This window comes from Asterias amurensis, chromosome 12 (genome assembly GCF_032118995.1).
Source record: "Asterias amurensis chromosome 12, ASM3211899v1".
Lineage (NCBI taxonomy): Eukaryota > Metazoa > Echinodermata > Asteroidea > Forcipulatida > Asteriidae > Asterias > Asterias amurensis.
Window position 1 is genome coordinate 8,464,482 of NC_092659.1, and position 288,358 is coordinate 8,752,839.

At 38.4% G+C, this 288,358-nt stretch overlaps 8 protein-coding genes, 2 long non-coding RNA genes and 3 other non-coding genes across 20 annotated transcripts in view; 4 read left to right on the forward strand and 9 right to left on the reverse strand.

The window, feature by feature from the left end:
- Positions 1 to 1,285: 1,285 nt before the first annotated feature.
- LOC139945526 (putative ATP-dependent RNA helicase Pl10) lies at positions 1,286 to 36,182 on the reverse strand. Of its 3 annotated transcripts, none has more exons than XM_071942904.1 (16): positions 36,044 to 36,182; positions 32,713 to 32,752; positions 32,468 to 32,518; positions 29,268 to 29,321; positions 28,490 to 29,021; positions 27,892 to 27,991; positions 27,190 to 27,325; positions 26,209 to 26,294; positions 25,098 to 25,184; positions 24,286 to 24,446; positions 23,735 to 23,879; positions 22,419 to 22,563; positions 17,936 to 18,117; positions 16,604 to 16,721; positions 15,605 to 15,755; positions 1,286 to 12,247 (listed from the first exon to the last, which is right to left on the reverse strand). In XM_071942904.1, exons 1-16 carry the CDS (start codon positions 36,083 to 36,085, stop codon positions 12,037 to 12,039), a joined length of 2,241 nt encoding a protein of 746 aa, XP_071799005.1. In that variant the 5' UTR covers positions 36,086 to 36,182; the 3' UTR covers positions 1,286 to 12,036. The 3 variants fall into 3 exon arrangements, with proteins under 3 accessions (XP_071799005.1, XP_071799004.1, XP_071799006.1); XM_071942903.1 differs by having other exon boundaries at positions 22,401 to 22,563; XM_071942905.1 differs by lacking the exon at positions 29,268 to 29,321 and having other exon boundaries at positions 22,401 to 22,563.
- Positions 36,183 to 41,545: 5,363 nt separating this feature from the next.
- LOC139944946 (carbohydrate sulfotransferase 1-like) lies at positions 41,546 to 60,644 on the reverse strand. The gene is made up of 3 exons (XM_071942141.1): positions 60,505 to 60,644; positions 55,125 to 55,291; positions 41,546 to 48,092 (listed from the first exon to the last, which is right to left on the reverse strand). Exon 3 carries the CDS (start codon positions 46,149 to 46,151, stop codon positions 44,823 to 44,825), a length of 1,329 nt encoding a protein of 442 aa, XP_071798242.1. The 5' UTR covers positions 46,152 to 48,092; positions 55,125 to 55,291; positions 60,505 to 60,644; the 3' UTR covers positions 41,546 to 44,822.
- A 192-nt stretch (positions 60,645 to 60,836) lies between these two features.
- On the forward strand, positions 60,837 to 71,943 carry LOC139944948 (replication factor C subunit 4-like). Its single transcript, XM_071942142.1, has 11 exons — positions 60,837 to 60,990; positions 61,825 to 62,039; positions 62,697 to 62,775; positions 64,204 to 64,283; positions 65,083 to 65,199; positions 65,782 to 65,851; positions 66,993 to 67,066; positions 67,196 to 67,316; positions 68,334 to 68,459; positions 68,942 to 69,067; positions 70,429 to 71,943. The coding sequence occupies exons 2-11, from the start codon at positions 61,924 to 61,926 to the stop codon at positions 70,591 to 70,593; spliced, it is 1,074 nt and encodes a 357-aa protein (XP_071798243.1). The 5' UTR covers positions 60,837 to 60,990; positions 61,825 to 61,923; the 3' UTR covers positions 70,594 to 71,943.
- An 872-nt stretch (positions 71,944 to 72,815) lies between these two features.
- Positions 72,816 to 81,625, reverse strand: LOC139945188 (uncharacterized). Its single transcript, XM_071942481.1, has 10 exons — positions 81,519 to 81,625; positions 80,177 to 80,273; positions 79,485 to 79,620; positions 78,780 to 78,919; positions 77,900 to 78,065; positions 77,304 to 77,416; positions 76,855 to 76,998; positions 76,310 to 76,447; positions 75,194 to 75,363; positions 72,816 to 74,125 (listed from the first exon to the last, which is right to left on the reverse strand). Exons 1-10 carry the CDS (start codon positions 81,557 to 81,559, stop codon positions 73,981 to 73,983), a joined length of 1,290 nt encoding a protein of 429 aa, XP_071798582.1. The 5' UTR covers positions 81,560 to 81,625; the 3' UTR covers positions 72,816 to 73,980.
- On the reverse strand, positions 75,790 to 76,021 carry LOC139945680 (small nucleolar RNA SNORA73 family). The gene has a single exon (XR_011787153.1). It is a non-coding gene; the product is annotated as a small nucleolar RNA SNORA73 family (small nucleolar RNA).
- LOC139945681 (small nucleolar RNA SNORA73 family) lies at positions 77,568 to 77,798 on the reverse strand. Its single transcript, XR_011787154.1, has one exon. It is a non-coding gene; the product is annotated as a small nucleolar RNA SNORA73 family (small nucleolar RNA).
- LOC139945679 (small nucleolar RNA SNORA73 family) lies at positions 78,169 to 78,399 on the reverse strand. The gene has a single exon (XR_011787152.1). It is a non-coding gene; the product is annotated as a small nucleolar RNA SNORA73 family (small nucleolar RNA).
- A 4,757-nt stretch (positions 81,626 to 86,382) lies between the features above and the next one.
- LOC139944741 (unconventional myosin-XVI-like) lies at positions 86,383 to 149,062 on the forward strand. 3 transcript variants are annotated; one of them, XM_071941802.1, is made up of 30 exons: positions 86,383 to 86,516; positions 92,006 to 92,075; positions 100,863 to 101,117; positions 105,194 to 105,264; positions 105,879 to 106,022; positions 108,418 to 108,526; positions 109,129 to 109,253; positions 110,011 to 110,212; positions 110,707 to 110,860; positions 111,837 to 111,981; positions 112,381 to 112,491; positions 113,263 to 113,556; positions 115,259 to 115,521; positions 117,371 to 117,476; positions 118,656 to 118,842; positions 120,205 to 120,413; positions 121,079 to 121,228; positions 121,718 to 121,888; positions 122,750 to 122,825; positions 123,636 to 123,811; positions 124,581 to 124,655; positions 125,445 to 125,650; positions 126,149 to 126,251; positions 126,678 to 126,777; positions 129,397 to 129,518; positions 137,048 to 137,154; positions 140,086 to 141,923; positions 142,320 to 142,445; positions 142,818 to 143,242; positions 144,879 to 149,062. In XM_071941802.1, the coding sequence occupies exons 3-30, from the start codon at positions 100,889 to 100,891 to the stop codon at positions 145,116 to 145,118; spliced, it is 6,264 nt and encodes a 2,087-aa protein (XP_071797903.1). In that variant the 5' UTR covers positions 86,383 to 86,516; positions 92,006 to 92,075; positions 100,863 to 100,888; the 3' UTR covers positions 145,119 to 149,062. The 3 variants fall into 3 exon arrangements, with proteins under 3 accessions (XP_071797903.1, XP_071797900.1, XP_071797901.1); XM_071941799.1 differs by lacking the exons at positions 86,383 to 86,516; positions 92,006 to 92,075 and adding an exon at positions 93,359 to 93,747; XM_071941800.1 differs by lacking the exons at positions 86,383 to 86,516; positions 92,006 to 92,075 and adding an exon at positions 97,882 to 98,005.
- A 139-nt stretch (positions 149,063 to 149,201) lies between these two features.
- Positions 149,202 to 189,127, reverse strand: LOC139944742 (telomerase reverse transcriptase-like). The gene is made up of 26 exons (XM_071941803.1): positions 189,004 to 189,127; positions 188,333 to 188,456; positions 187,589 to 187,648; positions 186,654 to 186,810; positions 185,186 to 185,341; positions 184,518 to 184,627; positions 183,033 to 183,100; positions 180,795 to 181,074; positions 180,085 to 180,222; positions 179,355 to 179,451; positions 167,820 to 167,857; positions 166,915 to 167,040; positions 165,942 to 166,099; positions 165,079 to 165,175; positions 164,080 to 164,259; positions 163,380 to 163,454; positions 157,243 to 157,368; positions 156,492 to 156,576; positions 155,834 to 155,932; positions 155,204 to 155,284; positions 154,829 to 154,901; positions 154,396 to 154,438; positions 153,842 to 153,968; positions 152,968 to 153,037; positions 152,453 to 152,558; positions 149,202 to 151,132 (listed from the first exon to the last, which is right to left on the reverse strand). The coding sequence occupies exons 1-26, from the start codon at positions 189,102 to 189,104 to the stop codon at positions 151,055 to 151,057; spliced, it is 2,853 nt and encodes a 950-aa protein (XP_071797904.1). The 5' UTR covers positions 189,105 to 189,127; the 3' UTR covers positions 149,202 to 151,054.
- LOC139944743 (E3 ubiquitin-protein ligase TRIM32-like) lies at positions 160,918 to 163,607 on the forward strand. Its single transcript, XM_071941804.1, has 2 exons — positions 160,918 to 161,264; positions 161,699 to 163,607. The coding sequence occupies exon 2, from the start codon at positions 161,726 to 161,728 to the stop codon at positions 162,611 to 162,613; it is 888 nt and encodes a 295-aa protein (XP_071797905.1). The 5' UTR covers positions 160,918 to 161,264; positions 161,699 to 161,725; the 3' UTR covers positions 162,614 to 163,607.
- Positions 189,128 to 190,594: 1,467 nt separating the features above from the next.
- LOC139945311 (uncharacterized) lies at positions 190,595 to 204,020 on the forward strand. Its single transcript, XR_011787071.1, has 8 exons — positions 190,595 to 190,723; positions 192,048 to 192,196; positions 193,234 to 193,342; positions 194,422 to 194,587; positions 195,310 to 195,475; positions 195,998 to 196,147; positions 198,662 to 198,741; positions 203,297 to 204,020. It is a non-coding gene; the product is annotated as an uncharacterized lncRNA (long non-coding RNA).
- Positions 204,021 to 212,330: 8,310 nt separating this feature from the next.
- On the reverse strand, positions 212,331 to 215,626 carry LOC139945054 (uncharacterized). Its single transcript, XR_011787047.1, has 5 exons — positions 215,499 to 215,626; positions 214,643 to 214,721; positions 213,910 to 214,001; positions 213,677 to 213,763; positions 212,331 to 212,964 (listed from the first exon to the last, which is right to left on the reverse strand). It is a non-coding gene; the product is annotated as an uncharacterized lncRNA (long non-coding RNA).
- Positions 215,627 to 216,001: 375 nt separating this feature from the next.
- Positions 216,002 to 288,358, reverse strand: part of LOC139944895 (diacylglycerol kinase delta-like) — a 160,897-nt gene continuing 88,540 nt past the window's right edge. Inside the window, exons 3-28 of one of the 4 annotated variants that reach the window (XM_071942056.1) lie at positions 279,864 to 279,926; positions 277,226 to 277,306; positions 275,464 to 275,568; positions 254,396 to 254,528; positions 253,225 to 253,334; positions 238,597 to 238,722; positions 237,605 to 237,867; positions 237,321 to 237,429; positions 236,438 to 236,577; positions 235,612 to 235,815; positions 234,801 to 234,897; positions 234,006 to 234,279; positions 232,895 to 233,131; positions 231,758 to 231,877; positions 230,927 to 230,983; positions 229,844 to 229,964; positions 229,253 to 229,363; positions 228,272 to 228,473; positions 228,010 to 228,123; positions 227,291 to 227,425; positions 226,392 to 226,519; positions 225,527 to 225,638; positions 224,877 to 225,089; positions 224,089 to 224,218; positions 223,710 to 223,855; positions 216,002 to 223,090 (exon numbers count right to left, since the gene is read on the reverse strand). In XM_071942056.1, coding sequence (XP_071798157.1) covers positions 222,989 to 223,090; positions 223,710 to 223,855; positions 224,089 to 224,218; positions 224,877 to 225,089; positions 225,527 to 225,638; positions 226,392 to 226,519; positions 227,291 to 227,425; positions 228,010 to 228,123; positions 228,272 to 228,473; positions 229,253 to 229,363; positions 229,844 to 229,964; positions 230,927 to 230,983; positions 231,758 to 231,877; positions 232,895 to 233,131; positions 234,006 to 234,279; positions 234,801 to 234,897; positions 235,612 to 235,815; positions 236,438 to 236,577; positions 237,321 to 237,429; positions 237,605 to 237,867; positions 238,597 to 238,722; positions 253,225 to 253,334; positions 254,396 to 254,528; positions 275,464 to 275,568; positions 277,226 to 277,306; positions 279,864 to 279,926 — 3,633 coding nt within the window. In that variant the 3' untranslated portion in view covers positions 216,002 to 222,988. Of the gene's footprint in view, positions 223,091 to 223,709; positions 223,856 to 224,088; positions 224,219 to 224,876; positions 225,090 to 225,526; positions 225,639 to 226,391; positions 226,520 to 227,290; positions 227,426 to 228,009; positions 228,124 to 228,271; positions 228,474 to 229,252; positions 229,364 to 229,843; positions 229,965 to 230,926; positions 230,984 to 231,757; positions 231,878 to 232,810; positions 233,132 to 234,005; positions 234,280 to 234,800; positions 234,898 to 235,611; positions 235,816 to 236,437; positions 236,578 to 237,320; positions 237,430 to 237,604; positions 237,868 to 238,596; positions 238,723 to 253,224; positions 253,335 to 254,395; positions 254,529 to 267,335; positions 267,450 to 275,463; positions 275,569 to 277,225; positions 277,307 to 279,863; positions 279,927 to 288,358 lie in introns of those variants that run through there. The other 3 variants (XM_071942055.1, XM_071942057.1, XM_071942058.1) reach the window with 3 other exon arrangements.

Here is a 288,358-nt window from a genome sequence, read left to right on the forward strand (position 1 = left end):
AGTAAAATAACAAACATGTTAACATTTTTGGCTAAATTGGTCATCGAATTTGCAAGAGAATAAGAATCACCATTGTTGCACTACTTTGTGCGCTTTCAGATGCATAAAGGGAAATATTACCCATTTCTCAAAAACTACGTTACTTCACAGGGAGCCGTTTCTCACGGTGTTTTATATATCAACAGCTCTCCATTGCTCGTTTCAAAGTAAGCTTTTAATGTAATAGTTATTTGAGTAATTACCAATAGTGTCCAGTGCCTTTAAGATGCACTTCTTAACTTGTGTAAGTTGGTAGCAAGTGTGTCGTCCCGGTCCTCCCGTCCCCTGAGACAAAACAAATGATGCACAATATTCTACCCTTGTTCATTTTTAGCCAGTACTCACATGGTTCAACCTGGACCCAATTTCATAGAGCTGCTAAGCGCATAAATTTGCCTAGCATGAAATTTCTTCCTTTGATTAAAACAGGATTACCAAAAAAAATCCGTTTGTTGCATATTGCTCGTGACTGGTCTCGTAGAAATTTGGTTGGTGATCATGTTTTATCAAGTCAATTTTGTTAAATGGTGCCCTAATGTGCAACATTCTCACAACGGGTCTGGTTTATTTTAAATGTCTTATGGTAGGGCAGTGACACAAGTTTTGAAAATTAACTAATGTACATCTTGGCAACTTGTACATGATTTGCTAATGTTTTTTTTACATCTGGGCCCAATTTCAAAGAGAAGCTGTAAGTAAATTTGTCCGCTTCAAAGATACTGGACACTTGTCAAAGACCAGTGATCTCATGGTGTTTCTCAACATATGCATACAATAACAAACCTGTGAAAATTTGAACTCAATTGGTCGTCGAAATTGCGAGATAATGTTGGGGGAAACAAACACCCTTGTCACACACACGAAGTACATGTAGTGTAGTTTCAGATGCTTCATTTCGAGACTTCACGCGTGAGGTCTCGAAATCAAGTTCAAATTTTTTACTGAGAAATAACTTCTTTCTCAAAACTTCGTTACTTCAGAGGAAGCCGTTTCCCACAATGTGTTATACTATCAACAGCTCTCTATTGCTCGTTACCAAGTAAGGTTTTATGCTAACAATATTCCGAGTAATTACCAATAGTGTCCACTTCCTTTAAAGTAGCTCTATGGACTTTGGGTTCTGTTTATTACAATAGGCCCATTATAGGACTAGGCTTTATTGCACCAGGTCCGTGTTCCCAAGTTAGACAATTGGATACAAATCTACAACAAAGACACACAATAACAAAACTGAAAGTTGACATGATTTTGCTTTTGCAACTACTTCACTTTTTATTCAGTACAAATTCGGTGAAGAAACATCCTTTCTCGTCTCCATATATGAAGACACGCCCCCTTTTCATCTCCTGGTACCCACGTTTACATTCATCATAATTCAACACTTTCTTCACGGGAGGGAACCCGTTTTGTATAACTCAACAAAACCATTCTCCAAGTAAACTGCACTGTGAGCCCGACTGAGAATATATAATCCCAAGTGCGAATTGTCACACATAATGACGTCAGAGAACAGTTTCCTTGCAATAGTTTTGCTCAATTCTCAAGAGATTTGACACTGGAACTCATCGCAAAGTTACCCACATTATAAAGCTCAAAAACAACTTACAAAAAAAAAACACTGGATGGATGACGGAAAATTAAGAAAACATTATCCTTTCTTTTGTAAGAATTTTGAAGAAATATACATAAACAACACTTGTGTTATTCTGAGTTTAAAAAAAAACGAACATCGTGGAGCAAAAGTCCAACTGTTATAAAGAATGATCCAACAAAAATATTCAAGATACTTCATCTTTGGTTAGAAAATATTAATGTAATGAATGATTCATTTTTGTTATGTTTAGGTGAGTAACTTTGCTCTGTAAATACCAGATACAACTCCAAACTCATTACCACACTAAAATGACAACCAATTTGGGTATCCCAAATATTAAACAATGCAATACGAAAACAGCAAAAGCACACTAGATGAAAAATGCTTAGATTTTTTTTGTATTTTTTTCTTTCTTTTTAAAGTCTCGGTAAATAACAATAGTTAATAATAGTAATACATCTCTGTTGTCCCATTCGGTTTGAACAAAAACAAAAAATAGTCTGGTACTCTCCCTCGGGCACTTATGCTGAGTATAATCAAGACCTTTAAGATACACATACATACGTCTAGTTCCCCATCTCTCACCCCTTTCTTTGGCTACGTACAAGACATAGGAATAGTTATAATAATTTTACAATTGTAGTTTTTGTTGTCTCTCAGTGAATTATTTTTTACATTATGGTACCTCTGCATATAACTGGACGTTATGGTATAGAAACATGCTACAAATCTCTTACCACACATACTCTCCTTGATTTTAATTTGTTTTCTCACAAAATACACACTTGCCCCGCACTCTATGGACAAATTTCGTCTTTTAATACAGAGTTCGATGGACGATTCCATCGAGCTGCTAAGCGCTCAAACTTGCTTAGCACAAATCATGTATTGGAAAAAAACGGGTCACCAGTCAAATGCCATAATGAATGTATATTCTTGTGTCTGGTTTCCCCGCTGATTTGTGCTAAGCAAATAAACCTATTAAGCAAAACTTTCTGCTTAGCAGCTTGATGACCTCTGACCTCGACCTCTTTCCCCAGTACAGACCTTTGATAACATGGAAAGAATACCTCACAGCTTTATCAATAAATTATCAATATACTCCTAAACGGTTAACAGCAGTTTTGGAAAATTAAATACACGCGATGTCGTTGTATAGTAAAATCATTGCCTCAGTTACAAACACGAATAAACAAAACCATTTAAATTACACTGTTGACAAAAACTGAATGTTTTTCACTTCTTTTAAGATTTCTTTTAAACATGTAAAGCACGGTTCATCATTTTTATTGCAACTTATTTGTTAACTTTCTCACCGACTACAAATTTTGATGTTTTATAAACCTCATCATAGGTTTTCCTTTTTTCACATTTACACTGGGTTTGCTGGTTAGCTTTGCCCTTTCTCAAACTGCACACACATGACTTGAAAGAATGACTCATTAGATAATTTAGGCAAATATTAAAAGCGTATCTGATAAAAAATATTTAACTAAACTGTACTGTAACTTCATTGACTTCAGTGTCCTCATATTTTGTGCGTACTAAATTTTCAAAAACAGGCATATGGGGAAAAGATAATAAAATTAATAAATAAAACAAAGGTGGGGAATAAAAACTGCCTGTTTTAGTTAAGGAGGAAGGAAAAAAATCTGCTACTACTAAAATCAATACCAGTAGCAAAGACAGGAATTTTCAGAACTTAAATTTGGTCCATATTCCTAAATTTGTGAAAAATCTTGTAAAATGTTTTCTTTTTCCATATCTCAAATCAGATAACACTTTTAAATATAAAGAACAATCGCTAAAAAACAAGAGGTGTTTCGTACTGAAAAGAGCGCGCCTGAGGGGTGAAAAATCAGTCGATTCCTCTAAAAAAATATATAAATATTAAAAATTTACAATGTTCATTCATGTTACGTATGAAAAGTTGTAACAATGATATTGTTTTATTTTTTTCAGTCCATGGAAAATAGGCCATTTTTATTGATTGGAGAATGACTGTTCCAAAAGACCTGAGAATTTGGCAGTGGGTGAATGAAACGACAGTACATTCAAAATTATGGAGAAACAAAATGTACAGCACATTGTACGAGAATAAAGAAATGAAATGGATAAAAAAACAGAAGCCAAAAATGACCACATGGTGAGTGCTGTTGCACAGGGCAGCAAGTGGCAAGATTGAACAAAGTCACAATGAGGAAAAAAAAACATTGTGTTGATTACAAAACTTCTCCTTTTTTTTTAAAGAGTCTCTCTACATTGGACGCAATTTTATTTAATAGGCACCTATCAGAATATTACTATGATGGAAGCCAAAAGATCTAGTTCGAAAATTAAAAAAACCTTGTAATAAAAAAAAAGGTTGCATGCATCCAAGACCATACTTGATGTAAGGACACAATGCAAATGATTCGCACAAGTTGAACTGCGTCAATTTATACTAAACTGCAAGTGAAGTATGAACAATGTACAATAACCATCTAAAAAAGGTAACTGAAATTTGACTTGGTTTTTTTAGAAGGCCACTATGAAACCAAAATGGGTATCAGGCACTTTTGTACAACTCCAAAACTCATAATCAAAATTGCTATCTAAAGAGGAGTGTACAAAATACTGTTCAATGGTTTACAGAGTACTTTTCAAAGTAGTAAAAAGTTGACAAACTTCTTCTTCAGATGATACGAAAGAAGATTTCTCTTATTTGATGACAACAAAAAGACGTCAACACACCTTGGTGCAACGTCATACAACCGCTTCGGTTCACAAATCCTCTATCAGAAGAACAAAATGGCGCTTAGAGGAAGCAGGTTACCAGCCAAAAAGCTGTGTTATGTACAGTGTTTGGAACTGGTTCCCTACTTTTAGTTGCAAAGAAATATTACTGGCCCCACAGCTCAATAAAATCAAGTTCCAGAAACAAACTAAGTTTTTGCATACTATACCACATACATATCTATATTACAATATTGACAAGTGTCTTTTATGAACAAAGTCTGGTAGTTTGAACGCAAGAATTCAATATTCTAATATGTAGGTGGTATAGCCCCTAGGTGGTAAAACCTACTCTGCCAATCTCCCATTGTAGCACCTGTTCAAAATAATACTAAAAGCTTCTCCTCCAACTATGATTGTCGTTTAAATCGACACACAAAATGTTGGATCCTTCCAGGCCACTAACTAGTTACTTTTAAAATTAAGTACTTGACCTGATAACTGGTTACCTGAAAGGTGTATTTTTTTAACAGTGCATGTATTCATCAACTGGCAGGTACCAGTGAGGCAATTTTTTCTCCTATCCTAATAAGATGCTTACTCTTAGCACACACATAAAAAAAAGAACATGCATTTTTTGTATCCTCCAAACAACTATAGTTGGCAACTACCTAAACATATAGATATGTTTAGGTATTTGCCAAAATAAGCGTCTACATGTACTTAATGTTTACAAACAAACCCCTCTCTCAAATGAAAAATAAAAATGAAAAAATTAACATCCAACTTTGTTCTTTTTACTTCATTCAATGCAGTTTTGGTAACTACAAGTATAAAACAAGTTCAGTTGTCAATAATAAAAAAAGTGCTATCCCTGAAGGAATTTTGAGATAGGTTTAACTATCAGGCATTGGTCCTTGGGGTTACCCTAATTTGGTTGGATTTTAAGAGTCAATATATAATTTTAACAATTTTGTTAAAATGCTACTAGACAAAATGAACACCTAAAGTGAACACTTGAAGGAATTTACACAAATGGCAGATTCGCATTCAACAAAACAGTCTTAGCAATTGCTAAGCAGCAATCGAGAAATTGTTAAGCAGCAATTAAGAAATTGCTGAGCAGCAACTAAATTGCTAAGCAGCAATTCAGAAATTGCTGAGCAAACTTTATTGCTAAGCAGCAATTTAGAAATTGCTTGGCAGCAATTTAGAAATTGATAAGCAACAATTTAGAAATTGCTTCGCAGCAATTTAGAAATTGCAACATTTGGATTTGGGTCATCGCCACCAACATACACAACTTGTGTAGACTTTTCGGCTGGTGGACTGCATAATGTCTTAACAAAATCAGATTTTTGTTGGCAAATATAAACAGCATTTGGCTTTGGTTTCCACAATGAAAGCATGGCTACCAAAATGACATTGTTCGCCTTAATACCTAAAGACTCATCACCGAAATTACCTCATCGCGACTTTTACATTAAAATAGAACACTAACAAGTTAACTCGAAAACCTGATAATGAATTAAAGAATTTTTGGTTACTAAAGGATTACTGAATATTAAAAATTACATGAGTTGTCACACTTTCAAGTGATTTGTTTTGTGCAGCCCTTCTATTCTTTGTTTTTAAAAATAGACCTTTCCGGGTTTTGTTTGGGGTTTTTTCCTCGGGTGAGATCAAAAATGTTTTAAAATTAAATACCACAATCTAGCAAGCAGATTGTGTTAATATTATTTTCTACAATACAGTTCAAAGATACCAGCTCCCAATGGTTAACTTGTGAATAGAAAGGAATGTAAACGCAGCACGCCAATTAAACCAAAACAAAATGTTTTAAAAATGTTATTCTTTTAAAAATAACTGTAGTCTTACCACACACACCGTTTTGACTTCCATGACAACAAAACAAATATACAGGTTTTTTGTTACATTGAATATGCCTCCAAGTATAAATACATGTTTATATATATATATTTATATCGTACGTATTATAAAAAATTGGTTCGCGTACAAGTATCATATTCCAAAAAGCCTAACAAATGCTGTGAGGTATTTAACAACTTGGTACTAAGTTAACAGATACCATAATACTTATGATTTCAACAGGCTAGAAAAAAGAAAAAATGTCTCTGGCCATTTAGAGTACAAAATATCTTACAACCGCTAACAGTTATTTTTCCTGTCACAAAACGATGGGACTGCAGAATACAATTTTTTAATATTTGCTGCTCATCTCATAAAACAGACCATTTAAAAAGTTGTATTAAAAAAATAAACATATTCATTTTCAGCCCCGCTATTAGTTTTTTTTTCCCCACCGGTATTAAGACACTTTTCCGGGAAGCTGTTGGGAAGAAACGTTTACTTCCAACATTAAAAAAAAAAAAAAAAAAATTAATACTGTACAACAATCATGTCAGCTTGATCTCGTCTAAACAATCTGCCAGAGACATTTTAGATTTCTCGTACTGTTAGAATTCTGATATCACAAAAAAGGTATTTTCTTTTATGTTGCCCTCCACCCAAACCCAAATAAAAGATTAGATTGTTAAATATAAATACAGATTGCACCCAAACATGATTTTGTCACATTGTAGGGAAATACTTGCTTTTTAAAAAAAGCCTTTACAAATGAGGCAGTATCGATGCATCAGTTACTGCCCCCAGCTCCCCCCTCCCCAATGTTTGATTGCCCCAGGTCCATTTCAAGGTTTACTAGATCTTCTAAGCAAAGAAGACACACGCTAAGTAGAATCAGGTAACCAGCTAAAGTAGCATACAATGACTGGTTCCCTGTACATTTTAGCTCAGCAGATAAATGTGAAACCTTCCCTTAGAAAAATTTACCTCAAGGAATTCAAAAATTAATTTCAATCATGAAGACTCTTTAGATCTTGATGCAAAACTTCCACCTTGGGGACTGGCGTCTTGTTGGCCTTACACTCCCCAGGGTGTGTTGCATAAATTCTGGGCCAGGGCAACATCGAAGAAGTTGGAAGGGAGGGAGCTAGCGATAAAAGTCTATTTTGAATGGCTTTCCCTTTTTCTTTATAGGCATAATGGCATTTGCATAAACTCATGTTAAACTCAATGAGGTATTTATCAAGTCGGTCATGTCAGCCGTCCAGAGTGTTTGTGCGGGGCTAAGGTATTTTTTATCAACATCTTCATCATCATCTTTACATTCACGTAACAACCAGAGGGAAAAACACATAATCCTGCTGGACAGTGGTTATTGATTTGCTTGTCAACCCATCTCCCGACCTGTTATATTGCGACACCTCAAAATTCACAGGCATTTCATACAGTTTTCTAATCGAGTTTTAAAGTCCAACATGTCAAAACTTTTTCTTGTTGACAATTTTTCTACAGATTAAATCTATTAAAAAAAAGTCAGAAAACCATATTTTTGTGACTTGTAACGTGAGTAACACCATATAATTGTGACTAGTAATGCACGTAACAAAAACAATTACCAAGCAACATATTTCTGTTGGTTTATAGTCAATGAAGGAAAACTGTGACAAGCAGCGTTACTTTCTCAGCAGGAATATGTAATCTACCTCCTTCTCTCACCATCTCAGTGGTTACACAAACCAAACTTAAAAACCTAAATTAAACAATTTTTACTCAACGTCGATTAAAAAAAAACCAAACTACACGTCTCATTGTTTGTGATTGAGATGTTAAATTCAGAAAAAATATTGCAACAGGACAGTCACACGAGTCACTGATTCTTAGAAAAACCATTCAAACAGAAAAGTCTTCCTTAATTTCTTGGATTTGATTTTTTTTTTTAAATCCTTAAATGTCTACGATGCACTTCTCATCACCTACCTCTAGAAACCCAAGGCACAGGGAAATGAATCTTATAAAAATATTTCTCAGTTTTCTCAGTTTGTATCACAAAATCTTCTTTTTTTTTTAAGTTGGTAGTGAAGCCATATCGGCATCAGCAAGTAAGAAAAGTCCCCTGTCGGCACAAAACAGCCCCAAGCAAATGTGTCACATTGCCTTTTTTGATGTTTACATACGCACATCTTTGTTCGAAAGATCAACCAATTCGCAACTGCGTAGCCACCATGGTTTATAAACAAGCCACAAGGTCACATCGCTCCGCCTACAAACCTCCCATGATACTGCAATGTTCTCTCATAAATGGGTTCCGCTAGCACGAGGATCAGTCAGAACTCACTTCAAGTGGTCTGGCTGGACAAGCCAAGGGACTGGTGATATAAAAAGCTAACTGGTCCTGCTAGCCAGTTACTGAGCAGTCAATGTACTATCATGGTACAATGGGTGCGTTCGTTTAGCTCCCCTGGGTCGACCCCGGTGTGTGGCGTTATTTTTTTCCAGAGCGAACGTGTGCATATAATAACCAACGTTCGTCCTGGAAAAAAAAAACGCCACTCACCGGGGTAGACTCAGGGAAGCTAAACGAACGCACCCAATGTATCATGATTGATACCGCATCTTTTCTTATAAGATTGAGAGTTATAAAGAAGGGTATCATGGGCACTATTTTAATACTTATAAACCATGGTGGCTAGTCGAATCGGGTGAAAAGAATGTTGTGCTTGTTTTAGTTGGTTATGTGGGTAGCTTCTTCCATCCAAACGCACATAAAGCCTCAGAAATAAGGCGGAGCTCCATCCGCAACTCCACATTAATATAAATAAGATTTTATTTACCCTGTATTCTAAGTACTACACCGTCTTCATTTACTACAAAACGAGCGGACATCTTTGGAAAAAAAGGCGTTTGAGATCTCAAACTTCAATGTTTTTACAGGGCAGGTATTTTGAAGACCGGCTCTCAAAGATACAAAAGCTTCCGATTGGCCGAAGGCGACTCTGGGTTTACACCAACCAGGGTGCTGGGATTCAACCCCGTTTATATATAATCACCCTACGCGGCCAACCATTAAAACATCTGCCGAGCTCCACCATCCTAACACAGAGCCAGCAGTATTGAAGAGCTCAGCAGTATTGAAGAGCTCAACAGCAACAGTGAGATACTTCTTGGTTAGAAAAAAATACATAAACACTGAGGAAATGTCTACTTACAGTTACACTAACCCCCCAGAATTCGGCCGATACATTCCTAGAAACTAAATTACATCCCCAACTCCTTTACATTTCTTACTTAACGGTTACATGTAAGAAATGTTCTTATTAATAGCCAAGAAGATACATTCCCTTAATCTGAAAGTGACTCTTAAATACGGGAGGAATATTAGAACCTTATATATACTCAGCAAATTTTAAGCCCAATTTTTGAAGGAGAATAATTTTTCGAAAGGCCCAGACCAGTCAGCAATGGTATAGTTTGTTGTTCTTCAATGAAATAGTACAACCAGTGATGTCACGATGATGTCACACGCATAAGCGATTAGTACAAGAACTAATCTGTTTCACATGGCACTCATACTCGCACTATCGATCTTGCAGGAGACCTTATATCTGCGGAACTCCTTCTTAGGATCAAAGTGACGACCAAGGGAGACCTTAAATTGATATTCATCTCAGAAATTGAAAAAAAACAAAACTATAGCTCAAAGAAAATCATTCAACCTTTGTTTACATTGGGTTGCGCACACACACATTATGTAGATGTGTCATAAATACGAATAATCAACATTTTACTTAGAATTCATGCAAAGGTTTTCCCTGGCATCGGTTCAGTGGTTATGTACAAAAGAAAAACAGTTCAAAAAAGTGTAACTTCAAGCAAGAATTTAGCCAATCTTGCCAGTTTGTCAATAAAAAGTCTTTCTGGATCATTGCACAAAATAAGTCCAAGAGTTGGACCTGTTGAGACATACTGCAACAATTCAAGCGAAACTTTAGTCAAGTAGGACGTTAAATATCTTAATTCTCAGCTTCGTGTTGCTTTTAAATACTTGACTATGTAACGATATCAGACAATCTTGAGTTAACATATTTTGACATTTAAATTTTTTTAAGATCACTTTTCTTTCTGGTGAAAAGTTCGGCCAGACTGAATTTTAAGTCATCTTGAAGTCTCCTTTTTTTTTGTTCCTTCAAATGACGGCGCAAGATGAAATCACAAAAAAGTTTTTTTTTTTCCACCATCATTTTTGTTAAGGAGAGTCTCTCAAGGAAAAACAAACTAATGGAACAACAGAATATGCACTGATTAAAGTACGATAAACACCAAATAAAACAACTATGGCCCCTGCAAAAAACCATGCAGAAAATGAAGATCTTCAGAAGTGACAAAAAGTTGCCACTCGGACTAAACTCTACATATAAACCTCAACTGATACATGTAGCTGTTCAGCCTATACAAAGAATGCATGTGAATGCAAAAGCTTTGCACAGGCTGACTCTCCTTATCAATTAATGATCAACAAGTGCACTTCACTCACTACTATTAAGCCATTTGGCTGAAGCTATAAACGAGTGCATTAAAACATCGCACAGCTGAACCAACACTTCTGGTGTAACAAGTCACTTTTTAAAATATATATACTTAATAATTTATGCCAGTAGGGTAATATTTCACTCTGTGAGACATTGTGAGTACTTTCTCAACGAGGCAGATCCTTTACAGTGACAACAGCCTAGTTCAAGAAAATCTGCTGGTAAATAAATTCTTGTGGCTCTGTCACCGAATGAACGGCAGAGCAATTCAGTCATTTATGTCCGACTGACCGTTTACCCTATGGAACTTGTCTGATATTTGTGCGCAACACATATTGCAAATTTGTTGTTTATAGACACTATAAATCTAAGTGAACTTTCTTTCAAGGGAACTTTCGAGTGAACTTTCAAGTGAACTTTCAAGTGAACTTTCAAGTGAACTTTCAAGTGAACTTTCAAGTGAACTTTCAAGTGAACTTAGATTGTGAGTATCACACAAGATCTGTTTAATTTATAGATCAATTTTGTTGTCCTTTAACTCCGCAAATTTGTGTTAAATTTTGAAACTTTTTAATCACTGACACTACACATTTAATAACCGTTAAATACTAACAACGCAGGGGCCAGAACTAATATACCAACTCCTACAGAAAAAAATAACTACTGCCAAAAAACATCAACTATGCTTTAAGTATAACATTCAATTTACTGTAATTAATTAATCAATCAATTAGTAAAGACAAGAAAACAGGTGGTGGTACATATGTTAGCCACCTGTCCTGTCTGGTTCCTTTTTTGTTTGTTGATTACCATACTTTCAGGATGCTCGGTACCAGTCTATAAATTGTCATACATGTCACATGATGATGTCATGTTTATATATAGTTTTTAGAGTCTACACGAATCAAGACAATGTCCTCCCAATTCTTGATAATAACTTCTAACGTTTTTTCTTCATCGGTATCAAACCAAATTATTACTTTTTATAACAAATATAGAGACTCCTCAATGATTATGAATATTTCTTCTTCTTCTGATTTAGCTTATGAAGTACAGAAAAAAGATCAGTCTCTATTTACTTTATGAAGTGCTGCGATCGAAGAAAAACCACAACGAATCCTGAATAGTTTACAACTTTTTTGTTTACAGGATTTATGTGAATGTTTTCAAGACAAGAAAACAATCTCAAAACATAAAAAATACAGTCATCTTGTAAAAAGCTGACTAGGGCTTCTTCGGTGTCTGGGAATAGGTACCTCACACCCTGAATGGTCTTACCGCATCTCTAGAGGGCGTCTAGCTACCCCACCAGTCGGTTCCACTCCCACCACCAGAGTTAGCCTGAGTGTAGCTTCCTCCATACTGGGCCTGGTACTGAAAGGGGGTGAACGGCACCTGGGCATGGTGTTGATGCCCGCCACTGAACGGGATACCGGCTTGCCCGCCACCGCGGGGACGGTTGGTCTGACGGTAATCACGGGAACCAAATCCACCTGATCCATAATTCCTAGAGAAGATGAAAATTGTTAGCATAAAAAAAAGTAACTACATGTGTAAGTTGCTCCTTTCATTTACCTAGAGAGATGACAGGAAAATGAATCGTCTAAAACCATATGTGTTTTTGTAAAGCTGTTAAGCAGAACAGACGGCTTAACAAAATTCTGTGCTTTAAAACAAATTGAGTGGGGCACCAGTCACAACAATATAAACCTAATCTGATTTTGGCTGGTCAACCTTTTCTGGTAAGCAATACTTTTTTTGTGCTAAGCGGTTTTGTGTGCTTACATGCTTAATGAAATTAAGCCCTGATGTCCCACCTTAATTATTTTAAACAAAATCATATTAACCGGAGTCAATGATTACCTGCTCACACTAGACAGATGGTCAAATAAAGGGCAATCAGAGACATTTTGGATGACCTATATAAGAATTGCTGCATTTTAGAGAAGTGGTACTCTCCAACTAGAAATACATTCCAGACTTCAATGTTTCCATCAGACCTTCTAAAATATATCTCGCTGTTCAAATTAACACCTCATTGAACCAAAATACATTAACATCCTAAACCACAAAAGTATTGAAACTCCAGCATTCCACTTTATGGTTTAACGTCAATTTCAGTGGGAGAACAACAATGGAGTTGTTTATTGTGTATGAAAAAAATGGAGAGTGGTTTTCAGCACGTAGGTACTTTTTGGGGAAGCATTGCCTTAAGGAACAGGATACAAAGCAAACAACAATTCCATTGAGGTATTCCATGAGCAGAACGGAATTTGATTAAAGACATCAATTCTTCTAGATTATACTGCTGCACTTTCTTTTATTGGTAGCAGCATTTCTTAAAGCCATTATACACTTTCGGTAAACAGTATTGTCCAAAGGCCCACACTTCGTGTATCACAACTATATAAAAAATAACAAACCTGTGAAAATTTAGGCTCAATTGGTCATCGGAGTCGGGAGAAAATAACGGGGAAAACCCACCCTTGTTTCCACACGTTTCACGTGTCATGACACGTGTTTAAAATAAATCCGTATTTCTCGACAACGAGAATTGATAATTGTTTTAATGTTTTCTCGAAAAAGTAAAGCATTTCATGGAATAATATTTCAAGAGAAGTCTTTCACCATTACCTTCTGTAAACCCTATAAGTTGTTTGTAAATCTGTGAACTTTTTTCCTTTTTTCTGAGCGAAAGTGTATAATGGCTTTAAGATGGCAACAGCCATGGGATTCCTTCTATAACACATATATATATTTAATTCACCATTCATGTAATTTGAAAATTGGGATTGTCCTTTTTTATTGTGGGCCACTATGGCTGGAAATTTATAATTAAAATTTCTTAATTGTTAGTTGAAGGGAACGGAGGTCATTTCTGTTGTTGTTTTGGGTTTTGGGCCATTACTTTTTTCTTGAAAAGTAAATTCATTACAACTTGTACCATTCTGGTCATATCTGGTTTAATACACCAGTATGCAATGAAGTTTGCTAGGGACATGGGATTGCCCATTGACGTCGTGTCAATGCCAAGTGGAACCCTGGTAAATGCACCACAATAAGACATGGCATTTGAGTTGACTGCTAAATGTTACAAATACAGCAACTTTTACCACTAGGTCAGCTAGTTTGCTTTGGCAGGGATAGGCTTGTTCTACTCTTGTAAAACGCAAATGATGTAACACATATGTACAGTGTATACTTTTCCCTTAACTTATAATATACCATCCCTCTCGTGTGAATCCTATTATGCCACTTTAAGTGTAAATGTACACTGATCTACAATGCCAATATGAAAGGTCAATCATAAATTCTATAATTGAATTGAAATTCTTGACAATAGCCTCAACCCTCACACAAACCACTGGAGGGTTACAGCCGAATGGACAGTGCTTTTGATATGGTTGAGGAGGCATGGAATGCAGTGCTAAGTATACAACTTTCACTGTTAGGTCAACTTTGCATACCTACGCACTGAAGTATAGGTGATTACAAGAAACTAAACTTGATTCATAAAAAAAGTGTTCAAAACCCTTATAGATAAAACTTTGATATACAACTTTGATATAGACTGTGCATGTCTCGCCGGTATCAAAACAAGAACGAATCAAATGAAGCCTAAACCCTTTTATGAATTCAAATCTTCTTTTTATAAGACCAATACAAAAATCTTCAAAACAAAAATAATTATTTATAGACATTTGTGTATAATATAAATAGAATTTAATTTATATAAAATTAACACAAATAAAAATGAAAAGGAAATGGGAAAAAACACCAGATTCAGATGTAAAGGATTCACCTTAACAAGAAATGCTCGTGTGGGTCTTAAAAAAAAACCTAAACTTAACTTCTATGGTCAACCCATAATTATTTCAAATTTTACCCAGTCAGTTTCCCTCATGGTTTTTAACTTGATGTTCTAAATAAAACTTATTTGTAAAACTCCAAATTATTTCAAATTTACCCCAGTCAGTTTCCCTGGTGGTTTATAACTTTATATTCTAAAACTAAGCTCCTATTTTGATAATATCATTTCATCCAATACATCTTATGAGTACAAATGTGTCAAATGGGAGTTCCAACATTACTGTGTGACTCAACCTAAGAAAAACAACCCCAGAAGATCAGTTACTTGGTGTTGCCTACTAGAAGGTGAAAAGTCACGCCTACTGGAGGGTCAAAGGTCACACTGAATACTGTTTACTTCATGCCTGAGTTAATCACTGCAGCTGAAGTGAGTCACTGAACCACACTACACAATGGAATATCCGAGGGCAGAAATACCTATCGACCAACATGACTGACTCAACCAAACGAGGACATTCCAAAACAAATGCAGGGGCGAGACTCATTGCTGACTACAAAATGTAAAACTAGCGTCCGAATTTTAGGAGGCAAGTTTGAAAGGCTGGCATTTCGACCTTATGGTAACCCCTTGGGTAAGGTTTAGATTTTACAGAGGTTTCAGTAACAGTGTCCCGGGTTCCCAAAGCTTAGTGACAAAATCTGCGCAAGAAGAGTGAACTTTGCAGGGCACTGCTATCACCACCCTGAGCTTCCAGCCGGCAAGCTTGTCCTCTGGGAGCCTAAGCAAGGTCAAGCACAAAGAGGTCGAGGTCACCTGACCTATCTTGATCTGCTCAGAAGGGACACTGGATTTGTGACAGCAGGACAAAAATCCACATGCATGAGGGAGATCTAGGGACAACTCAGCCCAGCCAAAACATCATTGATCGAGGACACCACTCGAAATAGAAGAAGTCCTCCGAAGTGGATCAAGACATAATATCATTTTACAGTCTTATTTCAGAAGGGAACTGACACACAAATCACTCTAGTAACAGACTGAATGAGCACTTACTTGCGTCCACGCTTTCCATGGAAGCTCTGCTTGGTTTCAAAGGCAAGAGTCTCCAGCCAGGCTGGGGGGTCCATCTTGGTCTCCACCATCAAGGAGGCCAGGTCACGAGCCAAGTTACGATTCTTGTCATTGAAGAAAGACGTGGCAAGACCTAGAACATTGGGTAAAAGACAAGGAAGGGGCATGTCAGTATTTGAAAGGATGTCCAAGGATCTCAAACAAGAACGGAGCTTTTTATGGAAAGTTCAGAGCGAAAAAGAAATTTGAAGTTTTAATCAGAGATTTTAGGGGATGCTACCCAAAGATGGCAGAAGACTGTTGGAAGTTTGCACATGCAGGGCACTATGATAACAATAGGAATGTACTTGGTATATCTGCTACCCTTATGTGTCCCAAAGACTTCCAGTCCATATTCAAAGCTTTCCTTTTGTTAAACTTTCTATCTCTCGCTCTCAACCAAAATTTTGGGTTGCCCACAGGTTTTTCCACAAGCCCACATGTTTTACGAACATAATTTTTCAAGAGTAAAAAGAAAACCATAAAAACACAGAAGTGAAAATCACACAAAAATTGTGACTATCTTCTCCTTAAATTTCTGCCTTTAATAATTTTCAGTCCATATTCAAAGCTTTCCTTTTGTTTTCTTTCGCTTCCAACCAAAATTTTGGGTTGCCCGCAAGTTTTTTTCACAAGCCCACATGTAATCTGCATAAAATTTTTGAAGCGTAAAAAAAAAAAACACTGAAGTGAAAAATCACCAAAAAATTGTTACTATCTTCTCCTTAAATTTCAGCCTTTAATAATTTGTTTTTCAATGAACAACCGTTTTTCATGGATTTTCGTGATGAAGATCGTTTTATTCAAACTGCTTTTCCAATGAAATCTTCGCGGTACAACGATTTCAACAATCAGCAGCTAGTGTTGTCACCAACATGCAACTGCTAATTTTGAATCATACCAGTCATACAGGAGAAAAACATTGACTTAAAGAAATCTCACCGAGGTTGCCGACACGTCCAGTACGACCGATGCGGTGAACGTATTCCTCAATTTCTCCAGGCAGATCAAAGTTGATGACGTGTTTGACGTTGGGGATATCCAACCCACGAGCAGCAACCTTAAATAATGAAAACCAAAACATCTTTCTTTGACCTTACAAAAAAATGTAAGGCTTGGCACAACACATGACCTTTTTCTTACAGGCATGATGTTTGTTTCTTGAATAAAAGTAGGAACATTTTGTCAAGTACAAGGGCTGACTAACTTTCAGAGTGTAATGGCCAAGGCACTCCTTCATCATCCATTCTTGTTCTGTTTGTTGTTTACTTTCTTTAAAGTATGAGGCTTGGCCGAGTGGTTAAAGGAACACGTTGCCTTGGATCGGACGAGATGGTCTATAAAAAAGCGTTTGAAACCGTTTGTTATGAAATGTATATGGTTGAAAAGATGTTTTAAAAGTAGAATATAATGATCCACACAAGTATCACTCAAAATTGCACGGTTTTCATTTTACGTCGCAAATTAACACGGTCGGCCATTTATGGAAGTCAACTTTTTGACTCCCATAAATGGCCGACCGTGTTAGTCAACGAGGTAAAACGAAAACCACAAAATTTTGAGGCATATTTGTGTAGATCATTGTATTCCACTTTTACAACATCTTTCTACCATTATGCATTTTATAACAAATGGTTACAAACACTTTTCAAAGACCAACTCGACCGATCCAAGCTATCGTGTTCCTTTAAGAGCATCAAATTCAAGTTCTGATGCCAGGTCACCGGAGTGTGGGTTCGAACCCTGGTCGTGACCCTTGTGTCCTTGAGCAAGATACTTTACTATAATTGCTTCTCTTCACCCTGGGGTACGTAGAGGTTGTATTGTGAATGATAAAGCCTTTGGAGCGCCACGGCAGCTCGGGGCTGTATACTCCCTATTGGGAGCTGAGAAAGATTAAAGGGATGTTATTGGCCCAATGACCAAGGGACTAATCTAAAGCACATTGATACGGTTTATTGTGAAATGCGCTATACATGTATAAGATGTTATTATTAACATATCAATACGTTGTAGGCTTTAATAAAATTTTCAGACTATTTAACCACATATTTTTCTGATTTTCAAAGGGAACAAAATCAGACTTACATGGGAAAAATATCATGCCTGTTCTTGCTGCAAGTTTCATTGCCTGTGGATTTTTCTCACGAAACTCAGGAAGGTATTCGGGATAGTCTACAGTGCTTAGTAAATACACATCGGTGCAAGGGTAAGTCGTAAAAGTTTACAGCAATGCTTCGTCAAAATTTGCCAGTCAAGGACTTTGTGACTTACAGCCGTCGCTACCAAGATGGGAGTGCGTCCACATCGGAAGGACTTCAAGGCGTCTTCGCGTTCACGCTGGGAACGGTCGCCATGGATACTGGTTGCCGGGTAGTTCTGCTTGTAGAGGAAATCCTCCAGGGCGTCTGCGCCACGTTTGGTCTCAACAAAGACGAGGGTGAGGGATTCAGGACCTACAGGTGGTTGAGATAAGGGCATTAGTTTTTGGGTAGGCGAGGATCACAGGTGTCCACTTCGTCGCTGCAAATTTTTACCGATGTAGCTTCCCGCAAGACATTGTTAACTTATCGTCCCAGAAGTTACATCTGTTCACACACGAGTTAATAGCGACACGAACGCGCTAACTATTAACAACCATACGCCTCTCTTAATATTTATGCATGAGGTACGTCACAATGCTAACTCAAAACGAGGCGATGGGCGCAGCCACTGCAAGTGATGGGGAACATGCGCTCATAGCCTCATTTTGGGTAAGAATTATGACGTCGTGCATAAGTATTAAGAGAGGCGTATTGAGGAAACATGTAAAATTAACCCAATGTCACTGAAAGCTGTTACGCAGAAAATTCTGCTTCGCCAATTTCTGCGCTAAAACTAGAAATAGCCGGGTACCACTTTCACAAGTCATTTACACTGTAAGTAAAAATACCTTTCCCTCTGCTATATTGTTATTTTCATGAATTAATATATAAAAAAAGACAAGAAAAAGACCTCCTACCCCCCCCCCCCCCCCACCCCACCTGAAAATAACTTCAATGACTAAAAATCAAAAGGCAACAGTGCTGTTACATGTATGATTGTGGATTTTGTCAAAATGACCAAGTACAATTTGTGAAATGATACAATGATTAGGAACTTAAGTTGCAAGAAAGTTAACTTCAAAAGTGAAATTAAACAAAATAAACTTTCCCATAATCCAGCAACAGAAGTTTCAAAAGTGATACTTAAAAAGAACTTGGAAACTTCATGCAAGAACTGGGGATGATTTTTAAGACGCAAGTACAATTTGTGAAATGATACAATGATTAAGAACTTAAGTTGCAAGAAAGTTAACTTCAAAAGTGAAATTAAACAAAATAAATTTTCCCATAATCCAGCAACAGAAGTTTCAAAAGTGATACTTAAAAAGAACTTGGAAACTTCATGCAAGAACTGGGGATGATTTTTTAGAGTGGATTATTCACCAAAATGCAAGGCAAAGTGCAACAAATGGAATGTCAATGGTCTGTAAAATAAAGCAGCCTAACAATATGAGATTTGAACATTGCTGTAATTCGTTCAAGTTAGCAAACAGTGGTGGAAAGGTGTCTAGCAATGGTTTTCTGATTCTAAACATCAAATTGATGTAATTGTATAAAAACACAACTAGCATGCCTTCAACACACACAGCCTGGAGTATGATGCAACAAAGAGGTTGAACTGATCTAAACTGGTGCCCTTTTTTGTAGAAAAGGGACAGTTTTGTGGCTTTTAATATGAAAAGGGCCGAAGGCTCTTTAATCTAATGAGATATAGCCTTGCTCAAGGCAGTCGCATTATTCGCTCCGAAAAGACGCTGCTGTAAACCCACCCGTATACCCTGTGCATGGTGTGTGCGATCACACCGAATGACCAACCCGTATACACACTGTCACATCGTACGAATACTGTTCACACAAGTCATCGCACTCATACCACTAACCGCATGCGGAGGCCGTCAGGCCGACAGCCTTGTCGGGTCTGTATCTTCCCGTTTTAATGTGTTGTATTGAAAAAATTCCAATAGTGGACGAAATTGGGGGGGCTCTCGGATATGCTAGTATGCAGCCATGAATATGTATATCTTTCGTCAGACCTATCAGACAACACAGGATGTGAGGCAAATGAATTATTAATTTTGACGTCCAATCACGCACTTCCCTTATCACGACCTTTGGACACTATCATGCTCGTGTGTGATGTAAACATGTCTCGTCTTTCGCGGGCATTATGGTAATGAGCTGACCGTGGGAACTCTTCGCTTATTATAGTAATGAGGTCAGTGGCTTCAACACAGACCCTACAAGGCTGTCAGCCTGACGGCCTCCTTATGCGGATAGTGTACAGGGGCATCGTGTCGTGGGATGTTACGCACAGTGAATACGGGTGGGTTTTTATACAGCGGCGGTCTTTTTTCGGAGTGAATAATTCGACTGCCTTGAGCAAGGCTAAATGAGATACGACCATTCTTCAGAATATTTGAAAGGGGATTAAGATTACCATAAAAAAAAATATATAAACAATATTATAAAACAAACTGCTGAAAACAGTCTGATGGTGTAAGTGTGTGCTGAAATTCTGATGGTGCGACGGAGGGTGATGCAGCTGAAGCGTTTGAGTGTTTGAACATTCTGATTTAACTTTAGCAAGTAGCATTCTCATTGAGTTATCCAATCACTAAGTCTGCAATTGTACGGAAGTAAAGTACTTCCGTTGCCCTGTGTCTTGACCTAATGACCCATGAAATTCTCCTGATAAAATATTCTTGAAATGTGAAAACACCCTACTTCATATCAAAGTTGAAATTTGTGGCATGGATGTGCATGCAAGGCTCAAGACAGAAAAAACCCATAGTAACAAGGAATGGAGAAAAAATGTTATTTCAAATCTTTAAAAATTACTAATAATTCTCTCATTTTTCCTTGATCAAACCTAAAAGTCTGTGCCAAAATAACCATCAATCAAAGTTATGGCAATCAGATGAGCAAATAAACATGTTATCAAACATAATTGGTGTTATGCTCTTGCATGAGTGTCGTTTCCCGAGAAGCAAAGAGTGCCCTCTAGAGGTCATGCATGGTCAGACAAAACGAACCTAAATCGTGAACTGAATCCAACACAGGCAACGTTATATTCCACCACAACTGTGTACAGAACACACCCATGCTTCTCGCAAGAAACAACACGTTAAGGGCCATGTCACAACAGGGCAATTTTCACAGACAACTTAGAGGCAACCAACTGCACTGCATGCAATAGGACCTTTTTGGCAGCTCAAAAGACAATCTTCTAGGGTAACTCACTATATCCACAAGAAAATAATGACAACACTGAAATCTGAATCAATTTTCCTTATTGGAAATTGCCTAGAACTGGTTACCTGTAACTGCCTTGTGTGACATGGCCTTGTAATAATACAGACAACTCTGCTTAGCATTTTCAAACTGCCAGCCAGCTAGAACTTACAGATTAGCGTGGCGTCACAGCTTGAGCCAATGTCAACAAGCCGCTCTACTAACAACTTTTGGGCTTAGTGCACCCTCTTCAGCCGTCTAGAGAACTAGCAGCCCAGTCAAATCTCAGTCACATACATATTGTAAGGGGGTCACATTTCTACTAAGCATCATAAATCCGCTTAGCAGCTCACTGACATTGACTGATTGGTAAGCAGTGCTAATATGCTTTAGTTAACATATCTGTCCAACTTTGCAAAAGCTTTCAGCCCCTTCTAAAAAAACAGTCCATGTGATGAAGATGCCTCGTGAAGCAATGATGAAGCGAGGAAAGCAAAGGGCTTCTCAGGCGGACTTTTATACTTACCTGGTCTCCTGTTGATTGAAAGGCTGTGGGTTACTCGTGCTCCGTTGTCACTCCATTTAAACGGCCACAGTATCATATAGTGGACTTAGTACAGTCCTTTCATTCCCAGTAAGAATATTTGATGGTGCGTTTTTTTTTCCCACAACATTAACATCTTTTTGAGGGGAACTCTTTAGAAGGTATGTCAAGATATAGCATGCATTTTTAAAAATGGGTGTACAACATCAAAGCTTGTCTTTGTAACAAAAAAGTTCAACATAGTGTGAGCCAATTTTAGGACAAAAAGACTTTGGTGTACCAAACAGAGGATGTCTTACTGTACATGCATAAAGACGTGGATAAACATGCTCGGGAAAGTAACCGCGGCTTCAACTGAAACTTGACTAAATCTAGCCCCATAAATCGGTCCAATCCACTCCGTATCCTTGGCCCCAGCAGCATTTATATAAAAACCTTTCGCATTTTTTTCTCGGGTTCCCTTAAACACTTATAAATAATGGTGTGATCAATTGCTACAATTGAAGGAACCCGACTAATCATGAGATCTTGTGTGCGCGCTTCATAACAAACAAGTTGTCAAGATCGTTGAGAAAATTCATTTCAAAACTTTTGATGTGTGTTTGAACAAATCCAGGCGTAGGGCTATCTACAACTTCAGATGCATTAGATCAGTAAGTTTCATGATGCAGATCGTTGCAGATGGGGTTTTTTTACAACAAAAAAAGAAAGATTTTGATACCAGATATGCTGGGGTCAAGGATATGGAGTGGATTGGACGGATTTATGGGGCTAGACTAAACCATGCCTTGGCCTGCTTTGGCGAGGATACGGTGGCCGTTTAACTAGCGTTGCGGCAGGTGCAGATGGTGGTTTTGTAAGCAGAGAGAAAGTGCCTTACCTGTCATATCGTTTTTACCTGCTGCATTAAGCAGATCCAGGAGGAAGGAGCGTTTGTCACTCTCTTCTACCCAGACAGCTTTCTGGGTAATGTTAGCGCTGGTGCTGCCGACACGGCCAACCGCCAAGAAGATGTAGTTGTCCAAAAAGTCACGTGCCAGAATCTGAAAGAAAAGACACAAATTCATCTCGTTTGTAATCATCATCATCATGTCGCCCTTAAAGGATTTCGGTACTTTTTGTAACACAAAACACAATGTCACAGATTTACATTAAACTTACACCGTTTGAAGATAATGATAGTAGAAAGCGTATCTTAAAATGTTAGTTGCTGAGGTGCTGTACTTTTTGAGAAATGAGTAAAACAATGTCATGAAAAAAAGTTTTTACATGCTAAAATAATTTTTGTCTCATGATCACTGAGACACAAATTATTTTCATGACATTGTTTTACTAATTTCTCAAAAACTACAGCACTTCAGCAAGTAATACTTTCAAGGAAGCTTTCTACTATCATTATCTTCAAACTGTGTAAGTTTAGTGTAAATCTGTAGACACTGCATTTTTTGTCCTACAAAAAGTACATAACCCCTTTAAAGGATTTGGGTACTTTTTCAAAATGTCCATAGATTTACATTAAACTTACAGGGTTTGAAGATAATGATAGTGGAAAGCTTCCCTTCAAATATTACTTACTGAGGTGCTGTAGTTTTTGAGAAATGAGTAAAACAATGTCATGAAAATACGTTTGTAAATGCTTAAAATAATTTTCATCTCATGAGACCAAAATTATTTTCATGACATTGTTTTACTCATTTCCCAAAAACTACAGCACCTCAGCACGTAATATTTTCAGGGAAGCTTTCTGCTATCATTATCTTCAAACCCTGTAAGTTTAGTGTAAATCTGTGGACATTGTGTTTTTTGTCCTACAAAAAGTACATACACCCTTTAAAATATTAGCTGCTAAGGTGCTGTAGCTTTTGAGAGATGAGTAAAACAATGTCATGATAATAAATTTTCATATGCTAAAATAAATTCGTCTCACGATCAGCGAGACGAAAATTATTTTCACGACACTGTTTTACTCATTTCTCAAAAACCACAAACCTCAGCAAGAAATATTTTCAGGAAAGCTTTCTTCCATCATTATCTTCAAACTGTGTATGTTTAATGTAAATCTGTGGACATTGTGTTTTTTGTCCTACAAAAAGTACATAGACCCTCTAAGGCCAAGGCCAATATACAGTCTGTTCTGGGGTGGCCTGCTCTTTAGAGAAGATAATTAGAATGTTTGGACGGTTTTTCAGTGAGAACAACAAGACTAAAACGTACCTGGATTTCCTTGGGGAAGGTGGCGCTGAACATAAGTGTTTGCCGTGCACCGGTCTTGGGCATGGTGTCGTCCTCGACGATGCGACGAATCTGCGGCTCGAAACCCATGTCCAGCATACGGTCAGCCTCATCCAACACCACCCATCTGCAAAGTCAAGTAAATAATACCCTTGCATTAAAGGCACTGGACACTTTTGGCAAATACTCAAAATAATTGTTAGCATCAAAACTTACTTGGTAACGAGCAATGGAGAGCTGTTGATTGTATAAAACACTGTGAGAAACGACTCCCTCTGAAGTAACATATTTTTTGAGAAAGAAGTAAAATATTTTGCATTGATTTTGAAATCTCAGCTGAGGTTCCAACACAAGTATGAACTTTCCTCATAAAACTGCCCATTGCAGTAGGAATATTGATTTGCTCCTTCAAGAATGAAATTCAAGGCCTGCTTTCAGAAAACTCAACATTTTACAGCATTGACGGTGGCCCCACAAGAGGAAAATCAGATATATTTTTTGTTAAGCCAACTATTATTCAACTATGCCCTTACTTGATGTTCTCCATTCCAACGCGGCCGCGTTCCATCATGTCTACAAGACGTCCTGGTGTGCCGACCAGCATGTGACAGCCATTGTCCAGCTCCCTCATCTGTCCTCCGATGTCTGCCCCACCGTAGACTACGCACACATGCACACGGGAAGAGTAGGCAAACTGCAAACAATTCAAACACCATATCAAAAGATTTAAGAGCTAATCGAAACATTGTGAATAATTAAGAACTCACTCCATGGTAGTGCAGTTCTTAACGATCCTTAAGCAGTAGTAGTCCCATTCGACTTTCTACCTTCCGCCCAGGTAGTAGTTATCAAGCAGAACAGTTCTTTTTAGAACTGAGAAGTCGCCCATAAAATCCGATAAATCTACTCCGCGGTAGTAGAAAATATAGCAAGACAGTTCTCTAAAGAACAAACTCTACCTGGCAAGATACTCACATGGTGTTACCGCACACAAAATATATATTGCTATCTCACTATGCAATGCCTCAAATCCCATTAAGTGATTCCTTAATTTAAACAAATGTGCATCTGGGAAAGTAGGCAAGCTAAAAAAAGTTTTTAAAAACACAGCAAAGGTTTAAGAAGATTGATCCCTTAGTTCAAATAAACATTTACAAACCTAGACTATGTGTCCTAGAACTGTACACAAAATAACAAAACAAAAAAATTAAAATCCCAGTGAACATAATGAAAGAGTGATTTCTTCAGTTGAAACACAAATAAAAGCACCTAGAAAAAGTAGGTGAACTAACAATCAAAAACATTACAGCGAAAACTGTAAAAGAATTAATCCTTAGATGATTACCTTTCTTGCTTCGTCATAGATTTGAGAGGCCAACTCCCTGGTAGGTGCCAGAATCAGAGACAAGGGGAACTGCTTACGACGATTGGACTAAAAAGAAATATCAAAGACAAAAATTTGTACCATAAACACGTCTAAATCAGTCTGATAAAACATTTGTGTAAACTTCAACAAAGAACATAACAAGCAGAACAGGTCCTAACTTCATAAGAGCTGCTTAGCTCCTTGACAAAAACAGGATTAACAACCAAACTCTTATTTGTTGCCCAATGCTTGTTACTGGTATTCAGCTGTTGTTTGCTTATAAATCCTGAAAATCACATGGTAATTCTGTTGGTAATCCAGTCTTGTTCAGTTTTTATCGAGGCAAAAATTTCATGCTAAGCAAATTTTGTTTTGCTTAGCAACTCTATGAAATTGGGCCCAGGTACATAGTAGCAATGTAAAACCGAGATATGTTTTACGATCAACTCAAACAAAACTAATGTTATTGATCATTTCTTAGATTCAAATTACATGAGTAAAATTCAATCAAAATTGTTATTTAATGTAAAAAAGAAAATAAAAAAAAACATTTGGATGAGTGTCATGCTGGGCTGTCTTACGTATAGCCCCCAAGTGCTCAGTCGTTGATTTCACGAAACTCTTCCTGAATTAGGACCAATCCTAGGACCTTGGACGAGTTAACTTTCGTATCCAAAGACGTTAGGATGCATGATGGGTTACTCGTCCTAACTCGAGATAAAATTAATCCTAGCGTTTCATGAAATCGGTGGCAGGGGAGGATTTCGCAAGAGTTAAGACAAGTCTTATCTCGAGTTAGAACTTAGGACAAGCCTTAAGTTTTAAATATCTCCTAGGACTAGTCCTAGCTATTTGTGAAATCGAGTCCAGGAATCAAAACAGCACTGTGACATCACACTACCGACTCGATCCAAACAAGACAATGGAAAATGCACAGCGACAAAGATAAACCCACGTCACTCAGTCCGTGGTGTAACATAATGGTTTGCGTGTTTACAGTAGTATTGGTACCTCAGTGTTTATTTCACGTTGTGTTTTTACTGGTCTAAATTGTGCAGGTTTTGGAAGAAGCATAATCTTTATTACTCACCCCTGTTCCAGAAGTTGACTTGTATGGTCCGCCTTCATAAATCTGGGATAGGATTGGCACCAAGAAGGCAGCTGTCTTTCCAGAGCCTAAGGTTGGAAAGAGGGGGGTTGGAATACAAATAAATGGTCAACATTTCACATGGAGGAAAACTACTCTCTGAATGGTTTTAACTGTGAAAATAATTCCAAGTTTTTATCTCTTGTGACTTGTGTAATTAATTTTTCTCTCTCTCAAAATCCCACTTGTTATAAAGATGGTAGTATAAAGCATCCTTTGAAGTAATTTTTTGCTCAAGTGACCCTGTTGATTATATATAAACCAATGAAAGCTTGTCGAACAAATTTAAATCTCCAAAGATCGCATGAATACAACTTTTTTGAGATTCAAGTTTCCCTGGTGTCCATTTAAGAATGCTGCAACTAGAGATATGATTGGTACCCGCTGTCACCTCTCTGGGTTTCGAGCAGTTCTTTATGACAATACAGTGACAGGCTGTTTTCTCAACAAGTAGACACTGTATTCAAATGAAACTTTCACAGGTGACTTTTAATGCATCTTCATTGATGATTTAGCCTGCGGATCAGCATTATATTAACAAAAACCAAAGTAGTGGAACTTGTAGTGTTACCTAACATGTAACACTGCATATAATGTGTTTGTTAAACATAAACAATATGGAGTCCTCAGAACTGAGAATAGAGAGTGAAAAACAGGCCTGTATGCTTCGGTCTTTCAGGGCAATAGCACCAAGGCATTTTCTCCTTGGTAAAGGGCACCTTATGAGGAAATAGTAAATTTCTACTGGGGAGCTACAGCATTTCAAGGGCACGAAGGCATTGACCAGGGGGCATGGACGAAATCGCTTTCATTGCTTCCGTAAACTAACAGGCCTGGCACCCTACCTCTAAGATTCTTTTTTTCCTCACTAGATGTTGAGTAGAAAATATTCTGAAAACGGGAGAAATTACAAGCCAAGCCTACCTGTTTGGGCACATGCCATGAGATCTCGCTTCCCCTTGATGATCGGTATAGCGTATTTCTGCACTGGGGTTGGGCTAGTGTAGTTACTCAACTTGATGTTGTTACTGATGATCTCACCCAGGTTGATGTCGCCGAACTGTGTGGGTGAGGAGGAAAAAGCAAATTGGGACTTAGGGAGCATCTCGAATATCAGAACAGTAGGAACAGGGTTCAAATTAACACTAGACAAAGCTTGTAAAGATTTAACAAAATGGTCCATTCTGACAAAAGGCTGATTCCTTCAAAAAAGTAGTTCATAATATTAGTAGTGTACACTTATAGTGCGCCTTGTCTTTCATAAAAGATACCCATGGTGCTGAAATTTATAATTTGGTGGAGCTTGTCAAGAAATTCGGCACTTGCACAATAAGTGGAGAATGGTGATCGAAAGCACAGAATTTGGCAATAAGCAGTGCCCAACTTCATTTTTATGCTTACCGTAAGCAAATCATTGCACTTGCAAACAAATTAAAGGAGCTATTTCTGTGCTTAAGTCGAGCATATTTCATGTGTTTTGGCATGTGCCTGTGTGTACTCCACGTTATAAGCATTCAACGTTTACACAGCTAGCGTAAAAATATGGCGCTAGCACGCAAGTGGAGAATTGTAAGCCCAGAAAGCAGAGCCGTGAATTGGACCCCGGAGACTCCCTAGTATACTTACACTCTCAATGTGTTCTGGGCAGTCCTCTCCTGTTGCGTTCACTGGAATGTCCTCATATTTGTTGAAGTTGATGCCGGTGTTTGTACACCCAAAAAGGTCACTAAAGAGAATAAATACCCGAAAAATGTAAATGGTGATTAACCGTGACAACCAAAATTTCATCTTAACAGGGTACGTTTATTTTGCATCGGGAAAACATTATAACTTAAACTTTTTATATAAAGCGCTGTATGTTTCCCGAGTTCTGTGAATGTACTGGGTATACAGTGTTTAATACACATCGGTGTAAGGGTAACAATATCCAATTGTCGCACGCTGTGACGGGATCCATGCCGCTTTGTACACATAGGGGGGGGGGGGGGAATGGCACCCGAGGCGAAGTCGAGGGTATGGTGCCATTTGCCCTTTAAGAAGGATATACAAAAACCCACGAACCCCAAATCACAGCATGCAACAATTGTTTTGTTCTACCTTGGTAACATGATTATTCCTCTTCTCAGAGTTCTGTTGTCATCTTCAAACAATATTTACCACAAGTATGCATAGTTTAATAAGCAGACGAACAGTTGTTCAAGTAAGAAACAATTCTTGAACTCACCGTTCTAGTCGTTCATTCCTTGGCAGAGGCTTGGACCAGTCTTCTTCTGTCACTTCTTCCTGTCCTCGTCCACGGCCGTACGAATCATCGTTATTCCATCGGTTATTCTTCTGGTAGGGCTTTCCACCGCCGCTGCCTCCCCAGTTATTCTCAGAACGCCCTCCGAATCCTCCGCCCTGTTGCCCCCGGTTGAAGCTGCTGAAGTTACGGCCACCACCACCACCACCGAAGCCTCCACCTTGGTTGTTGAAAGCGGGGTTCTCCATCGCCGGGTTGTACCCCCTGTCTTGGTAGTTGCCGCCGCCACCACCACCACGGTTGCGATCGAACGCCTGGTTGTTGAAGCCGCCTCCCCGGCTGTTGAACCCGCCTCTGTCATTGAAACCTCCGCGGTCATTTCCACCTCGGTAGTTGCCCCGGCCGCCACCTCGGCTGTATCCGCCCCCTCGGCTGTATCCGCCACCAAAGTCCTGGGGTTGTTGATTTGGGAATCCACCCTGGTTTGGGAAGTTGCCAGCTGGTGGAGGAGGACCTGGTAGAACAAGTTTAAAACAACCACATTTTTGTATCATGTTTAAGAAAAACAGGATGTAAAAACGACACCAGGTAGGGAATGAAATGTAAAGGCCTGCAGTTGATGATCGGAAATATTCCAAAGCCAAAAAAACCCACTAAAATGATCCGCCTTGTGTCATTTCTGAGGATTTTTTTTTTTTTTTTGAAGGGTGCAACTATTTCACAGTACAACACTACAACAGAAGGGTTTTTCGGGACCTACCTCTGTTGAAGCTGTTGTTAAAATTCCCCCTTGTGGGGTAGTTGGGAAATCCACCTGAAAAGCAGACAATAATCGCTCTATTATTTACCTTGCTGTAAAAGAGCAAGAACAAACGGTGCCCACAAGTGTCTTCATATGATCCTGAATGCATTCAGATACAGTACAATTAGTGTCATGGTGCCTGTATATTGTCTTGTGTCTGGTGTCAACAAACTCACTGTCACGTCTCTTGGTCTGTTGTTCTTTTTGGTGGCTGCTTTTTTTTTTTCAAAACAAGCTTCTGCTGTCAACGTACCGCCTATCATGTCTTTTATCCGTTTGTTCTTTTTTTTAAACGATTTTCCGCTTAATCTGAACAACCCTATGTTCAATATGATTGTTCTTTTCTGTTACTACATGAGGCCTGGAACTACACAGAGGCTATCGACCATTGTTCCCCATAAATAGAAGCCCTTAGTAACAAAAAGGTAACATTCTGGGCCTGCACAATGTTTAGAGTTTATTCCCATCTGGTAAGGGTGCCAGTCTAGACTGCCCAATTGGTTTGTGCTGTGTACATTTAGGCTGAAAATGGCATTCACCAACCAACATCTCCATGTTGCAACTCAATACACAGCTCTGGGTTCAACTAGTGTGCTTCACAACAGTTTTCTGCTTAACTTTTATGCTAAGCAAAAAGAAGCAGGGTCCCAGTCATACATTGTACATGTGACATGGCATTTAGGTTGGTAACCTCATTCTGGTAAGCATGATTTCTTGTGCTTAGCTACTTGTTGTGCTTAAGCAGCTCTATGAAATTGGGCCTGGAAGATACGATGCAAATACATGTACTACAATAGAGAGGATGTCAAAAACTTATGAATCTACACAACGGCATGTCAAGATTTTGATTTGTGCAATGGTGTATGGTAAAGGCACGGTACTTCACAGACCCGACTCCCTTCAGTGACTTACTGCTTTTACTTCCTCACTCTAAACAAAATCCAACACATTCATAGTAATGCAACACACAAACTGCTGAACTATTGGCTGGTCCATTTTGTGGTTTATATTTTTAGAAATATTTTATGCTCGTGGGTTTTTTGCTCTTGTTTGCAACTATTTTTAATGTGTACAGCGCCTTGGGGTCCAGTCATGGATGTAAGGCGCTTTATAAGCGTTGTTTATTATTATTATTATTAACTCTTATTAGGGCAGTACATGTACGCCTTATCCCATCAGTTAGTTACAGTAATTCCCAGTCGAACATAATCAAACAAAACATGTGGTTGGATTTTTGGTCTGGTTTAGAGCAAGCCATTTTGCTCAGAACTAAGTAAATGGCAAACCAATGAGGGAATCTTGGCTATCAAAGGCAATGGCCTCAGCACAGAGGCAAAAGCATCCATTGCCTCCGCAAAGTATCGGCATGAATTTGGTTAGGTGTGGTTTGGGTTTCATGCGTAAACATACCTTGTAAAATTCTTTTGAATTTGGTCATCATTTTGTAAGTGGTAAATGAATAACGAATGATCATTGAATTTCCATATCAATAGACCATTAAACATGTGACACCACATGTTTACTTAAGAGCCACAGTACATGGACTTCCAGCAGGCACAATTTGTACACAGCCCAATGGTAGAAAATATTCAATCTTTCATTTTATGGAGATTGCACTGTAAGTTTTTAACAACTTTTGATATGAAGAAAGGGGACACATCTAAAAACTTGTCTAGAGCTGTTAATTTTAAAACTCTTGAATTGATGTGAAAATTACCGGCACGAAACGTCAAACTTCCCATATGACCGGGATAGCATCTTGCCTGCAAGGAACACCCTAGAATGTACAAGGTCCCTCTTTTTGTTAACAAAGGGTTACAAGGTCATTGGCCCCCTTTGCATGACTCAGAAAGCACCTCCTCATGTTGTGTGTACTGTTTGTTGCAATTTTGGGCGTCTCATGGCGACTCATGAAATGGGTCAATTGGTCTACATGTACATGTTTTCAGGCAATGGCCAATCACAACTGCATACCTTTTAAACCTTTAGTCATAACAATACTACTACTAAAAAAAAATTATTTTTTTCAGACCCCTCCCCTTGTATTAGCAATCGCAATATTCTTATTTACTTACCCCCTTTTTTTGTTTTCTTTAATCATGAAGATTCTGATAATATTGACAGGTATGCATTGGCAACAGTGCGAAAAATAGAAAAACAAATCCCAATACATGGTGTAATCAACCCACCACCATTTGGAGTGCCATGTTGTGTGTTTTGCGTGTTGCTTCTGAGAGCAAGATGCGAGAACATTTTAACAGTTTAAAGGCAGTTCTAGTGCGGGGATAAGTGGGGGGGGGGGGGGTGGCTTAGATACATGTTAGCTGAACAGAATCTGAAAAATGTGCTTGCATCTCTTAACAATTAAACCTGCTCACAACTTCTTCTTTTTTCTGATACTTTTGGTGAGATTATAAAAATGCCCTACTTACCCGATAAAATTCAACCCCCAAAAACAGCGAGTGACAAAAAAATGCTCCAAAATGCATCAAAGACAGCTTTAGTATATTTCAACGACTTCTGTTAAGTCCACACAACAGGGTTTGCACAACAAATTGGACAAACTCGTGCGCAATCTGCAGTTTGCGCTTTGTAGAATGTGCAGCTGAGTCTGAACAAAAGCCTGCAAAATTTGTAGATTGTGCACTGTAAGTATGGCAGCACAAGCTGATGATTCCATCAAATTCCGCGCTATCTGCAGATTGTGCAAATCTCTGGAATGCCAGCACGCACCGTCGAGAAAACATGTGCACGCAGTAAAATGAATGGTGGGTTTTTGCTAGGTGGAAGTAACTGATTACGCACGAAGACGGCCATGGATTACAAATCATTAGACTTCCATCAAGGAGATATCAGTAAACTTGTCTTCGTTTGTTGTTTTTTTATTTGAATTTTGTTTGAAACATGTAAAGTTGGTAAAAGCCTGTCCATGGTGCATTCTTTTTAAATGTTTTACATTTTTTTATATTTTGTTTTTAGCTAAAGAAAAAGTTGAGGGTCGCTGCGTAAAGTTAGGGTCAGTCATGTAACCAAAAGGAGAGCTTTTATTTTTGGGGGGGGGGTGCCTTATTCAAAATAGAAGTGTCTCCTCCCACTTCACTAAAGTAACAAAACTAAAAACCAGTAAACAGAACCAATCAAAGAATGATTAAACTTACCTCTGCTTACATCCCCACCTTGACGCATATGGGGCGGAATGTACCTCTTAGCTGAAATGAGAAAGTGAAAAAACATTGTAAATGCTCTCTTAATGTTATTATTTTAGTCTACAAGTGTTTTTCACAGATTTGTTATTTTGTGCCTATATTATGATGGGATACACTAAGTGCGAATAATACTGTTGTCTTTGGCAATTACCAAAGGTGTCCAGAGCCTTTAACAGAAAGATAATAATAATACCTACCTTCCTGTCGCCCGCCATCCTTCAACTCTAGTGCAGCGAACTGTTCAGGGATAAAGTTTTAAAAAGAGAATTTGTTTATTAAAATTCTAAGAACTAAAATTAATATTACACATGATATGGGTTCACAATTTACACAAAAAGTTTATATTTAAGACACTGTCATCCATGATCCTTGGACATGTATGCTGCAACATAGACCAGACAAATCTTGAATGTATTTTAGTGAGTTTTGGTTTCATTGAAAATGTGCATGTTCTTTCTCTCTTAAGAGCGCTGTACATGTACATGAAAACTTGTGCAACTAAAAAGTTTACGAAGACTCCAAAGACTTTCTCTGTCCATTATTGGTAAGCAACATTACTGTGGTCAAGCTTGACTGTGGTTGTACTGAGTCACGTAACTGTTGATCTTATTCTTGCATAACTTTTTAATTTTTCAACAAACATGTACTTTCCACAGGGAAAGTACCTTTCGCCCTACATGAAAAAATACATACCGTTTTTGCATGTCTTATAAAACTACTACTTCTCACTTGAAGTGAGAAATAGTAGTTTCTTGTTTTTAATCGTGTAATGTCAATAAAAAACTCGCACAAAAACATGACGACTTTAATAAAACCTTCCTTTTGGTGTAGTTTGAAGATTTGGCACAAAGACAAACAATGAACAAATTTACATGTAGTTTGACCTTCAGCCAAGACACATACACTTCACAATGAAAGCATGTACACTAGAAGGCTTTGTTGTACAAGGTCTTTTAAACAACTAAATTTCATGAATAGGTAAGGTTCAAACTGGAAGATGGACTAGTCTCAAGTTGCTTACAAGTTTTTGGAAATATTTACACATGATGATGTTTGAAATGGTCTCCTGTTAGATTGCTCCTAAATACATAATGGAGATCATTATGTCTTGCATGTGTGGTGAATTCTGGCAAAATAAATAAAAATCTTCACAAAAAGTTGACGTAAAACACTTTTGGTAGACATGTTCACAGTATCAATTCTTGCACAGTTATGCTGGGACGACCTGTAAGCCTAATGATGTTACATTTACAAAACGCGTGTATTAGTATTCTGTATTATTAATCATTGAGCTAGTCACAATGAAAACACCCGCAAACCTAAATATTGGGGAAGAAATTTGGATAATTTTAGTTGTGCTCATTGTTCTGGTCTACTGTGTTACTCAACAGATTCCACAAGTCAGGATATAATGCCAGGGAGCAATTATAAGTAGCATGTTCAAGGACACGGACCGAGCTTCAAACCCCCTTGTGATGACTCAGGCACCAGAACTTGAGTTTGGTGTGCTAGACCGATTGGCCATGACACACTGCATCAAAATCCAAGGTCTTTCGAATGCAAGACGGTGTCGAGTCTCAAAATGGTACACTCGACTACTGCAGGCCTGTATGTTTCGTATTTGAAAGGGCAAGGGCACCAAGGCATTTCCTCTTTGGCAAAGGGCACCCTATGAGGAAATTGAAAATTTCTACTAGAGCATTTCAAGGGCACCAAGGCAATGGTATCAGGCCTGCTACTGCATCTTCCGGTACAAGTTTTTACATTGCCCTCTTTGACAATAATATTGACAAACGACAAACATTATGAACATATAAATGTTAGGGACAACCGAGGCAAAAAAGATTGATAGATTGAAATCCTTCTGGCAGGATCATTGGGGGTGATTGGATTCCACACAATAATTACCGAGATAAAAATATTTGGGCCAAAATATTGACAAAAATAAATAAATATTTTCTTTAAAATCTTTCAAATGTCAAGCAGTTTCTACTTTTAACAAATTAAGTAGGATTTGAAACTTTGCATGGTGGAAATAAGATATAGAAGAGTTTTCCGGTAACACCATGTAATACCAATCTCTAAATGAGTTGGGGTGGTTCTGAAAAGAACCGTTGGATTAACTCGACGTTTCGATCAGTATACTCTGATCGTCTTCTGCAGCATTCTCCAGAAGACGATCAGGGCATACTGATCGAAACGTCGAGTTAATCCAACGGTTCTTTTCAGAACCACCCCAACTCATTTAGAGATTATTACATGGTGTTACCGGAAAACTCTTCTATATTTTAACAAATTGCTATAAAACAACCATAATTATGAGAAATCATGTTTTGTTGTCATGGCTATCCTGCTGAAGAATTTGAATTTCCTTTAAAAATATTTCAAAGTGTAGAGTTAAAAAAGTTAGAGTTGCAAAGAAAAATATCAAAACATAAACTTAAGGATAACTTTCCGTATGGCGCCACCACTTTTTCACCCTTTTTTACAAAAAGGGATATCTCATTGAGGTAAATTAGACACTATATTATTTCATATCGAATGAAAAAGTGCTGGCGAAGAAGTGAAAACCAACTGCATCAGTGCGTGTCTATATTAATCAAGGTTTCATCCTCCCATTTATTCAAATAAAGGGAAAAGTTTCCGTATGGCGCCACCACTTTTTCATTCGAAATAAAATAATATAGTATCTAATTTACCTGATTGATATATCCCTTTTTGTAAAAATGAGTGAAAAAGTGGTGGCGCCATACGGAAAGTTATCCAAATAAAGTCCAGACTGGTACAGTGGTAGAGGTCATCACATCACACACCTGCATGCAGTGTACCCAACATAACAAGCTTGTTTATTAGATTTGAAAAGGGAACATTACACATGCTGTGTCGACTCAAAATTGTGTGCATTCTTGCAAACAACAATTTTTTGTTAGTTGTTTGATGAAAAACATTTTTAATTTATGACCTCGCTACATCTATACATCCAAAAGCCAGACAGAGGAATAACTGGTCCTCAAATCAAAATAAACAAGTTGAAGGTTTAGACTTTGCTGAAATAGTGAGTTTTCCCATCTTTCTCTGCCTAACCAGTCGTTTTCACTCTGTCAGCATGCTCACAGCTCAGCATGTTTAGCAGAAAATATGCACGATTCACAAACGACTAAATAATTTAATAAATTCACCCGGACCAAAAGCCGCATGATGATATAATTATAACACACATTTTGTTACTTTTTATAATCATTTTTTTTACTACCTAACTAACTCAAGAAGCCAGGGGAAACACTTGTCTTAATAACAAACAAGTAAAATTTTGGTTTAAATAGAGACAGTTTCCCTTTTTTTTTATCTGCCACCACCAGACGTTTTCAGAAACAGCACGAGTCGTCGACAGTGTGCATTGTTCGTCGTCGTCGCTTTATTTTATGTAACCCACGTTTTTCCTTTCATTTCCAGTTCAGACATCGTAAAAATGACCGATAAAAACACTTTCTCCACTTATATTTAAATTCTAACAAACGGGTACAATACCTGGTGTTCTAGACCAGTTCCATGGCCTCCTCCATTACTCATTACTATGGAAAAATGTGAGAAATTGGCGATGAAATTTTAGAACTTTTGTGAAGTGTTGGTGAAGTTTCGACGGCAGGGCACGGAGAGAGAGAAGCCACACAGCGGCTTTTCATGCCAGCCTCGAACTGTATGAGTTATCTTCTAACTGCAATAACTAATTCATAACGCAAAATCAAAATCTATATATTAAAAATTAAAAATGTTGTTCCCTCAATATATTTTTAACATTACGTTTAAGTTCTTTTTATTTTATTTAATATAAATTAAAAAACACTTTAAAACTTAAACAAATTTCACGAACGCAAAGCCAGCAGACAGACAAACTCGACACTAATCGTACATGTACTTTGATAGTTGTGACGACGACTACGAACAAACTCGGCACCGCACTTCGCCGTGCGCTTCGGCCATGCGCCACCCCCCCCCCCCCCCCCACTTCGTACATACACGACTCGAATTTTAGGGCAACAAGATAGGTCTAGGCTAAGCCTAGGTCTAGCCTATATGGGTATGTAGCCTACCTATGTTTTCTGTGAGGCACAACTAACAGTTTTCTAATTTAAACACAAACGTAGGCCTACGTTTCGCACTCTAATAAACATTTTAACTTACGCTCCATACTTTAAAAAAAATGATAGTATTTTTTTAATCTGTGGTGGGGGGGGGGGGGGGTTAGAACCCGCCATAAACTGAGCATACAATCGAGGTTTGGTCGGACTATGGAGGAGGTAGAATCCAGATCAATGGTAGAATCGGACCGACAAGGAGGAAGGAAATCCCCGCTCTATGGTCGTACTGCAGGCGAACTCAACCATCATGGAAAGTTCAAACTTATGTTTCTGATTAGGGTCGGCCCAAAACGCACCACTGGTTGACACTGGGGCCTGAGCGGCACAGAAAAGCTCTCCCGGGCTCTATAATATGCCTAACTTACAGTGGTTTAGCTTCATCGCGAAGCTATCCCTCTATTTGCATTATTTTAAAACCAGAGGGGTATCCATGTCTACAAATTTTGATATCAGATTACAGGCATCTTTCAAAGATGTAATATATAGAAACTCAAACTAAATATACTTTGAACTTTAACTATAATATTGGGCTATAATGGGTCTGTAGATAATTTTGCCCATTTCCGATGTGGCAGGAGTTTCTTTTCCCCTCCGAAGATAACGGGTGCACCCCACCAAATAGGAGAAAACAGAGCGTCGAGCTCATTAATATTTTGTAGGCCCTGAAAATATTTTATATTAGACAGATTTGAGAGCCCCCAGAAAGTGTTTCAGTGTAAAAATGTTGCCCAATTGTGACCTGGGGTTGTTGACCTCCAGCTTGAGGTATTTTGGATGACATAGGCCCTGAAATAAATGGTCCTATTTGCTGAGAGGTGTAGGGACACTTTTCAAGATTGATACTCGGACGTTTTGAAAATTAGACCTGTGAAGGGGTGTTTTTACTTGGGGGAGAATAACTCGACGGGCCCAGGGACTCCCCATATAAAATTGAGCAGAGAATAAAAGTTGAGTCAGTCAATATTTTCCCTTTCAAGTTAAAAGCTGTGAGACTTTGTATATTATTTTCGTCTATTTTTGAACACGTAGCATTTTGCACTGTGTGCTATGGGAGATTATTTGGTGGGGTGCACCCTAACGGTCCCCATTATGGCAATGCAGACTTCTTATGATAGAGCGCCCTCTTTTGAATCATCTTCCTCCAGCCATTTCCCACAAAATGCATGGGGGACCGAATCTCCGGCGCCATCTGAGTACACATTTCATGCCATCACGGAAAACGGAAAACGGAAAACAAAATAGTTGTATAAACTTGGAATTGTAAGCTCGCCAAATCTTAACAGTAAAATTGTTAAAATGAGCTGCTATGTCCAGGGATAGGGGTAGAGACACATGCATCAATACATACAGTGACTATTGAATTACTTCGCACCACAGAGCATAGAATATTTTATTAAAAAAATCCCGGGACCCTTAAGCGGGCCCGGGACCCAATTACGTTGGGGCTGACCAATGTTGTTTAGCTTCCTTACGGGCCCGACTTACCGTAGTGGGCGCTACAGATAATATCGAAGTCTTACACAGATACAGAGAGATGGACAGGGCATTTTTTATTTTCTTCCCTCGCGTGCACATTATTATCTGAGCTCCCCTTACGCTTCGGGAACTTACTAATGAGCGCGTGACCTCTTTAAAGATGCTATGTCAGATTTTTGGCCCCAAACATTAAAAAATAGATTTTTTGGAGTGAATGGTATTTCAAAGAGTATCACCCGCTCTAACGAAAACAAGTTTAACTTTTACTTTTAATGGTCAGGAACCATCAGTGGCGTAACTAGACATTTTCATTTGGTGGGGCAAGTGGGGGCAAAGATTAAATTTGGGGGGCCAAAGAAGTGCAAGATTAGTATTAAATATGTTAACTGATATATAGTTGATACACACCAATGCAGTTCTAAAACAGTCTATAGTCAGCATGTAACAAAAGATTGCGAAAACAACAAAATCTTAGAGAACATGTCATTTTGTATAAGATAAAACTTGTTGACTGTATAAAAGGATTAAATTACCAACTGTGGTCAACAAGTACCAATTTAGAGTTGTACACGGTATTCTCAACTAGGCTTTGTGGGTGTGTAAATACCCAAAACATAATAATATTAGGCCAAGTAAAAATAGAAAAATAGAAATGTTTAGCGTCCCCGCCCGCTTCCTTTTTACAGGACACCTCTTTTTTTTCTTAAGTTTTTTTATGCTTATTTTTTTTTCTTTTTTTTTTTGAAAAAGGGTTATTTTAAATGATCTCAGCAAAAAAAAAAAAAAATCTGAATGTCTTGTCTGAATACCTTGACTAAACTGTTTCATTAATGTTTTGTGTATTTCAGCAGCAGAAAAAAACCAGTTGATATTTGACATTCATGGCGACCACCTTGAAATAAAAAATAAAAAGCCCCTCCTCCTTCCTTATTTTTGAGAAACCCAGACACTAAACATGTTTCTTTTTTTACTCGGCCTTATTGTAACAAGTGTAAGCCAAAAATACAGGATCGAAATTGTGGGTGTTCTTATCACATTTTAGTTACGAAACGGATATTTAAAAATAATAGGCCTACCTCTCAATTGCACCGCTTGCTTCAAAGGAGAAGAAATGGTCTAAGCAACCTTTTTCGCTGGCCATTTTTGTGCTGCAGTAAATTTCTCTGTAGTGCATCTGACCATGGAGGTAGAAATTTCTACCTCCATGATCTGACGGTAGAAATTTCTACCTCCATGATCTGACTTTGTGTTTACGGAGCTATTGGTCTGCGTTCAGACCACCACGTATTTAACAGAACTTTGTCACATCCTGCACTCTCTGTAACCGCAAAACCACAACAAACATTTACCGCCAATACGACCGCGCGCGCGTTTCCACGCATTTTTCATGTTATAGTCCACGTAGGGCCTACTGATAATGAATAAAAGTTTTCCGTTTTACGGCAGCATTTTATGCAGCCTTAAACGATTTATATATAAGGCCTATAAGAATATACTTATCTCTGATTTCATATGGGGGGGCAAGGGTTCCGAGCGGGGGGGCGCCGGCCCCCCCTGCCCCCCCTCTGGTTACGCCACTGGGAACCATGACAAAAATTTAAAACGTTTCTTATAAAACACATAAGAATTGGTCACGTGATTTATTGTCGGGATCCCGACAAAAACTAATTTTGAGCACTTTATTTTACTGCTACTAATAATTGACGGACTTTTTCGAGCAATGGCTCAAATCAAACTTGTAACTTTCTCGACCCCATCAAAATACCTATTGAATTTTAAATCGAATTTTTGGGGTCAAGTCGGCCAAAAATCTGATACAGCATCTTTAATATTAATTGCCAAACCCCATATAAATCTCTAAAGAATACCTCTTCAATATAATTTCAACAAAGCCCATGGTTGAAATTATGACTGTTCAAAAACAGTTAAAAGGGGCCGGGAAGTATTATCTTTGAGCAGTTTATGTTGATAAGGAAACCCCATCCAGGGCACACGGTAAACACTTTAAATCCATTCATTGCGAGCAAAAGTGATCGTGTTTCATGTTAAAGTTCCTGTGATAAAGTTTTCCCCGAAATTATTATAGGCCTAGATGGTTTCATCGCCAGCTTCTTGTTTTTGTGTCATGCGTGGTCATGTTACAACAATGTTATTGGGTCATCCTTACTCAATGGTATGGAGCATATTAATTCAAAATGTTTTCAGAAAAATTTCTGCAGCAAAGATGTGGAATGAAATGTAAGCAAATTTGATATGGACCGCTACCACTTTGAAAAAAATCATGACCAAAAAATCCTTTGAATACAAACTGGTGCTTTTAAGCATCATTCATTGACACCACAAGAACATTCTAACTACGATATAGAACGGTTTGCGGTAACACAATGACTATCTCTAATGAGTTGGGGTGGTTCTGAAAAGAACCGTTGATTTCAACTCGACGTTTCGATCAGTTTAACTGCGGTTGTAAAGGCCACAAAAGACCGGTTCAACACTTTAGTTAGGCTACAATACACCTTTGTTTTGGCCTGTGTTTTTGGCTGACTTGATGTACCCCCTCTATTGGTGGTGCCACCGGTACGTGCTAATGAGTCAAATTTGGAGTAGTTCGGCCGCACTTCCCGTAATATTGCTCCACAATATCAACATATCTGTAGTGTACATTATCAAGAAGGCCAATAACAGGTTGAAGCAAACATTTTATAACAAATCTGGTGGTCTAATTGGGACGTCGATATCACAAATAACCCATTGTTTATTTTCAAAGTATTAATTTTTTTTGAACTTCAGAAAAAGGGCGGGGATTTCTACCCATTTCAACTACGCAACTCATTATTGGCCGAGTCTACCTCCATGATAATTGACACAATCCACGAAGTGGGAGCACTTTCATATTCCACCATTTTGTGGGAGTCAAAACGAAGTGGGAGCACTTTCATATTCCACCATTTTGTGGGAGTCAAAACGTACACCAAGAAATTAACTCCCCAAATGGCGGAATACAGGCGGCAATTTGAAGACGCCATTTGGGCAGAGGATAACAAAAACATGAATACCGATAGGCCTGAACTTATATTTTGAAGAGATCTATGCGCCATGATCTGTTTCATGGCAATAAGAAACTTGTTTCTGTTCAAGGAGGCACAAAAAACACGACAATGGACTATTGGGGCGGGATTGTAAACTTTGTAAGATTCCGAATTTAAGGGGAATCAGGTTTTGCCTGTAATCCTATGAAATTCGTTCCGGTATCGTCTCCACGAACAAGGAGATGATAGCGGAACGAACTTCATAGTTCTAGGAGTAAAGGCTTTGCCCTTGGTCAAAATCTGCGCATGGAGAAACTAATTTTCACAAATCCAAACCTTACCAGATTATTAACAGCACAGACGATGGTTACTTTTTCAGGACACATTCACAATATTTATTAATCACAATGTGGATATTCCAACGCAAGATCAACACAAAGTATATTCCCGTCGAAAGGAAATTGAGTTGCACATTTGTGTGAGATATCCGTCACTCAGTGGCGTTCAATGTTCTTTAACATACAGGTTTTTTCCCTGTAATGTGGGATTACGTTTGAACTATGACAGCTACTCCTTTTACGTAGCGTTTACATGGTGCTATGGCGCAATATGCTGCCAATTAAACTATGAACACTGGGGCGAACCCCTTCTCTTTGCGATTTAGTGCACTGGGTTCTTTTACGTGCGTTACACAACACACTGAAACAACGGCCTTACGTCCCATCCGAAGGACTTAGTTTGTACAGACCGTGCAAGTCTCACGCGTAATCGAACATTAGACCCTGTGACTTTGTTTTCGTTCAGGCTAAATAAAGCAAATTACGAGAGACCATGAAAGCGGTCCTAATGTTCAAATTTGCGCGAGACTCCACCGGTCTATTGAAAACATTGAACTGATCTCTAAGTACACAGTTGACTTGACAACACATCTCAACTTAATCTCAAACTTATATAAAATAATTATATTTAAAATAAAGTAATAATTCCAATAAATTCCAAACTTGCCCAATTGACATTTTGGCAAGCAGATGTCTTATACAAGTTGACCAATGACCTAAAAGAAAAATAAACACCACAACAAACAAACAAACTGAAGAAAAAAAAAACACACAAAACAACACATTAACATGCCCAAGAAACATTATAGAATTGTATTAATTTTGGTTTTTACCCATACACCGATGTGTGTTAGCATTGTATACTCAGTACTTTCCCAAGTCATGTGAAAAAAAAAAAAAAAAAAAAAAAAAAAACAGGTAAGACTCCTGGAGGGATTCGAACCCGGGACCCTAGCCAAAATTAATATTCTTTATCCCCGATGCAAATTTAACATCTATTATAGAATTGGTCAGATAAAAAATCGTCTAAGATCACAGATTTGCATAAAACTTACACGGTCTAATGATGATGATACTTTATGTATATTATTGTGGATTACATAAAGTGCATAATTTATACACTACCAGCAACTGTTTTGTTGGCAAAAATCAATTATGTAATGTGCCTTTAAAGACAGTGGACACTATTGGTAGTTGTCAAAGACCAGTCTTCTCACTTGGTGTATCTCAACATATGCATAAAATAACAAGCCTGTGAAAATTTGAGCTCAATCGGTTGTAGAAGTTGCGAGATAATAATGAAAGAAAAAAACACACTTGTCACACGAAGTTGTGTGCTTTCTGATGCTTGATTTCGAGACCTCAAGTTCTAAACTTGAGGTCTCGAAATCAAATTCGTGGAAAATTACTTCTTTCTCGAAAACTACGCCACTTCAGAGGGAGCTGTTTCTCACAATGTTTTATACTATATAAACCTCTCCCCATTACTGGTAATAAAGAAAGGTTTTGTGATTATAATTATTTTGAGTAATTACCAATAGTGTCCACTGCCTTTAAACACATTTTTATTTATTTATGGTTACAGCAAAATAAAAATATTATATTAATATCATGGCACACTAGACCAATATATCTTGAAATGTCCACAAACATTGTGTGCAATCAGAGGATTATTCATAAAGTAAAGCACATTCAATGTGAATGGTAAATAAATTTGTACAGATGCTTCCGACACGAAAAGCAAAATAAACGTTGCAAATTGTCTCTACGAACAAAAATCTTTCTCTTTACAATATGAAGAGCTTACATTATTCACAATATAAGGTGATTTTGTATCACTTACTTAACAATTAATACATGGAAAGGTTTGCGGTTACACCATGTAATGACTATTTCTAATGAGTTGGGGAGGTTCTGAAAAGACCCGCTGGTCAGCTACAAACATTGTTTTGGTCGAGTTGTTACAATATCAATAGACTTTAAACACAAAAAAAACAATCAAACTATTGTGTTTCAATCTTTATAGTTATAATAATGTTATAATTCATTTTATACTATTTCATGATTAGCTTGATTGAGTTGATGCAATATCAAGAAACACAAAACAATCAAACTATTGTGTTTCAATCTTTATAGTTATTATAATGTTATAATTCATTTTATACTATTTCATGATTAGCTTGGTTGAGTTGATGCAACATCAAGAAACACAAAACAATCAAACTATTGTGTTTCAATCTTTATAGTTATAATAATGTTATAATTCATTTTATACTATTTCATGATTAGCTTGGTTGAGTTGATGCAACATCAAGAAACACAAAACAATCAAACTATTGTGTTTCAATCTTTATAGTTATAATAATGTTATAATTCATTTTATACTATTTCATGATTAGCTTGGTTGAGTTGATGCAACATCAAGAAACACAAAACAATCAAACTATTGTGTTTCAATCTTTATAGTTATAATAATGTTGTAATTCATTTTATCCCATTTCATGAATACCTCGTTGTCTATTGGCTAAAAACCTTGCCTGGTCGAGTTGTTGCAGTATAAAGAAACTTTACACACAAAAATCAATACATTTTTTGTGTTTCAATCTTTATATAGTTAAAGCTTATACATCCATATTACACTTTTTCAAGACTAAAATATTACACTTGGACGAGTTGTAAGGGTAATAATTACAATTGTATAATTTCCTTTGATTAATCTAACCATAGTAATGATAATGTACAGATAAATCACCATAATTTATCATTATTCTTCAATGCAATACAAAAATGAACCTAAATTTTTATTACCATGATTTGTTTGTTGAGTTGCAGAAAAAAACTAAGAATGGTGCGGCCATTTTGTTTCCCCCCTATGTAAAAGGCCACACCAAAATCAATCAGTAAACAGTCAGGCCCCTTTAGGCTACTAAAACATATAGCACTTGTTACTGTTGTTGCAGAATAGGAACATGACCAAAAAGGTGGCAGCATCATGGAAGGTCTCTACTGAGTTGTTACACTGATAACTGATATGCAAAATATACCTTTCTTCTTTTATAAAATAATCTCTATGGAATTGAAATACATTTATCCCAATTGCAGTAGGATAATAAAATTAAAAATTACTTTGCTAATTTGAACTCTTGATTGTCTTAATTCGTGTGCTTACGATTAGCAGCGCTATGATGAAATTGAAATCACACAGTAATAACAAAATCAGCCGCAAAGCAGCTCTATAAAACCGAGCCCTGGAGAGACGAAGCCACACCCTTGCCTCATGTGTGACCAGTTTTTTGCACATGTGATTGATTGAATGTGTGAACTCCTACACAAAGCTTATATCAGTACCAATATTTAGCGGTAGAGTAACAGGTACATTATAATTGGTCAATTCATCCTCACTTGTGATTGGCAGGTATCCAAGCATCTCCATGACATCACCACATTTCCTCTCAATGTCCTTGACCTCTTTAAAACTCAGCAAACTGCGCCAATGCATCGAAGCCTCCGATGAGTTCTTCTTAGTGCTGAAAGTGTTTGTACTTTTACTTGTGTTCTCCTGGGTGTTTGTCTTAACCCATTGGGTCACCTCAGGTTGCATGGGAAGCCCAAGAAAGTCATAGATGTCTTGCGTTAAGCGGAATGGATCTGCAGCTAAATCCTCATATCGGATGAGCTTATAGCGCCCTCGAAGCCATTCCGGCCTCTGCAATGCGAGTGGTACCGTTTTTCGCATCCACCGGCACAATTTGTGAACCGTGTTGAATTTAAAATTGTCTGGGTCATGCTCCAATAGTTTAAGATTATCCAACGTACAGTCCTTGGCAGGAATTTTTTTCCGCGGGCAGTAATAGCCCTTTCTGGAGTTTGCTGTACCGCGTGGATCTCTGATGAGATGTATTATTTTGACGTTGAGTTTGTCATTGGTTATAAGAGGCTGGACAGTGTCCAGGTCAGCACGGATTAATTTCATGGCCATGTTGCCCTTGTGCTGCCGACAGCTCTGAACTAACATACCGGGGACGACTTCTGCGCAGCCAGATGTAGCCTTGCATATCCCATGGAGGGTTGTACTCTTTGCCTTCCCGATGGACCACTTGTACATGTCATGCATGAACTCCGTTGGGAATGTACAGTGAGCGAGCTTACCGAGAAGACCTCTCATGGCTACATTCATCTTGTTGGGTGTCATCAATCCCATTTTGACCATGCTGTCCGTCGCGTGGAGCGGCTCAAACAGATACATCAATTGTTGATTTTGGTTGAAGATTTCCCCAAGGAGCGTAGAGCCAGTTCGCATTCTGGCGAGGACAATGACTTTCAGGCCCTGATGCAGGTTACTCACTCTCCTAGGGTCTTTCCAAGGGTTGGTACCTTTGTTGACTAATGTGGCATTTGTTTGATTGAAGATCTCTCTTTGGTGAACCATATCCATGGTGTCTAGTACCTCAATCGGAACCGCATTCAAGGTTTTATTAACGAACCTTGTGGAATGATTGCTTCCCAAGAGTCCCCTGGCCACAGGCGTCTCCAAAGGCCTGTGGCTCAATCTCACCATGTGATGCGAAAGAACTTGGGTGTAGGTTAGTATAGAAAGAAGTACGAGAGAACAGGCCACCATTACGTACACAAATCCACGGTTCATGGAGTACATGGTTTACACGTTGCAGGAAAATCACAATCTAGATACCTCAGTGGTTTTTAGTACAGCACAGTACTGACTTGAACATGAGAGTGAAAACAGAATCACTGTAAATGAATAAATAAACAAAAGTATAGTCTGACTTTGCCAAAAATCCCTAGAGTAACATTTGACTTCCTTTAGACTTCAGAGCGCTGTGTTGCCTTGAGTTTGATGACCTCAAACCTGGCCTGACTCATTCCCACACGGACACAATGCCACAGGAAATCAAGCAGTAAGACTTAGTCAGATCTCAACCAGCTTACAAAGTCAGATCGACACCCCACAGGTCTGAAATACCTAAATTGTGACGATGGCAGTGAAAACTTAATAACCCGGTCTTTGTCAACATGGATAGTTAAGGCTCTCTTTGAATTTATTTAGGACATGATCAGGCTAATTAGAGAACCAAATACACCATATCTTGCACTAACTCATGTATCCGTCGGGTCAAACCCGATAATATCAACGTCCCACACTTCCTAGAGCTTAATCATTTGGCTTCACTCACAAAGTGCTACGATGCCCTTATATGGGACGAATGTGTCAGTTTCATGCGTAAGAGCTAAACCAACAAAGTTTGTAAATAACAAATTGAATGTAACGATCCCTTTGTGCTTCAAAATTATTTCATCTTATTATCGGCAAGAACTGGCAGGGATGAAAATACATGTATCTAACTCAACCCATTTTGAACAAGCCTTTTATTGAGTAAATTTGACTTTTTTTAAATATCAAAAAATTGGTGTGGACCCCAACTATTTGAAAACTTGCCCAGTCAGTTTCCTTTGTGGTTAATTACCTGATACAAAATAAATATCTTTAAAACTAGATCTCTAAACAGTGAAGATAAAAAAAAGCATGGAATAATTTGCAAATTTTATGGGATTTATATGCAAATAAGTGGCAAAAATTTGGCAGATTGGAGTTGCTATAATACTCTCAACTTTTCCTACTTAACTACAGGTAGAAAACTGATGAAATTTACTTTATTTTTGTTTTAAAAAATTACATGACTTTCTGGACTCCTATGATTGATGAGTGATATAACAAAATTCTTCGGCAAGAAATGGCAAAACAAGTTTGCACTTAAAACTTGAGTATGAGATGATCTTGATTTAAAAATAAAACCTCATGGAGGTATAATATTTGTAAAACTTTCCCAAAAGCCTACAGAGTTGGCACAGTCTTGAAATGGCAAAACAGGTTGCGCTAAAAACCTTAGTTTGAGATTATCTTTATTTAAAAATAACCTAATGCAGGTGTAAAGTTTGTAAAACTTTTTCCCCTTTCCCGGAGCCTTGCCTTTTAAAAAGTTGTTTAAAAATGCTTTCTTCCTCTGTTCTTTTGGTAAACACAACTCAAAACCGTATTTGGAACATGTGTGCTGAGTTTCCCTTTTCCAGCTAAGAATAGCACCAACTGGAAGTATCAACACCTCACTTCCAAGATCTTTAACCCAGGCGGTATGTACAGACAAACACCAAAGATGTAGGTCACGGTAATGGCCACAGAGTCGTGTCAAGTTTACTCAGTGTTTTTGGTCTGAAAACGAATACCAGGCTTAAAGACTCGTTAGCAGTGTGACCTGGTCTTCACAGTATGATGTCCTCAGTACCTCATAACCTTGATGTCACTGTGAGATGTCCTTAGCGTCCTCTGCTCTAGCTGTCCCTCTGTGCTGCACAACTAGCCCTCAGTGAGTGGTAGCTCCATGTTTTGATGGTCATTTGAGCAGTGAAAGTGAACCTGTCTGGCTGGGATTACCTTTATTGTTCAGTACCTTTCATCTGGGACTGAGACTCGTTGTGAGATGGTACAGTTTTTCAAACTCCATAGTGCATAATTTTCACTTCACAAAGTTCCTCAGAGTAGAATATGGTCTCAACATCCAAAGACCTGAAATCTTGCTACCTGCAGGATGAAAACAAAACAAAAACGATATTTTAAAGTCTCCTCCATACACTTAGTTAAGGTTGGCCCAAATTCACACAGGCTCAAAGTATTAAAGAGGCCTGCTGAAGGTTTTTTAATTTAGAACCATAATAATGTAGCCCTTCGCCTCTGTGCCCTTTTAAATACCAGGTAAATGAGATAGCATGTGGTTCGTGCCAATACTGAAAATTTTCATACTGAGCCGCTGGCATGATTCCAAAAAGGAACCAACGAGTTATTATTAGTTCACTTAGTTTCACTTACATCATGTATAAAACATGTAACTAATTTTTCCCGTGTTCATATTATGGACTCTTGAAAAATAAGATAATCACATAGCTGAAATTTTACTTTAGAGCTTAAATCTTAGAAAGCATCTGTGCACTCATAAAGGTGTGCACTGGTCTTAAAGCCCTACATATTTATGAACTTAAGATATCGTGAACTTATCCAGTGAGTACAGTTTGCCTTCCTCACAGCAAGGAGTAACTTTTTAAGACCTTGATCAATGGTCACACGTATAAGCATGAATTGTGAGCAAAAGAAAAAAAAGGCTTAACTATTGCTCTCTTTCCTTCAGGAAACTGGCTGATAAACAAACACCTTTGGTGTGTTCACCTCACTTGGTGTATCTCAACATATGCACAAAATAAAAAACCTGTGCAAATTTGAACTCAATTGGCCGTCGTAGTTGCGAGATAATAATGAAAGAAAAAACACCCTTGTTCAAATTCGGAAAAAGATCTGTGTACACACCAGACACATGTAGCTCTAACACTAACAGATGGAACAGATGAAAACAGTCTTGAAACTGGCTGAAACTACTACAAGGGTGTTACCGCAACACAAATATATGTTGATACATGTAGCTCACCATGCAATGCCTCAAATGATAGTCTTGACCTACTATTACTAACATGTATACAATTTACTTTTCACAGAATTACATGTACATGTACGTACTTGTAGAGTAGGAAGAATAACTCACTACACTGTACAAGTGTTTTGTACACTGTTATAAACAATTTCTCATCCTGCAAACAAATAGTAAGTGGCCTTACATGTCGACCCTGACAGAGTCTTTCTCTTTCTTTGAGAAAGATTCTGCTAGGGTCAACACATCAATTCCAAAGCACAAGGTACAAATTAAAGACACTGGACACCTTCGATAATTGTCAAAGACCGGTCACCTCACTTGGTGTATCTCAACATATATGCACAACATAAAAAACCTGTGAAAATTGAACTCAATTGGCCGTCATAGTTGCGAGATAATAATGGGGGGTTGTAAAATCTCACGCATACATGTAGCTGGCCTCTGAACTTGGCATCTCTGTCAATTGGGTTATCATTCTTCCAGCAGTACATTACATGTAATGAATGCAGGCAGGGTAAAATGGTAATGCAAAGACCAATAAGTCACAACCTTGGTCTTCTGACCTATGCTGTATTCTCACTTGGCCAATGGAAACAAATTCTAACTGAAGGTCACAAGTTCATAGGATGTATTTCACAAGAACCTGATGTCTTGCCTACAACAAAGTGAACTGGTGCATTCAAGGGGGATTCCGTAACAGTTCCCACATCAAATCAGTAAGTAGTGCAAGAACCACCATTTGTACATGTTATACTGCAAAAACAAAAAGTCTCTTAGTAGAACTCAAGCCCTTGTGTCAGTATATGAATGTCACTGTCAGTGTCATACTAATACTATATTGACTACTTATTTTGAATGTATGTGATCATCTGAATGACTGTACAGTACATTTATAATCCACCTTCATTGAGGTCATCCAGCCACCATCTTAGAGGTAAAACGGTGATGAAACAATCAGACAGACACAGATTTGTACGCGCGGCGCACAGGACTGGCCAATGAACAACCTCCTTTTGACCTCTAGGTGAGGGTGCCCTACTGAAATGGCGTCATGTGCATGAGGTCTATTATAATAGCATTGTAACCATAGTCTATAGAGAAAGAACCATTCTCTATGGTATAAACAAGCAATATGGACACCAGTTGTCCTTTACAGTACAGGGACACCAATGCAGCCAATTTCACAAAATTTCACAAAATGCTAGGATAAATCATATCTTGAGTTAGTATGAGTAACTTTTAGGATGGGTTCAATGCGTTCTCACACCTATGGATACAGAACTTAACTGGTCCTAAGTCCTAAGATTAATCCTAAGTTAGGAAGAGACAGTCTAGTTTGGTGAAAATCGACGGCAGGGGCATAAACCCTATTCACACAACAGAAATTTAACTGGGGGGACCCTTGCTTTACTTTAGCATGGTTGTAAAATGTAGCAATGTTTTACATTATTTTGCAAGGACAGTAGACATAAAATTTTACAACCTTACCATGCTACAATTTAGCAAGGGTCCCTTACTAAAGTGACAGAGGCTACAGATGCAATTGCTTCCATGAAGTATAGGCCTAAACTAAATGTACACAAGCTAGTCTCTATGTTTACAAACCATACCAAACCAACAGCGATTATTGTCTATTGCTGTAATGACTTAATGTTGATATTGCCACCTACTCTGTACACATGTAACAGAAGAATCAATAGAGCAAACAAAAATTGGAAAATAAACTGGAAAATTTATCAGGCATTTGTAAATTTGTATCCCTCGATGACAATACAATTTCCTGTTTATTGCCAAGTCCTGTTACAATCATCCAATCATCAAGAGCTAACCAGTTCACCTGATGCCAGCCATGGTGCCACTGTTGACACACAATACAGTGCCCACGCAGTAACTGTATTCTTCTTACCCCGATGTAAAGTTTATCATAATTGTATCTATCTTGTTACAGTGCAACTTAGCGGGAGACACCAGATGGCGTTATTGACTGCATGTTGTGTATGTAAATTGTGTGCATTTTAAACGCTGTGTGTGCGTTAAAATGCACATCTGTGGGTGCATTTTATTTTCCAAAATGGCAGGGCTTAGCCATTTGACAAGTTAGTTCAAGAAGGGGTAAAAACTTGAAAGATTAGTCGATAGAGGATGAGAGTTATTCTTTGTTTGTTTGTTTGTTTGTTTGTTGGGATGTTGGGCTGTTTGTTTGTTTGTTTGTTTGTTTGTTTGTTTGTTTGTTTGTTTAGATGTCCATTGCTGAACTGGCATTACATATTTTTAGACATCCTATCTAAATGTAAGGCCTGATGAGCCGAGGGCAAGGCATATTTTCCCTGGGCTAGAATATAGGGAAACAATTTGTTTCTACTGGAACATCTCAAAGGGCACCAAGGCAACGACAGTGGGCATGCTTATTTAAATGCAAAGTTGGACAACAGAGCTCACTTCAAAATTCTGGCAAAAAACCATGACACATCTAGATCTCCCTTCATCCCACTGCTTAATTTTGACATTTCAGATTAATTCCGACAGGTCGTATCAGATACGTGGGTGCCTGGTTCCATCACATTATCATAAAAAATATATGATTCTCTATCCATAGCTATCAACACTTGTTTTATACTAGTTCAGTACATGAGACAGACCCAAACTACATACAGGGCTCAAACAAGCTATAGTATGGCGCCTCTAATGACACAATAAATCAATCCCATTGCTCATTATAGCACATAAATGCCAACGAATGATGTAATGATCTTGTTTTGGGCACAATTTCCGAGATTCTGTTCTTAATGGGGAACAACATCAGTTGTTCAGTATAAGATTACCCACATTTTAGGTTGGGGGGGGGGGGGGTTGAAAACTGCATTTAGAGGAGTATTTAGGGTTTGGCTTTTAGTTAAGTGTCATACGCGGCAACGATTCATAGTATTTTTATGCAATTCGCTTTTAAAAAGCCAAATAATTCTATGAAATCTGCAATTTAATGTACTTATTGGAAATAACCCTACACCAGTCTGAAAAAAAATTCAAATTTCCTTTCTCATAAATTTTTCATGCAAAAGAGGTCTAAAGTACGTAGTACTAAAAATTTGAATGCAAATGAAATTCCCCAAACGTGTGTTTGGCAAAAAGCGGCCAAATACCAATCACCGACACTAATTCCTTGATCCTGTTATTTTTGATTTATTATTGAGGTTACAAGCTTAGCATGATTGCATAATTAGTCAATAGATTGAGAAGCCTTCCTGGCGGGTGGATAAAACAGACTCTTCCCCTAAGGTAACTGATCACCTTTGACAGCCAAAATTAAAAGCTTGAAGGAAGACTTCTATACCTGGTTGAAAGCCTTCTGACAGGTAGGAAATCAGATCCTTTTTTTGCCTTTCACCTCAACGGACCCCAGTTCGAATCCCACCTCAGACTCAGAGCCTTGCATGTGGATTGGGTTTGTCCATACAGTTCATGAAAATTAAAATCTAAAATGAAGACCTCCTATACCTGATAAAAGCCAACAGGCGTGAGATAAGGTTTCTTTCACTGCCTGTCCTCTCTGTGGACCCTGGTTCGAACCCCCCCCCCCCCCCAGACTTAGAGCCTTGCATGTGGATTGGGTTTCAGTTCACAGCTCATGAAAATGAAAATCTAAACCCTACAGGGATAATACCGTGAACATTTTGAGTCGTGCTGGTTGACATCGACAACTCAATGTTTCGATCAGTATGCTTCACCGAGCTACAATAAACTGTACACAGTTCAGCTTATCGCATTCCTGTTCCGGCCTCCATGCACCACCCCGAGCCAAGCCCAGTACTTTTAAGCTTAAAAGCAGCATCCTGCAGCAACAGTCCAACATTCTCCTGAAGACGATCAGAGCATACTGATCGAAACATTTAGTTGTCAACCATCAAAAGAACCAACAGTCCCCAGCCAACACTACTCAAAACAGATTTTTCACATGGTGTTACCACACCTCTCTTAGTAAAATACTTCCACCATGCAAAGTTTCAAATCCTACTGAAGTGTTTCTCTAAGAAAGTTACATTACAGTTTGATAAGAAAACAAATCGTCTAAGAACACAGATTTACATAAAACTTAAAAGGTATTATGATGATGATAGTAGAAAAACAATCCTTTAAATATTTCTGTCCAAAGTATCATATTTGATGAGAAATAAGTAAAACTATTCTCCTGTTTGAAGTTTATTGCTTATGCTTAGAGAGTGGTTAGTTCTTTTTTTAAATCGATGTCATGCAAAATCATAATTGGTTTTTCACTTTTTTCTAGTGACCCAGATGGCCAATCGATCTCAAACTTCTACAGGCAGAAAAAAAGTTCTGCAATGTTCCTTTAATTGATTTTCCGAACATCGCGTCCTCAGACAGCTACATGTACATTTTGAAGAACTCATGACAGTCCGACTCTCATATAAAGTTATTCCAGACGGAGCTGATTATAAAAAATTCAGAAAAGTGCATGTTTTTTTGCTGAGGCGCTATGAATGATCTCCTGGCCAGAGCAGTTTCAAATGACTAAATAAGGATAAATGTGTGTCTTTTCAGCGATCTGTCAATTAGAGGCTTGAAATTGACAAACTGATGCTTTGCAGTTATTCCATATTGAGACAAATCTCTAAAGAGTTGTTGTGGCTTTGAAAAACATTCCATACGTGTTACGTGTACTATGCACTATACAGCACAGACTATGGTGTCCTCTAGAAGATAATTTTGAGTACCCGGATTTGCAGACAGTTTCAGGCAAGCCTGGAATTACACAGCTAGGACACGTACATTGTATAGGCCATGGCATCTGTTGCCCAGGTTCTGGCCTTGGTGCCCCTTGCCCTCTAAAAGATGAAACTCAAGGCCTGTCCAGGGCCAATTTAATACAGCTGTTAAAGAAAAGTATACCTTAGTGTTTTTTGAACCGTTCGATTGTTTTAATCCCATATAAATGTAAATGAACATACCAAAAATTTCAAAAGGATGTCGCGCTATAGAGAGTATAACATTTATATACCGGGGCCTACATGATGTGTCCATGTAGACAAATCAGGAGCGAATATGTCCACACAGAACATTTTTAGCAGAAAATTGTTCAGCTGCTCAGTACTTTAGCAGCTCTATGAAATTAGCATTTTATCTTCTTCTAGTTTGGCAAAATTGCTTTTTTAGTCGGCTGTTTTTGTGTGTGCAGATTTGGCTCTGTTTGAAGGTGTACAATAATAGTACACGTAGGCTTAGCTGTAAGGGCCCTACTGCTTTTAAATGGCAAGTCAACTACAATTACATCTACCAATCCATGCATACAAAGCTCTCTCTAACTGTGCACACACTCTGTACATGTTTCCAGTAGAGGTGACATCTTTATCATTTTTTAAAGTAAAATAAAGGCCAAGTTGAAGTTTTATACCTCTTTGACTTGCAGGCCTGATACTTCAAGGAGGCAACGGAGGCAACCCTGGTCATTGCCTTGGTGCCCTTGAGATGCTACGGTACAAATTTGCAATTTCATCATAGGGTGCCCTTTATCAAGAAGAAAATGCCTTGGGGCCCTTGCCATTCAAAAACGAAGCATACAGCCCTGGACTTAAGACCATTCTAAAACAGCGACTGGTTCGCACTACTTTGTCTAAAACGTTGTACATATTGCAGACTGAAACCAAGTGATGACAGCAGTCACTTTTCAACTCAAAGAAATATTTATATCGTATCATTTATACACCATTTGTTGAATTGACAGGACTTACATGTATTCCATGTACAGTACATTCTTGTCTGCACTGTACACCACAATCTCAGGTACACATTTTGTTTTCCCGCAGTTTTTGAACAGCTTGAAAACCACTGAAGTTATTTATTTCGTAACAAACACTGTGTCAATGGTAAAATAAAAAGCTAATGAGTTTGTCAACTACAGTAACTACAAAGAGTTAATTCAAATTAATCTGTTGTAACAAACAGTGTACCCATGACACCTATACACAGTACATGATACAATACATTTTACCAGCAACCAAAAAACTCCTATGCCCTACAGTACACAAATGAAAACAAAACCAACAACATGTAGAATGATGAATCAGTCTTTCTCAAATCTAAATGTCAGAAATACTTGGAGCGTTTTATGATTTACTTACCTTCTCAAGAAATCACCTTCTTTGTCTTGGGGGGCAAGTAACCTCAACACTGATCCACCTCCTGACCTTTCAAACTTCGCTTTCTGTCATGATTAGTAGGAATAGCAGGACTGCAGCGTATTCATTCCAGGCCTTGACTGTAGTGTACAGCCTCCCCCTTCTAGTCCCTGTTGTGTTTTTAAAAATGAGAAAAGCAGACAATGAAATTAGAACCCACACAAATACTCCAGTCCAAGGCTGCGGCAGTAATGCACACTCAAGGCAAGCTGGCTAATACTTAAATGCAGCTTTCTGATTGGATGCATCGTTTACAAAATTTATATGCGTTTTTTACCCAAATTTCTCAAAGCACAAGTGAGAGAGAGAAAGAGTTATTGATCAGAGAATTGGGAGGAGGGAAGGAAATCCAATGGGACATGTACATCAACCGTGCAAACTTTTGTCATATGAATCATGCATAATTCTGACTCTAAGGGTACTGTAGGAACAATTTAGAATGTTGGCAGCGTAACTGTGGTAAGGGTGGAGGGTTGACAGACACCGGGGGAGGGATTGTAGTGTATTAAACCCCCTTCCTTCCAGACTTTCCTTTAAGAAAGTTCTGTATCTGAGTAAACAATTTTGATGAAAACAGCATTGAATGGCTGAATTGGGGGTCAGATCGCCTTTTTATATTGTATGTATTCCCCATGGGAAATTTTTTGCTTCAAAAAATAAACCATTCAACGAATGAAGTGGCCTAGATAAAGACATCTGAGAATGATTTGAATGACCCAGTTGTTGAATGATTAACAGATGAAGTGCGCCCAACAAATGCTGTGCTTTTATTAAGGGAATAAAAGTGTAGCGACGAGTTCTTAAACGGCCGTTTAAAACCGGCAGGGTCGTTGCCGTGTGATAATGGCCCCAGCCGTAGGCGAGGGCCTTTATTGCACAGCAACGACCCTGCAAGGTTTAAAGCGGACGTTTAAGAACGAGTCACTACTCTTTTATTCCCATTCATAAATGCCCTTTTTTTCTCAAAAACGTTAAACAAAATACATTTATAGACACTTTGACAATTGAAAACTTGAGGTTTTAAATATTGTTTTTCAAAAACTTTGTGAAGAATCTGTTTGATGCGCGTGGGTTAGAAATAGATTAAGCGCGCCTTTAAACATATTACGCACTGTTACTAATAGCTATGAATTGCCTTCCGCGTGATGATCTTGAACGCGCTCGCCCGACACGCGGAAGCCAGCCGGTCTTAAATAGCTTCAGCTGTGTCTTTATCAACCGTTTAAACACTCCCACGTGACGGGCTCTCCACCAATAGGAGTAGAGAAACTGTATGGGGTATTTATGAATATTCGTTAACGCCGCCCTTGCAACATAAAAAGAAAAGAACAGTTTACAAAACTCACACATAGAACAGATCTACAAAAGGCCAACGGATGTCCTGAACACCTAAGAGAATAGGGGTTAAACTTATCAAACTTTCCTCAGCATGGGAAAAGGGAATGGGGGTGGAAAGAACTTTCATTGGAATAAATAAGCAATTTCCTGATTCCGGAGTTCATATCCTTTATAGATTATTATTAGCACACTCTTGGTTGAATGTCACCATCAGGGGTACTCAGTGTATGCATTGGTATGGTTAAGGCCCTTTAAGTCAACATTTTCTAGAGACAGAAAATGACTACTACACCTACGTGTGGGATTTCTTGGAACTGGGGACCATGTCTGATGATCACTAGTCTTGATTCAAGACTCTCTGTTTATTAATATGTCTTCCAACGATCAATCAACACAAGAGGGCTCAGCATAGACCTCTATTGTTGAGTTCGCTATCTTGAGTATTAGCGGTACTCGGAGTGAAAGCAGTTTGTGGTTGATAGCGTCTATTGGCGACTCTATCAGCAAGGGAAACTCAGTCACAAGAGCTTTCAAGATGATAATAACAGTGAGTGTCTTCAACCAAGTGATAACTTCCATTTGTTTTTTCTATCTATCAGTGTCGTTCAGGCCAGGGATTTAGGGAGAAAACAGAGCCCCAGCTTGGTAGGCCTCAAAATAATCTCTTTTAGAAATATTTGAGAGCCCACTAAAAGGAATACAGGAGTATACAAGTTTCGCCCATTTGTGACCTGGGGTTGTTAATGTCCAAGTTAGTTATTTTGGACGATAGGCCCTGTAAATAAAAAGTCCTATTTGCAGAGAGGTGTACAGTAATGACATTTTTCGAGATCGATGCTTGGATATTTTCAGGGAACATTGGACGGTCAATGTAGAATTTCTCCTGTACTGTAAAAAGCTGTGATACTTTACCATATTTGTATATTTTTATAGCATTTCGCACTGTATGCTATGCAAGTTTATTTAGTGGCAGCCTATCATGTGTACACAGAGGACAATATCCCCCCCACCCACACCATGCACAAATATGTGCACTGCACACAAACCACAGACTGACCACGGGTAATATGATCTTGGTCTTCTTGAAAATATTCCTATTTTTATTTAGAATTAGGACCTGGAAAACATGAAATGAAAACAGCCTTACTTCTAACGGACCGTATTATTTATACAGTGTAGAATCAATTCTAGACCCAGTACATAAAAAAGCGGGCAATGTAATCATTAAAAACACAATTTGGCATCTTTTTGGATTTGGGGGATTTGGGATAATTTCTCAACGCTCGCATTTTTAGAGCCAAGCAATAACTCAATTGGTTGTTGCGAGATAAATGAAAGAAAAACACCCTTGTCACATAAAGTTGTGTGCTTTCAGATGCTTGATTTCCATGATTTTGGGACCTCAAAATCTAAATCTGACCATCTGACTAAGGTCTCTAAATCAAATTCAAATATTTTCGTGGAAAATTACTTCTTTATCGAAAACTACATTATTTTAGAAGGAGCTTTTTCTCACAATGTTTTATCAACAGTTCTCCATTGCTTGTTACCAAGTAAGTTTTTATGCTAACAATTGTTTTGATTGAGAAATTCCCAAATATGTCCAGCAGTGGTACCTTTAAAAAAAATCAGGCTATATATTTATAAATTAACAGCAGAGCGAGGATAAGTAGAGAGACAAGTAGACTAAAAAAAACAGGCAAGTGCAGAGGGGTTGTTCTAAAACCCCCTCGATGTCTGCCCCGTGTTCGAAGAATGTCCCAATTCCGAATTCATAAAAGGTCGCTTTACGGCCAAGTAAAGCCCGGTTCATACTTCCTGCAAATGCGAATGCGAAGCGAATTTTACGTGAATTTGACGTCACAACTATCCTTTCGCAGCGATGTTCGCAAGTGACTTGAACGGAGCTGAACTGCTGTGAATATTCGTTACAATTTTTGTGACGTCAACATTCGCTTCGCATTCGCATTCGCAGGAAGTATGAACCGGGCTTAAGAATTAACAGGCATGCAACTGCCCATTGGAAAAAAAAAGAGGACAATTTTTAAAGGCACAACGCAAGTGCGGAGCGAGGCAGCCGAAACGCCACGGGACATGATCCCACAATGGTACCCTAGAAAATGTTGAGGTTTATTATGCTCTTTTAGGTGCAGTGTAGCATGTACTAGGCTTATTTTACATGATTGTAGTTGTACACTGTTGTTGCCAGGCATATATTAGGATTAAAAAAAATATTTAAAAAAATCTTAATTTTTTTTTTTTTTTAACGTTTTTGTTTTGTTTTTTTTCACGTAAAAAACAAAAAACAAAACGCGGAATTCCGCGGAAAAGTTGCATGCCTGAATTAAGAATTCACAGTGTGTAATCCAAAGAACAGGCGACACAACTTCCTTCCACGACTAAACTTAATTTCAAGTCTAAGACTGCGGTTATATTTATCTGCATCAGCCACGCAGAATTGGGAGTATTAATAAACTCTCCCCTTCCGCAAGTCACGTGCACACCGATGGAGGAGGCCCTGTCTGTGTGTATGGCCGGGGTTGTGGGAGACTGACAACAACCCCAAAACACGTGTGGGCCATTTGGTCGGTCGGGTCTACAACCTCGAGCTCCACATAGAGCAACTAGTAGTACACAAGACGGGAGCAATCAGCCGCAAATGGGTCTGCCCATCAAAATTGTACATCAAAATTGCCACAGGTCCTGATCTCAACTAATCACGCGCAGTTTGCTTCGTGCATACCACGTGTGTATTGGTCTGTCTCGTACATGTGTGAGGCATCGCATATGGTAGTCGAGGTCAGCAGACAAAATTGTGTGCGTGATTGGCTGAGGTTGTGATATATAGCACCTGTTCAGCAATCTTAATTTTAAGACTGCATTCACGGTAAAACAAATGTACCCCTTCATCTTATATAAAAAGTGGAATTTTATTCCATAATCTGATAGACCATACATGTACCTCTGGGCACACTTAATTTTGGAGGAAGCTAAATCGATTCACTCATAAGTACCTAATTAGCCGCTTGAAGACACGCCTTTTCTACCATACGTTAACCCTACAGCACCTGTAACCATATAGCACCTGTACAGTAATCTAAATTTCAAGACTGCATTCACGGTAAAATAAATGTACCCTTCATGTTATAGAAGAAGTGGAATTTTATTTCACAATCCGGTAGACCATACCTCTGGGCACACTTAATTTTGGAGGAAGCTAAATCGGTTTACTAATTATTACCTAATTAGCCGTGGAAGACACGCAATAAAATTCACGACATCGCACACTTCTGCGCACATATTTGCAATTAAATTCATGACATCGCAAAAATCTGCGCACATATTTGCGAATAAATTCACGACATCGCAAAAGTCTGCGCACATATTTGCAAATAAATTCACGACATCGCACAAGTCTGCGCACATATTTGCGAATAAATTCACGACATCGCAAAAGTCTGCGCACATATTTGCAAATACATTCACGACAATTCTACCTCCATGGTTTAACCATCCATAAAGTTATAGAAGAGTTTGCGGTAACACCATGTAATAACAATCTCTAAATGAGTTGGGGTGGTTCTGAAAAGAACCGTTGGGTTAACTCGACGTTTCGATCAGTATGCTCTGATCGTCTTCTGGAGTCAGAAGACGATCAGAGCATACTGATCGAAACGTCGAGTTAACCCAACGGTTCTTTTCAGAACCACCCCAACTCATTTAGAGATTGTTATTACATGGTGTTACCGCAAACTCTTCTATATCTTATCTCCACCATGCAAAGTTTCAAATCCTACTCATCCATAAAGTCTCTATGGTTTAACGTCTATGATTATGAATTACACAAATCAAGAAATTGTGATTCAGTAACTAGACAACAATATTTATTCTAGTCATTGTGAAATCAGCGGTATGCAATGGGAATGACCTATATATCATTCATGATACAATTTAACTCATGCATGATGCGTCCGTAGCTACTTACCATAAATCACAACAGTCAGTCAGCAGACGACTTTACACACAGAGGTCCGAGCAGGCAGGAGATGATTGGACAGCGGCGGAAGAAGGAAAGAAAACCAGAAGAAATGAAAGCGTTTCATGAACACTTTCATTTCAGATGACAAATCGTGCTGACCACCAGTGTTCTATGCATGCTGCTGTGTGGGCTCGAGGAGAGGTGTGGACATTTTGACGGGATAATTAAATTATTTATTGACTTTCATTTTCAAGTCCGTGCGTGCACGTCGTCAGCGCATAATGTAATAAAGTAACTAGAAACCAGTCTGAATATTTACCAGCAGAGGGCGCTCTACTGATGGCGCGCCACACATGTGAGGAGCGCGCGCTTTGATGTCCAAGAGGTTGAGGGGTACAACTACAACTACAAAATACGAGCTTACTGTCCAGTGACTTCGACAAGAAGTGGTTTATCTTCAACGATTACAACTTTCAGTGGCAGTGGAGTGAGGTAAGGGATTTTTATTTGATATATTCCACCCCTGCTTCTAAATACACATTTCTGTGATCTCGTTTCGATAAACTGTTTGTGTTGGTTTGCTATATATAATAAATCTGAATCAATTCAAAGTCACACACACAACTCTACTCTAGCTGCCTCTCCCTCTGTTTACAAAAGTGAGCACAGCACTAGCGCGGTAATTATGATTATAGCAAGCACATCACTATCACTGTAATTGGCTCATTATTCATGTAGGCATATTGTATAAACTAGTAAAAAAGGACAAATTTCCCTATCCTTATCCTGCCACCACTTGTTCACTCAATTTATTTATTTACAAAAAAAAGGAATATCTCATTTGTGATTTGTCCTCTCATTTTTAATTACTTTTTAAGGAATCTTTAAAATTTGGAAAGTTTCCGTATGGCGCCACCACTTTTTTTTATTCGATATGAAATAATATAATATCTAATTACCTCAATGAGATATCCTTTTTTGTAAAAATGAGTGAAAAAGTGGTGGCGCCATGCGGAAGGTTATCCTACAATTTCCCCATCATAGCATTTATCCTCCTTTGCAGAGGAAAATTGCTGTTCCTCTCAAGAGCGAAGTTCAAGGCCTGATTGATAATAGTGGATCTTTTACTGGCAGCGGATGATCGTATCATAACGCAATTTTACTGGAAGATGTTGTACTAAGCGTCCACTTTGACACAACAAATTAATATTATGTATTAAATCACACTACATGTAAGTTTCAGCCAGTACCACAAAAAAAGGTGTTGGTTAAACTGACACAGAGTTCTGTAATACTAGTAAAATATCTTTTCCCTTTTCTTTCCAGATCAGACAACTACGTAGTTTTGAGTAAGACTCTTTAACTTTAAGTGTCATACGACTTGTGAAACTGCTTCTAAACCACACCAAAAAACCCACTGTCACTATGCAAGCCTTTCTTAAAGGAGGAGGGACGTCAAAGCCTGCAATCAAAGAGAAGGCTGGTGGGAGCGGTGAGAGTACAAAGACAAGAGAACGCCTCATACCATGGGTGGAAAAATAGTAAGTTTTTCATTGACCGTATAGACAATGTGACCTCTGACGTCACTCGAAAACCATACCATGATTTGCTCGCATGCCGCTGGGCAAAACATTTGTGTTTTGGCAGCCAGCTAAAAAGAGCTTGCAATCTTACCATGACTGCACTTTGGTTATCCGCAGGCTTGTTCTCTGTGTAGTCTTATTTTTTATTGCCTATTCTTTGTATGTACTGTTTGCCTGGAAATAAACAAATACATAAATAAATAAAAATACACGTCTTTTTGCCCGGCGAAACATGACTTGGACAGTGTTTTGTCAACAGAGGGCGGTTTGAATGTAAACAGAGGTCACATTAATAATAGTCACACTGTGATGATCAAATCTGTTCGTCACATCCCTAAGAATGAAGAGCTATAATAATCATTGTTAAACTTTGGTGACTACTACTGTCATTGAATTTGCAACGTGATTTACAACATTTTAAATGTCGCCCAAGCACAGTTTGTATCCCACAAGTGCTCTTCCAACACAAGACTAACTCACTGGATAGTCTTCTAGCATGTGTCAGTATATAAATATTAAATGGTTCAGGAACTGTGATCAAAAGTACAACGTTGTTCTATTTCCCATGATGTGAAATACCTTAATATTTTCTCCAATTATTTTGTCTCCAATTAGTCGCCCAAAGACGGTTGATGATGTTGCTTATCAAGAGGAAGTTGTAGCGATGCTCAAAAAGTCAATACAAGGCTCAGACGTAAGTTCAGGATGTAACTGGCCAAAACATATACAAGAATTTGTCTTAAGAGGTTGAACTACACATTGTTGGGTAATAACTAATAATAATAAGAAGAAGAACACTTATAGTGATGCTCATGGCACAAGGAAGAAAACAACACAAAATTAGCTGTGAAAAAGTGGGTTTTGAGGGCGTCTTTGAACTTATGAATAGAAGACATATGTTACGGATATTGAGAGGCAGATTATTCCAAAGTAAAGGACCAGCATGAGAAAAAGCCCTGTCACCCCAACTGTTGTGGGTTTGGGGAACAACCAGTAACGCGACTAGCAACGTACATGTTGGTTTTGTGGCAAAGTTGGCATGTGCGTAAAGTGCTCACTACTGTGGCCCTGATTCAAAGTAGGCCACAATACGAGTAAAGTTGTGCATTGGTTCTCTCCTGTGCCATGAGGGTTTTTCTCTGGACACTCGGGGTTTCCTCTGGAAGCATTAAACATGTTTAGTCGTTGGCTGCGCTCTGTGGGCATTTGGTACAAATAGAGGCTCTCTTGCATGCCTTGCAGCTCCAACATGTTGTAGTCGCGTCCTTCCCAATTCAGCTTCTCAGCTGAATGATGATTAGCCCTCCCAAATTATCATTGCTGTTAAAAGTAATAAACCTACGGAAATTAACTTGGTAAATAATTGTAACATTGGGTTGATCAAAGAAAAATTTACCAGTGTGGGACTTAAATCTGGGACCTCTGGCATGTGAGTGTAGAGGTCACAGTTTCAAGTAATTGCTGTGGTGCCCCGTGATTTTGCTGCGGTGCCCCGTGATTTTGCTGCGGTGCCCCGTGATTTTGCTGTGGTGCCCTCTCTTCAAAGTTCTGTTTCAAATTGACAAAGAAGGAAAATTGCTGTGCCCCTTCAAGAAAAAAATTTGTGTGTATCATACCTTTTTATATATTTTAATTTATTTTGTTGTGTTTCCTTTACTTTGTTGTTGTGTTTTTAGTCATGCAAAATCAAGAGTGAGTTAGAAAGTGTCATTTTAAAGGAACACGTCGAGTTGGTCTTTGAAAAGCGTTTGTAACCGTTTATTATAAATAGAATATGGGTAGAAAGATGTTGTAAAAGTAGAATACAATGATCCACACAAACATGCCTCGAAATTGCACGGTTTTCCTTTTACCTCGTCGACTAACACGGTCGGCCATTTATGGGAGTCAAATTTTTGACTCCCATAAATGGCCGACCGTGTTAGTTCGCAAAGTAAAAGGAAAACCACACAATTTCGAGGCAAACTTGTGTGGATCATTGTATTCTACTGTTAAAACATCTTTCCAACCATATGCATTTTCTAAAAAAGGGTTACAAACGCTTTTAGACCAACTCGTCCGATCCAAGGCAACGTGTTCCTTTAACATTCCCCGAAAACGTTTTTTTTTCTTTTTTCTGAAGTTGCCAAATATGTTGTTCTATGGTCCACCTGGCACAGGAAAGACTTCTACGATCCTAGCTGCATCCAGAGAGTTGTTCGGGTAAGGTTTCTCGGACTGCTTTCTTACATTCATTGCCTGTTGGAAGGTACACGTTTGGTAATTACTCAAAACAAATATTAACTTAAAAACTGACTTGGTAATGAGCATTGGAGAGCTGTTGACAGTAAAAAACATTGTGTGAAACGGCTCCCTCTGTAGTAGCATAGATTTTTTGAAACAGAGGTAATTTCTCATGAAAATAATAAAAGACTTCTAGCTAGAAGTCTTTTATTCCCATCTGAAAGCACACAAATTCGTCCAACAAGGGTGTTTTGTCTTTCATCATTTTGTCCCAACTCCAACGACCAATTGAGCTCAAATTTTCACAGGTTTGTTATTTTATGCATGTTGAGATACACCAAGTGAGAACACTGGTCTTTGACAATTACCAATAGTGTAACTTCCCTTTAAGGTGACGTTTGTGGTAGCACAATGTGTAAATTTCTTTTGAGTAGTGTTGGTTCTGAAAAGAACTGGTGGCTGACAACTCGACCACCGAATTAGTCAGAGTTTAACAAGTAAGTTTTGAGAAGGTGTTTGAATTGATCCAGAGTTTGTGCGTCTTTGATGTTGCGGGGGAGTTTGTTCCAAAGAGTAGGAGAAAACGTAGAAAATGCATGTTTGCCATATGACTTTGTTGAATGAAGCCAATGAACATGCAAGTGGAGATTGTGATTGGGAGCGTAAATTTCTCGAAGGCTGATGTTTGTGAATAAGGGTGAGTTTCTCCAACGGCCTTTTCTATAATTAAAATACAAACCCTTTACATAACTTTTATATAAATCCTGCTAATTTTCAGGGACATGTATCGCTCTCGAGTGCTGGAGTTGAACGCATCTGACGAGAGAGGAATCCAAGTGATTCGAGACAAAGTCAAGACATTTGCCCAGCAGACGGCAGGAGGCACCAGGCCAGAGTAAGTCCACATTTCAGGAGTCTGTTAAAGGGGAATTTAAAGGGTGGTGGATCAGTTTGACATTATTTGTTTAAACCAGGCATGTGAGACTTCCTCTTTTCAGCTGATTTCCTCTTTTTTGGTTGTGATTTTCCTCTTTTTTACTTTACTTTCTGTTTACAAAAGTATAGGAATATATTCTTTTCCTCTTTTTTTTTGGTGCCCGGTTTTCTCTTTTCCTCATTTTTCATGGATAGTTACCCACATGCCTGTTAAACACACTGAGGCCTGGTTTATTATAATTTTATGAAGAACCAGGCCCTTTGTGTTAAAACAAATAGTTTGAAACCGATTCAACCTACTTAAACTTTGATTCCCATTCGTAATACCTTTCTGTTAAATTGTTTTATCTTTTCAAACTGCAAAAGTAGAGAACAAATACGACAGTTTAATCACAACTGACCTTGTCTCTGCATTGTGCATGTGTTGAGCGCTGAGTATCTCCGTGAGCGAAATATGCATGTGCAAAATCCACAAAAACTGTTTCAGCATGGAACATCAAATGTGTATAATGTAAACACTTTTTTGATTTGTTGTTTACAGTGGACGTCCATGCCCGGCCTTTAAGATTATTATTCTGGATGAAGCAGATTCAATGACAAATGCTGCTCAGGTATGTTTCTCGTTTATATTAACCTTTCCAGATTACATTGCAGGCCTAGGCCCAAATTCATGACGCTGCTGGCAACAGAATTATGTTGAATATAATTCTAAATAACTCCCTGATTGGTGTACAAAATCTCTTTGACTTCAAGATGCTAAAGTTTGCAGTGTCATGGCCGAGCGGTTAAGAGCACCGGATTCAAGCACTGGTGTTTGATCAACAGGGTGTGGGTTCAGATCCCGGTCGTGACACTTGCTACATAAAATTGGGGTGGTAGTGCTTTCTGCTCTACCGGCCAGGCTTCGAATTGATGATACCTAAGCCTACATTTGTATGGACTGTAAAAGGGGTAACCCTGTTTCAGCCCTAGGAGTAGGTGGCAATGGCCTCTGGAAAAAAATAATTATAGCCCACACCTTGAAGTGGCCTTCAGGCCTTGTATGTCAGGCGACTTGCATAAAAAAAATATATATAAAAAAGCTCTGTATATAAACAAATATATTTTGTATTACTATACCTCATACATGATTCATGACCGAGAGTCAAGTTCTCGCTGGTCCATTCATCATCACGTGCCAGGTGTTAATTTTGCTAATAACCAAGCGCGCACGTGAGTATTCACGCAAGTGGTAACAGCGAATGACAAGTAATAATGTAGCTCCCCTGACGCTATTCGACTTGTCATGCGCTTTATGATCGTGGTACTGTTCTACAAACGCACGGACATCTCTCAGCAACATTCATCGCATGAACAAACTTATCATGGTTCATTTTATTTCACAGTCGTAATTTTTCCCTTGCTCCAAACAACTGAATTATGTATAAAGTATAGTAGAACAAATATAACATGATTTATTTCGGGTGACTAGTGGATATGAGCTCCCCTCGGTATTGGAAGTTGACAAACTAGTTCCCTCGGCTTCGGCTCGGGAACTAGTTCGTCAACTTCCAATACCTTGGGGAGCTAATATCGACTAGTCACCCTCAAACCATGTTAAATTATATATATACTCACAGTAATTCAGCATTTGACTGCAATTGTCATTTTAATGGTTGTGTGTGTAGAAATGTTTTGTTTTGGAATCCACATACATGTATTGGTGTTTTGATCCCACAAAGAATATTTATTCTCTCTTTTTTACTCACTCAGTCCGCCTTGCGTCGTACAATGGAAAAACAATCCAAGAACACAAGATTCTGTCTGATCTGCAATTACGTCAGTAGGTAGGTGAAATGATTGGCTTCATGAATCTTTTATAGATGACTTCTTTCCTAAACTTAAATAATTCCTCTGTGACAGAATTCGCAGTAACAAAAAAAGTCAGTCATCTTAAATTCTTATTCTGACTGCAGGATCATTGAACCGTTGACGTCCCGTTGCTCCAAGTTCCGCTTCAAACCCCTCTCTAAAGATATTCTGAAGAGAAGACTGGAGGAGATTTGTCGGAAAGAAGGGGCCAAGTGTGGAGAGGAGGTAAGGAGATACACAACTTCATATCTGAAGTCTGCCGTCTGTTTATGGCAACCCAGGGCCAAATTTCATAGAGCTGCTTAACAGTCGATTTTCTGCTAACTGTACGATTTCCATTTCGTAGCGCTGTATTGCTAAAGGTATACGAAAAGGTATGCTAACCTTCCGGTTCTTATTGGACTTATAAATCTTTTAAAATAGTTTTTTTTAAACAAGTTTTGGGCTTATGAGCTGGTCAAATTTTTGGCCCCCTTTCTGGCATGAATTGCTTCAAACTTCGACGCCGGCTCTGGCTTGGGTTCCACGTACTGTGTAGGCAGTAGAAACGCAGCGAGTAAAAATTTCCTATGCATTTTGTTAGAAATGAGCAGACGGAGCCGGAGCCCAAGCTAAGGTTTGAGAAAGGCCCATGGTATGGGGTGTTAACACCTGTTTCAGACAGGCGCTCCAGTGTCGCGCTGAATGAAATAGATTAAGAGCGGCCGTAGGCCGACCCAAATAAATTTTGGTTTCAGACAGGCAAACTTAAACATTCGCTCGTCCCCAGTGCCTTGCTTTAACCAAAGACGCTGGGATGGGCAAACGTATCATGCACTGTCATTGGTTTAATAATGTGCAGTCTCATCATGCATCACACTCAAACTGCATCATATTTCTATGCACTGTATGCATGACGTACTTCCTGAACAAGAATCTGTGCAAGCGATTAGCCCATCCCAGCGGTCCTGGATAGACTGGCCGCTGGGGCCGAGCGAACCTTTAACATAACACTTGCATTGGCTCGGCTCATAAAAAGGTCAAGGTCTGAAACCAAGGCGGTCCAGAGTTGTTCCGAACGACAGCAACAGTCGATCTTTCGACTTCAAGTGCATCCAGTTGCTCCTAACTGTTTCAGACGCCAAATTTTCATGCACTTAATTCAATAATTTTGTTTGACGTGACTCTGGAGTGCCTGTGAAACTGGTGTAAGACAGCTGTTTCTCTTTCTATGTGGTGACAAACGATTGTTTTCATCTCCAGGCAATAGATGCCATCATTAGCACGTCAGAGGGAGACTTGAGGAAAGCCATCACATTCTTGCAGAGTGCAGCAAGACTGAGATCCGATGATAGTATCAGCGTTCAAGACATCTATGAAATCGGAGGGGTATGTAAGATTTTAAACTTTTGAGTTTTAAGAAATAATGGAACAGTGAACTAGTCTCCAGATGATCAGAGCATAGGGCCTACTGATTAAAACACTGAGTTGTCATCTAGGTCTGGGTGACAAGTGAAAGTTACTACGACACTAGCCGCGACTTATTTTTAATTCTCAAGATGCATTGTGACAATGTGTCCCGCAAGCGCAATATATTAAAATTCAAGCTGAAAGGATGTGTCACTGATGTCGGATTGTGTTTTGTAAGTAAATTATGTGTGTCATGAATAGTCGTGAGCGATACAATTGGTTCACCAAACAGGTAGCTGGACTATTTTGTAGATGTCACGGTGCAACGATTAACCGAGTAATTGAAAAACTGTAGCCGCGACTCGCACAAAACGCTTAATCTGTAGGCAATGTGCCCCTCTATAAAGCAACAAATTAAATCAAGTTTTCTTGGATATGTTGTTTATTAAATTTGTGTGTAGGTTGTTCCAGATGATGTCATTGGGAACTTGATGACGGCCTGTTCAGGAGGGTCCTATGAAAAGCTGGAGAGAACGGTACAAGATCTTCTTAAAGAAGGGTTTGCAGCGACACAAGTCGTCAATCAGGTAAAAATAGTCCATATATAAACAACCTACTCTCTATGGTCAAACATTCATGAAAATATCAAGTTAAGTTCTTTATGGCTACGTCTTATACTTTACGTCTTTATCTTCCAATGCATCATCAAGCATTGAAGTATGAAGGTCCTTAGCAACAACCTTTGTGACAGCCGTTGCCATATCTGCCAATACAATTGACTGGGACAGGCAAAGGTGCGTGGTATGACAAGATATTTTTCGCTATGGCTTTGGACAAGGCTAAAGTTGAATAATAATAATAATGAGACTTGTAATGCGCACATAACCACCCTGCTGGGTGTTCAAGGCGCAGTAACACCAAAAACAAAAACAAAAACAAAACACAACACAAAGAAAAACAAAAACAACAAAATTAGTCATTGAAAACCTGTGACATAAGAAAGTTTGTAGAAGAGACTTGAATTTTGCGGTACAAAGACAAGATCAAAGATTAAGTGGTACAGAGTTCCAGATGCGTGGCGAGGCTGAAGAAAAAGACCTGTCACACCATGAGTGTCGAGACTTGGGTTCAATGAAGAGAAGCATAGAACTTGATCGAAGATTCCTTGATGGAGTGTAAACTTGAAGCAGTTCAGAAATATAGTGGGGAGCCTTGCCATTAAGAGCTTTGTGGACAATTAGCATCAGCTTGAAGATGATTCGTTGAGAGATAGGGAGCCAGTGTAGTTGTTTCAGAATGTAGTAGTGTAGCAGTAAATGTTTAGCAGTAAATTAGAGGAAAATTATTCTTTGGAGGATAGGTACTGGGAAGAACTTGATAATCAGTGATAGCCATTACAGCACTCTTATAGTTTGGGATGGGGATGCTGGAATAAAGCCTCCTTACTTTAAACAATCCCTGAAACAGTACAATACATAAAACAAATAAATGTTGAAACCACACTAGCGCTGCCCCCCGCAAATGTCTTGCATTGATGACATTGGAACAAGTCGGCATGCGTGCAATCCATCCAGCACCAGCAAAATAATTATTAAGTCTTATATAGCACATTTTTTAATAACCAGATCAATGCACTTTACATTAGTGCCCTGCACATTGGGTCAATAACATTACTGTAATCTTTCTCAGCTCCCTGGGGAGTATACAATCCAGGGTTGCTGGGGTGCTCCAAAGGTTTTTTCATACACAATATTAAACTCCACCCTCGCAGGTACCCATTTATACCCCATGGTGAGGAGAAGCATCTTGCTCAAATCACAAGTGTCACGACCGGGATTCGAACCTACACTCCAATGACTTAACCACCAGAACCTGAATTCAACGCTCTAAACCACTCGGCCATGACATTCTCCTTAATACCCTTAATCACTTTTTTCCCTTGCTGTAGGTGTTTGACATCATCGTCAACAGAGAAGACATGACGGACACTCAGAAGTCTGCCATAACGGAACGCATTGCTATAATCGATAAACGGCTGTGTGATGGTGCCGATGAGTATCTTCAAGTCATGGATATGTTCACACACATCATGGGCCAACTGTGTAATGCCTGATCCTCAGCTAGCCAATCAAATGCCCTGTTACTTCACAATCCAAACTCTAAGCCATTTTCATTGTTAAACTCTGCACTGCTTTGTAAAACAGTACAATAATGGTCTAGGTATAAAGAGTCGGTAAAACAACAAGTTTTTTGGATGTTTGAGAAAACTTTTTCTGTATGCGCAGATAAATTATCTGCACATACTATCATAATATGGAAGATAAACTTTAAAGGAACACATTACCTTGGATCGGACGAGTTGGTCTTTGAAAAGCGTTTTAAACAGTTTGTTATAAAATGCATATGATTGGAAAGATGTTTTAAAAGTAGAATACAATGATCCACACAAACATGTCTCGAAATTGCATGGTTTTCCTTTTACCTCGTCGACTAACACGGTCGGCCATTTATGCGAGTCAAATGTTTGACTCCCATAATTGGTTGACCGTGTTAGTTCGGAAAGCAAAAGAAAAACCACGCAATTTTGACGCATATTTGTGTGGATCATTGTAGTTTCACTTTAAAAATACCTTTCTAACCATATGCATTTTATAACAAACGGTAACAAACGCTTTTTATAGACCAACTCGTCCGATCCATGGCAACGGGTTCCTTTAAGCTTCAAGATGTGTGGTTTCCATTGTTTCGATCATCATCATATGACCTCTAAGATGGCGTCATGTTGATGTCAATGCAAAAGGGAGCTGTGTAGTCTAAATGATCGAAGTAGGCCTGGTTCCTGAATGCCTGCACAGGTGTTGATTTGCTGATTAAAGGCACTGGAAATCCTTTGGTTATTGTCAAAGACCAGTCTTCTCACTTGGTGTATCTCAACATATGTATGAAATAACAAACCTATGGAAATTTGAACTCAATTGGTCTTCGAAGTTGCAAGAAAAAACACACCCCAAAAATACCTTTGTCACACAAGGTTGTGTGCTTTCAGATGCTTGATTTCGAGACCTCAAAATCAAATTCTTAGGTCTCAAAATCAAATTCAAATATTATTCTAGTGGAAAATTGCTTCTTTCTCAAAAACTGTTACTTCAGAGGGAGCCGTTTCTCACAATATTTTATGTCCATTGATCGTTACCAAGTAAGTTTTTATGCTAACAGTGATTACCAATACTGTCCAGTGCCATTAACAAAGTCATTTTTTGTTGTGCTCCCTGTCTGAGATGCGCAATATCTTTTCTGTATAGATTTAAATATTACTGTTGTCTTCCTCCATATCATAATGTACATGTAACTGATTTTTCAAATAAAAACCTTTTGTAGTTTTTATTTTGTGAAAATAAAGACAAATATATCCTGTTGAAACCATTGTTTCTTTATACATGTAATTAGTTTGTAAAATGAATGTAAAAGGAGCGCTCATTAAATTTACTGGTTGAAGAACAAATTTCTGCAGCAACTTATCATAGACTGTCAACACAAAAGGTAACGTGACATAGACAAGTGTAGACTACTCCCCCCTCATATGTTACAATTGTTGTTTACAGACTCTATGCATCAGCAGAAAACAAAAATTCAGATGCTTTACTTCTTTATAAATCTTTCACATGAAATTTGAAGGCACAAGGAGATTTTGGGAAGATCCAGAGAAAGCACATGCCCGCTCTATGGGTAGCCACATCCGCTTCAATAAGAATAATCAAGCCTTTTTTTCAAAACCCTGGCGCGAGCTTCGTCGGCCTATTTGAAGCCTTTACATTTAAACCGCCCTCGGTTGAAAAAACACTGTATACGTCATGTTTTGCCGGGCAAAAAGACAGCTAGTCATGGTGAGATTGCAAACACTTTCTCGCTGGCTGCCAAAACACAAAGGTTTTGCCCGGCAGTATGCGCGCGAATCATGTTATGGTTTTCGTGTGACGTCAGCGGTCATATAGGTCATCTATAGGTTATTGTCACACTACACAACTGTGAATGTCAATTTAGAGGCAACCAACCGCAGTGCATGCTGCAGGACCACTTTGGAAACAGTTTTGTCCAACATTCTTATGATCCCCAAAGAAACATTTGTGAACATAAAAATTTGAATGCCTTTTCTTCATGGAGATTGCCTGGAACTAGTTGCCTGTGAATAGCCTCATGTGACCTGGCCCGTAGAGATATAAGCAACCTTATCATTAGACGAGATAAATTCTCATTGAGGTAGCTTAGCCAATGGTCAACTATCAAAGGGGAGGGCAGATCATGATACTCAACAAAAGATTAACAGAGAACCAGGTGTATGTTTTATACATATATAGATTTTAATAAATCTAGACAAAACCACATAGTACAACAAAATGATGAGCATTAACCTAAGGACAACGTACATGAAATGTTTCCCATCGGAAGGGCGCCAAACAAAACATTTTAACATTTCTGGCAGTTTAAAAAAAATTGCCAACAGATGTTTTGATGAGTTTTTATTAACGTGTACATTAATTACTGTTAAAGACAGAGATAAACTAATGTAACAATTAACTAATGTGTAATTGAACAGTTTTGTGAAAATCCACAAATATTTTATACGTACGTGTCTTGTGGCCAAAAACTGAATGACCCTCAAAAATATATCATTCAAGAATTTTAACATCAACAAATTTTTTTCTCCTGACTTATTTTGCACTATCTCCAGCAATTTAACAAATTCAGTCCAATGTTTTTCTATTTTAATATGATGCGCAACAATGTCTGGAGTTGAAACCTTCGAGGAAAATAAATTTTTTGTCAAGAAGAAATTTCTTGTGAAAGGTTCAAGATTTGTTGAAGAAAGTCTCCTTTCTAAGCTCTTGTACATACTGCACATAAATCTCAAATTGACAACAGCTTGGCGAGCATTTATCAGTAAAATTCTTTGGCAGTTAAACAATTCCATGTTGCATCAATTCAAATCGGTTACAATATTACAATACAACTTGAGCAAAGGTTGAAGAGTAAGACGCGAAATCTTTAATATAGATTTCAACAAAAAAAGGATCGATTGTTTTTCTTTGATAGTGATTAACTGAAATTTATGTTCCAGATTTACGTATGTATGATAAACTAACAAAGCTCACGATAATGCGTGCTTTAAATACTTAAAATATTTATATTATTGTAAATTGTTTACAAATAAACTTAAGGTAGGTACCCCCCTTCTAGGAAGGGGTGGGGGGAGGCCTTCCCCCGTGGAGATTTGCCTTATCGATTGTATCGCAGTTCGAGAGACTCAATCCAAAACCGATCAAAAAAACGCCAGGTAGGAACTCAACCTGGTATTTCAATGTCACTTGATTTGCTTTGGTCACTATGCTCACATGGCGTAGTTTGGAAGCGGAGTACACATAAAATCATCAGTCGTGAGAGGATCTACCTCAGGCACTGCGAGTAGAGACGATGTAGCGGCAAACTGTCCCACACAAAATATTTAAATCAGATCGGCCACATTCATCGGCATCTCGTCGATCACCGTATGATAAAACTGTTGCAACTCGCGCAAAGCTCGCAGATCATCTGCTGTCACAAAATTGATGGCCACACCCTTACGGCCGAATCGGCCACCACGACCAATCCTGTAAAATACAATTAACAAATTATACAGGATTTCAGGTGTAATTTTTTGGAAAGATTCTTTACAGGAATTATTTTGGGGGGAATTAGTTCTGAAAACAAATAACCGAGGTAGTCTTCTAAATGTTTTGACTAGCCTCCTTCAGAACACTACATGGCCCAATATCATAAAGCTGTTCAGCAAGAAAATGCTGCGTGGCAAGTTTCATTGGCAAGTAAAAAACCATCACGGCACCAGCGGCCACAACTAAAATGTTATTGGCTTGTTTCTGTTATTGGCTTGTTACCAGTTTCTGCTAAGCAAGATTTGTCTGTACTTGGCAGACTTTTGCTCTTACAGGCTTTTACGACATAGTTTCCACGTATGTAGGTACGCATATTGAGATTGAGGGGAACATGATTAAATCCCCCCATCCCACCCATGATGCATAGCTTGGGATTGATCTCCTTCCGCTGACGACCACAGATGACACTGATACATCACTGCGGTGCTTTATTGGAAGTTGTTTACAACAAAAAGAATCTAAAAGCTAGTAATAAAACTTTACACCAGTCCTCATCCTCCGCAGAAACACACGTTTAAACCACGGTCAAGAAAATATCATTTGAACAACAGTGTACCAAAAAAAACCTCCAGAAATGTAAGTGTTTAAGTGTTTGTTTGATGGACATATTTTTAAATGTTAACAATGCTTGAACAACTTTGGTTTTTGGCAACATCCCAACCCTGCCACAAGTCCCTTCTGTCTGATATGCAGCTTTGGGGGGGGGGGGGGACTATGGAAGAAACTATAAGTAATTAGTATACCTGCAGTTACAGCCATGTGTAAATCTCTTTCGGCGAGTGCTCTGAAAAGAGCCAGTGTGGTCTCGAAATTTCGAACAGTTTACTCTGCTCGTCGTCATGAGATCGGCAAGCAGATTATTCTGTTTGAAACCTCAAGACCAGAAGACAAGCTTTTCAGAGCCAACACTCCCCAAAAGAGTTTTAAACATAATTGTACTCGCAAGTTTACTATTTATCTATAGTTTCCTTATCCACACCATGCAAAGCTTCAAACAGCACTTACCTGTGAATGTAGTTCTCCCTGTTAGAGGGAAGGTCATAATTGATGACCAGAGACACCTGCTGGATGTCAATACCTCTAGCCAGCAGGTCAGTAGTGATCAGGACACGGCTAGAGCCTGAACGGAACTCTTTCATGATCACATCACGATCCTTCTGTTCCATGTCTCCGTGCTAGAAGAAAAAAATACAAAATCAACTCAAAGGACAGAAAAGTCTTGCTTCTCCATGAGCAAGATTGCCACCGATTACCTTAAGATTCCACTACTTTTGAGTATAGTATTAAGTGTTTATAGACCTTTTCACAATGCATCTCTTATCCCAGTGGTTCTTAACCCTCCCACACTTTCACACAGTCCTTGCCTAAGTCCCTATTCAACACAGTCCCGGCTGCTCGCTCCAACATTACCCCAGGGTTTAATCGCTTACCCCGACCCCAGAGCAGGGATGGCTATTCCCCCGAGGTATGCCTATTTGTTGGGTAGATCAGGGATAAGATGATCCATGGGCTGGCCATTATTCACTGAAGTTACCCTCGGGATTTGAGTAGTATGAAAAGGGCTTTGCTAAAAAAACATAGGAATTAACAGTATCTAAGATAACTGTTCCTTGCATGGTTTACCCTCTCAGTAACTGCCACAGAGTGACTCCAAGAGGACGCAGGAATATGCAAGAATCCCGTCCACACAAATGTTGAAAAAACATCGGGGACAGGAATTGATCTTCAACGTCGTGGAAGGGGAATGTACCTCACAACCATAGCGGTTCAGCTCCCATACGCCACACTGGCAGAGCCAAGCGATGTGTTAAGTCACCTGGATACCATCGTTGGTTTTTTTTCAAGGAATTTTCCCCCCTAATCCCATATTATATCATCCAAACGTTTTAAGTCGCATGTTGGACATCCAAAGACATCCACTCAGCCAAATCATTACCAACCCCATCCCCTGAACAAAGTAAGCCTAATTCCACAGAGCTGCTTACACAGAAAATACTGAATTGAAGTTGGTAAGAATCATTTTGTGTTGCTTGGCTACCCTTATGCTGAAGCAACTTTATGAAATTGGGCCATCAGTGTTTTAGATACAAGAACAAGAACAAACGGAATATCAAGACTCACCAAGCTGGAGACGGTGAAGTCCTTTTGCTTCATCTTCTCTTGAAGGGCGTCGACTTTCCTTCTAGTATTGCAGAATATTACTGCTTGTGTGATGGTCAGTGTCTCGTACAAGTCACATAGAGTTTCAAACTTCCAGTCCTGAGGAGAGACACAACATGAACACATCATTTAGTTTAGTTGTTGACAATGAACATACGAGAGTTGATGTTGTGTTAATCAGAACTCATCTATACCATCAGGCCTCGTACTTTGCTCTTGAAGGAGAACATCAATTTTATTGGAATTTTGCAAAGGGCACCAAGCAATTGCTGTTGGAGCAGCAAGTTATTTTGAGGCCCGTCTACAACCAAACTGAACCTAGCGGAAATAAAATTATCTGGTTCCTTTTTCAGTGCAATAAAAACTATCCTTCATTACGGTTATTTGATAGAGGGAACCATGTCCAAGATGGTTGCAGCATGGTAAAGGCCGGGGACTTAACTTAAATGGTGGCGTAAGAAAGGTCACCAGTGACTTTGACATATCAGCAGGTAGTTATTACTCACCTCCTTTTCTACGTTGACGTAGAACTGCTTGATACCCTCCAGGGTAAGCTCCTCTTTCTTGACGAGGATGCGGATTGGGTTGACCATAAACTTGGTGGTCACTTCCAGTACATCATCTGGCATTGTAGCCGACAACAAAATAACCTGTGGACAAATTAAAGAGACTGTAATAAAAAATGTCAAGTGTAATAAATTAACTTGAACCCCAGTCGAGTCTTAATTCATTGATAACAAATAACTGGTTTGTATTAGACTGATGACAGCACTACTGAAACAACTATTTTTGGCTTGAGCTCTTGAGAATTCAAACCCATTCAAATCCACATGAACCAAATTGAGGTTAACAACAATATAGTCTGTCCCCGTTTTTCGGAAATCAATGTTTAATTGACGGTTTTAAGTCAGAGAGCATGACCAAGATGGCAGCATATTGAGTGATTTCTATTCACCTGCAGGTTGTCGTGCTTCAGCTGGGTGAAGACCTCGTAGATTTGATCTTTGAAGCCTCTTGACAACATCTCGTCAGCCTCATCGAGGACAAACATCCTGATGTAGGTTGTATCTGTCAGTAAGAATAAATCAATTCGCATGTTACGATCAACTTATTAATAAAGTCTTGAGGGTCAACCAAGAAAAATCACTCGGACATAAATGCTGATTTGTGGCAGCACTGGGCCCAAGTTAGATATAAAAAAGTCTAACAAACTAACAAGAAATGTTCCTTGCATGGTTTACCCTCTCAGTAACTGCCACAGAGTGACTCCAAGAGGACGCAGGAATATGCAAGAATCCCATCCACACAAATGCTGAAAAACATCGGGGACAGGAATTGATCTTCAACGTCGTGGAAGGGGAATGTACCTCACAACCATAGCGGTTCAGCTCCCGTACGCCACACTGGCAGAGCCAAGCGATGTGTTAAGTCACCTGGATACCATCGTTGGTTATGAACTTAACTCAAATTATCAGACATGAGCAAGCCCTGTTTTAGTTTTCTTAATACTGAAAGCACAAGAATAAACAAAGGCAGTGATGAACCACTCACCCAAGGCATTGCGGCCGATCATGTCAAACACACGGCCAGGGGTGCCTACAACAACCTGCACACCATTCTTCAGCTTGGCGATATCGTTGGCCACATTGGTTCCACCGATGCAGGCCATGCAGGAGGCCTTCAGGTAGTCTCCAAGAGCAATGAAGACCTTCTGGATCTAATCATACATAACAAACTCAAATTACCAGACTGATTCAACTACACTTACTCTAATGCAGCGTGTATGCTTAAAACAAATAGGCAGTAACCTTATCTAAGATAACTGTTCCTTGCATGGTTTACCCTCTCAGTAACTGCCACAGAGTGACTCCAAGAGGACGCAGGAATATGCAAGAATCCCGTCCACACAAATGCTGAAAAACATCGGGGACAGGAATTGATCTTCAACGTCGTGGAAGGGGAATGTACCTCACAACCATAGCGGTTCAGCTCCCGTACGCCACACTGGCAGAGCCAAGTGAAGTGTTAAGTCACCTGGATACCATCGTTGGTATCAATCAAGGTTTCTCCTCCTAAACCCGAACATCATCTCAACTATTTAAAGTGTTTAAGTCGCATGCTGGTTGCCTGCTTATCAAATACACACATGAAATGCTTGTACAACTTGCAGCAACAGAATAAATCAACAGGTCTTGAACTTTGCCCTTGAAGGGGCACAGCATTTTTCCTCTGGCAAAGGCCACTTATTTGAGGGGAAAAGGTTATATGTATTGGAACTTTGCAAAGGGCATCACAGCAAAAGCACATGGCACCCTGGCAATTAGTTATTACTGTGTGTGCTGTTTAATATTTTGAGGGCTGAATCAAGACATGTCTTATGATAAGGGGGTACGTTTGGGTGGAGGAATCTAAAATCTTAAGAGGGTTGTACCTGTGTGGCCAACTCTCTGGTAGGAGCCAAGACCAGAGCTTGGCAGTTTTCTCTCGATATATCGATCTGGTGAAGGATCGAGATGGCAAAGGTTGCCGTCTTACCGGTCCCAGATTGGGCCTGAGCAATCACATCTTTGCCTAAAAGAAAAAAAATAAACAAATCAAGATATTTATGCTGGTCTTTTCAATAACTTCGAAGGTTGGTAAGTAAGAGCAAGAATACATACTTTGCTTGGTGAAAGAGCTTTTCTACTCATGTTAGTTCTTAGATATTTTTTTATAAGAAAAACTCAAATCAATGACCAGTCTGTTGCGTTTATTATCTGATATGGTCTGCACCATATTGGATAAGAAACACAGCAAGCTAGTCCAGATAGTGCACACATACATGGATACATAGAAAGGAAAGCTAAGCAACAATAAGCAGGATACCAGTCACAGATGCTACATGTAAAATGGCATTTAGCTGGTAACCTTTTTCTGTTATAGAAAGGTTTGCGGTAACACCATGTAATGACTATCTCTAATGAGTTGGGGTGGTTCTGAAAAGAACAGTTGGTTTCAACTCAACGTTTCGATCAGTATGCTCTGATCGTCTTCTGATCGTCTTCTGTAAGGCCTAATTTTGTTGTGCTTAAGCTCAGGTGTACTGGGCTAAGGTGCTAACCCAAGTTTTCTTTAGAATGGTGAGAGAGGTACTTACTTTGACAGCATGGCTTAATAGCAAGCTGCTGAATAGCGGACGGTTTCTCAAAACCATAAGCGTAGATACCTCTGAGTAATTCATCAGGTAAGCCCATATCATCAAAGGACTCAATCACCTCCAGGGACTCACTCCCCTGTGGTAAAAAAAAGAATGTTAGTATTTAAGGAAGGGTCAGCGTTTTTTTGCCGACAATAGACCTTATGCAAATGATGTCATAGCAGTAGGGCAAACAAAGACTGGCGATTGTACAAACCTATGCGACCCGCCTACAAATATGTGAATTTTGATTGTTTTGTCATCGTCTTACCTCTTTAATGGCAGCTGGATGACATCAATGCATTAAGTCTACCGTAGATAGACAAATTATCATTAAAGATCCTACAGTTTCAGCTTTAGCGAGCAAGCCTCAAATTTTATCTTTGAGAGGGCTGGCCATTTTCAATTTTCAATGGGCACTTCCATTTGAAATTGTTTGAAGTCGATGGGAACGTTTTAAAGGGACACTAGACAAAATACTATGGGCAACAGAGGTAATGGCCTACATGTAATTCAAGGCCAGAAGTTCCAGGACTGATCCCGCTCTAAGGTTGTGACTGGGGCGGGTGGGGCTAGTTAAGAAATATGTGTTCTGAAGGGGAAGTGTGGGACAAAGACCTGGGGGGGGGGGGGGGGTCAGCCAGGTTACTTACCTCAATATGATCGTGCACTTCATTGTTACGGTTGGTCTCCTTGGGTTGTTTGGCAAAGTCTCCTGCATTTCCAGAACCAGCGGAAGTTTGCTGAGGTCTACATGAAAACAAGAGGGATTGCATCAAAGCATGAGTATGGAATATTGCGGGGTTAACAATGTGATTTTGCTACGATTGTCACACCCATATTTGGTCAAGTGTCAAGTTTGCACTAATGCATTATTGGGGCTTTTTTTTTAACAGAGGTCGATATACATCCACTACCCATAATGCATCAGCGACAAACCATGAGTGCGTTTCTGCCACCCCAACCAAAGCCGGTTGGTCTTAACAGCATCGTCATTGCGGTCAACCGAATTTGTGATTCTAAATTTTATTGAACCATCATCGTTTTACGTGTGAGAGATATAAACCTATGAGGTTACGGGAGACGTTAGCGGATGAAACCGAAATAGTTTTAGGAGTAGATTGTCTAATAATCCTCCACAGATGTAAAAAAAAAAAAAATTGTAGGGTATTTTGACTCGTCAATGATAAATTTAGCCTTCTGACATGTCTGATTAATTCCAAAAGTCAAGACCTACCTACCATTTTGTACTTAAACATTTTTTTTTTTCGGGAAAAACAATTTGGGAAATCATTATCCGAGTGAAACTGAAAGCGACCCAAGTGTGGCTGACCAAAAACAGGAAAAGGAAATGGAACGGGAAAAAAATGAAATTGGGCCATTTGGGGCGAGGGGGAATTGAAAGCAACAATAAAAAATAAAAAGTTTCAGTAGCACAGATCTGGAAAATGCTAGTTTTGCTTGTCCAGAATTGAAAAATAAAATTTACCACACATTTTGTAACATTCAAAGGTGGACTCCAATGGATGGAAAGGTTTAAACTCATTAACAAATTCTTGCCCTCCATGGTCAATGACCAATCCCATTCAGATAGATTTTTTACACCACATTTCAATTTTCATTTCGCTTTTTTTACCATCAAAATTTTACATATTCGACGCTGTATGTCGATACATGAGAGACAAAGACAACAAGCATAGTTTCCTTTACAGCTAGGTCAAGAGACATGTGTTTTTATACGAACAAGGAATGCAATTTCATCATGATAAAGAATCGGACCATGGTGGTAAGATAAAGAATTTTGTGCAAGAACACGTGCTTCGGATGTGACTAGATAATCTGCCATGCCATGTCGCCATATTTAATGCCATCTTTTTGTCATGAAAACACAGAAAACTCGGAAATTAATACAGTTTTGCTCACAGAAACAAACTCAAAATCAACTTCACTCTTTCTTTCAATGCTATGTGGGAAATAAATGAAGAAAAAGCTCACCCTGACACAGAATCTTCGTGCTGTTGATGATCGTTTGACATTCTTCTTGTACGTGCAGCGGGAAAAGGAACGAGCAGAGAGAATGAAGAAATGTGCCAGACGTTTCAGCGTATCCATCCGCTATCCGGAAGTAACACTTTTCAGACTCTGGCAACAACATATATCTTAAAATACATCATTCTTGACAAATAAACATCATCAAGGACTAAAATAAAAAATATAATTGATAAATTGTTTTGTAAGAGGTGAGAAATTATTAAATTTGCCCATGAAAAACTGAAATAAGTTTTATCTGCGGAGTGATGTTTGGCCACTTAACGAGGTGAAAAGGCGCCGGGTGTACATGTGGGTAGAGCACATTGCGCAATGCCACAGAATGTACTTAATGGTATGCAGTGACGTCGTGGTGCGTAATTAGTCCTAGTGCATAATTTGTACGAGGAAATTCTTTTGTTCCGTCATCCCGTAATATAAAGATCAGAATTTCGGAAAATTAATGTAGTAAAATCACGAATTTCACTAAATCGTAACACCAATAAAATGTGTATAAACTCAATTAATCATTTACTCATAATATAATTTCAGATTATTATTTTATGCTGTGATTAGTCATTAGTTTTTAATTTGGTTTATTACTTCATCACTGATATTATTTGCTCCCCTATATTGAAGCTGACCATACCTAAATACTGTGTATAATTAATAATACACGTTCTTATCTTGAAAATAACTTGGGCAATTCGGACACTTCGACTTCGGTGGGCGTGGCCCACGTTTGCACGTTTGTTACGCGTGGCACTTCACTGCAGCAGCGGGAACATGACAGTGGTAATTGGTGCTTGCAAAAAGTTCCTCGATCGGCCTTGCCTGAAGAATTGTGTGTAGGGCTCTTCCTTGCTCTATGGTAGGGCCTACCTTGTCTTTTAAAGGCAGTGGACACTATTGGTAATTACTCAAAATATTTATCAGCATAAAACCTTTCTTGGTGACGAGTAATGGGGAGAGGTTGATGGTATAAAACATTGTGAGAAACGGCTCCCTCTGAAGTGCCATAGTTTTCGAGAGAGAAGTAATTTTCGACGAATTTGATTTCGAGACCTCAAGTTTAGAACTTGAGGTCTCGAAATCAACCATCTAAACGCACACAACTTCGTGTGACAAGGGTGTTTTTTTCTTTCATTATTATCTCTCAAGTTCGATGACCGATTGAGCTAAAAATTTTCACAGGTTTGTTATTTTATGCATATGTTGAGATACACCAACTGTGAAGGCTAGTCTTTGACAATTACCAATAGTGTCCACTGGCTTTAAAGGGATTCAGTATCATGTTTGGTAACTGGAACCCATCGTTTGTTCCATATAGCCTGAAAGTTTCATTTCAAAGGCGTAGTGTTCGTGCACTGGTTACCAAAACGACACTAAAATAAGCAGGCAACCAGTTAACTACTGGGGGCCAAATTTCATAGAGCTGCTTTGCACAAAAATTTCCTTAGCATGAAATGTTTGCCTTGATAAAAAAAAGGATTGCCTACTAAATCTCCACTAATTGATTTTCAATGTAAGCAAACAACAGCTGACTACCAGTAACAAGCAATATGCAACACTTGGTAATTTGGTTGGTAATCCTGTTGTTATCAAGGAAGAAATTTCATGCTAAGCAAAGTTTTGTGCCTTAGCAGCTCTATGAAATTGGGCTTAGCAAAGAGCAACGTTAGAATAGACCGATTGCGCTTCCAATTATGTGATCACGTGACCTAAAGTGGGTATAGAAAACAAGGCCACACATTTAAGCCATGGGAAGACTCGTACGTGGACCGCAATCTGCTGTATTTCGATAAATTTTAAATAAAAAAGACTTAGCCCTTTTTTATAAAGTTGAATGTTGTGACATTGATTGAAATCACATTTTGCTGATTGATATGTCCAGTATTCCACTACAAAAGAGAGTACGGCGTAAATCCTGTTGAGCGAGAGCTCACGATCACGCGCCGGGCGTGGATTTTGCGCTGTGCACGGCAGAAGTCGGGCTGCCATAAGGGGGATCGCGAAGTTGTCCGACTCAAAGCTGACAGCTACCCCTTCTAATCAAATAATTTGAGGGTGGATATAAAGGGATTCGCAGCTTCTTCATGAGATTTTTATTGAAAGTAATGGCAGCAAAATCATTACAATCGGGGCCATGTAAAAACCACACTTTCCGTGCACAAACACATCAATGACATCGTTTGAACATTCTCGTGGCATTCCTAGTTGGCTGAACTGTGTTTACCCATCAATGGCATTGTTTTAGCCACCGGTAAGGTCTCGTGTTACAAACTCCTGAGTATTCTTCAGTGATTTCGAGAATTGAGTCTACTGAACAAAAAATTGCCACAGTAGGCAAAATCATGTCTTTTCAACTCAAGTACATACAGTGCTCCGTGTTACATTTTATTTAGTACCCACACTATATAGGTCACGTACCGCACGACGGAGTGTAATCAGTCTATTGTTTTTACGAAGTTATTAGTTCAGCATGTGACTACCGTCAGGATATTTGCATAACGCATTCTGAATTAGCCAATCAGTAGAAGGTTTGTCACTACTGTTGACCAATGGCAAGCCCTAAAACGGTTCACCTCAAATTTCTAGCAGACGACTTTCCTCACTGGTTGCAAAGGGGTCAGTATCCCTTCGCACCAAGAGAAATAGTTGTTGTTGTTTTGGTTTTTTTTTTTTCAAAATAAACATTAAATCAAACATAAAATTTATCCTATTTAAGTTACATTGAGAATACTTTACAAGTAATATATAACCTTTCTTGGACAAAAGGTGAGATTTGAAGACATTTTCAGTGACCGCGCAAGGATATAAATCCAGTGAACCGCCCCTTTGAATAAAAAAAGCAAAAGTTACTCTTCAGCAGCCTGTTGCGCTTTTTCAGTAGCAGCGAGATTTTGACGCAGCACTGACTTAGTTCAAATTCTGTGAGAATTGTTCACATAAATTTCCTTCTCTCAGGTTATTTTGTCATTTTTATTGTTATACATTGACTGGAAAACGTTTGCTGATGGAGCTGGTGTCTTTTTCATCTCATTTCTCAGCGGAGGACAATATTTCCGGGAAAATTTCCACTGAAGGCAGTCATTTCTCACGGGAACCCACTACCGTGAAATGTTATGGGCGTGCAGGCTCATAATATGAACTCAGCGGACAAATTTAGGTGAGTTTTCAAGGCGTTTGAAACTGCGAGCGAATCACAAAAATGCCTGAGAAAACCGGATTTGTATTAGTAAAATGCCAAAGGAACATTAATACTACTGTTAATCTTTTTTTTTAACTAGGCCTACTTCATAAATGTGCGTGTTTGTGGTCTAGCTTGGCCGGCACAACAAAAAATCACGACCCTTTGGTCTGTCTTACCTTCTTCAACATTTCACCAATTCAATCTGTGTCACAGTGTTATAATAACAGCATTATTAGTGTCTAGACATTATTAGTGTCTAGACATGTAAATAGCTCAAGTTAATCCAATTAAAAAAACAGAACTTGAGTGCAGTAGTAATAGGCTCACTACAATGGAAATTGTATCACTATAACTATTGTGCGAAACACCTGCCTTATTCAAAATCTGTGTTGACACAAAATAGACGTCATGACCCAAGAATGTGTGAATGCATCTCTCCAACAACAGGTGGAAACATTCAATCATTCAATAGGCTGGAGGATTTTAAAAACTGAAAAGAGGACACTAAGAAATAATCTGCCTCTTTCTTGTTCTTGTTCCCATGACTTAGTGGAAATAAACTAAACTGAACTGAAAGAACATGAACAAACAGAGACTTTTTGTTTGAAATGGTCAATCGAGAATGAAATGGTGCAAACATCGAAAACACACAGCAACAAGTATATAGAACATCCAACATTACAGAACCAAAACAAACACACAACAGACGTAAAATATGTTCAAGAACTAAAACAAAATAGATAGGGTTTCAATTAATGGTAAATAATACCTTCAGTATCATAGGTTTTTAAAACAATTAGGCCTAATATAAAATTTAGTGTATTTTTTAAAGGTTTGCTTTCACAGGAATGATAGACCTAGATGGATGAAATGAAAGTGTTTGAGTGAATGGAAGTATGGATGATTTTTTTATTGTGGAAAGATTCTTATTATTCTGTGTGTTGTTTCTGTTGGCAAATTGAGGATTTGTTATCCTCTGTATTGGCTGTAAGTCCCATAAGGACAAGTGAATGTGTTGTGGTAACACTCACTCTTTGTCTTGTCTCGTATTTTCTGTACAATTGGTCAAATAAAAACTGAAATGTTGTGGTCTCTCAGAAGTTTGCTAAACAGTCTCGACTTTTACGTCAAGAAATCCCGGCCATAAAAAATAATTATCCATGGAAAATATTCAGTATTAAATTTAAGTGACCCTTTAGTAATAATGTCATTGTTCATTTTTCAGGAAGCTAAAATTATTCGAGGTGTGGTCATAGAAGGCCTCACAGTTTGTAAATAATGATATGAAACTTGGACTCACTAGGCCTACTATTAAGACCCTGCTGTCCTTGCTCTATGGTAAGATGGTCTGCCTCGTAGTAACCTTTATTTGAAAACAAAATCATTGAGCCGCTTGAAATAATGTTATGACCCTTTGTTGGGTCTACACTAGCGCATAGCTTCTATTATTGGTTCAAAGCAAAGATCATAGAGCGCCGACGATCTTTGGTTCAAAGTCAACCAAACAAAAATCAATTCACTCCCGCAAAGTTGTCATAGCGCCCTCAAGAGAATGTTAAGAGGATGTCAAACGGATGCCAAGAAACCGCACCTAATCGAACACAACCAAGGTGTCTGGGTACCCGATATCGACCACCTGCTAATGGATGGAGTTTGCGTTCGGAAATCACAAAACATTACTCAATCAGGGAAGCAAAAGACACATCAACAACCAACAACAACAGTAACTGAATCATCTGGGACCTTTTTGCGAACAGGGTCAACAATAATTGGTAAGTGATATGTCTCTTTTTTATCATTGATTACGTTAATTGTTTATGCCATACTACGTCATCTATTTCCCGGAATATCTGTGTTTGACCTTCATGTGGATGTCACAAGTGTTGCGTTTGTTTGTGTGAATGTGATACCATCCATAACCATTTATTTACTGTGTGAATGCATTGCGGAATTGCGTGCGAGTTGTATTATTGTATTGTATTAATATCATGATTATCCAGTTTGGGGGAGTGGTGATGGGGGGGGGGGGGTATTCAACAATAATATGTTTGAAATCAGCATTTTTGTATAAAGCAGTTGTTTAAGTTGTGTAATAGAAGGAAAAGTTTTCAGTATACCTCAATGAGATATCCCTTTATGTAAAAATGAGTGAAAAGGTGGTGGCGCCATGCGGAAGGTTATCCAAATAAAATATTGCAATTGCAAGCTAGACGTTACAGCTTTAAAATACGAATTTTAATAAAAAATAGTTTTCTTTATTTATTTTCAAAATTAAAATTAAGGCTTTCATTTGTCATAAAATTGCTTTGTTATCTAAATTTATATTGTTAAAACTCTCACGCCTTTAATTATAGTTTGTCATCTATTCATGTGTCTTCTTTTAAAGGCAGTGGACACTATTTACATTCTATTTAAAACATATAAGTTGTTCTCAATTTTACTTTTCATCAGATGCTAATTGTCATTGCTTTAAGTGAAAAATAGCAGCTTCACATTATTTAAAAGTTAAAGGCAGTGGACATTCAGGCCTCAACCTCTACAGCGGCCACCAGCGGCCATTGCCACAATGCCCCAGCCAATTGCCGTGAAGCCCTTTTAAAAATCACGTACCTTACGGACACTTGACCGTCGTGCCCTTTTCCATTGATTCCATAACATTATTTATTCGAAAAAGTTATTTAATGTTAACATTGTGACCCATTTAATTTATATGGAGGTAAAATTCGGAACGTACGATCCCGCACACTAGTTTTTCACAATGCTGCTTCTGTGCAATAAAAAATGTGTCGAGAATGTGGCATGGTAACCATATCAAACGTAGTTGAGCTGTTTACTACTAAAAACGCAGCACCAGACTACTCCAATATATAAACTCGCTACAAGTCCCTACATTAAATTACGCATTTTCGCACTGATTTTGTCTATTGAGATCTGTGTTTGTAGCGGATCGGGCGGGGGAGGCGCGCGGCCAGGGGCTGGATACAGTCTATGTTTTTCCCCTGGCTATTTCGCTGGTGTCCAAGGCTTGCACTGGATTAATGTTTGTGACCCACCACTACCAGTGATCTGCCTGCCTTGCGACTTTATTTTTCATTGCCAAACACATGTTTGTGTACACACAACAAGCGTGGAATTGTAAAACGTCAAACGGCAGAGCCCTTATTTGGCAATCATCATACTCCATCAAGTTAATTATTGATTAATCAGCATGCCATCCCACAAAAGATGCAAAAATAAGCAGGGAGGCGAAAGGGCTAGAGTGGTAGCAAAGTGCCAACTTTAGAAGCATTTTTTAATTAGGTGCGTTTGTTTACTTTTTTTATAGTAATTATTTAGCGCAGTCTAGCATGGCATAAACGCCGGCATGCAAAATACAACTTACAAGTTTAGCTAAATGCTGGCCAATTATTTTGTGCTAAGGGGTTGGGGGTTCGTTTTTAATTTTCTTAATCATATTTATATAAAAAAAAGAAGGGAAAAAAAAGAAATAAATATTTTTCCAAATCATCGGATTAAGCTGAGCCTCTGGGTTGTTGGTGTATGATGGGGGTTGTTGGCGTGGGGTGGGTTGGGCTCGTTTGTCTCGCAGAGTTGGGGTAGTGGTGAGCCAGAGACTAATTGATCTTTTTTTCTTCAGATTAGCACGCAGGGAATTATTTTTCTTAATATTTTTTCTGTATGATTTTTTCAACAATTCTTTGTTCTGGAGCAATGATTTGTTTTCAGATGACCAGAAGGGAGTTTAATTAAGTCTTAAGTTAATTACTGGGGTAATCGTTTGCAATTCGAGCGCTGCAAAAAACTGTAAATAATTCAGAAACAAATGTTTTTAAACTTTTATTCAATTTCAGCGACAATGAAATAAATATGGGTTGGAAAGTTGACCACCATCTTGAAATCAGTGGAAAGTATTTTAACATAACCATCAACAAATAAAGGTTTGAAAATGGCCTTGGTGCCCTTTCAGTTGGCCTTGGTGCCCCTTTCTTTTTGAGAGCTTTTTGAGGCCAAGTGGCCTTGCCCCTCTGAGGCTAAAGGTTGAGGCCTGGACATTCAAAATAATTATTAGCATAAAAACTTACTTGGTATTGAGCAATGGGGAGAAGTTGATAGTATAAAACACTTTGAGAAACGGCTCCCTCTGAAGTAACGTAGTTTTTGAGAAAGAAGTAGTTTTCCAAGAATTTGATTTAGAGACCTCGGATTTAGAATTTGAGGTCTCGAAATCAAGCATCTGAAAGCACACAACTTCGTGTGACAAGGGTGTTTTTTCTTTCTTTGTTATCTCCGAACTTCAACAACCAATTGAGCTCAAATTTTCACAGGTTTGTTATTTTATACATGTTAAAGACAATGGACACTATTGGTAAATGTCAAAGACCAGTCTTCTCACATGGTGTATCTCAACATGCATAAAATAACAAACCTCTGAAAATTTGAGCTCGATTGGTTGTCGGAGTTGCGACACACGAAGTTGTCACACAAAGTTGTGTGCATTCAGATGCTTGATTTCGAGACCTCAAATTCTAAACTTGAGGTCTCAAAATTAAATTCATGGAAAATTACTTCTTTCTCGAAAACTACGTCACTTCAGAGGGAGCCGTTTCTCACAATGTTTTATACTATCAACCTCTCCCAATTTTACTCTTTACCAAGTGAGGTTTTTTGCTGATAAATATTTTGACTAAATTCCAATAGTGTCCACTGCCTTTAAGATACACCAGGTGAGAAGACTGGTCTTCAACAATTACCAATGTGTCCAGTGCCTTTGATTTCAAAATCCTCACTCACCAGCATTAAAGGTCATGTATTGTACATTTGGTTTTTGGAACCACTCGTTTGTTTTTTAATCCTGTATAAATTAATACAATTAATAAAACTTTGTTTCAAAAGTTGGTTATGTTTATTGAGATATTGCTGATCGAATGTTTATAATCCAGGAAGAATAATACCTCTATTGGCACAATCTGAGAATCGTTACTGACAGTCGCACTTAATTTCTAAGCACATTTCTTCAAAGTTAAATACAATTATAAAACTAAATGTGAAATATTCGTTTCAAAAGTTGGTTATAAATGGTTTTGAGATATTGCTGATTGAATGTTAATGCAGTAATAATAATACCAGGGCCAAATTTCATAGAGCTGCTTAAGCACAAAATTTTGCTTAAGCAAAAAATCCTTGCTTAGTAAAATCAGATTACCGACCAAGACTCCACTCAATTGTTATGCTAAGTAAACAACAACTAAATACCAGTCACAGGCAATGCATATATGGCATGAAATTTTTGCCAGTAACATGTGAAAAATAAGCGAGCTATTTTCGTGCTTTAAAAGCAAATTTTTTGCTTATGCAGCTGTATGAAATTAGCCCCTGTACATAGAAAGTTACTGACAGTCACACTTCGTTTCTAACAACATTTCTTCAACGTGAAATGTTTCCAAAATGCTTATATCGAAAGCTGCCGTAGGCTTCTAACCAACAGGTTTTTTTTGGCCATTAATTTTAAGAACTGATGTCCAAACAAATAGGCCTATCTTCCCTGTATCTGTCAGCATGGAGGTAGAAATAAGTTTTAATCACAGGATTTACCTTCTGTAATTCACCACAGAACATAATTAAAAAGTACACAAAAAAGTGTTTTTTAAACTTTAGTAGATCTTTGACTTAACTATCGTTTACACCACACTAGCTGTCTACAGTAGGGAGTTTGGGTCAGTGTTTTTGTTGTTTTTCTATTTGTCATGTTTTGCTTTGTTTGTAATCTAAATTTAGTTGTTAATTCTAATGCCTTTAATCATGATGTTGTATACTTCATTTTTTCTTCTGTTGTTTTGACTGGAAATCAAATAAGTTGAATCACTGAAGTTGAAAGTTAGAGAATTAAATTGCATAGTTCTATTAAATTATTATTATATAAATTCAAAGTCCTCCTCCTTGTTTTTTAAGTCTGAAAAATGATCTAGCTCCAACTTATCTTTAGAACCTTATTTCTTTGCCCACAGTTTTCCTGAACCCTGTACCTATGTGTATGGCCAACAAGCATTCACTTTGATTTCAAAATCCTCACCAGCATTAACCATTCGTCAGCAGGGAGGTAGAAATCACTTTTAATCCTATGAATTACATTTGGAATTACATTTTTAGTAGATTACTTTACACTGGCTGTCTGTTAAAGGCACTGATACACATTTGGTAATTACTCAAAATATTAGCATAAAACCTTACTTGGTAACAAGCAACGGAGAGCTGTTGATAATAGTATAAAACATTATGAGAAAGGACTCACTCTAATGTAACATAGTTTTAGAGAAAGAGGTAATTTCTAACAAAAAAATAATAAAAGACTTCTGGCTAGAAGCCTTTTATTCCTATCTGGAAAGCACACTATTTTTTACATCAAGGGTGTTTTTTCTTTCAACTTCAATGACCAGATGAGTTAAAGTTTTCACATGCTTGTTATTTTGTGCATACGTTGGGATACACCATGGAGGAAGAAACTTCTTCCTCCATGGATACACCAAGTGAGAATACTGGTATTTGACAATTACCAAACAAATTCAGCACCTTTTACACAGTGACAGTGGGTTTGAGTGGTTTGAGTTAGTTCTTGCCAATATTCCACTTATAAGGACATACCATGATCCACCTCACTGAACAAGAACCATTGTATTTCTGCCTGGTGGCTGGACCTTCCACTGTGTGGTTACATAACCTTTAGGCTTTTAAAGTAGGCTGGCAACTCCCATTGATTGTGTACAGGATACATACAAGCCCTACTCAATGGTACAATCATGGAGCAATAAACTAGACATAATGTGTACTACCAGGCGTGAAACTTCACGGAGGCAACGATTGTGACTGCCTCTTAGGCCCCTGGTCATTGCCTTGGTGCCCTTGAAATGCTACAGTACAAATTTACAATTTCCTCATAGGGTGCCCTTTACCAAGGAGAAAATGCCTTGGTGCCCTTGCCCTTTCAAAAACGAAGCATACAGGCCTGCATACTCATAGGTCCAGCCTCCCCTCCCCCCCATTGCGGGTATGTGATGATTCAGTATATTGTATGATGTATTGTTTACTTTCTGTGAAGTAAACATGTCAGATGACGTCTGCGTTACATTCATACAGGTATTCAGTTATCTTGGAAAGTGTATTCTAAGTACCAGCAGACTAATAATAGGAATCAGACCCAGTTGTTGATTTAAACACATTTTACTTCCTTCTAAAAAGCTTGAAACTCGCTATTTTTTTTTACCAGCTGTGTGTTAATAATGAGTGGGAAGAGGACATAGGTACTGCAAGACAAGAAGGAGCTTTGAATTGAACAGGTAGGCCTAATTTCAACATTTTTTAGGTAAACAGTCTTTTGCTTTATAGTTCTAGAAAACTTAGGGTATGTTGTTGTATTGTTTTAGTTTGATACTTTTATTAGGGGTTGACAGAGAAATTTACTAGAGAGGGATTTGATTCTGGAACCACAAACTTAATGTGCCAGTTCTCTACCAACTGTGCTATCTAGTTGTTTGTTTTTTTGTTTGTTTGTTTGTTTGTTTGTTTAGATGATCTTTCCTTTGCTACAAGCATTGGTTTAACGTCTTTGGTTATAAACTGCTTGTAACTATGTAATTAGTTGTTGCTGTGTATTTCAGTGACTCAATGATTGTTGTAACTTCTTCTTCCACGGACAGAACAAGCTCTCAAAAATACATTTTGAATAAAAATATGTGACATAAATAAGTCTCAGAATTTTCCTGAGTCTTCAGGTTTTGTTAAAAAAAATATTAACAAATATGGATGGATCAATCAATAGAAAATGACACAACCATCTAAAGATAAAAAGTTACAAAATCTGCAAGGTCATGACGGAAAAAGTTGCACAGTAAAACCAGACATGTACTCTTTGTAGAATTCGGTACGCACTTTAGCGGGACGGCCCCATAGTGGGACGGCCCCATTCAGGTTCATTCAAGTGTTAAGGAGCCAATACTATTTTGTTCTGTCTGAGTCATGCCAATGGGCAATCTTAGGTTATTATTAATTTCCCTGGCAACAAAGTTTTGGCTGCATTAGTTCAAGGGATTCACAGGCCTGTATGCTTCGTTTTTGAAAGGGCAAGGGCTCCAAGTTTTCTCCTTGGTAAAGGGCACCCTGATGAGGACATTGTAAATTTCTACTGTATTCAAGGGCACCAAGGCAATTACCAGGGGGCATTAGGCAATCGCCTATATCAGGCCTGGATTCATTTCATGTCTTTCTCACATGATTTTTTTTTTTTTTTTTTACAAATGAAGAATTAAGATTTTGCTGAACCAATTTCTTGTGATTAAGATTTAGCAGGGGGTACACTGGACTTTATTTGATTCATGTACTTGCTTCCAAAAGACTCTCTTTTAAACTCTTTACAATTAGCTTCACACAAAAAAAGGCCCAGGGTTGGTTGAAGTTGTTCATCATTGCCCCTTTAATTGTAGAGTGGAGAGTTGATTGAACTAGGCTAGATTGAACTAGGCTTTGTTAAAGTGGTCGAGGTTGAGTTTTTATAAGCAGTGCGTCATATCATGTCACAATCACTGTAATATCAGACTTCAACCAGACTGGATGGGAATACTAGAGAAATGGTGTTGAGGAAATCAAAAGTTACTGGAGGTCTTTTGGGGAGTGTTTCTCTGAATTTTAGAACTGAGATTGGAAATTGTGTTTTCAAGTATTGAAGTTTCAATGTTGTTGTTTACGGAAAACTTAGCACAATTCAAGTTAGGGTTACATAGTTTGGGATCATGATGAGTGTTGATGTGTTGTGTATGGAGTTATTGAACACAGTGGGTTTTGACACCTTGTCTATGGATTACGGCAGTACACTGATTGTCAATAAACAAGTTCTGTGAAGTGCAACTGTTGAAAACTGTGTGTTTTGGGACTTTTATGAAGATCAACATTGGATTGGATTTGAAATGGCCAGAATGCGACAAATGTTGTTTGAGAGTATGACAAGAGAGATCTGTAAGTTCATTTTATGTAAAATCTTATTGAACATGTTTTGTTTTAAAAGTTTTTTTTTTCATAGAACTAGGGAAAGTATCTGACTAAACAGTGCTTTTAAAATACATACATTGTACATCAATGTGGGTAAAACAAAAATTATTCATAGTAAAATTATTACATCACATTGGTTTTTGGCAATGAAAATTCGTTTCTTATAATCTTCTGGGTTAAAGGAACACGTTGCCTTGGAGCGGTCGAGTTGGTCTTTGAAAAGCGTTCTGTAACCGTTTGTTATAAAATCGATATGGTTAGAAAGATGTTGTAAAAGTAGAATACAATGATCTACACAAATATGCCTTGAAATTGAGTGGTTTTCTTTTTACCTCGTCGACAAACACGGTCGGCCCATTTATGGGAGTCAAATTTTTGACTCCCATAAATGGCCGACCGTGTAAGTTCGCGACGTAATATGAAAACCGTGCAATTTTGACTGATACTTGTGTGGATCATTATAATCTACTTTTAAAACATCTTTTTAACCGTATGCATTTCATAACAAACGGTTTCAAACGCTTTTTATAGACCAACTCTTCCGATCCAAGGCAAGGCACCGTGTTCCTTTAAAGAAACACAAAAACCAACATGTTGAGTATAAATTTTAATTTTTTTGGGGGGCATTTGTAAACAAAAATTACTAGCAGTGGTAGCTGAAAAGGTCACTTAACAATGGTTAAAATATAAGCGTATGTAAAATTATAAACAATGTTCATCTGGTTGGTAGAGAGCCTGCACGGGAATCCGGAGGTCCTTGGTTCAAATCCAGCTCTAGTAAATTTGTCTTTGTTTATTTGTAAAAAATAAAATAAAATTTATCCAGAAGCTAATCAATCTTTAATAGCCTATCAATCAAGCTAATCCGCATCATCAGTACTTAAAAGAACACTTTGGATCGGCCGAGTTGGTCTTTGAAAAAGCGTTTGTAACCGTTTGTTATAAAATGCATATTGGTTAGAAAGGTGTTTTAAAAGTAGACTTCAATGATCCACACACATTTGCCCCGAAATTGCGTGGTTTTCCTTTTACTTTGCGAACTAACACGGTCGGCCATATGGGAGTCAAAATCTTGACTCCCATAAATGGCCGACTGTGTTTGTCGACGAGGTAAAAGGAAAACCACGCAATTTTGAGTGATACTTGTGTGGATCATTTTGTTCTACTTTTAAAACATCTCTCAATCATATGTCTTTTAAAAACAAACGGTTACAAACGCTTTTCATAGACCAACTCGACTGATCCAAGGCAACGTGTTCCTTTAAGCAGCATGCAGCATAGCTATCTCCCGAAGGCGTTCAGAGCATACTGATCGAAACGTCGAGTTGAAACCAACAGTTCTTTTCAAATCTCATTTAGAGATTATCATTACATGGTGTTACCGCTAACCATTATCGTATTTCCATCATGCAAAGTTTCAAATCCTGCTTATATCAATCTTGTACCAATAATAAAGACTTAGATTGATTTGGCATTCTCAGAGAGATTGTGAGAATGTGTTTCAATCAACTCAAGGACTCTTGGATCAGATGGCCTTCTATGATTTCCGAATTCATCAACTTTGGCTGGTGTACACTTTAGTTGGTGCAGAATTACCATGAAAGCATGAAATGCAGATTTGTTCATTCTATTGAGAAAGGGTTTCAAACACCCACAAGGTTTTTTGCTGGATCCAAGGAAAGATTACAACTTGGGGGCCATTGTCATTGTTCTTGTGGGTTGGTTGTCATCAACCTGGTATGTGTGTGTGTGAAAAACTTAAACAATGTGTGGTGGCTGTCAGTCTAAACTGTTATCCATGCGCTGTATGTTAGGTTTTTTTTTCCCAAAGTGTTCACAGTCTTTAAGGTACTTTTTGTACAGCACAAAACACAATTCCCCACAGATTTACATTGTAACACGTTGAAGATAATGATGGTTGAAAGCTTCCCTTAATAAATTATTTGCAGAGGTGCTGTAGTTTAAAGAAATTTGTAAAACAATGTCACAAAAATATGTTTTCAAGCTAAAATTATTTTTGTGAATTGTTTTACTAATTTCTTAAAATTTGCAGCACCTTTCAGCAAGTAATATTTTAAAGCCATTATACACTTTCGGTAAACAGTATTGTCCAAGTCCCACACTTCGTGTATCACAACTTATATATAAAATAACAATCCTGTGGAAATTTAGGCTCAATCGGACATCGGAGTCGGGAGAAAATAACGGGAAAACCCACTCCTGTTTTCGCGCGTTTCGCCGTGTCATGACATGTGTTTATAACAACTCCGTAATTCTCGTTAACGAGAATTTATATTGTTTTACCGTTTTCTCAAAAAGTAAAGCATTTCATGGACTAATATTTCAAGAGAAGTCTTTCACCATTACCTTCTGTAAACCCTGTAAATTATTTGTAAATCTGTGAACTTTTTTTTTTTTTTCCTGTACCGAAAGGGTCCAATGGCTTAAAGGGAGGCTTTCTACCATCATTATCTTCAAACTGTGTGAGTTTAATGTAAATCTGTGGACATTGGGTTTTGAATCCTACAAAAAATACCCAGACCCTAAAGAACAAGAAGTGCAACTTTATTCTCCTTTTATGAAGTTCTCTAAAAGTGATGGGGTAATATAATATTATGTTCTCTCAAGGGGTGAAGCATCCTGTGCTGGAAGACTGTGATGTTTACTACACTTTGTATTCAAACATTTCTTCAAGGAACTAAAAAAATAATTGGTGATAAATATGTTAGTCTGCCAAAACTGATGACCGTGGATATAGGCCTATCTAAAGGGTTATCTACTTCACCCAGTATGATTAAGTTCCAAGCCTTGTAATTATTGGGCTGACATTTAAGCCCGAACAACCAAGTTTGTCAGGTAGGGCTATAAATAAACTTCCTGAGCGTTCACAAAACAGGAGGTAATGTCAGCAATGGTTCCTTCCGCCTTGAGGAGCCTAGAAACCTTGTCCTGCTTAACACTTACACAATCTCTTCTTCGTAAAGGCACTGGACACTGTTGGTATTTGTCAAAGACCAGTCTTCTCACTCTGTGTATCTCAACATATAACAAACCTGTGAAAATTTGAACTCAATTGTTCATCGAAGTTGAAAGATAATAATGGAAGAAAAAACACCCTTGTCACACAATTACCAAAGGTGTCCAGTGTCTTTAAAAGGGAAGATTCTTTAATATGTTTGTACTGTTCAAGCAAAAGTGAATTAAAGAATTTGGGTACTTTTTGTAACACAAAAATTAGTAGAACTGTGCGAGTTGAATGTAAATCTGTGGACATTGTGTTTTGTGTCCTACAAAAAGTACCATTTAAAAAACAAAAAACAAAAAGGAGGTTTATATTTTATATATAATTATTATTATTATTTATTTGGCTTCAAAACACTTACATATTTGATCAGAGAAGGCTTTCTTTGTAACTTTAAACCCTTTTAGTGCCAAGGTCTGACACGTACATGAACGAACTATTTTATTTACTCCAACACTGTCATCAATCGTACAAGTACGACCCATTATTACGAACGGACATTTTTACTCAAGAAATACTATTGACTTTGGGATGTACCAAGGCGATACAAACTAGCAAGTTCAAAAAAGAAAACTAACTAAATAAAACTGGGTATTTATGGTTCAAAATGCAAAAAAGAATAGGCACTGAAAGAGTAAAAAGGGGTTTTGTGTGTTGGTGATGAAGAAGTTGGTGGGTATGCAGAAGTTTTAATTTTGCAATGGTATGTTGGGTGGTTTCATTTTGTAATAAATGTGTCAAGTTGTAACATCAGACGGAGGGCGGATATGGAAATTAGTGTGGTTCTTTTTATTGAAGTATAGTTTGAACTGTCATTATCATGAGGGAAGAAGGGTATCAGACAGTGATGGTGACATTACAAGGGTATTTACAATGTTATCAATGTGGAATGGAACTGTCATAAAAAAAGGCTGATAAAAATGGTTCAATATTGACATAATGATTGTAAATCAGTGTTGTTATGGGGTGTAAACTTGTTGCAATGACCGCAATACTGAAACAGGATCCAGTAAAACAAACACCTGTAGAACTGAAGTCATCATTTGCATGAATCAATCACAAGCGTCCTTATATTATGGACTGTGAAGAGGTTAACCCTGTTTCAGTCCCAGTACGTTGATTTGGTGACAGTTGATTTGGGTCGTCGGCCCAAACTAGTCATGAGTAGTCCTCAGCTAAAAGTGGTCGCTCGGCGATATTTGGGTGAGTTTGGGGCTATCTCGATCAGAAATTTGTAAAAAAAAATCAAATATTGATATTGATTGTGTCATACCAACTAAAGACTGTGGAAGTATTGCTCAAATCGAAAAACAGTAAAACAACTGGAGCTAATACTACATTTGTCTATTGAATCAAATATTTGTTTCCCCTTGCTAACCTGTGAAATTCACGTACACTTAAAGCAAATTTTTCTGCTATAATGTAGTTACCACAACATTTTTTTTTTCTATTTAAGTCTGTTGATGGCTATGAGATACAGTGCTTTAAATACAGGGGTCGAAATTGCCACTAGCCCGCTAGCCCGGGACTACCAGATTTACAGCCGGGCTACTGATTTTTCCAGTTTGATAGCCCGACGGGCTAGTGGAAAAACAATGCAAAAATCATCATTACAAACAACAAAGAACTGTGCTGGGGTGTATTGTAAAGTTTGAGCCGTGACGCGAGACATAATGTGTCTTTCGGGCTACCAAAATCTCATCAGGGCTACTAAAAATTATTGGTTACTAGCCCTGCTGACTACCATGAAAATACACTTAATTTCGACCCCTGTAAATATGAAACAGGCTACAGTTACATGTAGTTCCTTTAAAATCAGATTTTCAGCGATATCTAACAAATGCTACCCTTCGAAATAATATTTTCACATGTTAGTTTAATTGGATACTAGGTTCTACATTTGTTGATGATTTAAACGATCAACCAGTTCTAAAAACCAACGATACACTATGCCTTTAAGCATTCAACTGTTTATCCCAAAATATCAGCCCTTCAAAGAAAAGGAAACCAGTCTGCCAACAAATAAAAATTAATAAGGAAATGAATTATGCAGACCTTCATGCTTTTAAAATGGTTTTATCAGATGTTGTGGAAGTCGCACTACACTTTTCTGTGTCATTTTTTGATCTCGGTGCTGGTAGTTCTATGTGAGATATTCTTCCACTAAGTTTATAGACTGATTTGTACTTGACACCCCAAGGTTTTGTATTGATGAAATTAGAAATTTTGTGGGCTTCGTTATTTGGATGTTATAACATTGTAAAAAGTGGTCAGTCGCATTACACAAAAAGGACACGTTAAAAAAAACACAAGTCACACATCAAAAGTTTCCTCTACATGTAGCTAAAAAGTCGCATTACAGTTTGTCCAGTTATGGAGTCGATGCTGAGTTCTTAATTAGCAAATTTGGGTTCATTCCTTGTCAACAACTAGAAAGAAAGTTGTGACAAAAAACGTATTTGTTGGTGTCATGTCCATGTTTGCTTGGAACTGTGCCCCCATGCCTTTCACATGAATCAGCTCTATGTAACAGAAGCTGCCATAACATGCATCTAGACACAACACCCACAAATTTGCTGTTGCATCAAAGACCTGAAAGGGTATGTTTTGTGGAATTTTCTGCATGAAGTCAACAAACCGTGCCCAGTGGGTGGCCATTTTGATCAAATTCAGTGGCTTGGAACAGAGTTTTCTGAGGAAAGATAATCAGCCATGAACTAAATGTCTATGCAACCCCTTGATAATGTTATGGAGTAACACCTCAATTACAATTTTCATGCTGCCTTAGTTAATAAAACTGAACTTTTAGAGCATTTTTACAGAACACACCTTTTAAAACATTCAATTGGATATATTAATTTAAAAAGTCTTTGTGTAAACAATTTGTATTATTATTTTTATATCAAATAATTAACCACAAGGGAAACTCTATGGGTAAGTTTCAAATGATTTGGGTTAAAGCCAGTGGACACTATTGGCAATTGTCAAAGACCAGTCTTCTTACTTGCTGTATCTCAACATATGCATAAAATAACAAACCTGTGAAAATTTGAGCTCGATTGGTCGTCGGAGTTGCGAGATAACTATGAAAGAAAAAATCACCCTTGTCACACAAAGTTGTGTGCTTTCAGATGCTTGATTTCGAGACCTCAAATTCTAAACTTGAGGTCTCAAAAACAAAAACGTAGAAAATTACTTCTTTCTCGAAAACTACTCACTCCACTTCAGAGGGAGCTGTTTCTCACAATGTTTTGTACCAACAACCTCTCCCCATTACTCGTAATCAAGTAAGATTTTCTGTTAATAACTATTTTGAGTAATTACCAATAGTGTCCACTGCCTTTAAACAAAGAAAAACTTGACTAGAACTGGATTTGAACCAACAACCTGCTGATTATAGGTGCTCGACCAACTGAGCTATTTAGCCATTATACAATGTATGTTGGTTGTCTCCCTATTTTGTCAATATCTAGGGTTGCCAGTCAGAAGCCGAGCGGTTAAAATCCCTCGATTCACTAAGTGAAAGTAGAAGTCCAGGCGGATTTCCTACCCTCCGCCCTTGTAGTAGTTAATAAGCAGGACATTTCTTTTAGAACTGATGAGAAGTCTCCAACAGTCAGAATAAAACTAATCCACGGCAGTTCATGCAGTTAGCAAGAAATGTTCTCAAATTAACATAATCTACCCATTGGGTAGATATACAAAAACATGGTGTTATCGCGAATATATATAAACAAATAATAATAATGAATACTAATTTTGGTTTTACCCATATACACCGATGTGTCTTAGCACTGTATACTTTCCCAAGCTCTGTGAACAAAAATCGCAAGACACTTCTCTAGAATTGCAAAGGTTTTGGGCTTGAATCCCACCCGAATAATATGCCTGTGATTTTTTTTCACAGAGCTCGGAAAGTACTGAGTATACAGTGCTTACATTAATCGATGTACAATCTGTATGGGTAAAACGGAAATTAAGGTATTTTTTATCTCGATGCAAATTTCCATCTATTAAATAATAATGAAGTTTTGATTCTCTTCTTCTCCTCATTCTCCAGTGCTAGCCAATACATCATCTAAGACCATGGAGATAGACCAGTCTACCTTTGATGCTATGCCTCGGACACAGCGTCTGAAGCTTGCCAAGAAGGTCCGACAAGAGCAACTAAGGAAGTACTACGCCAGAGAGCGAGAAAACCAGAATAAAGAGAACGAAGACCAGCCCCGCTCCCCCAATAAGAAGGGTACGAGGGTGAACTTTGGCCTTGCGTATCAGCTTAGAGATGCAATCACAAGGTTCGATGTGAGAGAAGGTGAGTTTGAAAAAGAAAATTGTTGGTGGCAATTTTCATCCTTTTGAGACCATAGAGGCAGCAGACGTCTTTTTCCAGATCCCAGCAGCAGTGGCAATTGGCTGCAAGACTTGACCTACAACAATTCTAACACTAAAAACAAAGTCCTGACCTGAATTTACCCTTTTCCAACATTTCCCTTCTAAACACATTATCTAGCCTTAATGATGCATGTTTCATCTTATTTTCAGGACATTTTTATTCAAATAAAAAAGTGGAGAAATATCGACAACATCAGCTGTGTTGTGGCATACTTAATTGATGAAGATAAAACAGAGATTATTGGTATAGGCTAATGATACACACTCTGACATGGTATAAAATAACAAGTCATTTGGGACTATCAACTATGCCCAAAAACAGGTAGTTTCAGGGTTAAACTACAAAGCTAAAAACATGGAGCCCTTTTTGATGATCATCCCACGGCCTATATCACACCCTATGGATGTCTCAAAGAGCTCATTATTGCCTCAGCTGATATGCAAAGCTATGTTTGATTTATAAGTGTAAAATGTAAGACCCTTATAAGGGTTTCAAGGTGCTACTGTGCATTTTTCAGCCAACCATGCCAGAAGCACTTGAGCAAACTCCTTCTCTAGATAAGTGCACTGGGCCATTTACATGTATTGCACATAATAATTATATATCACGTGGGACCAGCGGCCGAATTCACGAAACAGTAGGATTAATCCTAACTCGAGTTAGGACGAGTAACCCGTCCTAACTAAGGATGGGTTCAATTCGTCCTACGCATTTGGATACGGAACTGAACCTGTCCTAAGTCCTAAGATTAATCCTAAGTTCGGAAGAGTTTGGTGAAATCGACGGCTGGAGAACTAAAGGTTGAGTGTGTTGTTCAAGGACACACGTGCCATGCCCGGGAACTGAACCCACACACTCTGGCAATTTCAGAACTTGTGTCTGGGTTGCTAGACTGCACGGCCATGACACGCAAGAAGGACAAGACGGTCTCTGAAGAGTTAAGGAAATGAAACATGGAATTAAAAATAGAATGGTGTCTGACGAAACCAAAATTAATTGAAATCATCAGGGGTCAGGGAATCTGTGGCCTTAGGCCCCCTACCCCTAACTGATGTCAGTGCCCTCCTGGTGCCCCCCCCCCACCCTCCCCCAATTTGGAACGTGGACTTTTAGGACTAAAAGTTTCCTGAGTTTAAATGTGATAATTTTTTTTTTAACTGTTCACTGTTTACTCACTGACAATGTATTTTTTTTTTACACTAATGCCAAATTATGTAACTAAATAACTGAAAAATACTTATTTATAAAGATTGTGCTGAGAATAAAAAGGTAAACAGAAACTTGCACAGAAGTGCCCCGTGTAAAAGTGCACGCCCCTTGTAAAGGTGCCCGCCCCTTGTGCCCCCCCCCTTAAATGTTAACCTAGTTATGACACCTAGGAAAGCTATCAATCTAATGGAAATTCATTTTCACAGTTTTCTTCTCACGCTATTATAAACCATTTTGATTGGCCAATACGTACTTCTGATTGGCAGCCAAAAGGGATCTCTGATTGGCAGTTCGGCATGCTGATTAACACCATTTTCCAATCTTTAAAATCTTCGGACAAAATTATTTGTAAGCATTGAGCTTGTTTGTCGAGGCAGGTGGTTTGCCAATGAATCACCCAAGTCATGTCAAGTTTCCTGTTCGTCATTCGGATTAAGTGCTATCGGGAATCCCATTACGTGATCAATGTTTGCTTGGCCTTAGCATATTGTACACATGTACCCCACTAGATCTTGCGACCTTTGTGCGTCCGGGGGAAAATCACAAGTCAAGCATGCCAGAGTCCAATTTGATAAAGTTGGAAGAAACTATAAATAAATAGTATGATATTCAGCCTGGGGGGGGGGGGGGGTAATATGGGACGTTAGATATCTACAATATCTTACCTGTGAATAGGTAGAAACTATTATACACATAATGAATGTTTATGAGTGCAATGGTGCATTATGTTCATGAGTTGAAAGATGGAATGTTCTATTCAACGAGGCGGAGCCGAGTTGAATGGAACATTCCAGCTTTCAACGAATGAACATATTCGCACCATTGCACGAATGAAAAACATTCATTATTTGTTTTATATAACATCCAAGTAGATCTTTGTCATTTTGATTGAAAGATACAACTTTCAAAACAAACAAAGCGTAGGCCTCCAATTTTTAATTGTAGAAGACGAATGCTAGTAATTTTACTAATATGCCTTGCTGCGTTACCGAAGACACGCGCACGCAGTGATGTTTTTACTCAGCTTTTTCGTTCCATCCGAAAAGTACCATTGCACGCTGGCAGCGTGCAATGGTACTTTTCGGATGGAACGAAAAAGCACGGTGAGTGACTCAGCGTGCAATGGTACTTTTATTTGCTATCACGTGACGGACAGTCCTCCAATGAAATGGCAAGGATCTGCTTGGGTGTTATATAAAAATAAATAGTACACTTGCAGGACTCAATGTGTATCTCTTTTGTGAGAGTGTTGGCTCTGAAAAGGGTCGGTATGGTTTCGAACAGTATACTCTGCTCGTCTTCAAACAATATTTGATAAAGTTTGCCAGTCCAAAAACATGCTTGGCACTGAAAAACATTGCTAAGCAGAAACAGGTTCCCAACCAAAACTGCCATGTCAATCGTGTTGTAATGACTGGTGCCTTGTCATTATTGTGCTTAGCATGTGTGTGTGTGCTTAACAGCTTTATAAAAATTTTGCCATGTGCCTATTGGTTTCATACAGTTATTTACACGGATGACGTTATCAGTTTGCGATGTTTGGCTCGCTAAGTCTTAATGGTAGTATAGTAGGACATATTTCTGTTACCATACATAACTCATGAGTATTGACAGGACAGGAGCAATTAGTCTTTTGTAGTTTTTTATGCTTTTTATAGTCTGTCATGTCCTGACACTGTCTTTTGTTTGTGCGGGCTGCATACCTGCGGTTGAGTGGTCCATTCTACTGTTGCAGCTCCTGACCCACATAGCCGTTACTTTTGTTTTGGTTTTTGCGTTTAAGTTCGTCCTCGGTTGGTTGTTGTATTCTTGTTGTATTGGCCCTTATATGATGTTTATTGGTGTATTTCTTGTGTTTGCTTTCATGTTATTTTGTACATATTTATTATTTTGTGCTGTTAAATATATTTGTGTAAATTTTGCGTTGTTTTGGTCAAATAAATAAGAACAATGTTGATAACAGCCTTTGCTCTCGCTCCTCTCTTGTACATAGTTAATACCTAGTTATTAATTTATTATTTGCTTTAAGATGATATTGTTTCTGTATAAAAAGATTTGTTACATTTCTATGTACTGTTAAATTCTCACAATTGTTCTTTTTTTTTCAACAAGGATATGGAATAAACGTATTATTGAAATAATGACAGTGTGTCAGTAGAAATATACTCTGGAATAGTTGATTTAACACATACATGGTTGGTCATCACTCTTGGAATTATTGGCAATAAAAACTTGGTTTTTGAAGCCTACATCAGAAGTTTTGGATAGTACATGTATAAAGCATTTTGAGAAACATTTCACTTCAAGTTATGTGAATACGTAAAAAATTCATTAGTTTTTATGCCCCAGAATTTTAATCTGAGAAATGTTATTATCGAATACGTTTCTCAGATTAAACATTTCTATAAGGGATTATTCTTCCTGCGTGGACATACTCGTTCCAGGTTTTTGGTGATCTCAAAACGTGACCAATGTGTTTTCATAAGTTAGTTTGAATTATGGTTGAACCAATCAAAAACCAAAGGTATATAGGGGCCTGCTTTGCCTTTAAAGGCAGTGGACACTATTGGTAGTTACTCAAAATAATTACTAGCATTAAACCTTTCTTGGTAACGAGTAATGGGGAGAGGTTGATGGTATAAAACATCCCATGATAACCTGCAAAACATACATGTACCCCCATTCTGCCCTTGTCATCCCATCAAAAGCAACCCTTTTAAGGGACATTGTGATTTACTGATTACCATGTAATTTTAAGATTGTTACATTGTTTTATTTGTCAACAGTCTTAGCATTGTTAAGCCAGGGAGCGGACCCAAACACATCGTCTGAGAGTGGTGTCACCGTACTGCATCAGGTAAGTTAGACAGATATTGCCACGGCAACAGATATGAATACCTCTAGAACGTTAAGCGCTCGACAACAATGCATGAGGTTAAAAGATCACTTAAGAAAACAGCAACTGGGCAATAAGAACAATTAAATAAAAAGAAAAACTCAACAAAAATAACACTTTCAAAAGAACGAACAACTCAACAAAAAAGCTGAACAAAAAGAAGGATTGAACAAAAAGAACAAACCAGAAAAAAACCCAATTCAACTAGAAGAAAATTCAACAAAGAATAAAAAGAGTGATTTTAAATGATAGGAAGGAATAGAACGAGTCTTATCTCCTATATCTCCTAGGACTTGTCCTAAGCAAGAAATAGTCTTTACTCTTTGTGAATTCGACCCCAGATCGTTGTAAGAAAAGGAACAATTTCAGCAAAACAAACAATTAAAAAGATTAATTTAGTTTGTAGGAATCTATTGCATAGATTAAAAATGTGCAAAAATATTGTTTTTGATTAATTTGAGATGTTTTTTCAATAAAACCTGTAAGGTTAAGGATTATGTTTTTGTTTGTTTTAATAATCAACAATTTACAAAGTATTAATTTGTCTTTTCTGTTCATCCTTATTTGGTTACCAGTGTTGTCTAGATGACAACCTAGCAGCAGCAGAGATACTCGTATCCCGTGGGGCCAATGTCAACGCACAGGATGATGACTGGTGGTCACCACTTCATGCAAGCTGTGCATGTGACTATTCAGAAATCACACAGTTACTCCTAAATGTAAGTCTGGTACTCCGCATTCTGATCCATTTTTTGGATGGTATTTCATTCTGGAAAGTGAGTAAGGCACCATAGACCTTTCAGCAATATACCCATTGCACAAGCCCTATTGTGCCCTAGGTGCTTGCTGGTCCAGCAGCTAGACCAGCATGCACCTCATTCCAAGCCTAACTAGCGGGTACCGAGTATTTGCGATAAGGTCTAAAGTTTTAGTTTTATTACACTTTACACTGGCATAAAAATATAATATACAAATCGATATATATAAAGAAACAAAGAATCAAAATAGCTAAAAATACCAAGCCAGTGAGTGGCAAGGAGGAACAGGTGACAAGCACCTCTACAAAGCCGTCCTGCCACAAAGAATGTCCCTGAAACCCACCCACAATTAAAAACCACCCATCCCACTGTGAAAAAAAGGGGGCACTTGAAGGCGGGACTGACAATTACAGACGAAATTGGGCAGTGATCTACCTTTGATTTAGACCTTCTTGCAAATACTTATTGCGCAAGCGCTAACTGTAGAATAAGGTGCATGCTGGTCTAGCTAGCGATCAAACTTGATCACTAGCTAGACCAGCCTGCACCTCATTCCACGCCTATATAACGAGACATGTCTAAAGCTCGCATACAGATGCCTTAAAGTTTTGGTAAAGTCACTGCCAGCTTTTTGTGCACAGAAACTCAAAGAAATCAAAGGTAGATCACTGCCCAAACATCTTCCTGTTTATTCCTAGAAAAAATACACTTGTCCAAAGCTCTTTGTACAGGTAGCTACCTGTAAATTTTGGGGAAGTCCCTACCAGCTTTGTGCGTCCAGAAATTCAAAGAAATCAAAATTAGATCACTGCCCAAGTACCTTCCTGTTGCATCCTATAAAACATAGACTTGTCCAAATCTTGCTATAGCTACCTGTAAGTTCTTGGGAATCCCTTTCTAGTTTTTTGTGTCCAGAAATTCAAAGAAATCAAAATTAGATAACTGCCCAAGTGCCTTCCTGTTGCATCCTTCCTATAGACCGATCCAGGCGCGCAAGTGCTGGGCGTCGCCATGCGCTGCGCGCCATTGCTGGGGTGTCTTTGTGCCTAGTTTTGTGCACAAAGACATGAGAAAATCGTTTTCCTTTTCACTTTTTATGGGAATTGAATGTCTTCCTTGATAATCTATGAAATTTCCTTGATATGGCTGCTTGATATAACAACGTACTACATTCTTGATAAGTTTTTTAAATTAAGCTGAAAGTAAAATACTGAAATTCTGACAAATTACCTTGCCGATGTAATGCATTTTAGCGACATTTATGCAGTTTCTGCGTCGTTGACCCCTAACTCGCCTAAGACAAGCACCTTTTTCAAGATGATTCGGCTTATATTTTGTTGCAAATATTTGTGGTCAGTAATCTACATTGGTATATCATGGTGTCCTGTTAAGGAAACTGAGTTATTCGTTGAGGAAAAATTTAATTTCCATAAAGAGTAAAAAGAAACATGATTTCCTCATGTCTTTGTGCACAAAACTGGGCACATGTACACTCCAGCAATGGCGCGTGGTGCTAAACACTTGCGTGCCCGGTGCGCGCCTGAATTGGTGTATAAAACAAAGACTTGCAAAAATGTCTTCCTATATCATCCTATAATACATAGACTTGTCCAAAGCTCTCTATAGCTTCCAGTAAGTTTGGGGAAGTCCCCGACAGCTTTACATATATGTGCCCAGCAACTCAAAAAAATCAAAAGTATCACTGCCCAAACATCTTTCTGTTTCGTCCTATTAAACATAGACTTGTCCAGAGCTCATTATAGTTTAGAGATCTGAAGTGCTGTAGATCACTGCCCAAACACCTTTCTGTTTCATCCAATAAAACATAGACTTGTCCAAAGCTAGCTGTAGCTACCTGTAAGTTTTGGGGAAGTCCCTGCCAGCTCTGTGTGCCCAAGCAACTCAAATCAATCAAGAGTAGATCACTGCCCAATCCTCTTCCTGTATATTCTATAAGACTTGCCCAAAGCTCGCTGTAGCTATCTACCTGTAAGGTCGGGAGGTCCCTACAAGCTTTGTGTGCCTTTTTGATCTGTAGGTGGCCGCAGACTTATGAGGTAACTTTTCATTTTTGTTGTTGTTCTGAGCATGGTAACATTTCCAAGAACATCAGGCTGGATTTACGGTGTTGATTTACCTGGTAAGTCTGCTGCCACCTAGAGACCCAAAAGTCTTTCAAAGAAATCCGAAGTAGATCACTGCCTAAGTGTCTAAGTTCTGTGTCATCGTATAAAACATAGACTTGTCCAAATCACTCTATTATACCTGTAAGTCATTTCCTTGATCATCCCCCTTTCTTCCTCCTCTCTCGAATCAAGTTATAAATCTAGGATTTTGATTGTATTCCTCGTGACAGAACCATGCTGATGTGACGCTTTTAGACATCGACGGTAACGTACCCTTAGATCACGCGACGGAAGGAAGTGAGGCCAGATTAGTAATGGAGCAGTACATGGAGCAAGTCGGTAAGTAAAAGTTTCTCTGTCTTTGGGAACCCCTAACCAACCCGTAGGGCTGTGTCATACTTGAAATTATGGTTTAAAATCCAAGATTTAAGGACTAGTCAAATATCTTGCGAGCTTGTAAAAAGTAGTTAACCAGGTAGATGAGGTGTTGAAGCAAGAAACTTTGAATTGGTTTAGTCATTTGACTCTATCATTATTGTCTATTTGGGTTGGGGTAACACCATGTATGTATCTACTTGCTGAGTAGATTATGCTCTTATGAGAACTTGTCTTGCTTTATGTTCTACTGCCGCAGAGTAGATTTTTCGGAATTCGGGAGATTTCTTTACTGCTACCAAGTCGATCTTTTCAGAGATTAGGGGACTTCGCAGTTCTGAAAAGAACTGCCCTGCTTATTAACTACGACCTGGGCGGAAGGTAATCAGTCAGGACTACTTTCACAAAAAAGTCGAGGGGACTTCTCGTTATTAACTTCACTTCCCCAGAGTGAGTTATGGTCTTAATTTTTCATCTAGCGTGCTCTAGACGTGGTCAGGAGACGATTATTATTGCAAGACAAAGTCTGTTTTTTTTATTAAAAGAAATCATTGTTTGACTTGTAGGGATGGATAACAGTATGTTAAAGGGAGTGAAACACCGAGAGGCAGACAGGATGTTATCGGATGTCAAGGAGTTTTTATTGACTGGAGGGAATGTCAACACTGCTAACGACAGAAACACATCGCTGGTAAAATTAAACCTTTATTTAGAAAACCTTGGCTCAATGGCCGATCTATAGTTGAATGAAAATCTCCCTCATTATAGAAATTTTGACTCTATAATGTTGAATGTAATTATAAATATCTCCCTGCTTAAAAAAAAGCTCTCCTCTCCCAGTATCTGACATATGTTCTCATTTGGCTATTGCTCAGTAGTCAGCAAATGCTTTCATTTATCTTCATCACTTAACTTATTATTATTATTTGTATTACTGTCATTGTTGTTATGATTATTATTGAGAGCATAAGCACAAAGAACAAATGAATTTTGCAATCCACCCTCTCCAAGACAGCAGCAATGCTTTTAGGAGAGTGAAACAATTTAAGATTCCAGATTAAATGTTATTATACGATCATTGTTATCTTCATCGGTTCTGTCTTTGTTCTACCTGTCTGTCCGTACTTTCTTGTATCTCACCACAAGCCTCGGCTTCTAGAAGATGCTTTTATAGTTTATTTAGTTTGCTGCCTTTTTTTAAATTAATATTTTTGCTATGTATTGTTTGGGAGTTTTAATTGAATTGAAATGTCGGACAAAATCTTCCTGATTGCAAGATGCAAATGTTTGGTTTGTAATTTGTACTTGTATGTTGTATTGTTACATGTATGTGTAAACTTGGGCATTGGAAAAAAGAAAGAAAAAAAAAAGAAGATGCACATGTTGGTATCTCTGCAGATATGTAAATAGTTTTGGCAATTAAAGGCAGTTTTTTTTGTTTTTTTTAGCTTCATATAGCAGCGGCCAACAACTACCGTGAGGTCGCTAAGTATCTCTTAGATCGCAATGCAGAGATCGACATCATGGACGATGAGTTAATGACTCCACTGCACATTGCGGCCAGATTCGGCCATACTAAGATGGTCAAACTACTGACCAGAAGAAACGCTAACCCTAAGATTGCCAACATTAATGAAGAGACGCCACAAGGTTTGTATATAGTTTGGCAGGGATTGTCAGAAACTTGTGTCCGCACCAATGGCTACATTGTCACTGATGTCTATAGCTTAGGGATGAACAATGGCTGACTTGTACATGTACATGATTTTAGACTTTTTGACGTTTGACATGTATTTTCTCCTGACTTATTTATTTAATTCCAGGCAGCACAAATACTGTATACATACACATGTACAAAGAACTAATAATATAAGTAGGATTACAGAAAACAAGCCTGCTCAAATGGCGCAACAAGAATTTACGATACTAGAACTGTTTGACAATTTTTTTTTTGATGTGGTAAATACTTGAACTTTTCTTCAGAAATGAAGCAGCATAAGAAATTGATCTTTGACCATAAAAAATGGAAAAAGCTCTAGTAGTTGATAGCAATGACTGTTGGGATAATCGTAAAGTCCGAGTAGGGGAATGATGGCAAACAAGTTCAGATTGTCACTTTGGTTTTTGTTTTCTTCTCAACTCAGACATCGCTGCTACAGAACTTATTCAGCAGATGCTGAAGACTGCCATGCAGGAGTACTTACCAAACCGCATCAAACCGGTCAGTCCCAATGATGAGGAGATTTACGAGGAACTCCCAGAGTCTAAGGGAGTCGTCAGAATCAACAGCAAGAACCTGTAAGTAGGCTTATGTTTATATATTTGGTTTGCAGTAACACATGTGTGTATCTACTTGCCAGGTAGAGTTTGTTCTTAGAGAACTGTCTTGCTTATAATTCTACTTCCGCGGAGCAGATTGTTCGGGTGTTCGGGTGTTCGGGAGACTTCTCAGTTCTGAAAAGATCTGTCCTGCTTATTAAATATTACCTGGGTGGATGGTATAGAAATTGGCTGGGACTACTACTTTAGCTTATAGGATTGTAATTAACTGCACTACCGCGGAGTCAGTTCTTGGGTTGGTCTCAACGTTTCAACTAGCTTGCTCTAGTCATCATCAGGAGACTAAGAACAAACTCTACCTGGCAAGTAGATACACACATGGTGTTACCTCACCATGCAATGCCTCAAATCCTGTATATAGGCTGATGTTGTTAGGCTTTATTTTAAATAAGAGATCACAACTACATCACAAGGCAACGGACAGCCACTGCAAGGTGACGGCTACACTAAACTGATTTGGGCTATCAATCCAAATCAACTACCACCAAGGGCAAGTTGGATTCACTTTGTCACTTTGAAAGGAGGTGTTGGTCGAGTCTGAGACCCATTTAGTGCACCTAAGATCTTCCTCTTTTTTTGAATAAAAAATCGCCTAACATCACTAAGGCTGGGTGGCTACATGTACTTCATTTATTGCTTTGTGAAAATTTTGGGAAGATAGTGCATACTGCTGCTCTATCAGCCTGGCTCCTGGATGATACCCATGCCTTCGTCTTTATGGACTTTGAAGGGGGTATGTGACAACTTGCCCCTGGTGGCAGTTGATTTGGATCGATAGCCCAAAGCAGTTAAATGTAGGCCTCAGCTTAAAGTGGTTGTCCGCGATGCTAGGTAATCTCTCATAAAACAAAATATATATAATAAAATAAAAAAAACCACCAACAAAACATGCAAAGCCTGAAACATCACTCTTGGTATGTTCGTTTGTTTACAGCCGAGCAAGGTCCTCTTCCTTGTCAAAGACAGAAGAGATCTTTGAAGCTCAGACGAGACTTCCAGATGACGAGAAAAAATCCAGCCGAGATATTGAGGAGTCTATAAATAGCCCGGATCTGAAGGTCCCCAAAGAGGAAGACACGGTAAGTTATTAAACAATCGTATTCAAAGATCAATCTGATCAGGATGAAGAAACAAGAAAGGTACATGTAGTGGTGGCACTTAAAGCCATTGGACACTTTCAACAGAGCAAAAATTAAAAGTTCACATTGGATACGTGCAGTGACATAGATGCCCAAATAGTCACTGCTCTCAAGTCCGCAGTGGAGTTTGACTGCGTATCTGTAATGTGAAATGACCGAGGTCAAACTACACGCCGGTTTTGCAATTTTTGGTGGCAGCAGACTTACCAGGTAAAATCCATTGTTCTCGGTCATGTGCGCTCGCTAAGAACTACGTATACATTACCTGGTAAGTCTGCTGCCACCTAGCGTTGGAAAGTCTCCATTTATAAACACTTTTGATTCTCTCTTTTTTTGTAGGTTTACCTGCCAGGTACCAGTTCAACCGATGACCTGACATCAATGTCGGAGTTATCACAGAACATGATTCTCCAAGAGCTGATGCTGAGATATACCAAAGATGTCATCTATGTAAGTACAAGAAGATGATCCCGAAGAAGGTCATTGAGTTGTTATAATGGGACAACAAAACACCCATGCTATATCATAATGAAAGAAATAATAGTTGAAATCTCATCAAATTGCTGATGTTTTATACCACTCAGGAACATACATGTGTACCCCATAACCCTGGGAGAGGGTAGCAACTACTATAGAATTAACATTGAATAACAAATGGAAGTGTTTACTTGGTAGTAATGTTAACAAGTATTGGTTTCATATGTACTCAAATCCATCACTCACTGCTGCTCATAGTGCTCCCCTGCAACCGATTTCACAAAACATAAACGTTTTACGCCATAAACGTTGCGCAAGTGGACTTACACAGTTGTGTAAAGTTTCGTGAAATTGGCCCCTGGTCCATTAATTCCATTCCTCAAACCATCTCAGAGCCCTTGGAAGTATAAAGTATGTTGAGGCACATAAATGTTTTTTTAAATGAGACCTGTTTATATATCATTTTGTATGGGTTTACTGAGTGTTTCTCTTGGTTATTTACATGCATTACGCAACACAGGGGACCTTTGTCTTCACGTACCAATTAGCTATGTGTCTTGCTTATAAGGACACAAGTGTCTTGTCAAGACCGGGATGAAACCCAAATTTTACAAATCAGAAACACCAGAGCTCAAGGCTGATGCGCTAGACCCCTCGACCAGACCCCTCGACCATGACATGCCGCTGAAAGTAGAATAAATTGAAATAAAATGTCTTCAATTTCTTGTCTACTTCTCATTCCAGACTTATGTTGGTGACATCCTCATATCTGTCAACCCCTTCAAATCGCTCCCCATCTACTCCAACCAAGTCGCCCGCCAGTACTCGGACCTCGCTGACCGAAGCTCCCTCACACCGCACATATTCTGCGTAGCGGACCGTGCCTACAGAGCGATGCTACGAGAGGGTCAATCACAATGCTGCATTATCAGTGGTGAAAGCGGAGCCGGCAAGACAGAATCCGCCAAGTATTTTGTCAAGCACATATTGATGACGGCTCAGAGTGAAGAGAGTCTGCTTAATGATAAAATTCAGCAGGTTGGTACTCTTATTTTATTATGAATAATACTGAGCTCTTAAGTCAAGGGCTTTATCACACACCTAGGGCATGTCAAAGCACTCAGCACTCAGTCTCCTGACCATGACTAGAGCAAGCTAGTCGAAACGTTGAGACCAATTTCAGAACTGACTCCGCGGCAGTACATTTAATTACGATCCTATAAGCTAAAGTAGTAGTCTAGTCTAATTTCTAAACCATCCGCCCTGGTAATAGTTAAAAGCAGGACAGTTCTTTTCAGAACTGAGAAGTCTCCCGAACCTCCGATTATCTACTCCACGTAGCAAGACAGTTCCCTAAGAACAACTCTACCTGGCAAGTAGACACACACATGGTGTTACCGCAAACCAAATATACACTCAGCATTTTTTATGCAAGGTATGTGAGGCTACATTTTTGAAGTATGAGACCTATTCCTTTATAGCACCATGTATAATGTTTTACAGATCAATATGTTGGGTGCGTTTGATTAGCAACTCTGGTGTGCTCATGTCTGAGGTGTGTTTTGGCAACCCCGACCAAAGCCCAACCAACTCAACAAGTCGGTTACCGGTTGGTCTGAACAGCATCGTCACCGCGCTCAACCGAACACGCGAAAGCGCTCTACCGATAACCAATGTTTCTGGTTGGGGTCGCCAAAACTCACTCCTGAGTGAGCCTCGGACATGAGTTTTTGAACGTCAACTTCCCTCTGCATTCACACTAACTGCTGCATAGATTAGCTTTCCGGGTTAAAGGAACATGTTGCCTTGGATCAGTCGAGTTGGTCTTTGAAAAGCGTTTGTAACCGTTTGTTATAAAATGCATCTATGGTTAGAAAGATGTTTAAAAAGTAGACTACAAAGATCTACACACATTTGCCTCGAAATTACGTGGTTTTCCTTTTACTTTGCGTACTAACACGGTCGGCCATTTATGGGAGTCAAAAATTTGACTCCCATAAATGGCCGACCGTGTTTGTCGACGAGGTAAAAGGAAAACCACGCAATTTCGAGTGATACTTGTGTGGATCATTATATTCTACTTTTAAAATATCTTTTTTTTTTTAATCAATGCATTCTATAACAAAGGGTTACATACGCTTTTCAAAGACCAACTCGACCGATCCAAGGCAACGTGTTCCTTTAACCATAGTGAACTCATCCAAGTAAGCCTCTAACATGAACTACGTGTAATGGAACGCCAACTCCCCAAGCATTCACACCAATGCAGCTTGGGACAGGCGACAGGAACTACTTTCATTGTGTTCATTTCAGGGAAACTAATGAGGGAGGCAGCAGTGAAAATAAGGGAATCAATGTGTGGTGAAGAGGTTTTCAACTAGTGGTTTAATCCCAACGAGGCCTGGTTCTTGATAATTTTATCGAGATAAAGTCGAGGTAAATTATAAAGAACCAGGCCTTGGCGGGTTTAAACGCCCATGAATTAACACTTTTTACCGGTCATAAACAAAGGTTTATACACACCCACGTGACGCGCTCTCCACCAATAGGAATAGCGAAACTGTCTGAGGTATTTATGAATAATGTATTATCGTTCAAGCCATATAGTAAGATTAAGGTTATAAATATTTATTGACATAAAAAAAAACCATGTCTTCCTTGAGTATAGGGAGAATACATACAAAAGACGCAACGAGATAATGAGAGATAACATTTGTTATTAACTTTGTTATGTTCACAGGTCAATCCCTTGCTTGAGTGTTTTGGCAATGCCCAAACCGAAATGAACGACAACTCTAGCCGTTTCGGCAAGTATCTGGAGTTACTGTTCTCCAGCGACGGTCACGTCCAGGGAGCTTCGATATCTGAGTACCTCCTGGAGAAATCACGAGTCGTTGCTCAGGGCGAGAGAGAAAGAAACTTCCATATCTTTTACTTGATGTATGGCGGTCTGTCGGACGAGGAGAAGATTGAGTATGGATTGAGTAATCCTGAATCTCACAGGTATTCCGAACTTATGGCCCTCATGAAAAATCAGCAAAACTGTTATTGAATAACATGAAAAGTATGTTGATGTGTATACAATCTAATAATGTAGGTCTGGTCTTGTATTCAGTAAAGTTGTTCTACTTTTTGTCCAGGGTTCAAATATCATGCCTGTAGTACAGGAATACCACCTAATTAACCACAAGGGAAACTTACTGTAAATTTGAAATAATTTGTGGTTAAACAAGGAAAAGTTGACAGAGCGTGATTTGAACAAACGACCTCTGAACTAATGTGTTGGCACTCTACCAACTGACTTATCTAGCTCTATGTTAAGATGTTTATTTTATTCCTCAAACCATCTCAGCTCCCACGGTAGTATACAGCCTGTGCTGCCATACATGTATACATATGTAGCGCATCAAAGCTAAATCACAGGTACCCTTTTACTGAAGGGTAAAGAGAAGCAAATATAGCTAAATGTTTTGCTATGTTTTGGGCGTATGCAATTTGAGAGCAATGAATTATACCCGTGAAATCTGCTGCCACCTACATGTATGTATTGCCTCCAAGGAAGTAGTAAAACCGTAGTGCTACTGCAAGCCTCTCTAACTTTTATTTTCTTCATGCAAATTTTAATGGAAAACCATTCAATTTTTTTCATGGGTGAGCAAATCTTGACTTTTCTTCTGATCACGTTTTTCTTTCATTCTCCACTCTAGTAGGATTGCGTGTAAGTACACACAAGTCATTTTTCTACATCACTCATTTCTGCCATTCATCTTCAATTCTTCGTTTTTCTTGCTAAGTAGATATAATTGCTAAGCATGTTCAGCAGGTTACCAGAGAAAGTACATACTTAAACGGTGATGATTTGGCTGGTAACCTTAAAAGTAGATTTGTTTCTGGTATTAAGCAGTTAAGCTCTGCATGTAAAGTTAAATTAAATTAACATACAATTTATGCATGTGCTTATTGCTTTTGTCATCACATGCGCTTAGTGATTTCCATACCCAGTGCACCAGTTTGTCCAATTCCTAACTCCACGAAGTGCGCCCTCAAGCGATAGATAATACAGTGTTGTATCGTAGCTCAACTCGGGCAAAACTTCCTGTAAATTGAATATTTTTGCAGGCCTGGTTGATATTTTGTAGCTGCAATGGGATGGTGACATAAAATGTGCTTTGTTTTCCCAATTTGCATGAAGTATGTACTGGCTTTATACGAAAATTCTATTTGTAGATTTATATTTTATTCACTGTTGGCTGTTACTACAGTTTGTTGATGTTCTGCAGTTTCCTCATCTCTAAATGGTTTTAAATCATACTTTTTGCTTTCCCCATTTTGCTGTTTGTTGAACGCACCTTTGATTATGATTAAAACTGCTTTTCAGAATAAAAAAGAACCATTACACCTAAAAGTAAAATATTTGAGCCCAAATTTACATAGATCGTGTGTCTCTATGACACGCTGGTAGAAAAATGGCGTCACAAACTTCACCATTTTTTAAGCTGGTTGAGGCCAAATTTTAAGCTGTAAGGGTGACTTTTTAAAGGTTTTCTTAGGGTTATCAATTTGGAAAAGTTTCCGTATCCTGCTGCAACTTTTTCATTCGTCGTCATGAAATGAAATGTTAAATAATTGTAATTTACTTAAATGAGATATTCCTTTTTGTACAAAAATGAGTGAAAAAGTAGTGGCAGGATACGGAATGTTTTCCCTCAAACACCAGACTCCCTCCACTCTCGGTGACCTTTTTTTAACTTATTGCTTGTTTAATGTATCATGCCCAATTCATCTTATTGTAATTATTGTTTCTTAGTCAGGAGCATTAGTTTTACTCTTGTCCTGGTTTTTCCTCCCCCAGGTACTTAAACCAAGGCCATGATGTGAGAAAAGCTGTTAACACGGCATCCCGCGAGAAATTTCAGTCAGTTCGAGATTGTTTCCGCCATATTGGTTTCTCAAAAGATGTAAGTCAAGCAAATTCTCTTGTTATCAATCATGTATCATACCCTTACACTCTTACTGTCTGACTCTCTGTGGTTTGGAATGTATAGTTTATGCACAATGCATCCAGCCATATGTTATCATGTGGTAAATGATTCTGCGGCCAATTTCACAAAATGCTTGGATTAATCCTATCTCAAGGTGGGCGACTAATGCGTCCTAACGTCTATTGATACTGAACTTAACTCATCATAAGTACTAAGATTAATCCTACATGTAAGTTATAGGAAGAGTTTGGTGAAATCGACAGCTGGTTACCAACCCACTGGAAATGTACACCAGGTTGCCCTAGGGTGACATGAAAAAATGTAATCCAGAGGGACCTCTCCAGACTGGGGCACTGGGTGGTCTTTGGAGGAGGCAGAAGTGGCACCTCAAGATCGGTGTAATTGGAAGCTTCTCACCAGTCAGGCAGCGGTGCAGAAATGCATGATGCTGACCGATTATGATTATAAAATGCATACAGTCAACTCTCCTACTGTTTGCCCTTTCAATGTCATCCAAATGGTTTTGGATGATGCACTTGCTAGACTGATTCATTGTATCTTGTGTTGAATACATCTACAAACTACACAGTCAACCCTCCTACTGACTGGCCCTTCAATATCATCCCATTTGTTTTGAATGATACATGTACATTGTAGAAGCATTTTTCCAGCCTATGTACATGTACCACATTTTTTCTTGTGTTGAATACATCTACACAGTACACAGTCAACCCTCCTACCGACTGGCCCTTCAATATCATCCCATTGGTTTTCAATGATACATTGTAGAAGCATTTTGCCAGCCTACCTCATTGTATCTCGTGTTGAATACATCTACACAGTACACAGTCAACCTTCCTATTGCCAGTCCCTTCAATATCATCCCATTTGTTTTGAATGATTCATTGCAGAAGCATTTTTGCAGCCTAACTCATTTTATCTTGTGTTGAATACATCTACACAATACACAGTCAACTCTTCTACTACCTGGCCCTTCAATATCATCCCATAGGTTTTGAATGATACACTGTAGCTAAGCATTTTGCCAGTCTACCTCATTTTATCTTGAGTCCCGGTCATGACACTTGTGTCCATTACCAAGTAAACATACTTACTGAGATTGACAAATACTAACTTGCTAATTTTTTTTATCAGGATGAGGACAGTGTTTATCGAACCTTAGCGGCAGTCCTCCATCTTGGTGATCTTAGGTTCACTCAATCAGACACAGACATGGCTCGCCTTGTCAACCAAGAGGTCTTAGAAAGGGTCTCTGTTCTCCTTCAAGTGTCTTCCGATGAGCTTGGAGGGGCCATAATATCAGAGACCACATATACCAGAGGTAAGGTCAAAGATTGAGAAACTTAAGGTTTGCGATCACGTCAGAAACTGTTCTCGAATTCAGGGCCCAATTTCTTGAAGCTGCTTAAGCACAACAAGTAGTTTTAAGCTTCTTTGCAGAGTGATGCTACCTGCAAACAACCATGTTACATGTACATGTACCTTATAACACATGGGTGACGGGTATCCTGCAAATTTTTGTTAAGCATATGATTCTTAAGCACTTTCGTTTTTCAATTGAAAGTGGGCCCTGGAAAGTCTTCAACATATGGCATTGAAGTATGCCTGAGCTGAGGTTCTAAAATTAAGTAAATGTATCTTAAAGACAGTAGACACTATTGGTTTATCTCAACATATGCATAAAATAAAAAACCTGTGAAAATCTGAACTCAATTGGTCGTGGAAGTTGCGAGATAATGTGAAAGAAAAAACACCCTTGTCACACGAAGTTGTGTGCTTTCAGATGCTTGATTTCGAAACCTCAAACTCTAAATCTGAGGTCTCGAAATCAAATTCGTGGAAAATTACTTCTTTCTCGAAAACTACGTCACGTCAGAGGGAGCTGTTTCTCACAATGTTTTATTTCATCAACCTCTCCCCTTTACTCATTACCAAGTAAGGTTTTATGCAAATAACTATATTGAGTAATTACCAATAGTGTCCACTGTCTTTGAAGGGAATATATAACACATTGGGTTATCACTCTTAAATTAATGTCAATACAAACTCTTTGTTAGAAGCCTACGGTAGCTGGTAGCTTTTGGTAGTGTAGGCATTTTACTTCAAAGTAATAAGTTATGTAAAAGATATAGGTTTTTATGGCCCAACATTTGAATTTCCTGCGTGAACATAATATTCACTCCGGATTTTCGTTGATGTTTCAAAAATGAATATTTCACAGGGTATTTTTTTGTATACTGTACATGTATGTCATGGCCGATTGGTTAAGAGCATCAAATTCAAGTTCTGGTACAGTCACCGGAGTGTGGGTTCAAATCCCGGTCGTGACACTTGTGTCCTTGGGCAAGATACTTTACTATAATTGCTTCTCTTCACCCAGGGGAATAAATGGGTATCTGCGAGGGAAGAGGTTGATATTGTGAATGGAAAAGCCTTTGGAGCGATATAAACTGTTGCCCGGGTTGTATACTCCCAAGGGAGCTGAGAAACATTAAAAAGGGATGTTATTGGCCCTATGACCAGGGCACTAATGTAAAGCGCATTGATACGGTTATTGTGAAATGCGCTATATAAGAATTGGTTACTATTATAAAAACGATCAAATGAATCCAAAAACTAAAGGTAAACTTTCCCTTTTAAAACTCATCATGTATATTACTTGATTACAATGTATCATCTTCAGGTGAAGCCATCACCAAAGTTCGCACCGTGGAACAAGCAGAAGAATGCCGTGATGCACTGGCCAAAGCAATCTACAGTCGTCTCTTCAGCTGGGTGGTGAACAACATCAATCAACTCCTTCAACCTGTAGAGGAAAGTGAAAGCGCCTATGAGATCGGAGTGCTCGACATCTTTGGATTTGAGAACTTTAATAAGAATAGTTTTGAGCAGGTAAGGAAACGGGGTTAAGTGGTTGTTAATGTGGAACTTTATGACCAGTAGAGCCCGGTTCATACTCCTGCTAATGTGAATGTGATACGAATGTTGATGCCACAAATTTGCAGGAATAATTCGCAGGGGTTGAGTTGTTCTCAAATCTGTTATGAATATTGCAGCGAAAATATAGTTGTGGCGTCAAAATCATGTCGAGTTCGCTTCGCAGGAAGTATGAACTGGGCTTAAGCCATCTTTTTAATATATTTACAATTTTGTAAGTCATTTGCAAGAGTAGAACAGACCAAGTGATGTCAGCTTTGGTGCTGTGGCAACCAACACAAGTACAGAGGAGCAGAGGAAGGCCTGTTAAGACATATAAATCAACTAACTTTGTGAAGGGTCCAATTTCATAGAGCTGCTTAAACAGAAAATATTGCAGAAACATTTGCTGCTAAGCAGCTTTAAGCAGGGTACCAGTCACAGATTGTACAAGTGACAGGGTACTTTGGCTGATAACCTCATTCTGCTAAGCATAAATTTGTTGTGCTTAGCTTCTTTTTGTGCTTAAGCAGCTCTATGAAATTGGACATGAAACAAAATACTCTTCAATATTATTTCCTTTTCGTAACTACATAACCAGCAGTTTCACGACGTAATTGACTGTTTCTCTCTTGCTACAGATTTGCATCAATCTTGCCAATGAGCAGTTTCAGAACTTCTTTAATGAGCATGTCTTCCTGAAGGAACAAGACGACTGCGAGAGAGAAGGCATCGCTCTAGACAAGATTAACTTCACTAACAACAAACCCTGTCTGGATCTCTTTCTGGAGGTACAAAATTAATAGTAATTTATTCTAATAAATAAATAAATAACATTGTTGTGATTTTGTTATTATCATTGTGATAACAGGTTACTATAAATAGTAAACTTGTGCATACAACCGTAAAAGTGGCTTCTTATATAGCGCTCATATCCTTCATTGTAACCAATTGTTAAATGTTTTTGGGATAGTGTTGGCTCTGAAAACAGTCGGTTTGGTCTTGGCGTTTTCTCTGCTCGTCTTCAGGGGAAAACAGTATTTTCTGCTCGTCTTCAGGAGACAGTTTTCTCCTGACAATGAGCAGAGTATACGTCGAGACCACCCTGGCTCTGTTCAGAGCCAACAACTCCTCCAAAAGAGATTATACTCATGGTTTTACCCGCAAGTTTACTAAGTACAGTTAATTCTTATTTTCCACACCATGCACAAGCTTCAAACACCATTTATCATTTTACATTTTTATCTAAATATTTCTAATGATTATTCTTGTTGCCATAGCGACATACTGGCATCATCGCACTGATTGATGAAGAGAGTCATTTTCCGAGAGGAACCAATAAATCCATGGCAACCAAGCTTCACAGTGGGCTCAGCGCCAAGGCCAAGAATGTCTACTTTGCGCCCAAGGATGGTGGTCTTACATTTGGTGTTCTACACTATGCTGGCATGGTAAGTCTGGCTTTCAAATTGCCAAAAAAAAACAAAAAAAAAAACTCTGATTGTCAGAGTGTGGGTTTGAGTCCCGGCTGTGACACTTGTGTCCTTTAGCAAGACACTTAACCATTATTGCTGCGTCCTTCAGATACGCCATTAAGCCCCTTAGGTCCTGTAATGTGTAATGCATGTAGAAAACCAAGTGCACTTATCCTATAGAAAAAGGGGTTTGGCGCGGTGTTCCTGGTTTGATCGGCACCAAATTGCGCAACAGAACCCTGTGCCCGGGTATATCACGGTGCGAGAGCGACGTCAGCTGCGAGGAGAAGCAGTTGGGAATGTAACTACATTCGTTTGAAGGGAATCATTATTTTTTTAAATGTTACACATTATCAACAGCTGCAGTGCTTCCTACCAAGTAAGTGTTCATTTTTTGAGTAATTACCAAAGGTACACCCTCCCTTCAAACATTGAACACGTTGAGAAATATTTACCTCATAGTAGGCTTAAATTAGGTGTTATTAGCAAGCAGTAATTCTCACTATTCTCACTGATGAGCAAATGATCCCAGTGAAGTGCCCAGTTGGGCGTGGAGCATCACATTTAACCTTAGAGTTATATATAAGAACTCGGCATGCGCGCAGGCGGCCATTTTCTAAGTTGAACAAACAGGCATTGCCTAGCGTGTGTTTGTGCAGCCATTTTGTAAGTTGAAAAACAGCTCTTACGTGTGTTTCTTATTAAATGCGCGTACAGAATGGCGCGCACGTGTCTCCTTGCGGTCCCGCCGCGTTTGTGCAAGAAGCATCACCAGTGCGCCCTCTAGTTCTTATATATAGCTCTATGCATTTAACAGTCCATTTCTTTCTCTTGTAGGTGCACTATGACCTGAATGGGATACTAGAGAAGAACAGGGACACTCTCGCTAAGTCTGTTCACTTCACAATGAAAAGTAAGTCAACTGAATAAATAAAACTCTTATCAATTTCTTCATAGAATGTGCAGCACTTAAAGCCATTGGACCCTTTCGGTAAACAGTATTGTCCAAAGTCCACACTTCGTGTATCACAACTTCTATATCAAATAACAAATCTGTGAAAATTTGGGCTTAATCGGTCATCGGAGTCGGGAGAAAATAGCGGGAAAACCCACCCTTGTATCCGCGCGTTTCGCCGTGTCATGACATGTGTTTAAAATAAATCTGTAATTCTCGTTAACGAGAATCGATATTGTTGTACTGTTTTCTCAAAAAGTAAAGCATTTCATGGAATAATATTTCAAGAGAAGTATTTCACCACTACCTTATGTAAACCCTGTAAGTTATTTGTAAAGCTGTGAACCTTTTTATTTTCCTGTACCGAAAGGGTCCAATGGCTTTAACATTCATTAGAGTGTGGGTAAAACTATTCTTTAGGGTAAAAACGCTAAGGCTTCACCCAATTCTAAGTTGTGCCCTTCTGACAATAATGTTGGCTACTGTTTATAATGTCACTTTAATATTATAAAACACCAATGATGTATTATATCTTGTGAAGGCATTACCAAAATAAATGTTTATTGAATTGAAAGCTACAGGACCACTTTTGTAGCCTATGAGTCATTCTTCGAACAATGTCTTGCCATCCCCAAGAATAGTACGTGAACATTCAAATGTGAATGCCTTTTCTTCTTAGAGATTGCCTGGAACTGGTTGCCTGTCAAATGCGTGCGTGACATGGGCCTCGGACAAATGGAAATATTAATATTTTGTTTTTAATTGCAGCAAGTTACAGTTCCCTGATTCGTGAGATGTTCCAGAGCAAAGTCACTCGTACAGGTTCCATCGCTCCCAGCATACGACAGCGTGCAACAAGGAAGTCTCGTAAGCGATCCGTCAAGAACACCAATGATGCGTTTGAATTCTTCCGCAAGAAGCGCATGTCAGAACGAGAAAGTCTGGTAGGTGTAGATTCGATATTATCAGAAACAAGCTAGTCGAAACGTTGAGATCATTTTAAGAACTCGCTCCTCGATAGTGCAGTTAATAGTGATCCTATAAGCTGCTAAAGTACATGTACATGTAGTAGTTCCAGCCAATTTTCTGTACCTTCTGCCCAGGTAATAATTAAAAAGCAGGGCAGTTCGGGCAGTTCTTTTCAGAACTGAGAAGTCTCCCAAACAATCTGATAAATCTACCCTGCGGTAAGAGAATAATTATAGGAAGACAGTTCTATAATCTAAAGAACAAACACTACCTGGCAAGTAGATACACACATGGTGTTACCAGAAACCAAATATATATGTATTTATGTGTTGAGAAAAACTCTTTACAAGGCTAGTTCATACTCCTGTGAAAAAAAAAGGTCCTTGTATATTACAAAAAGTTTGTTATTTTTGTAATATTTATTTAAAAGAAAATAACATTGTGAAAAAACACAATACTTGTGTACAAGGCAATTTCTTATCCTTAAGGGTGGTGGGGAGGTAATAACAGGTTGCATGTTGCAAATCTGAGACTTCTTTTTTAGTGAAATCATTAAAAGGATGTTCAAGCTTTGTGAGATATTCTTGGCGTGTTCATTGATGTGCTTATTTCAATTGCCATACATGTAGTTCTAAATAAGTAGCAGAAGCTATTTTCTCAACTCATTTCAGGATTTGTACTGGTGGAAACTTAATATTGTGTGAGCTTCTAGATTGTCCCTGTAATTATTTATTTTGTTAACAGAGACGACATAAGTTGGAGAGGCCTGTCTTGGGAACAGAAAGGAAGGGAGCTGCAACGGTGTTGTTTCATTTCAAGGTAAAAATGCTTTCATTTTCAATTGTAAGTTTAAAAAAACCTTGAAACAAGTACAGCTCGGAAGTGCCTCAGTGCGCTACGTACAGAGCTGGGAAGATGCAAGACATCAAATACAATTGTGGCATATCACCCCTGTCACACCTTCTACGCTGCCCAGCCCTTGAGGAGCAGTGCTGCCATGAAATCCTGGCCAAACATTTGAAGAGTAGATGATGGACTAAAAAAAACCCAAAAAAAACCAAAAAAATATGATTTCAGATTAAAGGGACATATGTTGCCTTGGATCGAGCGAATTGGTCTATTGAAAGTGTTTGAAACCGTTTGTTATAAAATGCATATGGTTGGATAGATGTTTTAAAAGGAGAATATAATGATTCACACAAAAATGCCATGAAATTGAAATTTTTCCTTATACGTCAGGAACTAACACGACACGCCATTTTGTGGAGTCACATTTTTGACTCCACAAAATGCCAGTTTTATTTGTGTGGATCATTATAATATACTTCGAAAACATCTTTCATGCTATTCCATATGCTGTGGGTACAGCAACGGTTTAATAGTTATTAGGTTTGCATCGGGGATCAAGAATATAATTAATTGGTTTAACCCTTACATCGATGTGTAGTTAGCACTGTATACTTGGTACTTTCCCAAGTCCGGTGAAAACAATCCGCAGGCAAATCACTCAAGTGGGATTCAAACAGATGTCTTATCAGATGACAATAAATATATTTCAACTTTGTTTATAAAATTGAAAATTATGATGGTGCCTCTTTTTCCTGGCAGAACTCCTTGGCGGAATTAATCAATAAGATGATGCACTCCTCTCCCCACTTCATCCGTTGTATCAAACCAAACACGGCCAAACTGCCGGACAAGTTCACTCCGGAGTACGTGATTGCCCAGCTACGCTACACGGGTGTCATGGAGACAACCAGGATCCGACAGAGTGGGTTCCCGCTACGCTTGACACCCGAGGAGTTTATCAAGAGGTTTGTTTGTGGTTGAAGGAGGTTTTCAGGCAAAGTTAAATAAACTTTGTTTTTTTTGAGTCGTTGGATTGTTTTAATCCTATTTAAACATAGATATATACAGTAAAACTTGAGGGTGAAAGTTTCATTTCAAAGGGTGGTAGCATTTTTGAGATACTGCCGAAAATAAATCAAAGTTTCTTAGATATCAGTGTCTTCTTGTAATCTTCACCAAGACCTACCAAGAAACTAGCCTGAACATCTGACGTCACACTTCAAGGCTCATGAATTATGCCAGAGATCTGCCTTTTAGCCAATGCCTTAATCACCTTTGACCTCCCATTCATTTCACATGGCCTTTATGGTCCTGGAGATTTGCAGTTAAATCTTTTTACATGTGTATACATATAAAGCCAATGCATGTCTTTGTCATAGCGGATAAAGACAGGGGACCAGTCTATATGTCCAGGTCCTCCATAAGGTTCATCTTTATCTTATTTGGTTGACCTTTGACCTCAGGTATGGGGCTCTGGTGGAGTTTTCAACGGACAGGAAATCAGGAGCTGGGGATCTGCAGAAGTGTAAAGATGCGCTGAAACATCACAACGTTACAGACTGGAAGGTGGGTTTATTAAGGATTTTTTTCGGCAAAACTAAAACCACTATCGTTTTTCATCTTCATCGTAATCATACATGTAATAATATCAGTTAAAGGGAATGGGTACTTTTTGTACGACACAAGACACAAACGTCCACAGATTTACACTAAACTTATGTGGTGTAAAGATTATGATAGCACTGTCCTCCCACCTTCCGCTCTTGTGACATCACTACCTTTCAAGACCACCCCCCCCCCCTCTCCCTCCCAGTTCACCGTGAACTTAAAAACCTTGACTCAGCAACCAATGGTTTAAAATTTAGTTATTTTTGACTCATGAACGATCAGTCATTTATGTCTAAAGGAAGTGCCAATTAGCTATTTTTAGATGTGCATAGTTTTCTCCCAAGAAAGCAGCATTCAGTGTATTGTACTCGTCTCTTTTAACAGCTTGGCAAGTCGTCCAAGTTTTTCTTCCGGCATTGGCATGCAGAGAAACTGGGAGAGATAAGCCGTGTTCTGGAAGGAAAGATAGTAACATGTCAGAAAGGTAAGATGCGCTTCAATTGTCTTGCTCTTTCTGTAGAAGATGTTTTAAAGGCACTGGACACTATTGGTAATTACTCAAAATAATTGTTGGCATAAAAACTTACTTGGTAACAAGTAATGGGGAGCTGTTGATAGTATAAAACATTCTGAGAAACGGCTCCCTCTGATGTAACAGAGACAGAAGTTATTTTCAGAAGATATTTTAAAGACACTTTAGCCCATCCATCTGCCTGACTGGTCAAATGATATTAACACTGTGAGCCAGTGGTAAGACTGTTGTACTTGCAACTACAAGGTTGTGGGTTTGAATGACACAAGCTAACTGCTGATTCACAATAACTAGAATGAGTATTGTCATCTGGTTACTGGATTCCAATGTCTTTATTTGTGCAATTCACAATCATAGATGCTAAACCAATGTTTGTATGAGAGAGGTTGTGTTTTGCCAGCTTGGTGTTTATGGGATTTTGCTGAGTTCCCTTTATGGGAAGATCATCTAAACAAACAAACAAACAAACAAACAAACAAACAAATAGTGATGAAATTTGGAAGGCATACCTCAAGTTTAAAAGCGAGAGCAATAAAAGGGTCGAAATCATCTCTAGCTTTCCTTAGTAGGCCTAAATGAATGAAATTGTTAAAACGTTTTTAGACAGAAAAAGTCTTTATGAGTGTTTATATCACCTTGATATTGCAAAGGTTGTGGGTTCGAATCCCACACAAGTAATATGCGTGTGATTTTTTTTTCACAGAGATCTCGAAAGTTCTGAGTATACAGTGCTAGTACACACTGGTGTATATGGGTACAATCCAAAATGAATTTATCATCTTGGTCCCTTATACTCGAAAACTTTCCTACTTTTTTCCCCAACAAGTCAAATGTCATGTCTCTCTTGTTAAAAAAAAAACTGTTTCTAATCCAGTAAAGCCCTGTGGTGGAGTAGATTTCGTTTTCACTTCCTGAAATTCTAGCCCTGCGCCATCCTTAGTGGTACGTAATATGAATAGGGAGTTGGGCCCAAAAATTAACATTGGACCAGAGGCCAGTGGTTTTAGCATTGGGCAAGTTAAGTTATGACCATATAAGTCAGCAGTTTTGTGCTTGTGGAATCACAACACCTCACTGCATTCTTAATTTAAAGACACTGGACACTATTGGTAATTGTGAAAGACCAGTCTTCTCACTTGCTGTATCTCACTAGGTGCATAGAATAACAAACCTGCGAAAATTTGAGTTCAATCGGTCATCAAAGTTTAGAGATAATAATGAAAGAAAAAACACCCTTGTCACACAGAGTTGTGCACTTTCAGATGCTTGATTTCGAGACCTCAAATTCTAAAGCTGAGGTCTCAAAATCAAATTCGATGAAAATTACTTCTTTCTTGAAAACTACAACACTTCAGAGGGAGCCGTTTCTCACAATGTTTTATACTATCCACCTCTCCCCATTACTCATTACCAAGTTAGGTTTTGTGCTAATAATTATTTTGAGTAATTACCAATAGTGTCCACTGCCTTTAAACTGATCAATACAAATGTATTTACATTCTTTTGAGTATTGAAGCATTACATGAAAAAAATATAAAAAATCTTCTCCTCGTACTTGTTCCAAAAACAGCTCAAATGTGAAACTGTGTAGATGGTGTTCTTCTCATTTTAATTCCGGTCTTGTAACAATAGACCCTTCCCATGAAATATGTAAATTGCACATAGCGCGTGCGCGCTTACGTTTTGGTTGGCAAAATGAGGGAACATTGTGCTGTTTTGTACATGGGTAATGGGTGCGTCACACAGACGGGATTGCCTGTCTGCTTAGTGCACAACTCTATAGCGTTTGCCAACCAATAGGGTCTGTATGCATGCGTGAATGTAATTAGCATATTTCATGGGAAGGGTCCATTTCTCTGGTCCATTAAAAGTTTTGAGGATTCCCAACCCCCTCGAATTTGAGCCATGGGAGCCCTCTTCAGCATCTTCTTGCAGGAAATGGTGCTATTAGGTTCGGGGAACTCCAAACTTGTGTCCTGTTATACGATCAGTAGTTTCCTCACTCCTTCCTCGTTTATATATTGTTACAACTTTAGACACATTTTCTTTTTGTATATGTTGCATATACAGAGGAAATATTTGGTTGCGTTTTATCAAAGATGTTTTGTAATATGATGAGGTTGAATGTATAATCTTCATCCGTTGGAAGCAACAAGTTTGCAAATATTCATTTGGTTCATATCGCTCGCATGCCCCTTTGTTAGTGGACTGTTTGTGTAGAGCAGCACTTATCAGTATCCACAAATTTTATGTCCAAACCGAGGCCAGAGGAATAAATAGTCTGGTTCCTATTGTGTTATAGTGTGTCTGTAGTCATTGCTGTATACAGGACATCTGATGATGATGCCATAATAAAGTCTATGTAGTTTTCTTGAGGGGAACGTACTTGCTGAGTTTTCGTTTGCAACAAGTTAACTTTCTTTCAGTACGCACTTTCACTTTCAGGGTTTTATAAAGTTTAAAGGTGCAAAACTAATTACAACAAAACTATCAAACTTTAACAACCACGTGGAGTGAAAGAAAAACATTAACGACAGGCTCGGTAAAGTTTCTTGGCATTTATTTTTTCAGTGGTACGAGGCTTTCTAAGCCGACAAGGAATGAAAAGCTTCTTTGGGCATTGGAATCGACAGAAAGAATGCGTAGCCAACTTCTTGAATGAAATCAATGCAAAGGGAGATGCGTTGCTGGAGGTAAGTTCGGTTTCATTTCTCTCCTTCCACAGAGTTTTTAAGTCTCTCCTTTATGTCTAACTGTGCTCCTTTTCCTGTTTGTTAGGCCTATTTTTTATGCCCTTTCTTGCATTTTCCGGGCTTTTCTGGGATTTGGGAAACATACGCCTTTTTGCGACAGTTATATTTTTTATTTTTGTGCTCTCCTATGGGCATCCCACTGTTGTTTAACCTAAGTTATCAATATATTTTTAATGTGTACTTCTGAATATTTTGTCTGAACAAATATTATTATTATAGAAGAGTATATCGGGACCGTGTTGCACAGGGTTATTTTTTTAGGCAACTGGTTCCAGGATATCACCGCAACAAAAATAAAATGAAAAAAAAACCAAACACTGATGACATTTCAATTTTCAGAGAATTTTCTGTTTCTGGTGTTTTCCTTTGCCATACAGTGCATTCAGTGGCCTCCAATTAGCCTGTAAAAAATACCTAGTGGGACTAGGGCCTCATGGTATATAAGTAAAATGATAAAGAAATATACAATAAAAATTCACATATGAAATTTACAGTGTCTACTTGTTGAGAAAACACCAAAAAACTGTCATGGTATTTTCACCTGAACATCAAATTCATCCATGTTTAGCAAGGTTACAGCAGGTACCAACCGCAGCATTCGTTAACAGACACCAACCCTCAGAAGTCTGAGAAATGATTCATCTCAAATTTAATTTTTTTTCAAGGAAATTTAGGTTTGCACAGTTTTGTGGTGTCAGGTTGCGTACTTAACTGTTATTTGTGGTGACTGGTCAGTGACATTTGTAGTTTACTAACGGTGCGATGATCGAGGAAGCCTAAAAAAGTATAGAACAATTACTTATAACGCTATTCACAAGAAATTTAGAGTTGCAACTTTGTCCGTTTTGTGGTGACAGGTTGCATATTTGTCTGTATTTGTGATGATTGGCCATTGTATTATTCTAATGGTGAGATGATCTTAAAAATCTTAAACAGTATAGAAAATTTACTTGTAACGCTATTCACAGGAAATTTAGAGTTGCAACTTTGTCCGTTTTGTGGTGACAGGTTGCATATTTGTCTGTATTTGTGATGATTGGCCATTGTATTATTCTAATAGTGAGATGATCTTAAAAATCTTAAACAGTATAGAAAATTTACTTATAACGCTATTCACAGGAAATTGCAATGAAGGTCACTGACACGTGTATTTTCTTATAGATGAGATTATTCTAAATAGCTAAATATTGCAATGTTAAGAGTATTGACTTGGAATAGTGTCGGCATAAAATTGAATGTTGCAACTTTGCCAAGTTTTACGGTGTGGGGCACTGACATTTTTTTATGCTTCTAATGGTTAGATGATCCTATAGACTGTGAGGTTACAAATGCGGAGCAAAATGACCTATAAAAACGATGTTCATAGGAACGTAGTGTTGCAACTTTGCCAGGTTTTGTGGTGACAGTTCGTTGACATATTTCTCAAATGGTTAGTGGTTGTAAAAGGTTAGAAAGGTAAAGAAAAATGACCTAAAACATTGTTTACAGGAAGTGTGGAATTGGAACTTTCCCGGGTTTTGTGGTGACAGGTCACTTTGTTTCTAATGGAGAGATGATTTTAAATACCTTCAGATTACAACGGTCTAAAAAACTTACCTAGAACGCTGTCTACAGGAAATTTATAGTCCCAACTTTGCCAGGTTTTGTGGACTCGGGTCATTTAATTTTTTTTGTAATGGTTAGATGGATGTATCTAGACCTAAAGGTTAAAAAGGTATTAGAAAAATTACCTAAAAAACTCTATTTACAGGAAGTGTAGTATTGCAACTTTGTGATGTTTTGTGGTGACAGGTCACTTACGTATTGTTGTGATAGGGAGATGATTGTAATTGTCAGATATTCAGAACCTTCAGATTACAGAGGTGTAGAAAATTGACCTAGATCGCTTTCCACAGGAAATTTAAGGTTGCAACTTTTTCCAAGTTCATGGTGACATGACATCTTTCTAATTTTGAGGTGTGGTGGCCACTATAGGAGTGCACTGTTTGGTTTGGGTTTTATACAGACAGATTTACTCAAACATTACAGTGTCATAGTATTGTGTACACCATATCTCAAAATGGCTCATTGGAGTGTTGTAGACGAGTGGTTAAGAGCACCGAGAGCTAGCTCTGGTGTTTCTGATCAGCAGAGTGTGGGTTTGAGTCCCCGTCCTGGCTCTTGCATCCTTGAGCAAGATACTTTATCATAATTGCTTTGTCCTTTGGATGTGACATTAAAGGCAGTGGACACTATTGGTAATTACTCAAAATAATTATTGGCATAAAACCTCATTTGGTAACGAGTAATGGGGAGCTGTTGATAGTATAAAACATTGTGAGAAACGGCTCCCTCTGAAGTGACGTAGTTTTCGAGAAAGAAGTAATTTTCCACGAATTTGATTTCGAGACCTCAAGTTTAGAATTTGAGGTCTCGAAATCAAGCATTTGAAAGCACACAACTTCGCGTGACAAGGGTGTTTTTTTCTTTCATAGTTATCTCGCAACTCCGACGACCAATTGAGCTCAAATTTTCACAGTTTTGTTATTTTATGCATATGTTGAGATACACCAAGTGAGAAGACTGGTGTTTGACAATTACCAATTGTGTCCACTGTCTTTCAGCCATTGGTCTTGTGCATTGGGATTGGTAGTGCACCTCAAAGCACCCAGAACACTTATTCAAGCATGATATTCTCTCTACTTAAGTCTGATTTGCGATTTTGTTCACTTGTGATTAAATAGCATGAAATTAGTCTACCACTGTACATGTAGGTCAGGACTTGTCTTGTGTCCAATACAGTTATACTACTTTTTTCAAAGGACCAAATACCCTGGCTGCTTTATCGTGGAAAAGTAGGAGGTTCACATAGCAAGAACCTTTGTTTACAGGTTTCCTCAGGCTTGTTAGCTATAGTGATTAAGTTCATTGATGAGGCATCTTTGGTTTCATCACCCAAAATACTCTGCTCTTTTCAATTGTATAATTATAAAAAAAAATTAAAAATTACGTGGGTCCACAAACGGCCCATTTTGCTTGATCGCATCACATTTTATCTCGAATGTGGCAACCTAGTCTGCAGGTGTGATGCATCATTAAGACTCAACTGTTAGTTTGTCCACTTCTCAAAAGGTCACTTTCTTTCATCACATGAAGGGTTGTCAAAATAATGATGACTCTCTCTTGTTACCATCATCTTCTAATTTACTACCCTGTGAAGCCGCAGCTGAGGTTTGAATGTCATGTATCAATGACATTATTACGCAGATTCACATAAATCTGCCCAGGTGAAGCATGATGAATGTTTTATGTGTTTAAAGGTTAAAGGGAAAGTATGCGTTAAATAATAATACAAAGTTCTTATAAAGCGCACATATCCTAGACACTAGATCAAGGTGCTGTACAAACAGAGAATTAACAAAAAACAAATTAATGAGCTCTGAACAGTTCAGTCTTCAACAGATTTTTTAATGTCATGATTGAGTCAGACTGGCGGATTTCCGGAGGGAGTATGTTACATAGGTGGGGATCGCTAAAACCAACGATGACAATCACTTTCTTACAAAAGGTGGGAGTAAGTGTTGTTGTGTCGTTAAATATGATACAATGAAACTGTTTAAAGTTCATTTCAAATGATGGTAAACGTTTTTGAGATATTGCCAAAAAGCCGGAGTGATTATGTCAACGCAAAAAGAATAATCTGATTGGAATACACAATCAGAGAGATGTTACTGACAGTAATCAAAAACAGCTCTGAATTTTACTTTTAGACAAACAAAACAATTCTTTTGTGGAGTTTTTTTGTTGGCTGCAAATTACATAATTTTTGAAAATTCTCTCTGAAATTGTATTAACATTAACATTTTACACCATTTATAGACTTCCCACTTTTATTAGAACTCTTTCTAAATGAATTTGAGTTCATAAATAAAAACTGAACTCTCACAACTACTATAGAAATTGAAATCACCGACAGGCGAACATCCGACTCAAAAAAAAACCTGACTTATTATTCAGAAGATCAGTGTTTAGGAGCCGTAGTGTTAGCATCAGCCGATGGTAGATTAAACATCATACATTATGTGTCAGTGTGGTGTGACAGTGAGATCGAATGAGCCTTTTCCTATGGCAGTAATTGAGCACAAAGTCATGGTGTGGTGTAGACATAAGTGTTGCACTGCAGACGCTAAAAGGAAATCCTGTAGGCCTTACTCTACATAGAAACCTGTCTACAAGACAATTACTATAAAAGAAAGACTGGGAATACCTAGAGCTAATTGTTGAGAGAATATTCATGTGAGACAGTCAGTGATCGATAGTGGATAGTGTATTGCGCTCAGCAGATTAAACCGTAATAGTGCGCCCTCTAACGGCATTGTGCTGCATTAACCTCCAAGACAAGCATTGCAGTTTTCCCAAACACATTTATATTATTTGTTTGTTATTTGACTCACACAACAATACATTTAATTCATAACTAAAAAAATTGCCTGAGAATATGACTCCCAAACCAACTCAATTTTTTAAAGATTGACAACTTGAGGCCCACGCTTTTTGAGGCTGATACTCTTTAATTTGATTGGTGCAAACCAAAAGAAATATTTCATTTTCAAAATTTTCACAGGTATGCAGGATTTCAGCTGATTGACTCAACTGTAGTTTCTCAGGAGCTCTGTGTCATTGAGAATTGAAATGCTGTGCCTGGAAGTGTCCTCTATTTTTGGACAAACAGTAGCATTCCCCGATTTTAGAAGAACAATTTCACAAAAATTTGTGATAAAAAAAGATGGTGGCACACAAACGTTGCGCTTCCTGAGCTCAATGATGCCAAACTGGAAAGAAGTATAGTTTAAGTTGAGTTGAGTTTAGTTTAGTTTAGTTTTATTGTTAAATTTAGTTTAGTTTTATAGTTTAGTTTAGTTTAAATTACCTTTAATATTGCACAAACATCAAAGTGCAAACGCTTGAACAGTCACGCAGGCCCACTAAATGGTGACCATTGAACACACACACCCCAGAATAAAACAAAGAAACAAAAACAGCCATTAAAATGCAAAAAACAACTTTAGAAATCATATACTGTATATATTTAGGGATAGTGTAACAAAAGGGGCCTTATAACATAGTTTGCTTCAGTTGGACAGTTGATATTAGCTCCTCTAATGGAATGTAAACTGACAAACTAGTTCCCCCAAAAAACATCAATTAAAATGCAAAAAAACAACTTTAGAAAACATATACCGTATACATTTAGGGATAATGTAACAAAAGGGGCCTTATAGCATAGTTTGGGTCAGCTTCCATCACCTCATATCCACTGTCAACACTCAACCATACTAAATGTGGATACTTCTTTTCTTATGATGTTGTCCCTTTAATGGCAATCAGAATCCCATTCAATAACCACAGCCAGCAATTGATGGCTTTCCCATCTGATCGGTTACCATGGTAACACCTTCTATACATCACCTGACCTTGTTTTGTGGCCTACAGAGTGCAGAGCCCCGACCAAACCATGTGTGGGGTGCGATGGGATGTGAGGGCAGGAATAATTTCACATTCAAGGCTATAAAGCTCAGATCGGGTCACGGCTTGTTTTCGGAGGAAATGTTTTTAGGCTATTTGTGTGGGACAAGTTTTATTTTACAGCAAGGTGTTATTCTGAATATCTTATGCTCGCACTGGAACATTGAAAAAACTACCCAAGATGAGTAATTTTCATGTGATGAAAATACCCCTTTTTATAGGAATAAAGACTTCTCTGATTTACAATTGTTTTTGCGCAGAATATTCTGAATAGCTTATGTTTACTTGGAACATTGACAACTACCCACGAGAATTTCTAATGTGACAAAAACAGCCCTTTAATAGAAAAAAAGACTTGTATAAGTCGTTTAGGCTTTACAAAGTCTTATAGAAGTACATAAAGGGCCTTTGGCTAGTCTATGTCTCGAAAACGCACGCGATTCAACACCGAGGAAATGTCTTTGACTGAGTGTCTGTAATAGTAGCTGGTTGTGAGATTATGAAGCTATGCCAAAAGCATTAACTATTTATGATGGTTACCGGTGAAAGAGAACAGAGGATGAAGTCAAGGTTGTAGAACTCATCGGAGCGTAAGATTTAAGAAACAATGACTTTCTGTAGGTAGTGGGACTGTGAATGTCTAGTAATATCGACACCACTCATAGTGGAGACAACTGACCGGGCGTTTGACATCTCATTATACTCTGACGATATCACTCGTTGATGACTGCAAAGGCTCGCGACTGAAGGTGGAGTCTGTTTTTTCCTTTCAGTTTGCTTAGAAAATTTGTCTGAACAGCTGGAATTTGCATTAGGCGTCCTTTGTGTTTTTGTTGTCATTGTTGCTTAGGAGAGATTTACGTCAGTGAATTGGTCATTTGTATTTATTTATTTTAGGATGGGGGAGGGGCATGTTTGGGCTTGGAAATTTCTTTTTCAGGGTATGATATAATTTGACACAATTGGAATTATTAGGTCATTATTTGAAAGGAAGTCTCTTTCCAAAGTTAATTTATTTGCCAAATTGTGTCATAAATCAAATTTTAAGTCTTGGCCTCCAGGACTGTACATAGCTCATGGCCATATTTCTTCTTTCTTACATACATTTCTAACATGTTTCTTACTGTAATGTATTATGTGGTACATTCTGTTGCATTATTGAGCAGATGTCTTAGCATTAGACCACTGAGCTAGCCCGGTGGCTTGAGGCTCTAGAAATGCAAAGGTCGTGGGTTAAAATTCCATCTGAGTGATTTACCTGTGGATTTTTTTTCACAGAATTCAGGAAATTACAGTAGGGCATATTGCTTAATACACATCAGTGTAAGGGTTAATACAAATCATACTCTTTATCCCGCTGCAAAAATAACATCTATTCAATCTGTAGGCCTACTAGTTTTTCTTTCCACGTTAATATATTGTTCTATCTCTTTCCCCTTGATTAGCTTTTTTGTTTCAAATCATGTTTTGATGTGTCAGATTTCCACTAGAGTGGACAATTATATCCATCCCTCCCCCCCCCTGACAATGAGGGCAGGCTGCGCAGGCACTGCTGCATGTACCATTATGCCAAGTGGCTGCTCTACTGGAAAGGCCAGTATAGTATTTCTCCAGCGATGTGAATGACTAATAAGTGCTTTTGTCCGTCTCTGCTCCGCCTCTCCTTTGTCAAAGTCGACTTGAGAAGAAGCTAAAAAAAAATCCATTCATAATTATGCTGACATAAAGAAGCAGCAACAGACAAAAAAATGGATTTTTTTTTACCATGGGTCAATGTTGATGGAACGGTAATGAAAAAAAACAGCCAGTGAAGTATAGAATCTCCACTGGGACTCTGGGAACGTCTGGTATTCATTTCATTCTCCGCTGGCCCGGCCCACGCTACCCTGAGCTGGGTTGATTCTCTTGAGTAGTAGAGTGGAACGGAATTGAATATGGAACCTTCTTGTGATTCGACTCCCCAGGTGCTGGAGAGCTGCAACGATCATGATGAGACTACGCTTGTAGTGAAGGGACTCTATGATATTGCTGCGTCGGGGGAGAACAAAGAAGGAGGCACGGTAGAAGAGAGGTAAGAGGCAAATTTTGTTTTCAAATTTTATGCTACACAAATGAAGATAGGTACTTAGGGGCTCTGGTTTAGGATGTACTTTTTTAAAATTTTCTTTATAGTTTTCTGGTATTCAGTTCCCTTTTTTTTTTTTTTTTTAGTGATTACTAAACGTAAACAGACCCTTATAAAACTTTAATGTTTCAGTAATGTTTTCTACAATTTTCTGTTAATTATAGTCTCTTGAATGAGTGTTATTTATTGCTGGGCACATTTGAAAAAAAGTGTTTCACTAAAAGGTTCCCCAGGACAAACAAGAAATAAATAATTAAGAAAGTAGAAATAAGCAAGTAAAACAAATTATTTGTTGTGTTTGATGACAAAAGGTTGCCCATCCAGGACAAACAAGAAATAAATGATAAACAAAAGAAAAATAAGCAAGTAAAAATTATTTGTTGTGTGTGATGACTACCAATCATGTTAGCTTAAAATATATCAACATTAAAATCATATTATTACCAATAAGAACGTAATTTATATGTTACCTTTTAGGGATAAATTCTCGGGCTCCTGTAAAAACTTGGGTCGATAGGATATGTATTTTATTAAGGAAATTCCTAAAATATCAACAAAAAGACTCATAAAGCACAGTATTGCCGCAAAACAGAAGCACCGTGTACAAAAACAAAGCTATATAAAAAGACAATGTTATATTTCTAAAAGTTTCAGTTTTTAATAATTTTTTTAGGCTTTTATTTTTTAAGATATAGAGGGGAAAAAATAATGATATTAAATAAATAATAAAACAAAAGCAATAAATGAACAAATAAAACAAAGATAATGTTGTATCACTAAAACTATAAAAATTTCAGTTCATTTATTCTAGATCACAAATTAAAGTAAACCCATAGAGTAGAGTATCTGTACATCCGTTTCTATTTTATCATCATCATGGTTTCCCTGCTGCTCAATATGAAAAAAACATGATTACAAATTACATAAATTTAAAAAACATTAGTTTTAAAATGCCATCTTTGGTACTAATTCATGCACCATTCATGTACAATATATTTATATCCCTTTCAAACAACAACAAAACAAAAATGTCTGGTAGTAACTAGTTCATACAAAAACAATAGCAACTTAGTTTTTGCACGGTGGCCAAGTTCCTGTTCGTTGATTTCATTATCAGTTGAAGTGATAACCCTCACTTCAACGGGAAATCAAGATAACTGATGATTCCTGCCAACTTCCTGTATGACAGGAAGCTGGGTCAAGGGTGAAAGGTCAGGGTCACATTAAACCCTACAGGTGTGTATTGGGCTGTTACCTGTGTATTGGGATCACCCGGAAAAATAGTTCGATCATTTTCCCGGAAAAACAAAAAAGATTGTTTGTGAATTTCTTTTGGATAATAAATGCTGTATCATTCCCATCTACACTTGTTTAAAGGGTCTGGGTACTTTTTGTAGGACACTAAACACAATGTCCACAGATTTACATTAAACTTACACAGTTTGAAGATACTGATGGTAGAAACCTTCCCTTTAAAATATTACTTGCTGATGTGCTGTAGTTTTTAAGAAATGAGTTGAACAAGTCACTAAAATAATTTTCCTCTCAGGATTCAGAAATTAGTTTTGCATGTAAAACATATTTTCATGACATTGTTTTACTCATTATTTCTCAAAAATAATAAGGATAGTCTCTAATAGGAACACACAATCTAAGAAAGATACTGTCAGTAATGCTTCCCATATTCAAATTTATGGGGTAACAACTGATTTAGAATTGACAATTGAAGCCTTGTGAGAAACAACTCACTTTGAAGTAATGTGGTTATATATATGTAACGCCCAAAATTTGGATTCTGAGAAGCGTCACTGTAAGTAATGTTTCTCGGATCTATATTTTCATTTATATATGATTAAAACATTTGAATGGTTCAAAAAACAAAGGGAATACTTTCCTTTTAAAAAACATGCCCATGAAAAGTAATGGATTATGTTCTACTTTGAAGTGCGCCTCTAATCAAAATATGAATTGAAAAGTATTAAAAGTTTTAATAAACTTACTGTAAAGATGAATTAGTTGTAATTCCAGCCGCTTTCCTTTTTCCCTCCCTACATCTATAACCGACTGGCACATTTATCAACTTACCCATTGATAAAGTGTCAAGTCAATTAATCATATACCAGTATACCTCCTTGTATCACAACAACATTGTAGGTGGTAAATTAATTTTCACACCTGCTCTCAAATCAAACCAGTCAGACAAAAAAATATTAAAGAGAAGTAAAACGCTTCAATCATGGTCCAATTTCATAAAGCTGTCAGGCAAAAAATACTGCTAAGCAAAAAATGAGTGAGGCACCAGTTGCAACAATGTTAAATTTCGCTGGTAACCAGTTTTGTTCTGTTAAGCCAAGATTTTTCCTTGCTTAGCAAGTTTTTATGCTGACAGGCTTTGTCAAATCCAGCTCTACATGTAGTCTTTGATCAAACTTCAAATTATTGAATAAATTTTGACTGATGACTAAGGGCATTTCCTTTACCTGTTACCTATCTCGTAGTCTTCTGACGGTGGGGATACCTCTCGAAGACTTGTCAATCAGTTCCTCCATCCCTCTCGATCCTCAGACTTTTCTCAGGGAGTCATTCAGCGTTAGGCCCATCCACTTTATGATGTTTTCCTCCCACCTTTTTCTCTGCCTGCCTCTCTTTCTTCCTCTTGATACAGTGCCTTGCAGGATTGTCTTAGCAAGTCCAGATGATCATGAAGTGTGCCCATACCACTTCCTTGGAAACACTTAAAGTCTGTGGGAAAGGTTTTGAAGTGCACTTAGGCCAGGATCAGGGCAGCTGTTCAAATGTTTAACTTATTACTTGTTATAAATGAGTAAAACTGATTTTGGAATAATTATTAAATTTCGTCTCGTTTTGATTCTACAGAAGTGATGAGAATGTCTCGACAGATTCTAATTATGCCCATATGGAAGGAAATGTACGAACGTCGACATTGATTTCAGAATCGTCGTATGAGTGTATGACTGGCAATGGCTACAGTAACCAAGATATGTACGTTAGTAAGCCTGAACTGGAAAGACGCCAATCTACCCTGCCTTATCAGCTGACTGCAGATCAAATAAAAGCAAACAAGAACATACTTTCCTCGTCGCTTACACAAGCAGACGAGGAACCAACGCCAAAGGAAGCCGACAACGTTTTTGACGATCCGATCTACGAACTACATTTGGGACCCGATGCAAGCATAAATATTGGCGGGGCAACTCAACATCCGGAAGAGCCTCCGCCACGTAGTGGCTCACTGAGTATGAACTCATCACCATTCCAGCCAGGGGGAGATATGTTTCCCCCTCCCCCGCCCCCGCCCCCTCCATCCCAGAATGGGTTCGTGCAAGGAGACAGTGAGGACACCTACGTCCCAATGGGTGACCTCCCACCCCCTCCACCGATGGAAATTGCCCATGATCTAGAGGTTGCAAACATACCCAGTGATTTCCCTCCTCCACCGCCGATGTCGGACGTCAGCGAGGAGACGAAACAGAACATTGCAAACATCCGAGCGCGATTCCTACAGGAGGAGAAACAGGGTTCGGAGGTCACAGTCGACCAGAAGAAACGGTGGAGCGCCGCCGATGAGCTAGAGGGGGTTGCCAAGAAAGAACGCATCGCAGCCTTCAAGGCGCAGTTTGAATCTGCCGAGAAAAGACAATCCTCTCCCGAGAAAACTCGAAGTCGACCGTTGTCCGATATACAAGATCAATTCCCACCATCTCGGATGCAAGAAGAGGTTGCAGCGGTTAAGAGAAGGCCCCCTGCGCCGACTCGAGACCCCCATACCCGTCTCACGATGGGAACCGAACAGATGGTTGCATATCATGAGCAGAAACAGCGTTGTATGTCCAGCGCTGAAACGTCCTCTACCCAATACCCAGTATCACAACCATCTAATTATCCCAGGAGGTATTCGGACACCCAGGGGATTCCCCCTCCTCCAGACATGCCTGCCCCTCCCCCTCCACAAGAATCCCTCTACGGAAATGTCTCTGAGCCCCTCTATGGCAATGTTAAGCAGGCACAGCAAGTAGTAGTCCAACACACCCCACAGGCAGTCCAACTAGCCCCACAGGCAGTCCAACAACCTATTTATGGGAATCTTCCCGAAACCTCCCCTAACCAAGCGCCTCACAACAATGCCTACCGAAATTCAAACGTTCCTTACTCATTGTACAAGGACAGCTCCTCGCCCCCTTCTGTTTCTCAGCAGCCTCAATCAAATCACTTCCAACAACAACAACAACAACATCACCAACAACAACATCACCAACAACAACAACAACAACAACAACGACAACAACAACAACAACAACAACTCTACGGCAACCTACAGCAGCCAGATCCATCGCTGAACGAGTTATATGCGAACATTCCTCCCCCGCCCACTGAAGCCCCACCCCCAATTCCATCGAATGCCAGCAACGTTTTCACGAGGATCCCTGGAGTTGTGAAAGCCTCTAAGTCATCTGTACCTCCTCCTCCGATGCTGGACAATGCAGGGGCAGCCCCGCCCCCACCGCCCGGCCCTGCGCCCCCTCCACCGCCTGGCCCTGCACCCCCTGCACCCTCTCCACCCTCAGGGTTACCCGCAGCACCCTTTGCCCCTCCTCCCCCGCCTCCCCCGTCTGCTCCGATGGGAGGGTCTTCAGGCCATGGTGGAGGCCTCTTGGATGGTATTATGAACGTGCAGTTGTCATCAGTTGCACCTGGTGAGTGTGATTTTTGTTTTCTTTTAACATGTTTAAAATTGAAGCCTGGTTCATACTTCTTGGATTGGGTTTTTCAGTTCCCCTATGTTGAAAACTGAATTTTATTCACTGTCGTCTCTAAAACAAAGTTGGTGGGATGTTTCCGTTACGATGCTTTGCCGACTGTATAATTCAGATTTTGATTCAGAGACTGAAAGTGCATGGTATGAGAAAAACTCAATTGATTTTGAGTTAATGAAAGACAAATTCACTCGGGTGGGACTCATACCAATAACCTTAGAATTAACAAGCTGGGGCTCTACTAACTGAGCTATCTAGCCTTATGTTGGCGGTCTCCCTATTGTTTTATAAATGTGACTCTGCTGAATATAGTGTTATTTTGTTGTCAACTATTAGACACCGAAAGGAAGCGTAAAAAGTCTGAAGCACCGATGGATGATCTGGTGGCTGAGTTACTGTCAGGAGCTCACAGACTCCGTCCTACTCCAAAGCCAGTCAAAGGTCCAGGCACAGAGGGACAAGGTAAGCACTCAAAGCTGGGGTTCAATCTCAGAAATCATTTAAGCATAAGACTTGCTTAGCACAGAATAATCTTGCTGAAAAAAAAAAACTGGTTACCGACACAAATTCCATAAAGGTTTAAACTGTTGCAACTGGAGACCCTCTCAATTTTTGCGTAGCAAAGTAAATTGCTTACCAGCATTTTCTGCTTAAAAGCTGCTGAATGGATGTTAAATTTGCATAGGGGATAACAAATATTCATTTTGGTTTTACCCATATACACTGATGGCACTGTGTGGAAAAAAATCACAGGCATATTACTCGAGTGGGAGTCGAACCCACGACCTTTGCAATTCTCTGAATTTGAATTAACTCTGAATTTGAAACATGCAGTCGCTGACCTTGATGAGCAAGCCACGGTCATCAACAGACGTCAGCCACCGCCAGTCAGCCCGACTAAACCATCGAAGACCCCTCCCAGCCCAGCCCTGAAGAGTCCTGGCCCCAAAACCCAAGCCAAACCCATCCCGTTCGTCGCTCCAAAACCCAAGACCAAATCAACATCTAGTGATGATTACCTTGGAGTGATACCTCCACCTCCGTCTGTGACGGCAGGCATGTCTGTTACAGCTAGACCTACCGCCAACCACCCTCCTGCCCACCAGGGTGTTGCCACTAAGCCAGCAGTCATCCCTCCTCCTGCGCACCAGGGTGCTGCTTCATCAAACGGAGTCGGGCAAGGCGCTTCCCCGCCTCAAGAGGATGATCTGCCTCCTTGGAAGAAGGCCATGAGAGATAAAAAACTCAAGGAGCAACAGGTGAGGGTGAAAGTTCACTTCTGAAAAAAAGATTTGGTCTTTTTTAAAGGCACTGGGCTCTTCTGGTAATTACCCAAAATAATTGTTAGCAAATGTTTTTTTCTTCTTGGTAACGAGCAGTGGAGAGCTGTGTTTATCATTGTGAGAAACGACTGTCTCTCAAGTAACGTAGTTATTGAGAAAGAGGCAATTTCTCACTTAAATAAATACAAGACTTCAGCTGAAGCCTTCTATTATGCATCTGAAAGTACATGAAGCAATGCAACAAGGGTGTTTTTTCTTTCATTATTCTCTTACAAATTTGCAATTGCGATCTTTCAGCATATCGATACTCAATTTCCAATTCTGCTATTACTATGGCGAGTCATGGCCGAGGGGTTAAGAGCACTGGACTCAAGCTGTTTCTGATCAGCAGAGTGTGGGTTCGTGTCTAGCCCTATATACATGTAGGACTCTTTCTCTGTACACAGGAACAGAGTCCTAACTATTGAGGCCCGTTTCTGGGGCGGAAAAATTTCACAGCTTCTTAACTTAAATCTTACCTGCAACAAGCCACTAATTTCAACCGATTCACATTCCATGGCGGCATACATTTTTCTGCGGTGGGTTTTGGTCCTCATTTTTTCCTCACAAATCTGTCATTTTCGTGAAATAATGCAGCTTCCAATGTTAAAAAATTCCTGTTTCGATGGTTTTCTCACAGTGTTGTCTGTTGTCGTGCGTACGCGTATACATTCGCTGGCAAGACGCACGATGCAAGCGTAGACGCATGAATTCTTGGTCACCGTATCTTGACTGCACAGCGTTAACAACACAATTCAAAATTTGCACGTCGTGCGTCTTGTAACACACGGCAGACTGTGAGAGTACGAACAAAACTGGGAATTCCTTAACGTTGGGAGCTGCATTATTTCATGAAAATGACGGATTTGTGAAGAATATATGACGATCAAAACCCACCGCAAAAAAACATATGCTGCCATGGAATGTGAATCTGTTGAAATTGGTGCTTTCTTGCAGGTAAGGTTTGAGTTATGAAGCTGTAAAAATTTTCCGCCCCAGAAATGTACCCTGATGTCCAGGACGTCACTGTAGTACTAATCGAAAATGTAAGGCTGCCAGGGCTAGGTTCGTGTCCTGGTCTTGGCACTTGTGTCCTTGAGCAACATACTTTACCATAATGGCTTTGCCCCTAGATGGGACATAGTACTAGTTGTGGTGCATGTAAAAGAAACCAGAACACTTATCTTGGAAGATTAGGGGTTAACCCAAGTGTTCCTGGGTCACACCAGTAAGTGGCAATGCAAGTAAGCTAGCACTAAATAATAATCATTGTGAGCATTCAAAAGTCTAACATGTCTAAGGGAAATTTTTGAAGGGACAACAAGGCGAAGACCAAGGCCATAGAGACATGGCCTTCGTGTAGTCCAGACCGTCTAAGCGTGTAAGCGTATTTCACAGGTTAGCAAGAAATTTAGTCGCCCATCTTGCACGTTCGCCATGGATTCGCATTGTGCATGTTGCACAATAAAAAAAATTTTTGTGCTTACAGTTAGCATTGCTATGAAATAGAAACAGCGCAGTCAGACCAAAGTCTGATGATTTTGTTTGTTACATGTTTTTTATAAACCTTCAGCAAAAGGAGGCGGAAGAAGCGATGAAGAAACAACAAGAAGACGCCAAATGGAAAGACATCCCAGAATGGAAGAAGAAGATGATTATGGAGAAGGAGCGTAAGAAGGCTGAGGAGGCACAGGCCGCTGTAGACCATGAAAAGGAAGAGCGAGAAGCCAAGATTAAGGCTATGCCGACGTGGAAACGGAATCTCGTCAAGAAGAAATCCACATCGGATGAAACAAATAATAATGGGATGTAAGATTGTATCGGACTGCCACAGATATTTCCATGTGTATATTAACAAGGGTTCCCATAGATCTGGAATGTATCGTGGAAAGTCATAGAAAAATTACTTTGGAAATCATGTAAATAAGAAATCTAATGGGAGATAAGATTGTATCGTGCTGCCAGCATCTCCATACATATTCACTGTGTATATACTAACCAGGGTTCCCATAGATGTTGGGAAAAAAAACGGAAAATCAAGGAATGTATTGTGGAAAGTCATAGAAAAATTACTTTGGAAATCATGTAAAGAAGAAATCTAATGGGAGATAAGATTGTATCGTGCTGCCAGCATCTCCATACATATTCACTGTGTATATACTAACCAGGGTTCCCATAGACATTGGGAAGAAAAACGGAAAATCAAGGAATGTATTGTGGAAAGTCATAGAAAAATTACTTTGGAAATCATGTAAAGAAGAAATCTAATGGGAGATAAGATTGTATCGTGCTGCCAGCATCTCCATACATATTCACTGTGTATATACTAACCAGGGTTCCTATAGACATTGGGAAGAAAAACGGAATATCAAGGAATGTATTGTGGAAAGTCATAGAAAAATTACTTTGGAAATCATGTAAAGAAGAAATCTAATGGGAGATAAGATTGTATCGTGCTGCCAGCATCTCCATACATATTCACTGTATATATTAACCAGGGTTCCCATAGATGTTGGGAAAAAAACGGAAAATCAAGGAATGTATTGTGGAAAGTCATGGAAAACTTCTGGATTGTTGTTACTTTGGAAAAACTGGTCGAGAAGAAATCCAAATCGGATAAAACAAATAATAATGGGATGTAACTTTGTATTGTACTGCCAACCATATCCCAACATTCACTGGGTTCCCATAGATGGAAAATCCAGGAATCTAGTGTGAAAAGTCTCAATAGTCAGGAGATAGTCCAAGAAGTCTGGGTGTATGTCTGTAATTATACAGTAATGCATGGTTTCTATAAAGGGTCACCATTTTAAGTGGCTAGACTTTTACACAGAAATGAAATTGTTAAATTATGTTTGATACTACATGTATATGTTTGTTGGTTTATGGCAAATCAAGTGACCAATGTTGACCATTCCATGTAAATGATTACATGTACCTACATGTTGTCAAAAGGAGCTGGTGACTTTATTTCACCATTTTTGATTTCACAACTGAGTGATCAGAACAAAACAATTTTATTATTAAGATAATTTGAGGACCATTATGAATTCAGGTATAATTATTTCCTGAGAATTTAACTTGACCAATATTCATTCCAAATTTAAATATTTAGCACGGCAGTTCTGAAAAAAATGCAATCATGTTTCATACATTGACACACGTTTGTCTGTGTTGTGTTGTCATTTATCCTTTGAGATAAAGACTCTGCTTACGTCCGAATTTAAGGCCATTAAATGTTATGGCAAAATGAGTTTTATATATGACTTTTTACAACAAAGGAAAATAAACTAAAATGGAATTATTTGGATCTTGATTCCTGATTTCACTGAAATTCTTAATTTACAGGGTTTTTTTAACTGGCATTTTTATACGAATTGCTGTTTTGTTAAGACAGTATGTCCACTTTTTTCACTGCTGACGATTCATTCCTTAAAAAGTTGCTTTCATTTTGATATCTGACTAGAATTATGGTTGAGTTTAGAAAAGCACAAAAAGGTCAAAGGTGTAAACATGGACATCATGGGTGCATTTTTGTGGCTGTAACCAGTGATTAACCAATGGCTAACTTAACTGAAACAGTCTTTGGTTTTGACGGTTAACAACCAAATTATTGACAAAGTATGTTTTGAATATAACTATTTTGTTGACTTCTGTTGTCTTTCCTGGTTTAGTAAAAATATTTGAGTAAACAAAATTTTGGTAGTTGGTCTGAAAAGCCATGGAGGTAGGAATGTACCTTCATGGAAAACTTAATACAGTTTTATGTTGAAAATAGTTGTTTTATTCTGTGAATGAGTTATACAATATGCGATAAAATGGATATTGACAATATGTCTAATAAATAATTTGGAACAATAGGAGACTTTGGAAACACTCGATGGCAGCAGACTTACCAGGTTAATTGTTCTTTTAAATGAGCTAATGTTCAAAAATGGCATTTTAGAAGTAAATTTACCTCTGAATACCTACATGTAGTGTTCCCAAGTCACCTAAAGTTTGCACATAATTTTGGACCATTTCTGAACAATTGTTCCAATTTGTAAGTTTTATTTATGGCTAATGATACGGACCTGTCAGATAAAAATTTGTTATTTCAAAATATAAAGGTTTTCTTACAAATTCTGCAACTTGGGGATGATGACTTTTGATTTTGTTTTGTAGCAATAATCAATGATATTGTAATCTTCATTAATAGTGCTTCATATCCTTTTAGAACAAACATTGCTGTTCTTTTTATTGTTGGCGATTATGTAAATCTATTTATGTAGTTTAATAACTCAAACATCTGTATTATTATCGAGATTAGTGGTAAGTTAAGATTATGCAAACGTATGCAAATTGCATTTCTAATTCCAAGAAGTGAGATGGACAAACACAAAAGATTTTTTCTTTACTTTTCGACAACATTTTAAGAAAGGTTTTTGAAGAAATATTCTTAATCAATAAGTAAAAAACTTAGTATGAGAAACTGTTTTATATACAATGTGTTAAAGCCATTGGACCCTTTCGGTACAGAAAAAAAAAAAAAAGTTCACAGATTTACAAATAATTTACAGGGTTTACAGAAGGTAATGGTGAAAGACTTCTCTTGAAATACTAGTCCATGAAATGCTTTACTTTTTGAGAAAACGGTAAAACAATATAAATTCTCGTTAACGAGAATTACGGATTTGTTATAAACACATGTCATGACACGGCGAAACGCAGGAAAACAGGAGTAAGTTTTCCCGTTATTTTCTCCCGACTCCGATGTCCGATTGAGTCTAGATTTCCACAGGTTTGTTATTTGATATAGAAGTTGTGATACACGAAGTGTGGGCCTTGGACAATACTGTTTACCGAAAGGGTCCAATGGCTTTAAGGGACAGGGTAATTAACGACTTAACCGTAGTTTCTTTTCATTGAAAGTAATTTGTAAATATTTATGTTAAAATGGTAAATAACATGACAAAAGCAGTCGTAGTTAACGGTTAACTTTTATTGGCATTTCCAATAGGTATGCATGTGAATGTGAAGTGTACAAAATGAACTTATGCGAGAAATAGGTGTAAATACAACACAAAATACTTAAATGATATTGTCCTTAACGACATATTTATGATTTACTAACAAGGAGTTAACCAGGCTTTTACATAAATCCATTCTTGATTCTGATTTTTAAATTTAAGGTTTGCCTTCAGGTTATCTTTCAATTATTACTTTATGTTTTGAAATATGATTTTTGTGTTTGCGCGCACCTGCTCTAATGTCCATGTTACATGAGGCAACATTAAATAATGTCTGGTACAATGTCACAAGTCACAAGTTACCACTTAAATTTGAATTCCTCAGACTAAAGAGACAGTTGCTATGTCAAATAGTTTGGCTTTTTATTCAAATAGGATGCACTCTTTGAGGCTATTTTTTATATGCACTGCCATTCTGATGAGCAAAAAAAAAAAAAAAAAAACACAGCACTTTATTGCAACTAAAATGAGGTTCATCGGCCATTTTGCTCTTAAAGCTCTTTTTTGCGTCCCTTCAATATAATTTATTGATAAACATTTAAAATAAGTCACAAATAGACTGTATGAAGGGCCATTGTTCTATATTCCGACACCCCTATGTTCAGACAGCCCTCTTGTGGTTCACATGTTATGGTAAGGGTTGGGGTTGGGTTGGGGTTATGGTTCGGGTAGGGGTTAGGGTCAGGGTTGGGGTTAGGAATAGGAAAACACTAGGGACATCAGAACATTGGTCTGTCGGAACTTAGGTGTGTAACTGTATAAAGCTTATAGTTTGTAATTAACATAAAGAAAAGCAACTGGTTTTGCAGAGTCTATAACTGAATCTGTCCACTATTTATGCTCTAACAGTAACATTTCCAAAGCAGGCGGGTCTTGCTTCTATATGATTTTTATTTGTATAAGTTGCGCTTTGATTGTACATGTACAATGATGTATTACGTTCTATATTATTTAATTAACACAAAATTGGGTGAAAGGAATGATTTTGATAACATTTCAGGGTGAGATGTTTAAAATATAGATGGATTGCAATAGACGTCATCGGCCGCCATATTTGATAATTTGTGCACGCATGAAGAGCTATCATTGGCTGAGAATCACGCGCTATGCGTACACGACATGCACTTTTTCCTTGGTAATGCATCAAAAATGGCGGTCGATGACACGTATTGCAACCCATCTATTGAAACAAGGATCAAGTCTTTGAACAAAATTCCAGCTTAATTTTTTTGGATCATGAGACACTAGCCATGGTTAATTTTTCAGAGTGAAGCTTTTGATTTTAACGATTTGTTTGTTTGTTTGGATTTTGTATTCAGAAATAAACCTGCTGTATGTAGCTATAACAGAATGCAGAAACTGTAGATAAAAAACATGAAATGGGTTGTTTAATAACAGGTTATTAACATTGAAAATCTTTGTCCGATTGGCTCAAATTTGGTTCAGAATATTATGATTTTGAAACATATTTCAAGAGTTATGATTACCTACTGTACTTTTGATGATTCCTTTTAAAAATGTAATCAATGCTAGATTTCTTTTCCGTTTATCAGTAAAAAAAAAAAAAAAACATCTGACAAATTAACAACTACAATACTTGTTAATGTTACTTGTTTTAACATGAAATGGTCACATATTGATTATAAACTACCTTTGAAAAAAAAAAAAAAAAAATGTTCCTGTATACTTTGTTATTTAAAGGCAGTGGACACTATTGGTAATTACTAAAAATAATTATTATCATGAAACCTTTCTTGATAATGAATGGGGAGAGTTTGATAGTATAAAACATTTTGAGAAACAGCTCCCTCTGAAGTGGCGTAGTTTTCAAGAAATAAGTTATTTTTCACGAATTTGATTTCGAGACCACAGATTTAGAGTTTGAGGTCTTGAAATCAAGCATCTGAAAGCACACAACTTCTTTTGACCATGGTGCAGGTTTGTTATTTTATGCATATGTTGGGATACACCAACTGTGAAGACTGGTCTTTGACAATTACCAATAGTGTCCAGTGTCTTTAAGTGGACGGTAGAATGGATAGGCTAAGAGGAGACATCAATACAATGTGTAGTGTACACAATATTTGATACAAAATAATTTATATACTTTAAACCTATCCTCTTTGGTGATCACTTGTTTAACCCTTTAGAGACCATACATGTAGCAGCCGCAAGCCTCTTGAACCAAAATGCCCAGAGCAGCTGCAAACAGTCTCAGTATTGAGCTACTTTTACAAAGAAAAGGTATGGGACCAAATTGACGTTGTCCAATGTTTCCCATGTAAACATAGAATCTACAAACACAAAAACAAAACCATATAACATAACCTTGGCCCATGTTTCATGCTGTTACTTGCTGTAGCACAAAGTTCCAAAATGATTTTGTTGTGCACTTTAGGGCAAAATTTGATGAAAATGCAAGATTGTTTTGTACATTTTAGGCCAAAACTTGATAACAACAAAAGGCAAGGGGTTACATGTACACCTTGAGGCATTTTGAGATTGTTTTGTGCATTTTAGAGCAAAATAAGCAGGATACATGTACCAGCTACAGATATTAATATATCATGCTATTTTGGCTGGTAACCATATTCTGACAAGCCTTCTTTTGTTGTGCTTAGCTACTTTTTTTGCTTAGCTCTGATGGTCGCAAGTCAATTGAAGGTAAATGGGCTACCCTGCTACAGGTCAAACAAGGGTTTATGGACTACCCTGCTTCATGCGGCGTCACACTCGCCTGTCATGTTTTCATCTCCTTGAAAGCTTGAGGCATGGATGGTGATGTGGCTACCTCTAGTGCCAGGAGTTCTTGCTCTGCCTGGGGAGACATGTAATATAGGAAGAGAAGGTAAGTGTGGACATATCTCGTTATTAGGAGAAAAGAGATTTCCACAAAGCAATAGAATTCATCGTAAGACAATTTGTCAGTATTATACCTTAGTGATTTGTATTGTGACATCACACTTTACTTAGCAACTGTGATTGATTTTAGTAAAAATCAATCTGAACTCTTTGTGAAATGGCCCCTAGGGCTCGACTCCACAATTAATTTCCGTATGTTTTGTCTTAGGAAATTAAATTCTTTTCATGTCAATCGTAAAATTTTAGCTACTTTTTACGACACTGGTTGCTAGTGTTTGGGCCTACTGCTTGATCTGTTGGGGTGGAAATGTACGTGGGATTGCAAAGGATCGCATAAATAGAATTGAGAAAAGCAGCAGGAAGGATTCTTGGGGAGTTGCGGTCGCTTGTTGACACAGCATATGGGGATCTGCTGGCTGGCAAGCTAACAATGCTGCTGAATGATGCTAACCATCCGCTTCATGATGCGCTTGCCAGCCAGTTGATCCCTAGGTCTGGTCGTATGCGAGTGCCATATTCTGCGACAAACCGCTACCCATCCTCCTTTATCCCTCATGCAATAACACACCACAATCTCAATTTTAAACATTAATTATAAATTATTGCCCAGGCTCCAGTAGTTTTCTTCTCAATTTTAAAAGTTTATTATAAATTTATCGCCCAGTCTCCGGTATTTTCCTTATCGCTTTTTAGTGTTTTTTCTTGTAATTGTATATAGCCATTGTCTGTTTTGTAATGTTTTTAATGTGTCAATGTTTTTACTGTATGCGAGCATTTGAATTACCCTTTTTGGGATCTAATAAAGATTATTGTATTGTATTGTATTGTAGAGCTAAGACTTGTGGCTTGTCGTGGCTGAGCAGCCTAGTTTACCAGACCCAGGCTCGAGTGTTGTCAGCAGCATAGTGTGGGTTCGATTCCCCGGTCATGATACTTGTGCCCTTGAGAAAAGGACTAAATCATAATAATTTCAGAAAAAGACGGGTGGGTAGTGCATTCTGCTCTACCAGCCAGGCTCCTAGTGAATACTAGTATCCATGCTTGCAGACTGTGAAGGGGGTAACCCTGTTTTAGCCCCAGGAGTAGTAGGTGGCAACATGCCCCTGGTGGCAGTTGATTTAGGCCGCTAGCCCAAATCAGTTACATGTGTAAGTGACAATTTTTCTCTGACGCCCAATTTCAAAATGGAGAATCAATGGTACTTAACCACTGGTGGTTCTGAACTAATTTTGACAAGGTCCCTCGCAGAGAAGTAACAATTACACATGTATCTTACCAGGCAGTTGGCAGCTCTCTTCTTTGTTTTCTTGATACGCCTGAGTAGAATTCTGTATCTGCTGTGATGACGTTGAAGCTTGGTCTCAAACGCTTTCATGCACAACCTACATGTATCAATGAAAATATTATGATGTTAGTTCATGAACGGTGTCGTGGTCGAGTGGTTAAGAGCATCAAATTAAACATCTGGTGGTGTAAGTCATCCGAGCGTGGGTTAGAATCCTGGTCGTGACACCTGTGTCCTTCAGCAAGATGCTTTATACTATAATTGCTTCTATTCAGCCAGGGGTATAAATGGGTACCTGTGAGGATACAGGTTGATATGGTGTTTGAAAGGTAGGGCTGTATACTCCCCAGGGAGCTTTAAGATTAGAGGAATGTTATTGGCCCAACGACCAGGGCACTAATAAAGTACATTGAGCTGGTTTTTAAACACAGTGCAAGAAAACGTCTGAATACAGTTTAAAAATAATTTCTAAACGTGATTTTCAGAAAACACTTTAGGCAGCTCACCACTTTACTTGTTGCTTCTTGAGAGTGCATCCCATGTGAGGAAGTTGATCTGTCAGCCGAAAGAGTATATCTGGATAGAAATAACAATTATATTGAAGATGTTTTTAACCCATAAAACATACCCATCTCAAGGCACTGACAAGAACAAACATTAATTTTAAATGGTGTGTCACAAGGTATGATTTCAGTTTGGTCTTGAAATTAACAATATTCTCATATTGTCTTCAATGAGTTAGAAAGTTTGTTCCACAAGGGAGGAGCGTTGGAAGTAAATGCTCAATCACCCCATCATCGTATTGATTTCGGAACTGCTAGAGAAAGATAACTTGAAGACTGGAGACCTGGGCGAGATGGCTTATGGATGTTGATTACAGAAGCGATGTGTAAAGGTGAGAAGAATTTTAATGCACGGAAGGTGTTGAAAAGGACATTGTATCCATGCCTACATCCTCACAGACTGTGAAGGGGTAACCCTGTTCCAGCCTCAGAAGCAGGTTGCAACGTGCCCCTTGTGACAGTTGATTTGGATGTAGGAGGGGTAACACACCAGGCAAGGAGTTCCAAAGAGATGTAAAACGTTTTTTTTTTTTTTTTACTTTACTGCAAAGAAAGAAGTGTATGGAGATGAGAAGGAGCAGAAAGTCTTGTTTCATGCTCACACGGCCTGATAGGAGGAACCAGTTCAGACACACTGGTGCCACATTTACCATAAAAATATCTTGAGAAAAGACGGAGGCTGGCTACAGATCTACGGTGGGAAAGATCCCAACCCTTCATCAAGAAGATGAACAATACAGCATAAAATTCTGCACTCTTGTCTAATAAATATAGATGATTTTTGGAAAGACTACAATTTTCAAGTCAAGAGTCTTACCCATGAGCTTACTGGCAGCCTTGTCTGCCTCCTTGAACTGAAGCACCTTAAGCTGACTGTGTAACCGAAACGCAGAGATCAGGAAGAACTCGTAACAATTCCTCTTGATGATCTCGGGGAAGTTGATCTAAAATAGAAACACAAAATCATCAGGATAAAAAATTCATATACTATGCAGGGCTGTATGCTTCGTTTTTGAAAGGGCAAGGGCACCAAGGCATTTTCTCCTTGGCAAAGGGCACCCTATGAGGAAATTGTAAATTTCTACTGGAGCATTTCAAGGGCACCAAGGCAATGGCAATGGGCAACGGAGGCAATCGCCTCCGTTGCCTCTGTGAAGTCAGGCCTGACTATGTGTTATAAGAAATAGAGTAGAACATCCATAAGTAAAAGGCACCATTGCAATGGGCCAATTTCATAGTTTAGAGCTCTATGGAAAAATTGCTTACTGTTATAACAGAACAGTGAGCAAATTTGTCTACCAACTTTTATGGTGACATACAAAAAGAAACTGACACAAGAAAAACCTTTAAAAATTCTACAATTTTGTTTACCTCTGGATCAAGGAAGAATTTATTGCACTTTGACCTCAGCAATCTGAAAAATAAATACAAAATCACAGAAAAATGAAAATGAGAGCACGACAAAGTAACATCATGTAAATATTCTCTATAATCTATGAATGAAGGTTTTGAAAAAAAACATGAATGGTTTACAACTCGAAGCTGCAATCACGCACAATTTAACGGCAATGTTCAAAAGCAAAATTCTTTGCTTATGGCGAAAGGAATCACTTGCTTTAAAGAGTGCTGAACGGTTTACAACTAGAAGCCGCAATCAGACACAATTTCCAGCGATGTTCAAATGCAGAATACTACTGCACTTTAGCGGTTAGAACCACTTGCTTTCACTTTAAATACATACAGGGTGACGTAAGAGGAAATTCAAGTTGTCATTTTGCATTGGCGGCAATAATTTGATACTTACTGCAGTACTTTGGTCTTGACTTTGGGAAGGACATCCTTATCTGTGAAGTTCACTATCATGGTATGGCTGATACCTAGAGACAAACAAATTACGAAAAATAGAAAACAGAATAAACATACAACAATTAAGCCCTCCCAAAATATAACACCTACAATGCAACAAGTAAAACACCTGCACCTCCATGACTTATGAAACAGGACCAATTTGCCAGATAAATCCTGATGATTTTGGACAAAGTGCTGGTTTTGGTAATTGATTGATTGATTGATTAATTTATGGACTATTGATTGGTTAACTGATTGATCAATTAAATTATTGATTTATTGAATTTGTTGGTTGATTTTTGATGCATTGAGACACGATATAATCACTTACTGACGTCCTTGTATCTTGTGTAGTCATTCGCCACTCCAAGAGTCTCCGTGTTGATGAGAAGTCCACACCAAGGAAACAGTTCTGAACAACAGAAACAACCACACAACAAACTTTGAATAATTAGCTGGCATTTATAGAGCGCCTGTTCCAGAGGCTGCAAAGCACTAGGATATGTCCAACACAGATTTAAAAATCTAAATCAAAGGTGTCCCAAAAATAAAAAATCACCGTCGACGAAACAAGTGGGTCTTCAGCAGTTTCTTGAATTGTTTTTTTTGCAGCCGTCTTGTATTGAGTTCCACAATGTCCAGTGCTGACAATGTCAGGCATGCATTGGAGAAGGCTCTTCTGCTCTTCTGCTCAGTCTCCTGCTTTACTTTTTGTCCAATGCTCCAAGAGAAGGTTGCGTGAAGAAGAACGTAGGTTGCGAATTGAAAGATGTTTCTGAAGCCTGACACTGATGTTCACTGAATATTTCAGCATGAGTGTGTTACATAAAAACTTCCATTGTAGCTAAGCAGCTCTATGAAATTGGGCCCAGGAAACAAACTGAAACTCTGATGAACCAATTTTGTAATATTACCTAAAACATGAAGTAAATCTAGCTAAAATCTCTTGATTGATCCTTACCTGATGGTTCCAATCTCTTCACTTCTTTCCCGTCATGAACAAAAGGAAAGTTGGTCAGCGTCTTTGCTGTGTTGGTATGGCAACCATAACTCGGCAGGCCTTGAAAAAAGCGAATAAACAACATTTAATTAGAGCCATCATCAGGAGCAGATCCAGAGTGGGAGGGGGGGGGGGGGTCTGGGCATCCATCTTGTGTACATTCTTGCGGATCTATGTCACAGATCGCACACATACTTTTGAAGCAGCCATTTTGGTGATCACATCCTAAGACCTTAGCTTACATAGTGGTGCAAGTTTAAAGTCGTGCCGCAATGGCGTGATATACCATAATTTCCTCTGTACAATATTAAAATATCAGTGCGTCTCATTTAACAGTGCACCTATTGTATGTACCTTATCTGACATCGCTTTACTTCATTGTGATGATCTTTTGTGTGAAATATATTTTTTTTTACTGTAAAATATTAATTTTTCATCCAGAGTAGTGCCGTTTGTTATCATTTTATTAAAATCAAACTTAAACCTACACTCAGGCATAGACTCTATTCATTTGGTTCACAGGGTGTAGATTACAAGTCATTCGTAATTAGCCCTATTATAAGGCCACTGCCCTCTGTAAGGAGACCACTAAAACGAGATGATAAACATTGTGACGTACCGTTAAGAAGCAGGGTTAGAAATCTCTGGGCATTCTCAAGATGAGGAGTCACAAAGAGGAAATCATCCAAGAGACGCATCAAGAGCTAATCAAAGAAATCAAATCCAATCATATCAAATTAATTCAAATCAATTAAAATCAACCAAATCAAAACAAAAAAAATCAAATCAAGTCAAATAAAATCGAATCAAATCAAATACAAAACACTACAAAAATTATTCAATTTCTTCATGCTTTTTTTTCTTCAAATTTAACATTCTTGACTTTTATATATTGTTTTTGAACAGCTCTATTCTGATAAACCCCCAGGCAAAGTCCAATGTCAGTTGACGGATGTTGGCTACTACTACGATTTTTCTCAAATTAACATTTAATTCTTTTTTTTCCACTTGAATTGACTTTTAAAAACATTTTCAAGCAGGATATTTCAAACAGAATCCTTTTAAAAGGTATAAATCCAAAAAAGAATTGTAATGGTATTTATTTACAACAAAATATACTTCTCACAGTTAGTTTTAATAAATATATGAAAGAAAGGGTGCTTGGAATGTTTTAACACAACATAAGAGTGGGTTTGAAAACAAAAGATGTCCACATCATGTAGGGACTTAAAACACTATGTGGACTTACAACACGTTCACAAAGTGTTATTTACAGTGTTACATACTGATTTTCCTTAAGCGTACAGAACAAAGGAATGTCCACAGAGTGACTCAGCACCATCGTGAGCTTTTGGGGTAGGCATACTGACCTCATCTTTCCCATAGTAGGGCAAGTGTTCTTTTTCCATGGCAGCGTAGAAATAGTTACAGAGGAAAGATGAAATGATGGATCCTTGGGGGATGCCCTTCTTTTTCAAGAAGTGAGATCCGGCAAACTGCATCAAAGAGGAAAAACAGTCAGTTCAATGGAAGACATTTCAGAGGCTAGAAGCAGACGGGTATTTACATAGTTCTAAGCAAGCACAATTTCTAACATTGACAAAACCACAATTTCTAGCATTCTCCTGAAGACGAGCAGAGTATTCTGTTCGAACAATGAGACCACATCAGCTCTTTTCAGAGCCAACACTCCCTCAAAAGATATATTATACATGGATGTACCCGTAAGTTTACGATTTAGTATTTATAGTTACTTCTTATTCGTCACACCATCCAAAGCTTCAAACACCATTGACAAAACCCACGGTCACAACGTCTCGAGCCGAGTAGCGTTAACTATATATTAATTAATCCATGAACAATTATCAAATCTGCTTCTAATCTGTGCCCAATTTCATTGAACAAAAACAAAGAGAGAGAAAGAGAATTTGGCTTTATATTGTAAGTTTTTTGTTAGTAAAAATTACTCAATTACTTATTTGTCATTTTAGAAGTACATGAAATTCCCTTCATTATGATTGATAATAACGCAGAATTCAGAGGTGTAAAACTATCAACATTAGAATTAAATGATAAACAAACATACCGTCAAGAGGTGACTGTATTCTTTACATAATTTAATTTAATTTCTTCATTTATTTGAGTATTGTGCCCCAGTGGAATAGCCCACTCCCAAAAAGTTTGCCGAGAAGTTTGCAAGTATTGAAATGTATTCAAAGATTATGCATATGCTTACATGTATGTTTGCTCTGTGCTCTGTGCATGTGAGCAAGCATGCATGGGCGACTTTGTGTGGGCACAAGTATGTGTGTAGAAAGATATATGCATACAGCACTGCAGGAGGAGCCACACCCAGACAGACTTTGGGTGGGAGAACGTGCTGTTTGGAGATTGCTGAGAGCAGTTATGATTGAGGCAGTGTGCAATGCCTTGTGTATAGCCCATCTTCAAAGGGATAAAAAGCCAGTTGGAGTACTGTAAGTTGCATTTATTTATCTCATTTTCTGTACATAGTTTGTCAAAGAGATTTATGTAGCATTTACATTTTTGTATCACAGGAAAAAGGGGAGGGAATTTCAGTTGTAATTTTCCAGCATGGGGTTTTGTGGAAAAAGCTTTTGCCTGGATATTATAGGGCAACTAACACGTCATGTACCTGCTATTTTATTTCTGTGAAATTCTGGCAAGCCTTATTTTTAGTGTGACAAGGGTGTTGAAAATATATTTTGTTTAATTGTAAAAGAGGTTCCTCGGTCAGGGCCAAGTGAAGCTAAGAGCCGACTGGAACTGGAGTGGAGGAAGCAAGGGATAACTTTCCGTATGGCGCCACCACTTTTTCACTAATTTTTTCAAAAAGGGGTATCTCATTGAGGTAAATTTGATACTATATTATTTCATACCGAATGAAAAAGTGGTAGCGCCACACGAAACTTTTCCGAATCAAGCCTGTGTGGCACCATGTTTCTACCTCCATGGTGGCACTATCTTGGCAAGCGCTTTCCTGTTGAGGAACTGCCCCATCGTTAATTCTCCCCCAAGATGTCCTGAGTGGACATTGTCCCTTGTTGACATCACCCAGTGTGGGTAAAGGCGGCAACTCCTCTTCCTTGCTTCAGCCAGCTGATTCAGTGGAAAAATTTCCGTATGGCGCCACTACTTTTTCATTGGATATGAAATAATATGTATCTAATTTACCTCAATGAGATATCCCTTTTTGTAAGAATGAATGAAAAAGTGTACGAACTGTGGCGCCATACGCAAAGTTATCAGATTCAACTAAGCACCAGTGTAGTTCTGTGGGAACTTGGAGGAATTTGGAGGAACACCAAGATGTTTTATAAGAGATGTTAAATTTGCATCAGCGATAAAGAATATTAATTTTGGTTTTTACCCATACACCGGTATACTCGGTACATCTCTTATATCGTTGCGGTACCCGCTGCCAAAACATAGGATTCGAACTGCCTCTAGCTACCGTGCAACCTCGATAGTTTAGTTGTTAAGACACTGCTCTAGAATTGCAAGGGTCATGGGTTCGAATCCCACCCGAGTAACATGCCTGTGATATTTTTTCACAGGACTCGCGAAAGTACTGAGTATACAGTGCTAACACACATCGGTGTATGGGTAAAAAAACAAAATCAATATTCTTTATCCCGATGCAAAATTAACATCTCTTATATCACTGCGGTACCCACTGCCAAAACATAGGATTCAAACTGCCTCTAGCTGCCGGGCAACCTCGATAGTCTAGTTGGTAAGACACTGCTCTAGAATTGCAAGGGTGGGTTTGAATCCCACCCAAGTAATATGCCTGTGATATTTGTTGTAGGACTCGGGGAAAGTACTGAGTATACAGTGCTAACACACATCGGTGTATGGGTTAAAACCAAAATTAAAAAAATTAATACCAAGATGTTTGTTGTGACAAGTACAGCTCAGGAAATAAGGGGCCCAACATGTGGAGGTGGGAATTTATTTTGATGTATTTAAGGGTTTATTAGGTCAAACCAAATAGTAGAAGTGTATCATTAATTGGATTTTGGAATTAAAGGATATTTAGGAAAAGTTTTCGTATGGCACCACCAATTTTTCATTTGATATGAAATGTTTCTAATTTACCTCAATTATTATGATATCCCTTTTTGTAAAAATTAGTGAAAAAGTGATGGCGCCATACGGAAAGTTATCAGATATTTATAGGATGTTATAGTATCAAGCAATTTTGGAGTCTCATGGTATCTGTGTGATATTTTGTCCTCTGCAAAACCAACTTCACTGTAAGGTCCACACCCTGGGAAATCCGACCCATGGTGTGACACACATCATAAACAAGTTTAAATAGCATTCACGTTAATGTTTTCTTCTCAAGTAGATATATTGGAATGTCACCCATCCCAAATCCAAACCCCGTTCATACACAGCAGAGCATTTTTAAAGACAATGGACACTATTGGTAATTGTCAAAGACCAGTCTTCTCACTTAGTGTATCTCAACATATGCATAAAATAACAAACCTGTGAAAATTTTAGCTTGATGGTCGCCGGAGTTGCGAGATAACTATGAAAGAACAAAACACCCTTGTCACACGAATTTGTGTGCTTTCAGATGCTTGATTTCGAGACCTCAAATTCTAAACTTGAGGTCTCAAAAACAAATTCGTGGAAAATTGCTTCTTTCTTGAAAACTACGTCACTTCAGAGGGAGCCGTTTCTCACAATGTTTTATACCATCAACCTCTCCCCATTACTCGTCACCAAGAAAGGTTTTATGCTGATAATTATTTTAAGTAATTACCAATAGTGTCCACTGCCTTTAATACATAGAAACAAATCGTAAATTTGTGTTAGGATCTGGACTTCCTCAAATAATTGACACCAAGAAAACACAACGTCCTCCGCCAAAGAGGAAGTATAGTAAGCATGATAGCAGCTTGATTACACCATCACTTCCTTACCACAACACCACAAGCTATCTGATTATTGATAACATAACACTGGATATTTCAAACTGCTGTAGGATCCATTTTCCAGTTCCTGTTCTTTTTCATGAAAATCCTCATCTTCCTATACTGTGCAGAAATCCCCTTTGGAGTATTACCGCACATTGGGGACTTATACTCAACAATGTATGTAAGTCTTCTCTTTAGTTCTGTTTCGTCATCAGGAAGTGTAAGAATTTCAAGTACTTGTTTAATGTTTCGCCTAAGTCTTTCAGAGAATAATCAGACAACCAGTTAACTTGTCCATTCACTAGTCCATATTTCACTGTGAGTAGTGATGCTTTACAATGCTGAACTAGCCAGCTTGAAAACTTGGACAGAGTTCTGATAAGCTAGCTGGACCAAGGCTACGAGAGAACATTGTTTTGTTTTCTGGAAAAGTGTGAAATGTAAGTATTTAGTATAGATGCTTTTGTATAAATAAATTAATATTTGTAACATTTCTGCTGAAAATTCATACTGACTATTTAGTTTTGGGGTTTTTTCTTCCCCCAAAATATTTATTTGCTACATTTTTGCTGAAGTGTTAGGTTGAAGTACTTATTCTGTTTGGGTTTTTTTTGTACGAAAATATTTATTTATTTATTCTATTTCTTCTGAAGAAGTACGATATGGAATTAGTAAAGTTATCTGGTGTTTTTTTTCTACAAAAACATTTATTTGCTACGATTGTGCCCCAAATACATGAGATTTAATTACATTTTTGGGTTGATGACAATTCACAATTTATGGTTTTAAGACACTGTAATACCTTTTGATTATTTTTCATAAACTCTGCCGCTCTTTTGTTAATTATTCTTCATTTGTTTCAACTCTAATTTAGAACACTGATCTGAAGTTTCAGTTCAAAATGGAGAACAAAGGCACAGAGACGTATACGGGTCAGGAGGTCAACAAAGGCCAACTGGAGGGTCAGGGGTCGTCAAAGAAATGGAGTTTGAAGACAGAGATTACTCGAGGGGTTGATCCAATGAAGAACCTGGTCGGATATTGCACTGAGATATCCGTCTTCTCAGATGGTGACATCATCATTGCAGACAACGGTCGTAGCGTGTTGGTCACTCTAAACGCCGAGGGTCAACTTCATGAGGTCAAGTCGGCAAAGAACCAATCTGACACTGGTGACCTCACAGGAGTTACGGTCAACAAGGAAGACCAAATACTTATCCTGGAAAACCAAACGATCAAGATCTTCAGTCGGAGCGGCGAGTTCATACGTGAGTTTACGACTAGCCTGATGAAAACATCGTATGCTATCCCAACATGCATTACAGTTGATGATGTCAAAGGTCGTATAGCTGTTGGAGACGAGGTCAATGGGGTGATACACCTCTTTGACCCTGACGGCGCACACATCGTAAGCATCATCGCTAAAATGATCGGGGACTACCTCACTGTCGGTAGCAAACAGAATTTTCTGTACACCGATTTCCACGCAAGGAAACTACTGTCTATTGACGATCACGGTAATGCGTTATTCACTGTGAATACAGTGGATGAACACAATAAGCCAATCCAGCCGTGTGGTGTGTGCTGCGACAGCAACGGAGACATCTACATCTCCGCACAGACCGGCGCCAAGATGGACCAAGGCGAGATTCACCACTTTGACCCCGAGGGGAAGTACAAAGGTCGGGTCATCAGCGGACTGAAAAACCCTTTTGGAATTGCTTTCACACCTTCTGGTGACCTCGTGGTGGCTGATGGTCTCTCAGTGAAACTATTTTGCTATATGTGATATGACCCCCGAATATCACTCTGAAACATTGACTACTGCAAAGCCATCTGTAGCTACAGGTTGTCAGATTGCCAAACTACAACAAATCCAAAACAACGCAGCCTGCTTAATAACTGGATGTAGCAAATTCTAACACATCTCACCCATCCTTCAACAACTCCATTGCCTTCCGGTTCCTGACAGAATCAAGTTCAAAATAATGCTCTTTGTCTGGAAATGCCTTCACTCCTCAGCACCTGTCTATCTCAACAATCTTCTCTCCATTTATCATCGCGACAGTCGGCTCCATAAACTGTGTGACACAACAACACTTACTCCCACCATCTGTAAGAAACTGGTTGGTCAGGGTGCCTTTGAATATAGCGATCCCCACCTATGGAACAAACTCCCTCCAGAAATCTGCTAGTCTGACTCAATCATGAAATTCCAAAAACTGTTGGAGACTGAACTGTTCAGAGCTCATAAATTTGTTTATTGTTAATTCTCTGTTTGTTCAGTTCCTTGATCTAGTGTCTAGGATATGTGCGCTTTATAAGAACTTTGTATACGTATTATTATTATTGTTATTATAATTATTATTACTATTATTATTAAATACTACTGAGTTTCGGATGTACTAATTAAAGGCAACCCAAATCAGCAAGATACAGTTAAGAGAGAAAAATAATTTTTTCTAATACAGAATTTTGATAAAGTTAAAAGAGCTGGGTATTTTTGGTTCAAAGATTTAAGTAACAATGTTACTTTTGTGACATGAGCAACATACCTTGACTATGTTCCATTCAACATGCTGCGACATTGTGTTCAATAAGGTCTCTGCAGTTGTACGAAAACTGGTCACCTGCAGAATTAAAGTCAATTATGGTTCACCAGAACGAGACTACAGAATGAACACTACAATGATTGAACTTAAGTAGGATTTGAAACTTTGCATGGTGGAAATACGATATAGAAAGGTTTGCGGTAACACCGTGTAATGACTGTCTCTAATGAGTTGGGGTTGTTCTGAAAAGAACCGTTGGTTTCAACTCAACGTTTCGATCAGTATGCTCTGATCGTCTTCAGAAGACGATCATTCGATCAGTATGCTCTGATCGTCTTCAGAAGACGATCAGAGCATACTGATCGAAACGTCGAGTTGAAACCAATATAATTGAACTTGCAAAATGAAAAATAAAACTTTATATTAACAGAGGAATACTACACAGTAAAGACTGGATTAAACATGATAGGAACTGCCTCTAGCTACCGGGCAACCTCGGTAGTCTAGTTGGTAAGACACTGCTCTAAAATGGCAAGGGTCGTGGGTTAGAATCCCACCCGAGTAACATGCCTGTGATATGTTTTCACAGGACTCGAGAAAAGTACCGAGTAAACAGTGCTAACACACATCTTTCCTTTTGTATTACTTTAAATATCAATCAATACCTTAAAAATAAAAACACTAAGATTGAAAAATGAATTACCCGATTAACAAAGATCGTGTTCTTCAAGCGTTCCTCTTTGGCCATCTGCAACAGTAGTAACGACAAGGGGTCAACAAACTGCGTCATCAAGAAGGCATTCCTGTGAAATCTCTTTCTTGGTTGTCCTCTATAGTTGGCCACCGTAGCGTAGTTGTAAATAACAAACCAGTATCTGTCATGCTATGGGGCGGAGGACAATGTGGAGAACATAATGAGACTTAAGCCCCTTTCACATGAGACAAATTTAGCCAGGGTCCCTTGCTAAATTGTAGCATAGTTGTAAATAACAAATCAGTAAATGTCATGCTAAGTGACAGGGGACAATGGGGAGAACATTTCAGACAAGGGTAGGATTTTGTAGACTTGTTTCAACAGGAAATATTGCCAACTCGTTCGGTGCCCGCTCTTTTGTGTGTTTTGAACCTAAAATGCACAGCTTTTTTAGATTTTTGTGTAAACACAAAAAAGAATATTTCCAACCAAACAAAGTGTATCTTTCTGATTTGTGTTGCCTTGGTATATCCCACAGTCAATAGTGCTTCTTGAGTGATAATGCCCCCTTGGGATAACTGGGTCGAATATGTATGATTTATGAAAAAATGTTGGTATACATTAAATATATCGTAAATACAACATTAGCATTGAAAGAGTTAAAGATGCTATGTCAGATTTTTTTGCCGATTTGACCCAAACATGTTGATTTAAAATTCAATAGGTATTTTGATAGGGGTCAAGAAAGTTACAAGCTTTCATTTGAGCCATTGCTCAAAATTAGTTTTTGTCGGGATCCCGACAATATATCACCTGACCAATTCTTATGTGTTTTATAAGACCATTAAAAGTAAAAGTTAAACTATTTTTCGTTAGAACAGGTGGTACCATTCACTAAAAAGAAATTCTATTTTTCAATGTTTGGGGCCAAAAATCTGACATAGCATCTTTAATGTTTTGCTGCTGAGCAAAGTTTTACTGAAAATACACAGTGACTGAGTGATTTACCTTAGCTCGTAGTACATTAGCAATCACACCACGGAGCTCAGAATGAGGAATGGAATCAAAACATTCCATGATGTCCACCTTCACAAAGTAAAGAGGCCTGCGTCGGGGTTGAAAAATAATGCAACCAAAAATAAGACAAAAAATAACAATTTTACAGCAATTACTGACATGGTATAACCACTTAAGCCAAACTTTTTAAAGCCATTAACAGACCATAAAACAAATTGCTTAGAAAATATCGAGGTCCTTTTTCTTCATATTTAGTAGATGTTATTTTTGCATTTGGGATAAAGAATATTATTTGTTTTTACCCTTACACAGATTTGTATAAATTACTTTATTTTCAGTACTTTCCAAAGTTCTATGAAAAAAAGAATCCATAGGCAAATCACTTGGGTGTTATTCAAACCATTGACCTTTAATAATAAGAATAACAAATTCTTATATAGTGCATTTCACAAAAAACCATATCGATGCGCTTTACACTAGTCCCCTGGTCATTGGGCCAATAAAACTCCCTTTAATCTTTCTCAGCTCCCATTAGGGAGTATACAGCCCGAGCTGCTGCGGCGCTCCAAAAGCTTTTCATTCTCAATATCAACCTCTACCCTCGCAGGTACCCATTTATACCCCTGGGTGAAGAGAAGCAATTATAGTAAAGTATCTTGCTCAAGGACACAAGTGTCACAACCGAGATTCGAACCCACACTCCGGTGACTTAGCACCAGAACTTGAATTTGATGCTCTTAACCACTCGGTCGCGACACTCTAATGCTAGAGCAGATGGCATACCACTAGGCCCTCAAGCTAGCCAGATGGCTAGAGGCAATTCAAATGCTTTCAGGCTAAGACTACGGCATTACCTGTCAGACTGCTTCCTGGTCTCCGAGACAAACCGCTTCCACTTTGGATACGCATCGCTGACTCCAAAGAGCGATGAGCCGAGTTGAGATGGAGTATGGTGTCGGAACATTCTTAAGACATTGTAAATGTTTTCCAACGGGTTGTGGACTTTGCGAGGCTGAAGTTTAAAAGGACACAATTAAACAAAAGTCAGGACCACCCACCCACCCCCCAAAAAGGAAACATCCCCCCACCAAAAGAAATAAAAATAATAATAAGCTAGCTATGGAAACAGAGTGAAAATGGTCTCTTACAGTAAAGGAAAAAATGTGTTATAAATGCCTTGTCATTAAGAAGATTTGTTTATACTAACATTTTGAAACAAGATTTGATTTGCATCAAAGTGAACAGACTTTAGTTAGGAAGGAGGGATGGCATGTAGCATGCCCGCATAGGTAGCATGGGTAGCAAGTGCGTAAAGCTCGCCTCTCACCAATGTGGCCCTGGTTCGATTCTCAACTAAGTCAATATTTGAGTAGAGTTGTGCATTGGTTTTATCCTGAGGATTTTCTTTGGGCCCTCCAGGTTTTCTTCCTCACCCGCCTGGATAAATCAAACACTTTACATGTCTGGCACCGTGTTCATATGGGACAATGTGGCTGGCTGCTAGAGGTGCCCTTGCATGCTTGCTTCTCGAACATATTGTAGTCCCGTCCTTGGAAATAGACCGATCCATTAAGCTCCGCCCCATTGCATATTGACCAATCACAACGCAACGAAGGTCTGACAAACAAGGTCCGACATGCGTGCGCGTATCTTGGCGCGCGTGGCAGAGTTGTGCACAAAGGCATTGGAGAGCCCCACGTGTTCTTGCTCACAAGTGCGTCGTGGGCAGAGCCTACTGGATCGGTCTGTTCAGCTTCTCAGCTGAAAGCAACTTGATGATTAGCCACCCAAATTATTATTATGACTATTATAGAAATCAAGCCAAACCTTTTGGCCAGCTTTTGCTCCTTTTGCAGGCAGTGTGATCAGCCTCAAACTGTTCTTCTTAGGAATGAATCGAAGCGATGAACATTCCTGAACTCCACTGACCGACAAGTAACTCTCGGCTTCCCTCTGTAAATCAGAAGCAAACTTAAAAGGGTTTGGATAGGTTTTTGTTGGACACAAAACATAATGTGCACAGATTTACATTAAACTCGCACAGTTTGAAAATATATACTGATGGAAGAAAGCTTCCCATAAAATATTACTTGATGAGGTGCTGTGGTTTTTGTTGATGATAGTAGAAGACTTAAATGTCATAAATGTCAAATGTCATATTTGATGAGAAATTTGTTCATCTAACTTCGCGTTTGGACTTTATCTCTCAGTAAGCATTATATTTATTAATTTTTTGTTGTGCATCGAAGTCATGCAAAAATATGTGTAATCGTTTTTTCACTTTCTGGAGGCTAAAATATAGGATTCAAACAGCCTCTGGTTACCGGGCAATCTCTGTGGTCTAGTTGGTAGAACACTGCTCTAGGGTTGCAAAGGTCGTGGGTTCGAATCCCACCCGAGTCAATATGCCTGTGATTTTTTTCCACAGAACTTGGCAAAGATCTGAGTATAGGGCTTTACAGTGCTAACACACATCAGTGTAATGTTAAAACCAAAATTAATACTCTGTAAAACATTTTAAGTCAAACACAAAAAAAGAAAACTTATGATACAACGTAGGTTCTTTTGCAATAGCCTAATCCAACACAATCCTCTACTTGTTAAGACATATATCATTAAATAACACAAGCATAAAAGGACCATAAACAATTAATGAGCACCCTCTTTTTAAAAGCAGTTTGACAAATTGCATTATGAATAAAAATTAACAACAAATAAAAAAGAAGTCTTACACTTGTTATCTCTTTAATTTTTCCAGAAGCTCTGCAATCTAAAAAACAAGTAAAATGTAAGTTTTGAAAATTACATAATTAAAAAATCAATCTAGCGATTCTAAGATCTTTTGCTTTGCATGCCGTTAAAGTGGTGCCTCTGTCACAACCTCATAATGTATCTCTAGATAAATGATTTTGTGTTTGGTTTTGAATGTGGTTTTTAAATGCTATTTTTGCTATCTTCGACTGTATTTTAGACAGTTTTCTGGAGAAGCGCAGCATCAGCATGAATTGTATTGGGGTGTCATGGCTGAGCGGATTAGAAATTCAAGTTCTGGTGATTTAGTCAGGGTGTGGGTTTGAAATCCTGCTATGACACTTGTGTCCTTGAGCAAGACATTTCACTTGCTTCTCTTCACACAGGAGTATAAATGGGTACATGCGAGGGTAGAGGTTGATATTGTGTTTGAAAAGCCACTGGAGCACCATCTGCAGCTCGAGGATGTATGCTCTCTAGGGAGCTGAGAAAGATTGCAAGAATGTTATTGGCCCAATGATCAGGGTACTAATGTAAAGCGTATTGATATTATTATTGAATATACTATATGAGGTGCTTCCAAGGCATCACACTGAACCACCCATCTCCCAAGATGCAACCCACACTTGGTGATAGAGCCTTCACTACTGCCGCTCCCAAACTGTGGAATAAACTCCCAATATCTCTTCGTAATCAACAACCTGTCAATATGTTCAAAACACTGCTCAAAACTCACCTGTTCTGTTAACAATTTCTCTGTCAAGCGCATTTGAACATGTATATGGAAAATGCGCTAACATTATTATTATTATTAAAGGTTTACGTTTTGTTGTCAGTGTATAGAATTACCAATTGCATGTTCCATCCCTGAACATAAACAAGACCATCTGAAGACTGTGTGAATAAACCATTACATGGTGCTTAAGGATTAGGTCTTATATCTCAAAATTCGCCCCACTCCTTGCAGTAAAAATACCTGGCGCTTTGTATCCTTTGGCAAAAGGCGCGTTATAAATTTGGTTATTATTATTATTTATTATTAAAAATAATAACAAGCGGGATGCCGCGCTTCGCGCGGCACCCCGCTAGATGATGAAAATCCTTTACACAAATATTTCGAAATGTAATGTGGGTGAGGGTGTTATACGCCTCTCTCAATATTTATGCTTGGCGTCATACACCAGGCCCAAAATATTAGACACCTATAAGGGCTCACGGGAGAGCCTCAAGTCCAGAGGGCAGCTCTGTGTGAGATTTTTCAAAGCTCAACCATACACAAGTCAATGGACACTTCACAACCATACACAAGTGTATGGTTGTGTAGTTTCCCATTGACTTGTGTATGGTTCAGTAGTTTCCCATTGACTTGTGTATGGTTGTGTAGTTTCCCATTGACTTGTGTATGGTTGTGTCAATTCCCATTGACTTGTGTATGGTTGTGAAGTGTCCATTGAATTGTGTATGGTTGTGTAGTTTCCCATTGACATGTGTATGGTTGTATTAAGTGTCCTATTGACTTGTGTATGGTTGTGTAATTTCCCATTGACTTGTGTATGGTTGTGTAATTCCCATTGACTTGTGTATGGTTGTGAAGTGTCCATTGACTTGTGTATGGTTGTGTAGTTTCCTATTGACTTGTGTATGGTTGTGTAGTTTCCCATTGACTTGTATCAGTTGTGTAAATTCCCATTGACTTGTGTATGGTTGTGAAGTGTCCATTGACTTGTGTATGGTTGTGTAGTTTCCTATTGACATGTGTATGGTTGTATTGGATGTCCTATGGACTTGTGTATGGTTGTGTAGTTTCCCATTGACTTATGTATGGTTGTGTGGTTTCCCATTGACTTGTGTATGGTTGTGTAGTTTCCCATTGACTTGTGTATGGTTGTGAAGTGTCCCATTGACTTGTGTATGGTAGTGTAGTTTCCCATTGACTTGTGTATGGTTGTGTAGTTTCCCATTGACTTGTGTATGGTTGTGTAGTTTCCCATTGACTTGTGTATAGTTGTGTCAATTCCCCCTGACTTGTTAATGGTTGTGTAGTGTCCATTGACTTGTGTATGGTTGTGTAGTTTCCCATTGACATGTGTATGGTTGTATAAAGTGTCCTATTGACTTGTGTATGGTTGTGTAGTTTCCCATTGACTTGTGTATGGTTGTGTAGTTTCCCATTGACTTGTGTATGGTTGTGTAGTTTCCCATTGACTTGTGTATGGTTGTGTAGTTTCCCATTGACTTGTGTATGGTTGTGTAGTTTCCCATTGACGTATGTATGGTTGTAAAGTGTCCATTGACTTGTGTATGGTTGTGTCAATTCCCATTGACTTGTGTATGGTTGTAAAGTGTCCATTGACTTGTGTATGGTTGTGTAGTTTCCCATTGACATGTATATGGTTGTATTAAGTGTCCTGTTGACTTGTGTATGGTTGTGTAGTTTCCCATTGACCCGGTATGGTTTCTCAGAGATGCCAAGTCCAGAGGGCAGCTATGTGTGAGATTTTTCAAAGCTCAACCATACACAAGTCAATACTTCACAACCATACACATGTCTATGGTTGTGTAGTTTCCCATTGACTTGTGTATGGTTTTGTAGTTTCCCATTGACATGTGTATGGTTGTGTAATTCCCATTGACTTGTGTATGGTTGTGAAGTGTCCATTGACTTGTGTATGGTTGTGTAGTTTCCTATTGACTTGTGTATGGTTGTGTAGTTTCCCATTGACTTGTGCATGGTTGTGTAAATTCCCATTGACTTGTGTATGGTTGTGAAGTGTCCATTGACTTGTGTATGGTTGTGTAGTTTCCTATTGACGTGTGTATGGTTGTATTAGGTGTCCTATTGACTTGTGTATGGTTGTGTAGTTTCCCATTGACTTGTGTATGGTTGTGTAGTTTCCCATTGACTTGTGTATGGTTTGGTAGTTTCCCATTGATATGTGTATGGTTGTATTAAGTGGCCTGTTGACTTGTGTATGGTTGTGTAGTTTCCCATTGACTTGTGTATGCCATACACAAGTCAATGGACACTTCACAACCATACACATGTCTATGGTTGTGTAGTTTCCCATTGACTTGTGTATGGTTTTGTAGTTTCCCATTGACTTGTGTATGGTTGTGTAATTCCCATTGACTTGTGTATGGTTGTGAAGTGTCCATTGACTTGTGTATGGTTGTGTAGTTTCCTATTGACATGTGTATGGTTGTATTAGGTGTCCTATTGACTTGTGTATGGTTGTGTAGTTTCCCATTGACTTGTGTATGGTTGTGAAGTGTCCATTGACTTGTGTCTGGTTGTGTAGTTTCCTATTGACTTGTGTATGGTTTGGTAGTTTCCCATTGACTTGTGTATGGTTGTGTAAATTCCCATTGACTTGTGTATGGTTGTGAAGTGTCCATTGACTTGTGTATGGTTGTGTAGTTTCCTATTGACATGTGTATGGTTGTATTAGGTGTCCTATTGACTTGTGTATGGTTATGTAGTTTCCCATTGACTTGTATATGGTTGTGTAGTTTCCCATTGACTTGTGTATGGTTGTGTAGTTTCCCATTGACTTGTGTATGGTTGTGTAGTTTCCCATTGACTTGTGAATGGTTGTGAAGTGTCCTATTGACTTGTGTATGGTAGTGTAGTTTCCCATTGACTTGTGTATGGCTGTGTAGTTTCCCATTGACTTGTGTATGGTTGTGTAGTTTCCCATTGACTTGTGTATGGTTGTGTAGTTTCCCATTGACTTGTGTATGGTTGTGTAGTTTCCCATTGACTTGTGTATAGTTGTGTCAATTCCCCCTGACTTGTTTATGGTTGTGTAGTGTCCATTGACTTGTGTATGGTTGTGTAGTTTCCCATTGACATGTGTATGGTTGTATTAAGTGTCCTATTGACTTGTGTATGGTTGTGTAGTTTCCCATTGACTTGTGTATGGTTGTGTAGTTTCCCATTGACTTGTGTATGGTTGTGTAGTTTCCCATTGACTTGTGTATGGTTGTGTAGTTTCCAATTGACTTGTGTATGGTTGTGAAGTGTCCCATTGACTTGTGTATGGTTGTGTAGTTTCCCATTGACATGTGTATGGTTGTATTAAGTGTCCTATTGACTTGTGTATGGTTGTGTAGTTTCCCATTGACTTGTGTATGGTTGTGAAGTTTCCCTTTGACTTGTGTATAGTTGTGTAGTATCCCATTGACTTGTGTATATGGTTGTGTCAATTCCAATTGACTTGTGCATGGTTGTGTAGTTTCCCATTGACTTGTGTATGGTTGTATAGTTTCCCATTGACTTGTGTATGGTTGTGTAGTTTCCCATTGACTTGTGTATGGTTGTGTAGTTTCCCATTGACTTGTGTATGTTGTGTAGTTTCCCATTGACTTGTGTATGGTTGTGTAGTTTCCCATTGACTTGTGTATGGTTGTGTATGGTTGTATTAAGTGTCCTATTGACTTGTGTATGGTTGTGTAGTTTCCCATTGACTTGTGTATGGTTTCTCAGAGATGCCAAGTCCAGAGGGCAGCTATGTGTGAGATTTTTCAAAGCTCAACCATACACAAGTCAATGGACACTTCACAACCATACACATGTCTATGGTTGTGTAGTTTCCCATTGACTTGTGTATGGTTTTGTAGTTTCCCATTGACATGTGTATGGTTGTGTAATTCCCATTGACTTGTGTATGGTTGTGAAGTGTCCATTGACTTGTGTATGGTTGTGTAGTTTCCTATTGACTTGTGTATGGTTGTGTAGTTTCCCATTGACTTGTGTATGGTTGTGTAAATTCCCATTGACTTGTGTATGGTTGTGAAGTGTCCATTGACTTGTGTATGGTTGTGTAGTTTCCTATTGACATGTGTATGGTTGTATTAGGTGTCCTGTTGACTTGTGTATGGTTGTGTAGTTTCCCATTGACTTGTGTATGGTTGTGTAGTTTCCCATTGACTAGTGTATGGTTGTGTAGTTTCCCATTGACGTGTGTATGGTTGTGTAGTTTCCCATTGACTTGTGTATGGTTGTGTAGTTTCCCATTGACTTGTGTATGGTTGTGTAGTTTCCCATTGACTTGTGTATGGTTGTGTAGTTTCCCATTGACTTGTGTATGGTTGTGTAGTTTCCCATTGACTTGTGTATGGTTGTGTAGTTTCCCATTGACTTGTGTATAGTTGTGTCAATTCCCCCTGACTTGTTTATGGTTGTGTAGTGTCCATTGACTTGTGTATGGTTGTGTAGTTTCCCATTGACATGTGTATGGTTGTATTAAGTGTCCTATTGACTTGTGTATGGTTGTGTAGTTTCCCATTGACTTGTGTATGGTTGTGTAGTTTCCCATTGACTTGTGTATGGTTGTGTAAATTCCCATTGACTTGTGTATGATTGTGAAGTGTCCATTGACTTGTGTATGGTTGTGTAGTTTCCTATTGACATGTGTATGGTTGTATTAGGTTTCCTATTGACTTGTGTATGGTTGTGTAGTTTCCCATTGACTTGTGTATGGTTGTGTAGTTTCCCATTGACTTGTGTATGGTTGTGTAGTTTCCCATTGACTTGTGTATGGTTGTGTAGTTTCCCATTGACTTGTGTATGGTTGTGAAGTGTCCCATTGACTTGTGTATGGTAGTGTAGTTTCCCATTGACTTGTGTATGGTTGTGTAGTTTCCCATTGACTTGTGTATGGTTGTGTAGTTTCCCATTGACTTGTGTATGGTTGTGTAGTTTCCCATTGACTTGTGTATGGTTGTGTAGTTTCCCATTGACTTGTGTATAGTTGTGTCAATTCCCCCGACTTGTTTATGGTTGTGTAGTGTCCATTGACTTGTGTATGGTTGTGTAGTTTCCCATTGACATGTGTATGGTTGTATTAAGTGTCCTATTGACTTGTGTATGGTTGTGTAGTTTCCCATTGACTTGTGTATGGTTGTGTAGTTTCCCATTGACTTGTGTATGGTTGTGTAGTTTCCCATTGACTTGTGTATGGTTGTGTAGTTTCCCATTGACTTGTGTATGGTTGTGAAGTGTCCCAGTGACTTGTGTATGGTTGTGTAGTTTCCCATTGACATGTGTTTGGTTGTATTAAGTGTCCTATTGACTTGTGTATGGTTGTGTAGTTTCCCATTGACTTGTGTATGGTTGTGTAGTTTCCCTTTGACTTGTGTATAGTTGTGTAGTTTCCCATTGACTTGTGTATATGGTTGTGTCAATTCCAATTGACTTGTGCATGGTTGTGTAGTTTCCCATTGACTTGTGTATGGTTGTATAGTTTCCCATTGACTTGTGTATGGTTGTGTAGTTTCCCATTGACTTGTGTATGGTTGTGTAGTTTCCCATTGACTTGTGTATGTTGTGTAGTTTCCCATTGACTTGTGTATGGTTGTGTAGTTTCCCATTGACTTGTGTATGGTTGTGTATGGTTGTATTAAGTGTCCTATTGACTTGTGTATGGTTGTGTAGTTTCCCATTGACTTGTGTATGGTTGTGTAGTTTCCCATTGACTTGTGTATGGTTGTGTAGTTTCCCATTGACTTGTGTATGTTGTGTAGTTTCCCATTGACTTGTGTATGGTTGTGTAGTTTCCCATTGACTTGTGTATGGTTGTGAAGTGTCCATTGAATTGTGTATGGTTGTGTAGTTTCCCATTGACATGTGTATGGTTGTATTAAGTGTCCTATTGACTTGTGTATGGTTGTGTAATTTCCCATTGACTTGTGTATGGTTGTGTAATTCCCATTGACTTGTGTATGGTTGTGAAGTGTCCATTGACTTGTGTATGGTTGTGTAGTTTCCCATTGACTTGTGTACGGTTGTGTAAATTCCCATTGACTTGTGTATGGTTGTGAAGTGTCCATTGACTTGTGTATGGTTGTGTAGTTTCCTATTGACATGTGTATGGTTGTATTGGATGTCCTATGGACTTGTGTATGGTTGTGTAGTTTCCCATTGACTTATGTATGGTTGTGTGGTTTCCCATTGACTTGTGTATGGTTGTGTAGTTTCCCATTGACTTGTGTATGGTTGTGAAGTGTCCCATTGACTTGTGTATGGTAGTGTAGTTTCCCATTGACTTGTGTATGGTTGTGTAGTTTCCCATTGACTTGTGTATGGTTGTGTAGTTTCCCATTGACTTGTGTATAGTTGTGTCAATTCCCCCTGACTTGTTAATGGTTGTGTAGTGTCCATTGACTTGTGTATGGTTGTGTAGTTTCCCATTGACATGTGTATGGTTGTATAAAGTGTCCTATTGACTTGTGTATGGTTGTGTAGTTTCCCATTGACTTGTGTATGGTTGTGTAGTTTCCCATTGACTTGTGTATGGTTGTGTAGTTTCCCATTGACTTGTGTATGGTTGTGTAGTTTCCCATTGACTTGTGTATGGTTGTGTAGTTTCCCATTGACGTATGTATGGTTGTGTCAATTCCCATTGACTTGTGTATGGTTGTAAAGTGTCCATTGACTTGTGTATGGTTGTGTCAATTCCCATTGACTTGTGTATGGTTGTAAAGTGTCCATTGACTTGTGTATGGTTGTGTAGTTTCCCATTGACATGTATATGGTTGTATTAAGTGTCCTGTTGACTTGTGTATGGTTGTGTAGTTTCCCATTGACCCGGTATGGTTTCTCAGAGATGCCAAGTCCAGAGGGCAGCTATGTGTGAGATTTTTCAAAGCTCAACCATACACAAGTCAATACTTCACAACCATACACATGTCTATGGTTGTGTAGTTTCCCATTGACTTGTGTATGGTTTTGTAGTTTCCCATTGACATGTGTATGGTTGTGTAATTCCCATTGACTTGTGTATGGTTGTGAAGTGTCCGTTGACTTGTGTATGGTTGTGTAGTTTCCTATTGACGTGTGTATGGTTGTATTAGGTGTCCTATTGACTTGTGTATGGTTGTGTAGTTTCCCATTGACTTGTGTATGGTTGTGTAGTTTCCCATTGATATGTGTATGGTTGTATTAAGTGGCCTGTTGACTTGTGTATGGTTGTGTAGTTTCCCATTGACTTGTGTATGGTTTCTCAGAGATGCCAAGTCCAGAGGGCAGCTATGTGTGAGTATTTTCAAAGCTCAACCATACACAAGTCAATGGACACTTCACAACCATACACATGTCTATGGTTGTGTAGTTTCCCATTGACTTGTGTATGGTTTTGTAGTTTCCCATTGACTTGTGTATGGTTGTGTAATTCCCATTGACTTGTGTATGGTTGTGAAGTGTCCATTGACTTGTGTATGGTTGTGTAGTTTCCTATTGACATGTGTATGGTTGTATTAGGTGTCCTATTGACTTGTGTATGGTTGTGTAGTTTCCCATTGACTTGTGTATGGTTGTGTCAATTCCCCCTGACTTGGTATGGTTGTGAAGTGTCCATTGACTTGTGTATGGTTGTGTAGTTTCCCATTGACTTGTGTATGGTTGTGTAGTTTCCCATTGACTTGTGTATAGTTGTGTAGTTTCCCATTGACTTGTGTATGGTTGTGTCAATTCCAATTGACTTGTGCATGGTTGTGTAGTTTCCCATTGACTTGTGTATGGTTGTATAGTTTCCCATTGACTTGTGTATGGTTGTGTAGTTTCCCATTGACTTGTGTATGGTTGTGTAAATTCCCATTGACTTGTGAATGGTTGTGAAGTGTCCTTTGACTTGTGTATGGTTGTGTAGTTTCCCATTGACATGTGTATGGTTGTATTAAGTGTCCTGGTGACTTGTGTATGGTTGTATTAGGTTTCCTATTGACTTGTGTATGGTTGTGTAGTTTCCCATTGACTTGTGTATGGTTGTGTAGTTTCCCAGTGACTTGTGTATGGTTGTGTAGTTTCCCATTGACTTGTGTATGGTTGTGTAGTTTCCCATTGACTTGTGTATGGTTGTGTAGTTTCCCATTGACTTGTGTATGGTTGTGAAGTGTCCCATTGACTTGTTTATGGTTGTGTCAATTCCCATTGACTTGTGTATGGTTGTGAAGTGTCCCTTGACTTGTGTATGGTTGAGTTTTGAAAAATCTCACACATAGCTGCCCTCTGGACTTGGCATCTCTGAGAAACTGTACGGCTCCCCCGTGAGCCCTTATAGGTGTCTAATATTTTGGGCCTCCTTAACGCTACACGTTTTTCAAATCAGCGTTGATAGGTGAAACTGACCGTTAGCCATCAATAACTAAAGTTTCTTTTGTACAACACTACTAAAACTTTCCCCACACACTCAATATACATTGTACATTCATAATGCTTGCATTTCCTTTTTAAAAACATCGTCAAAAAATGACATGTTCACGTCCCACGATACATAGCGTTGCTATAGCACTAAAAGTAAAGCGAGTTTTCGGAACATGCTGTGTGCCACAAATCTAATTTATCTACTGTTTTGGGTTTTTTTCGGGGGGGGGGGGAGGGGGGCGGATAGAGCGTAGGCCTCTTTTTAGTTTATGCTCATCTGAATTGGTCTTGTAAACTTTCTGGTCAATAGGCTGCACGTTACGGGATCACTAAACGTGAACGTCAGAAAAGTGTTTTGTTTATTGTCACTTTGGGCTTATTGCGTCTCGCGAAATTTTAACGACCAACGACACAATTTCTGACCGCGTTCATGTTCACGCTTCTATAGGAACAAACCTCCATACATTCCATATCTCTGGAACCCTATATCGTACAAACTAAAAAAAAACGATTAATTCATTCTCACTCCTTAATTTTCTCTAACTTTATTTCACTTTCAGAAAGCATGTCAAGTTTTTTTTAGGGTTTGTTACGTCCAGTTTGGGTCAATAGACAAACTCCTAAAAATGTACCCCATTCAGCCGCATGTGGTCTCTTTTGTTAATAACAGGCCGAGTGCTAAATTAGGCTACAAAATGGATTTGGCAAAATGTACACTCTGAGACCTGACCGACACACTGCTCTAACCAATTTTGTGAATGGACTTATTCAAAAGGAAACTTTGCTTAACAAGTTTGACCAAATGCAAAGTTCTTTTTTACAGCTTCAAAACAGCCTTTGTCGTACGTGTATAAGTTTCACAAACTTCCGTGATTGGGTAAACTCTGAAACTGCAACACTGTACCTTCATGAATAGACCGTATTATAAAACGGTATTCAAGTACTCATTTGAGTTTACTGGCAAAAGATAGCGTCCATAGTTTAAAAACAGCAAGATACGTTTTGCATCCATAGTGCCATTTCTGTATGGAAATTTTTGTAAGTCCGAGGTCGCCACCCACTTTCAACCTGAAGTGGTCCCACAGCGACCTCCTTCACCAAGCAACATGTGGCCTGTCTCAAAACCAAACACCACACCACTCACAATACACTGACCAGAATGTAAGGAGCGGTTATAGGCTCTTTGCGTAAGGCCCCTTGCGTAAGGCCCCCCCCCCCCACCCCAAAATGTTATTAATTGTAAAGTTCCCTGAGACACCTTCCAACCTATAGCCGGCCCTACCCAATATTTGCAAATTATAAAGCTTCCGTTTGATCCCATCCTTGTCCATCATGATAATTCTCATGCCGTTTGGAAGTGAATGTTTTTTAAAATAAATATTCTCCATTTAATCTTTTCAACAAATGAGTCACCTGTCAGATGGATTTCTAGGAAGTCTGATAACAACATCGACCAGTGGTTAACACATGGTCGCCTGCGAAACATCAATCTGTGAGTTACTTCAATCATTCAATGCAAATTCGTGAGATTGGTTTCGGTTTTGTCCTGGCACCCAGCCTCTTCGACCCTTTCGACCCTGCGCAGCAATGAATGAACCAATCCGGAAAACCATGCTTAGTACAACATGAAAGTAACCCGACCAAAAAGGGCGGATCGAATGGCGGGTGGGCAGGCAAGGGGCAATGAGTGAACCAATCCGGAGAACCATCTGCGAAACACTGTCCAATGAGTCGCCTGTCAGAAAGATTTCTAGGAAGTCTGGTAACAACATCGACCAGTGGTTGACACATGGTCACTGCCCAAACTTTCTCCAATCAGATGACTTGTAAGTGGGAGTTTGGGTCAGGGTTTTGTAGACTTGCAACCCGACGTCTGAAACCACACAAACCTATTGAATTTCACACACTTAACCGTGTTGATTTCCACAAGGATGCCATGCCACTGGACCTTCTAATTTTCAATCCAAGATGGCGCGGGTTACACTTTTAATAGTATAGATAATAATAATAATAATAACATGCATTTATATAGCGCTTAACAAGGTTTCTAAGCGCTGAACAGGAAGTGTATGATAACAAAAGAAAGACAATTAAAAGTGGGATGAAATAGCAGAAACTGAACAGACTAGATGGATTTAAATAAGTTTGTTTTTAGAGCAGTTTTAAATGAGTCCAGTGAAGATGAGGCACGGATATGAAGGGGGAGATTGTTCCAAAGAGTGGGAGTGGCGATTGAGAAGGATCGGTTTCCATAGTGAGTGCGAGGGATAGGACCAGAGTTGAATTCCAGGTGGGCGGTAGAAGATGGTCGGAGAACACGAGTTGTAGGCTGCTTTTTTTTTATTAAGGTGTACCTCTTGTTTAAAAATCTCACCTTCCAATGCCAGCTTCTCCAGGCTACTCCATGTGGTTTTACGGTAGTAGACAATGCCTGTGCGAGATGTTGATGTCTCTGTAATGTAGAAGGCACTCTAGCAAAAAATAAAAGTAAAATGGGTCACTCCAGCAGACTAAACTTTTGGAAATTTATTACCTGAACAATTGATAGTGACTTGACCAATCATAATCAACCATTGTAGTTTATAGAAGGTGAAAGATAATGAGTTGATCAATCAGCATTAAGGATACAAATTTGCTGTAAGTAGAAAGGTAATGAGTTGACCAATCAGTTGTAAGGATACAAATTTGCTGTAAGTAGAAAGGTAATGAGTTGACCAATCAGCATTAAGGATTCAAATTTGCTGTAAGTAGAAAGGTAATGAGTTGACCAATTAGCATGAAGGATACTAGTTTGCGGTAAAATAATGAGTTGACCAGTCGGCATCAAGGAAACCAATTGGCTGTAAGAAGAAAGGGAATGAGTTGACCAATTAGCATGAAGGTCACTAATTTTCTGTACAAGAAGGGTAACGAATTGACCAACCAACATCAAGGACTCTTGTTTCCTGTAAGAAGAAAGGTAGTCAGTTGATCAATCAAAATCAAGGAATCTAGTTGGCTGAAAATTTAGAGATCAGCAATAAAGGATTCTAGTGTTTTTTCCAGGTACACTTCAAAACCAGCATGATAACGTAATTTAAGTTTTCTTTTCGTCATGTACCTACCCTGATCAGAGAAATGACAAACTGCGACATGATCCACGACATGACAGTCTTTATCATCTTGTCTTTGGTCATTACGACAGAGTGGCAACAAGGGTGATCCTTTACCACCTGGTGGACGGCCCACTTCAGGTCTGCTGTCTAAAATTTATAATTATCCACCCCCCAAAAAAAAAAAAAATTTATCAGAATAAAATAAATCTGCTTTTGCAATCAGAGAAAAAAGAGAAGAATTTTGTTTTTCGTTATCTGTTCATCTCGTCTACCTACAGGCATTTGAAGTTTGTCTTTTCTACAGGTCTTGGCTTAATTCGACAACATGGAAAATGTACTCTTGTTATTTTGGTCTGCATATATTAACTCTTTCCTCTAAAAGATCTGCTCTAGAATTGCAAAAGTCATGGGTTCGAATCCTACCAATCTTTATACACACATTATGTGCTTCAGCAATGTTGATGGTCCAGTGGCTAGACATCTGCTTTAACATGGCAAAGGTCGAGGGTTTGAGTCCAATTTGAGTAAATTTCACAGGGAAACTAGTTAGTAGAAATTGTCCACACAAATTGGTATTATGTAAAACACAATACTAAAATTTGTCTTGACTGGAACTGTAGACTACACAACTCCTTGCAAGTAAAATTTTTATTAACAAAATGTTCAAATAAATCTCACTTTTGAGCTCACGCCCAAACTTAACTACAACTCAAACTCACCTCCATCTTGTCGATGAGACATTCCACATTCAACTTGGAACTTCGGCCAATCTTGACGAACTTCTCCACAAACTTGAAGAAACTCGACTGATTGTGCTTAGATCCCCACAACTCAAGTGGAACGACCCTCTTTACAACTCGCCTCAGGAACAAGAACACCTTCCACGGTTCAACCTTTGACTTCACCAATGACTCCATGATCTCAGAGGGCAAAGCATTCTTGACCTTTGACCTTGAGACTGGACAGTGAGCTTTAAGTAGTTTGATGATATTGCATTTCCTAGAAAGGGATTTGGAGATTGGTTATTTTATCAAGAAATAGACTGCAATTTCTAAAAGTTCAACAAAGTGTATGGGCACCATAAACCCTTTTCACACTGCATCTCTTATCCCTTTGAAGTACATGTACAGCCTTGAGAAGACCATGGGAGTTTTTAACCCCCCGCACACTTTCACAAAGTCCCCACTACATGAAGGTCCCTATTCCGCACTTTCACAAAGTCCCTACCTACATTAAGGTCCCTATTCCATAGGGTTGCGGTTAGACATTTCAAGAATATCCCAGGGTTCTACTGCTTACCCCTACCCCAGAGCAGGGATAGCTATTCCTCAGAGGGCATAGACTTGATTCAAGTCCCATTCTCGTGTGAGAGGTCCCTAAGCATATACCCAAACTTACTATGTAACAACACGTAGCATACACAGTACAGTGCGCGCTCGCCGTCAAAATGTGGTCCCGAGAATGGGACTTGACGATGTTGTTTCTTACTCTGCACGTTGTTATAGGAAAATCTCCCCAAATGGGGAGATGTACAAAACCAATGGGAGCGTGGAAGCGCTGCCCGCCGGTAAAATATTCATTATACTCTGTGACATCACAGTAGAAGACGTTGTAAGGCACGCGTCTATACGCGGCACGCACGTGGGGCTGGTAAACTCATTAGCAGGCAAGGGGGTGTCTGTGTCATAAGTCGTTTTATTGCACTTCCCAAAATTCAAATTTTAAGAAAAAAAACGACCCCAATGTATGTTACAACATATTACTTAAATTCAAATGAACATTTAGTGCTTTCTTTTTTTATAATTAACTGGTTATTAAAAAAATGTATTTCAATCATCAACTAAGTACTTAACCCACAAATGACAAATGAACTAGTCTACATTTTGGGTGCGTTTGATTGGTCAAAACGTATCACGTAACAATGTTACATATTCATAAGTGAATACATTTACATACTAGGCGACTGCGACATCGTCAAGTCCCTGTCCCGCATGCGGAACAGGTTTGGGAATGCAGAGCATCACAAAACAGTAGTGTCCTGGGGATGGCACGGGATTGGGACTTGAGTCAAGTCTACAGAGGGCAGGGCATGCCCATTAGCCGGGATAGATCGGTGGTCAAGGGATCAAGTGTGAATAGCGATCCGGGGAATAGAGTAGTGAAATAGAATCAAATAGAAAAGTGCTATCAGTTCAAATGGCAGCCAATATAAACTGCCTCACAGTAAACAAAGTAGAGCATCAAACCTAAGTGCTAAAGGTGGAGTCACAGAGTGTGGGTTCGAATCCCTGTTGTGACACTTGTGTTCCTGGGCAAGACACTTAACTACAATGCTTCTGAGAAGAATTAAATGCGTAGCGTATATAAACTGCCTCAAGGTAGAACTTTAAACTCAAGTTCTGACGGCTGAGTCACACAGTGTGGATATGAATCCCCCTAGTGACATTTGCGTGTTTGGGCAAGAGACCTAGTCATAAATGTTTCTCAGGAGTAAACAGGTACTTTCTAGGGTAAAAATTGTGTCAGAATTACCCCCCATTCTAATGTATGGTGTTTATTTTGCAGGAGCAGATATACTAATGCATATGCATTTTTCTCCCCAAAGGTTGTGAACTCTTGTTCTTATGCTAACTTTGTTACTTGGTTTATGAATAGAGGTCAGTGCCTTAATTTTTATTTGTACTTGTCTGGTCACACAGGTTGGTGTGAATAATTATGTATTGTTGTGCATTGAAGGATTGAGCTACTTGATATGAATAATAAGCCATTATGTGCACCAACTTGGCAGCCGGTTCTGCATTACTCCAAAGGAAATGAGCTGGTTTCAAGAATGCTTAGAAGGCCCAAATGAACAGGGGTACTAAAAGTGTATAAGGAGCTTTGATACAATGATTATGGGTGCATAAGAACTGCCTATTAGTATACATAAACAGTTACTTAAAAATGAGAAGAGTTACTTGTAATTTGTCAGCAGGTTTCTCAGAATTTTCTGCAAAGCGACGAAACGTTTTTTGGTTCTTTTCACCTAAAGAGGAAAAAAACACAGCTTTTTATATAATCTAGTTTTGCAAGGTATAAAAAAGGGAAAGAAATTTGAAATTAAATTTAACAAAGCAGAATACAATAATGAAATTAAAACTTAAAATACAACCAGTCTTTAAAAAAAATCTATAATCATTGCCGTCAGTGTTTCTCCTTATAATTTTTGGTTGAACAAAACATTTTTTACTGGAGTGGGATTTTACCCAACAATCTCTGGTTGAACATGCAGCACTTTACCAACTGAGCTATCTAAGAAACCTTGGGTTCTACTCAGAACTGCCCACCCACTAAAAAGATAAGTGTCTACTCTTCACTATACCCCCTTGAATAATGCTCAGAACGGGTCCTACTACTTGCCGTCAACTCGCCATCAACTCACCTGCACTGTCAACTCACCGTCAACTCCTCCAATAAACATTTAAAATCCACAAAAGAAGCATACATGTAGAAATGTAAAGTATCAGCTCAAAGAGAATTCGCGTTAGTTTTAGGTCATATTTCGGAATAAGTTTTTTTTCTCATGAAAAAATTATCTCGAATCCGCAAAACCGTCGGCCGCCATCTTGCTTTTTCACAATGATTAGTCTTAGCACAAGATGTCAATGATTGTTTTTTTTTTTTTATCAACACAAAGTCGTTTTTGTGAATGAATTGTTACCGAAAACCATGAAGAATATGGAGTTTAGCCCAGACTTAACACTTCCATGCCCCTTTTATAGATTTTTCATGTAAATTTAATGAGTTGACGGCACGAAAATGAGTTGACAGCGAGTTGACAGCAAGTCGGCGAGTTGACGGCAAGTAGTAAAACCGCTCAGAACTGCCCACCAACTAAAAAGATTGAAAGGTGTCAACTCATCACTATCATGACTATACACACCCCCTTGCATAATGCGAAATGCTACCAGGTACACTGAGGTCACATGCACTTGTGTGAACTGCCTTTTTTACACACAGTTTAGATAATTGCTCCAGAGTCGTGGCTGAACCAAATAGATTAGGAGCGGCTCTATGTTAACCCAAATTAATTCTGGTTTCAGACAGGCGAACTTCTCATTGTTTTCATTTCATTTCAGATACATTTATTTCATGTGAACATCAATCAACACAATGTGATAACATTGTTCAGAAAACATATAATAACTTGTACTAAGGAAAACTTATATCAGTTAAGATGCTCCAAAGTCAATCCGAACAACTGCAATAGTCGATCTTACGACTTTCAGAGCATCCAGCAAGTTTTAAGACGTCAACTTTTCATGTACTGAGCGCAACATTTGAGCGCCTGTCTGAACCGGGTGTTTACTGTCCAAGACTTTTTTTCAAGTAATTTGGGATTTTAAATCTGTGCCTTGGAATTTGAACAAGATTTCAAGGGAAATATTTTAAAATCTTCTCACCAGTACGTTCTTCTGTGTAAGTGATTCCCTTACTGTTTTCCCAAAGGGGAAAATGGCATTCAGAAGTAGGATGGCTCCAGGGGTTGTAGCTGGCGACGTTGACAACACATCTAAAACATAATTTTTTACCAAGAAAATGAGATGTTCCTTTATTGTCCATTGTAGGGGCAGCGGCGAGTTAGTGGCAGAGCAGATAAGAACATCCGACTCAAGCTCTTGTGTTTCTGATCAGCAGAGTTATGGTTTTGAGTCCCGTCCTGACACGTGTGTCCTTAAACAAGGGACGTAAAACTGTGAGGTCCCGTGTGTTGTGTAGTGCAAGTAAAAGAACAAAGTGCACCTAGTAAACCATTACATGGTGCTACGTAAAAAGAGTAGATCTCATAATTCAAAAGTAGTTCCACATGCAGGAAATACTGCATGTTAAAGCGCCTTTAGCATCACTGAGTGATGGAGATGTGCGCTATATAAGAAGCTTCTATTATTATTATTCTTCAAGCTAAGGTCCACAAAAATTAAGTGCAGAGATGGAAACCACTTAGCTAACCTGAAAGCCATGAGGCCAGTCTATTTTGGCTGGCAACCTGTTTCTCACTAAGAAATACTTGTCAGTGCTAAGAAAGCTTTTATAAAATTGGGGCAAGAATTTTAAGGAAGGGTTTACTCACGATCTGTCCAGATTCTCTTGAATCCTGTTTTGCAGTAGCATACACAGATCTTGGGAAATACGCTGATGTCCTTCCCCATATGTCTCCAAGGGGATTTCTCTTTTTCACATTTCCTTTTCTGACCCAGCCAAGGGCAAAGGTCAAAGATGGGAAAGCCTGGAAGAGTAACGAATTTGATTCTGTTTGGTAATTTACCTACAATAATATCATACACTAGTTATGCAACTTGCAATATGGAACGAGCAGAGATGAGAATGATCAGGTGGATGTGTGGGGTGTCTCTGGCTGACAGGCTGTCAAGTGAGGAGCTGAGGAGGAGAGTCAGAGTAGAGGGGATCGGCACCGTATTGAGGAGGCACAGGCTGACAGGGTTTGGCAGGCCTGATACTTCAGAGGCAACGGAGGCGACCTCCGTTGCCCCTTGTCATCGCCTTGGTGCCCTTGAAATGCTCCAGTAGAATTTTACAATTTCCTCATAGGGTGCCCTTTGACAAAGAGAAATTGCCTTGGTGCCCTTGCCCTTTCAAAAACGAAGCATACAGCCCTGGTTTGGTCATTAGGAGAAAAAGGAAGATGCAAACTGGGTCAAGAGCAACGTAATTGCGGGTGGGGCCAACACCCATGGGCCTACCACACAAGACTTGGCAGAGCTCCGTGTCAAATGACATGGAACTGCTTAGAGTCAATGCAAGGGATGCGACGTACAGGGCCAAGTGGAGGAGAGCCATTGGGAGAAAGCAAGCCAACCCAGAACAGACTGGACAAAGGCCTTAAAACTGAAATCATGAATATGATATGATTTAGTGAACGCATCTACAACGACACACAGTCAACCCTCCTACTCTCTGACCATTCATACATCACGTGATTTAGAATGCTAGACCCACTATTGTCAGCCTGCCAGCACTGATTTAGAAAAATATGGTGCCTTGCTGGTCAATGCCTACGGCATCCAGAGCCAACAGCCAATAGAGTCATCATGTGGGAACCCACCCACGGAAGACCCACCAAGACCATACTCAAGACCCTGATCAAGGATGCAGGAGTAAACAACAATGAGGAGCTAATCAGTTGTATGCAGGATAGAGTTGTGTGGCGTGTCAGACATCGAGTCCAACTCAAACATTCGGCAGTGCATGCTCAAGACCCTGATCCACAATGCAGAAATTAACAATAAAGAGGAGCTAATCAGTTGTATAGACCTTATGCATTGACGTCATCCAGCGGCCATCTTAGTGGAAAAACGGTGACGAAACAATCGAAACGCACAGATTTGTACGTCCGGCCCACAGGATTGGCCAATGAACAACCTCCTTCTGACCTCTAGGTGAGGGCGCCCTACTGAAATGACGTCATGTGCATAAGGTCTATACAGGATGGAGTTGTATCAGACATCGAGCCCAACTCAATCATGCGGCAACACAACAACTTGGGTCAACTGAATGAGTGAGTGAGTGAGCGAGCTTACCACATGCTTGGATGTAGCAGGATGGAGGGGCAAAAAGAAACACAGATGTGTTGGTCAATAAGTACATGACGACATCCACTCCAATCTTGCCTAACATCATCTTCCAGAGCTTCACATTAACAAGATCCTGATTGTCCTTCTCTGTCTGACCTCCTTCCTAAAAGGAAAACACCAGGAAAATAACAAAAAAGAGAACACTTGACGGCAATAAAATCATCAACTAAAATGAAAATAACAAAATTTCATGTTATGTTTCACTTAAAGGAAAACTAGAGTAACGGAAGACAGAAGTAAAACTCATGTTCCGAAACCAAGTTCGAGTTTCAACTCATTTTAAAGACAGTGGACACTATTGGTAATTATTAAAGACTAGTCTTCACAGTTGGTGTATCTCAACATATTACATAAAATAACATTGTTTTAGCTCATTCAACTGAAAACTGTGATTAACTTTTTGAGTTATCTCTTTTCATATGAATCTACATGTAAGAAGCAATATTTGTCTTTCAAGTCAGTACATCATTGCAATCAGGAGTGATGATCATTTATGCTTTGCATTGTTTCAGCTCATTCAACTGGAACCAGTGACAGAGAGTTTGATTTTTGTTATAACAAATTATTTCAAAACTTTAAGATTTTAATTTGAGTTTGTTTCTTTTAAATCCAGATGTCAATTATTGAGCCTGAAAAAAAAACCTTTAAAATTTTTTTTCTTCCAAAAACCTTTTACTCTTTTTTTTTATTCCGAAAAACTTTAACATTTTTTTTATTCCAAAAACTTCAACGTTATTTGAAAACATAGCTGAAAATTACTGAAAATGACTGGCAATTGTGTATAGTAATCTCACTTTGGCTTGTACACACCAAAAACAATTCTATTTTTTGAATTTTGATAGGCAACCTGTACAAGACGTAAAATTTTAAATTCCTCTCACCTTTACTTTTCCAAAAGTCAAAACATTCACTGATTGTTCTTTTGTTCTTGATTTTATCATCTAAATAAAATTGAGGGCAAAAAAAGGTAATTTATTGATGTGATATAAAACACTGCATTTCAATGTGTTATCCTGCACAAACGGATATATACAGCAAAGCTCATTCATTGTAAGTTTTCAATTTTAGCTACCAAGTGCTGCTGAAGACCTTTATGTGAAAAGACAGGGTAATGTGGAAGCTGGGCAGAGTGGGCGGCAGGTCACGTTGGGGGTAGGGCAGGGTGGGGCAGTGCAGGGTGGAAGATGGGCAGAGTAGGTGCACTGCAGGGGAGTGTAGGTCAGGGTGGAGCTGGGTAGAGTGGTGTAGGGCTGGTTGGGATAGGCAGGGTGGGGCAGGCTGGGTGAAAGCTGGGCAGAGTTGGCGGCAGGTCACGACAGGGGTAGGGCAGGGTGAGGCAGTGCAGGGTTGAAGCATGGCAGAGACGTGCACTGCAGGGTAGTGCAGGTCAGGGCGGAGCTGGGTAGAGTGGGGGCAGGGCAGGGCTGGAGGCAGGTCAGGGTGCTGGGTAGGGTAGGGTGGGCCATGTGCAGGGGGTGGGGCAGGTCAGAGTGGGGATGGGCAGGGTGTAAATAGGGCAAGGCGGGACAGATCGAGGGGGGCAGGGCAGAGTGGGAGAATGGCAGGGTGGGGCAGTGTGGGAGATAGTGTTGTCAGGGGATGAAGCTAGCAGATACATATCTGACCAAAACAGCATCCTGAATGACGTCATCCAGACTAGCAGCAGGGCAATCACTCGTGACTTTCCCTCTGAACTGCGGACAATTTGCACTCTCCCCAACAAAAGTTTTCTCCATGAAGATCTTGAAGCTGAAAACAATAATAAAGAATCATCTTATTTTTAGTTTAACAAACTTATGACAAAAGCAAACATCACATTTTATCACATGCTTTCACTCCAATTGGTGTACATTAATCCGGAGGTCATTGTAAAAGACCATTAATCTCACTTGGTGTATCCTAACATATGCAACAAATAAAAATCTGTGACAATTTTGACTCGAACGGTCATCGAAGTTGTAAGAGAATAATGAAAGATAAAACACAATTGTTGCCTTATTTGTTGTGGTTTAGACGCCCTATTAATAAAAGGATTCAGACCTGAAGTCTTATAATATTTGGGTGACAAATTACCTCCTTCTCAAAAGCTACGTTACTTCAGAGGGAGCCGTTTCTCACAATGTTTTATACAACCAACAGCTCTCCATTTCTTGTTCTCAAGTAAGTTTTTATGCTGACAATTATTTTGAGTAACTAGTAGGGGGCCTACCAATAGTGTCCAGTGCCTTTTAAACAGAGAAATCCCAATACAAAGATTCTTCAGGTGTAACAATTGTTTACAATATTTCTGACTTGCCCTGGTTTGTCGTCTTCGCGGACAACATCCTCACATCCAAGGCCTTTTAGGTAATCCTGAAGAGGAAGTAATTTAGGGTAGATTTTCTGAAGAACCTCCATCACTCATCCCATGATGTACAAACGACGATCTATTCTAAAGACAAAATAGAGAAGTTTTAAATAAGATTACTAATACTTTTCTATCTAAATCCATAACTGGGGCTCTGTAGCAACTGTCAGCCCAACAAGGTGGGCTAATTTAACTAGGTAGGGCTATGAGATTCGTTCCGCTACCGTCTCCACTAGTGAAGACGATAGCGGAACCAACCTCATTATAGTTCTAGGATTATAGTTAACAGTAACACTTACCATGCTTGCCTAAAAGTAGAGCTACTTCTAGAAACTAAGGCTCCCCCGCTCCGGGGGAGCCTTATTAATTATAGCTTCTAGAAGTAGCCTGCTAGGGCTACCAATAGAATAGTGACAAATACCATGAATACTACTGTACTGTATGTAGGACTTTAGGAGTAAAGTAAGTAATTTTTGTTTCATCAATTTTAATAAATTGAGGTTTAGTAAATTAAATGGAGGTTTGTTAGACCAGACAGAGTCTATTTCTACCTCCAGCCAGAGTCCATGGTTAAGGTTAGAGTTACTCCTAGAACTATTTCGGTTTCGTCCGGCTATCGTCTCCCGTAGACGATAGCCGGATGGCCGGACGAAACCGAAATAGTTCTAGCAGTAAGGTTAGAGTTAGACCCAGTTGAGTCAGTAACTGCTTTGCTCATTATCGGTTGCTTAATGTAATGATGTCTACTACTAATGACACATTTGAAAAGGAGTAAGTAACGGCAGGGCGGATAAATTGCTGGCGACGTACGGAAAATTATTCCTAAATCAGTATAATGTTAGTGTAAGAAGCTACACGTGCATTACAGAAACAAACAAAAATGACACTGTCTATGATATGATAAACACTGACACTGTCACCATGCTGTCACTGACAGACGACAGATCGAAACAAACACGAGACGGTTCATGGGCGCCGCCATTAGCGTCAATGAACTTCTCAAACCACTGGAGGGCGCTGTTTCTGACGACTGCGAGAGCAAGTTCGATTGGCACCGTGGTCGGGGCGCCGTATCGATAACTCTCTGCCAAAAGTTTGGCGCACTGCGCTGAATCAGTCACCCAGAAGACATCTCAGTAGTTAAAAAATAAGAATGGACCTTTTTTCAATGCGGTTAATTGATTAAATGTTCTAACTTCTACATATCTGTGTGTATTGGGTCCCTTCTTAAAAATTGCGCCACCCCTCTGAACAATGTGGTACCACCAGAGCATGGTGTGTGTGCAAACTTTACTTAAAGAGGTCGGGGATATCACTCCGCCTATAATAGCTCAAGGGAAAAGAGCTCTTTGCCTCTAAATTGGGTAATATTAAACACTGCAAAGTCAAAATAAATTCAATAGAATTGCTATATTTGGCAAGACAACTTGTTTAAAATAGTTGTTTTAAATTTTAAATTCAATATTTGGGGACTTTGATGCAGGGTGTAGGCGACGGACATGCGCACTGTTTGGGTGAAATGTGGTCACCACTAAGAAAATGGCGCTTGTTGTGTAGTACACGTGTGAACGTTTTTACGAGTCTTACGACGAGAAAATGTCAAAAAATTACAGGTTTTTGATACACTTGGATAAGTTGGCAAATTCCACAAGAATTATAGATCATTTTGGTAAGTGACTACTGCTTTTTGAACATGAAAAATGCAAAACAAATTGTGTTCTTCGTCGTCGAGTGTTCATAATTTGTCCTAAAAAATAAAATTAAAAAAACCGACTCAAACCACGCGCCGGCCGGCCAGTGGGAGGGGCGGCAGCATGACGGAAGGGCCGTGGGCAAAAGTGTTGGTTTTTATGCACGATACATGTACGTTTTGTTTACTTACTGTAAACATATTAACAACATTGATTTAAAGGATAACTTTCCGAATGGCGCCACCACTTTTTCACTCATTTTTACAAAAAGGGATATATCAATCAGGTAAATTAGATACTATATTATTTTATTTCGAATGAAAAAGTGGTGGCGCCATACGGAAACTTTTCCAGTATCTAATTTACTTAAGGAGATGATAATTTGACAGGCCTAGGCCTACTCCGTTTTGTATTGTAACGACGACGAACATCTTCTTAATCTTAGTGATTTGTGATTTTCAATATTCAATTAGGGCAAAATCGACGACCAATCAGGCATGCAACTTTTCCTCGGATCAGCTGATTTCCTCTTTTTTTAATCTCAGTTTTAGTTGTACCATTCAAAATTGAAAAATACTATATAAAATCATTGGAATTTTGTAATTTCCTCTTTTTGGTTAAGTTGCAGTTGCATGCCTGACCAATGAAAAATGGTTTGACTTTGACATGGAATGACCCTGAAATTAACTTAATTAATGGATCCAAATTAATTAACAGGGAAAAAATACTACAGGTGAGAAGTTGGCAGCCCCTCACCATAAGCGTCAAGATCCTCAGCATCTGACACAAATAAAAATACTAAAAATACAAACATTATTTTTATGAAGAAAACGAGATATTAAAGGCAGTGGACACTATTGCATTGGTAATTACTCAAAATAATTATCATCGTAAAACCTTTCTTGGTTACGAGTAATGGGCAGAGGTTGATAGTATAAAACATTGTGAGAAACAGCTCCCTCTGAAGTGACGTAGTTTTCGAGAGAGAAGTAATTTTCTACGAATTTGATTTTGAGAACTCAAGTTTAGAACTTGACGTCTCGAAATCAAGCATCAGAAAGCACACAACTTTGTGTGACAAGGGTGTTTTTTCTTTCATTATAATCTCACAAATTCTATGACCAATTGAGCTCAAATTTTCACAGGTTTGTTATTTCATGCATATGTTGAGATACACCAAGTGAGAAGACTGGTCTTTGACATTTACCAATAGTGTCCACTGTATTTAAATCAATGAATAGTTTACTCACTAAATGTTAAAATTGTACGCATTCCTATGTTTGTTTTTTTCAACTTGTACAGATAAAGTACTGAAGACTGCAGAGATGTCCGATCATCACTCATGGATGGCTGTACATCACATTGAGCAGAGATGTCTCAATCTACCAATGATGAAGCCTCAGAGAGTCTCCAGCAATCTGCTTTGAAAACTGAAGCTTCACATTTTGAAGGTGCGAAACAATTAACAATAGAAACAAAAATTATGAATGATGTTTTTAATGTTCAAACTAAAAAGATCATTCCTCCCTCACAGGCTTATTCTAAAAAAAGCCTAGTCTAATTTCTGAAAACAAGTTCTAATTAAACAACCCCTCATGTGTAATGGAAGTTTGCTCAGTTTGGTTGCTTGTTGTGATCATTACAAAATAAATGTTAAATTTACAATGGGGATAAAGAATATAGTTGAGGGGGTTTACACTTACTCAGTACTTTCCCGATTTTTGTGAAAAAATCACTTGCATATTTACTTTGATGGGTTTCAAATTTGGCCAATGACCTTTGCAACTCTAGAACAGTGCTGTTCAGCACACTGTGATGAACCTATGTTTACATTTGAAAGTATAGATTGATGGACCTATATGTTTACATTTGAAAGTATAGAGCATGATAATTTGGCAAATAACCCCACGAGACCATGGAGTGGGGGAAGTGGGAAATGACATTCAGAGAATTATTGACAAATTCCAGAGGCCTGGGGCTTAGATGGAGAGCATTCAGGGTGACATTTCTGGAGGCCACCAACTGGTCTGAGGCAAGTTGTTACAAGTTCCCTAATAAAAGCATGGGTGAAAGAGAAATAATTCCTTGAATTTCAGCCAAATCCTGCTCTTTATTGAGATAGCACCGTGGTTTTTACAGCAGAGATTTTCAATGTGTCATCATAGGCAAAAATCACATTTGGTTCCCTCCCCCCGAAAAAATACAAATATGTGTTAAAATTCTCATTGGACCTCCACGGTTCACTCATACAGGTAGAAAATTGTCATTCTCTGTCTCCATGTAAATGACTGTCATTAGGAAACATTGCCATAAGCTCTGCTTCTAAAATGGATCCCACAGCAGTGCCATATTTCATCTAGTTTTTGAAATCTGTATTGACAAGTTGTATTCTTCATACTGATCTCTTTTGAGTGATTTTTTTTCTTTCTTTTGATACTGAGAGAAAATAAATTAACCTTGAACGTTATTCCCTTATCTACATGTACAGATCCAAAACAGAGGTTGTCAGATCATCAGTCATAGTACTGTCCATGTCGCACAGAGCAGAAGTGATGATGAATCGATGATGACAACTCATTCAACTTCCATGTTTACAGGTACGATACAAAAAATAATTCACAGCATAACAACCAGAATAGATTCATATAAATTAATTGAATCACAATTCTGAAATTGTCACTGTTCACAAATAGGTGCATCCAGGCTCAAATTTCAGCCCATCTCGTGAAAAAATTCAAGGCTCAAACCCTTGTGATGTTATCAAACTTCAGCCCTTTTCTTTTCTGGGTTTATCCTGGAATAATTTTCTGGGGTGTTCCTCCCACATCTTAAAGACAGTGGACACTATTGGTAATTGTCAAAGACCAGTCTCCTCACTTGGTGTATCTCAACCTATGCATAAAATAACAAACCTGTGAAAGTTTGAACTCAATTTGTCGACGAAGATGCGAGATAATAATGAATGAAAAATCACCCTTGTCTGACTAAGTTGTGTGCATTCGGATGCTTGATTTTGTGACCTCAATTTCTAAATCTGAGGTCTCAAAATCAAATTCGTGGAGAAATTACTTCTTTCTCAAAAACTACTTCATTTCAGAGTCAGCCAATTCTCACACCATTTATACTATCAACCTCTCTCCCCATTACTCGTTACCAAGTAAGGATTTATGCTAATAATTAGTTTGACTAATTACCAATAGTGTCCACTGCCTTTAATCTGAAATTTCATTCCTAATTGTCCTTTCCCCATTGGGTTCTTGGCTAGTACAGTGATTAAATATGCTTTTCTTGAAGAATCCATTTTAGACAAAATTGCAAGGCTTACCCTTTGCGGTTTTATCAAGTCCACTTGTGATTTTTTTCATTTGCAACAAATTTTCAATAAAAAACAAGGGTTACCCCTTGTGATATTTTCAATACCCCTTGTGATACTTTCAAGTTTTAGCCCATTTTGTGCAAAACTGCAAGGCTTAGTTATCACGAGTGGTTTTATCAAATTTTAGCAAAGTTTTCAACAAAAATGCAAATGGATTCCTCAGCAGTGCCTAGTTTTTGAAAATTGTACTGAAAAGTTGTATTCTTTATACTGATCTCTTTTGAGGGACCATGTCTATTTTCATCTGATACTGTGAGAAAATACATGAATTTTAACCTTATTTTCTTTTTCAATCTACAGATCAAGTGATCCAAATAGAGGTTGTCAGATCATCAGTCATAGTGCCGTCGAGATTGTCAGATCATCAGTCATAATGGCTGTCCATGTCGCACAGAGCAGAAGCAATGTTGAAGCTTAGTGTCCAGTAATCTGTGTTTTGACAACTCATTCAACTTCATGTTTACAGGTACGATTCTAAGATACATATTGATGAAACAAACTGAAGGTCGAATGGTTGAACAGTAGTGGTGTCTAGTTTCCCCCATTGCCTTCTGACTCTGGGACCCCTTGTTCGAATCACACCGGGGGGCACTACGTGGACTGGGTAATCAGTTCCTACCTGTGACTGTGTGGATTTTCCCTGGAATCAATTTCTGGGGTTATTCTCCCTAAAAAAAAATCATGAAACTTCATTGTCTTCTCCCCATTGGGTTCTAGGCTAGTACAGTGGTTAAGTTTGACTGTCTAAAAGAATCCATAGCTTCACAGCCAGAACAATAAAAATGAAATGAATCACAATTCTGACATTGTCACCGTTAACAAAAAGGTGAATCCATACCCCATTTGGTGCAGAAATACAAGATTTACCCCCTGTGGTTTTATCAAATTTCAACTATTTTTTTTACAAAATTGCAAGGGGTACACTTAGTGAATTCATCAAATTTTATGCCCATTTTCAACACAAATGCTAGGCTTAGTTACCCCTTGTGGTTTTATCAAATCTTGGCAAATTTTCAATAAAATAGCAAATGGATCCATCAGCAGTGCCATATTTCATGTAGTTTTTAAATCCATACTGTAAAGATGTTTTCTTTTTACCGGTCTCTTTTGAGTGATAATGTCTATTTTCTTTCGATACTGTGGGAAAACAAATGAATTTGAACCTCATTTTCTTTCTTCCATCTACAGACCAAGTGATCCAAACAGAGGTTGTCAGATCATCAGTCATAGTGCCGTCGAGATTGTCAGATCATCAGTCATAATGGCTGTCCATGTCGCACAGAGCAGAAGCAATGTTGAAGCCTAGTGTGCAGTAATCTGAGTTTTGACAACTCATTCAACTTCATGTTTACAGGTACGATACAAAAAATGATATTGATAATACATGGGCGGTAGGAGTTGGCAAAGTGGAATATAATTTCCTACATCATTGCCACCTCTAGGGCCCCTGTTTGAATCAGACCTTGGGCACTCCTGGGATCACTGACTGCGTGGGTTTTCACTGGGATAATTTTCTGGGGTGTCCTTCTAAAATAATCCTTAGCTTCACAACCAGAATAATTCAAATGAAATGAACCACAATTCTTACATTGTCACCATTTACACAAATAGGTGAATCTTTACTTCAAATTTCAAGCCATTTTGGGCAATCAAATTTCAGATATATTTTTGACAAAAATGCAAGGCTTACCCCTTGTGAATTCATCAAATTTTAAGCCCACATTCAACAAAAGAGGAAGGCTTAGTAACCCCTTGTGGTATTATCAGATGTGAGCCAATTTTTGACGAAACTGTAAATGGATCCCTCAGCAGTGCCATAGTTGATCTAGTTTTAGAAATCTTTACCGAAAATTCAGATTCTGTTTTTCATCTACAGACCAAGTGATCCAAACAGAGGTTTTCAGATCATCATTCATAGTGGCTGTCCTGTCACACACGAGCAGAAGCCATGTCTTCAGCTATCGTTATTGAAGCCAAGTGTCCAGCAATCTCCGATATGACAACTCGTTTGACTTCAAAATTACAGGTACGATACAAATCGATATTGATAATACAAAATTGGTGGTCGAGTTGGCGTAGTGGTATCTAATTTCCAACCCTGTTCGAATCACACCAGGGGCACTACGTGGACTGGGTTTTCAGTTCCTACATGTACCTGTGACTGCATGGGTTTTCCCTGGAAAAAATTTCTGGGGTGTTCCACCCACAACTAAAACTGAAACTTCATTCCTCATTGTCTTCTCCCAATTGGGTTCTTGGCTAGGACTTTGATTAAGTTTGCTTTTCTAAAAGAATCCATAGCCACATCACCAGAGTAAATTGTCAGAATCCATACCTCAAATTTCAACCCATTTTGGTCAAAAACGCAAGGCTTACACTTCACCCCTTGAGGTTTTACCCAGTTCCAGCCCATTGTAGACAACATTGCAAGCCTTCAGCGTTTTTTGACAAAAATGCAAGGCTTCAGCGATTTTTGACAAAAATGCAAGGCTTACACCTTTTGTGATTTAATCCAATTTCATAACATTTTCAACAAAAATACAAGTCTTAAATCCTTGTGATACCCCAATTTTAAACCCTTTTTGACAAAAATGCAGGGCATCATTTTAATCAAACTTCAACTCATTTTTGACAAAAGTGGATATTTGTTTTTCTGTATCCATAAACTTTCCAAGAAAATGCAAGGCTAAAGGCCAAGTTACACTGCAGCGATAACGAAAACGATAACGATCACGACGCAAAGAGAACACATTCTATTGGTTGAATTGCTCGATGCAGAATACGCACAAGCTCATTCAACCAATGGAATGCTTTCTCTCTGTGTCGTTATCGTTATCGCTGCAGTGGGACCGGGCCTTTACCCCTCATGATCAGCCCATTTTTGACAAACATGATGCTTATGATTTTATCAATTTCAGCCCATTCTTGACAAAAAGCGAGGCCTGTGCAAATTAATAAAATTCTGGTGGATATTGGGCAAAAATGCAAGGCTTACCCCTTGTGATTTTATCAAATTCTAGCCCATAACTCTTTTGATTTTATCTAGTTTAAAGTCACCTGGAAATATATTTTTTTTTCTTTCAAACATAAGGGTATATGCTTACGAACAATAAAACATTTTTTTTAGTAATTGTTTGTCACGATTTATATGTTTAAAAAATATATAAAGTTGTTTGGGGGGCTGACTCCGCCTACCCCTTTTGTGATGTCAATCGAGGCAGACTTTGCCTGCAATGCGTATAGTAAACACACGTGCAAAGTACATGTACGTCCAAGTCATGAGTTGGTACATTTCAAAAAGTGTTTTTCTGCATTCAGCAGCAATACACCTGGTCGGCATTGCCGGAAAAAAACAATTTTTTTTTTTATGAAACTTACAAACTCACGACTTGGTCCGTACATGTACTTTGCAATTGTGTTTACTCTACGCATTACAGGCAAAGTCTGTTGTCACGATTGACGTCACGAACAGCGCCCTCTCGGGTCGGGGTCTACTCTTAAATTTGTAAATAACATAAGACCTGGATTTTTAAAACCTTAGTTAAGTGAAAGTGTCGTGGCCGAGCGGTTAAGAGCACCGAATTCAAACTCTGGTGTTTCTGATCAGCAGAGTGTGGGTTCGAATCCCCAGACGTGACACTGTGTCCTTGAGCAAGACACTTAACCATTGCTTCGTCCTTCGGATGGGACGTAAAGCCGTTGGTCCCATGTGTTGTGTAACGCATGTAAAAGAACCCAGTGCACTTATCGAAAAGAGAAGGGGTTCGCCCCGGTGTTCCTGGTTGTGGCTGCTTAATGCGCCGTAGCACCTTGTAAACCCTTATAAGGTGCTAAATAATTGGGTCTCGGAATTCATCACTGCAATAACCTATCTTTCTGAAAGTTTGTATATACTCAGCACCTTGAGCACCTTGTTTGGTGGATACGTGCGCTATATAAGACTTCGATATTATTATTATTATTATTATCAAAACACATATATTAGTGACAAAAACTTTATGTTGAAAAAATACCACTTCCAGGTGACTTTAAGCCTATTTTATAAGGAAAATGCAAGGAATTTCAAATGATTTTTCAGCCCAAAATGGACGAAAATGCGAAGGTTACTCCCCTTATATTTAGCCTATTAACCTTTGTTAGAAAAAAAACGCAAGGCCTACCCCTTGTGAATTTTGTTAACTTGAACCCATTTTTGACAAGGATTCAACCTTGTGATTTTATCAAATTTTAGCCAAAGTCGCACTCTGAAAATTGTTGCGTGAGAAATTCAAAGTAAGTTCAAGAGTTACAAAAAATTAGAAACTAAAAAGGGTTTTCGATGTGCTCCTTTCATCATATCAAAGGTTGATAAAAAAATCCATACGTTTTCTTCCATGTAAAAATCATACCTGCAGAATGTCCAGCCTCTGTGAGTGATCTTCTTTAAACATGTGTGATGTCACAGGTTATATGGTTTACAGGTTGAAATGAACTTGCGCTTCGTACATGTCTTATTGATGGTATGTTCAATATTTGTTCTGACCTTCTTTTATATACTCAGATCAACTGAAGCCAGACACTCGGGAGTGCCGGATCTTCATTCAGAGTGGAAGTACTTTTGCCTTGAGCAATCAATTACAGGTATGTAAACATCGTGTTTAAGGCAGTGGACACTGTTGGTAATTACTCAAAATAATTATTAGCACAAAACGAGTAACGAGTAATGGGGAGCTGTTGATAGTATAAAACATTGCGAGAAACGGCTCTCTCTGAATAACGTAGTTTTCGAGATAGAAGTCATTTTCCACAAACTTGATTTTAAGACCGCAGATTTAGAATTTAATGCTTATGTTGAGATACACCAAGTGAGAAGACTGGTCTTTGACAATGAACAATAGTGTCCAGTGTCTTTAACGGCACTGGATACCTTTGGTAATTGTCATAGACCAGTCTTCCCACTTGGTGAATCTCAACATATGCATATAACCTGTGAAAATTTAAACTCAATTTGTCGCCGAAGTTGCGAGAGAATAGTTGAAGAAAAAACACCCTTGTCGCACAAGGTGTGCTTTCAGATGCTTGATTTCGAGACCTCAGCTAAGGTCTCAAATTCAATTCAAATATTTTAGAATCAGACCTTGGGCACTCCTGGGATCACTGACTGCGTGGGTTTTCACTGGGATAATTTTCTGGGGTGTCCTTCTAAAATAATCCTTAGCTTCACAACCAGAATAATTCAAATGAAATGAACCACAATTCTTACATTGTCACCATTTACACAAATAGGTGAATCTTTACTTCAAATTTCAAGCCATTTTGGGCAATCAAATTTCAGATATATTTTTGACAAAAATGCAAGGCTTACCCCTTGTGAATTCATCAAATTTTAAGCCCACATTCAACAAAAGAGGAAGGCTTAGTAACCCCTTGTGGTATTATCAGATGTGAGCCAATTTTTGACGAAACTGTAAATGGATCCCTCAGCAGTGCCATAGTTGATCTAGTTTTAGAAATCTTTACCGAAAATTCAGATTCTGTTTTTCATCTACAGACCAAGTGATCCAAACAGAGGTTTTCAGATCATCATTCATAGTGGCTGTCCTGTCACACACGAGCAGAAGCCATGTCTTCAGCTATCGTTATTGAAGCCAAGTGTCCAGCAATCTCCGATATGACAACTCGTTTGACTTCAAAATTACAGGTACGATACAAATCGATATTGATAATACAAAATTGGTGGTCGAGTTGGCGTAGTGGTATCTAATTTCCAACATCGCTTTCCGACTCTATGACCCCCTGTTCGAATCACACCAGGGGCACTACGTGGACTGGGTTTTCAGTTCCTACATGTACCTGTGACTGCATGGGTTTTCCCTGGAAAAAATTTCTGGGGTGTTCCACCCACAACTAAAACTGAAACTTCATTCCTCATTGTCTTCTCCCCATTGGGTTCTTGGCTAGGACTTTGATTAAGTTTGCTTTTCTAAAAGAATCCATAGCCACATCACCAGAGTAAATTGTCAGAATCCATACCTCAAATTTCAACCCATTTTGGTCAAAAACGCAAGGCTTACACTTCACCCCTTGAGGTTTTACCCAGTTCCAGCCCATTGTAGACAACATTGCAAGCCTTCAGCGTTTTTTGACAAAAATGCAAGGCTTCAGCGATTTTTGACAAAAATGCAAGGCTTACACCTTTTGTGATTTAATCCAATTTCATAACATTTTCAACAAAAATACAAGTCTTAAATCCTTGTGATACCCCAATTTTACCCCTCATGATCAGCCCATTTTTGACAAACATGATGCTTATGATTTTATCAATTTCAGCCCATTCTTGACAAAAAGCGAGGCCTGTGCAAATTAATAAAATTCTGGTGGATATTGGGCAAAAATGCAATGCTTACCCCTTGTGATTTTATCAAATTCTAGCCTATAACTCTTTTGATTTTATCTAGTTTAAGCCTATTTTATAAGGAAAATGCAAGGAATTTCAAATGATTTTTCAGCCCAAATTGGACGAAAATGCGAAGGTTACTCCCCTTATATTTAGCCTATTAACCTTTGTTAGAAAAAAACCGCAAGGCCTACCCCTTGTGTATTTTGTCAACTTGAACCCATTTTTGACAAGGATTCAACCTTGTGATTTTATCAAATTTTAGCCCAAGTCGCACTCTGAAAATTGTTGTGTGAGAAATTCCAAGTAAATTCAAGAGTTACAAAAAATTAGAAACTAAAAAGGGTTTTCGATGTGCTCCTTTCATCATATCAAAGGTTGATAAAAAAATCCATACAACGTTTTCTTCCATGTAAAAATCATACCTGCAGAATGTCAAGCCTCTGTGAGTGATCTTCTTTAAACATGTGTGATGTCACAGGTTATATGGTTTACAGGTTGAAATGAACTTGCGCTTTGTACATGTCTTATTGATGGTATGTTCAATATTTGTTCTGACCTTCTTTCATATACTCAGATCAACTGAAGCCAGACACTCGGGAGTGCCAGATCTTTATTCAGAGTGGAAGTAATTTTGCATTGAGCAATCAATTACAGGTATGTAAACATCATGTTTAAGGCAGTGGACACTATTGGTAACTACTCAAAATAATTATTATCACAAAACCTTACTTGGTAACGAGTAATGGGGAGAGGTTGATAGTATAAAATATTGTGAGAAACGGCTCTCTCTGAATAACGTAGTTTTCGAGAAAGAAGTAATTTTCCACGAACTTGATTTTAAGACCTCAGATTTAGAATTTAATGCTTATGTTGAGATACACCAAGTGAGAAGACTGGTCTTTGACAATTACCAATAGTGTTCAGTTTCTTTAACGGCACTGGATACCTTTGGTAATTGTCATAGACCAGTCTTCCCACTTGGTGAATCTCAACATATGCGTATAACCTGTGAAAATTTGATCTCAATTTGTCGCCGAAGTTGCGAGAGAATAGTTGAAGAAAAAACACCCTTGTCGCACAAGGTGTGCTTTCAGATGCTTGATTTCGAGACCTCAGCTAAGGTCTCAAATTCAATTCAAATAATTTAGTTAGCAATTCTTTCTTTCTCAAAAAATATGTTACTTCAGAGGGAGCCGTTGCTCATAATGCACAACAGCTCTCCGTTGCTCGTTACCAAGTAAGTTTTTGTGCTAACAATTGTTTTGAGTAATAACCAATATTGTCCAGTGCCTTTGAGGAGAATGGACGAGAAAGTGTAGATTTCGGGATATAATGTCAAAAGTCACAGGTGAGTTCATTGTATTCACAAATCTACACTTTAGAGTCTTTCAGGCATGTGAGACTTCCGCGTTAACGCGCCGTGTTTTTAATTTTCCTATTTCGTGTTTTTCTTGCGGGCTCTGCATTTTCCCCGACTCTGTCGTGAATGGCCGGTCTGCGTTTTTTCATTTTTTTCATCAAGCAGCAAGTAATTTTACTGCACAACACTCGCACAGAGCAGAGAAAGGGAACCTGTCATCTTCGCGATAGTCTTTGACAAAAGCCATTGTTAAATTTTCGTTAAGCACGATGGATACTTTTGCCCAAGTCGTTGTCCCGTTCCACCAAGAGAGGGCGCTTTACTAAAAACTGCATTAAAAAGCCAACACCTTGTGCCAAGACTAGGTGCACACTGTCTTTCACGTTGACAAGTTTGAAACTAAATGATGGTAGTCGAGGACGCATCGCGCTTGTCACAAAAAATATCTTAAAAATGAGGACGAACAACAAATTGTTACCAGGTACGATTGTGGCCTATGTTTCTGTTAATGTTTTGTTTACGCTGCAGTACAAAGCCTATTATTCAGACTCGTAGCGCTGGCCCAAAATCTGGACACGGACAGACCCGTAGCGCTGGCCCAAAATCCGGACACGAAAAAAGAATTTCCTCGTTTTTTTCCATGACCCGCTCACATGCCTGCCTTAAATTGTTTCCCCCATTGTTTACAAAACAGTTTCAATAACTTTGATTTCTCAATAATAAAACACATAGTCTATGTTATTTCATGTATGACGGTTGGTCACATTTTTTACTGTATTCGTAAAAATCAGTCTACACTTTTATCAAAAGTGACGTCATAGATATAGTTTTATGGTAGAGACAAAAGCCTAATATTTCTTAGGAAAACCCAAGTTGTTTGGGTTAACACCCTTTAGTGAGGTGGAGTAAGGAAAAGATCGTGACACGGTGAACAAAGCACAATTTTTTACCATAGGATCAGTTTGACCTATAGATTTCCAAAAAAGTCATGATCCATAAAAATTTGTGAATGGGATCACCTTGAATTACGTCATTATGGCATCCTGGAATTGGCCAACTTCAATTTGGAAAGTTTGGAAAGTTTGTATAGTTTTAAATCAGTATACAAATTGTTTTACCTACTGTTATGTGCAAAATAAGATTGTCCACAAACTTTGTTTTGCAAAAAAAAAAAATCACAAAGTATTTCAACATCAACATGCACAAGTTCCGATAAAGTGGGCACTTTCTTAATAACCTCCATGACCACCCTTACAGTTGGCAGATGTCTGTTACAGACAACATGACAAGCCAATGCGTTCAAAGTATAGTGCCTTCAATATGCTTTTATGAATCATGACAATGGATCACATACATATATTTTGATTGTCTTATTAAATGATGATATCAACGAAGATGTTCAATCTTTGTTTGTTCTTTTCTTTCGTCTTCTACAGATCAAAATCCAGACAGAGAGTGTTGGATCTCACAAGGAGTTAGCGTCCATGACTGGTAGAGATTCACCACCTTTATGTATACTTTGTAACTATTTGAATATTATAGGGATATGGTTAAATTAATTGGGTGGTGACTTGGTCACACTTGCCTTTGTACTCTGCCAAATTGCACCACTTTACACCCTTATTTTGGTGAGTTGCTCGCACTTCCCTTGTGTGGTCTATCATCAAACTCACAAACTGAAACGTTGTCAGAGGCTTAATTCAGAATGTTGCGCTCACTATTCTAGCACATTCATTTAGTGCATTGAGCTTAGGTGTGTGCTGATGTGTGGAGTTTGACACACTTGGTTGCCATATAGTGGAGTCGGATGGGACTTTTTTCCCCAGAGGGTATTAGATAGGCGGGGTTTTCGCCCATCTCATACATCAGCATTAGCAGCCATGCAACATCTGATTTTTTTTATGGTTTTGGTTTTCATAACCATTGAACAATTTAAAAGCACAGCACAAAGCCCCGCTGTGCCTTGATTTCTGGAAATTCTTTTATCAAAATACAGAGTTGCATGCCTGAATTAGGAGACACTTAAGTGTCTTAATTCTTAGGAGTCAAACAAAATTTGACTTTATATTTTCTGTTAGTTTATTATTTGAATATTTTTGTAGTTAGTCAACGTTTCAAGGTGTGCCACACTTTGTGTGAAAAAAACTGACACATTCCCTTGTGTTACTCTGAGCGCTCACACTTCCTTTGTGTAGTGAGTAACTGACACTCTACCTTCTGTTACTCTGAGTGCTCACACTTCCTTCACACTTCCTTTGTGTAGTGAGGAACTGACACTCTCACTTGTGTTACTCGATTTGCTCACACTTCCTGTGTGTGTTGAGTAACTGAAACTCTCCCTAATTGTGTTACTTGAGCAGCTCACACTTCCTTTGTGTAGTGAGTAACTGATGCCTCCCCTTGTGTAACTCTGAGTTGCTCACACACCCTTTGTGTAGTGAGTAACTGACACTCTCCCTTGTGTAACCCTGAGCTCCCACACTTCCTTGGTGTAGTGAGTAACTGATGCCTCCCCTTGTGTAACTCTGAGTTGCTCACACACCTTTTGTGAAATGAGTAACTGACACTCACTTTTGTTACTCAAGTTGCTCACACGCCTTTTGTGTAATGAGTAACTGACACTTGTGTCACTTGAGTTGCTCACACTTCCTGTATGTGTTGAGTAATTGACACTCTCCCTTGGTGTTACTTGAGTTGCTCACACTTCCTGTGTGTGTTGAGTAATTGACACTCTCCCTTGTGTTACTCAAGTTGCTCACACTTCTTGTGTGTGTTGAGTTACTCTAGTTGCTCACACTTCCCATGTGTGTTGATTAACTGACACTCTCCCTTGTGTTACTCAAGTTGCTCACACTTCCTGTGTGTGTTGATTAACTGACACTCTCCCTTGTGTTACTCGAGTTGCTCACACTTCCCATGTGTGTTGATTAACTGACACTCTCCCTTGTGTTACTCAAGTTGCTCACACTTCCTGTGTGTGTTGATTAACTGACACTCTCCCTTGTGTTACTCGAGTTGCTCACACTCCCTGTGTGTGTTGATTAACTGACACTCTCCCTTGTGTTACTCGAGTTTCTCACACTTCCCGTGTGTGTTGATTAACTGACACTCTCCCTTGTGTTACTCGAGTTGCTCACACTTCCCATGTGTGTTGATTAACTGACACTCTCCCTTGTGTTACTCAAGTTGCTCACACTTCCTGTGTGTGTTGATTAACTGACACTCTCCCTTGTGTTACTCGAGTTGCTCACACTCCCTGTGTGTGTTGATTAACTGACACTCTCCCTTGTGTTACTCGAGTTTCTCACACTTCCCGTGTGTGTTGATTAACTGACACTCTCCCTTGTGTTACTCGAGTTGCTCACACTTCCTGTGTGTAATGATTAACTGACACTCTCCCTTGTGTCATTTGAGTTGCTAACACTTCCTTTACACTTCCTTTGTGTAGTGAGTAACTGAAACCTCCCCCTGTGTACTCTGAGTTGCTCACACTTCCGTCACACTGACTTTGTGTAGTGAGTAACTGGCACTATTGCTATCTACTTTCACCTACTCTGATCTGTGGTAAGGTTTACCCACACTTCCCCCTGTGTGCTAAATTAGTTAGTTTTCTACTTTAGTTTATAACGATCCATCCTTTCACACTCAAAGATATTTGATTCAGATTCATACATGCCAAATTAACAAAACAACACTTTTGAAAATCAAAGAAAACTTTTCCCTGCAGATAATCAGGGCACTCTGATTGTCTTCTTGGGAAACAATTTACCAGTTAGAGAGCAGTCAGAAAGCACTTTGATTGAAACTGTTCAAATACATTTTAAACCAATCAGAGAACTCTCTGAATAAAACTGTTCAAAGACTTTAAAAGCAAATTTTTGCAGAACTTTTGGATGAAAATTTCCCATGTAGATAATCAGGGCACTCTGATTGTCTTCTTGGGAAACAGTTTTTCCAGTCAGAGAGCACTCTGATTGAAACTGTTCAAAGACATTTAAAACAAAATGTTCCAGAACTTTTGGATCTTGATTTGAAAAATACAAACTATTTCTTATTTATTTTGACTAACCATCAAATCTGAATCATATGTCTTTGTATTATTTAAGTAAAGTGTACAAGTTGCTCCTACCTAAAAGTGAGACCATTTATAAGAGTGAAACTTCTAAAAAGTATTGACTTTTCTTGCAAGTGAAGCCATTACTTTGTTTCATGACCAAATATTAAAACAAAACTATGGAAATCTAAGTAAAATTTTCAACAAATATTGACTTTTCTTGCCATTAACTTTGTTTCATTCACCAAACATAAAAACAAAACCATGGAAATCTCAGTATCTTGCAGATATATCGAAATTTCTATCTAAAAGAAATGTAATATTCATAATTTTTTTGTTCTGAGAGATTTTGGCAAAACCTTTCAGATCTTAAGGGAAAACAAAATTTTGTGTTTTCTCAAGTTTTTTTGAGTTTTTTTAATGAAATTTTCAAGAACTAAATTATGGACTCATTGTGTAGGAGCAGCTCATTTCATGTATGTTAGGGCCTCATCCAAACCCTCTGAAAAACTCGCAGAGTTGTGCAAACACCTGTGCCTGTTGGTGGACCTCCTCGGCTGCCTGGAACAAGTGGTGGTCCTGCGGGCCCGGGTGCAATGGAAGGTATGTTCTCCATTCAGTGAAATTCTTTTAGATGCACAGCTTGTGTTCTCCTTCACTGGTGTAATGCCTAACAAAATTTGATGAGCTAGAGCGAGCATTTTTGGAAGCATGCGTTTTTACTAGGGCCTGAGCTGGAAGGTAGTGGTTGGTCCCTAAAACGTTCTGGTCGGCAAGATCTCTCAAGACGTCGGGATGAGGGCCCCTTATTATTTAGCCTTTTGTTGGTCACGTCATTCTTTTGTTTTTGAGTAAACAGGTTTGTACTGGGGATCTTTCAAGATCATCAAAGGTGCCTTGAGATGTCTTTGCTTGAGCCAATGGAATCTGGACTTAGTGGATGATGAAGACTTCTATCCAGTTGGTGATATGAGGGCTGGAGAAACATGTTCTGCTTGGTCATGCCACTTTACATCCAAAATATCTAGTAAGAACACAAATTTTATTGCCTTTTGATACCAAAGATGACACTGGATTCCTATAATTTGTAGTTGTTTTGAGTCGATTGTTTTTAGAAGAGGTCAAAGGTCTGGTCTATGTCAAGGTTCTTAGGGTCTGTTCATGGTCAAGGGCAAATTACTGCAGGAATTAACATTTAGTTTTCAAAGCAATGCCAAACAGATAGTTTATCATGAAAGTTCTCTGAAACTGTGCAACATTAATAACTGAGACCATGGTTTTTATTACCATACTAGATAGAATTAAATTCATCGTCAACGCATGTCTAACAAAAAGTGAATAAGAAAAGTTTATACTTTTCAAAAAGCTTATGACATTCCCAACTAAATATTTTTCTATGATAAGAAGTTTAAAATCAAACTAGGGTAGAACTAAATTAGCTTTCATAAACAAAGGTTAATGATAAAAGTTTATAGTTCTCTAAAAGCTTGGGACATTTACAGCTAAATGTTAATGTAGGATGTTTATTTTAAAATCGACCTACAGGTTACTGTAGGTTTAAAGGGAAGGTACACGTTTGGTAATTATCAAAGACCAGTCTTCTCACTTGGTGTATCCTATCATACCCATAAAATAACAAGCCTTTGAAAATTTGGGCTCAAATGGTCATCGAAGTTGCGAGAAAACGATGAAAGACAAAACATCTTGTTGGACGAAATTGTGTGCTTTCAGATAAGAATAAAAGACTTCTAGCTAGAAGTCTTTTAATATTTTAGTGAGAAATTACCTCTCTCTCAAAAGCTACGTTACTTCAGAGGGAGTCGTTTCCCACAATGTTTTATACTATCAACATCTCTCCAATGCTTGTTACTAAGTCAGTTCTTAAGTTAATATTTGTTTTGAGTAATTACCAAACGTGTAACTTCCCTTTAAACACTTTATAGAGCACAGTTTATAAAATCAGACTAGATAGATAGAAAGAAACAAATTTTCAAAAATAAAATCCAAACTGAAAATTTATTATAAAAGTTTACATTTTTTAAAGCATGGGGTTCACAACTAAATATATTTTTGGGGGATTTAGAAGTCACACAAGGTAGAACTAAACCCACTCAAGGCATTAACTTTAAAAAAGTTCTGAAATATATACTATTTTAATTAGACTAGGTAGAACTACACATGTGTAAAGCATTGTTCGTACAACATGTTGATTATATATATGTTTCTACTTATCTAAATGCTTGGGACATCACACTTACATCTTTCATTAGGATTTTAATATTGAATATCACCCAAATTCCTTAGACAATAATCTTAAATTTTATCTGAGGATATGGTTCATTAAATCAGAATAGGTAGAACTAAACTGTTCAAGTTCAAGTTTGAGCAAATTAGAAATGTTCAGCATTCAATCTTTACTAGCTAGGGGTGCTTGCTTGTTCAACTCAATATCCATTTTGTGTCAAAGGTCATAAATTGGTCAGCCAAATTTGTAATCAATGCATGAAAGGTCATAGGTCGTTTCAAAGGGATAAATTCGTCTCAAGTTTTGTAGGAAAATTAACAACACACAGACATCTTGCATCAGGTTATTATTGCACACAACCTATAGGGCTAGTTCTTTTTATAAGTGATGCTGTTAACAGAAAAAGGAGCGAACTGCTGTGTTACCCAAAATAGGGGCGTGAACTTAAGAAACAGCTGGTTTCTGTCACAATGAGCACAATTTTGAGTCAATCTTTGACAAAAAATGAGACCAATCAGTCATTTGTTTGGGGAAATCAAGTTTTGTCGTACTTCGAGTCAGTGCAAACCAAGTGAAAGTATTCATTCAAAACCTTCAATTTAGGAAACAGTTGTGCCCTAAATTGCAAAGAAATTCAGTCCCTCATTTATAAGATAATACTTTGATGGAGGAACAAATGCAAAACAGCATGGTTGTCGGTTTTTTCTTAGTACAAGGCCAGCAATGTTGTCGAACAAACCAAGCGAAAGAAACTTTAATTTAAGAAACTTTAATTTTAGAAAATAACTTGAGGGGAAATAAGTTACACACAAGTTTTGTCATACTGTTAAGGTTAACAATATTTCAGTGAAAAACTAAAACTAAGCGAAAGTTTTTTTTTTACCTACTACAAGGCCAACAATGTTTGATTGTAACCAAAGTCAAGGTATTCCTAATAAGACTGCAATTCAGGAAACAGTTGTGCCCTAAATTGCAAAGCACAAATTGTTTTTGTTCTTTCTCTTGCTGCGGGCCAAAAATGTTCAATGCAAGCAAAGCTAAAGTATTCCTACCAAGTTTTTAATTTAGGAAACAGTTGTGCCCTAAATTACAAAGATCTTTAGTCCCTCATTTTATTAGATAATAATTTGAAGGGGGAATTAATTGTCACAAATTGTTAAGGTTTTTTCTCTTTCTGCAAGGCCAAAAATGTGAAAACGATCAAAGTTAAAGTATCCCTTTTAAAACGTCAATTTAGGAAACAGCTGTATCCTAAATTGCTCATTTTTTTCTTCCTATTCTATGCAAATGCATCTTGTTGTTATAAAAATTTCTGGTTGATTCTTCAATCAATAGTTAGTGTTTACTTCTCTTACTAATTACTTTCTCCGAACACAAATGCCGAAAATCTTAGGTTGCAAATAACTCAAGGTCAAAATTTTTAGTTGAATTTTAGTGAAGATACAATACATCATTACAGTGTTGTGTAGTAGTCTAGAAAGTAAATCAAATACTTCAGTTCTTGATCAATCTTAGCTGTGTTTAAGTGTTTTGTTGTTACAGTCAAAGTTGGTCTCTTTTAGGATGGTAGACATTATATGAATCAAATGTCATCTTTGTTATCATTTATTGGCAAACATGTTGAGAAGACGTCACTATTCAGCTTACTAAAAAACATTTACCAAGTTTGCGATGTTTGCGCCCATACATCAAGCATTTTTCTCAAAGCTTCTGGTACAAGCTATGTGTTTTACACATCGTCACCTTTGTTTTTAATCAAAGTTGGCCAAAAACAAGTTCACTTGTAGCCATTTTGTTAGTTGGCTACATCTGAACATCCAAATTGCAGCCCCATGGAAAGCAAGGGGGAAATTAGTGGCCATTGCAGAACTTGTTTCTCCAACCAGCACATCATCATCTGGATAGCAAGTCGTCCGCATCTGTTGAGTTAGGATCCCATTGGAACAAGCGTCGACAACTCTTGGCACCACCAGTGCGGCTTGGTTGCGAGACAACAATCGGTGAAATCTTAGGCCCTTGAGGGCATCAGTTCATTTAAGCAAGCAACAACTACCTTCTGCTCAATGCTTGCATCTGAAAACAAAGCGCAAAATTGCGTCTAGCTCATCTATATTTTGTGAGACATTACAACATTGAAGTAGACACTAGTCGTATATCTAATTGAACTTCACTGAACGTAGAACATATCAACCATTGCACTTGGGCCTTAAGGTCATCATAAGTTCCAGGTGGCCGAGGGGGTCCACCGACAGGCACAGGTGTTTGCACAACTCTGCTTTTTTTTTGGCCAATTTTTTCAATAAAAAATTGAACAGGACTCTCCTTGTAACTTGTGTTTTATTTGTCTTAACCCTACCCCCCCCCCCCCCCACCCAATTTAAATATCGAGGGCCCACCTTATCCTGGTGGGACCCTCAGGCTGTCATTTTTACCCACAATACAATTGGGTGCGTATATAAGTTGCTTTTAGCAAGTTGTTTTGCACAAGGAAACTCCAATAAAATTAATACACACCCAATTTATTGCATTGTGGGAAAACATGGCGGCCAAGTAGACGAGTCAAATAATGAGACAACAGTTCCAAGTTTAGACAAATCAACTAATGGTTGACTTGCCCATAAATAGCATCAGCCTTTATTCTTGTACAAATAAAATAACACTCACAGTTTGATAAATACGCCTTGGTTATAGCAAGGTTATAGCCTTGTTGCAGTTTCAGGCAAAATTTTACCAAAAATTTGATAAATACGCAAGGTTATAGCCTTGTTGCAATTTCAGGCAAAGTTTGAGCAAAAATTTGATAAATACGCAAGGTTATAGCCTTGTTGCATTTTACGGCAAAAATTAAGCAAAAATTTGGTAAATACGCAAGGTTATAGCCTTGTTGCAGTTTTAGGCAAAATTTAGCCAAAAATTTGATAAATGCGCAAGGTTATATATAGCCTTGTTGCAATTTCAGGCAAAATTTAACCAAAAATTTGATAAATATGCAAGGTTATAGCCTTGTTGCATTTTCAGGAAAAATTTAAGCAAAAATTTGGTAAATACGCAAGGTTATAGCCTGTTGCAATTTCAGGCAAAATTTTACGAAAATCTTTTTTTGATAAATACGCAAGGTTATAGCCTTGTTGCAATTTCAGGCAAAGTTTGAGCAAAAATTTGATAAATACGCAAGGTTATAGCCTTGTTGCAATTTCAGGCAAAGTTTGAGCAAAAATTTGATAAATACGCAAGGTTATAGCCTTGTTGCATTTTACGGCAAAAATTAAGCAAAAATTTGGCAAATACGCAAGGTTATAGCTTTGTTGCAGTTTTAGGCAAAATTTAGCCAAAAATTTGATAAATGCGCAAGGTTATAGCCTTGTTGCAATTTCAGGCAAAATTTAACCAAAAATTTGATAAATACGCAAGGTTATAGCCTTGTTGCATTTTCAGGAAAAATTTAAGCAAAAATTTGGTAAATACGCAAGGTTATAGCCTGTTGCAATTTCAGGCAAAATTTAACGAAAATTTTTTTTTGATAAATACGCAAGGTTATAGCCTTGTTGCATTTTACGGCAAAAATTAAGCAAAAATTTGGTAAATACGCAAGGTTATAGCCTTGTTGCAGTTTTAGGCAAAATTTAGCCAAAAATTTGATAAATGCGCAAGGTTATAGCCTTGTTGCAATTTCAGGCAAAATTTAACCAAAAATTTGATAAATACGCAAGGTTATAGCCTTGTTGCATTTTCAGGAAAAATTTAAGCAAAAATTTGGTAAATACGCAAGGTTATAGCCTGTTGCAATTTCAGGCAAAATTTAACGAAATTTTTTTTTTGATAAATACGCAAGGTTATAGCCTTGTTGCAATTTCAGGCAAAGTTTGAGCAAAAATTTGATAAATACGCAAGGTTATAGCCTTGTTGCAATTTCAGGCAAAGTTTGAGCAAAAATTTGATTAATACGCAAGGTTATAGCCTTTTGCAATTTCAGGCAAAATTTAACCAAAAATTTGATAAATACGCAAGGTTATAGCCTTGTTGCATTTTCAGGCAAAATTTAAGCAAACTTAGATAAATACACAAGATTATAGCCTTTATGGAATTTCAGGCAAAGTTTTAATTTTTTTTTTGATAAATACGCAAGTCTATAGCCTTGTTGCATTTTCAGGCAAAATTTGAGCAAAATTTGGTAAATACTCAAGGTTATAGCCTTCTTGCAATTTCAGGCAAAATTTAAGCAAAAATGGACAAATATGAAAGGTTATATAATATATAGCCTTGTTGCATTTTTAAGTAAAATTTTAACACAATTTGATGAACACGCAAATTTGCATTTTCAGGCAAATTTGAGCAGAAATTTAAGCAAAAATGGATAAATACGCATGGCCATAGCCTGTTGTTATTTTCGGGCAAAATTTGAGCAAGTTTGAGTAAAATGCAATGTATTATGCTGCATTTTGTTGCATTTTCGGGCAAAATTTGATAAATTTACAAGTCATTACAAAGCAACCTAAGGTAGAAATATGACTTGTGTTCATTAAATCATCTTAACAATTGCTTCACATGTTGATAGTTCCAGGGCTCCAAAACAGGTGTCAGCCCTCCATTCAGTGGAGCTTGAATCTCCCTGGGTTTGTTCATTCAGGCCTTGCTTACGAAGGGCTGCAAAACAGGTGTCAGCCCTCCATTCAGTGGAGCTTGAATCTCCCTGGGTTTGTTCATTCAGGCCTTGCTAACGAACTGACACTGTTGACTTAGGTAGTGCTTCATGGATGACATGGGTCCTTAGGAGATGCAGTTGTTATGCCACCTCGCAGTTGGTTCTAATGTAAAATAAAGCAATCATTCTTGCGTTAGTCTTGTTTTAATCATCTGACTGAACAGAGTATGATTCTAGCGCAATCTTGTAGTTAAGTATACCATTGCAAGCAATATGTTTCAGTTTCAAATTTGGCCTATTCATCCTGGTAAGGTTTGGTCAATAAGCAGGGTCACCAACATGCAATTAATGTAGCTTAGTAGCACATATTTTTTGCACAGGCTGTATACTCCCCAGGGAGCTGAGATGGTTTAAGGAATGAGTTAAGGCCAGTGACCAAGGGTAACAATGTTGGAAGCACTGTGAAAAGCCCTTTCGTGTGAAAAGCGCTATATAAAAACTGGTTATTATAATTATAACATTAAATCAGCCCAATTTTCGGACATTGTATTGTGTATAAATCAGACCTCACATTTATAACACATTGGCGCTGGGGGGTGTGGGTGCGTGGGGGGGGGGGGGGGGGGGGTCAGCCTTTGATTTGTGTGTACCCTGGCCTTGTCCCCAGTCATTATCAATAGAACTTATATATGCAAATTCAAAAACAATGTAGTTAATTGAAGCTTAAAATGCATGACATTACAAGGTGATTAGCCTTTATCTAGATGAGTTTAATCTGAGGATTAATTCTGTTTGGAGATGTGGAGATCCATTTGCCATCAAATCCTTCAAATTACCCTCAAAAATTCTTTTTTTTTTCTTCAAATAATTATTACCTTCTTAGTTATACACCATATTCAGATCATTATGAGCTTGATACTGGTGATCTCCTGACATCTTCACATGACGGTGGCTGACAAACACTACAAAGACAAACATTTAAAAGGACAAAAGTAAGTTTGGATCTGGTGAAACACCTTTATTGTATGTTTCACATATCAATATAAACCACAAGGGCTTTCTGACTGGAAGGTGTGAATAGGGCTTTGGCAGATATAATTCAGCTTACCATTTTAAGATGAATCATGATTCATGGTGCGGAACATCCCTCAGTTTTGTTGTTGATATCTTTAGAAATGCCAAAACGACAGCAACAAATACCTGCATCAAATAAAATGTTTTGTTTTTTAATTGAGGGGAAAACAACATCTTGTACCGACGGTGACACCCAGAAAATGTGAAACGATAAGGATGGTGCATTCACAGTGCCTTGTTACACAAGCTTACCCCATCAATAACTTTCAAAACCGATTCAAAGTTAATTAAGTAAAATTTGAATCATTAACGATAATAGGAGGGGCTTGCAGTTACCCATTACACAGAAGAGGCCTACTTGTAACAAAGTGCCAGTAAAGGCACTGGACACTATTGGTAATTAATCAAAATAATTGTTAGCATAAAAACTTACTTGGTAACAAGCAATGGAGAGCCGTTGTTAGTATAAAACATTGTGAGAAACGGCTCCTTCTAAAGTAATGTAGTTTTAGAAAGAAGTAATTTTCCACTAAAATATTTGAATTTGATTCTGAGACCTCAGAATTAGATTTTGAGGTCCCGAAATCAAGCATCTGACAAGGGTCATTATTGTTTCGCAACTTCGACAACCAAATGAGTTCAAATTTTCACAGGTTTGTTCTTTTGTGCATATGTTGAGATACACCAAGTGAGAAGACTGGTCTTTGACAATTACCAATAGTATCCAACGCCTTTAATACAGATCATCAATGTTCTTTTGTATTTACCTTTATGAGGATGACAATCAAGGTGTGTCTTGGAGCTCTGAGCTCTCCTTGATGGATGGATGGTCTCAAACACACAACTCTAATTGAAAAGACAACAAAATAAATATACTTCAAATATAAGGTCAAAATCAATGCTTATGTCAAGGTCCGTCCAAGATGATTGGGAACTGCCAGCAAAATTCAGGCACCATGCAGCTTGAATGAAGCAAGAAGCAACAATAAATTTGGAAGGAATTAATGTTATGAAAATTTTCACACTTTCACATTCACAGGCCTGGAATTACATGTGCCCCTTCAAAAGTTTCACATTGACATGAAGATTTTCCAATGGAAGTGCCCTTAGAAAAGTTTCCATATGGCGCCAACCCTTTTCATTAGATATGAAATATACTTATAGTATCAAGATTACCTCAATGAGATATCCCTTTTTTTGTTAAAATTAGTGAAAAAGTGGTAGCGCCATACGAAAAGTTATCCGAAACAGGACATGTATCAATCGGAATTAAACAATTCAAATAGTTAATCTAAATAATTTTATGAACCAGTCAAAAACCTTGCGGATCAATCAAAAATTAAGCCAAGTTTAATCCTACTGACCAGTTGTAACCCCTGACTACTGAAGCTTTGTATTGTGCATACAACCATGCTTTGTGTTAGTTTATAATATGTCGGTTTGGTCATCTCCCGCGAGGCATCACGTCAAGATGTCAGCCTGCCCACTGCTGGCATATTATTAGCATATAATAAGATGAAAGCATTCGGAAATTTTTTTACTCAACAACTTAGCTCACTCACTCAACATAAAAACACACAGTTTTCTTGCATTTACATGTTCCAAAAGCAAGAAATTACTTACCAAAATATGCCTCAATTCTTGTGGTATTTTTCAACTTGTCGAAGTGCACACAAACATGTCATTATGGGTGTTTTGGGGACGTTTTCTGTCGTCCAAACATCCACACAGGTGCTACATGAAAAGCGCCATTTTTTTTAAATGACCACATTTCACCTTAGTGCGCATGTCCTTCGATTTAACACGTGCGCCAATACGTCATACTTACCTAAATTTGAACTACAGGGGGCGCACTAAAAAAGTTATTTATTTATTTTTTGTTGATGGAACATGTTCTTTTCACAGACATTATTTTTCTTCATAACTAAGGATAAATCTTAGGACTTAGGACGAGTTCACTTGCGTATACATAGACGATCAGGACGCCTTGAACCCATCTCGAGATTGGATTAATCCTAGCGTTTCGTGAAATCGGCAACAGGAGTTCACAGAAAAAAAAACTATCAAGACGACATTTCAAAAAATGAGAGACAGTCACACATATATTTTTCCTGTTAATTGTTCGCTTTATTACAATTCTGAAAATCCCCAAAACATTTTTATCGGTGCATAAAGAAGTAAGTGCACAGTGTGTGTGTTTAGAAAAATACACAAACAAAACTGTTTTATTATCAGTGAATTTCTTAAGCAAGCTTTCAAAGAAATTAAAAAGTACCAAAATTGTCCACATGAAATAAGATAACATTTATACTGTTATTAAAAAATACAAATATAAAATTCTAACAAATTAATCCAGTTATTTAGTTGAGTTGTCAAATAAAAAATCGTTCATGTTAAATATTCGGCAAAGACTAAATATTATTGAGTTAAATTTGCCGTTTTTGAAGAATGACAAGTTTAACCTTTATACAAAGGCCTACTGCATAATATAGACATGTTTCCCTGAATCATTCAGTATAAACGACTGAAAACAAGAATACCAGACCTTAAGGCAGACAGACCCTGATTTATTCAAGACAAACGGCTGAGCATAAGACTAACCCTTTTGATTTATTGTTCAACAAATTTTGTATTACCTCAGTCTAGGAAATAACATTGTAAATGATCTATTTCTATATTTGCATTTTTGCTTTTTAGCTGCAGTGCTTAACAGAACTTAGCCGAAACATTCGTGAAAGGAAAACAAATGCAAATACATGACAATGCATATGTGGCTTGTGGTTTTGGACAATTGTTGCATTTGACAATAGCTTGTGACAAAATGGATTTTTGTATTTCACACACAAAAAAGAAAGGGAAAAATAAAAATCCAGAAAAAAAAATCAAATCATAAAAAGTAAATAAATTAATTAAGGTGGGATTCCCTGTTCAAGCTTCAATGACAAATTCTTTCTGTTTATAAATTAATTGACTCTTAGTGAGTTTCTATTAATTTCCCCCAAAACTTAAATACCCTGATAGCTATGAACACTACAAAATGGCAAATTCAATAAATAAAGTTATACAAAAGTTTACTAAAATAATGGGCTACGAGATATTTTTGTCAATAAATGGCAATTGCCGTACAATGAGAAGGGAAACGTTGTATGTAAATCTAATAGGGAAATCCTTTTTAAGTTACAATATTTTGTGTAAAACAAACCCCACCAACCCCCGCATCGAGTCATCAAATTAATACAAGGTTTAATGTAATAAAACAATGTTGTATAAATGCATGGTACAAAAAATTAACTTTCCTTATCCTGATGATAATAATATTTACATATTTTTCCCAGAACATAAATTAAACTGCAAGAAATTCTCTTAAATACGGATTTCTTTATTTAAAAATCTGGTCCATAATAAACTTATAATAAATATCTAAATAATTATTTGTGTCCTGTTTCGGGCACAAAAAAGATGTCCAAGTAAGGGCAAGAGTATAGTTTTTAAATGGTCCCATTCATCAATTAGAAATCCTCTGTAGAATTTCTTGTTAAAACATTGTAACAACTAAGAGTCATCAACTTATGTTTCTGTGACAACAATTGTTTTTTTTTTACTTAATGAGAGACTCCCTGACTTTATGGCAGATTATAAAATAAATAAAAATTAAATAAATTCAAGATGGCTATTTTCTTTGTAGTGCCCAATTTCATAGAGCTGCTTAAGCACGAGGAGTACCTAAGCACAAGGAAATGTTGCCTACACCAGAATAAGGTTACCAGCCAAACTACCATGTCAAATGTCCAATTTGTGCCTGGTATCCTGTTCATTTCTGCTTAGCATAGTATTTATAAGTAATATTTTCTGCAAAAGCAACTCTGATATCTTAATTGTGAAAGTTAATCAAATACAGGAATGTCTCTTTGTAGAAGAAAAAGAACAGTCACTGTTAACAATAATACATGAACCTGCCTAGCACTTTATAGCAACAAGGTGACCAGTTAACTTCAGGACCTAAATCTGGTAAGTATATACACATTTGCTTAGCACAGAACATAACTGCTAAGCAGAAACAGGTTACCAGCCAATATGCTTTTTTAACATTGTTTTGACTGACGCCCTAATGTAAACTCGCTCAGCAAAAGAATTTGCTGATCTTAATGAAATTGGGCCTGAAGATAACATACGTTAGTTTGCTGTTTAAGCTATTTGTGGATTTACTTTACATGTTCCACAATCTTACTAGAAACCCCTGTCTTTTTGGCTAACTTAAACAAGAAAAACAGAATACCAAGTTAGTATAATTCTTTGGTGCAAACGTCTTTTAAACAAGTATTTACTGTACAAATTTTGTGCAAAAATCATGAAAGGTTGTAGGCTAAAGATGCTCTAGAAATGACTTCATAATTATCAAATGATTACAAAAAGTCTCAGTATACTCATACCAATATTTACAACAATAGTCACTTGCTAAAAAAAAACGCATCAAGAGTTAGAATTAACTCAAAGTACAAATAGAAAAATTCAAGTATTATATTCTTGGTCTCCCTAATCGTCGACAATAAATTATAAATCGATGCAGAATATTAATATACTTTTCTGCAAATAGAAAACAACAAAAAGACTTGGTTTTCGTTTACCAGAAACTGCTTCTTAAGTATCAAAAAAGTAGAATTATATTACAGGTGAGTAAGATCCAAAGAGAGAAAAGTTTACGCTAAAAGTTGTTTTTAGTTCAATGAAAGCTATGTACAAAATGAAAGGCTGGGTTAGCTCCCTTCTTAATCAAGGTAAAAACAAATTCCAGTTCTTCTGGCAAAACAAAAGTCTTACTTATTTTTAAAATTTTGTTTTAAGGACAAACCTCCACTTTGAAGATTCAAGTTGTTCATATTTCCATCTCGATACAAAATGTGAACATTGAAACATCATGGTTTTCAACAGATGGCACTATAGTTACACAATCAATAAAATAACACCTCCTTGACATTCTGGCTCGGAACTTTCCCATATCAATAAAAATCCTACAGCACTTTAAGAATTTTTTTTATTTTTTACCCTAGACTCTGACAGGACTACTGTGCCTAGTTTGGCTGTGTAAGAATGCCCCGATCACACTCAGTAAACCGCTAACGCTCTAATTGGTTTGCCTGTCTCCATGCTCAGCATGGTTTGTTTGGCTGCTGTACAGTACTGAACCCATCAAACTCACGCTAAGCATTTAGACTCGGATAAGATTGGTATGCCTGATCCCATGCTAAGCAAGGTTGGTTAGCTGTGCAGTACTGAACCCATCAAAATCAGGCAAAACCTTTAGACTCTGATAAGATTGGTGTGCCTGATCCTATGCTAAGCATAAAGTTTATCGCGGTTCAGAAACGCAATGCATTGTGGGAAGGAATATAGGGCGGTTTCTATGCAGTTTCTACGACTCGCGCACGCAACGCCTATACCTTTGTGTGTGTTCAACAGCGCCCTCTCTTGGTATTTTGCTATTCGCGATAAACCTTATGATTTGTTTGTGCGTGCAGTACTGAGTCCATCACACCAGGCAAAACCTTAAGACTCTGATATTAAGATTAGTGTTCCTCGCCCCAAGCTAAGCATGATTTGCTTGGCCAAGCAGTACTGAATCCATCAAACTGTGGCAAAACCCTTAAAGATGCTGATAAGATTGGCGTGTCTGGCTTAATGCTAAGCATGGCTGGTTTGGCTGTGCATTTGTGAACCCAATAAACTCAGGCAAAACCAGAATTTGGGGATGACTTTGACAAGAGAAACGAATGCCAAGGTGGGATTCGAACCATTATTACTGATCTAATCAACCATGCATTAAATGGCTAAGTTTCTAACTGAGTTGCCTACACAAACAATTTCATTTGTTGACTCTTAGAACCAACTTCAGGACTACATTTAAGTGCTTGAACTCAGTTCAAATATTTACATTTTGTGTCATATTTAATTTAGTATAAACAAAGAAGATCTTAACGTCAACAACAACGAACATAAAAGATGTCCATCATCATTCCAAATATTGCAAATATGTAATTGAATTTTGTAAACAAATGTTCATACTTTCGTTTATTTCCCCAATCAGAAATCTTGGAGCAAGTTCGAGTGTGCACCTTGGTTTACTAAAGGTTGACCATTTTGACTCGAACCCAGGCTGGTCGACCATTGGTTGACTACTGTGGTCGACCATTTGGAACCAGCCTCGAGCCCATGGTTGCTTCACTGGTCCCAACAGCATGTTTCATTCTAACATGTGTAAAGCACAGAAGGGAACCAGTGACACTATAGCTAAAAGGCGGAAGGTTGACTAGACTTCCAAATGAGTCGTTCGAGTGAGTGCGTCACTGCGCATGTTTGTTGCTGGTCAGTAGTCAACCACAGGTCAACTAAATGTGCCCACTCGAACTTACTCTTGGTTTCCCCTGAATGGTGGGTAGAGCATAGATTGGTATAAAGTAAAACATTTCAGAGTGTACACCAAATCACCCCAGTTAATACATCGGTAAAAACTCTTATCAATACATATCAATTATGACAATTGTACCATGCACAATTATAATTTAATTCCATTGCTCAGTATCACCAAGCAATGACGATAAACGAGCTCTTCCTGAGTTTACAGTAGATTAACTAGTCTTGGTACAAGACGTTTTTACAATGATGCATGTGATGACAATTCCATTAATAGAGGGATTCCTCCTCAGCACACTGAATGGGAGACTTTCCAGCACAAGGTGGCAGACACAAGCGTCTTGGCTGGGGATTCAAACCCACACTCTGCTGTCAGAAACACCAGAGTTTGAATTCGGTGCTCTTAACCGCTCGGCCACGACACTTCCATGTACTACAATGATGTTTAATGACAGCGGCTTGAACCAAGACTAGACTTTTAGCAGATTTCCATTTTGGGATAAGTTGCTTAAAAACATTTTTTTTCTCTGCAACGTCTTTTTTTAAAAACCTCCAACTTTTAAGGAACACCTTAGAAAATAAACAAATAATTGCAGCATTCTGTTGGTTTAAAGAAACAGTAAACGGAGCCGTAACAATAGACTTTGGGAGCACCTCATCAATCACCAAAATTCTATACGAGAAGAAAGACTCCCGGCGCAATTGGTGGACTGCCAAAACGATCTGCTGGACTGGGACATTATGCCGAACTACGGGAGACATTTCGACACAAGAACATTTTTGTGTTTGAATTCTTAGTTGAATCATCCAATCAGACAGTCCTACCATTCTGACTTTCGAGACATTCCATTCTCATTGGACAGAATAAACACAAAATTATAATTATTATTATTATGAAATCAATCAAATCCTTAAAGGCAGTGGACACTATTGGTAATTAAAATAGTTATTGGCACAAAACCTGTCTTGGTGACAAGTAATGGGGAGAGGTTGATGGTATAAAACATTGTGAGAAACAGCTCCCTCTGAAGTGACGTAATTTTCGAGAAAGAAGTAATTTTCCACGAATTTGATTTCGACACCTCAAGTTTAGAATTTGAGGTCTCGAAATCAAGCATCAGAAAGCACACAACTTCGTGTGACAAGGGTGTTTTTCCTTTCATTATTATCTCGCAACTTCAACGACCAATTGAGCTCAGGTTTTCACAGGTTGGTTATTTTATGCATATGTTGAGATTCACCAAGAGAGAAGACTGGTCTTTGACAATTACCAATAGTGTCCACTGCCTTTAATGTCAATAAAAATTATTGGTACAACAAGCGTTGCCTGTTAAATATAAAAAATAGTTGAAATTCCCGTCATGTTCTGGCCATTCAAATCACAAAACAGCTCAACTAAAAAATCTTTTTAAAAATAAGATCAATCTTTAACTACTAAGAGAGGCTTGTGCTAACACCATGTTAATATCTCTCTTGAGTAGTGTTGGTTCTAAAAGAGAACTGGTGGTTTAACAGGGGTCGAAATTAAGTGTATTTCCATGGTAGTCGGCAGGGCTAGTAACCAATAATTTTTAGTAGCCCTTATTAGATTTTGGTAGCCCAAAAGCCACATTATGTCTCGCGTCACGGCTCAAACTTTACAATACACCAATAGCATAGTTCTTTATTGTTTGTGATGATGATTTTTGCATTATTTTTTTACTAGCCCGTCAGGCTATCAAACTGGAAAAATCAGTAGCCCGGCTGTAAATCTGGTAGTCCCGGGCTAGCGGGCTAGTGGCAATTTCGACCCCTGTTTAATAACTCAACATTTCGATCAGTATGCTCTGATCGTCTTCAGGAGAACGCTCATGGTGTGTTACCGCAAACGTCTATTAGTTATTCTTCCACCATACAAAGTTTCAAATCCTGCTTTAAAGGCACTGAACACGTTTGGTAATTGTCACCTGTTCCTCCTCGCCACTCACTTGCTTGGTATTTTTAGTTATTTCTTTATGTATCCATTTGTATAGTTGTGTTTTTATGCCTGTGTAAAGTCTAACAAAACTAAACTAAAACTAAAGACCAGTCTTCTCACTTGGTGTGTCCCAACGTAAGCATAAAATAACAAGCCTAAGAAAATTTGAGCACAATTGGTCATCGAAGTTGCGAGAAAATGATGAAAGAAAAAAAAACCCTTGTTGGACGAATTTGTGTGCTTTCAGATAGGAATAAAAGACTAGAAGTAAGACTAGAAGTCTTTTATTATTTAGTGTGAAATTACCTCTTTCTCAAAATCTATGCTATTTGTTGTACTTCAGAGGGAGCCGTTTCTCACAATGCTTTATACTATCAACAGCTCTCCAATGCTCGTTACCAAGTCGGTTTTTAAGTTAATATTTGTTTTGAGCAATTACCAAACGTGTACCTTCCCTTTAAGATCAATTCTTGGTAAATTGAGGGCGCTTTTCCAGTTTCAAGTTTTCAAAGGCATACTATGTAAGGATTTGAATATAAGTCCTATTTCAACTTCTTTTTACACTTGAGTGCAAAACAGCTTGTCGCTGTGCTTGCTTTTTCTCAAAATGTAATTGTTTTTTCAAGTTAGGCTGTTTTGCAGTGGAGGGTTCACACTGGAATCAACCAATCAAGGAGCTTCGTTCACCAGAAGGCATCTTGTTATGCATAGGGGGTTAAAGGTTAAAGGTCAGCCGATACTACAGACACTAGCTGTATGATGTTCCTGGCAACTCATTGTCTTTCTTCTCCAAGTCTCGGATGGCTTGCTGGATCCTCTTGATGTGACCCACTTTTGTGACCCCGATGTCCTGATGGTAAAAGAAAACAAAACCTGTTCTTTAAGAATGGCTCGCTAAGGTCATTATCAGTTTTGTGATGCACTCATTCTTTAGTCCTTATAAATAGGCCTGGGCGACTAGTGTTGTAGTCACAACTATTGATTGATTAGTCGCGTCAGGACTACCATTTTTCAACTTCTTGAATAAATGAGCTGCCACGAATGCTACAAAATTAGTCGCGACTACTAAAACAAAAATAGTCGCGACTACCTGTTTGATGAACCAACAACATAATTTACTTACAAAACACAATCAGACATCAGCGACACTAACCCTTAAATCCTTGCAGCTTGAGTTTTACTCTATTGCGCCTGAGCAAACAATGCCACAATGTATCATGAGAATTAAACATTAGTCACAACTAGTGTCATAGTCGGGACTATTTGAGGTGCGACTGATAGAGTAGTAAATTTCACTAGTCAACCAGGCCTACTTATGAGAGTGGAATCTTAACTCTTTGTGAAATCCACCCCAGTCCATTCCAAGGAAATCACCAGTTATGTTTGTGTGATCAAAAACCATTTCAAGATGAAGCATTTTGTTTTCAAAAGTTTGTTTTCGTCTACTTTATAAAACTTCTGCAGCTTACCTTCAGGTCTCTTCTTTCCAGCGTCAGCAACTCGGATCCTCTGATGTCATTACGGATGAAGTTATCCCGGTACTCCCCTAGCGACAGACTATCTAGCCACACCCCGACCTGCTGGGGGGTCCACATCCTTGGAGAATCACCTGATGCTGAAAGATAAAACAACAAGAGAACTCAAAATGAAAAACTAACTTTGCACTCAGTGCTTCAATAACATATATTTGTTAGGGGTAATAATGTCAGAAGTGCTTTGATACACCCTTTAGGCTGTGATAAAGCGCCATATAAACAGGGAAGTACTGAGTATACAGTGCTAACACACATCGGTGTATGGGTAAAAACCAAAATTAATATATAAACATCGATTATTATTATTACTTACATGTTCCTTCTGAGGAGCCAGGACTTCCGGATGGGAATGAAGACCGGAAGTCTTTCTTCGTGGGTTTCTTGAACCTTGAGACCATCGGTAACTTAAAGCGCCCTTTAGTCCGCTTGATGTATGGGTCTGTCTGCTGACAAAAAATTACAACAACCCAAAACAAATTTACCATTCGGACTTTAAAAAGCTTGTCTGAGACTTGTCAAAGCTATTTTAATGCACTGGGGGATAACCTGGGTCGATAATCGAATGCACACACTGACATGTGAGTAGGTATACACATTCAAACCGGGGACCTATAACAAAAGAGGACAATAAGGTCCACGGTTCGAGAAAGGTCCAAGGTTGGAAAAAAGGTTGCAAAAAAGTTATAAACAAAGAGAGGGAAAATAGGAGGTCCACGGCGGTCCAAGCTTGCGTGCATGTGTAGTGACGTGGGAGCCATACTGAGGCAGTACTTGGAGGCTCATCGTTCTTTGGGCAAGTAGTCAACTCTTGTTATATCAGCCAAAGCAAATAAAAACAGGCTCGTTGTTACACAAAAGAAAAACAAAGAAACACAGAGCAGAAATGAGATTCAGGACTTCAAAATGTACTCTTTATGAGCAGAACCTTCTGCTATTTATAGTGAGAATTTACTTTACATGTATATCATTAGGCCATGGCCACATCAAGGACTTGGAACATGTTGTTGTAATAGCCACTGATAAAGCTGTCAATTTAGACAAGGCCTTTCCTTAATACACTGATGCATTCCCTACCACCCCCCTAAAACAATTCTGACTTACATGTAAATCTTCCTCAGGGAAGCCCAGAGCGCCATCTATCAGCATAACTTTACGCAGTTCCACGTCCGTGGCACTGACCGCACTGTTGAGCCTGTTAAGAATGTCGTCTCCTAAGCGCGTGGTGTATGCCTTGGCCGCTAGGAACAAACTGGTCTCACTGTGGAGGTTCCGGACACTACTGACCATCTCCATAAGGGCTTTGCGACTGGTACCCTGCAGGGAGAAGGGACAAACAAAAGGATAAACAATGAAATAACCAAAGACACCCCTTAAGGCTTTTCAAAATCATTACGGAAATGCTGCATTAAAGAAAGAGGCTTAAAAGTTACATCTTTTCGTCTGACAACTCGCACCTGTTATCTCTATGTAATTGCTAATCCAAACAGGTTAACTTGATTGAATCATGCACAAACCAGCTGTGCTTCTGAATGCCCATGGCAAATTAACTGCAAATCATTTAAGTTTAATGACCCAAGTAATTCAATGCAACATACTTGCTCACTGAAAAGGATGTATACTTTCAGAGTTCTTGTGCCTGAACTTGGAAATTCTTTAATGAAGTTTTCTCTAATGCTTTGTTTTGTTACAGCGATGTTGAATCTTGTGCTCAATGTACAGTGCATATTTTCCCGAAAGACCATGAAACTCACCTCTCCAACCTTCTCACTACCCCAGAACCTGTCCATCGTGGTGGATACCGACTGAGCGTAATGCATCAGGCCAGACTCTATGGCACGATTCTGCTCTGCAGCTCTCTGAATACTGAACACAACAAAAATAAAAAATGTATAGTTTAAAAATTTGGGAGGTTACTGTGACTGGCTTTGGTGTCATTCTACCAAGCGTTCCAACATGGACGACTTATATTCCACGACGTTTGCACAGCTCTTTACAGCGAGCATGGTCACTGTAGGTTTACAGTGCGGGGCTGTTCCCATTGTACTTTTACAGCCCTGTTAAGTTACCGTTACTCAACTCTTATTTCCGCCTGATAGTTTTACAACACGGTCGCGGTAAGTATACAGGTAGGGCAGTTTACCTTGCGACCCCATTGGATTTTATTTTGGCATTCTACAGAAAAGTCAGGGGGTACCCTTACCATAAAAAGTTCAATGGGAACACGGCTTAAAGGCAGTGGACACTATTGGTAATTACTCAAAATAATTATCAGCATAAAACCTCACTTGGTATCGAGTAAAGGGGAGAGGTGGATAGTATAAAACATTGTGAGAAACGGCTCCCTCTGAGGTGGCGTAGTTTTCAAAAAGAAGTAATTTTCCACGAGACCTCAAAGTTAGAATTTGAGGTCTCGAAATCAAGCATCTCAAGGCACATAACTTCGTGTGACAAGGGTGTTTTTTCTTTCATAGTTATCTCACAACTCTGACGACCAATCAAGCTCAAATTTTCACAGGTTTGTTATTTTATGTATATGTTAACATACACCAAGTGAGAACACTGGTCTTTGACAATTACCAATGGTGTCCACTGTCTTTAAGTATTATCGTTACGTACCAAGTAACTAGACTGTTGACTGTCTCACAGAAGTGTCTGACCAGGATGACCTCTTCATCGGTCAGTGGCTGCAGCTGTTTCCAAATCTTCTTACGATCCGTCCACGACTTCAAGGTGTTCTCAAACGCCTAGGTCGGAATAAAAAATATTACCTCATCAGTAAAAATTTACAGAAAGAATTAGACTCTACTAGAATTTTTCTTTGCACTCTGCACTTTGAAACTTCCTACCAATAGGTTGCTTTCCAACATCTCACAATTTGTTCTAGTTCAACTTAATTTTCTCTTTTTCTCTAAGGTGATAGTGTCATTACATGTAGTATTATTATTTCATTTTATCACACCATCAAAGGATGGATAACATTTCCTTGTGCCGGTAACTCCTCGAGTCCCGTAGCCTTAGATCTCAAGAGTTTTACTCTTGACCCTTGCTGTTTCCGCCATCTGTAGCAGATCTACCCTCACATTTGTCCCCGTTTCATTTAGATGTGTCCCCATGCAGTGCTTTGGGAATGGTGTCGGGCGCTCCAACCACCGCAGGGACTTCTTTCACTTTCACCTGCCAAATCTTACAAAGTTTCCTGGCCAGGTCTGGGTACTTCCCCCACCTCCCCTCCCTTATAATAAAAAGAAGAAGGAAATGGAACCAGTGGAAGGTAGTGCATTCTGCTCTACCAACCAGATTCCTGGTGGATGATACCCATGCCTACATCCATGGACTGTGAAGGGGGTAAACCTGTTTCAGCAGTAACACTGTTTCAGCATCAAGAGTAGGTGGCAATGTGTCCCTATTGACCATTGAATTTTGATCGGTACCCATAATCAGTAAAGTGTAGCCCTCATCTTGAAGTGGCTGCCACGACCTTGTGGAACCAGTAAAAGAGATTTATTTCCTCGTACCTTATCTCTGACTAGCATCTGTGCTCTGTTCTTGTGGATGATCTTAACGAACCCTGGAGGTTGAACCCACGCCTCTCCATCCACCTGAACAGGAACTCCTTCCTCGCCAAGAATCGTGATCTTCACAACGTGGCACTACAAGATAAAACAATTCACTGCTATATAACCTCTGAAAATAATACAGTAGGAAAATTTGTGATTTGGGGGTTGAACAAAGACAAAATTAACTAGACAACAACCTCCAGATTAACGTGGGAAAAATAATATTGACAAAATAGGGAGACGACCAACAAAGGGCTATGATCAGTTGGTAGAGCGCAAATCAAGACTTGTCAAAAATTTTACAAACTTTAAAACAATCTCGCTATATGCCTTTACCAACGTACATGTACCCTTCATTTATTGCGACAAGGGATAATTTTTTTTACTCTTAGATACAACTACATGTAGACTCATTCTCAGTAGTTCACCAGTAATTCTTCAACTTTTTAAAAATACAATCGGGAAAGGTGGGAAATCGGGACCACCCCCGATTTTTGGGGTCTTCAAAACTCAGAAACCGGGACTATCCTGAAGAAAATCCGGACAGTTGGCAGGTCTGGAGAAATTAACATGGGATGAAGGAGGAGAATTTAAAAGAGGGCGCTTGAGTTTGTACACAGTTCACCACATGGGGGGGGGGCACAATCTCTGGAGGAAAAGAAGAGTGAGATTCTCACCTGAGCTATCCGATGATGTTGTAATGTGATCATCCGAGATACGGCCATTTGCATCCCACCAAACACTGCGACCACCTCCAGGATACGATCGTCAAACGAGGGCGCTGTGAACGTCTACATGACAAACAAGGAACAAAATATGATCACAACATTATTAATATTTTATATAAACTACATGTACTCGAGAGCCCATTAAGCAGCATACAGCACCAGAGTCAGCACCGCTCGGCCGCCAAATTCTTTTCAAAATCTCAGTACCAACCTCGTCCTCCTTGGTTGTGCCCCAGAAGTTAGCCCCGCCCATGTAGCTTGGAATGTTTAAGACAACGATGCCTTGGAGGCTGGGTAGAGGTATCCGCTGACCATCACACTCCAGCTGCACCTTCTGCTCCAGGTTGCGGTAGGTTCTCTGGAGAAGCTCCTTGCCTCCCAAGACGCCATACCACATGATGTTCTTGGTTCGACTGTTGGTTGGACACAAAGAGTTAGAGTCAGGCGACAAGAAAACTGTGGCCCAGTGGTTAGATTGCAAGACTTGCAATTACATGTACAAGGTTGTAGGTGTGAATCCCTCAAGCTAACCACTGATCTCACAACGACAATAAGTATAGTAAAATACAATTGCCCATACATACATACAACAGAGCATTTATAAAGCGCTTTTTCGATGAAATCAAAGCGCTATAAAGTGAGCAAACCAATGGGACTATGTATACTTCAACATATTACATTTGATACAGATAAGTTTGAAGAGATTTCTTGAAAAATTTGCAATGAGTTACAATTTCTAATGGATAACTGGGAGGTTGTTCGAACCAGGGTCACAGTGATGAGAGGCAAGTGCTTTAGACACTAGCCGACCATGCCACTCCTAACTACCATGCTCTCGTCATCATCATCCCACTGGTGATCAGGTTAGCAAAGTGGTATTTTTCCTCACCTTCCAACTGTAGAAAAACGGTTTGAATCACACCAGCGGCACTATGTGGATTGGGTTTTCAGTCCCTGCCTGACTGCGTGGGTTTTTCCTTGAAATAATTATCTGGGGTTTTCCTCCCACATCTAAAACTCCCATTCCTTGTCTTCCCTCCATTGTGTCCTAGGTTAGAACAGTGACTAATTTTTCTGAGAGTCCTTTGGCTTCACAACCAGAATTAATGATATTAAATGAAATGTAAGCAACCACGATAAATTTGGGCCCTAGTCCCCCCCCCCACCCAAAAAAAAAAAGGACATCACTCACCTGCATTTTTCCGGATGTTCTTCTCTCTTATTGTGGAAATCCAGCGCTATCTTGGCGTCCAAACCAATTCCAAAATAATTATTCATCACACAAGTCTCTGTGTAACCCTCCCTGAATAATAAAACAAAAACACATTCGTAAACTCTTAGCTTAATTCGTTTATCTTTGGTTTTAAAAGCTCTACTATGGAATCTGTGGTTTTCAGTTTTTATACTTTTGTTTTAACCTGGACAGCCCCTGTACAACTTGTAACTATTGTGTATGTCTAAAGATTTATATATGATAAAAAAAAAGATAAAAAAAAGTAATTTGATCTTATACATTTGGTTTGCAGTAACACCATGTGTATATCTACTTGCAAGGTAGAGTTTGTTCTTTAGAGAACTGTCTTGATATCTATTTACTACCAGAGAGTAGATTTTTGGGAGACTTCTCAGTTTTGAAAAGAACTGTCCTGTACTTTAACTAATACCCGGGTGGAAGGTAGAAAATCTTAGTTACGGTAAAATCACAACCCAGATTTACGCTAAATCCACTCAATACTTTATAATGTAGGAGCGTTGGCTGGAAAAATTGTTGTCTACAACTCACACTGATTCAATGTCTTGGTCCATAAGAGGTGAAGCAGCGGCACACAGAGCATCAGCGTTGGCTAAAAGCACCTTACTAATCAGACCAGCACCCATAAACCCACCTGAAAGGCCACTTATACCTAGCAAAGAAAATCACAAATAACAAATTCCATATCTAACATTGAAAAGAAAATCACAAATAACAAATTCCATATCTAACATTGAAAAGAAAATCACAAATAACAACTTCCACATTTAACATTTAAAAGAAAATCACAAATAACAACTTCCACATTTTAAATTTAACATCTCTTATACCGTTGCGGTACCCGCTGCCAAAACATAGGATTCGAACTGCCTCTAGCTACCAGGCAACCTCGGTAGTCTAGTTGGTAAGACACTGCTCTAGAATTGCAAGGGTCGTGGGTTCGAATACCACCCGTGTAACATGACTGTGATATTTTTTCACAGGACTCGGGAAAGTACTGAGTAGACAGTGCTAACACACATCGGTGTATGGGTAAAAACCAAAATTAATAAACTTCCACATTAAAGAAAGGTTTGCGGTAACACCATGTAATGACTATCTCTAATGAGTTGGGGTGGTTCTGAAAAGAACCGTTGGTTTCAACTCAACATTTCGATCAGTATGCTCTGATCATCTTCTGGAGTCTACTGATCTAAACGTTGAGTTGAAACCAACGGTTCTTTTCAGAACCACCCCAACTCATTAGAGATAGTCATTACGTGTTACCGCAAACCTTTCCATGTCATATTTCCACCATGCAAAGTTTCAAATCCTACTTAACTTCCACATTATAACAATACTAAACAAGAATGGTGTGCTAACAAACACCGCGCTGAGATTAACCTCACTCTTGAGTTATTGCTAGGACAACATTTCTTTAATTTTAGCCGTAATGACCTTTACAATTTCAAAAACAACAGGCTTCTGGGGCGAGATCCCAAGACCAAACCACAAGTTTGGAGCTGATATGCCAAGTTATTGCTCGGACAACATTTCTTTTGTTATATATATATATACACAAGAAGAAAGTATCTTCTTTGAATGTATCGAACAGATTCCCCAAAGATTACTTACTTTTACTGAGTAAAGCATTTCCTCTTCCTAAACGTGGTCCCAAAAGTGTGTCTAAACCTAGAACACAAAAATAAATTAAGTTACTCAATCATGTTTGTTTTAATTTTAATAGATGTTAAATTTGCATCGGGGATAAAGAATATTAATTTTTGGTTTTACCCATATACACCGATGTACGTACATGTAGCACTGTATACTCAGTACTTTCCCGAGTCCTGTGAAAAAAATCACAGGCATTTTACTCGGGTGGGATTCGAACCCATGACCCTTGCAATTCTAGAGCATGTTTGTTTTTCAAACAACTGTGACACTCAGGAACTTCATTGGCTACAGATTTAAAAGACTGAATCCATTTTAAAAGTGCTCTTCTTGATCTTAAATGCTTGAACAAAACAACTCCTTGATATATTTCCACTTTACTGACACGTTACACTCCTTCAACATTTCTTCGGTCAACACTTGACATCACTCGCTTGAATGTTCCCCAAGTAAACAAAGTTCTAGGTCAAAAAGCTTTCAGTGTATTAACTGGGCCAATAATTTGGAACAATCTCCCTACTGCCACTAGGGAATCTGTTACTCTATCTGCAGACCCACATTTTTCCATATTAATTGCTTTCAAGTGTGATATGATCTTGATGGAATAGCGCCTTATAAATTTAAATTTTAACCCTCAATTCAGACACGACCCATGATAGTTAAAGCCTGGTTCATAATACCTGCAAATGGGAATTTGATACAAATTTTGACATACAAATTTGTATGGCATTTGCATTTGCAGGATGTATGAACCAGGCTTTAGTTTTTTTCTTTTTTCTTTCCACAACTTGCCTGGAAGGAATGACATATTCTCCATGCTACCGAAACGATGAGATAGACCGACAGGGCCCGGTGAGAGCGTACTGCCCCGGCTAACCCTTCGAGTCTGAGGTGACTTCATCTGTTCTCTTTCTGCAAGGGGAGGGCAGTGCAGGGGTTGCACAGAGGACGAGGTACAAGAGAAAGGATTGGTATTCAGATGAGGTTCGAGGGAAACAGAGGCCATGACCTCTGTTGCCCCTGGTCATGGCCTTGGTGCCCTTCAAAAGTTTCCAATTGACTTTAAGATTTTTCAATTGAAGTGCCCTTTGCAAAATGGAAATGGCCTTACCCTCTCTGAATATTATTAAAGGGATGATATACGTTGGGTAATCACTCTTAAAATTATTGGGAATAAAAACTACTGGTTATAGAATTCTACAGCATTTTGCGCAATATTTAACTTTGAAGTAAACCGAATATACATCGATGAATAACATTTAAGGTGAGACGATACAACAAGGAAGATGGGTAAAGATTGACAGACGGAATGTAAGAAAACTTCAGAGAGACAAACAAAATTAGAAAGGGCCCAATTTCATGTCTCAGCTTACCGCCGAATAATGCGCTTACAATCAATTCTGTGCTACATGTAGCTGTGTTAGCGAAGAATGCCTAGTGACCTGGAGTAAGCACGCGCTCAAGTAAAAATTCTCTGCTAACCTGTGAAATATGCTTGACGCAAGCGCAGAATTCCCTGCTTCCGCAAGCGCTGATTTTTTTGCTTACAGAGCCATGAAATTGGTTTCTGTGCCCAATTTCATAGAGCAGTTAAGCAGAAAATACTCCAATATTTGCTAAGCAAAAAATTGAGTGACAACAATACAAACTTAATGTAATTATGGTTGGAAACCCGTATTTGTTCAGCAACATTTTTCTGTGCTTAGCAAGTTTTTTTGGTGCTTACAGGTTTTATGAAATTGAGCCGAGAAGAGGATAGCGAGTGAGAGAGACGCACACAGACACAAGATGGACAAGATGAAAAACAAAGACATCTTTGTTGAGCAGAAGTCGGTAGTGACCTACCTGCCTTCTTGCGTTCAATCTTGGCCTTGGTAGAGGACGTGAACACAGAGAAAGACATCTTAGGACTCTTTGGAGCCTCCTTACCCGACTCGGACGCCGGCACGTCCAGGCTGGACTCCTTCTCCTCCCCTCCTCCGTCTTCCTCCTTGTCCGACTCGCAGGGTGGGGTCTCGATGGTGATTTGGGGTTTCAAATTCGATTGGTCGGCCGGGCTGGAGGAAAGGTCACTTGTGGATTTGGAAATCGATGCGGCGGCTTTATCGGCTAAGGCCTTTGCTTTTGCCTCGTGGTGTTGTGTCTGGGCGTTTTGTTCATCAACGGCTGAAAAAAACAGAACAGTGGAAATTTGATAGTTGTGCACTGACTTGTTTAAATAGTCAAATTATTTCATTTTTGTTATTCTGGTGGTGAAGCCAAGGACTCTCAGAAAAGTGAATTTAATCACTGTACTAGCCCACAACCCAAAATGGAGAGAAGACAAGGAAGGAAGGTTCAGTTTTAGATGTGGGAGAAAAACCCCAGATATTTATTCCAGGGAGAACCCACGCAGTCAGACAGGGACTGAAAACCAAATCCACATGGTGCCCCAGGCATGATTTGACCCGAGGTCCTAGAGGTGGAAGACGAGGAAAAATACCACAGGGTATTTTTTCTTTCATTATTCTCTTGCAACTTCAATGACCAATCGAGTCCAAACTTTTCACAAGTTTGTTATTTTATACATATGTTGGGCTACACCAAGTGAGAATACTGGTCTTTGACAATTACCAAAGGTGTCCAGTGCCTTCAAGGGACACGTTGCCTTGAATCGACAAGTTGGCAGTATAAAAAGCATTTGTAACCGTTTGTTATCAAATGCACATGGTTGGAAAGATGTTTTAAAAGTAGAATACAATGATCCACACAAATTTGCTTCGAAATTGCGTGGTTTTTCTTTTGCTTTGCGAACTAACACAGTCAGCCATTTATGGAAGTCAAAAATTTGCCATCCATAAATGGCCGACCGTGTTAGGCAAAGGAAAACCACGCAATTTCGAGGCATATTTGTGTGGATCATTGTATTTAACTTTATGCATTTTATAGCAAACCGTTACAAACGCTTTTCAAAGACCAACTCGACCTATCCAAGGCAACGTGTTCCTTTAAATTCCTTGAAGAATACCAACTGGGGATTTCAGTGAAGCTTGAATCTCACCTTTCTCCGTCTGTTCAATAATCTGCCTCACAGCCTTCTTGAGGCTGTTGGCTCTCGACATCAAGGCATCTCGTGGTTTGAAGACCTTGGTAGACGTGGAGGGTCCCGTCATCTGCGCTAGGGTGTCACCGTCGTGCAGCGGGTCCTTGGTGATGTCATCGTGGATGTCCGTTACCGCGACGGGAGGGACGGTCCCGGGTGGGATGGGCGTGGCACTAGCTTCATCCTCGAGGGTCTGTAGGAGGAGCTTGAGTTTCTCGTTGAGAACGGCGCACTGCGATAGGAAGACAACAATGATGCAAGATGCTGATCTCAATGAAAACACATGATCTTGTCATTATTTAGGACAGTGCTAGTAAACTCAATTGTAGTGATCACCAAGTGTAAAATCAATATTTCTATATGGGATTTGAGGCATTGCATGATGAGGTACATGTATCAATGCATATTTTGTTTGAGATACATATAACACCATGTGTGTATCTACTTGCTGCAAGACTGTTCTTTTGCAAACTTGTTTTGCTATATATCCTACAGCCACACAGTAGATATTTCGGAAATCAGGAGACTGAAATATTTCTGCTAGTCTTCAAAAAATTGACACAAACATTATCAGGTTGAAAGTTAAGCAAACTCATATCATTGTTTTATACATCTACCCTCTGAATTGCTGCATCTTTCAAGAATTATTTTTTCTATCCGATCATGATAAAAAATAGCCGGGAAAGGTGATTAAATAAAGTATTTGAAAACGTTTAAAAATCAGGAAACAATAATTAATTTCTCAAGACGTACCTTTTCTTTCATGACCTGTGCATCTCCTGAGTGGCAGCTTTGCTCGTAGGCACGGCCGACTTTCTCTACAAAGTCCTTCACTGTCTCACATAACACTCTAAAATAGAACCACAAAAGTGAAAATGACAGCGAGCCTGTATGTCATAAATTGTCGTCTCCTAATAAAGCCTGTCTGCTCTCATTCCCCCCAAATAAGACATCCCAAGCCACAAACCTGGGATCTATGACAAAAGAGGACAATAGGGTCCACGGTTCGGGAAAGGTCCACAGTTGGAAACTGCATACAAATTCAATGGGAGCCAAAAAGTTAGAGTATAAACAAAAGTGGGATAAGAGGAGGTCCACGGTTGCAGGTGTATACAAGCTTGGCTACATGTACACAGCTTAAGACAACTTTTCAAACCATTTAAGCACAATTTGTCTGATTTTTCCACTGTGAAACAATATTGGAAAACAGACTTTAGTGCTTGTTGTATCTGAGCTGGAACGGGGTGTGTGATTAAGGACTGATATAAGTTCAGTAAGGTAAGGGGGGGGCAGTTTCATTCCAACATTTATAAGATAAGACATCGCAAGTCTTCAGCCGTTGATTTCACTAAACTCTTTCTAACTAAGGATTTGTCTTAGGACTTAGGACGAGTTAAGTTCTGTAACCATAGACATATGACGCATTGAACCCATCCTAAGTTAGGACGAGTTACCCATCCTACTCGACATAGGATTAATCCTAGCGTTTCGTGAAATCAGCTGCAGATCTCTCCACCAGAAGAAAATAAAAAACTCTTTCCTTACATCTCTCCCCTAAACTTACTTTGCTGAAGATATAACATCAGAGTTCTCATCACAGTGTAGTATCTTAGTCAGATGAGCGGCCACGGAGTCCTCGTAGGCTGTGATCATCTCCTTCTCTTTGCTCTCCATGGAGTCTGAGATGTCTAGACTATCTGTCTTTAGCACGACGGTCCCTGCTGCCCTAGCGCCGGCTAGAGGTGTCTCCTGTGTGCATATACTCCATCTACATCAAAAAGCATTTCAGTAAAACGTTTAACCCAGCATTGATATTTTAAACTTTGTCTATCAGTCTTTTTGACTATCTGTCTTCAGCACGACGGCCCCTGCTGCCCTGGAACTAGTGGTGTCTCCTGGGTGCATATAAACTCCATCTACATCAAAAAGCATTCCAGTGATATTGTAAAGAGATACAACAATTTATATTTGGTTTGCGGTAACACCATGTGTATAATTACCTACTTGCTGCTGGGTAGATTATGTTCTTTTGAGACTTTGTCTTGCTTATACTACTGCCCTGGAGTAGATTTTGTGGAATTCGTTTGACTTCTGACGACGACTACAGCAAGCTAGTCGAAACATTGATACCAATTAAGAACACACTACGCAGCAGTAAAGTTAATAACCAGAAGTACCCTTGATCCACTAAAGCGAAAGTAGTAGAAATAGTTACTTCCTGAGATGTGATTAAGTAAAAAACTTCAACCAAGATTTGTCTTCACTGCATCTGTTGGAGTAATTCTTGCTTCAAAAAGCTTCCGCAGATATTTCTTCCTAGAAAATCATTGAAGTGCATCTTATTTTCCTTTCTAAATCCCCTCAAGGATATTACAGTTCTTCCCTCTTACCTATCCAGCATCTTAGTACTAGCTCGTTCCAGTTTCTCCAGGATTGTTGGAAGCTGAGCGTCATCATCACAGGCCGTCCCCCAGCCCAGGACCCGAGCGAGATCGTTGCCGGTACCGAGAGGTAGCACGCCTATCTGACACTGGTTAGGACAAATTAAAAAGGCCAAGTTACAGACTTGATTATGACGTCACCGTTCAAATATCGGTCCTACAAGATGGCGTCTGTGCGCGTGTGCATGGTGTGTGCGTGCATGTGTCGTAGAAATCAAACTGGGAATGCTGCGTGCTTCATAGATGTACGCGTTTGTATGCGCATACGGTTTGACCTACAAGATGGCGACTTTCATAGCAAAAAAGCGGTTATTCAATATGGTCTATTGTTGTCAACGTTTTTTAAGATACAGTATTTTAATCTATTTAGATGTTAACCCAGGCCACCAAAATAAACAGCATTATTTTTGATTAAAAAATTTGATGGATTTTGTAAAGTAGGCCAAAATCAACTTTACCTAACGCAGTTCTAGGAATACCAATGTTATCCAGTCCAAACATTTAGGTTTTGAGTTGATGTACAGTACACAATATGAACTAGCTTTAGGATTTTGGGCATCTCGTGGTCAAGACAACCAATGATGGGGTACAAGATTCCCCACTCTTACCAAAAGCCCAAGCAAACTAATTTACATACATGTACATCTGGGAATTTGAATTTACCAAACATGGGAGAATTTTGTTGGACTTGCGACAACTCCTAGCCAGAACAATTAGGGATAAACTTTCTTGTTAAGTATAAACCGGGCTTAAATAAAAACCTTTCCATTATACTTCCATTAAACATTTGATTCTGCCATTTTGGCAGAGGGGGAAAATATATAATATTTACCTGCTTATGAAGGTCTAACTTGTCGATTTCAGAGAGCACCCAGCCTATACTACCATCTCCACCACACACTAAGATCCGAAAGGTGTCAAAGTTTTGGAAAAGTCGCAGACTGTAAAATAAACCAATGGTAAATATTTGTTAGGTGTTTATATATTGTTGCATTCTTCTCAAAACTACATGTATTGTATTGTTTGTTCTTATATAGGCCTATCCTTTGATTTGCAATTGTCAATGTTTTTAATAATGCTTGCTGGCTAATAAAATTAAGTGAAATTAAATCTCACCCTATGTGAGGCCCACTGTTCATCAGATCGAAAACCTGAGCGGGATTAAGGAGCTGCTTAAAGCGACGTAGGAACTTCACCCCCTGGTTGTCCCCGCTCTTGGAGTTAACGAACACCAGGAGGGGACTACAGCAGCCCTGCCGAGTTGCCTGCCAGTAGCCGTCAGAACTCATTGAGTTCAATGAGATTGGAGGTAGGAGGGATAGACGACACTGACCGAGGGGACACTTAGCTGGGAACTGGGATCTGCATGATGAGTGTACCTGGGTGTAAATGGGTATAATATGGGCATAAGGTATGATTGTAGCTGGAATGTCCTGGTATAAATGGGTATAATATGGGCGTTAGGTATGACAAGTAATTGTAGCTGGAATGTCTAGGGATAAATGGGTACAATATGGGCGTAATGTATGATTGTAGCTGGAATGTCTTGGGATAATTAATGGGTACAATATGGGCTTTTTTAAAGGTATGATGAGTAATTGTAGCTGGGATGTCCTGGGATAAATGGGTATAATATGGGCATAATATGGGCTTAAGGTATGATGGGTAATTGTAGTTGGTATGTCATAATATACAATGCCCCATATAATATAGGTTTTACCGGCCAATTTCAACAAAAACCCATTTCATTTCACCCGGCATTCAACAGTTAAAATGAGTAATTCAATTTCACCAGTTTAGCATTTACACCAGTTTAGCATTCACTTGTCAAACGTGATCATTCAATAGACCAATCCATTAAGCTCCACCCCATTGCGTATTGACCAATCACAACCCATCGCACAACCAAAAAATTCTGACACTATAAAGTTCGACATGCATGCGCGTATGCTTGGTGCGCGTGGCAGAGTTGTGCAGAATGGCATTGGAGAGGCTCATGTGTTCTTGCTCACACGTGGGCCGTGGGCGGAGCCTAATGGATCAGTGTATTCATTAGGTAAAGGAAGAGGGAGGGGTAAGGAGAGGGGACATTTGAAGAAGAAACTCACCATGGCTTTACACCAGAGACATCTCCAGTCTTGCAGACGCAGCACACTACCACAGGTTTTATCACACACGACACATTTGGCACTTACAGGTAAGTTTCCCTCCAACCACTGATGAGGGGTCGCGATCTGAAATCAAGCAACAAAAATCAACCATCGTTAGGCTTTTTCACACGAGGGAATTCAGCAGGGAGTCCATGGTCCTAAAGAACACAGTGTTGTCGCGATCTGAAATCAAGCAACAAAAATCAGTATGGCTTATTTACAAGATGTTGGATTTTTTCTAAAGATTTACAGACTTTCATTTCAAATTCAGTATCTGAAAGTTTGGTCGTAACAAGGTCCAAGTCTTCAAGACAACCTGAGGGTGCATGGAGTGATCATTAGGCAAAATAAAAAACCATATCTTTAGCGCCCCCGCCTGCTTCATTTTTGGGGACCGCATGGATTTTATTTTTACCAATTATTTAAAACACAATAAAATATCATCTGATTCATCAAAAATATAACATATAATATATAAGTCAGAACTTAACCTGTGCTGATTACATGGTTAAAAACTGATAGTTCAGTTACACATTTACATTAATGTAATTTCTTAAATTTATTCTTGTAAAAATGTGAGCTACATTAGGCCACATAAATAAAAAAATGTTGATTGTCCTTTTTTTGGGCGGATGGGGGAGGGAGGGAGTTTTTTTAGGTTCGTTGACATGCCAATTATGAAATCAAGAATGAAGAAATCATCACAATCACTGTAAGACAGAGGGTTTGTGTGTTTTTGATGTTTTCAATAGTTTTGTCAAACAAATTTAACTCCTAGATGACATTTTCTGTAAACTTTTTTAAACAACTAAGCACAGTGTAGCCCAAGTAAATATTTTAAGAATTGTTCTTGCTTTGCCAACATGAATAAAAAACCTTCTTTAAACATCTTTTCAAACCTGTACATTTTGAAAAAAATATCAGCTGAAAAGGTTGTTTTTTTTATGATAAAAAAGAAAGAAAAAAAAAAAGAAATGGGGTTGGGGGGTTTTGAACGGTCGGGCGGGGACGATCAACAATTTCTTTTTTTATGTGGCCTTATAGCAAAAACTATTTAATAACATAACTGTAAACAGTTTCATTGTCTTGTCTAATATGTTTCTTTCTTTATTGTGCCTTGAACATGTTGAACAGTGGATAAACCAATGGTTGTTTGAAAATTGTAAAATAATAGGGGCCATCTTGAAGAAAATAATAAGTAATAGCCCCCTCCTGCATAATTTTTTTTTCAAGAACCAGGATGCTTTTTTTTATAATTGGCCTTAACCAATCCTGAAATCAGGAAAAAAAAAATGACAAAACACACGCCTGATTTGATTTTATAAAGTGACAGTAGAGTTTGATTGGTTGGATGTGGATATTGCAAACTAGTGGTCGAGAGGAAATTCTGAAGAAAAAACAACAACAGTAGTTTCACTTGATGCAATAGTAAAATCCCCCCTCCTAAACAATTTCCCACAAATCAAATCCATTGAGAAGAATTCACCTTCCTGGCCGACCCTCACTGATACGCAAACCACTGAATGACTACGGCATTCCACACACACTTCAACTAATGACACTCTCACCCCCTGACAATACATACATGAACCACAAAACGCCGCAGCTGGTGCCCAAGGTAGCAACCACACATGACGTACGAGCTCGATACATCCTGCTCTCATCCACACATTATTTAATAATAGAATTATCGCACCAAATATATCCTCTCCCTGCCCGCAGGCTTTGAGAGAAAAAAAAAAAAGCAAAAAAAAAAAGCAAGTGAATCAGTGTCCAGAACTGCGTATCGTGAATAAATTCCCCTCCTCGTAGATTCTGTTTCCTAGAACCATCAGACGATCTTAGAAATACAATTGACGTCAATATATTGTACCACAAGGAATTTCCACATATGGGCAATTCCGTCCAGTTATCCGACGAGACAATCCGAAGCAATTTAGATCGTCATTGATTGCCGTGATTTGGATTCCAACGTTGGGCATCTGCCAGGAGGATACCCACAGGAATTTAGTTGTCATTATTGCTTGGAATGATTGAAGTTTCAAAATCCTACTTAGTGATTATGTTTTTACAGGCAAAGTATACCTTTGGTTTTTAGATCCGTCTGCCTGTTTTACTTCTATTTAAATGTGGACATATATACAATAAAACTAACCTGTGAAAATTTCATTTAAAAAGGTGGTTGGGTTTCAATATATTGCCTGCCAATCTAAGGGAGTTATTTCCCCACAAGGAGAGAATACTCCGTAAATGGAATATACATGTACAATCTAAGAAATGTTTCATGCAGAAACGTTTCTCAGATTGGGATGCTTTGGAATCTTTCTCTAAAACCACATTCCTTTGAAGGGAATCATTTCTCAAAGTCTCCTGACGATGACTAGAGCAAGCTAGTCGAAACGTTGAGACAAACCCAAGAACTGACTCCGCGGTAGTACAGATAATTACGCTCCTATAAGCTAAAGTAGAAGTCCCAGCCTATTTCTTTACCATCGGCCCAGGTAGTAGTTAGTAAGCTGAGAACAGTTCTTTACAGACCTGAGAAGTCTCCCGAACACCCGAACAATCTACAACGCGGTAGTAGAATTAAGCAAGACAGTTCTCTAAGAACAAACTCTACCTGGCAAGTAGATATACACATGGTGTTACCGCAAACCAAATATATATTTCTCAAATGTTATGGAAAACTGCAGCGCTCCTAATCGAAAAAGATTTTATGGTCACAAATTGTTTGAGTAATTTTGATGAGAGCTAAGGGGGACACAACACTTCCTTGGACTTGACCATATCCTTCAAAAATTTTAAACCCCTAGAAATGTTAACATTGAAATGGAGACTTAAACACAGCTGTCTCAGAAATGACATCATGTCAGGCACAATGGTTACAACATAAATAATCAGCACCCTAAAAACTTCAACGTTTTCTACATAGAAACTAAATATTGTGAAATATTTAAACACAACCATGTAGCAAATGTACATTTTGGTCCAGCAATTATGTTTAAGTGTCTTGCTCAAGGACATAAGAACGACCTAGACTAAACCCACGCACAGACAACACGGGAGCTTGAGTCTGGTGCACTTCAACACTCAGCCACCCACGACGCTCAAATATAAAATGAAATTATTAATTCATAACACAATAAGCATTATAAATTTGTATCGGTACAACGTTTTCCTTCTGTCAAGGTGTTTGTTTGAGAAACTAGCATTGGAATATTCTTTATCCCGATGCAAATTTAACATCTATTTAATCGTTTGCTGTACCCACTGCTAAAACAAAGGATTCAAGCTGCTTCTAGCTACCAAGCAATCTCAGTGGTCCAGTTGGTATGACACTGCTCTAGAATTGCAAAGGTCGTTGATGTGAATCCCACCCGAGTAATGTGCCTGTGATTTTTTTTTCACCGAACTCGGGAAAGTACCGAGTATATACAATGCTTACACACACTGTGTATATGGGTAAAAACCAAAATGAATATAGCATTGTTTTTTTTATATAAATACTGGACCAAATAAACATCTATATTTAAACAAAATTCTAACTAATTCATAATTACATTGTGGTAGTAGAATGTAAAGCGAGACAAGTTCTCAAAAGAACATTATCTACCCAGCCAGTAGATGGTGTTACCACAAACTAAATATTCATTGATATTTCATAATGCAATCCTAAAGAGTCTACCTCTATTTCATTTTGTAACATAAATAGAAAGAATATTTGTTTCCTTCAACGGTAAACCCAATAAGAAAAACAAGAAGTGGTGAAAGCCACTTTTCTATTTTAAGCAAACAAGGACGTCTATAAATTGCCCGACGAACCATGAGTTTTGAGTCGAGGAGGAGAGAAGGCCAGGCATATCCGGTTCCTTCATTGGATTATGAGAAGTAAATCTTTTGATCTGTGCGACTAAATTTGATTTGGGAGACGGAGACGGAAGTGAACCTTGAGATTTGGGGTAATGAAATATCGGCGCTGTGTGCAGATATCCGAGAAGGTCGCACTTCAACTTGAAGCCAAGGATTGGACTGGTAACTAAAAGGGGAAAATCAATGACTAGATTGTGCAAAAATGGAAAAACCAAAAGTACTCGTTTTTAAATAAAGAAAACATCTCTGTTTTTGCGAGTACACAATTTAATGCCATTTTAACTATTTTTGTAATGTTTTACTTCAGACTTTTAATTGTGTTACTGTTCATGTAGTTCTCCTGCTGGCAGCGATTTGAATAGGCTTTTAAATGAACCATGGAATGAATAAATGAAATGATAGATTATGAGAATATTTCCGCTGTGACGTCTTGCCCCCTCGGTCAGCCCCAAGTGACCCACTCCACAAGCAGGGTACTTGGGGCTGGCCCGGTGAGCCCCCACGTCAAAGCTATTCAAACGCGGCAGGGAGCTCATTGAATACATCAATCAATTTATATTGGAGACGAAGATAAGAGAAGATGGCTGCACGATATTGCCCTATGATAAAAAAACAATCGGATTAACAATTTCATTGTATTATCCACGGACTCAAAAATTCACAAAAACAAATTTGTCTCAAAATAACCTTTTCTTTGAAAACAGCATTAAGCACAATAAATTCCCAGAGCTTTCTTTGGCAGGTCTTTCATTCTTAAGCCTACAGGGCTTTCACTTTTAAATCTCCTTTCAAAATGGAAATTGTTTGTCAGCAATTAAGTCTCTCTTTACCAATACTAATTTAAAAAATCGAAACCTTATGACCACAATTGAATAAACAAAGTGCGCAGTGAAATTCTCCACTGAATTCAAGCGGAGGTAAAAGAAAAACAGTCAAGTTAAAAGGGGGTTTTCACAGAGCGTCTTTACGTTTCATAGAGAAATAATTTGAAGGAGGAACAAAAAATCTCTCTGGAGACTGGTGGGATGGATCTGGGATAGATTTAATATCAAATCGGAGGAAATGACGTTAAAGGAACACGTTACCTCGGATCGGGCGAGTTTGTCCATGAAAAGCAGTTGAAACCGTTTATTTTTATGAAATAGATATTGGTTATAAAGATTTTTTGAAAGTAGAATATAATGATATAATATATAATAATATAACATAAACATGTACCTTCCCTTTAAGTTTGCCCATGTCACAAAAAAGATTATTAAAACGATAGCATGTTCAGTGTACATGTACATACCACACATATATAAAATCCCTGCCATTTATTGTTTTCCTCATTATTTTTCCAGTCGATAAATATTGTTCGCTGACAAAAACAGATGAGGGAGAGATAGAAAAATAGAAAGGAAAAAACAAAAAAAATAAAAAACAGTTTCGTCTAAACTGACTTTGTAAGATTTATGAGTATCTAATGGTGCAGCTGCTGACGGTAAAAGCGATATTACTGTAAATGGACAACAGCCGCTGCCACAACTTTATTGCCTTGTCATCAACAGAAATTGATAGTTCTGAAATGAGGAGATTAATATCAACAAAAAGAGCAGCTTCTTTTTTTCCCTTATATTACAGAAATGGTTTTGCAAACAAAACAGTTGCTGGCAGTGTAAGCACTTTATGTAATCCACCATATACATAAACTGACAAACCTGTAGAAGTTTGAGATCGATCGGCCATCTGGGTCACGAGAAAATAGTGAAAAACCAATTACACATTTTGCATGACATCGATGCAAAACCAAAAATGAGTAAAACACTCACTGAGCGATAAACTCCAAACGGGAAATTTGATTTCTCGTCAAATTAAGATGTTTCAGACAGTAATATTTCAAGGGATGTTTTCTACTATCATCAACCGTGTAAGTTTCATGTAAATCTGTGATCTTCAAGATTTTTGTTTTTTACCATTCTGTAACATTCCTTTAAGCATATTGTGTAGATTTTAAGTGGGGGTGGGCGATGCAAACATTGAAATGCATTTATAAAAACAATTAAAAAAAATAAAAAATAAAAATAAACATTATTGCCTTTTTATCAGCTGAAACTGGCAGCTCTGAAATACAAATAATAATATTTGAAAAAAAAACGGAAAAAAAAACACAGCAGAAGCTCTTTCACCTAAAGCCAAATGTATATTATATACATTGTAAACTCTATAACAACACATTACAGTTTGTTCAGTACCTTGTATTGTAAGCAACTGAAATGTTGCTGTTCTAAACCACCAAGAAATAATATCAACCCCCTTCACCGTATTATGTAGATTTAAAGTGGGGGTGGATGCATAGCGGGGAAGGACCCCTGCATAAACTGAACTGCATTAAAAACAACTCTAAAAAACCCAAACAAAACAACGCAGTATAGTACTGCCTTATAATCGACTGAAATTTAACGTTCTGAAATGCCAAGAGTAAAATCAACAAGAATAGTTCAGCTTCTTTTCCCCAAAGCCCATTGTGCTATCAACTGAAACTTATTGTTCAGAAATACACAGACTCCCTGAGTTAAATATAAAACAGCAAAACTGGGCGGGGGGTGGGGGGGGTCCCAACTATCAGCTGAAGGGTCGGTGTCCGAATACAGAGCCCATTTTCATGGCTCTCCTTACCACCAAATTCCGCGCTTCAATTACCATTCTCCGCTTACGTGCAAGCACTGAATTTGCCCAGTACTGTGGAGTACGCACGCGCACAAGCCAAAATTCCCCGCTAACCCGTGAAATACACTTGAGGTTAGCACAGAATTCCCCGCTTCCACAAGCGCTGGTTCTTTTGCTTGCAGTAAGCAAATTGGGCCAAGATAACATTGCCTTTGATTTTCAACTGTCTACTCAGACCAGCCTACTAAAACTGCAACCATCCGTATCGCCAGTTTCAAGAAGGTTTTCTATTGACAACCATCCTTGAACCTTCGTGTCCGATCGTTAAAATCTCTGATATGAGATTCCTCCTCACTTGATGAATGGTGGCCCAGAGCATCTGCCTGTCATCATCACCAGTGACCGATGATAACGGCCGGACTACCAAGGAGGATGCTCCTTCGAGCTTGAAATCCTCGACAGCCTTCAGGTTAACTTAGTCAAGTGGCTACTGGATAAGATTGTCTGGGAACGGCTTTATTTCAACCGCAACAAAAGACAACGACTGCTATTTGTGTCCTGTTGACTATGTCAAGTCTATTGCAGGGTTTGCCCATACTTTATTTTATAAACTGGACAGCAGGACCAGGGGCCAATTTCACAAAGCAAAAATATTTCATCACAAGACAAATTGTCAGTATTACGACAGTGATTTGTGTTGTGACATCATGCTTTGCTTTAAGCAACTGCGACTGATTTTGCAGTGAAAATCAATCTAAGCTCTTTATGAAATCGGCTCCAGGGCTCAATTTCGTGGCTCTGCTTACCACAACCAAATAAATGGCGCTTGCGGAATCAGGGAATTCATTGCTTACGTAAAGCGTATTTCATTCGTTAGCGGTCTAGTGGGTACTAGATGACTGGTGGCGACTCTATTTGGTCGATGATATTCTTGTAGCCATAATTTTTTAGGCCAAGCTCAATCACAGAGCTCGAGTCCATCGCCCTAGACCGCTCGACCACGACACCCCATAGTCAGAGATGATCTGAGAAGGCTCGCAATTACACACACCACAATACAGACCAAGCGCTGAACTACGCAGCGCTGGGGAAAAAAGTACACACACTCAAAACTTTGAATCTGTTATCTATCTAGGTTTGTTATCGTCGTGTGACACAAACCAAACACGCTAACCACTCCATGTAAAAATGTTCTTTGTGCGTGTTAACGTGCACTTAAATGTAGAACTGATCCCCCCCCCTTAAAAAAAAAAGGGGGGCGCTAAGTTATATGCTTCACCCAATTAATGCATACTCGTTCTCAATGTAAAACATATTAGTACACGAACAATCGTTCAGCATATAACAGAAATTGAAAACTCACAGAAAATTGTTACAAATTTTTGTACAAGCCTCTGCTAGGGTCGAAACATCAGGCCATTAACTTTTTTTTGCAGATTTTTTTACAAAACATTTTCTTTTACAAAAAGGCCATTTATGATTTTATGAAACCTTGCCGTCTTGTCCTTGGCTCAGTCCTTTATCACACAGCATGTCATGTGGGGGTGTTAAAACAGCTGATAAAGACCGGGTGGTTTCGGGTGTTGGGAGCGCAAAAGCTCATTTCACCAATTTACTTACGCGGAAGGCGCAGTATTTTATAAGAACTTGTCGCCACCCTTTTATTACCTGATTTAAAACCTCGTCGCCACCCTTCTTAAAAAATTAATTTTTGCAAACAACCAAAACTAAACCCTATCTCCCCCAGCTTCAACTTCTACAAACAGTCAGAGAACTTTCTTATCCATTTTAGAACTAACATAAATCTTCAATTACTTGTTTGCATTTGAAAATACTTAAGTCAATCAACGTGTAAATTTCCCTTATAACCTTTACAAAATAGTTTATAAATTATTCATCAGTAATTCACTAAACACTTGTTCTTATTGTCTTCAAGAAAGTTTTGTTGAGAAATTAAAACCACCCACCCTGTTTATTTTTCTAGGAAGTAATTTCCCAACTTATCTTCATGAAGTAGTAAATAATTTATCACAAGTTTGTAAACCCATCTATGAAACCGAATCTGTATTATACAGTCGGCAAAGCATCCCAACTTTTTGTAGAGAAAGGAAATGAAGAGATTAAAGTTTTAGACGTGGAAGAAAAACCCCAACAGGGAAAACCCACGCAGATTAGTTTCAAAGGACAATGTCATTTCATGGGGAAATTTTTCCCAGATGACAGTTACAAGAACTAACTTCAAACCAAGTATCATGAAAAGAAATAATAATAATAATACCTTGGAGTTGTTATGTGGCACTTTATCAAAGTGCTCAGTATTTTTGTTTACTACAAGGTGTGCAGAGCTACGTTCTTGAAGTACATGAGACTCATAACTTTACATACAACTGTGTAATAGTTTAATACTTTAATATAATAATAGTGGATTCTAATAAAGTGTGCATATCCATTACTCAGTGACACTCAAGGCGCTTTAAAATACAGTATTTCCTGCAAGGTATGTGGAACTACGTTTGAATTGTGAGATCTACTCCTTTATAGCACCATGTCGTGGTTTACACGGTGCTGTGGCACAATATGCTGCCAATCCAGTGAGAAACACCAGGGCAAACCCTTTTTCTGTTCGATAAGTGCACTGGGTTCTTTTACACAAGACGTGCGGGACAGATATCTTTAAATCTCCCATGTTCTGTGGCACAATATAATATTTATAATATTTGAGTTTATATAGCGCTTTTTCACTCCCGCATGGGTGTCTCAAAGCGCTTCAAATTATTACCCCTGGTCACTGGGCCTTAATTCACTCCTTAAACCATCTCAGCTCCCTGGGGAGTATACAGCCTCGTGCAATAAATGTGCTACTCAGCTAAATCAATCACAAGAACCATCTATGCCCTCACAGGTCCCCATTTACCCCTGGGTGGAGAGAAGCAATAATAGTTAAGTGTCTTGCTCAGGGACACAAGTGTCACGACCGGGATTCGAACCCACACACTGCTGAACAGAATCAGCAGAGCTTGAATTCGGTGCTCTTAACCGCTCGGCCACGACACCCCACAATATGCAGCCAATCAAACCAGGAACACCGAGGCGAACCATTATTTTTTCAATACTCAGCCAAACTGTTTCCTCATCAATTCACAGTGCACTGTACCCACAGTCACCTCAGGAAATGCAAAGAATCCACCCTCACCATTTCATGAATTCATGCTTCGTGCCAATCCTCAAAAACTCAAGATCAAGAAAGGGAAGTATTCCCAGTATCATTTGACCCATCGTCGAGATCGCTATTCATCGACATCCATCAGTGTATTCATAGAGCGTTCGGAAGGAGAATACGACACTCCTAATCAAGCTGGGAGAAATCTCTCTCTGAACTTCCCATCTCATGGGAGTAGCCAAGGTATGGGGACACATACATACATACATAAAAAACAGAGCATTTATAAAGCGCCTTTTCAACAAAATCAAAGTGCTTTAAAGTGAGCAAACAAATGGAACTAAACTACAACGTATTACACTTGATACAAACCAATAAGAGACTTCTTGAAAATATTTTGAAAACTACAGTTTCCAAACATCCGGTTTATGACTCGCAAGAAAAAAACATGATTGTTTTACTCATTTCTATTATTCTACAGCATTTCAAATTTCAAGAAAAAAATTCAAATACCCATTAATAATACATATAGAATGCTCTGTATCACACCCCTTGGGGGGGGGGGGGGTATCAAAGCGCACAGGATTTTTCCAGCAAGGTTTGTGTAGCTACATGTAGTATGAGACCTTTTCCTTTATAGCACCATTATTTACAAGGTGCTGTGGCGCAATATGCAACCTATCAAATCTGGAACACCGAGCAAACAGCTTCTATTTACAATCAGTGCATTAGGTTATTTTACATACATTACACACCACAAAGGACCTACGGCATTAGGTCCCATTGTAAGTTACATTGTGTGTGCAAGTCTGTGAGCATCTTTGTTTTCAATCTTAATAATGATGTGCACACCCTCCAAATGGACATTCTTGGATTTCTATTTTTATGCGACTCAAAGAGTAAACAACTCAAAAGGTCCCAAATGTGAAGTAGCCCCCAAATGATTTAACTAGGAACTCCTTAAGATCTTCACATAGTCCCGACTCTCAAATAGTTCACTCTAAGTGCGAAACATCACTAGGTCTACAATTTAACAGCTGTTACTTTATGGTCTGGCAATTCCGTTAATTAGGTCTTTTAGAATACCGCTAACTAACAATCCTTGACTTGAATTGTATTTGACGATGATGGCGTTATCACGCAGTCGGCGAGTCAAAGACATGCCAGCTAGTTTACTACATGTATGTGTATTCCAGAAACTTAAGTGTTATTCACACGGCAGCATTTTAACTGGGGTTCCTTGCTTTATTTTAATATGGTTGTAAAATGTAGCAATGTTTGACAAGATTTTGCAAGAGCATTTGGACAAAAGAACAAATTGTTGTCCTTTTCGTTTTTTTTCTTTTATTATTATCTAGCAATTTCGACGACCAATTGAGCTCAAACTGCATTTGTTGATAATGCACAGCAACTGAGAAGACTAGTCTTTGACAATTACAATAGTGTCCAGTGTCTTCAATAGATAAGTTACAGTGGCTGTGCACGGAAGTCTTCACTTACCTCTTTCGGCATGTTAGCTTTACATCATGAATGAGAATATTTGACAGGGAGGTAATTTTACCATGTGTCCCTATTGGTTTTTAATTTTGTCATTCTATAAAAAGGTGGCGGTATTTCAACAAAAAGTCCAATAAGCCTTTTTGTGATATGGCGGACACAATGCTACAACACTATGGTTTGGGTAAATTTTCCGGTGTAAACCTAAAACCAAACAGTGTGCTCCTATAGTGTCTGCCATACATTTACCTCAAAAAATCTAATGGGAACATGGCTGTAGAGCATGAAAAAAAAAGTGAGGATATAAAAAAAAAAAAAGGATTCCAATGTGAAAACAGCATTGTTCCTGATGTGTTCCTTTGTTATGCTGTCCCCTCTCTTTCTACAGAAAAGTTGCGGTACTTTTTTTTAACAAAAAAAGTCAAATGGGAACATAATTTTAGCGCATGAAAAAAAAGTGAGGACATCAAAATATAAAGGATTCCAATGTTAGGACAGCATTGGCCCCCTTTGTGTTCCTTTTTTTCTACTGTCCCATCTTATCCAATGATACCATGACACTAGTATTAAGCACTGGAACTCGGATTTTGCAACTGGTAAGCATGATGAAAATGCTACGCCAAAGGCTCCAACACAGCAGTTAATTTCCTTGAAGTCAGCTGTCAATGTGTACGTAAGTGAAAATTTTTTCTTTGTGAGTGACTTGCAAGATTGTGTTGATATGTTGATAAAGATTGTAAGGTCATCATACATGTATTTATTTATTCTGCTAAGCTAATTAGCTGCAAATGGTACACTAATAACTTGTTTGTTTGTAAAAATCACTGATGACGATCGCCATGATGTTTGGTCCTTGAGAAACAAGTAGGAACATTTAGAGGACCAGGGCTGACCATGTACACATAGTGTTATTAGTATTATTATTATTATTATATTATTTGCCATAACAGTACAAAAAAAAAAATACATTGACAATATACCCCGAGACGGCCAAGGGACAACAAAAGCAATTACATACTATGATCCGTAGATCTGTTGCCCCACATCTGGGGTACACAATAAAATTAATATAGATTTAACATAATATAGTACACAAAGCAATAATAAAAGCAGATAATGATAAAACCAATAGTAAATAATAAATATTTACTATTGGTTGTATAATTAAGTTTTGTGTTAAAGATAGTGTACACTATTGGTAATTGTCAAAGACTAGCCTTCACAGTTGGTGTATCTCAACATATGCATAAAATAACAAACCTGTGAAAATTTGAGCTCAATCGGTCGTCGGAGTTGCGAGATAACTATGAAAGAAAAAAACACCCTTGTCACACGAAGTTGTGTGCTTTCAGATGCTTGATTTCGAGACCTCAAGTTCTAAACTTGAGGTCTTGAAATCAAATTCGCTGAAAATTACTTCTTTCTCCAAAACTAGGTCACTTCAGAGGGAGCTGTTTCTCACAATTTTTTATACCATCAACCTCTCCCCATTGCTTGTTACCAAGTAAGGTTTTATGCCAATAATTATTTTGAGTAATTACCAATAGTGTCCACTGGCTTTAAGTTTAGTGTTTAGTGTAGGGTGTACAAGACTTTTAAGGCCTTATTAAAAATAATTTTTCAGATTTTTCTCAAGAGAAAACAAACCAGAAAACAGACAAAAGTAGGAAGAATATCATGCTTGTGATATAAAAGAAATTGCATAAATAAGAGGCAAACACACTGGGCAGGCAAGTTAAAGACACTAGACACTATTGGTAATTGTCAAAGATCAGCCTTCACTGTTGGTGTAGCTCAACATATATGCATAAAATAACAAACCTGTGAAAATTTGAGCTCAATCGATCGTCGAAGTTGCAAGATAATAATGAAAGAAAAAACACTCTTGCCACACGAAGCTAGTGCTTTCAGATACTTGATTTTGAGACCTTAAATTATAAATCTGGGGTCTTGAAATCAAATTCGTGGAAAATTACTTCTTTCTTGAAAACTGTGTCACTTCAGAGGGAGCTGTTTCTCACAATGTTTTATACAACAAACCTCTCCCCATTACTCGTTACCAAGTAAGGTTTTATGTTAATAATTATTTTGAGTAATTACCAATAGTGTCCACTGCCTTTAAATGTTACAGCCGGCACTCAACCGTCTCTAGCCACAACTGTGAATATGATGAATGTGACAAAATTGCTTGAGGGGTCTGGGTTCCCTTTTATTCTAGACCTGGAACCTCCCAGATGGTACAACTCATGAGGTTTACAGACTATGTGCATCAACAGAAATACTACACTACAGGTTGGGACACAATGTGGACTATTTCTTTCTTCCCCTTGGTGACTGCTTTACTTCTTTCAAAGAACAAATTTGAAGGCCTGAGGAGATTTTGAGAAAATCACGATCTCTGGAGAAATCCTATACCTCAGAGGTAGGAACATTTTACTGAGAACAATGACTGACAAACATAAAAAAGAGACTTTTCAGGCTATTTATAACCATTTGTCTACTCAGGACTTTAAAGTCATTAAAGAGCCAATAAAGGATATATGTCAACTATTAATTAACGTTTTATGTCCAAATAGACATCGCAGATACGGATTAATAACCATTTTACTCTCAAAATTTGCATTTAGTAATAAATACATCAAGTCAAAAATGCACCCGGCCGCTTGGCTTTTTCAGCCGAGAGTCAAAAACGGCTTATCTATTATAATGACCCTGGACACCAGTGATGATTTTCCCCTAATTGAGTTTGAACACAGTTCTCCAGCTTTGGCATTTCCACATCAAATAGCCACCACTGACGTCACGATTCCTTTGTCGCACTGGTTTGTTTGACCCTACGTTTTTCAGAAATTTTGCTTGGAGCTTTATATTTTTTATGTATCCTATGGACTGCAGCTGTTAGAAAAATGTATTATCTATATATTTGAGATCATCCTTTATTGGCTGCTTAAGACAGTTAGAAAGGTTATTAGACAAACTTATTCTGAAAATTTTTGAAGCTCTTGGTAAATGGAGTTTATCATTCAAGAGTGATCTCCAAACAAACTGTTCGGCAAAAGAAACATATTTTTTTAAAGTAAAACAATAGTTTGCAGATTTTGATTCATTTTTGCAAATTTATTTTTAATTTGGTTTGGGGTTAAACAAAGACAAATTTACAAGAGCGGAATTTAAACCAATGGCCTCTGGATTTAATAGATGGAAATTTGCATCGGGGATAAAGAATATTAATTTTGGTTTGACCCATATACACCAATGTGTTTTAGCACTGGATTAACAGACCGGCGTTCTACCAACTGAGCTTTCAATTTTTATTTAGCATCCTTTTGATCATTACCGATATAAATCTGCAACTAATGACCTTATAGCACTAAAAATCGGAAATCAGACTAAAGTAGAAAGATTCTTACCGTTCCATCTTCTTCTTCGATGATGTCTTTCCCAACCGAAGCTAACGTCGTCCACTTGCAGTTATTCTGAGCACGAACGGCACATCGTTTGTGGGCTTTGAATTTGCATACTGGCAAAAGAAGAAAGAAAAAACAATTCATATTCTGTAAAAGCACAAATGTCTGTTTAACTCACATTTTAAACGTTTTTTCCATGGTAGTTTCTTTTGATGAAATACAGTGTCTTGAGCAATACTGGCTTTTTTACGGGAGGGTTATACCTTTGGTAGTTACTCCAAAAATAATGGCCCCAAAATTTACTTGGTACGAAACACAGGTTAGCTTGTGCGTTCACCATGGATTTAAGATATTACATCATTCATTTTCATATAGTAAGAATCTGCATGTCTTAGAGTGTCGCGGCCAAGTGGTTAAAAGCATCAAATTCAAGTTCTGGTGCTACCGGAGTGTGGGTTCGAATCCCGGTCGTGACACTTGTGTCCTTGAGCAAGATACTTTACTATAATTGCTTCTCTTCACCCAGGGGTATAAATGGGTACCTGCTAGGGTAGAGGTTGATATTGTGAATGAAAAGCTTTTGGAGCGCCACGGCAGCTCGGGGCTGTATACTCCCTATTGGGAGCTGAGAAAGATTAAAGGGATGTTTATTGGCCCAATGACCAGGGGACTAATGTAAAGCGCATTGATACAGTTTATTGTGAAATGCGCTATATAAGAATTTGTTATTATTATTATGATTATTATTATGTCTTTTCGTGTGCTTACGGTTAGTGCTATGAAATGCACAGTAAGCACAAATTTGGCCGTTAGGCAGCTCTATGAAACTCAGGGCCCAACTCTTTTCAGAACCACTTCTCATACAGAAATGTTTCATGAACCTGGTGTTACCACAAACCTCCCTAGACCATGGACCAATAAAATAGCGCTTAACAATTTTCTGCTTAGCAAAAGTAAACAGGATACCAGTCACAGGTTGTACATGTGACATGGCATTTTGACTGGTAACCTCATTCTGCTACTTGTACAATTTGGATGTGCTTATATTAGCTACTTTTTGTGCTTAAGCAGCTCTATGAAATTGGGCCCTTTTGGTTTGGGAATCTGCCGGAAGGCCATGAATTGTTTGTGTCGTTGAGTCGAGGACCTCTATCCAAAAAGTCTCATCGTTTACCTTCACATGAAAGACCGTGGGAGGTTACACCGGATAGAGCCTCTCTGCAGACGTTGCAGTACGTCGGTCTCGCGTGAGAACAAGCATACCAATTATGCATTCCTGAGAGCATATCACGCATATGTTCACCTTCCTGTAACCGAAAAAAGAGAGAGACAGAAATCCATTATTATTTTCAGCGATCTCCCTTGACATTGATTCCCCGGACAAAAATGTAACTTCAAAATGAAGAGAATCTTTACAGAAATGCTGCCTAAGTGGCCCCAGCTAGGTAGCTTCATGGCTTCTTCAGCACACACGTAAACAACTACCCACACAAAATCTTTCATGACGGCTTCGAAAATCAAGTCCAAAACAAAGTTTGAAGGAAGCCTTTAAAGACCAGAGCCCAGAGCTGCTTAAGAACAAAAAGTAGCTTAGCACAACATATTATGCTGACAGAATAAGGTTACCAGCCAAAATACCATTTCACATGTAACATATGTGACTGGTATCCTGCTCATTTTTGCTCTTCTATAGCAACTGCTATTGTCTGATGAAGTCAAAACTTAGCGGTCACTTGCGCCTTGGCAAGATATTGTTTCGGACATTATAACACTCCTTACAAATATTCTGCCTTTTCATTGGTTAAGAGTGCGTCACATGATATGTCTTAGTTTTACTAGACGGTGGCCGTGTGATAGTGCATGGTTTGCCGTGTGATAGTGCGTCGTTTTGCCGTGTGATAGTCCGACGACTATCACACGGCGTGCAGTACCCAGTCTGGTGTGGTGTAATAAAACAAATATTGACTGCTTTAATTCGTGCTATGGTTAAAACTCTGACTCCCTCGGTGATCCCCGGACCTTTCTGTTTTCCCTCTGCTGCGCTTCAAGAAAATAAAACAGTCCGGGGATCACCTCGGGGGTCATAGTTTTAACCATAGCACTCGAAGCAGTCAATATTTGTTTACTAGATGTCTGACAAAGACTGCAAATGATGGCACTCGCTGATTGAACTACAAACACCGCATGAGACTGTCTTGGAAAAGTTTCTTGGGTTAATAATCTCAAGTAACATACACACAGTCCTTCACAACCAGTTGGTGCTGAGCAAAGACATCAAATTAATTGCTCTGTAAATTGCCAGAGGTTGGGTGGAGGAGTCGAAGGAAGAAGCGGAGGGGGGGGGGGGTTGTTGCTCCATGTTGGTGTAATCATTAACAGAGCAAATAGAAATGGTATCCTGCTGTCCTTATCATTATAAGGTATCTGGTTATCACAGTGACAACCTTGTTCCCAGTGGTGTGCGGTCTCGCCGCCCCATTTTCCCTCAGAATGCCTTGCACGATTATAACCTGCGGAGTGCGCTTTGGCGGCTATAACCAATAACTGCTTCCGTCGTTGGCCAGTGATTAACCATTGGCAAATTCAACTGAAACAGCCAAAACACACCCCTGGAAGCGTGACTTAAAAATATCCAAATATATTGGATATTTTAAAGTTAGTCCTGAGGTTGATCCACTCTGTGTTAGACACAATTGTAGAGCCTGCTATGAAAAAAGAGACAGTAGGTCAGAGTTCTCACTTCACTTTCGTGGTGGGGAAGTATCTAACCAACCAAAAACTCCAACACTGTGAGAACAATGAGAAGTTTAGAGAGATGACAAGCAGGTTTGTCGACCCGGTTTGTCGACCCAGTTTGTCGACCCAAGACTTCTTTGTTCTCACAGAGTTAGACTGAAGCCCGGTTCATACTTCCTGCAAATGCGAATGCTAATGCGATACAAATTTTGACGTCACTACGCTGTTTTCGCAGCAAATGTTTCCCAGGAGTTCAGTACAAGTCAACTGCGCAAATTATTCGTATCGCATTCGCATTCGCAGGAAGTATGAACCGGGCTTTAGTCTTTTTTTAGTGAGATCCCCTTTGGCTTTTGTACACAAAAACACATCAGTCAACTGATGCAAATTATTCTGTGCGATCTTGTGACGTCAAAATTCATATCGCATTTGCATTCGCAGGAAGTATGAACCGGGCTTAAGTCTTTTTAATGAGATCCCTTTTGGCTATGTAAGCAAAAACAAATCAAAGGGCATCTCAGCATCCAAATAGCCGGACCCCTTTTGTCGAAGCAGTCTAGCATCAACGGCTTAGACCACATTCCCTGTATGTGGATTATTGATGGGACATGTTATCTTAGTATGCGTCTCAAGTACACACGGGGTCTCTCAGGCTCTGACAGGAGTATCTCAGGAGGAGAGTGTTCTCTTTAGATACAATCTTATCTTCCATACAGTAAGAGGTTAGAGGAAACATTGAAGAAGAGACAGCTGCAGCTCACGCAGCATTGAAGAAACTGACAGCCGGGATAGATAAAGAAACCTTGTTGGCGAGTATAATAGTATAATTAAAGGGTAACTGATTTTTATTTGGTTTTACCCTTCTACACCGACGTATATAGCACTGTGTACCGAGTACTTTCTCGGGAAGCCCAAGTTCTGTGAAAAAATTTATCACAGGCATATTGAACTTGGGTGGGATTCAAACCCAAGACCTTTTGCCAGACTCAAGACACAATATTTTGTCCTTTGAAAAAAGTGGGAGAATTTGATTTAGTACATGCATGAGTGCATGATGTATCTATGCTCCAATAGACTTTTCCGCTAGCAAGGGATCCAAATCTGACCAAGAAACCATTTGAACTTCTCTAAGCACGCAATGTGTGGACGTACACCCGTTCGCTTTCCGCATCCGACAAACAATGTCCTTTCTATTTTGCCATAAACACCTAGTTTAATGGGTGAAAAAAAGTTTGACCTAATTACATCACCTGGACCTACCTCCCGATTTTGAATTCAGATTCACACAGAACTAGGAGACCACATTTTTTGAAGTGAAAAAATCTAAAAGATTCTCATGCCTCCTGATAATGACTAGAGCAAGCTAGTCGAAACGTTCAGACCATTTCCAAACTGACTCCGCGGCAGTACAGTTATTACGATCCTATAAGCTAAAGTAGTAGTCCAGTCTAATTTCTATACCATCCGCCCTGGTAATAGTTATAAAGCAGGACAGTTCTTTTCAGAACTGAGAAGTCTCCCGAACCTCCGAATATCTACTCCGCGGCAGTAGAATAAAGCAAGACAGTTCCCTAAGAACAACTCTACCTGGCAAGTAGATACACACATGGTGTTACCGCAAACCAAGTATATAGTGATACCCAACCATGCAATGCCTCAAACTCTCATGCCTGTTTCAGGCTATTTAATCAAAGTTTGCTTGGTTTATTGACCTCCCAACCTACTCTTTTATTTTCTTAGTGTACATGTAACAATCCCATAAAGCAAAGACCATAAGGTGCCCAGCCACTTTCTTCCCACACCACTGCCTCACAATAGACTGTGCAAGTCTCGCGCAGATTTGAACTTCCGGGACCATTGTGGTCCCAACCTTATGGAGGTTTACGTTGGGGAGATTTTGTTTCGTCCATTACTTTGGTTAAATATAGTTTATGACCATAAAAATGACATATGTTGTTAAAAATATAATACTAATTAACAACATATATAAAAGTAAAAATAAAGTCAACATAATAACGAAGAAAAACCGATATTTAAACTTGACCTCAGGTCAGGTTACTTGTAAAAAATTAAGAATTTGTGCCCATCTCCGATCACGAAACTTACGCAGACGCTTGTTTTGGCCGCGCGGGGTGGAAAGCCTTTTCATTGGTCGCTTAGGCGTCGGTCTCCTCTTTAAAATGCGTCACGCGTTTATCTAACGCCCTTGCGACCATCGTGCGTCCGCGTATTAACCAGCTTTCAGTAGTTTCACATTCGGGCGTAGATTTACAAAAGGGGTTTCAAAACATTTAAGATCAAACAAACATCCTTGTCCCAGAGTTTTACTTTTGTCTATACATAGACTTTAACCGATAATTGTATATTTGTTTAAAAAGCTAAAACTAATTTAAACAAGCTCTAATGGGTATTTTTGTTGTTCAGATTCGGCATTAAGAAAAAATTAATGCAAAGATTTGATTCATAAAAATATTAAGTTCTTCAGTTGTCGTGTTTTCTCGCTCCGGTGCGCGCGAGACTTGCACAGTCTATAAATACTCTACACTTTTATCATGCTTTGATCCTTTTGCTAAACTGTAATTTCAAATTCTATATGCTGTTATAGCCCCCCCCCCCCCCCCCCAGTTTTTTTGCTTCTTTTTTAACTGTTGTGTTTTTTTAAAACCATATTGCTATTTTTGTTCATGTTTCTTTATCCTGCATTTTTAATGTGTTTCTTGGCTGTACAGCGCTTTGAAACAGTGTTAAAGCGCTTTATAAATGCATTTAAGTTAAAGTTAAGTGAAGTTTCTTCTCTGCACCTTTGTAAAAGACTTCAAGCGGAGACCTGAAATTAGCCACTTTCATTATCAAACAGGAAGTGAAAACTGATCATAAAAAATAAAAGTGCTATTGCTACCTAAGCATGTTGTGGCCGAGTGGTCAAGTGCATTGGCCTCGCAAGCTCAGGGTCTAATTTGATGATAGAGCTGCTTCAGCAGAGAATATTGCTTGACAACTTCCTGCTAGGCAAAAATGAACAGGATACCAGTCACGAATGGTAAATGTGAAATGCTATTTTGGTGCATGGTTACCTAATTGTTGTGATTAGCTTATTTGTTGTGCTTGTAAGCAGCTCTATAAAAATGGGCTCAAGTGTTTTTTAGTCAGCAGAGAGTGGGTTCGAGTCCCGGTCTTGACACTTGTTTCCTAACTGCTTCATCCTCCAGATGGGGCGTAAAGGCGAGGGCCCATGCATTTTGTAATACAGGTAAAAAAAATCCCAGTTACACTGAAGGCTATAAAAGGAGCTTACAAACAAACATACAAAAATGTTTTGTATACCGCCATTTCATCAAGATCCCAGCAGTTTGTGACGAGCTTGCCCCGGTATTCTGGCAATGGCTGCTGAGTGCGCCTCAGCACCTTGTAAACCCTTATAAGATATTGGTCTCACATGAAAAATGTTTGTCAAGTGGTCTGAGTGCCTCATTGGTAGATGTGTGCGCTTAAAAGGAGACTCTGGGTTTTTTTTAGTAGTAGTGGCTACATTTGTGCAATCAATCTCTCTCTCTGATTGACGTCATCACAGAATAATTGGGCACTTTAGAAACTTGCTTTGTCCAATAACTCCATCTTTATCAAAGTATAAATAGAACTCAATATGAGCGATACGACTAAATTTGTCAAAAGTACGAGTTTCCTCAAGTAGTGATTAAGGCATTGGAGTAAAAAATAACCCGTCCATATGTACTTTGCAGGATTATTGCACTGCCATAATCACAAATCTTGCAATGAACCACCACAAACATCTTCTCCAAAGTACGTTAACCCAACTCATACAGACAGTCTCTATTGTAAATCACTGATCAATCATCTTAAATACATAATTGAGAACGCACTCTGGACAGATTGCAGAACAAAAACAAAACAAAATTCAAAACGAAAGAGAAGCAACGCTACCTCAAATTTTTACTTAAAGGCAGTGGACACTATTGGTAATTGTCAAAGACTAGCCTTCACAGTTGGTGTATCTCAACATATGCATACAATAACAAACCTGTGAAAATTTGAGCTCAATCGGTCATCGAAGTTGCGAGATAATAATGAAAGAAAAATAACCCTTGTCACACGAAGTTGTGTGCATTTAGATGGTTGATTTCGAGACCTCAAGTTCTAAACCCGAGGTCTCGAAATCAAATTCGTGGAAAATTACTTCTTTCTCGAAAACTATGGTACTTCAGAGGGAGCCGTTTCTCACAATGTTTTATACCATCAACCTCTCCACATTACTCGTCACCAAGAAAGGTTTTATGCCAATAATTATTTTGAGTAATTACCAATAGTGTCCACTATCGTACTACTGGCAGTATCTCATTAATATATCCAAACCACACAGAATAATCTTCCAGACATATCCTTTCTAAAAAAAGGAGTGGACAAAAGGGTTATAAACCAAATTATAATAATAACAATAATAATAATAATAACCGTGTTTATAGAGCGCCTTTTCCAAAGGACACAAAGCGCTAGGGAGAATGCAACCAAAAACCAAAAAAAGAAAAATGAATGATGAGCAAAAATACATGAAGTGACAGAATCAAAAACACATTAGATGGTACGAATAAACAGATGTGTTTTTAAGAGTCCTTTAAACTGTTCTACAGAAGAAGCGTTCCGGATATTCTTTGGAGTGAGTTCCAGTTACGGGGACCAGCGACGGAAAAAGCACGGTCTCCAAACTTCCTTGAGGATCGAGGTACCACCAGATTGCTTAGTCGCAAATATTTTCGTAAATATTTCTTTACCAATGAAAAATAACGCATTACTCTTAAACCCTACCTCAAAACAAGGGTTTGAATAAATCAGTTTTTCAAATAAATAAAAAACATACAATTTTATGCCATTTATTTTACATACAAAATACAGGTATGAAAAAATTGCTGTCGAAAAACCAAAACAAAACGTATAACAAAAACCAAAGCATAACAACCCTACCTCCATTTGTACTAAACCAAAAGGTTTAATCGTACTGCCAGTATCTCATTAAGGTATCCAAAGCACACAGAATAATCTTCCAGATAGAAAGCCTTCAAAGGCGGACTCGAGCTAACACACAATGACACGAACCGCTAGAAACGGCATCTAATCAAACGACAGACGCTAGCTTTCTTTGATCGCGACAAAGCACGTCTCTTCCAAACTTGCAAGCACCGACGTGACTGCCACAAATAACCCGGCAAATTTCCCACACAGATTTTTTTCCCTGCTACTTCTTCGAGAGACAATTTTGTAATATGCATGTGGATCGATATGCAAGTCGCCTCCTGGGCTAAGGTATCCCACTCGCGAGGGTGCCTGACGTCACGTCTTGGTTATTTAATCAGCGTTTATTAGCAAATGGGGTACACGTTACATCGTCAGGCAAACAATGCAGCTTCCTGTTAATTCCACTGGCTGTCATTTCCATTCTGTTATATTGCTTTTTGTTCTTTTCTCAATGCACTGCTAATTGGTTGCCTACTTGTTAAATGCACTCATCATTATTCTTTAATTAACTGAGCTTTTTCGTTCGTTAAAATTCAATTCTGTTTTTTTCTTAATTAGTAGAGATTGCCTGGGTGTTCCAATGTGAGTTGTGACATTTTGTAATGACAGGTTTCGTTTTTTTCCTCCAGTAATAATGTCCTTCAAGCGATAATAAGATTAGATTCAAGCCATCGGGAATTGTTTCCCTTTTCCAAAATTGGAAAACTTGTTTAAACTGAATAATTTGTTTTAGAGAATTTATTTTATTTCATATTTTTTTCGATACTAATGTTTGGTTGTTGCTAATAGCTTTTGTCTTGTAAAGCCTTGCTCATACTTCCTGCGAAAGCCAATTTGACGTCACAGCTATGTTTTTGCTAACAATCTTTCGCAGGTGTTTAGCACAGTTGAACTCTTCCCATTTGTTTGCTGCGAACTTGTGACGTCAATATCGCATCACAGTCGCATGAAGTATGAACCGAGGTTACCTCTGTTTTGCCTACTTTGGTGGCCAATCTTTTTACGTTTGCTCTAATGACTTCTCATTAGAAGATAAAAGATGCCACTCTACAACTTCTGAGCAATTATTTCGTTTAGGCGATTTATCATCAATTCTGCACTTCTCCTGAAGACAAGCAGAGTATACTGTTCGAAACATCGAGACCAAACCACTCCTTCCTTTTGAAGCCACCACTCCTTCAAAAGTGTTTTTGTTTTACCCATGGTTGTACCCGCAAGTTTACTATTAATATTTGTATTTATAGTTGCTCTAATACTGCACTTTTTGGAAATAAATCTCTCCTTTTATATTTGTTTGAAAGATTGCTCTTTGCATCCTATAAATATATGTTGTTCTATTTTAAACAAATTTATTTCACAGAGACTGAGCATAGAATCTATTTTCTTCCCTCACGGTTGTTTGGTTCAAGACAACAAAATATAAGTGCTGATTTTCAAGCTAATAAATTTCTATTAGCAAACCAAATGTTTTTTCTGTATCCTCAACATTTTCCTGTGTGGCTTTTTATAAAAAAAGTAACTTAAAAAAAATAACCCAACAACTTCCTTAGGCTCAACATTATTAATAAATGTAAATTTACTTTTCCCAACGGAATAGTTTTGTACGGAAATAGTTTTGTACAAATGCTCTCACCAAACTCCAAGTCGTGATTTGTACATGTAAGCCAAATCTGTGTACAGGAAAATTTCCAATACAAGTTTTCTTCACTTGAAAAATTTTCTGTTTTGCAAGTAGGTTCACAAAATCGTTGTGAAAATGATAACATTATAATATATAGTGGGACAGATACCAGAAATATTTGGGGAAATGAAACCTTTGATTAACAAACATGGAATCTGGCATACAGTAAGAGTGTGTCACAAGAAAGATATTTGGCTTCAGGGCCATCGCAGATTTGTCATTTGAAAAATGATTAAGGTACAAATGTAGAACAAGTAATTTTCAAAATTTTCAACATTTTCTGAATGGCTGCCATTATTATTCAACTATTTTGTTTTTGGTTTGGATGCTGTTATTAATGAGCTTACAGATTGAATTTTGGGAGGGGGGATAATTACTAATCTTAAATTTTGTTTTTGCTGTGGAGGTTTGTTGAGATAACCACATTGCAGTGACTTAACAAGACTTCAGATCAACATCCAGTGGGCGGCTGAAGTCAAAAATAAATGCATTAAAGATGAATTTCTTGATCTCAATGAACTTTTGCCAGAACATTGAGTGACTTACCCAGCGATGTTTACTTGCACTATAATCCCCTTTCAGATTGTTAAAGGCACTGGACACTATTGGTAATTACTATAAAAAAAATTATTAGTATAAAAACTCACTTGGTAATGGGAAATGGAGAGCTGTTGATGGTATAAAACATTGTGAGAAACGGCTCCCTCTGAAGTGACGTAGTTTTTGATAAAGAAGTAATTTCTCACTAAAATATTTTAAATGTGCGACAAGAATGTTTTTCATTATTATCTCGCAACTTCAACCAATTGAGTTCAAATTTTCACAGGTTTGCTATTTTATGTATATGTTGGGTTACACCAAGTGAGAATACTGGTCTTTGATAATTACCAAAGATGTCCAGTGCCTTTAAGTGATATTTACCCAGCGATGTTTACCCGCACTATAATCCCCTTTCAGGTTGTTAAGTGTAGGCGTACGTAATACCATAAAAATGACCAGCGACTTTACTGTATGGTAAAAATTCAAACTTAATTGCCACCCCCTTCCTAAGCCACGTTTTGCGTAAACAAGCATAGAATACTAATTGGGTCTAATGACTGCCACGTTTTGTTCTGCAGGACGGTAGTATGATCAAAGGTTATATTGACCAAGGATGAGAATTATGGCAGTGACTCCCTCTCTCACTCTCTCCCACCCATCATCTCTTGGTTTTGGCGACAGAATGTTATCCCCAGCTCTGTCCATAAAAAGTTGCCGTGGTAAAGCCCAAAAGCGCTGTCTGATTCATTGATATTGAATTGTGTAGATGTGACCAAACAACTATTCCGACTCTCTCCATCAATGGGGGTTAAAGGCCCGATCACACAGGCCCCGATAACGAGAACGAAAACGATAAAAATGCACGCACTCGCATGGTTGAATTGCTCCACGCAGAATACACCCACGCTTATTCAACCAATCGAGGGCGTGCATTTTTATCGTTCTCGTTCTCGGGGCCTGTTTGACTGCGCCTTAACAGCTGGTGTAATCGGGGGAAAAAGCAGGATCAGACCTGTTTCAAGATTCTGAAATTTGAATCCGTTTTAACATCAGGTTAGAATCTCGTAAGGACTCTATCTTTTGGAAAATGAGAGCATTAAAACCTTGGAGCCCTTCATGTACCCCAAAACTGTCCATCTTTTTTCTTTCTCTCATTCTGAGTCTGGGTTTGGGATGGTGGTAGTGGAGCTGTGTATTAAGAGAGTTGTGACCTCTCGCAATTTTAAACCATTTTCTGTGTGTGTCCCCCCCCCCCCCTCAACTCTCCCCCCAAAACTCGCCCCCCCTGAAAACACTGCATATGCGCACACAGAGTGCCAGACTAGACTGCAAATTTGGTTGTGTCGCATTCATTTGGTGCTCAATATTGGGCAGTACTCCCCTAGTGCATCTTTTATTGTGTAACTAGAATCTCAGGAATTCTTTATAGAGGATTTTAGGGGAGGGGGTATACTACTATACAAGAGGAAAAAAGTATGTTAAAGGCAGTGGACACTATTGGTTATTACTCAAAGTAATTATCATAAAACCTTTCTTGATAATTTTGTAGAAGTAATTTTCCATGAATTTGATTTCGATACCTCAGATTTAGAATTTGAGGTCTCGAAATCAAGCATCTGAAAGCAAACAACTTCGTGTGACCATGGTGAGACAAGGGTGTTTTTTGTTTTCTTTCATTAATATCTCGCAACTAAGAAGACCGATTGAGCTGAAATTTTCACAGGTTTGTTAGGTTAAACATATGTTGAGATACACCAACTGTGAAAACTAGTCTTTGACAATTACCAATGGTGTCCAGTGTCTTTTTGGGGGGGGTACTCTACTCTCATGGTATAGTTGCATTTGGACCCAAGGTGCGCGTTCAGTAGCCATGTTACTAACGACAACTGGTTCCTCCAAGTCACAAGTCCGCCAATACACAGCTGTGGGTGTAGGTAACCATGACAGCTGGGTTACCATGGAAGTTCACCCCAGGGATCGTCTGTGCATCGGCCTCGTGCTTTGACGTTGAGTCACTGGGATGGAATGACTTGGGGGCAGTGACTGATGAGGAACCATGGTCGCAAAACCATCAAGGGAGCTGTGATTGAGGAATGAGTGCTAGGCGGGAATGGCTGATCTTAAAGACACTGGACACCTTTTGTAATTGTCAAAGGCCAGTAATCTCACTTGGGTGTATCCCAACATAAAAACAAAACCTGTGGAAAATTTGGAGTCAATTGGTCATCGAAGTTGCAAGAGTATGATGAAAGAAAAGAAAAAAACCTTGCTGCACAAATTTGTTCGCTTTCAGATGCCTAAAAAGGGCTTCAGGCCTGAAGTCTTTTAACATTTGAGTGAGAAATTACCTCCTTCTCAAAAAGTATTTAACTTCAAAGGGAGTTTCTTCTCACAATGTTTTATAATAGCGGCTCTCTATTGCTCGTTACCAAGTAAGTTTTATGCTAACAATTATTTCGAGTAACTATTACAAATAGTGTACAGCGCCTTTAAAAACATCAAGGAATCTGTGAGGATTGCTGGACGAGAATGGCTGATTCTTAAAGACATCAATCTGGGTCGAATTGTTCTTCTCTGTAAACGGAGTTAGGTGAACTCTTAACACCCAACATTTTTCAAATACTCTTAAACATGATTCGATTAACGTGAGATGTACAATTTTATTTCATTTGTCAAAATGAAACGCATGTTGTTGATAGCACTTGTACTTGTCATTATCTATTTTATATTTTTTGGTGTCTGAATATTTATCTTGCAATTCACAATCATTTCCCTTGGATACAAATATCTCAAACTTGTGACTTTTCTTTTCAATATAATAAACTTGCATATTTGGGCTATCAACTGCTTTTCATTTTGCTGTTAAGCGCCTTGAGGAATTGTTTATTCATACTGCGCTATATAAATACTGTTTTATTATTGTTATTAATTAATTTATGAGAGTGAAGACTCCAACAATTTGTGATTTTCCCTGCAATTTTGTAAAAAGTGTAATCAAATATGGTTGGGATGATTTTTGTTAGCTATTGACATTTTTTATATATGAAGTGAATTTAATTATTTAACGAGCACCAATTGTTTTCGTAATTTGTTTAATGAATGTTTTTTTTTTTTATATGTTTTGTTGTTGTTGTCTTTCTACATACTTGCTTTTGTACTATTGATTAATGTTTACCTGTGTACTATGTTTATTGTTCACTTTGGATGCAACATTCGAATACCTTATTTTTTTTAATACTATTTACACACTATTTTCCATTTGTTTTTCTTTATAATTTTAGTGGCAAATTTTATCGATTTTATCAATTTTATTTTAATTCAAATTTGATCAGTCCTTGAGCTGTCTTTAATCAAGTATGTTTTTTTCAATTTCAATGCCATGCAATATTATTTGATTTTTCAATAAATACTGAATACTGAAGTGCCTTGTGTGTCGCTGAGTGACGGATATGAGCGCTATATAAGAAGCAATAATAATAATAATAGTTATTATCATTATTAAAATGAAAATAACACTTGTACTTGGTGATAGAAGTCTCTCGGTTGCAGCCCCCCGCCTGTGGAACGGCTTGCCTCTCACCCTTCAATCACAACCTGACATTTCTTCATTCGAATCCAATCTCAAAACTTCCCTCTTCAGTCAAGCCTACCATTAATTTTTCCCCTGGTCATTCTTTTTAGCGCAGTGAATAGTTTTTTTTTCTAGATACCAGCGCTTTATAAGATTTGTTATTATTATTTAATTACTTGTCAATCTGATATACTTTTTAGGCTGATTATTTATCGCACTGGGCATTTTTAAGCATTTTCCTCTCGCTGATTAAAGCCAAAATACACTAGATATTCTACAGTACCTAAATTTTAATTCAAATTCTTATCTCTATATTAAATATTTTCGACTAGGTAATCCAAGTGGAAATAATTTACATGGATATGCCAAAGATTAACTGCTTCGTGATCAAGGGTTGGGTTGGTATTCAATTTGGCGAATTAATTCGACAAGATTGACTTGACAAATTTGTTCCAATTTCACTCAACACTGCTCCGTCGTCAGTTAATGTCACACTGTATTTGATTCACGCCGGGAAGGCATCAGATTCTATCTCCAGCATCATCAACAACAACTCACCGTTTTCTCCTCAGAGTCCGAAGCGCAGAACCCATCATTGTTACCCTCCATGACTGACCCTACGAGTAATTTCCTGTCCTCCTGTCCTCTTTGGCTTTATCAGTCCACCTTAAGAATTTAGCGCACTATGATCAGACGGCCGTTAGCGGAGATTCTTTAGTGTTTGACAGTCTACAGCATGTGAGCTTGACACTTCAAATGTGTGTACTTTTTTATTGTACGAGGACGTTTGGGGGAAGATCGTATATAAGGGACAGTCTACTTTTTAAGCAGGGGGGATGAGATGAGTTTATTTACACTGAGGGGGGTGGGGGTGATGAGTGAGATCTAAACTTACTATTGGTCAATATTTGTCTGTGAATGAAACAATCTGTCACCGATGATCAGATTATTTTGTTTTGATTTGGTTTTGAGGAGTGCACTGACCAAAATGCTGAGTTGCGTCCATGTAAACCAGTTGTTGTTTTAAGAGCCGCACTTCCAAGAAGTAATTTCTTAAATACTTTTCTTCCTTTAAGATATTGACGTAGAGTGGTTTTTGTTAACATAATGCTGATTTATAGACCAAACTTTCTAGAAAGATGTAATCAAGATTATATGTGAAACTTCCAGCTGAATACAGTGTCTACATGTTGTGACCGTATTTTCATCAAGGATGTTGAATCCATTGACGCTTTACAGCAAGGCGACGAACAAACACCAAGGAAATTTGAATCTTCGAAACTCACCAATTGCATGGGGAAAAACATGAATTTCATGTGGGGAAATGGCAGTTCTTTGGTGTGTTTATTGAGAAGTACAAAATGGGAATTATTTTGCTTTTTGAAAAAGGGGTATCGTGACCAAGCGGTTAAGAGCATCAAACTCAAGCTCTTGTGTATCTGATCAGCAGAGTGTGGGTTCAAGTCCCGGTTGTGACACTTGTGTCTTCTTAAGCAAAACACTTAACAATTGCTTCGTCCTTCGGATGGGACGTAAAACTGTAGGTCTAGTGTGCTTTAAGTCTTTTAATGAGTGATAGATTACCTCTTCCTCAAAAACTAAGATACTTCAGAGGGAGCCGTTTCTCACAATGTTTTGTACTATCAACATCTCTCCATTAACGAAGAAGAAACCTGATGTTTTACTCAGTTAATTTGAATAGCATGTATGAAGGTTTCTCACTGACCTTTCGTTATTAACGTGTCAGCTTTCTGGATGTTATATCAATCTCTATTTCATTCTTCAATTAATGCCCTGTGGACCTCATCACATCGGCTCAGTACGATAAGGTCATTAGTGGGGTCAGGATATATTTCATAAAAAAGGTTTTGCATACTTTGAAGCTCCTGGTAAATGGAGTATATTCAGGCCTGTGAGCGGACCCTTAAAAAAAGAGCTGAAACACTACATAATGTAAGAATGATCGTGTAACGTTAAGTGAGCGCGCGTCACGCATTTACACTGGTCGAATTGGGGCACCCCATTAATCCAGTAGCTACACAATGTAGGCTCATCTTACATTATTGTTGCCAAGCTTAATATAAGGCATTCCAAGCTTATATAAGGGGGGGGGGGAATATGGAGAGATAAAAAAAAAACAGTAATACAAATCTGCCTGATCAATAAAAAAGCGGATATCCACTTTAAAGCTGAGATTTCACAAGCCTGCACATTTGAATAAACATGTTTTTTTACTGAAATTCAAATTTCATGCCACAGACAAAATTGCATCAAATTGTATTAAATCTTACAATACTAACAATTGAGAAAATAGAAGAAGCTGATTGCAAACTGCTTACCAACAAGAGGGACTAAACTTTCGTGAGACATTTTTACCCAGCAGGGTCTTTCTCGAAGGCCAAAAATGACGTCAGGCCACTAACTATTTTGTTTGTTAACAATACACATGTAGTCATTTAAAAAAAAAGACAAGAAAAAGTACATTTATAATGGGAGAGTGGTCTTAAAGCCATTGGACACTTTCGGTAAACAGTATTGTCCAAAGGCCCACACTACGTGTATCACAATTTATATATAAAATAACAAACCTGTGAAAATTTAGGCTCAATCAGCAATCGGAGTCGGTAGAAAATAACAGGAAAACCCACCCTTGTTTCCGCACGTTTCGGCGTGTCATGACATGTGTTTAAAATAAATCTGCAATTCTCGATATCGAGAATTGATAATTGTTTTAATGTTTTCTCAAAAAGTAAAGCATTTCATGGAATAATATTTCAAGAAAAGTCTTTCACTATTACCTTCTGTAAACCCTGTAAGTTGTTTGTAAATCTGTGAACTTTTAATTTTGTTTTTGTTCCATAGTTTATAATGGCTTTAAAAATAACTGTTTGCCAAAAGGAAACATCCGTTTTTTCGTTTCATAGAGCAACATGTTTCATATTTATTTAGGGTTTAAAATTTATGCATTTTTCTTCAATACCCTTTTGACCATTATGGATTTAAATTAAATAAATTTGGTTTGCAGTAGAATACCATGTGTGTATCTACTTGCCTGGTAGTTTTTGTTCTTTAGAGAACTGTCTCACTTGATATGCTACTACCACAGAGTAGATTTTTTTGTAATTTTGAAATTGTAATTAACAATTTTATACAGCAGTGTGCTGACCTCTATGAACCAGTGGGCATTGAAACACATGTAACAACAATTACTATAATGACATGCGTAAACCGATCCCACTAGAGAAGACTGCAATCTCACAATCTCACAAGCAGAAGACGTTCTTGCTTAAAGGAATGTTACAGAATTGGTATGAAACAAAAATCATGAAGACCACAGATTTACATAAAACTTACACGGTCTATTGATGATGATAGTCGGAAAACATCCCTTGAAATATTTCTATCTGAAATGTCATATTTGATGAGAAATAAATAATCTAACTTCGCGTTTGGAGTTTATCGCTCAGTGAGCGTTTTATTCATTTTTATTTTGCCCGATGCAATGCAAAATTTGTAATCGGTTTTTCACTATTCTCTCGTGACAAAGATGGCCGATCGATCTCAAACTTCTACAGGTTTGTCAGTTTATGTATATGGTGGATTACATAAAGTGCTTACACTGCCAGCAACTGTTTTGTTAGCAAAAACCAATTCTGTAATGTTCCTTTAAAGGATTTGGGTACTTTTTCAAAATGTCCATAGATTTACATTAAACTTACAGGGTTAGAAGATAATGATAGTGGAAAGCTTCCCTTCAAATATTACTTACTGAGGTGCTGTAGTTTTTGAGAAATGAGTAAAACAATATGTCATGAAAATACGTTTGTAAATGCTTAAAATAATTTTGGTCTCATGAGACCAAAATTATTTTCATGACATTGTTTTACTCATTTCCCAAAGACTACAGCACCTCAGCACGTAATATTTGAAGGGAAGCTTTCTCCTATCATTATCTTCAAACTGTGTAAGTTTAGTGTAAATCTGTGGACATTGTGTTTTTTGTCCTATAAAAAGTACATACACCCTTTAAAGGCAGTGGACACTATTGGTAGTTACTCAAAATAATTATTATCATAAAACCTTTCTTGATTACGAGTAATGGGGAGAGGTTGATAGTATAAAACATTGTGAGAAACAGCTCCCTCTGAAGTGACGTAGTGAGAAAGAAGTAATTTTCCACGAATTTGATTTCAAGCCTTTTAAGATTTAGAATTTAAGGTCTCAAAACCAAGCATCTGAAAGCACACAACTTTGTGTTACCATCGTGCGACAAGGGTGGGTTTTTTTTTTCGTTCATTAATATCTCACAACTTCGAAGACCAATTGAGTTCAAATGTTCAGTTTTTTTTTAGTATGCATACATGTATGTTGAAATACACCAAGTGAGAAGACTGGCCTTTGACAATTACCAATAGTGTCCAGTGTCTTTAATCACAATTAAGCAAACTATCGGATTACAAGACCATCTCAAATTCATAAAAGCACTTTACGTGTAATGAGTTATTACTATGCCTTCCTGCAAGAAAAGTCATCGCACTGTTGTCCAAGTTTGAGTTCCTGTTGTCCGAGTTAGATTCCCCCAAAGTCCCGATAAAGAAAGTTACTATAATCATAACACAGGATCCTCCCAATGGTCGCACGGAACACTTCTACAATTTTGGCCATTTCTAGCTACTTCTGTCCACCTTCTCAAATTCATAAAAGCTCTTTATAGAATGAGCTTCCAACAAGAAAAGTCACTGCACTGTTCTCCAAGTTTGTCCCCTGACATTGTCAGAGTACGTGGACCACTTGCATAACGCAAATCGCTACAGGGATACTTAAGGTCACATCATGCGGATTCTGCGCTTACGGCAAGCGTATTTCACGGGTTAGCAGGGAATTTTGGCCCGTGTACGTGCATTCTCCACATTACTAGGCATTCTACGCCTACACAGCTAGCCTAGAAATTCGGCAAGCAGAGAATGGTGATCGAAAGCGCAGTATTCGGCGATAAGCAGAGCCACGAAATTGGGTCCGTCACAGACTTGAACAAAACTATAAATCCCTGACATGCATGGCTGAAACAAACTGAGTAGAAAATACAATGACAGAAATTATTCCATTTGTTTTATAAAATGACAATTGACATGGGCACCAACTAAGGTAGCTCAAGTTGCACGTTTTCAACCGGTTTTTTTTCTTCCCCTGGTCGCAAGCCGAGTCACCGAAGTCCCAGGGATAAGCCTGACTACAAGTCACTAAGACCATGTTAAATTCACAAGCAAAAAGAATGAGAGATCAGATCAGCCTTGAGTATGAGACTAAGCCTCAAGTCTACTGGGACTGCCCAGAGTAAAGAACAACCTTGCTGCAGTGGCGTCACAAACGATTTTAGGCTTCTTTAAAAAAGAAAAATCTGGGCCAAAGCACAAAGAGATAGAAATCATGTAAGGTGTTGTTGTGAACAGTTTGTCCTTGTCGGGCGTAGAAGTGTTTGGCTTCTAATAAAATTTAATAACGTTTTGCGATTTTGTAGTCTGCAATATGGGCAGATGGTGCACCTAACTTTTGTTTTTTGACGTCACTTTCCATGGATGCTTATAAAGCCATTGGATACTTTTGGTAAACAGTATTGTCCAAGGCCCACACTCCGTGTATCACAACATCTATGTAAAATAACAAACCTGTGAAAATTTAGGCTTATCGGTCATCAGAGTCGGGAGAAAATAACAGGAAAACCCACTCTTGTTTCCACACGCTTCTTCGTGTCATGACATGTTTCAAAATAAATTTGTAATTCTCGCTATCTAGAATTGATATTGTTTTAATGTTTTCTCAAAAAGTAAATCATTTCATGGAATAATATTTCAAGAGAAGTCTTTCACCATTTCCTTCTGTAAACTCTGTAAATTATTTGTAAATCTGTGAACTTTTTTTTTCTTTTTTTTTCCTGTACCGAAAGTGTATAATGGCTTCAATATAGTGCAGCCAATTAATTTGTTAGAATTTACTCAATACTCAGTACCTGTAGTTAGTCTGACCGAGTTCTCCATTTAAGTTAAGAAAACTAAGAAACAAATTTGACAAATCCAACAGGGTCTAATTTCAGAGCTGTTTTCAAATTTCTTTGCTAAGCAAAATATTTAGCAAGGCACTGGCCACATCAATACAAACTAACAATGGTGCATGTATTTCGCCAGTAACCTGTATCTCTCTATAAGCAAGATTTTTCTGTGCTAACACATATCTGTGCTTAGCAGCTTCATGAAATTTGGTTTAAAGGGTTTGGGTACTTTATGTACAGCATAAAACATGAAGTCCACATATTTACATTAAACACAAATTGAAGATAATGATGGTAGATCATCTTCCCTTAAAATATTACTTGATGGTGTGCTGTATTTTTTTAGAAATCAGTAAAACACTGTCACACACAAAAAAAAAAAAACAAAAAAAAAACATCTCAAACGAAAATTATTGTGGTGTGTACAACGTATTTACGCGACTCTATTACATACATTTTCATTCACGAGTAGGGATTCATGTCATGGCCAAAAACTTGATCTACAAAAGATATCAAAACCCTTTACTTAAAAAAAACCTAAAAAAACCAAGACATTTTTTCTCTCCTTCCAAGATTGAAAATTGAAGGGATAGACGTCATATAATTTCCTTGAACTCAAGAACGTTAAATGGAAATAAGGAAAACGGAAACGTTGAAGTACAAAGGAAAAGCAGGTATAATGAGAGCACAGGGGAATATGGGGCTCGAGGGAAAGCAAGACGGGTAATGGCTTTAGTAGCAAAGTGTTGTACGTCATAGCGTGGGGCTGAAGGTTCTACCAAGCTCTTAGGTCTTAATTATCGTCTCTAATGGATATTCTAATGGGACAATTTGGAAACTGAGAAAATGGGAAAATGTTGATTATTATTTTTATTTTTTAGGAGAGGGTAAAATGAGACTTTCGAGATTTGATTGGAGAAATGTTGGAGGATCTGATTATTTTTATTCTTTCAAATTGAGTTGATGTAAACTTGGGGGTGTGGGCCGTGGGAGGAAGGGGGTGGAGATACATAGTGTTTCAAATAAGCCTACAGACCACTTGTGACCTTTTGTACAAAACAATTGTATTGACAGACATTGTGTCGAATACAAAGTTCGACCATTGTAGCAACCTTTGAAGGATTTCTTCAAGATTTACCAGATGTTAGTGATATTGTCCTCTCAGCATTATACTACACTGGAAAACTCTTCTTCTCCATATGTTGAAATAAAATTACTGTCTCTTTTCTTGGGACAATTAGAAGCAAGGCAACCGTGGGGTAGCAAAAGCTTTAATTAGAAAAACAGTCGGAAATAACTCAAATATCTGTTTACACCGATGCTATGACAAAAATTGGCACGACTTCGGAAGCACTTAGAATTCATTGCTTTATCACATGTGGGTGTAGGTTTGAATGAAATCATATTCTTTAACCTTGTGGCATGTCCTGGCTGAGCGGTAAAGATCGCCAGAATCATGCTCTGGTGTTTCTGATCAGCAGAGTGTTGTTTTCAAATCCCGATTATTGCTTTTGTATCCTTGAGCACGATACTATTATGAATGCACGTTTCATACTCAATGAATAATTCATATTAAAAAAAAAACGATCCAGTTGTAAAAGGCTCTAGTGACTTTGCCACTTGACTCGCGTACGTGGTCTTCACTTCCCGTCGCTTGGGATCGCAGCTCTACAAAGCCAATTCCGATCCACAAAAGCCTTGACAAAAAGGTAGCTTTTACAGAGTTTTTAAGGCTATTACAAACAGTCTCACTATTTTTCTGAGGCCCAAAAAGTGGAAATCAGACTAAAGTAGGAATTCTATCTTGTCTGATAATATTTCAAGGCTGTTGACCAATCAGGATCGTGGATTTACAGACGCAGGCAGATAAATCAAATTGATCTTCTTTATCCCTGTAGGAGATAAGCCACTTATTTGTTTGAGGCACTGAAAGAAGTTGTTTTTCTAACTGGCTTTAGAGGGGAAGTATACGGAAACCTTTAGCAATCACTCTTAGAATTAATTGCAATAACAACTTTTGGTTAGAAGCCTACAGAAGCTTTCTATATTATAAAGCATTTTTAGTAACATTTCACCTCGAATTAATGTTTTTATGTATAAAGAAATCATTTTTTATGCCCAAAATTTGAATCTGAGAGGTGCCACTATCAGTAAGACTTCTCAGATTGTGTCTTCTTATAAGGGATAATTCTTCCTGAATGGACATAATTGCTCAGGATTTTCAGTGACATCTCAAAAACTTGACAACCTTTAAAAACCTTTGCAAAAAAACTATAAAATACTCAAATGTTTCAAGAACCAAAGGTATGCTTTCTCTTTAAAGTAAGACACAGGAGAGGTTTGAATGTAGACTTGTGGACAAGTCGTTAATGGGCCCACGGGGTGAGATAGTCGAGTTGTGGCGGTGCTCGCTAAAGATCACTGCTCTCGCATAATCTGCTGATTGCCCGACCGCTACTCCCAAATCAAGGGAGCAATCACGAGAGCAATCACGAAAGCAATCACGAGAGCAATCACAAGAGCAATCACGGGGCCTGCAGTCTCGGAGAGTCGGAGCGCTATCACCGCGACAAACATTTAACGACTTGTCCACAAGTCTAGTATGAATGAGAAAGTACTTCTTAAAAAAAACATCCTTACCTCGTAAAACTCTCTATTAGCGACAGACTTGAAGGCACTAATCCACTCCTCCATATCCTTCCGCGTATCAGTGCAGAGGATCAGCGTTCGGAATGGAGTAATCACCTGAGAATAAAGAAAGCAAACGTCAAACACGGTCAGCGTATCAGACTTAGAGAGAGAGGGAAAAGTACACCGATGTTTACGCTGGGGCTGTATTTTGTTCATCGAGCTATTCTGGGAAGCAGGATGAAAGGAGGAGAGATTCTGAATGATTTGGAATGGGGCATGTGGTCTTCTCGCAGTTTTGTTTTTGATTTGGAATAGGACATGTGATCTTCTCACAATTTTGTTTTTGATTTGGAATCGTGCATGTGATCTTCTCGCAATGTTGTTTTTGATTTGGAATCGTGCATGTGATCTTCCTGAAATTTTTGTTTTGTGTAGATCAAAATTGCCACTGTCGGAATGCTTTTCAATGGGGAATTCTTGTTTCTTCTTAATCAATTCAAAAAAGGGAATCCTTTCAAAAATAAATTGTTTGAGAATGACAATTTTGATGTACAGAGAAAATAAAAATAAAAATTGCGACCAGGACGGAGTTTCTGTTTTCCGTCCCGATATTTGTTCTGCCTTTTTCCTTTCCAGTCTGACGCACACCAACCTGAAGCGAGAAGGAATTTTGAAGTTATGTGTAGCGCACGATAGCCATCATTTTAACCACAGCGTGGGTTTGAGTACCGATCATAGCACTTGTGTTCTTGAGCAATATAAATTGCGAGCAACAGTGATTCATTTTGGGTGCGTTCGTTTAGCTTCCCTGGGTAGTACCGCGAAGTAGACCCAGGGAAGCTAAACGAACGCACTCATAACTTATAAGGCACCCTTGGTTTCATTATCACAAGTATAGTAAAAAACAAATTAAAAAGTTTCACTAAAAAAAAAATTCACTTTGTATTCTTGACCGAGGGGTTGCCAGAATTGTGAAAAAAAATGTTGATACCTGCATTGGTTTCACAGTTGAGGAAAACACAAATGAACAATCTCTGCTTGACCACAATTGAAGGGAAAAGCTTCAATTTATATTGTTTCTTGAGGGGTTGCCATATTTGTTGCGAAAAACTGTACTCAAGGAGCTGGACACCTTTGGTACATTGTCAAAGACCAGTATTCTCACTACATGTAGGTGTATCCCAAAATAACAAATCTGTGAATTTATTTTACTCAATTGGTCTTTGAAGAGAATAATGAAAGAAAAAAAACACCCTTGTTGCACATATTATTTGTGTGCTTTCAGATGCCTAAAAATGCAGTTTCTCTCAATTTTTTAAGGTCAGATGGTGTAAAAAAGCACCAGCGTTCTCCCTTAACAGTGGTCTACTGACCAAAATGCCAGTTCCTGTTATGTCCGAGTGGTCTTAATGGCTAGTTCATTGCTTATCAAAAAAAAATAATAATAATGGCCCAATGTAGCATAGCTAAGCACAGAAAACTCTTGGGTTTCCAGCCAAAATATAATACCATAACTATTGCTACAACTGGTACCCCACACATTTCTTGCTTAGTAAAGAAATTTGTTAAGCAGAATTTTCTGCTTTACAGGTTTAAGACATTGGGCAAAATTTTATAAAGCGAATCAGCAGAAAATACTGCTTCAAGCAAATTTCTTTGCCGCTCAAAATAAATTAGTGGGACACCAGTTGCAGCAATGCAAACTGCAAGGAAAATGGGTCGTGGTCAGCACTGAGCCGATAAATCATGAATAAAGATTCCCTTGACTTACCCTGAAACTATTATTGACGTTTTTGGTGCTGCTCTCAGCCACGCTGATCTCTCGTAGGTCAACTTCCTCGAAGATGTGAGACTGAGGGAAGAAAAAAAATACGTAAGAGCCACATTTGCTCTACATTTCATAAGATCGTTGGTTCGAATCCTATCTGAGACGCCCATGTTTCCAGGGGTCGATTTCACAAAGAGTTAGGACCAGTCCTAACTTAAGACTAGTCCTAGGAGATATACAAATTGCATGGATAGTCCTAAGTTAGGACGAATAACTGGTCCTAACTCGAGATAAGACTAGTCCTAACTCTTTGTGAAATCGATCCCAGGCCTAATACTTCACCATGTTCACAGAGTCCCTGGTTATTGCCTGGGTACCCCTTGAAACGTACCTAAAAGACTTTATGTGCATGTCATTTCAGTGGGGCACCCTCGCTTAGAGGTCAAAAGGCAGTTGTTCATAAGCCTGGGCGACTAGTGAAATTAACTAATTGACTAGTGGGGCCTTAAATAGTCGCGACAACGCTGCTAGTTGCAACTATTTTTGTAGTACTTGTGACGGCACGATTAATTTGAGTAGTTGAAGTACATAGTAGAAGCGACTCGACCTATAAGCAATCAATAATCGCGACTTTGACACTAGTCGCACTAGTTGCCTAGGCTTAGTTGTTCACTGGCCAATCCTGTGTGAAGAGCATATAAATCTGTGCATTTCTATTGTTTCATCATAATTTTACCTCAAAGAGGGCAGCTGGATGACTTCATTACATTATAAGGTCTATAGAAGTATACAATTTCCTCATAAAAGTGTCCTTTACAAAGGAGAAAACACCTTGCCCTTTAAAAAACGAAACATTAGGCGTGTTTTGAAATCCCTTTTTGAAGGACTTGTCATAGTGTTTTACAACCCTATATTTGTAGATGGTTGAAATGACCAAAATATGCTCAGTAAAAGCAGAGGGAAGGAACCATCTGGGGCAAATTTTATAGAGCTGATTAGGCCATGTCCAAAGTGGCAGCTGCGTCTGTTGCTAAGAAGGGGATGCTTCAAGAATTCAAATGCGGTAAAGAGGTTTTTTAAACTAGTTGTTTAAACACGCTGAGGTTTGGTGCTTGGTAATTTTATCTTGACGTACTACTTGCAACTGGTTTCCTGTACGTGGTTTGTATTTATTTGTTTTTAGTTTTGTGACTGTCATGACTAGGTTACAGTGTTCAATTCTTATTCCTTGAAAGTGTAATTGACATTTAGCTGCTCTTTTTACAGATAGGCTCATTAGGTCTGATTGGAATCAATAGAAATGGTGCAAACCTCCTAGCCCTGCCGTCGATTTCACAAAACTCTTCTTAACTTAAGACTAATCTTAGGACTTAGGACGAGTCCCAACCCTGCACTGTAGCATGCAGACCTTAAGATTAATCCTAACGTGAGATAAGACGAGTCCAGGCACTCACAGCAATTGCCGCAGTGCCCTGTGCTCTTGCTGTGGTGTCTTCTGCCAGGTTTGAGCACAAATTTCATTTTCCCAATAAAAAAGCCCCTTACCAGGAGAAAATTGCTGTGCCCCTTTAAGCATGTCAAGCGAGGCTTGAAACAGTTAAACGGAAGTCACAGATTCTGTTTAACCATTTAGATTTTTGGTAATTTTACCTAGACGTCTTGCAACTGGCTTCCTGTATGTGGTTTGTGTATTTGTTTGTGGTTTTGCCACTGTGACTGTAAAGACTGGGTTAAAGTGTTCTATTTGTATTCCTTGAAAGTGTATTTGTCATCTGCTCCTTTTACAGATGGGCTTATTAGTTCCGATCGGAATCGATAGATTTTTGTGGTTGATTAAAGAATTGACTACAGTGGGATTCAAACCAACGACCTCCGGATTAATGTACCAGTGCTCTACCAACTGAGCTTTCTAGCCCCATGTAGGCGGTGTCGCTATTTTGTCAATATATTTTGTCAATATCTCTGTTCAGGAGTGATAGAAACGATTAAAAGGCATGGCTCAACATAACCCCCTCCCTGGCCCTGGCACCCACAGCAATTTCCCCCTGTGTTGTTGCTGTGGTGCTCTTTGCAAGAAACTTGTCAAGCGGTATTTCCTGCTTAAAGCCATTGTACACTTTCGGTAAACAGTATTGTCCAAGGCTCACACTTCGTGTATCACAACTTCTATATAAAATAACAAACCTGTGAAAATTTAGGCTCAATCGGTCATTAGGAGTCGGGAGAAAATAATGGGAAAACCCACCCTTGTTTCCGCTTGTTTCGCCGTGTCATGACATGTGTTTAAAATAAATCCGTAATTCTCGTTATCGAGTGTTGATTTTGTTTTAATGTTTTCTCAAAAAGTAAAGCATTTCATGGAATAATATTTTAAGAGAAGTCTTTCACCATTACCTTCTGTAAACCCTGTAAGTTATTTGTAAATCTGTGAACTTTTAATTTTTTTTCTGTACCGAAAGTGTCCAATGGCTTTAACGTCTTCATGAAATTGGGCTCCGAAGACTAGTATGCCTTTTCCCCTTCTTGATAGTACATGTAGCAGCGCTATGAACATATTTCAGTTGATGCATTCATAGCTGGGGTTATTTTTTTAGGGTTGGCAGAGGGGTGGGGGATTTTTTTTGCAGTAAAACTTCCTTACTGTGCTTTCTTTGGCGTAATAAAGATTCCTCCCTTTCAGCTTGAAGTACCGCCTCCTCCATCTCTGTGAAATGAGAGGGGAAAAAAAAAATTTATTTGACTTTATTTCATTTTATTTCAGCACATCCAATGGCGCAAGTGCCAATGACAGGATGGATAAAAACATTAAATTACATAAAATTGCACAATAAAATTATTTAAACAGACAAGACAAGACCGTGATTAAAATGGCAAAAAGACCGTATCAATATAGTTAAAACACAAGACATATAGTATTTATTACAGATATTTTAGAACAAATATTGAGAAAACGATGTGGGTTTAGGGACAATCTATGATCTAAGACACACTGGGCAGGTTGTGTTTGAAGTTATCAACGAGGAATGGAGAGTGTTCCTACATGTAGCCTCTTCTGATTCCCCAAAAAATATTTACATTTCTGCTTCAAAAACAAAGGACAAGCTGAAAGCTCACTGATTATAAAGTTCATACCAATAGCAACTTATCCACAGAAATATTGTTGTCTTAAATACTACCATGACTACCATAGTCAACAAATGTTCAACAATTTCATAAATTACATCATATAGCAATTATGAGTCAATAAATCCAATTGGGGTTAGTTTGACGAAGTTCCTTGCTCTATGATTTGACTACCCCTAAAAGCATTTGTGTATGCTTGGCTTGACTGCTGCAAAAAGTTCATGAATGAAAATGATCAACAGTGCCCTCTATTGTCCATAGAAAAAGAGGTTGATGTTCTCCGGCAAAAAGGAAAATTAATGAAGAGCCTACAGGGAGCCCTCCATTGGTCAAAGACAGGATCACGGTTACACCTACACAGTGTCCTCTATAGGTTGTAGATTGAAATCTTTATGCCTCATAGCATTTCCATGCCAACATACTAAATAATACAAGTTACAATAAATTGATAACAGAAATAAATAATTTGAGGTTGTAACATACTTTAAAGGGAGGCATATCGTTTGGTAATCATTGTTAAAGTTAATGGCAATACAAACTATTGGTTAGATGCCTACATGTACAGCAGCTTTCAGTAGTATAAAGCATTCTGAGAAAAAAAAATACTTTGAAGTAATGTGGTTTTGTGAAAACATATCCAGTGTTTATGCCAACAAATTTGAATCTGAGAAACTTTACAGGTTATAGTAAACTTGTCAAGAAATACACCGTCAAACAAAACCATGACAATTACATTAGTAATAATGATTTTCTTAGCGATTTGTGAAACATAACTCATTGTTACTCTGGGAAATTTAAAGTTCAACTTGCAAGACAACGTTTTAAAGTTTATTAATTTTGGTTTTTACCCATACACCGATGTGTGTTAGCACTGTAAACTCAGTACTTTCCCCGGGTCCTGTGAAAAAATATCACAGGCATGTTACTCGGGTGGGATTCGAACCCACGACCCTTGCAATTCTAGAGCAGTGTCTTACCAACTAGTCTACCGAAATTGCCCGATAGCTAGAGGCAGTTTGAATCCTATGTTTTGGCAGCGGGTACTGCAACGAAGTGATGCTAAATTGCATCTATTATATTTTTAAGTTTGCTCATAATTCAGTTAGAGTTTTCACAAAAATGGGAGTACATTGCAATAGCTCCTAATATCTGCATCTTGCAATCAGGAAGATTTTGTACAACAAACAGGGAGACGTTTCAGAATTACAATCAACATAATAGCGAAAAGGTTTCCATTATCAGGAAGATTTTTAAATTGGTTTATTTCAGGGAACTTTCTGCAGTATCAGAAAGAGTTGGCAGCTACACATTGCAGAGTTTTCTTTAAAGGCAGTGGACACTATCAGTAATTACTCAAAATAATTGTTAGCACAAAACTTTTCTTGGTGATGAGTAATGGGGAGAGGTTGATGGTATAAAACATTGTGCGAAACGGCTCCCTCTGAAGTGCCACAGTTTTCGAGAAAGAAGTAATTTTCCACGAATTTGATTTCGAGACCTCAGATTTAGAACTTGAGGTCTTGAAATCAACCATCTAAACGCACACAACTTCATGTGACAAGGGTGTTTTTTTCTTTCATTATTATTTTGCAAGTTCCATGACCGATTGAGCTCAAATTTTCACAGGTTTGTTATTTTATGCATATGTTGAGATATACCAACTGTTAAGGCTAGTCTTTGACAATTACCAATAGTGTCCACTGCCTTTAAGACACTGGATTGGTAATTGTCAAAGATCAGTCTTCTCACTTGGTGTATCTCAACATACACATCAAATAACAAACCTGTGAATATTTGACCTCAATCGGTCTTTGAGGTTGCAAGATAATAATAAAAGAAAAAACACCCTTGTCACACGAAGTTGTGTGCTTTCAAAAGCTTGATTTCGGGACCTCGAATTCTAAATCTCAGGTCTAGAAATCAAATTCGTGGAAAATTACTTGTTCAGATGAGCAAACCCTGGTACCATTGTGCCATACACATCCATTCAGAGTTTGTTAAGGGCGTCACCATCTCTTATTATGTATCTACGCAAGAGCTTTCCTATAGTCATGTGACATACATGTAGCAACCGTCTCTATAGTCTGAGGAATTCAATTGAAGTGTAACTTTTGATCAGGGTATGTCATTGTACCAGACATGAGACATTATTCAAATCTAACACTTAAATTGCATGTTGTATCTTCCAGTGAGTTTTCAAAATGTATAAAAGAAAACTTTGATATCAGGGTTTCTTTTTTTCCTCTGCCAATGTACAGACCCTTCATCATCAGCTGGATCCCGTAAATCGGGGCCTGGATTTGTCTATTTGTACAGTTCATCTGGAATACCTATGCAAAAACTTGTTTTCAAAGCGAATGACATGTGCAGAACACATCTTCCATATCTCTTAAGTTATGAAGTAAAGCTTGCCACAAAATACTTTGCTCGGAAAGAAAAAAAAAATGGTTACAGGATTATGGATTATTGGCCGCAGACGGATTTGCAGTCAAGTCGGTGTGTTTGCGTCTTATGCTTTTAAAGGCAAGATCGGTAATCAACAAAACCCCAAAATTAGTTTCAATCTGTAAGACCCATGATTGTTTTTATCAGTTCTAATGAGCCACATTTTGTGATTTAAGATTTGAATAATGTCTGGTACCAAGACTTGCTTTAGTCACAACTTACCGCTTAATTTTAATTCCTCAGACTATAGAAACAGCTGCTATGTATCATGGTTTGGGGCAAGCTTTTGCATAGTTACGTAGCAGACGACGAACACCCTTTAACAATATTAAGTTTGGTACAAACTGCCTCTAGCTACCACCAGGCAATCTCGGTAGTCTAGTTGGTAAGACACTGCTCTAGAAATGCAAGGGTCATGGGGTTCGAATCCCAACCGAGTAATATGCCTGTGATATTTTTTCACAGGACTCGGGGAAAGTACTGAGTATACAGTGCTAACACACATCGGTGTATGGGTAAAAACCAAACTTAATGTTCTTTATCCCCGATGCAAATTTAACATCCATTATACCCATACACAATTCTGAATGAGTGTAGACAGTACATGTATGTTCATTGGCATCCTTGTAAACAAAGAATTCAAATGACATGTTTTTTTAATCATGACAGTATTGAATCTAAATTTGAAGCAGGGTTTGTCCTACAGAAACCAACAAAGCGCAAACTGCATATCTATACACAAAAGTGTCAAATTTACATAATCCCTCAAGAATTTGCTGTCTTCATCAGATGTCATATTAGATTATAACTATTATATGTATGTCAATTTACCATGTACATCATCTAAATAATAAAATTAAGACATCTGTACATGTAGATACAATTTGCAACATAATCCTGGTTGCTACACCATAATAAAAAAATAATTGATGTGCAGGTACGTGTCTTGTGTGCGTTGGGCAATGCAAGGTTTTAATGGCATTGAATATCAATATTAATTGGGATTTGATTACATGTAAGAAGATCCAAAACAGGGTCAGAATTTGTAGAACATAAAAATGTGTTAGCTTCAAAGCTTATTATTAATAAAGGAATCAGAGTGTGGTGAAGAGGTTTTCGACTAGTGGTTTAATCCCAACGAGGCCTGGTTCTTGATAATTTTACCGAGACGAAGTCGAGGTAAATTATCAAGAACCAGGCCTCGGCGGGTTTAACCCACTAGTTGAAAACCGATTCAGCACACTTTGATTCCCATTCATAAGTACCTTTTCGGTCAAGAAACATCAACACTTATGGTCAAAAAGTAAAATAAATGCAAAAATTATAATTTTTCAATGATTTCTTTCAACACAACACCCTTCCAGCTATGAAATGGTAAGGCCCAGTCAAGGCCCTCGGGTAAACAACTCCTTATAAGGGAATGCTGTGTGCGTCGCGCGTATCGCGTGATGTGGCACAACTGTCTCGGCCGTTGCTCTCGACCAATAGGAATGAAGAAACTGTCTTATAATAATATAAGCACAGGTGCAAGCTCACGTGTCACGCCCATATTTGAACACTTTTTACTGTTCATAAACAAAGGTATACACACCCACGTGACGCGCTCTCCACCAATAGGAATAGCGAAACTGTCTGAGGTATTAATGAATAATAATTTATAATGCAATAGTCTGTCATTTATTACATTTAGCAACATTTACTTCAAAGTGACAGGTTTCTCAAAATGCTGTATTCAATGTACATGTACAGTACATGTTATATTGAAAGCTGCTTTTTAGGCTCCTAACCCAAATTTTTGGTTGCCATTAATTTTATGAGTGATAACCAAACGTATGTCTTCCCATAAACAATTCTTGAACAACATACACATACTTTACAGGGTTTTCACTCAGAAAAATTTCCTTTCTTTCCTATTCATCCTCATCTTATTACCTCATCTGATTACCAAACGTATACCTTCCCTTTAAATTAATGTCATAATTTGATTGACAGTCGAAAAACAGACTCACGGCAAGTCAAGGTCAGTTTATTCTTCGAAGCACACACGCCCGCAAAATATGACCAAACTTGCATTCAGTCGTGGTCATGCATGGATGTATTTAATCAATATACACTGATAATGCTATGCAAGTTCACTCAATAGGCGCTCTTACAAAATGGGAATTACGAATATTTTTTTTATTTAAAATATATTTTGGTAAAAGATGCGCTTTATTTGTAGGTAGTTTATACTTCATGTGGAACCGTAGGATAAAAATGAATATACCACTTTTAATCACAAACACAAATTTAAATGACAAATTCAAAATAATGATCAAACATACATATACCTATTTCAACATTAATCAACTTATTGCATTACAGATGGCTTTCATTTCATTTAATTATCTTGAGTAATTACCATCAGTGTCCACTGCCTTCAAGTCTATTACACAACATCATCTTTAGTCTATATAAAATAAATAATAATAAAATAAAATAATGACAATTTATATAGCGTCCATTCATGAAACATGCTCCTGGGCGCTTAGCAATGAAAAAAATAAATTAAATCCATGTATAAAAATATGACATCCTTGTTTTGTTTTTTGTTTTGTTTTTGCAGTCCAAATATAATTTCAATACATTCTGACGCACACAAAGCGAGCATGGAGTTGAGGCTCCCACACAAACCCCTTGAGCGCTTCGTCCGTTTTGCATTATAATAAAATCAAGATATGAATGTATATCATATAAATGTGTAACATGATCCGGGACGAGCGGAGAAGGAAATCTTCCCGCACTGTGTGTCCAGTCAGTGACCCCTTTCTTTCCAAGAAGATATGCTTGAACCCCCAAGAGGGACAAGCCTCGGCATGGATGGCAAGCGAGCACCAACACGGTGGGGGTCACCGTTCGGTCATTCAACGATCTAACATGATTACCCCCCATGGATGGCATTGCTAGGGACAGCTATAACGGCCAACAACATTGATAACTAAGAGAGCGAGAAGGGGGTTGGGGGACTTGTTCTGTGTTCACATCAACATTTTGGGCCTGTTGCTTTGTTGAAAGGCTGCGTTAGTAATTACAAGGCAATGTTAAGCGCTATTTACAAGACAGCAGTTTAACCGGGGTCCCCTGCTTAATTTTAGCATGGTTGTAAAATGTAGCACTGTTTGACAAGATTTTTGCAAGAGAACTTGGACAGTGTAGATTTGATTTTGTCCTTTCACACGAGAAACATTTTGTAAAACATTTTACAACCATGATACAATTTAGCAAGGGACCCTTGCTAAATTTCTATTGTGTGAAAGGGGGTTTAGATAGGAAACAGTTGCAGCAGGCAATATTTGTGTTTGTCACATCGTGCCGAGAGGACTGCACACACAGCTGCATCTGTACCTGTAGGTTGTGCACTATAAAACGAAGGGCCTGAAGGGAAGAGCGGGTGGGGGGTTCGGAAGACCTCTTTTCTCATGTGAACACTCTCTTTTACAGAGTACCGGAAATTGCAGGATACAGTTTGTGTAGGCGTCTATTCCTAGGTAGGTTGGGATGTACTTTTGGCTTGATTAAGTTATGAAAGGAAATCTTGGGGGGGGGGGAATAAGGGAAAAGCAAATTGGCCAGATAGAGTCTGTTGGGCCCGCTGTCAGGCGTTATATGTCGACTGGCTTTGCTGGTAGACTTCGGGATAACCCTACGGCTACGCAGTGCACGACCAACAAACTGGTAAATTGGACATCATTGTGAATGTGTCAGCTGCTATTTGTTATGCTATGTGTACATGCAGCCAGACACACACTCAAAGTGCGGATTTGCTTGCCATTCCACCTTCCAGGTTGAAAGCTTACGGGGATAGAAGTTTCTCTGTTGCAGCCCCCCGCCTGTGGCACGGCTTGCCTCTAACCCTTAGATCACAACCTGACATTTCTTCATTCAAATCCAACTTTTTCCAAAGTTTAAAAAAAAATTCATTAATCGTTGCAAGTCTTTTGGGGAAAAAAGTTTAAAAGCTATTTTCAAACTGTATTTGAAACAAATCTTGAGGGAGAAAACAACGGAGGAAAATAAAGATTTTAACTATATTTTATTGGATGACGTCATTGCGACTACAGGCCTGATACTTCACGGAGGCAATGAAGGCAACTGCCTCATTGCCCTCTGGTCATTGCCTTGGTGCCATTATAATGCTCCAGTACAAATTTACAATTTCTTCACAGGGTGCCCTTTACCAAGGAGAAAATGCCTTGGTGCCCTTGCCCTTTCAAAACCTAAGCATCACAGGCCTCATGACTGTGATTATTCCATTGACCGTAGGTAACCCGGTATCTATAAAGGTCTACGTTTATTGTGCTCCTTACGTGCCATCTTAAACATCACCATCGTCTGTTTTGATCTTCATCTACTGTTGGTTTTCTTTTAATCTTCTTCTTCTTCTTTTTTCAACTCTCGGTGTTAAGAACACTCTGGGCTACGGATTGCATCTTTGTCCGAGGGATTCTTGAGGGATTTAAGCGGCCCCCGACGAGATGGAAATGTCAGTGTTTTCATGTGAGACAGTTCTACACGGAGACCAGAAAAATCACGTAGCCCAGCTGCTGTATGCTTAAAAGTGAAATGTTGCCTTAAAGGGGAAGTTATACGTTTTGTAATCGCTCTTGAAATCAATGGCAATAACAACTTTTTGTTAGATGCCTGAAGCAGTGTTTGATTTTTATAAAGCATTTAGAGAAAGATTTTTACTTCGATGTGTTTTTTGGTTGTGTTTTTTTTTCCCAAAAGATATCAGTTTTTATACCTCAAAATTTTAATCTGATAAGCGTTAAGTGAAGGTACCATTTGTCAGATTGTGAATTCCTTTTTGGGGATTATTTTTCCTGTGCGGGGGGATTATTCTTCCTGTGCGGATATATTGGCTCCAGATTGTTGGCGACACCTCAAAAACCTACAATGTATACGTTTACACTTATACAGGCTTAAAGACGCTGGACACTACTGATAATTGTAAAAGACCAGTCTTCTCACTTGCTGTATCTCAACATATGCATAAAATAAAAAACCTATGAAAATTTGAACTCAATCGGTTATCGAAGTTAGCAGCTAATGATGAAAGAAAAAACACCCTTGTTACATGAAGTTGTGTGCTTTCCAATGCTTGATTTCGAGACGTCAAATTCTAAATCTAAGGTCTCGAAATCAAATTTTATGAAAATTACTTCTTTCTCGAGTAATGGGGAGAGGTTGATAGTATAAAACACTGTACGAAACGGCTCCCTCTGAAGTGAAGAGAAAGAAGTAATTTTCCACGAATTTGATTTCGAGACCTCAGAATTAGAATTTAAGGTCCCGAAATCAAGCATCTGAAAGCACACAACTTTGAGTGACAAGGATGTTATTTCTTCCATTATTATCTTGCAACTTTGACGACCAATTGAGCTCAAATTTTCACAGGTTTGTTATTTTATGCATGTGCTGAGATACACCAAGTGAGAAGACTGATCTTTGACAATTACCAATGTGTCCAGTGTGTTCAAGGAAGCAGGTCAGAAATAAGATATAATTAGATTTAAACAGCATGAGTAA

Bases quoted from the DNA above. Each gene is read 5' to 3' on its own strand.
- LOC139945188 (XM_071942481.1), bottom strand. From the start codon at position 81,559: ATGTCAAACGATCATCAACAGCACGAAGATTCTGTGTCAGG. The intron at 78,066-78,779 runs GTACAACCCTCT...ATGTATGATTAG, and splicing joins CCAGAGAGTTGGCCACACAG to ATCCAGAAGGTCTTCATTGC. The intron at 74,126-75,193 runs GTAAGTGCTGTT...TGTATTTTACAG, and splicing joins AGGGAGAACTACATTCACAG to GATTGGTCGTGGTGGCCGAT.
- LOC139944741 (XM_071941799.1), top strand. From the start codon at position 93,699: ATGGCCAGAATGCGACAAATGTTGTTTGAGAGTATGACAAGAGAGATC. The intron at 111,982-112,380 runs GTAAGTTATTAA...CTTTTTTTGTAG, and splicing joins TCCCCAAAGAGGAAGACACG to GTTTACCTGCCAGGTACCAG. The intron at 137,155-140,085 runs GTAAGAGGCAAA...TTGATTCTACAG, and splicing joins GGAGGCACGGTAGAAGAGAG to AAGTGATGAGAATGTCTCGA.
- LOC139944742 (XM_071941803.1), bottom strand. From the start codon at position 189,104: ATGGAGGTTCTTCAGAAAATCTACCCTAAATTACTTCCTCTTCAGGAT. The intron at 180,223-180,794 runs GTGAGTTTGAGT...TATAAATTTTAG, and splicing joins GTCTCATCGACAAGATGGAG to ACAGCAGACCTGAAGTGGGC. The intron at 153,038-153,841 runs GTAAGACTCTTG...ATTTCTATCCAG, and splicing joins GGCTGCCAGTAAGCTCATGG to ATATACTCTTTCGGCTGACA.
- LOC139944946 (XM_071942141.1), bottom strand. From the start codon at position 46,151: ATGTACTCCATGAACCGTGGATTTGTGTACGTAATGGTGGCCTGTTCT.
- LOC139944743 (XM_071941804.1), top strand. From the start codon at position 161,726: ATGGAGAACAAAGGCACAGAGACGTATACGGGTCAGGAGGTCAACAAA.
- LOC139944948 (XM_071942142.1), top strand. From the start codon at position 61,924: ATGCAAGCCTTTCTTAAAGGAGGAGGGACGTCAAAGCCTGCAATCAAA. The intron at 67,317-68,333 runs GTAAGGAGATAC...TTTCATCTCCAG, and splicing joins GGGCCAAGTGTGGAGAGGAG to GCAATAGATGCCATCATTAG. The intron at 68,460-68,941 runs GTATGTAAGATT...ATTTGTGTGTAG, and splicing joins ACATCTATGAAATCGGAGGG to GTTGTTCCAGATGATGTCAT.
- LOC139945526 (XM_071942903.1), bottom strand. From the start codon at position 36,085: ATGAGTAATGGAGGAGGCCATGGAACTGGTCTAGAACACCAG. The intron at 32,519-32,712 runs GTAGGTATTATT...TTCTCATTTCAG, and splicing joins GGATGGCGGGCGACAGGAAG to CTAAGAGGTACATTCCGCCC. The intron at 29,322-32,467 runs GTAAGTTTAATC...TCTGCTTTTCAG, and splicing joins AGGTGGGGATGTAAGCAGAG to GTGGATTTCCCAACTACCCC.